The sequence below is a fragment of the Ambystoma mexicanum genome, chromosome 2p, assembly GCF_040938575.1.
Source record: "Ambystoma mexicanum isolate Mex_15411 chromosome 2p, UKY_AmexF1_1, whole genome shotgun sequence".
NCBI lineage: Eukaryota > Metazoa > Chordata > Amphibia > Caudata > Ambystomatidae > Ambystoma > Ambystoma mexicanum.
In genome coordinates, this window is record NC_090923.1 from 1151906824 (window position 1) to 1152195181 (window position 288358).

Consider the following 288358-nt stretch of genomic DNA (forward strand, 5'->3'; position numbering starts at 1 on the left):
CCAATCAAAAAGACCCCCATCAACTACAGATTGCAAATAAAACAACAACAAAATAAAAATGGCTCTAGAGCGTTTCTATGGAATCTGACTACTCCTAAATAAAAAAAAGACTTAAGAAAAAAAAAATTCAAACATGTGAATAAAGTTGCTGACTCTGCAGAATGCAGTTGCGACCTGAAGCGAAGAGTTAGTCTCACAACTGACATAGAAAAGCAAGCGATCTTGGAAGACCAACAAAAACAACGAGAAATATTATTAAATCTGTCTACCTATTCCATAAAAGGCCAGGAGCCGAGCATTGAGCCAAGCCCGCCAACTAACGACCAATCCTTAATCATCATTGAAAGATATGAAGAAGGACATACACTACAGACTGATTATACAGATTTTACATGTGAAGATATCTCTGAAATCGATTTGGAAACATCAACGCGAGGCGTTCCTTCAATTTCGATCTCACATCGGATATCAATGAGCACTCTATCCCTTAAATAGATAATGCATATAGGAGCTATACTACAACGAGGACAAACTCTACACAAAGCAACCGACATCATAACCTGCGACCTCCTATCCTCACAAACCCGATGGAACAAGTACAAAAGGCTAATCTAAGAATTGAACAAATAGACAGTGGGAAAGACTCACTAATTTTGAATTGCACAAATATTCTGCGACTGTTAAAAGTGATCCTTGCCTTAAAATGAATCAATACGGGACACATCAAATTAGTTGAATTTATCAGTGAAACTAACATGGACAAAGTCATTGTCCAATTCAACTACATGGAAACTATAGAAAGAATATTAGAAGTTACTGCACAATTATTCAAATTTGGATTTAAGTGTACATTAACAACCATCTCCAATGGAAAGCAAAGACAAGGAGCGAGAGAGAACAAGCAAGGAAATCACAAAAATAATATTGACGAACAGGTACCTAAACACCACCACACTGGTAATAAAATACAAATTCAAAATTCCTATAGAGAATCGGCAAAAAGTAGCAATACAAACTGAAGAATTTATTGACACTGTTTTCTCCACTGTTGACAAAATAATAAACAAATATAAGGGCATTTACCTTATAATCTGTGGAGATTTAGATATACATTTATATGATCAGAACGGCGACCAGTTACCTAAAAATAAACTGTCTACACAGGCAAAAAGTTGGAACAAGGAACTGAAGCACAGAAATCTGATCGATTGCAAAAGCACCACACCTAACAAATGATAGGACCCAACCAACTTGGTCTAGTGCGAAGTCAACAGCGACACTGGATTATATATTCATGCCACAATTGTTAATCAACAAAATAATCTTGAGAGACAATGTTAAAACAAAGAACAGTGATCCTCATATTATCAGAGTAGATTGGGAAGGACACGACGCCCCCACAGAAACTATTGTATTGCCACAGATGGAAAGCAACAGAGCAGTGACTTGACTTCGCATCAGCGGAAATCAAATTAACCAAATAGTCAAGTCATACACAGAGTCCTCTCGTGAAGGCACAAACAAAATAAACTATGAATGGATGTTAAGACCTTTCTTCAAAAACATCAATAAGAATCAAGCTTCCAGGAAAATTCACATCCATTCATCAATCCTCAGTTGGCCGAAAAGAAAAAGGATCTAAGGAAAGAATTGGCAGAGATTAAAAAACTAAAACAGCCTCTTGGAGTTCTGCTGATTTAAAGGGCAAAACAAAAATATATAAATTGGGCTAAACACGCCAAAGCACAGATCTTGCAAAATGATGCGGAAGCAATAATAAAAGCAATGAAGACGAACAATACAAGAGGACTGAGGAATCTATTGAATCCACAGAACATAATGCAAGACAAAATGGTCCAGGCTATTCCAGAGGCTGAATGGATAACACACTTCAATTCCATATACAAAGCAAACTATATCTCTCATAAGAAACAGTCCCAATATAAAGCGTGTATAATATGTCGGACTATGTGGGATTATGAAACCATTCTGAAAGCAATAAAGAAACTAAACATATCGAGAGCACTTGGTCCCGACGGTTTATGTAATGCTATCATCAAGAAGAATCCGATTGAATGGGCTACTCTCTGCATACACTTATTCACTAACATAGAGGAGTGTTAACAAATTCCGAACTCTTGGCGAACAACCACCTTGATTCCCATTTACAAAAACAGAGATCGGAAAACACCTCAGAATTATCGACAAATCGCGTTACTAAACAATTTAACAAGCTGGATCAGTAACACAAAGAGATTTGACATAAGACGAACCGGATTTACCAAAAACACTGGCACTAATGTCAACTTGATAATTCTGAATATACTGAAACATGAGTCGTTGGTTAGTAAATGTCCCATATATGCACCCTTTATCGACCTTCACATGGCTTTTGACCTGGTCAATCGACAGAAGCTATGGGAAAAATTGAAAGCCTGAACTGTCCCTCGAATATTTTGGAACCCATCAAACAACTTTAAAATAGCACAACAATCAGGGTGAGACTGTCTGAAGATGGAGTCCTTTCTGCTCTGATCAAGACTGTGTGTGGGAGTGAGGGGCCAGCAGGCCCCCCGTCCCTCCCTTCCTTTAGTACAAACTTGGACCATGTGCCTCCAATGGTGGGGAGTGCCCCCGTCGCCCTTATGTAATACCAGCATCGGCTGGCATTTGCGTAGATGGGGCTGTTGTGCAGGACATGTGGCATCCATTTTGTGCCCCCTTGACTCCATGTAACTAGGCCTCACTGCGATAATACGAAAGGGCTTCTCTCCCCTTTGCATCGTCGCGCACACCGCACACATGGCCCCCACCTTTTCTCTCACTGTGTCTGGAAAACTCTGCAGCTCCATTCTCACGCTCAAGCCAGAGGTAATTGCAACAAAGAACAAATGTAACATCTCACTCTTCCTCTGAGATCACTGCCCCGCGTGTGAACCGGCTTGAGCCAGGTCCTGTAGCTCATCCATCTCCACAAATCTGTTCATGCCCCCTCACCCTCACTATTGGAAAATTGCTGCCAGTGTAACCATGTGTCCCTGCAAGGTATTCTCTTGATGTACCAGATAAGTGACCTCGCCATGGTGCCCATCTAGCGGGCCCCCAGCTAACATTAGACCTCTGTTGCAGTATATTGTCTCTTACTACTAACAAACGCCAACCTGCCTTAGATTCTTTATGAGTCCAGACCCTCGCTTCAATCAATGTTATCATATTGGTCAAAACCCTTAACCTGATGCCCCATATAAGCCTCAATAAGTAATGATGTAAATACATGAATGAAGTTTATAGGTTTACAATGATTTGTTCAAAAAAGTTGCAATGATCATTATTTAGTGCATGCTTCGCTAAGATGTATTATGTTAGCTTAGTTAGTGGCCACCCCGCTTTGCAGCGACCTGACCATCACCCCTCCTGGACGCTGACAGCCAGACCATGTGATGTTCACCCTCCCGCCAAAGGAGCAACCAATCCGGATGAGACAGTGACTCCATGGACATATAGACCTATAATGTCTACCCAATCCTGCATCGATTTAGTACCCTATGTTAATTACGTCATCCATGACGATTTTTCTCTTTATAATACCATGTAATTGAGATGTTTGCCAGAGCACTCTCGGGCAGCAGAGTTCTTTGGATGCCAAATCTATATAAAACATTTTGAACTCTCGCAACCGGTTCTCTTAGCCTCATGTGTCTTGTTTATTCTTATTGCACGTATAAGACAGGAAGGGCTCTTACAACTGTAAACTGTCTAAAACAGGGCTGCCTGCTTGCAGCTACTTTATTTAAACTGTACACCTCTGATATTGCTGAAGAACACCGATTTCATTTATCATATCCACCCAAACTAAACGCAACTCTGATCCCGCATCTCATGTTTGCAGATGACATCGTCATACTTGATAAAACTCTGATAAAACTCTGATCGCACTACAAAGAAGTCTAACAAACATGGAAAATTATATGCAAGTAAACAACCTACAAATTAATACGACCAAATCCAAAATCATGCCCCTGACAAATCTCCGAAAAACCAAAGTCAAAGAAACCAACTTTTATATGAATGGCAAAATATTTGATCAACAAAAATCGATTAAATATCTAGGAATGTTGCTGAACCTTGTTCCAGTAGAATCTTTCACAGCTTTCACAATTCATAGACTCAAAAGCTGTGGCAAGATCCATTTAAGCAGCATACAATGCTTTTCTCTTGATGTCCACTGATTTGGATGCTGTAAAATAAAGGTCAAACCTTGGAAAGAAGTGCCAAGTTCACCTCAAAAACCTAGCCTTTTGGGAGCTAGAATTTTTTTTGTGCTCAATCCATGACTGGAGTCTCGATAACATGATCTCGCCCAAAAATTGGAAAAGAAATGTCTAAGGTACACAGACACCACATTGAGGCTGCAAAACACAGTTGTAGACTGCGTGGAAAATGAAATACTGCCCCTCTTTTCAAAGTATGTGTTTTTAAACATTTCACTTCAATACGCCTTTTAAATAAAATCATGAATTTTAGGAAATTACAAGGGCCCACTTTATGACTGCATGTGCCTAACTTAACAGTTACATGTGAAAAGTACTTGTTTTTGTTCGTTTGTAAATGCAACTATCAGCTAGAAATGTGTACAGCAAGGAAATTGTATCAGCTACATTTAAATCACTACAATGCCCTGACACTACATAGAGGCTGAAACACACATTTTAGACTCTATATGAGGAAAATGCAATAGTTATCCTGTTTTCTAATTATGTGTTTTTAAACCCTTCACTTCAACATACCTTTTAAAATAGCAGTCCCACGTTCTAGTCCCGGTGGGAATTGAGGGTTCCGACAGATTGGCGTGAATGGGGCCATCGGTGTGGTTATGTTCCCCTTCCTTGTTTGATCGTCCCAGGCATCCAGTGTGGTTTTCAAGACCTTGCTGATAAGGAGATTTGGGTGCCTGTGCTGCTTATGTTCCCATAGAAGGTCCTCCAAGGGGGTTCTGGAGACCGCCCTATCTTGGGTTACCCAAATCGTTTGTTGATCTTCCCCAAGACATTCCCTCAGCACCTACAATTGCGCTGCTTGATAATATTTTCTGAAGTGTGGAAGCGACATTCCCCCCGCTCTGGTGTGTGCCGTGAAGATGGCCCTGGAGACCCTTGGGGGCTTCCTGTTCCAGATATAGGACGAAACTGCCCTTGACAGTGCCTTAAAGAATGCATTTGGAACTGTTATAGGGAGGGCGTGGAAGTAGTACACCAGCCGGGGTATTATGTTAATTTTCACCGCTTGAATTCTACCCCACCATGAGACCATTAGCAGACTCCATCGTTCCAGGTCCCTCTTCACTCGAGCAAGGAGCGGGGGATAATTACCCTTATATAGCATGTCCACCTTGTGTGTGAGTATTATACCCAGATACTTAATACCCTCATCAGCAATTTTGAGACCTAGCAAACCAGCCTCCCCTTGCAGTGCCCCCCTGTCCCCTGCTAAATGCAGTATCTCTGATTTTTTCCTGTTTATTTTTAAGCCAGAGATCTCCCCAAAAGCCTCCAGTTCTTTTAAGGCCTGAGGTAAGGTCTTCCCCGGGTCTTCTAGGGCCAACAGCATATCATCTGCATAGGCTATTACTTTGTGTTGTCTGCCTGCCATCTTAATCCCCCTTATTTGGGTAGATTTCCTGATTCTAATTAGTAGTGGCATCCCTGCTTGGTTCCCCTGGTTATCTTTACCCTGTCTGTGACTTCCCCGTTTATCGCTATTCTTATTGATGGGGAGTTGTAGTTAGCTTTGACCATGCTTATGTAATGGTCTCCAAATCCAATGTGCTTTAGTGTTTTAAAAAGTATGGACCACTCGACCCGGTTAAATGCCTTTTCGGCGTCTAGTGAGAGCAGAATTGCTGGCGTATAAGTGATGCCACTTTTCTCTACCAGATGAGTTAGTCTTCTTAAATTGTCATGCGTTTGCCTGCCCGGAATGAAGCCCGATTGATCAGAGCTTATTAGGGTGGGCAGAAGCGGGGATAGCCTGGCGGCCAGGATTTTGGTATATATCTTAGCGTCTAAATTTATCCAGGCTATAGGACGATATGAGCCGGGGAGGGAGGGGTCCTTACCTGATTTATGGAACACCAGAACCTTTGCCTCATTCATGGACAGGGTTGCATTTCCGCTTTCCTTAAAGGTGTTTAATAGTCTTGCTAGAACTGGGGCGAGAATGTCCAAATATTTTTTGTAGAAGGTGGCCGTAAAGCAATCCGGGCCTGGTGCTTTGTTTATTGGGAGACCTGCAATTGCCCTGTTCACTTCTTCTTCACTAATCTGGGTTTCCAGTGCCTGTTTGTCTTCCTCAGATATTTTTGGAATGGGGAGAGATCGTAGGAACCTGTCCTGGTTGCCCTCATCAGGGCGCTCCGTCGCGTATAGCTTTTGATAGAATGCCTTAAAGGCCTCCCCGATTTCTTTATTGCGTGTTATTGTCTCCCCTTGCGTATTTTTGATGTTTAGTATGGTCATTGATTTTTGCTTTGCGCAGAGTTGCCTTGCTAGGTATCTGTCTGCCTTATTGGCTTTGATATAGTATTTTTGCTTGATGTAGAGGAAGGATTGCTCTGTCTTTTTGTTGCGGAGCATTTCCAGCTGCCCTTGCGCATATTTCAGCGCCTTCTTGAGACTTCTTGTGGAGTGGGTCATTAGTTCCTCTCGAATGTCTGTTACTTTCTTTTCTAGTTCTCTTTCCCAGCCATACCTCTGCTTGTCTTTGGTGGCTTTCAGAGCTATCATATGACCCCGGACCACCGCCTTAAAAGCCTCCCATAATGTTCCCAATGGGACTTCCCCTGTATCGTTTTGTTCAAAATATTCTATGATCATGTCCCTTATTCATTCTTCCGTCACCCGGTCTACGAGAAGATCTTGTGGTAACCTCCACCGTCAGAGGCCTCCCCCTTTCCCCGGGGTCTGAACATCCAGTCACAGCGGGGCATGATCCGACAATGCTATAGGGCCTATTTCCATTCCTTGAATTTTGCCCATCAATCCCACCGACACCCAGAAGTAGTCATTTCTCGACATCGTGTTGTGCACATGTGAGTAGTATTTGAAGCCACTATCTTGACCCTTCAGTTCCCTCCATGCATCACACAGCGCCATCTGATCCATCTTTTGCTTGAGATGCTTGGACGGAGCACCCTGGCTTTGGGATCTCCCCGGGCTCGTGTCCAATCGAGGGTGCCAGGCCATGTTCAAATCTCCCCCCAGTAGTACCTCTCCTTTCGCAAACCCCTCGAGTTTCACCAGCGTGTCCCACAGGAAGCCATCTTGCCCCGAGATAGGTGCGTATATCGCTGCCAGGGTGAGCCGGAAACCTCCGAGTATAACGTTTGCAAAGGCGAACCTCCCTTCGCTGTCTAACTGTTTGTCTATGAGTGTTACGTCCATTCCCCCTTTTATTGCTATCAGTACCCCTGCTCTTTTTTCCGTAGTATTTGATTGCACCCAGACATTGTACCCTCTGAGACATACCTTCCTTTTATCCTGGGCTCTTATGTGTGCCTCTTGGAGCAGCAGAATGTCAGCCTTCTCCCTCCTTAGCATAGCCTCTATCTTTTTCCTCTTCACAGGAGAGTTCAGGCCCCTTACATTATATGATAACATTCTGAGCTTCCCCATCTCGTCTAACCCAGATTGGCTGCCATAAGATCCCGAGTGCTGTGATCCCTACTATCTTATGGAGTACCCCACCCCGTCCACCCCCCCAAACTCCCTAACTCCCCCCCAACTAATAACTTTGAACCAACTTTGGTCCCGAGGAGGGCCCGGGTACCTAAGGATGCTAGGGCGTTGCGCCTATTGCTCCCTGCCCTCGTTGAGCTTGGGTTAAACTTTGCGGGGAGTCCTAAACCCCGCATCATCCGCAGACCTTACTAAGTGTCCATTCCTGGTCCCCAGCCGGGCCACTGAGTGTCACGGTCTCCGAATTTCCTTCAATGATTACCTCTCCGCCTCCTGTATTTGGACGCTGTCCGCTACAGGTCCTCTTGCCTGAGTTTCTCCTCTACTCCACAGTTGTCTGCTTGGTACTTCCTCTTCCATTTTGTTTCTTTTTTTGCCGAACTTCTTCCCATCTTCTCGGCCTCTTATGCTGTTCCCCCTTAGCCCTGTTGCCCCTGGTTACTGCCTTCTCTACCTGCACGTCCATTATGTGGAGCCCTTCTTCCCATGTTGTCACTCTTCTTTGTTTGCCTTCCCACTCGAACAGCAGTCCGAATGGAAACGTCCATTTGTACCTTATTTCTTTCGCCACTAGCTCACTTACCAATGGAGCCATCTCTCTCCTTTTAAGTAATGTCACTGATGCCAGGTCCTGGTATAACTGAATGTCCACCCCGTTCATCCTTATGTGGTCTACCTGCCTCGCTTTCCTTAAGATTTGTTCTTTTTGCGGGTAAAAGGAGAGGACCACCAGTACATCTCTGGGTCTTTCCCCTGGGGCGCCTGTTCTTTTAGGGTGCACTCTGTGCACTTGGTCGATCCCTATGTTGTCCGCTTCTTGCTCCTCTAGAATGTCTCTAAACACTTCTTAAACCGCATTCTTAAGATCCTTATCCAACACTGACTCGGGCATATTCTTAATGCGGATATTTGATCTGCGGGATCGGTTTTCCAAATCCTCACACTGGATTTCTAAGTTGTGGGTTAATCGCACCAGGTGTTCCTGCCTTTCACTGTTCTGTCGTGCTTCGTCTTCTGCATTTTGTACTATTCTCTCTAGGGTATCTGTCCTTTCTTCCAATTTGGCCACATCTAGCTTCAACTCTTGGACTACCTGCTTCATGTCGTTCCTCATTGTAGTGAATTGGTCCTGCACCGTTGACATGAACTTGTCCTGCAGCTCCACGAACCAAGCATGCATGTCATCCCTTGACGGGGGAAGATTGCCGAAGTTAAGGGGGATGCCGTCAGCTGTGGGGTCTTCCAATGTCCTTCCCCTGGTGCTTACCGGGGTATCAGACAACCACATTTGGAGCAAGTTCGAGTCTTGCTTGGCAGATTGCAGGATTGATTGGCTTGCGCCCCCTTTCCCCTTCACCTTGGACATTGCCCCCGTGTCGTGGTGATCCGGCGGTGTTTCTTGAGCCCCGATGGGGGACGGCTGTGCTGTGTCTACTGGGTGTTGCCTTATGTTTCTCCTCCTGGCAAGGTGGGATGGAGCAATGGGGAGGCGGGCCTGAGGTTCCAATCTGAAGGTATTGTTCAGTCTGCCACCTCCACTTTTCACCACCCAGCCTCCCTCTGCGTATGGTTTTAGCGCTGGGAATGCGGGGGGGGTTCTCCCCAGTTCTGGCTCGAAGCCTTGGATTCGACCCCCCTCTGTCTTCTTTGCGGGTGGGAGGGTGACTGGGGGGAGCCGCTCACCTTTTGTTACGCCCGCGCCCTCCCTTCACCGGCGCCTCACACCATCTGTGCGCGTTGCACTGCCTCCTCCTCCCGCTGCTGTGCTCTGCAACGTTCCCAGCCCAGTCCGCTGGCGCCTGAGCATGAGCGGGGTCTCTGCTGGCTCGGTGTGCAGTGTTTCGGTCCCTGCAGGTGCCGAGCTCCAGGTTGTTGGGGTCCCCGCCTGGCTTCTCCTTCACCCCCGATCTCTCCACCTTGTGGCGCGGTTCCATTCTCTCCCCGGAGGTGGGCCCCTGCCCTGCTGCCACCGCGCTCTCACCCTCTGTACCCACGCGGCCTCCCAACCTTGTCAGCGGGGCGCCGTGGTGGCTGCGGGGCTCCCCCGGGCTGATGGTGTTCTGACCGCCTCTCGAGGGAGTCAATCTGCGTGCTCTATCGGGTCCGTTCTCCCCGTCCACGCCTCCACACCTGCCCCTTGTCGCTTTGCTTGCTGCGTGGCTCTCACAGCGTTCCTCGGAGGGGGATGGGCACCCGTGTCACAATCCTGCGGCGTCGCCTCCGCTGAGTCCACAGGGGCGATTTCCCCTTACTTCAATGCCTGCGGCCTCTGGAGGTAATCGGGTGGAGTTTTATATGCAAATTCTCTCGGAATTGCTATTTTTCAGCGGCCCGGCGGGAGCGCGGCTCAGACGCGTCTCCCTGCGCTGGCGGCCATCTTGGAATCACTGTGAAAAGGATTTTTTTATGAAATTCTCAGCTAGGCATGTGTAAAGTTTTCAAACCATTATGTGATCCCTGCTTCCAGGAGTTTTCATGGTCTTTTACATAAGGCATACATTCCATTCCTGCATCCATGCACACTGTTCTTTAACCATTGAAGTTTAAAATGCTCCTTTTTTCTTCGGTTTGAGACTTTACTGTTGCTTTTTCTGTACAAAATATTTCATTCTGCACTATCTGATGAAGACGTCTGTGGGACTTTGAAAGCTAATACTTTGTTCCATCTCTGCATAGTATCTTCAGTTAGTCCAATAATAGGCATCAAAATCTGCATCTTGTGTGAAAAGAACTGTCATACATTCTAACACCCTTTTTATGAACAGGAAATAGTACTGCCCTTATTCAGAACATTAAGAATAATCATAGCACTAAAACACTACAAAGTAAAGGAAGCTAAATATATGGGTACTACTTAAATATATTTATTAGCACACAATATATTTCCAGACTCATACATTTTAAATAGTTTAATGCAACAGCCAACTACAATAACATCATACCTTGGGGAAGGCATTGGCATAGCTCTCAACTCGCAAGCTTTGGGAGGATGTCACTCACATTGGAAATAGTTCAAGCACCCGCCAAGCCCCTTACATATCCATATAATTCAATGGGCTCTCAACCACCCAAAATCAAAAGTATCTGCTTTCACCTGCCCTGGGGCCCTATATGGTTGGAAGGTGTGCACAGAGCATACTGCATACATGCCAACATTCCAACGCACCTGGGAGGGCAATTTCGTCAGAATAATTGACGCTAGAATGATTTTAGGCGGGAGAATGAAAAATAAGCAATATTTTTCACTGAAAAATCTGGAGTATCCCACCTAAATCAGGAGGGACGGCATGTATGATACTGTGATAGTCACCATAAATAGTTTGAGATGCTAAATCCATCTGGGGTGAGGAGAAATGTCCATCCAACATGTGACTGGTAATGTATTTCAATGTTTCCCTTTCCTACCACCCCAGGCTGAAACACGACACGTTTCCAGAAACATTGCAACAAGTTTCATCAGCTAGTTCCCATTTGCGCTGTATTAAACATTCCTTGTCTCCCTTTCTGGTGTAGCAGTTCACAACTGGCGTCCTCATGTCTAAGAACATATAATAGGTGTGAAACAATCTATCATAAGAACGGACTGGATAACTACCACAGAAAGGATGCAAAGCTATCGCTGGCATGTTTCATTATCCATACTGGATACGCCTCTTGGATTCCTACACCTCAATTTACATGAATTCCCCAAAGCCTACTGGAGCACGCAATTTTTAAGACTTCACATGAAGTTGTTGCTGACCGGTGAGGTTATGGTAGTGTGGCAAAGGGGTCAGGATTTTGATGGCTCGAGTAAGTATTGCTCAGGGAAGCAGTGATGAGAAGCAAACTTTAAAGCACAATTTAATTATAAGTCCTTCCTTGCAGGCTCAGCGCAAGCTATTTTGAGGTTGTTTTGTGGTAATATTGAATGGATGAACTAAGAAGAGTTCAGGGACCAATTGTCCGGACACAAAACCTCGTTTACTTCTAAATTCTTACAATTTTAAGAAAGATTGGACTTTATGAACGGTTTTAAATATTTGTCTATGTAACAATGTATGTTATATGAAATAGATTTCAAGTTTTATTGAATGTTTGTATCTTATCCTAGCATGCTTTGAAATATGTAATGCTATGTTATGTGAAAGGTCACTTTGTTTTGTGACCATAACACATAAATACCATTTTTTTGTAATAGTTCTCTTTTTGCATTTTGCACATATTATCATCTAGCCTACTGTCGTCTGGAATGAATAACAGATCTTGTTGTACCCTCCTTAATCCCAGCAACAATGCAGAAAGATCTTCCAGTATCCTCGCAACTATCAAAAGCTTTCGATAGTGGCTGACTCGAGTCTTTAACATCCCGACAGGTGGAAAACACTTTAAAAACTGTAAGCTCCTGATCCAAGGCCCACGACCGAATATACCCTCGTCTAGCTAGCTATCACTATCACTTCTAAAATTGCTGCTGTTTAAATCAGTTGATGGTTTAATAAGTCAAAGTCTAGCATAAACAAGTAGAGCGTTTACTTTCAACTGCGCACACTCGGCCATATGCAAAACCTTATATACTGCAGTCCAAGAAATCCTTGTGACACACAAAGTACCTAGCCCCGCCCACACTCCACTGTTTGCGTTTCAGAAAGGATCTGCGTTGAGCGCCTCGTTCTCGCCTTTGCTCTTAATGTAACCGACATGCTGATTGGTTGTCGTATATTCTGCACTCTTTGCCGAGTATTCTGATTGGCTTTCCATGTCCCCTCGCCTGCTCCTTGACCGGTGCGGCACGTCTACCTCTCTTCTCTGCCAGAAATGGCCCAGCCGGCTTCGCTACTGTCTCCACCAGCCCCTGGGGGAGAAGAGGAGGAGGCGGAGGATGCCTCGCCCCGACTATTGCCTCGTTCCTCCCCTACGCCTAGACCCCGCCCATTCGATGAGGAGGCTGCCCCACGGGGAGAGGCCAGTGGGGAACGACGCGTGCGCTTTGCTGACACGTTAGGACTCCCCCTGGTGGCGGTGCAGTGCTACGATAGTCGGTGTTGCACCGAATTCCCCGGGCTCCCTCTGTTGGAAACTCAGCGCCATGGCAGCATGTGCTGCTCAGAAACCATAGGGTACCCTCTGGTGGCGGCTCAGGGCCATGGTAGCCTGTGCTGCAACGAGGCCTGTGGACTCCCATTGGTGGAGGCTGAGTGCTGTGCCAGACTTTGCCCTGCTCAGTCCCCTGATCCTGCCCAGGAGCTCGGAGCCCTGGGGCACTCTGAGCAGGGCCTGCAGAGTTTCTATCTTTGCCCCACCTTTCTTCTTCCTGCCTGCCCACAGCAACTAGAACAGAGGGTACAGTCAAGCGGAGTGGAGCTGGAGAGCCTATTGCCCTGTCCCACTGATGCTCGAGCCCTACGTGGCGTGTTGCGCGTCCTCAACATCTCCTACCGCAAGAGTGTCTATGTGCGGGCCACTTTTGACCGCTGGGCTTCATTCTACGATCACCCTGCTGACTACCTTGCTCCATGTGACGATGGTCGCACTGACCAGTTTGCCTTCCGCCTAGCCTTTGCCCCACCGTACACCCACGATGGTGCCCGTTTGGAGTTTGTGGCACGCTACGAGACGCCAGACCAGATCTTCTGGGCCAATAATGGGGGTAGGAACTATGGTGTGGTGTTGAAGGCCACAGGGAGCACTCCAGTGGCGCCACCTTTTAAACCTGTGTTTTGGGAGCTGGAGCACAGACGGCTGAAAAGTTGCTTGAAACCACTGAAAAATAGGTAACTCGGCCCTCCTGAGGCCAAGTGTGCAATGATAATCGATACAATTCAGGTTCGTTGCTGAATCAGAGTTGTTATCAATTATCAACTGGTGACATAGTGATTGATCATTTTTGCCCATGGTTAGATGCTCTGGCATTCATATTTTTCTTCCGTTGCACATCCCATGCATGGTTTGAATCCGTCGGTACTACCAAGTAGGGCTGGGCGATATATCGAGTTTTGGATGTATATCGATATATTTTCAAAATCTATGTAGGATGAGACAATATCATATATACATTTATTACTAATACTATTTTTTTATTTACATTTTGATATTTACACAGCTGTGTGTATTCTCAAACAGGAACCCTGTGTTTGCACTTTATTTTGATCAATGTCTTATAAATAAAGGTGTTTGTGACGTCTCACATGTAGTTGGCGGCTTACGACTCAGCATTTAACCCACATAAACAATATCGAGATACATATCTCCATTGAGCCCAAAAATATCGAGATATGACTTTTGGTCCATATCGCCCAGCTCTACTCCCAATACTTATTTCCCACTCCCATCAGTCCCTGCACCATCTCCTCATCCAAGCTTGGCTTTACCTCATCTCAAGCTTGACGTTTAGCCACATGTTCTATTCCTTCGTGTTCATTGAAAGTTGAAGGAATACTTTCACATCTATGTTTTAATGCTTATAGCTAGCAGTGCATCTAAAAAATAAGTCTGTTGGGAGATTATTCGTCATTAGCTAATTAAACTCACATTCACTTGGACTGGCAAGAGTCTGCAACTTAATTTATAAACACATATTTTATTTTCCGTAAGGGCTTTTGTAGCACATTCAGATGACCATGAAGCCACTTCAGGACGAATATAAGGGAGAAAGTCTGGAATGAACTCTCTGCATTTTGTGTAGGATTTTCGCAGGGATTCTACCAAAGATTTCACTATAGGCAGGGTCTATCATTTGCATGGAGAGGCATTATTGTGTTTGAAATCTGTAGAAAGGCCAAGATCTCCCACAGGAGCAGTAGATGGAAGAAAGCTATTTTAGAAACTGTGTTTTTTGCTTGGAGTCAGGTAGGGGACAGGAGTGAGGGTGTTCACTCAGTTCTCATGGCCTTTAAAAGGCAGAATGCAGGTAAAAAAAGCAGTAGCTAATGTGTGGTTTTGTTAGGACGTTGGTCTTCATAGTGACTTTAACTCAGATAAGCATTTGCCTTGAATATCTGTCTATAACCACTGCCCATCACCCTTCTGAGGATGATACATTGAGTACCATTACATTTAGTTATAACCACTATTATTGCTTTATTGTTATACACAGATGGTGACCACTTGGCCACCACTGAAGCATTCAAGTTTGAAGTGTGGATGATTAAAGTCAGCATATGTGAGATAGTCAGTCTTCTGGTGGTTGAGAATGTGCGACAGTATGGCTATATTTAGATTGCAGAGGATCGGACACAAAACCAATCCCTTGGTTATAACACAAGAGATTTGTGGTAGTGGTCAACAGGAAGGAGACTATTCTCACCTACATAACCCGCCCAGGACACGATGGTGCAAGGTTAATAGTTGGAGCAGGGGATTGGTGACACTGAGAGGTGGGATGTATTTGAAAGGGGTGAGCAATATTCCTTCCCAAGAAAAACGTGGTTCAGTCTGAGAAGTATAAAACAGGAAGCCATACTGTTCATTACAAGCTATTGAAAAAAGTGAATTATTGTGATAAGTGCACAATACAATTGAATTGATGTAAATTCTGCCAAAACATACAATACAGATGCGTTGAATGGGGCCACAGGTTGTCATGATCTACAGTATCCAGTGGACTAGTAGAATCAAGGTACAGTTCCATGCTTGATCCCGAGAGTAGCTCTTCTCTAGTATTTAGAAGGATTGCTTTGGTACCTCTGTCCACAAGTAAGCTAGCATGATAATCCAGAGTCAGTTCTGTTCTATGTACGATGGGAGCTGTGAGTACGTTTTTTAACAGCATGTCAAGGGTTGGAGTTGTATTGGAAGTTGGCAATTGTTTCTGAGTCTACAGATGGCTTCTTCATTTATAGGGTGATTATAGCATGCTTCAGTTTCGTTGGCCCTTAAACCCTAGCTGAAGGGGGCATTGATAAAAGCAGGCATCAGTGAAGACATTACAAATTGATTTAGTTTGGTGATTTTAGAATGGTGCCAGGGTGAAGTTGGAAAGAGATGTCTTGCTTTCTAGATCAGCTCATGTGACCAAAAGGGAGAATAGTGAGGGGCGCATCATTGGTAGCGCAGGAGACTTGCTTGTCTTTTGAAAGTGCAGCATCAGCATCACTAAGCTTCTTCAAAGTAATGCGGAGACGGCTTCCTTGAGAGGCAAAATCATCCTATCAGTAATGTGTAATAATTCATTTGTTGAGTTGGCCACAGAGGCTTGTAGTGTAATTTGTCAGCATTTGTGATCCTGGATGAAACACGTGTTTCGGGATTGGGCTTGTACCTCAATCAGATAATTTTTGATTTTCTCCAGAGGTGCTTTAGTTGCCTATCATGGAATTTTAGTTTTTATAGCAGTTAGATGAATTATCCATCACATCTTAAGGTAATCAAAACAGACGACTGGAAAAAGATCTGAGTTGCTGAGCGAGGTCGTTCAGCTATGTAGGGAACCGGCCTTCTTTTTGGTGGGTTTTGGAAAATATCCATCACAAACAAGCAGCTGATAGATCTGATGGCTACATTCTCAAAGGAGTTGTAGAGTAAGAGTGGACCAGTGGTTTCCAAGCAAGAAATGTTTTTGGAGTAAATCATTCACCCCTATTTCCCTAGCCATCTTCAGTATTTTATAATTACAATGACTGAGAACAGAGATGAGTGAGAGGGAGGACTCAAACCAAGATTTAGTGATCTTGAGAAATTGAAGTCTGTGATCAACAATGTAAAATGTTATCCTTTAATTTAGTAGACCTCTTTTGAGTGCTGTTTAAAACGAGGGTGCTCATTGGGAGATAGATTTAAAAGCTGCAAAGGTCCATTTCTGCCTACCAATCTCAGAGAGTACGGGGCAGTGGTGGTGAAGGGTGTATTGGGGGCAAATGAGGCCAAATGGTGCGTAGCTGCGATGCACTAGTTTTACTCTGTTCATTTGATTTGTTTTCTGTGGGTCTGATGTTCTGGTCAATACTTAGAGATGGCCAAGTAGTGCCTGGAGACTTGTTTGGGTGATAGCCTGTGAGAAACCTGAAGGTGTCTCATCCGTTAGTCCCCAGGGATCTGTCATCCAGGTGGCCATGACACAGCCATCGCTATTGGATCCAGTTCCTGGGGTGGACCAGTGCGGGAGGATCACCTGGATGGTGGGTCTTGTGGGAGTGTGACACAGAAGGGTGAGACGTGGTATCCCCTTCCTTATAACACCTTATCCCCATCCTACCAGGTAGGATACCTAGAACCTTAACTTCCCCCCTTTTCCAACACAAACACTTTCTCACTGACAGTTCATCATGAGCGACAAAGGACTAACAACAGAGCCGGATACCTGACATGTCCCAACACAAGGGTCAGGCAGATTCAGGCAATAACTGATAATTACAGAAACCTGACTTCCATCACACTTCCCCAAAAGGCGGAGCATGAAAGCACACTCTGGGCAAGGCAAAAAGCACAAGGAAGCAGCAGTTTGAGATGGCAGTTTAACCCGAGGAGAAAGGCAGCGAGATAAGAGAGGACGACAAGGAGGGAATTACCCTTGCCCTTTTCAACACAGAACCGCGACTTTCAAGAAGCATAAGAAAGGAAAAGAAACGTAAGACCGGGAATTGCAGCTGACGAACAGTGTAGCGTGTGTCAAAGGTACACTGGGCCCTCCCGCATTGATAGCCAAGGCGGGGAGAAGCGATTGCCACTGTAGTACTGACCTTGACTCCGACAACAAAGCAACACCAACAAGCTTACCACAGCCGGTGAGTTGGAGAAACTGATAGCAGACCGGACTGTTTTTTGCTCATTGTTGCAAGCAGTAACATTGTATGAAGAAAGACAACTTGTATACAATCTAACTTTAATTCAGTTTAACTGTAAAAGCGAAATGGGTACCAGATACAGAGTGGTTCGGCGCCACGTGGGTGCTCACTCGAAGGTCTCTGTCTGGTGCCACGCTGCCGAGCAGGGAAGCATTTTTGAACTGTGAAATCGAAGTGGTCCTGCAGCGGGTTACGTTGAATCCTGTGTACTTTGAAGGTCTTCGATTGTCTGTAAACTGAAATTGGTTTGTAAACTGAAATTGGTCTGAGCCCGGCAGAGGGGGACTAACTGTAGAAAAGGGGTCTGAGTCCGGAAGAGGGGGATCCTGGGTGAACAGTGTGATGCTGAAGATGCATTGGAGGGACAGGGCCTCCATGTCCTTGTCCTATACTCCTTTATCATGTGTGTTCTGTGTTGTTTTCTGCACAGGAGTCGATGTGGGACTCCTGGCAGTGCAGCTCTTCCTCTTTTTTGGTTGTGGTGAACAGAGACCCTTGGGATTTCCTTATGGCACCCATGTGTGGGGGTACAACCCTGTACCCCTAGCGTATGTTTTTGAGGACCTGTATGTGGCCCACAGAGCAGGGTATGGGCTGGTGGCAGCTCCAATGCTGAATTTGACAGGTGCTCTGAGTATCCTCCATTTTGGGATCCCCAGGCCCTGCCATTGGAATCAGTTGATTCCTGATAGGAGACAAGATGGCCCCTGTGGCCTCTTGGTTTCTATTGCCTGTTTCCTTGCGTTCCCAAAGTCCTGGGAAGCCCTGACTCTGTCTCTTCCCCTGACTGGCTGTTGGGTGGAGGAACCATATATGGTATTGTGGGGAAGTCCAGGACAGACTGGCTAGAGCCTTCCCAGTGCCTGTATGTTGTGGATACACCCTCGGGGTGGGACCTGTGTGAATGGAGTGTGTGACCAATATGTTATGTTAAAGAAATGTATAAAGCGCGCAGTCACCCAGAGGGGTATCATGGCGCTAGAGAGGAAGGTAAATGATCCACCAGCCCAACAGCATCAGTCATCTAGAACAGATATGTTTTTAAAGCCTTTCTGAATGCCAAGTGGTTTGGCAGATTTTTACTGCAAATGGAAGATCATTCCATAGTTAAGCAGCGGCCACCAAAAAGAACAGACCACCAATACGAGAGTGGCAGAATGATGGCACACATAGCAAGCCTGCCGAAGCTGATCGCAATGAGCGATTTGGGAGATAGTGGGTACATTTAGTCCGTAGGTATTCTGCCCCTTGGTTATGCTGTGCCCAATGGACAATGCAGAGCACCTTGAACCCGATACACTGAGCCACAGGAAGCCAGTTCAAAGAACGCAGAACTGGCGAAATGTGGGCCCCATAAGGTGAACCCGTTGCCACCAGAGCGGCAAGATTTTGCAGGAACTGAAGCCATTGGACTATGCCCTTAGGCTGACACAGGTAAGGGGCATTACAGTAGTCCAAACGGCTCAACACCATGGCCGCAAACACGGGCAGATGCAGGATGGTCGGTAACAGGGGAAGCACCTTTCTCAATATTTTAAGATGGAAGTGGCCAGTTTGACACACCACTGATACTTGAGCATCCATAGAGAGAGAAGCAGACATAACCATTCCTAAATTATTCACTTTAGCCACCGGGAAGAGAACCAAGAGAAGATAGCTGAAAGATAGACACCCAGAGTGAAGGATCGGGAGGTGGGGTTCCACCACCAGCACCTCCGTCTTGTCTCCATTCAACTTCAGCCAATTATGGTTCATCCAATCTCCCACGGCCATCAGGCACTGGTGAAGGCCTGATGACATCTCAGCCTGATCTAGATCTAAACGGATCATGATCTGAGTGTCATCGGCATAAGAATAGGACCTAACGCTGAAGGAGCGGATGAGACGCACTAATGGCCAAATATAAATGTTAAAAAGAATGGGAGACAAGGCGGAGCCCTGCAGCATCCCGCAACCAAGGTGGCAGGCACCAGAGAAAAAAGGAGGGAGAGAAAGGATTCGAGTTCTATCAGCCAGGAATGAAGAAAACCAGGCCAACACTTGAACGGAAATTCCAATTTGGGCCAGGTGGGTCAACAGTGCAGGGTGGACATCGGTGTCAAAAGTCGCTGATAGGTCAAGTAAAATCAGGGCGCCAACACCCCCCCTGCATCCACCAGCCTGGCCATATCATCGTGCACCAAGACCAAAACACTTTCCGTACCCCGGCCGGGCCTGAAGCCTAACTGGGTGGGGTCAAGAAGTTCTGAGGACTCCGAGAAGGGGGATACAAGTGGTGAAACCAAAGACTCCAGAAGCTTCATAAGAAAAGGCAGGAGAGAGATGGGGTGAAAATTAGAAAAAAGTGAAGGATCCAACGAGGGCTTTTTCAAAAGTGGAATCACCGTAGCAACCTTAGGTTCTGGGGGATGCACCCCCGACTGGCAGGAGGTGTTAATAGCTATTGTGATCTCCCTCAATAACTCAATATGCACTTCATGTTATGGGTGTCTGGTTTCTGTGTGTGTGACACAATGAATGAGACGGCTCTGCCTGAAACTGACACGAATGCAGTGTGGTGTGCTGAAGGGCTGGGTTCTTGCCCATATCCACATTCCTTGTTATGGGTGTCTGGGTGGAAGAGAACGGCTTGGATGCACTGTGAGCCTAATTGGCTGTCTGCCTGCATGAATGCCCTCCTGAATGATTGGCGGCCTGAGCTTAGCTCAGCAGTGTGAATGAGGGATCTGTGTATATCTGGTGACCTCTCACTGACCAAATTGTTCAGAAACTGAAGTTGAAACTTGAAGCTGCTTATCCTTGAAGCCCAGTTGGAAGAAGAAGGTTTGCTACTGTTTTCCTTTGACCCGATCTGAAAGCTGTCGAGTCTGTCGAGGACTGATCCGAGAGAGAACCGGGCTAGGAGACCTCTCCCCAAGCTATGAGGGAACATCATGCAGAAAGCTGATCTTCACAGAAGCACCCTGGAAGCCAGTCCCGAAAGGCTGTCGACCGGAGACGGGGTCCGCTGAGGAATCACGAATTGAAGCACCCGGACATCGAGGTCGTCGAAGACCATTGCCGTCGACCGGGGTTAACTGCTGGAAGCCAGTCGAGACGTGTTGCCCAGAAGCGGGGACCGCTTGATGCTGTGCTGCTCGATGACAGGAGTCACACACTCGACCTTTTGCCTAAGAACATTGAAACAAAGGACTAACTTGTCATCACTGTCAACCGCTTTGTCCCGCTGGAGAAAGTCGAGGTTGTTGACGAACCGAGGAGAATCTGCCAGTGGGTTTCCTGCCACCCGAAGTCCTGAAAGACGCCAACAAGGTGAAGATCCGAAAGCCAGCCGTGGTCGAGTCGCGATTGTCGAAACCGACACCCAACGGCCACTGCCAGGCCTACGTTCTTCATCGAGTCTGCTTTGCGGCAACATACTCTTGTCATTAAGGTGCACCGCACGCCTCGTCCTCACAGGATGTCCACGACCGATCGGCGACGAGCACCACCAAGATGGAAGCTGCTGTCCCGACGACAGTGTTAACATTTTCTTTGTGGAATCTCAACGCCCTGTGGCTCCTGCTTTAAAGAGAGTCCACCCACGAGGGATCCGTCGAAGAAACTCTGCTAAACTCGGGTACATTGGGCTAGTAAAACATTTTAGCAGGAAACAAGACTATTTAAAACATATATGGACTGGGCTTGTTGATACCCTTTATTTACAGGTTGACCAGGTGAGGGAATCCTCGCACAGAACTGCCTCTAGGTAGAAGGGGTAAGTATTTCTGCCATTGTTTAACCCAACTCGTCTTCCTTCCTATGTCTGATGTTGATTCACATTGCTGTTTAATTTGTATGCCATTGGAACTGTCAGCATGTTAAAGGAGTCAATAGTTAACTGTGGTACCACATAGACATTGTACATATTTACCGTATGATATTTGCCAAAGCACAAAGTGTGTTATTGATTGTGTATATATATTGAACTTTATTTATATAAAGATCTGTGTCATAACATAGTGTGTAGACATTCCTTTGTGGGGGATTGGAGACTACACTGTACTTAAGAACCAGCCTGCATCACCTCCTGAGAGCTTAAGCCTTGGTTGCTCGTCCATTACTACCTTATAGAGAACCTTGGCTGGGGTGCTGTGTGCTTCTACTCGGTCATATAGAGGGCAGGAGTGCAGATAACCCCCCTCCAGTCTTTACACTGGTGGCAGCGGTGTGATGTTTTTTTTTTTTAGAATCAGAGTGTAACCTTGTCACCTACAAAACATCCACACTTTGTTAATTTAAGGTTTAGTTGTGTACTAGGATAACTTCACTACAAGCAATGGAATCTATTGCAAATGGTAAATTGACTAGGATGAGCTTAGAGACTCTCCAGAGTGCTTGTGGAGCCAGGGAGCTAGACATTGAGGATAAGTCTAGGGCTGAGCTGATAGCTGCCCTGGTGGACTACCAGACTGATTGTGATGCTCTTGATGAGGGGTGGGGGGTGATGAAGCCACTGAGGACCCTGCTCCTGGGGTTGTTATTGAATCTGTGCCTGGGAGTGCCACCTCTCCTGCTACCACCATTCCGAAACACAGCATTGTTTCTTCAGGGAATGCATTGGAACTTAAATTGGCCTATGAATATAAAAAGTTGGAAATTGAAGCTGACTTAAAGAAGGAGGAGTTGGCACAGCAAGTGATACTCAAAGATAGGAATCTTGAACTTAAAAACAAGTACACTGAATGTCAGAGAATCGAGCTAGAGAAAGCTAGATTGGAGACTTACCCAAACCAGTTGAGAGTGTCAGGTCCCCTGTCACCACGTTTATTAAAGATTTGGTTGGTGTGTATGTGGATGGTTCTGATATCCTCCAATGGATTGAAGCATTTGAAATAGCTTGCAGAATCCATGATGTTGATAAAAGAGATTGGTCAAAGTGTTTGTTAAGTAGAGTGCCTCAGACTGGTTATGACTATTCTGAAACTTGAGTGTGGAAGAAAGGGGTCGGTATGAGTGCATGAAATCTGCTTTGATTGCAAGTTTGGCAAGACACCTACCCAATACCTTAAAAGGTTCAGGGAATATAAGAAAAGAGAGACTGTGTCTGGGGTTGACTGGGTGAGTGCTGCACATATGAACATGATGAGGTGGATTGATAGATACAAGGTGAAAACTTTTGTTGAATTGTCCCACCTTTTTGAGTATTTTTCTGACGCCTATTCACCAGAGCTGCGTTAGTATGTTGCTGACCAGAACATTTTGGATCCCTTTAAGCTGGCCAGGCTGGCTGACAAATTGGTCTCCCACCGGGTGTCCCCTAAGGAACCCAGTGGGAAGGAGAAGGACAAAGAGAAAGGGGCCTCTCGGAAGTCTGAGGAGTCCCAAAAGCATTAATTCGGGTAAACCTTAATGTTCCTCTCCTAAGAACCAAACATCTAGTGGGGATAAGTCTAATGGGGGTGGGAATAAGAGTAGCGGGTCTCCTGCTGCAAAGTAGGCTCCTGGTGGTACCAGTACCATACCGCACATTCTTGGCACTTGTTGGGACTTTGGGGCTGTGGACCACAAGAAGGGTGACCCCAAGTGTAAAGGTAAGGCACTTGGAGTCCAGGCTGTCAGCCTGACCTACCCTTATTTCATGCCTGAGGTGGAGTCCACTGTCCTCCCCTCCTCTACAGGAATCACATTTGGGGCTCCTGCAGAGATTTCCCTGGTGTCCTTTGAGGTCTGGGACCAGTACGCAGAAGTACTGGCTACTATCCCACGAAACACCCACAGATTTTTTAGAAGTGTCCTCCTGAATGGCCAGCCTTCTACTGGTTTGAGAGACACTGGGGCAAGTATGACAGTGGTGGACAGCACCCTGCTCATGTCAGAGGACTATATAGGTGCTCCTCTTAGCACTACCAGGTTAGCTGGTGGGCCTCTGAAATTCTCTCCTGTTGCCCTAGTCACCATTGCAATTGCGGACAAGACAGCGAAGCTTCCCGTACTGGTTCAGGACAATGTACCTGCCAACATCTTGTTGGGGAATGATCTAGTGGAGGTGGGGTGGATCTCGGATGGACTACCCCGGAGTTTTGCTGCAGTCACTAGATCGCAGGTTACACCGGGTCTGACTGATAGTCAGTTACCCAAGCCAAAGGTGAGACCCAAGGCAAGATGGAAGAGCAAGAAGGTCACCTCTGTGAAGGGGGCTCCTTCTTCTCCTCCTGCTGCTTCAGCAGCACCTACTGGGATTTAGGCTCTGGACGGGCTGGGTCCAGTGGTAACCTGAGACTCAACTCCTGAGGGAGAAGAGCCAGAAGACCCTCCTGCGGGAGAGGTGTTCAACCCAGAGGATCACCCGGACTTCAATGCCTGCTGGCTGAAGGGGGGTCCTCTAAGGGAGACTTCTGCAAGGGTCAGAGAGAGTACCACTGTCTCGAGGCTCTAAGAAAACAGGCCCAAGCACACGATGAAGTGCCTAGGTCGTTTAAAAGCTATTGGGAGGGTGAGCTCCTTTGCAGTGAGCCCACTAAGCCTGAACTTGGTGCCCTCAAGAAGTTGGTGGTACCCCAGGTTTACAGGCCCTTCCTGTTGTAGTTGGCACATGAGGTGCCCTTAGCTGGTCATCTTGGGACCAAGAAGACTAAGCAAAGCCTCTCTGCACATTTCTACTGGCCACAGGTAGAAGTGGAGTGCCACTGCCAGACCTGTCCCACTTGTCATGTCTGGCAAGACTGGAGGCAATGTCATTGCCCCACTGCAGCCTTTGCCAGTGGTTGGCACACCATTTGAGAGGGTTGGCATCGACATTGTCGGTCCCTTAGACCCTCCCACATCCAGTGGACATCGGTTCATCCTGGTCCTGGTTGATCATGCCACCAGGTACCCTGAGGCTATACCCCTTTGGACCATTACTGCCAAGGTGGTTGCCAGGGCTGTCCTGGGCATTTTTACCAGAGTTGGATTCTCTAAAGATGTCGTCTCTGACCAAGGATCCAACTTCATGTCTAGTTGCATGCAAGCAATGTGGAAGGAATGCGGAGTAACATATAGGTTCTCCACCTCCTACCACCCACAGACCGATGGTCTGGTTAAGAGGTTTAATAAAACTCAAGGGCATGCTGGGTGCTTTGGAAGAGCCCCTAAGGAGGAAATGGGATATCCTCCTACCATGCCTGCTGTTCGCCTATAGAGAAGTGCCTCAAGAGGGTGTTGGTTTCAGCCCCTCTAAGCTTCTCTTTGGACATCCTGTGAGGGGGCCCCTTGCCTTAGAGAAGGTTTGGAAGCCTCCCCTCGGAAGTGGGGGACTATGTGTTAGGCCTCAGATGAAGGATGAGACAGATGATGGGCCAGGCAACAACAAATCTTAAGGTGATTCAAGAATTGAACAAGTACTGACACGACCTATAGGCCTCGCAAGTAGATTGGACCCCAGGATGGGAGATCCTTGTGATGGAGCCTACCAATCCTCGAGCTTTGACAGATAAGTGGACTGGACCCTTCCGGATAATCTCCAAGATGGGCATAGTCAATTATCTGGTTGACATGGGAGTTCCCGGGGTAGTCCCTCGGGTATTCCACGTTAACAGACTCAAGCCTTTCCACAGGTCAGAGGAAGTCTCATGTCTTCTGCTAGCTTCAGAGCAATAGGAGAATGAGAGTGAGCCCCTTGCTGATTTGCTGCATAGCAACCCTCAGGTTGGCTCAGTGGAGGGAGTACATCTCTCTCCAGATCTGACACCAGAGCAGTAGAGGGCCTGCGGGGCTTTGCTCCGGCAGTATGTCACTCTGTTCTCACTGACTCTGGGCCTCACCCCCTGGTGCTGGCACGAAATTGACACTGGTGACAGTGTACCTGTCAAAAGCAGGTGCTATCGAATGTCAGATACTGTGAAGAACCACATCCAGGCTGAGGTAGCCAAGATGTTGTATCTGGGTGTAATTGAACCCTCAACCAGTCCCTGGTCCAGTCCAGTGGTCTTTGTCCCCAAGGCAAGTACCCGGGCAGGTACCAAGGATTGGCGGTTCTGTGTGGACTACTGAGGGGTCAATGCCGTCACAAAAAACTGACGCGCACCCATTTTATTATTATTTTATTTATTTATTTCTATTGCACCAGTAACTTGCAAGTTTCGGGGCGCAGAGACATAGACACGGGAGACAAACAAAAAATGTACGAGACATGAGCAGTGGGCTTACTGGAGTATCGCTGGTGAAGAGGTTAGTTGAAAATATGTTTCTTCTCTAGTTTGCGAAAACGAAGATAATTAACTTCCTTTCTTATGATGGTGGTTAGGTTATTCCATAGCCCTGCTGTAAGGATGGGAAAAGATTTTTCCAAGCCCAGTTTATGCTTGTGGATGGCCACTGTAATCATGATTTGGTCTGACGATCTTAACATGCGATTAGGTGCGTATGGGAGTATTTTAGTTTTTAGATACTCAGTGCTTTCCCATGGATGCATCTGTGGGCTCGGGTAAGGGCCTTGAACTGAATTCTGTTTTCAACTTTGAGCCAATGAAACTATTTTCTGGCGACACTGATGTGGTCAGATTTGGTTTTGTTCTTAATGATCCTTACAGCGTTATTTTGTATGATCTGGTAGGCTTGGGGACATTTTTTATTTGACCCTAGCATCAATGCATTGCCGTAGTCAAGGCGGGATAGTATGGTAGCCCTTGCTACGGTGGCGCAGTTACCCTCAGATAGGTACAGCCTAATGGCTTTTAGGAGTCTGAGATAATAGGTGCATGTTTTTTTCATGTATTGCGTCTGAGCCTCGTCCCCCAGAGGTGCTTCCAGCATCATGCCGAGCGTTTTAACTGTGTCCAGTACTATAATTTGGGTGTTCTCAATCTGGAATGAGCGGTATTCTGGCGGCAGGGTGGCTCTGACCTGATGGGATCCGAAGACCATTAACTCGGTCTTCTTGCCGTTTAGGCACATCGAGTTAGTGTCCATCCACTATTCAATAATGGAATAGACCAGTGCTGATGAGCTCGTGGATACCATAGGTTCTGCCACATTTGTTAGCACCTTTGACCTTACCTCAGGCTATTGGTAAATGGCTCGGACGGACCAGGCCAAGGAAAAAACTGCTTTCTCAACACCTTAGGGGCTCTACCAGTTTAGAGTCATGCTTTTTGGGTTGAAGAGTGCACCTGCCACCTTCCAAAGATTAGTCAACCATGCGCTCAGTGGGCTGGAGGCCTTTTGTGTGGTCTACCTAGATGACATTGCTATCTATAGTTCCACCTGCAAAAAGCATTTGACTCATTTGGATAGGGTGTTGCAGGCCTTGCGAAGGGCTAACCTCACTATCAAGGCCACCAAGTGCCAGATAGCTCAGGGGAAGAGCTTTTGTGGGCCTCACTGGTTATTACCGCAACTTCATGGCAGACTATGGAACCATAACTGCCCCTCTGACAGCTCTGACTTCACCCAAACAACCGAGGAAGGTTAATTGGACGGACGACTGTCAGAGGGCCTTTGTTGCTTTGAAGGAAAGTCTGTGTAGGGCACCTGTGGTGTGTGTGCCTGACTACAGCAAACCCTTTATTGTTCAAACTGATGCCTGTGACACCGGAATCAGGGCTGTCTTGTCCCAGTTAAATGACAAAGGGAGGAAACTTCCTGTCAATTCATCAGGGCTACTGTTGAAAAGGAATGTTTCAGTATAGTTTGGAGCCCTAGATGTGTTGGGCCCTACCTTATGGGGGTCTACCTTCAAGGTTCAAACAGACCATAATCCCTTAAAATGGCTTATGCAGAAGAAGGGTGAAACCCCTAAACTGCTCGGGTGGTCTATCAGCCTCCAAGGGCTAGACTTTACTATTGAGCATAGACCAGGGAAGAGTCATGATAATGCAGATGGCCTTTCCAGAAGGTATTTTTACCGTCTGAATGAGGGTGTCGCTCTCGTGGGAGATTAGACCACCCTAACATCAGTCTGGGGGGAGGGGCAACTGTGATGCTGGAAATGCATTGGTGGGACAGGGCCTCCATGTCCTTGTCCTCTACTCCCTTATCATGTGTGTTCTGTGTTTTCTGCACAGGAGTCTATGTGGGGCTCCTGGCAGTGCAGCTCCAACCCTTTTTGGTTGTGGTGAACAGAGCCCCTTGGGATACCCTTATGGCACCCATGGGTGGGGGAACAATCCTGTAGCCCTAGCGTATGTTTTTGGGCACCTGTGTGTGGCCCACAGAGCAGGTTATGGGGTTGTTGCAGCTCCATGCTGAATTTGTGGGGTTATCTGAGTATCCTCCATTTTGGGATCCCCAGGCCCTGCCATTGTAATCAGTTTATTCCTGATAGGGGACAAGATGACCCCTGTAGCCTCTTGATTGCTATTGCGTGGTAACCTTGTTTTCCCAAAGTCCTGGGAAGCCCTGACTCTGTCCCTTCCCCTGACTGGCTGCTGGGTGGAAGAACCATATATGGTATTGTGGGGAAGTCCAGGCAAGACTGTTGAGTCTGTCGAGGACTGACCCGACAGAGGACCTGGCTAGGAGACCTCTCCCTGAGCTACGAGGGAACATCGTGCAGAAAGCTGATCTTCACCGAGGCACCCTGGAAGCCAGTCCTGAAAGGCTGTCAACCTGAGATGGGGTCCACCGAGGAATTTGAAGTAAAGCACCCGGACATCGAGGCCATTGAAGTCCATTGCCGTCGACCCTGGTTGGGAGGATTTCCGTAACCACTGGAAGCCAGTCGAGTCGTGTTGCCCAGAAGCAGGGACAACTTGACACTGTGCTGCTCGACAACAGGAGCCGCAACACTCTACCTTTTGCCTAAGAACATTGAAACAAAGGACTCCCTTGCCATCACCGTCGACTGATTTGTCCCGCCGGAGAAAGTCGAGGTCGGCGACGAACTGAGAAGAATCCGCCGGTGGGTTTCCCGCCACCCGAAGTCCTCAAAGATGCCAACGAGGAGAAGATCCGAAAGCCAGCCGTGGTCGAGTCCCCATCGTCAATGCTGACACCTGACGCTTGCTGCCGGGCCTACGTTCTTCATCGAGTCTGCTTTGCAGCAACAAACTCTTGTCATCGAGGTGCACCGCATGCCTCGTCCTCGCAGGAGTCCACAACCGATCCTCGGCGAGTAGCGCCAAGGTCAAAGCTGCTATTACGACGTGGAATTTCGACGCCCTGTGGCTCCTGCTTTAAAGGAAGTCCACCCACAAGGGTTCCGTCGATAAACTGTTGGAGAAACTCTTCTAAACTCAGGTACATTGGGATAGTAGAACATTTTAGCAGGAAACCAGACTACTTTAAACATAAATGGACTGGGCTTGTTGATACCCTTTATTTACAGGTTGTCCAGGTGTGGGGATCCTCATACAGAACTGCCTCTAGGTAGAGGGAGTCAGTATTTCTGCTATTGTTTATCCCAACTTGTCTTCCTTCCTATGTCTGATGTTGATTCACATTGCTATTTGATTTGTATACCATTGGAAATGTCCGCAGTTGGTGCATTTTAAAGGAGCCAAGAGTTAAATATGGTACCACATAGACATTGTACATATTTACCATACGAGATTTGCTAAAGCACAAAGTGTGTTTTTCATTGTGTGTATATATATATATATATATATTGAACCTTATTTATATAAATAACTGTGTTATCACATAACATAGTGTGTGGACATTCCTTTGTGGGGGCTTGGGGACTACACTGTACTTAAGAACCAGCCTGCATCACCTCCTGAGAGCTTAAGCCTTGGTTGCTCATCCATTGATACACTATAGAGAACCTTGGCTGGGGTGCTCTGTGCTTCTACTCTGCCATATAGACCGCATGAGTGCAGATAACCCCCCTCCAGTCTTTACAAACAGTAACACACCCAAGAAGCTTGTTGTGGCAAATGTGAATCTGACTGAGGGATGCATACAAATTGAAGTTGGTCTGAACCCGACTGAGTGAGGCTAATGGTGAAAGAAGGATCGGAGTCCATCTGAGGGGGATCCAGGGTGGTGAAAAGTAAATCGCCTGAAGTGAATATTGAGAGAAGACACCTTTCTTTGTTGTTTATGGTACATCAGGTCCTCTGAGGCAAGGGATTTTGCACAAAAGAGACTTGGGCATAGAAGGCATTGATGTTTGTGAAAGGAACTGTGACCTTGTACCAGAGAAGCCAAGGAGTGTGCTATGCTTGAGTGACCAGCCTTGTCCCATGCTAAAAATGTGGGGAAGGAAGGCCAAAGGCCTAACCATCTTCGCTTATCATTTTGTGAACACTTCTTTCTTTTTGTGAACATTATCCCACACTATTTTGTAGCATAGCGGTAAGGATGGGCAATATTCTTTCTTTTAGCATAGGCCCTTTTCATTTGACTAGACTCCACTGGAACTGTATTATTATTACTTGATGGTCGTAGCTTCTTCCCATCTTAGATCTAGGTTTAGATGGGCTTTTTTCACACCCCTGATGAAGTTCAATAAACGCCCTTGAACACGGAAAAATGTCAGGTATCTGCTGCTTTGAGAGACTTGTAAGATGTTGGATGCTGGCATGTTGTGGTTATTACGCACAATCATGAACGTTTCATTGATTTAGTTGATTGATAGTGAAGAAAGACTGGTTGGCAATAATGAAAGAGACCTACAGTGCTTAACTTGTGTTCGTAGTGAAACAGGAGGTAGGATTGGCTATGACAAAGTTCCTATAAATTATTGCCTTTGAACAGTCAAGCATATCTGTTCATTGTGCTGAGGTGAGTGCAATCGCAGTAGACATCGATTCCATTAATGTCTTTGACATTGAAGCTAGCTTGTAGTTCTTGAAATATTTGTCTTGTTTTGGTATTGGACTATTTGATTTCAGGGCAGGCAATGCCTGATATGCCCTGATTGTTTGTTTGTTTGTTATTTGTTTCTAGAGTAGGCTGTCTGCACCATGCCTTGGACTTAAGGATGGTTCTGGGGATCATCAATTGTCGGGGGGACAAGTCTGAATGATGTTGTTGGGTGTATGTACACAGTAATCCAGCAGTATGGTGGAGAGCTGGAAAACAATCATGAAGAAGGGCTGTAAATATCAGAGATTAACTATGATCACCAGGATATTCAAGGCAGCATTGGTGCTAGACCAAGAAAAGTGGTGGGTAAAGATAACAGGTTGTGATAAGGACCTTTCACTGAAGTCTGATTCGTCAGATCTTCAGGGAAAGTATTGGAGCCGTGAAGTAACATTCTTGACCCAAGCCATGTGATACAACAGATGAACATGCCAGGATGCAAAATTTGCACTCGCCACCAGCCACCGGCTAGTGATATTTTACTCTTGGCTAGTAAGAAATAGTGTGCTGTGTGTATGTGTAGAACTGACTTGGCAAGTGACTTTTTATGGCTCGCTAGTAGCTTGCAACTTGAATTTTTGCCAAGGTCAGGGGTCAATATGGGAAAAGCGAGGAAGGAATTTCCTCACTGTAAAATGGTGATTGATTGGTTTGGTTTATATTGATAAGTAGGCTGATTCTGATGGAATTAGAAGGACTGTTATTAGAAAGAGAATAATATGCCTACTCGTGCTCATTGTTTGCTTTCCATTAGGAGAGTTGGGTTATCTCCAGTATTTGTTTCCACAAGTTGACATATCATAAATGTTGTTATAGTCAAGATGCTGGCAAATGTTTCACTCTGCAAACAGAGGTTTTTCAAGGCTGAAGGAACAGGATTTTATTAATTGTACGTTAAGAGTAGGATGGTGCAGGGAAGGGGAAAGAATGACCATTAAAAAGACTGATTCACTGTTGATTATGCTCCTATCTGTGAAAATTGTCCAGTTAAAATGATCAAATATAGATGATCTAAATTAATTCAGTTACAGGAGAACCAAATAAATGCTATGGGTAATTGTCAGGCCAAGTGAAACCCGTGAAGGCATCTACCTTAAGCTTTTCTTCTTTGCAGCCTTTTCTGCAGCAGATAATTTTCATTCAAGTACGCTGGCTCTCTACAGCCCAGCTGAAGAATGCTGGAAAGTTACTGGTGGTCTTCTACGGGTTAAGCAAAACCTTGTAAGGATCCACGTTCTCCTTTGTAGCTCCAAACCAAAATATAGGGTTGACCTTTGGCTCAGTGACGAATGGAAAATATTGATGCAAGCTGGAAAAATGTTGGATGTGTCATCAGGTGGTCTGAGCTTTTAGTTTGGGTTTTCAGACTGTTACCTCGGTTCTCTTTCTCAAAGTCTTGCGTGACCTTTGACTTCAGATCCCTTGTAGTTCCTTTTGAGGATTGTCTTAACCAGTGACGTCAAGTTCTAGCATACATCAGTTTGGTTTCTGTTAACTTTCTCAGTGGTCTCTTGGAATTCTTGACTTCCAATTCCAGTCTTTAGTGGTTCTCTTGTTGCTCGCATCAGTGCCTTTCTCCAAGTACCCTGGGGAGTATGTGCTACCTTTCACATTTTCATCAATGGTCTTGTCTCAATGTGCCATAGAAACATGTGTTGTTTCCCAAGTATTTAGTAACCCAACATGGTTTAGTAACTCTGACCTTCAGTTCCATCATGCTCCTTTTCTCTCTTTTTACAGTCTTTCAAAGCCCTCTACAAACTCGATCACAAGGTCGAGAATGAAATCCTTATCTGTTTATTCATTTTGTAAATGTTCTCGCTGAGCTCTGATCCAGCATGCAATGTTACTCCTTATATTCACTCTGTCAAGTTGTTCTGGGAACTTTGATTCAAGTTCCAGCATGCAGCATTACTCCTTGGCTTCACTTGGGTAATGAAATACTCAGATGCTTCTCCTTTGTCTTGTTTCTTTGTGTTTTATAGCATCTTTTCACAAACCCTTCAGCAGTGCCCACTCTATATTGTAGAACACTTCCAGACCACTAGCCACGGCCTTCGTCCAAGCCCACTGCCCATTTTAAAACCCCCACCAGACCACTAGCCATGGCCTTTGCCATAGTCAGTGCCTAATGTATTTTTAAAATCGCTATATGGTCACTAGCATGGCATTCGGCCGTGCCCACTGTCCATTTTAAACCACTACCAGACAACACCATGGCCAGTGATTATTCACCCCCAACCTCACTGTATCTGTTCAAATTAATAAAAATGTTGTTTTGTATTATTTGTTTGCCATAGCTGCTGGTATAATTATAATTAGGGTTTCCTGTTTTCAGTGTTTATTATTATTATTGTTTATTTTTACTTCTGTGGGTGTTTTTCCAGTGTTTTACAAAATGTCAGAATCTGTGTTTATCAGTGTTTTCCCGTGTGCCCCTTCAAACAATCATGGATAACTGTTTTTTTCCAGTGTAAACACCCACATATTCTTTTATTGTTTCATTGTGTGCATAAGTAGGGTAAATCTCTCCTACACTTTAAGTGCCAAGGGCCTGTGTGGGAGTGCTAGGCAAGATTTCTTTTTCTTTTTCAAATAATTGAAAATCAGATGTAATCAGGGTGATACTTTTATTAGGGGCTAACTATATCATGTTTGGCAAAGACCAGCATGTGTTAGCTTTTTTATTTTAAGACAGTCATGCACTTCCATTCCTAAAAATGTAAGTTGTTACATAATGCATAATCTCAGTATTGCTCCTGTAAAACAATGCATTGTCTCCATGCTTTACATTAAAGTTTAGGTCAGTGTATCTAAAGCTCAGTGTCCACTGTATTTCATTTTGTTGGGGAATATGTATTACATTGACGAGTGAACACTTTAAAAATGTACATGATCACACTGCCAAATGCTTTTGATGGCAAACCTAGTTATGTGGCGTTCTGGTTGCACACATCTGTGCAACTGGTGCTCAACCCATGAGCTTATCCCTATTCCTTGACAGTCTCTCTTATCACCCTGTTGCCTTATACCAGATATCCTGAAAATGACAGGGCAGCAAACTACAGTATTTCACGTAGTTGGCCAAGTTCTCTGCTTGCTACAGCATCTACTCTGCTTAGTTTCATACTTTCCTTCCTCTTACATAATGAATACTCAAAGCTAATTAGATGTTTACACAAAGTAGTTATCGAAGGTTCCATATAGTCTGTAACTCTACTGAGCTACTGCAATATCATACACTGTAGTTAGCCTCCAGAGCTCACTTTGCTCCGATTATGTTGCATTATATATATGAACCTGCTGAAGAGAGCTGGCCAAACTGTTTTCAGAGCCCTTTTGTCATATCCATTTATTGTGTCCATTCCTGCAGCTAACCTTTTGTATTTTACAACACACATCCAGGGCTCGCAAATATACACCCCCTCTTACATAGTCTAGTAGAATTAATAAAGGGCGAGTACATTTTGGAGGGAATGTTTGAAACTTCTATGTAACATTTTCTTTGTTTGCAGTAAATAAATGTTTCACTGTGCAAGGCTGGCCGAGTGGAAGCAGTGTGCCAAGCATAAAGTGGTTTTGTTGCGACATGCACCATTTTACAGAAAGCAAATTTACATTTTTTGTCATCCATTGTAGGTAAACTAAGTTACTCGACCAGCAGGTCGAGCATAATTTTAAAGAAAATGCAAGGCCTGACTCCTCTCACTGATGTTTTCAGTGGTACACAAAAATGCTCTATTGATGCCTATTTTATGTATTGGGTACAAATAACTTATTGTGACATTAAAAATATTAGTACAATATCGCTAGTCAAATGGTTTACTTTGCTAACCAAGAATATTTTAATTTGTAAATTCTGCTAATCAATTTTTGAAAACTAATTTACTGAGTGCCCTATCATGCTCTCTGCGATTAAGCTAAACCTGGTTAGCTTTGTTCATAATTTGTTCTCATTGGGTGAGAGGGCCTTTTGGCTCCGTTCTGAACACAGAAAATAAGAGCCTGCAGCTGGCCATTTACTGGGTTTGGCTATCATTTGAACAATTACTGGTAATATCCGCAGAGTCGCTGTTATGTGTAGAACAACTGCCCACGGCAAGGCCCGCTGAGGAAATTACGTCTTTGTGATGCTCTGTTCTGATTCTTCGGACATTTCTGTCTGGAAACCTCTCTTGAAAACCATGTACGAACTCTATTATTAATTTGCTCATTATTATGCCTTGTATGAATTTATGAATGATGAACTGCCTGAATGTATGTATGGTATCAAACTCAGGTTATGTATCTTAAATTCTCTGTTAGCTTTTGTACGATTTACTTTTATTTTATTTTAAGTGTAAAGTCTTTGACTGTAACACATTAAAGTATAAAATAAAACAAAAATAAAACAAATGTATGCCTTGATTCACTAGACGTTGTATATACTACTCAGTCTCTGCTAAGAGTTTTAGGTAGTAATTGAGCTTCTTTGACAGGCTGAGACAGAGTCAGACAGTCTCTCCTTCCCCCTTTCCTGCCGGTCTATTTGAGAGAGTCTTGCTACTTTACCCTCATAGGGTCCTGCCGAACCTCTTCAATCTGCTCCTCTGTGTCACACCACATGCACGTTGCTCCTCTCACTGTGGGTTTTGACCCTTCAGATTTGGTCCTCACCCCCACACCTTGCCTTTAACCAAGCATTCACTCTCATTTCTTCCTGATCTTACTTACTAGGGCCTTTCTTATCACTTGATGGTTCTACCCCCTGTAACTCTCCCCCTCCCCCTAATGTTCCTTTACCATCTCCTCCAACACTCTCCAGCTCCTTGTTATATTCCTTACCACCATCTCTAGCTCTCACCACCTCTTGCAATGGTTCCTCTACCGCCTCAACAGTTGTCTCCTTCTGCCTTATTTCCAACTCTACTCTCCGTCTTCACCGTCTGCCTCCCCGCTGCTTCCTCTAACTACGACAATTTAATTCCTCACTCTCCTGCCTTCTGCAAACTTCTGCCACATCCTATACCAAACATCCACACTGCCTGACTGAAAGCCTGGGCTTATATACTCCTATGACCCCCTCCCTTGGGGTTGAACTCTCTGTGAGGGTCTTCAGCTGTGGATGTGGTGAATTACTGAAGGGCTGCTATTGGTTAGTGTTAATTAGTTCACGTATTGTGTATAGTAGTCTGGGGCTGGACCAAGCCTTTAAAGGGCTGACTGGCCATCTTGGATTTCACTTTTCATGTTGGACTATTTTGAAGCATATGTTCATGCTCCCCGGGGAGGATCCTTCAGGTGAATGGATTGCACAGAGTTTTAAAATTGATATTCCTATCGGTGGCATTCTCGCTATGCAATGCAATTAAATAGTGCGTTGTACTTCAGTTGTCTGTGCACCTGCACAAAGTGAGCACCAAAGAAAAATTGTGGCGTGCCTCTGATGCTTAGGTGGCTTGCAAAGCAAAGACCACAAGAAACCAGGGATTGCCACTGTTGTTCATGAGCACTCGCTAAGTGAATACCATGGGAAACTGCAGTGTGCCTTTGACGTTGCATTTACAAAGCAAGGGCCACAGAAAATTGTCATATGCCTCTATGTCGGATTAGGTACTTGCCATCAGATATGGGCAATCTCATTTCCTTCACTGTGTTCTTTTTCTCTCATAGTTCCGTTCTCTTAAAGGAACCGTGTCCATGCAGACCCCACTGACAGGGATACAGCAAATGCTCCTTTTTGAGCATGGAAGAAGGTTCGGTTACTGGTGCTATATTGTTTCCAGTCCTCAAAGATGAGAGCTGCCATTCTTTAGGGTCTAACATCCTTAATTAATCTCTTGTGACAGGTACCTGCCCTGCGGCAGTGAGGGTTACTAGGCGGATCCACCCTGTACCATACCACCATACACTTCCTTGGAGAGGCTACTATCCCCCTTGCTAGCCCTCTTGGATGTCCCCACAGCCAGGCATTGACCTTCAACACCTATCTCCATCTTTTGAGATTTGGCTACTGGGTTTCTACTTAGATAGTCCACATTGGCCTATAGCTTGGCCTCTTTGTGGACAACTGAAAAGGAGTAGATCTGGAGTGTTTGGAACTATCTCATACCTTTCCCCTGGGAGGCGTTAGGTTGGAAGTTGAGTGTTGGTCATGATTAACAGGCAGGAGCTCTACATCATCCTAAAGGTCTTTTCAGTACTTTCGGTCCATTAGATGTGGATACATTCAAATTTTTTCAGCTGGTCCAACTGTGGACTTGCAATGTTCAAGAAGTTGGGAATGAAGTTCCGGTAATAGCCTGTTAAGCTACAAAAAGCATGCAATTCCATCGTCTTGGGAGCTGGGATGTTCTTTGCCACTTGTAGTTAAATTGTCTCTCTCCTAGCTTGAAAGCCTAGGTACTTGATTGATGCTATGGCCAGATGGTAATTAGCTGGATTGACCAGAAGCCCCACAGTTCTGAGACTTTGGACACACAGATAAAGATGCCTCATGTGGTTGTTCCAGTTCAGCTGATATATAACATTGCCATATTGATAGGTTCCCGAAAAGCCTGGAGAGGCTGAAGTATTGTACCCAATGGAACTCCTTGCCAGCCCACCTCAGCGGAATAGCATCCCACCTAGCCTTGCGCAAGCCAATTAAAACTATGCTGTTCGTCAGAACCCCCACTCCAGACATACAGGGCACCACCCACTGTACTTCAATGCTATGACTGTATCTGCCTTATGTAACTAAGCTTCCTGTAACTACTGTACGCAGTACTCATGCAACTCAACTTTGCCACACTGATGTAACCTGTAGGCAAAGTATGCACCTGTAACTAAGACAATCTCCATGTAACAGCGCCTCGATGCCTACGGCTGCCAGTGCACTTTATAAATGTAAAAATAAATAAATAAAAAATAAATTGTGTCCATCATTCATTGAAAAATAGCATAGGCCATATAGCCTGAATGGTAAACAGTGAATTGGAAGAAACCCATAGGTGTGACAAAGGCTGTTTTTTTTCTCAATCCTCTGGGGCTAAAGGGGTCTGCCAGTATCCTTTTGTTCGGTCAGAGGTGGAGAGGCACTTTGCTTCTTTGAGTCTCTCGATCATTTTGTAGATTCTTGACATGGGATAGGAATTGAAGAAAGTGATTTAGTTTACCTTCCTGAAATCTATGCAAACTGTCAACTCCCATTATGCTTTGGGATGACAATGGTCAGTGGGCTTTGTAAATGGCATTCAGGTCCAGCTTCTAATTCACCCCATCCTCCAGAGCCTTCCATCGAAGCTACAGATAGTCAATAGGCTCTTAGTCGTTCGACTTTTCCTGGCGGGATCTTGAGGCCTGGTGCGAATTTATAGGCCCAACCGGTTCTTTCCACAAAGGCTGCAGAAATATGCTTTAAGTAGGTCTAGAGATCCTGGATCTTGTCCAGAGTCAGGCTCTTTGCCGTCAAATCAATTAGTCGTGCCAAGGATTTCTCCCTTTCATCGCCCTACTTATGCACTGCAAGACTAGGTTCTTCTGACTTCTTCCAGAGCTTCAACCAGTTAATATGATATACCTGGAAGAACCTCTGGCTATCATCCAGTTGTACCCTGTAGTTAAGGTCCCTGAAAACATGTGTGATTCCGTAAGGCTATAGCATTTGGTAGTAGGGTACTCGTATTCTTAATCTTAATTTCGTAATAATCCACAGAACTAAATTAGTTGATTATGTATTATTAATTATGCCTTTATTCGTATGCCAAAATTTTTCCAAAGTCGGGCAGGTGCAAATGTTTCGCCTATCCAGGGCCTTCTCAAGCCACAAAAAACGTCTTGTACATGGCCCAAAACACTTTTTCTATTTTTACACTTTTTGAAATTGTCAATTCAGTTCTATTAATATTCATTGGTATTCCATTCCTCATTGAAGTACTAATAAGCGTAGGCACTCATTTTTATGTCCATGGGACTATGTTCCCCTTTACATGAGTAGGTCCAAATTGTTGAGGTCTGTGCAGTCATAAACTGTATTATTCTGGGTAGTTCCCTGTTAATAGTATTGATTGCCACAATGGTATTATAATGTGTGTTTGTGGATCCTGATCTGTTTCAGAGTGTCTACTTGCAACAGTTCTTTTAACTCAGCCTCGAGTTTAGACATAAACGGGGTACCCAAATAGTCTAGTATGACTAGACTACAGCAGTCTTTATTTGACTCAGGGGGCCTATTACATCCATCCCAATTCTGGAGAAGGGAACGTTGATGATGGGTAAAGGTTGTATGGGAGATATATTTTCTGGAGGTCCTGTGGCACTCCTGCATAGCAGACAGTAATTCTGAATTTGTTGGTGGACTTCTTGCCAAAAGAAGCGACTATGGGTATCGTCCTTGGTTTTAGATCTCTCCCTTCACATTATTTATTACTCGGAATACAAGATTCTTTCGGTTGCCAATGGCACAGACGGCCTAAAAAAGATGGATTGGGAGGTTGCCTAGAATAATGACAGTGGTTAAGATAATTGTGAACTTTCCACAGATCACATTTTATTGTTTATAGTTTCTCTCCTTAAGTGAAAGGGGTGGACAATGGCCACTTGCTAGTATGCCATGGGGAACCAAGCTGCACCTCATTGATGAGGCCCTACAAGCCTGAAACATGTCTGTGGTTACTTGCATTCCGTGCAAAGTGAACATGGCCTATCAGTTCGGATAGGACTCCTGCCATTGGTTTCAGGACCAATACTAATTTGCATATGGCTAGTCCCCGTCTGCAAAAGGACAGTCAGGCTAAAACAATGGTGTGGAAGGTTGCCCAAAGCAATGGCAGTGGTTAAGATTAATTTCTAACCTTCCACCAATTGTTCCACCCATTTTTTGGTTATAATCTCTTTAGACAAGCATACATTCTATTCATGATAGATTGAAAACCTTTAGCATTTAGCAGAATATGAAACAACATATTTATATATGCACCTGGCACCTTCTATAAAAAAGAAAATGTTTTGTGTACTTTTTTTGTTACTTTATTTAAAAAATGTACAAGTACTTTTAGCAATCCTTATATTCTCATTCCTGTTCAAAATCAAGGTAATTTTCCTTGTTGGCTTAAAAGATAATTTCCTTTCTTGTTCTAAAATGGCGCCAAGCCTTAATTATTCAAATGTATACTGAGCGTCTAGGTGTTAGCTAGCGCAGCTAAATCAGTTCAATGGGCAAACCTCTGTACTATGAAATGGCACGGTATAAACTATTGGCTTTTCGTAGGCCTGCTTGCAATGCTTAAGAAAAGGCTTATTAATGTTAAATCAACACTGGCATAGTATAGGCAATATACAGGTGCAGTTGTTCATTCAACTAAAATAACCCAAAATAAAAGGTGAGTTGTGGCATTTAAAAAAGCAAATTAATATTTGGTATCGTCGCCGTTTTTTCCAGCATTTTGCCTTGCGTCTTTCTAACTGCCTTGCTTGCTTTGCTCACTGGCCTGCCCCTATTCACATCTTGGGTGCGTCGCATGACGCTGCAATGTCTCTGCTTCCTGCTTTCTCTCTTTTTTCTACGTGCCCATCTTACTTTATGTATATGTGAAAGTAACTTTCCCCGTTTTCGTTCCAAAAACATCTCTACATATTGGCGTGGTATCAAACTTGCAAAGTCACTTGTACTGTTCTGTAGCTCTTGGCTATTCGCCACTGGCTACTACCCAGGTATTTCCGGCTGTATCCAGAAGTATAAACAACGGCAGGTGGCCCCTTTACCAGGATCAATCAGATTAAATTGTAGCAACTTGCAATGTGTGTATGTTGTAGCTTCTGCCTTCAAACCATTTTCTTCTGAATTTTAGCAACTCAAGCTCTAACCCTGTTTGCCCTCTTAGCTAATGGAAGATTCGCATTTAATAAAGCTACATTTCGAAGAATCACCCTTTTAAAGTGTGCAGTTTATATAGTAGTACAATATTTGTACATTTTATTACTCATTAAATTCCTAGTTCGTTGGCACTGTTGAATTTAGTTATAGTGACATGTGAATGATCAATAATTTATGTCCCATGAAACACATCCACTGCTATATATTACAGTTCTTTCTAAGGAAAGAAATGGCCGGGATTGACGCCAGTCCTTTTCTCAGGAAGCATAACACATTGCCCTTGAAAGATTCGATGTTCTTCCAAGCATAGTCGTTCCAAATACTAATTTTTGAACTGTGTTCAGGATCCAATTTGAAAAGTTAGCAATTTCACGCTTTAGTTTCTAAACACTATAAATAAAATGCATGTTATTTGTAACCTGTAAACAGAAATCCAGACAGCCCAACCCCCATCTATACGTGTGCTGTGCACAGTGCTCTGGAGGTTTGTAAATGTCAACGCAGTAATTGATTATTAAAATGGAGCATCAGAGCAGATTTCACTCTCTCAAGACAGTCTCTCTGTTTGCCCCAGTGCACATCTTTGTGAATTAGACCCAATCATTTCAACAACATTTAGGTATGATGATCACTGGAGATTTTAGGACAGTAGCAATGCAAGTCCATAATCCTATGTCCAATCCCCTTTCTACCATTCTTCTGGGAGTCCATCCTGTGAAGATGGGACCCGAGAATTTTAGACAAATAAATGTCCTTACATTTGAATGTAGGTGCAGAGTCAGCAGGTGTAGGTGAGAATGGGCATGCAAGCATGCTGACTTCACCTCCTGCCAAAGACCATCAGTTAAGTTTTCTGCCTCGATGAGATTGGGCCACTGCCCATCAGTGGCTTTATTCATTTTGTTTTGTTTTCCTGCTTATCCTTATTTGAATCATTTCCCCTTTTTTCTCCCTTGGCTTTTCTACCTCAAATAAACCACAGTTTTGATGGCCTTTCTAAGTTCTTTCTTCTAGTCAAGGCTCCCGACCCCGTCTAAGATTTAAAAGAAGTGCTCTACGCTTTGTCACACAGATCTTTTAAGCCTCTGACTTCAGCAGACATTGCACTGGTTTTGTTGGAAGTGGCATTACTGTTCGCGATGAACTCGCCCAGACCTTTTAGCTAAAATCTGTCTCTTTCTGATTTGAAGCCGTACACAGTCTTTCATAAGGATAAGGTAGTGTTTAGATTAGAAAAAACACTTCCTTTCCGCACATTTTCTGTCAGCTTGGTACATCAATCAGAAGTTAGTTCTCCCCACTTTCTACCTTTACCGTATGAAAGCATGCAGATTTTGGGACTTCAATGCAGCAAAACCTTCAAGAGAACCAGGCAAAAAAGTCCAAACACAAACGAATTATGCAGCTGGAACTGGGGGAGGAAGGATAGCTCAGGAACTTAGAAACAACTTGCTAGTATTAAGCGTGTTATAAAGAACAATTATAATTATAAACTGAGCTGAACAGCTGAAGCTCAAAAGGAGCTGGTGTGCTGTTTTGTACATTGTAGAACACGTTCCCAACACATCTTAACTTAGAAAGGAAGTTACTATAAGTGCCCATCATTAAGTTAAGAACGCTAACAGAGAGAGAAAAACCATTTTGGAACTTCTACCCAAAAGGATAGACCGCCTCAGCATGGGCAAATCTTCAAGTGATCGACACAGTAATCATGTCCTTGAGTCAACAGATAGTCAGGAGAATTTGATGTCTAAAAACAAATAAGAGATCTCGATGGAGACAGGGATATAAAACAAATGCAATCCAAATATAAGAACTGGGACTTTCAGTAATAACCAGTATTTAAGATTATTGTATTATTTTATTTGAAAATATAAAGACTTGGCGAGTAAAAAGCTTTTCTGTTTAAATAAGTAGATGGGGAAACTGGGAAATACACAGTATGTGATTAGTCCGTTATTGTGGAAATATGATGTGCTGCCTGGAAAAAGAAGGCTGGGCCATAAAAAAAAACAATTGGGTCCATTGGCCAAAACATGTTGCCAGGATAGATTCAGAGATTGAAGGATAGCACAGACCAACTCGTATTGCATTTACAACAATATGGCACTCGTGGTTGTTTCAATATGCATGTACGTTTTTGTTTTGTATTTTTCAATTAGGTTATACTGTGAAGACATCAATGTTTTGTGATTCATGAAGCAGTAAATGTCCATGTTTGATTTAAATGGTTTTCTCTGGTTGAGTGCTGGCTCCATCTTACTAGAGAAATAATTTCCTCTCTTTACCCGTTTAAGTTTCAGGAACCTTTTCTTTCTGTGGTGCATATCAATTTTGGTGAACCCATCGATCTTTGTCTGTCTTTCTGGGGGATGACCAGGGCTGGTGTGTAAGGAACATACTCCTCCCCAACCTGGAGGCAAGTACATGTAAGCTTTCGAGCTGCAAGCCCAATAGTGATCCATACGTACTGTGTTGCTGACCTTCATACTGAATATTTTAGATGCACATTTGTACCCTTCATTTGCTCCAACGTTTACCAGGCCATCATTCTGCAATTGTAGTGATGCATTCTTGAGTGTTATAATGGGTACGGGGCCTACCTTGTTTTCCATACGTGAGCAACTTGGAGTAATCTGCCCACTCCCTGAGCGACTCATTCTCTGCCTGTACCACTTCTACGGGTACCGTCAAAAGTGCTTGTGCTTTGCACCTCATCAGTCCTTCAACCCATTCGTCTCCCATAAACACCTGTTCATGTAGCAGTAGTTGAGACCTTTCCCAATACCCAAGCATTCCTCCTATCTCTCTTCTGCCTGTTTTTGGACATTTCAACTCCTTTTGGGTCACTATCCTAAGTTCCCCTCTGTTTGGGCCGTCCAGTATGTATTGTATCATTTTATCCCTGCTCCAGTAGTCCTATAGCATTGCTTTTGTTTTTTGTGTAACGATCCTCAAAAAGGAACGTCTTTTGTGACATCCACTGCAAAGTAGAACATTTCCCTTGAAATTGGCCCCTGGATGTGCAGAGCGCCAATGCATTAGGCACTGTGCTCTAGTCGCAGGGATCACAGTGGCCACAAATGTCCTGGAGGGTGCCATGGCGTAGGGAATGAGAGAGCACACATAGCAGTTCTCCTTTGATGTTTCTCTCCCCACCCTGGTCATGTGCTGGTACCACATATTATTGGTCACGTGAGCCGAATTGGTCATGTAGGCTTGTATGTGTTCAAAATTGTTATTGACACATCTTTTGAGTTGTTTTATTTCTTGAGTTGTACTGATGAAGGGCTGGGTCAATACTTCATTTACTAGGGCAGAAGGGGTAGCATTAGCATACATTGGATCATCTGTGTGTTAGGGAGCTGCTTTCTGTAAGGCTAAGAGGGTAAAGAGTAGAGACAGCAGAATGCAAAAAATATTGCTAGAATCAGGAAGAACTATATTAGTACCGCGAGAAATATACGCTAAAAAATGAACTATATTTTGATGTTTGTTAGTAAGCCAATAATTGATACTCTACTTTTCTTGAACACACTATAACTGCTCACTATGAATGAGAGAATAGCATAAAGTAAGGCCTGCAAGGGCAACATCTAGTGCATATTTCCTATTTCATCAAAAATGCTCTTCTTCTACACTGTGGTTTAAGTCTCTTTAAGGTCTCTGTTAATGCGGACAGATTCCTTTTCTGTGAAGAAAGGACAGTGTGCCTAGGTGCATTTGCAAATTTTCTGTGGACTCTTGTCTGCTCCTTGTTATAGCTCGGGTCTGCACTCTTCTTTCTTCTTCTTGAGCTAAACCTTCTGGGACGTGGGGCAGGGGAGGCTCACCTTTACAATGTTCGACATCGCCAATATGTATCTAGGTTTTCCCTTCTACCATCTTTACTGCAGTGGGGGTGATCTCTTCTATTACAAATGGTGCTTCAAAACGTGGCTTGTGCCATGCTCTAGTAATGTTCCTCAGAAGCACAGTGTCCCCTGAGTGTGAGAGAGGGGGGGGGGGGGGTTTGAGAAGTTATTGCAAGTACATTGGTGTGTTGTCGTCATCATTCTTCAACCTCCCCAGCTCCAATGATGATAATAAATAAAAGACACACTAGCCATCATCACCGCCAGGTAATCGTGCATTTCAGCTTCCAAAACAACACAGGCATTCTGGGCATCAGCGTGCTAGTCAGAGGAGCAAGGAGTATCTGCTTACGATGTCCTGTCACCAGTTCATGAGGAGTCAAGTGGTGGTCTGAGTCTGGTTGGATGAGTAATGCAAATGGGGCAACGGGCAGGCAATGGAGCCATCCCTTTTTCAGGGTAATTTTCAATGTGGCTATTTTCTCTTTGAGCTGGCCATTGAGGTGGCATCCTGGTGGGTGCATGGACCAGCTTCGATCCATCGAGGGAAAGGGCATACAACTGCCAGCATATATCTGTAGCCATTACACATTTGGATCATGTCCACATACTCTATATGCAAATGTTGTACGGGCCCAGTGGGACAGGGTATTACTTCTCTAACCACTCGCAAAATATGTCCTGCTGTATACTTTTGGCACACAATACAATTGAAAATGAAGGCAGCAATATGCTCTACTACGTTTGGAGTGAACCAGTCTTCCGCAATCTGCGCTGCAAGACTGTCTTTACTTTTATGGGTCAGATAATGAAACTGCTCTAACGCGGGTGAAATAACCAGTTTGCCGGTGCTGTCCTGCCGCCACATTGGATTGGTGGGGGATACTTCAAACCCCATCCTCTTCCAAAGTTCTTGCTCTTCTGGGGGTGCCCGCCACTGCAGCTCTACTATCTGTGATGGACAAGGGGTTAAAGCCTTCCTTCATTACCATGTTGTAAGCATGTGTGTATTTATTAGGTAGTGTGTCAAATTCTGTCATTTCGGGAAAGTATGAAGCCCTTTTGGCCTCTGTGTCAGCAGCTTCGTTGCCACAGGGCCACAGGGAAATTATGTCCTCCCCACTAGTGTGGGCCACACACTTCCCCATGGCAATTGCGCTGTAATCGGGAATCCCCAAAACTGGTGCTGTGCATATTGCTCCTTTCAATTCGTCAAAGGCTTCTGTCATTTCACTTGTCCAGGCTATCTTGCGGACATCTCTCTGAGTCTCTTTAAATCCTGTTTGGAGGGGCTTAACATATGTACATTCATCAAAGACCCACACCCTGCAATAGTTGCAAAGACCCAAATATTGCTACAACTCTCTCACTGTCTTTGACTGTGGTGTTCTCTGGAGTCACTTTCCTACCTGCCTTCTTGTGAGATCAACTAGCCAATGTTTAGAATCTCCTTCTGACGATACTGTAATTTGGCCTTGTCCACTTTGTACCCCTTACATGCCAAAACTGCCACGTATATTGAGTCTTTTCAACACTGCTCTTCTGTCTCACTGCATACCAAAATGTTGTCCACAAACTGAACTACTGTGCTGTCAAGGTGTACTTCCCCATGTCCATTTGAAGGACTCTGTTAAATATAGAAGGGGACTCACAGTAAACTTGACGTAATCTTGTATGTTTCCACTTCTTATTTCTAAGTCTTGTGATTTTATTTTTTATGAAGGGGATTCAGAAAAATGCATTTTCTAGATCGATCAGTGTGAAATGTGTGGCTTTGGATGGGATATTGCATAATATTGTTGATGGGTTGGGAACCAACAGAAATTCTGCCTCAACAATATTTTTTAGGGGGCTGTAAGAAATCTTAAGGTTTTCTCTCATGTAATACCTAGCGATCCTTGATCCAGGTGGCCAGGGAAGGGCCATCGCTCTTGGATCCCAACCCTGGGGGCGGACAAGCGAGGGAGGATCACCTGGATGAAGGATTCTTGGGGAGTGTTAGAGGGAAGATCTCAGGTGAGACATGGTATTTTCCAAAAGGGGTAGAAGTGAATAATATAATAGAAGCCTTTTATGGGATATTCCAAAACCCAATCTTGGAAATCTGAAAATACATTAAAACCCTATACTGAAAGGAGAGTACCAAACAAAAAGGGAAACGTTACATTTTAATCTAAGGCAACTATTCTTTATAACAATACATCCTCCCTTTCCTCCGACTTTGAGTTGTTGTGAAACCCAATCCTCTCATTAATTATCATTCTTAAATAAAGAGAGCGAGACAAAGAATAAATGAGAAATGCCATTTTCCCGTTACACTAAAGGTTTTCAAAAACATAAAACCTTACCACAAAACTATTATCCCCACTGTTTTAGCAATTACAGATCCGACACCTCTAATATCCTTAGAGGATACAACAACTCCCATCTTCCCTATGCAAGAAAGGCATGGTATCAAAGTAAGACAGATGCAAGTGATCACAGTTCAAGGGTTTTTATTAAACTGTAAACAGGGTGATATAAACGCCTGATCCTAAACCAAAATCTAAAATGGGAGCAAGCTACGACCATCAAATAATAATAATAATACCGTCCAAGTGGAGTCTAGTCAAATAAAAGGGCATATACTAAGAAACCTATTACCAATCCTTACCGCTATGTTACAAAAGAGTGTGGGATAGCGTTCACAATACAAGAAAGACGTGTTCACAAAATAATAAGTCAGGATGTTATGGCCGGGGTCTTCCTCCCCCACGTTTTAAGCACGGGACAAGGCAGGACTCTTGAGCACAGCACACTCCTGAGCTTCTCTGGCACGAGCTTACAGTTCACAAGCTTACAGTTCCTTTTCTCAATGATATCGGGCCTTCTGTGTCCAAGTCTCTTCCCATGCAAAGTCTTTTGCTTCAGAGGGCCTGATATGTTAAAACAACAAAACAAAAACTTCCTTCTATTTATCTTCACGTCTGATGAATAATTGTCACACTTGGATCCCCCTCAGCCAGGTTCCGATCCTTCTAATCAGTCGCCAGCCTCCCTCAGTCGGGTTCAGACCAACCACTCACTGTGAACATCCCTCAGTCGGGTTCACACTTGTCATCACAGTGGTGTTTTTAACACAATGTAAGATTCACTTCCCTTGGCTTTCCAGCCCCCAGTCATGCTTCACCATCGTTCTATTATCACTATGAGTTTACAGACATCCCTCGGTCGGGTTCACACTTGCCCCAGTATCACAGTTTGCTTTAGTTAGCTTTAGTTTTTGTTCTATGACCTTCGTAACTCTTTAAACAATAGCATAAGGTTCAAATTAGGTCCCCCTCGTCCAGGCTCAGACCAGCCAGAGCGCTTGCCGATTCGAACAGCGACCTCCAAAGGGCGATCTTGACTCGCCCATTCACTCTGTTAGATGACAGCTAGGACCGGCTTTTTACCATTAAAGTTTGCACAATGTTCCCCTCAGTCGGGTGCAAACGCCAATTTGTAACAACAAAAATGTCTGGAATTTGTCAAGGACTTTGGATTGTACAAAGGATTTTACTTGACCTTTGTATGACCACCTTAACGCCTTCTAGCATGGCCTTCCCTATGGCCTCTTAGTATTCATAGTTTCTTTACTGACAATATTCAACATTGTCTCTTTGTTCATGAGAGAGGTACCAGATAGAGACCTTTCGACTGAGCACCCACGTGGCGCCGGACCACTCTATCTCTGGTACCAGGTTTGTTCACAAAAATACCTCTCGTCTATTTATCTTCTTATTGTTGCCACTGCAACTTTGAGCCTAACACATTCCGGTTGACTATCAGATTCTTCTGACTCACTGGTTGAGCTGATCTCATTGGCGGTTCCTTTGCCGCTGGAGTCAAGGACGGTACGACGATTGCAACCACGTCTCCCCGTCCTGGCTATCAGTGCGGGAGGGTACCATGTATCGCTGACATCCGTTACACCGTTCACCAGCTGTGATTCCCAGTCTTATTTTTCTTTCATCAAAGGCTTTGCACGTCTGGGTTGAACTGCCATCCTGGAATGGCTGCTTCCTTGTACGTTAGGTCTTGCTCAGAGTGTGCTTGTGTGCTCTGCCTTTTATCCCAATGGGGAAGTGAAAGGGTAGTCGGGTGTGTGTAGTTGTCGGTAATTGCCTGACTTTGCCTGACCCTTGTGTTGGGACATGTCAGGTAAACGGCTCGGGTATTGGTCCGCTGTCGTTCACGCTGTGAGAAACGGTTTGTGTCGGAAAAGGGGGAGGGGGTAGAGTTTCTGAGTATCCTACCAGGCAGGATGGGGAAAAGGTGTCATAAGGAAGGGGATACCGCGTCTCACCCTTCGGTGTCCCACTTCCAATTCCTGAGGACCCCTCATCCAGGTAATCTTCCCTCACTAGTCCACCCCCAGGAACTGAATCCAATAGCGATGGCCATGTCCTGGCCACCTGAATGACTATCCATGGGGACTAGTCAGTGAGACACCTTCAGGTTTCTCACACCTATGACACTCCTAATACTGAGACGAGGAAGAAGACTGAAGTGGTGAAGATTACCTATGGCAATGTTCCATGGCTCGGTTCCTCTAACAAGGCCAGGCCAGGTCAGGCACGTAGCTGCGATCACAACCACCTGAATCCAATTGAGAACCAAACTAAGTATAAAAGGTGGAACCCAGATTCACAAAGGGAGAACGGAAAGCCAGGACGACAAAAGCGAATTCAGGAAGGAGAGCAGGTGAAATGGCAAGCAGCTGAGAAGAGGCTATTGAGAACCAGGCTTGAGAGAATGGGATGCTGAGATGCTACAAGCCTTCAGGTTGAAGCTGGAGAAAGCGTGGCGAGGGAAGACGTGTCTCCAAGAAGCCAAAAGGGTTTGCCAAAGGAAGCAGAGAAGCTGGTTAATCTCTCTGAACCTTGTGTCAAGAGATTGCTTGCTTCCCTGGGACTGAAGAATTGTGAAGGATGCATAGTTAAAGTCTACCAGTGAGTCCAAAGTGATGAGAGGGCCCGGTTTGTAACGACGCAAATGATTACCAAATTGCAAGCAAGGTTACCCGTAAGAAGCAAGGCACTTTGAAAGCAAGCTTTGTTTGCTTTTAACTGTGATGAAACAAAGTAACAGAGTGGTCCTGTGGAATACTACATTGTTGAAAGTCTCTGTGAAATTTGAAAGTTAAACAAAGTATCGCTGAGGTGAAAAGCCAGTTGAATAAAGTTGATGAAAGGGAAAGCCAACGAGACAGGCTGACAGGCTACGGAAGAGAATATTGAGTGAAGCGAGATCTCGATGGGGATCGGATGAAACAGAACTGAGTGATTAAATGAATTGACAAGAAAGTGGATCTTGTTGGGGTGCTAAGGAGCACATTTGAGGAAAGACTAACAGAGTATAAGGAATACGATAACCAGAATGCAACAGTGTTGCAGTGGTCAGGCATGGGAGTAAGTAAAGCTCTGCCGTTTCAAAAGTCTTCGAAATATACACCGCATGAGGAAAGCAGGAAGATTGGGGAAGGGAACGCCGTGTATCAAGATGATGAAATATTGTAATGTAAACTACTAAAGAGTTGAAAGTTGTCATACTAGGGAGCATTGAATCAGGCAAGGGAAGCCTGAGACAAATAAATGAACTGTGCCTAATAAGAAAACTATTGAACTGCCTTTTTGTGAACTGTTTGGAACGAACAGAACGTTTGAAGATCCTGAGTGACTTAAGCTTGGTAAGGGAGTTGAGAAGAAACTCTATAACCATCCTGACATTCTTTTGAGACACTTAAATATTCTATTCGGGGAGACCGAGCAAGATGGCCGTGGGCTTCTGATGCTTTGAAGGACATGGAGATTAACATATAATTATCTCCCCACGCAGGGCCCGGCCCAAACAATCGATCTACTCGACTGCGGTATGATGGGTCTCTGACTATCCTACCCGAATATCAGCCGCTGTTGACCCAACTAATGGCAGTTTGCGCGTATGCGCAATGAGGCCCTCCATAGAAAGAAACAACCAGCTTCGCGTAACCGGCAGCCTCATTTGAACGGCAGATGAGGGACCCAACATCGGTTGCTGCAGCGATTTTCCCCCTGCCCGCATCAACGGAGGCGCCTGCCCAGCCGATATGCGAGCCAGCGCTCCGTGCTTACCGAGGTGAGGCTACAACCCCCGCCCCATTGCCGATGACGATGAGTGGCTGATCATGAGGGTTGGGGACGGCACCAGGAAGCCTTGCATTGCTGTTGTGACATTGCGGTGAAGAACGGAGCGAGAGCATGGAAAGCGGCTCACCTGGCAACCATGATCGACCATACCCCACGCACCTCTCACCACAAATAACTCGACTCGGCACCTGCGCCACGACCCTCTGGCCATGAGAGGGCCCAGACAGGCCCTGTTGTGCGAGCCAACGACAGGCAGACGTCACTGATATCAGCCGGCAAGTTCGAGGAAGAGGCAACAAGCTTGATTGGGTGCCCTGCTCCGCCAGGGTACATCGCGACTCCCTGTGGTGCCAGGGGAGTCGGTAGGCGGGCTGTGTCAGGGCCGCAAAGGGCTTACGAGGATTTCCCTGTGCCACCAAAAGCGCAGCAAAGTAAATATGAACAATAAGGCCCCCATGACACAGACACAAGGGACACCACTGGCCTAGACGGGGCCACCAGCGTAGAGCCTCACCTTCACCACCCTGTGACACCACGAGAGACCCTGCCAACAACCAGGTGGTCCATCGCGGCCGGATTGGGCCCACTGGCTTGGGGTCGGTGCACGGTGTATTCTCCCAATGGTGTAGTCCCATGGATTGTCTATATGGAGCACATCTTGTAGGAAGTTGTACATGAAAGTTTCGAGGTGTGAGCCCTCTGCGTTTTTGGGAAGGCCCACTATTCTGAGAGTGTTACGTCGAGACCCATTTTCCATGGGTTATATGCTCCCACTAGTTATGGTTACTGTTGTAAGTTAGGAGTTTTTCGTTAGAGAGAAGGGCTGCATGCTTAATGATCGCACTCAGCGTGAAAGGGATGCTACGCAAGTAGGGCTCTGAAATTGGTGGGTGAGACCCGCACACCACACATAGATGGCTACACTTCCACTGATCACACTTAATGTGCAGGGAATGGGACACCCCATTAAACAAAGACTGGTTCTGAACCATATGAGGGATCTCCAAGGAGATATTATATTTTTGCAGGAAACCCATTTGAATGAGACCGAGTCAAAGAAGCTTAAATGGGGCTGGGTGGGAGTGGCGGCCCATACTGATTCAGAAACGTGTCCCCATCCAAGTACAGAATATTATCATGGATAAAGAAGGCAGGTCCGTCATCATGCGAGGACACGTGCACCACCACTCTGTTACACTTTTAACCATATATGCCTCTACGACAGACACCCCAGCGTTTTTCACTAATACTTTTGCTACCTCTGCACGCTTGTTGGGGAATCTAACATTTCTGGGCAGGGACCTCAATGTCGTCATCGATCCTACCCTGGAGCACTGGCACGGACAACCCAGCGAAATTGAAAAAACAAATTGTCCTCCAAACATTAATGATGGACCTGGATATGAGGGATGTTTGTAGACACATTCATGGGGATCACAGGGACTATTCCTTCTACTCCCACAGCCACCGGAGCTATTCTGGGATTGACTACTGGTTAGTTCCGGCCAATGCCATATGCATGACGGATGACTGTGCCATACTCCCGACCACCATCTCGGACCATGCCCCTGTGTGGCTTCGAATGACCCTCCCTAATACGCCCCACAAAATCCTGCCATAGCGCCTCAATATGAGGGCGCTGATCTACCCAGACTTCTTAGAGCACATCAAAAAAGATATTGACATGTTCTGAACTACCAACTTAAATCACGAATATAAGGTATGCAGTGATAAAATTGCAGCAAAAATGTCTATGCAAAAAAATCGTGGCACAAATGCTGTGGCTTTAACCCGTAAAGGTGAACCCTGTTATACCATTTAAGGGGAGCAGGAGTTGCGGGGATGTCCCCCGCTCTCCTTAAATGGTATAATGGGTCCAGGCGTTACAGGGGTGTCCCCCGCATCCTTTACATGGATTGCGGCGGCAAAACCACAGCATTTTTGCCTCGATATTTTGTAACCACACCAATTTTTGCCGCAATTTTAACAAATGGATCTGAATATAATGCATATACCTGCTGGGACACCTTCAAGGCTTTCACAAGAGGCCAATGCATCTCGAGATGGTCATACAAACTTAACATTAGAAGGAAAAAGAAACACTACTTCTCGCAGACCTCGCTGCCTTTGCAAACGCCCAATCAACAGACCTTATCATGCATAAGCACAATTAAGACAGAAATTAAACGCATAACGTCCACTAGGGCCCAAAATTCCTGTTCGAGGTGGACCCAGACATACTAACTCGAAGACCACAGAACACTACATTTAATGGCGCTGGCTTTGAAAGAGCGGCAAGCCGCCTAGATGATCACCACGATGCAGGACAGATGTGGCACCCTTCTAGTGGGTGACTAAGGTATCAACACCTGATTTGTGGAATATCATGAGGAGTTATACACTGCCCCCGAACCAACCTCAGGCCAAAAAATTCAAGAATTCCTGGGATCCATTGTCTTGCCCAGGCTTACCACCAGGATGAGGTTATCCTAACGATTGACGCCGAAAAAGCGCTTGACAAAGTCCAATGGGACTTTATGTTCTTGGTCTTGGCATAATATGGCTTTCCTGACCATCAACCTAATCCGCTTATTGTACACCGGACCAACGGCCTTTGTGACCACAAATGGCGCAATGTCGGCTCTGTTTGCTCTCCAATCAGGTACGGGACAGGGATGTCCCCTGTCACCCCAATTATATGCTTTGTCCATAGAACCGGTGGCAGTCAAACTACGCACGGATCCCCACTGGGAGGGCATACAGCGAGTGATGGAAGAACATCGGGTCTCCCTCTAGGTGGATGATTTGCTACTCTACCTTAGCAAATGCCTGATGTCTCTCCCATGAGTCCAATATCTCCTACAAAAATACGGCCTGGTGACTGAGTACAAGGTTAATTGGGCAAAGTCTGAGATTCTCCTGCTGCAACAGGATATCCCATGGGACCCAGAGGGTCGCCCCCTTTCGGTTGCAGTTGCACCATATCACGTACCTAGGGGTCAGAATGAGTGCCCATATCTGTGAACTCCGGGACCTCAACTACACCCAAATTGTGGAGCTCATCTGCCTGGATCTGACAAGATGGGAGACTTTGCTCCTCTCTCTAACAGGCAGGGTAAACGCCCTTAAGATGAACTCCATGCCCAAACTAATATACCTTGCGATGATGAGACCATCTACCCCCACTCCCAGTATGTATAAAGACCTAGACACTGCCATAGCCAGATTTATATGGTGAGGTAAGAAGCGCGATTACCTGGCCCTACCATCCTGGAAGTGCTACTATCAGGCAGCACAGGTCTGCTGGGCGAAACAGTGGCTGAATACTGAGGACGCCACAAGCTGGAGGGACATGGAGTTGGCCGTTATGGCCCCCATAGCCCCTACCAAAACCTTGGTCACTCCCCCCCATTAAACTACCACCTAAAATCACATCCCATATGGAGTCCGACTATTACACAATGGCACAGATTGCGCTTCCAACAGGGAATTACTACCAAAGTGGCACCCACATGGATGAGCGTGAGGGCACTAGTATCAGTCGGACTCAAACCCAAGCTTCACCCCTGACAGGACCCACTACAGTCTCAGGTCAGGATAATGGATCAGTGTGATGGTCCCGAACTATTACCCTTCCACAACGCGTGTCACGCGCTGGGCCTTGAGACCGTGCGCTGGCTTCAATATAGGTCACTACAGGCAGTGATAATACAATGCACCACAGACACCTCTCGCCAGGCCCCCCCAGCTCCTTGCAAACTAGAAATGGAATGACAGGACGCTTTCCTTCGCCTCTGCAAGTTCTATGCCATGAGCATACCGAATAATTTTGATAGGAACAGTGCTTTAGCGATGGCCTGGTACAATGATATCGGCGTCTCGATTGACACCGGAGATATATGGGAGCCATAGCAGGGACCTCGGTGAACATTAGAAATGGGGAAATCCAATTTAGAATTGTTCCACGCATGTATTACACCCCGGCCAGAATGTTTAGAATGGGCCTGACGCCATCTCCCACTTGTTGGCGCAGCTGCACTGACTTAGGCACTATGGGGCACATCCTATGGTCCTGTCCTAAATTGAGGCCTTACTGGCATATGGTCCACTGACAAATACTTCACATAAAAGATGCTGATCTCCTGTTGTCCCCTGAGACCATGATATTCGGGACCAGATACTTTGATTGGCACGAAGACTAGTTCACCCGCAGGCTCATAAACCTACTCTTCACTGCTCACAAATTTTTTGTCCTGCAGTGGGAGACGAGCTCCCCACCCTTAGAGGCACAGTGGGCTGGATTGTTGTCTTGGACCTGCACCCTGGAACAAACCTCATTCTAACGACACACAACTCCGGCAGACAAATTCTGGAAGCTGTTAGACCCATTCATCTAGGGGAACACAGACTGCCACTGATGCACACCAACCCGGAATTACTAGTACTGTTCAACTAACTGGATATGACCCCATCGCACACCATGCCCAACCATCGGGATCCCATATTCATCACATTTCTGACTCATTTAAATTAGCCTGAACTACGCTTAGCTACTATTCCTACTCTACTTCTCACAAGGGAAATCGAGCATGCTCTGGATGGGGTTTGGGGGAGGGACAGGCCTGGTTGGCCTAGGGGTTAAAGAGAATATTATATAGGCTCAGTTTTCATTATTGTTTCACTATAAATACAGCAGTCCACTGTAATTTACTAAATGGTTGTACAGGGGGAGACCATGTTGTTATGTCATATATTATGTTACGGCATGTAAGTTTGAAGATGGAAAACAATATACAGATTTACCACAAAAATAATATATATTGTATTCAATATCCTACACATTGTTTAGTTAGAACGTGAGGGGAGGGCAAGCATAGGTTTGACACCGACAGATTCTTTACTTTTGACAGACAGACTTTTGGACTATTCTTTCTTCTTTATTTTTGCTCAAGACTATTCCCATTTGGAAATAGGGCAAGTTAGGCTTTCTGCAAACCCCATTTTTATAAATAAAGGTTTTCGAAAACTTGTATCCTTGTGTCTGTGTCTACCTCTGAGCACTATGCCTTTCTCACAGGATGCAGATCCTGAATAAATCTCCATGACCCCCACCCCCATCGCTTGTTTCACTGGATACACAGCTGTGTTACATGGGGATTATGAGAGCACCAAGATCCCCTCCTGCACCAACATGGAGATAATCTCAAAAATACCCTCATCTGCTTTTTTTAACATGGGATATTGTTTCAATTGTGGCAAAATTGCCCCTGGTTTCAATTTTGTCTTCACTGCCCTTTCTCCCTTCAAAAGGCCAACATCGTAGGGACTACTGGCTCACAGGGCACTTGGCACCTGTGATAAGTCATTCTCAAGAATGATGGTGTCTTTCTTATCATGGCCATCCTCTGTGACACTTCCCTTTTCTCAATTCACATCCAATAAGTAATGTTTATGAAAAACACCACTTCAACATCTTCCTTATCGTCTTGGAACAGTTCATCTGTCAACTCTGTCAGTCTGTGCCCCTCATCTAAAACACGCACTGCCTGCCATGCTTTCCCCTCATCATCAGTTCCATGAAGAATTACCCTCTCTTCCCTTACCATAACTGCTTCCTATTATAATGGGAATACATGCCCTTCTTCTTCCTCCATGGGAATCTCTGGTCTAAACAGAATCCCCGCGGGTAATCGTAGGGTTTTGCCTTGTGTCCCAGGGATCCAAACTAACATGAGATTCGCCCCATACTGGAACACCTCTGGATCCAGGGGCACCCCCTCTGTGCTGTCTGGCCATAAACCGCTAATATGAATTCCTGTGCATTAATGTAATGGATCCCCAGGTGGAGCACGGTATTCCCTGGTCAGTGAACGAGGTGGTCATGTTGAGTTTACTCATCATGTCCCTTCCCATTGTATTCACTGATGTCTGGTGGGTATACAATACTGCCATGGTGAGGTTGTGTTCCCTGATAGTGATGGGCAATTATTTGTGGCCCCAGAACAGCCTTGTGCATTCATGGAAACGCCTGACATTGGGTATCTCCCTTCCCTAAAACAGGATCTGGTTGCCACCATATCTATGAGAAAAGAGAATGTTTTATCACCTTTGGTAACGCCGACTCATGGCTCCTCTTGTGGGTCAGGTGTAATGGATAGGATTGAACACATCAAGTCAGTCTATGGGCTGTCCTGTTGCGTGTATAGGTTCATCCCTGTCCCTGTGAAGGGATTCCTTCCCACTATGGTCACGTTCCCTATTCTGGGTGTGGGTGTCTGCACTTCGGTACTTGGGTTCCATGTGGCCACAGTGCTCTGCTGTGCTGGTGCTTGTGCCTGTGTTAATTGCGTCTGTGTGGGTGCCTGCTGTGAATTTATCAGTTGCTGCTGTGCTTGCATTGGTGCTAGTTGTGCAGGTTGTATTGGTGGTGCAAATGTCTGGTTCTGTGTGTGATCTTGGCCATAAAAGTTGGGTTGTTCTGCACTGTATGCTTAGGGGTAGGTCACCCGTCTCTCTTGGGTCCTGCCAATTCTGTTGCATTCCCCCTTGCCTCTACACACCCAGGCTATTTAGCCCATCTTGCCACATACCCAACATTGCTGAGGTGGTGCCATAAGTCTGAGCTGTCCCCCATTACACCCTTCTCTTTGCGGGGCCTGAAATGCACCCCTCTCCCTCTAGGCACTCCCCCTCTGCCCCAGTGCCAACAATTGTATGCTCCTTTTCCTGTGAAGCTCCCTCCTCTCATTGGCTGATTGTACTGTGTGTCCTGCATACTAACTCCTTCACTTGTCAACATAGCCCCTTCCATTGAATACTTGGACAATTTTTTCAGAACTAATTTTGCTTCTTCTAGCTTTCTTTGCGTTTCTTCCTAGCGTTCTCTTGCAACCGCCAACCGTGGTGGACTATAGTTAACTAAATCTCTGCCCATGGCTTTGCCTCCATCCCCACTAGTTTCTTCAGTTGCTTCTGCACTGGCTCAGGTAATCCCTGACATAGTATGTGATTATTAAAGAGGACTATTGTCTTGTCCCACGGTTCACAATTCTCAAGGCGTCAGCACTCTTGAATCTCCTGTATATATTCAATGGGGTATTCATCTTGTGGGCCATGATCCAGCTCATGTCCGATGTGTCTGGGTACTGTACTCTGAGGGCCTTCTATACAGCTGCCCTACAATTATTGAATGGTGCCCTGTCATGGACTGTTCTGCGCCGTCACCCAAGGGTAGCCAGCCCATGTCCAAATGTTGTCAGCTCTCTCCCTATTAATGGTAGCGAGCAAACTTTTTATGTCTCCCACTGCTAACGTCATCCCCACTGTTGGTCTTTCTAGCTCATAAACCCATTTTCCCGCCCCTTCTGCTAACAATGAGAATTTACATCTCAAGTCATCTTTGTCCATTTGTGACCATGGTATATAATGTGGCCTGACTCCTCCCTTCCCTAACATTGGTATTGCGTTAGCTCTACATTATTTTTTGGTTTGTTCATGCCCTTTGTCCATGTAAATGCCCCTGTCATGCTCACTTTCTTTCGCCATGGTAATGCTCTCAACCTCTGAGCATATCTTCCAAGCTGTGCGATTGTCCTTTTAAGCGTTTACCATGAGTTTGTTTTTCCCCTTCTTTCTCTTTCCCCTCGTACCACTTGGCCCCCCGTACTGGGCTTGGTCCCATGGAGGAACTGCGTGCGCTTCTCCTCTCTTCCTCACCTTCACTCCCCCCCCTTTCCTCGTCTGACCCCATTGTCCCACAACTATCCTCTTCATTGTCAAAATTCAACCATTTTAGCATACTTTTCCTGTGCTGCTCTTCCCTTTTCTTATCCAATGAGCTTGGCTCTTTCAGCTGCGGAGAACCTTAAGGGTAGCACAACTTTCCATCCTCCTCCGATACAATGTCAGAATCCTCCTCTGTATCCCTGCTCCCTCATCCTCATCGGGCAGTGTGATTTTTCATTATTTCTTCTATTTCTCTAAAGCATCTCTTTGAATTCCTTTCTCGTTCCCGCTCCTTCTTTCCTTCTCTCGACGTACACGCTCTTTAACGAGTCTCAACATCTTTCTGCCGTCTCTCTCTACTCAACTCTATCTGCCTCTCCCGTCCCTTCTGTGCTTCCATCTTTGCCTCCTCTTTGCCTTCCTCCTGTCTTTCCCTTTCCTTCTTATGTTTTCTTAACCTCCTCCGTCTTATCTCTCCTTCTCCCTTTCTGCTTCTTCCGTTTCCCCCCTCTTCTTCTCTTTCCTGTTCTTTCCTTTCCCTTTCCTCTATCGCTTTCTCCCATTCTCTCTCTTCCACCTCTAATCTCCTTCTCTGCTGTGCCTCTTCCTCCCCCTTGTCCTGCTTTTCCCACGCCTCTGCTTCTCGGTTGTTCATGTCGCTAAGGCCTTTCTAGTTTGAGTAATATCTGTCCTCTCACCCATTCATTTGAGCTGGTCATCGCTCCTTCTTTATTGCACTCTGCTAGCTTCACCTTCTGTTTGCAGGGCTCCTTATATTCACTGTGTGTGAGCCCTGGCTTCTGGATACTCAGTGTGGCCCCATTTATTGCGTCTTCGCTACTGTATGCAGGATGCGCGCATATACAGGGTTGGTTATAGCCTGCCGCTGCTTTCAGTTCTTTCAATGGGTAAAATCCCTGCCCCTCAGTTGGTGGGTCTGTGCTGTGGAGAGGAGGAGGTGGAGGAGGTGGAGGAGGTGGAGGAGGAGGAGGAGGAGGAGGAGGGGGAGCTGTGGTGGCCTTGCCCACCACATCGTGCTAGTTGAGTATCCACAACCTCCGGGGTGGGTCCTCTACCTCATCCCCGAACATCTGCCATAGCTCCAGGATTGCTAACCTGTTGCTAAACTTCTTTCCCTTATGTAAAGTATGTAAATATGTGGTCTTGTGTTTTGCAGTACAGATTTCGAAAGACTGCCCTCTGGGGACCAGGCTTTGACCATCTTCCCTGCTGTTTAGCAAGCCCATTCCGCATTATATTTACAAATCTTAGTCTTATACTGTGCAAGGGACTTGCACATATGCACAAGAGTGGGGTCTCCCATGATGGCATGTCACACCTTTGACTGCCAATGCTTAATTGACCTCAGAACGGGATTTTCTTTTTTTTCGTTATTTCTTTTTTTTTACTCAAAATGGTTACTTATCAACAATAAATCTATATTCTCCAGACTTCAACAATCTTCGGACCTTTCCACAAGCTTCTCCAGCTTCACCAACACCAATTGGGGTGTGCACCACAAACAGCACCTGCACGCTGAACTCCGCCATTTAAGGCCATACCAAAACTCCACATGCTCCTAAAATACAGACCATGATCAATGCAACCTTTTTGTCAAAACCTCAGGCTAATTTCGGACCCACCAGCTATTACTTCGCACCCCTAAAAAACACTTTCCATCACTTCACCACAATCTTCGTGCCACCCACCATGGGCAAACAAAACCTCTTCTGTCATCCCCCTAATCCTATTCACAACCCCCTACTGGCGGACACCGCTTCCGCCACTTGTCCTCACCCCTTCTCACTGGCGCCAGTAACCTCTATAGATGTAAAACATATGAGTGCACTCTCAAAAACACCACAATACCCGAAAACCCCACAGCCGTCTTCCTGCCTCACTTCGACAAGGGATCCGTCTTCTCTTAAACAACTGCCCCTCGGGCGAGATAACTTTTTAAATGCGCTAGATGCAGGATAACCCATTCTTTTCTTTGTGTTTTTTTAAACTCTTTCTTTTTTCTTTTCTAAAAACTCACTACTCCTTCTCGGACAGTAAGGTGTTCCCTTCCATAACCCTGAATAGCTACGATGAACTCTCATAAACACTTCCACTTCTCCCACAATTTATAGGAACAAATCCTCAAAATACACTTAACGGCTACCTCCCACTTTCATTAGCCAGATCAGTGCTCTCATACTTACATCTGTGAGTCAGCTAAAGACTTCGGAACAGCTCCTCCCACAATCTGCCACCCTGCAGGGTGTCCTGCGGCGAGCAGACAGGAATTTCACAAAGGGTGCTCCTGACGACTGTCTCAGTTCACGCAAGATAAGGTATCTGTAGTGTGGGGAATAGGCAGGACAGAGGACCTTGGGCAATATATATATATATATATATTAACACCGTGTTTATTCAAGTATACATATATAGGGAAGGAGGAGGGAGACCGATCATCCTGCATGAGCAGAAAATACTGTTTTCCTTCGAACCGCATTCTACATTCCATCACCCGACAAATAGCTTGTGCTTGCCCTACATCATAAGAGTAGAGCATGCAAAGCCATGATGCAGCCAGGCACGTCTCTCCTCAGTCAGGCACATATATTTTCCTGCAGATGAGATGCTACACATCTCCCCTCCTTTGCAGCCAACAGGAACTTACAACAAAACAGTAGAATAAAAAAATGTTAAAAAAAACTTAAAAACAAATACGATAACAGTCTCAAAAAGTCCATCTTTTCTTGTGAGCAACATCATACATAGTCCACCATCCTTGTTGGTAAATAACATGAGCTTCCACATCTTGACTTGCGACCAGTATCTCTAGCAGTAGTTGACAATGAAACCTTTCCTGATATGCTTTTTTTCTTACCCACACTCTTCATTTTCCTTCCTCCCACACCATCCAGACCACCATTACCTTTGTCTCTCACTGCCAAACTCACTTTCTCACCACCACCACAGTCACCCTTGCTATCCTCACATACCCAAATCCTCTCCACATTCCATATCCTACCATCTTCGGTTCTAACAGCATGTCGAAATGCTTCTATGACCTTGATTGGACTGGACCATTTGCACGGTCCCACCCTGAGTGCAGGAGGGAGATGAATCCTAACAAACTTACCTACCACACACACCATATCATACTTGTCATTACCTCTACTCTTATCGGAATTGGTTTTGTTCTTCCTTTGAACTCCTCTGATCTTTTCGCATATTGTGGTTGAAATCCTTCTCCACCCCAGTGCCCTTGTTATCTAACCACAACGGAGCTAATTTGGTGTTTGCTTTCCTCCCTCTACTGAGTTCAAAAGGAGAAAGACCCATGCTAGAATGTGGCGTGAAGCGATGAACAATCGCCCTTTCTTTGACTGCATCTTCCCAGTTCTTACCATTGGACCAGGCCATTCTAATGGTATCTTTCAATACTTTGTTAAAACGTTCAACCATCCCATTGGTCCGGGGATGGTAAATAGAACTCCTTCTATGCTCAATGGAGTATCTACTGCAAAAATCTGCCATCTCCTTGGATCTAAACTGTGTACCATTATCAGAAAGAATGCTCCCTGGGTATCCTTCCCTCTCACACACTGCAGACAGAAAATCAGTCACAGTTGTCCCAGTTATGCTAGGTGCATCAAAATTTCCACCCACCTGGTGAGAAGGTCAATAACCACCAGACAGAACTTCTGCACTCCGTTACTACTCACAGGGCCCAGGACATCCATGCCCACATCTTTCCATATCTTGCTCGGAATCTCAGTCAACACCATTGATTGCTTTACACCCATACAGCTCTTCTCGCTATTACAACAAAGGATACAGTCCCTGATATAGCGTTCTATCTGCAGGTCGCATCCAGGCCACCAGAAGTCATTTCTTATTCTTTGTTTGGTTTTTACAATGCCTTGATGGCCTTCATGTCCAAGCTCCATGATCTTCCGGCGTAACCCCGACGGAGGGATTATCTTATCTCCTCTCATAATGAACTTATCATGTATATGCACCTCGTCTGCAACAGACCAGAATGCCATCAACTTCGCATCTTCAAATCTTGACTTGTTGTAAGAGCCTTGACCATTGAGTAGTTCCTTCAAACTTTTGAAAGATTCATCTTCCTGTTCCGCATTGACCCATTCAGCCTTTGAAATTGATGCTGCTTCTATACTCAGAACGACTTCCATGTCCTCTTCTCCTTCATTGACCTCCGACACATTGGTTAAACGGGACAAACAGTCAGCCGCAACATTCTTGGTTCCGGGCACATACAACACCGTGTAATTGAACTCCTGAAGCAACATCACCCATCTTCTGATCCTATTAGACACTTTCTCCAAACCTTTCGACATAAAAACATGTGTCAAAGGTTTATGGTCTGTACGGAATTCCACTTCATTGCCCCATATAAAACTCCTGAACTTCTCCGCTGCCCATTTGATCGCCAAAGCTTCCTTTTCAATTGCAGCATAAGACAACCCAGCTCCTTTCAGTAATCTGGATGCGAATGCAATTAAAACTTCACGCCCTTTGTCCTCTTGCATGACAACAGCCGCCAAACCAATATTGCTGGCATCAGTTGTGATGATAGTTTTCCTCCCACTGCAGAAATTCTTCAAGGCTGGGGCTGACCCAATGGCACTCTTGATAAAACTGAACTCTTGTTTACAATCATTATTCCACTCAAAACTCTTCCTTTTGAGTAATTCCCGTAGAGGAACAGTGTGAATGGCAAAATCCTTAACAAACTTGGAGTAATATTCCGCCATCCCAATAAACGTCCGGACTTCTTCCTTGTTGCAGGGTCTTGGCATCTAATTGATGGTATCAACTAACTGTGGCTTGGGAGAGATTCCCTCAGCGGATATCTTGTGTTCCAAATAATCTATTTCGGAACTATTGATTCTGCACTTATCCTTGCTTAGAGTCATGCCTGCTCTGTATAGCTTCTCACACACATATCGTAATCTTTCATCATGCAACTTTTGGTTATCAGCATGAACTAGGATGTCGTCCTGAAAGCAGATCACACCGGCTACACCCTCGAACATGTTATGCATCACCTTCTGGAAAACAGAGGCTGCGGACACCAATCCAAACGGCATCCTCTTGAACTGGTACAGACCATCCGGTGTAATAAACGCAGTGAGGTGCTTGGAACTTTTGTGTAATTTAATTTGGCAATATGCGGATGTTAAATCCAAGGTCGAAAATAACTTCGACGGCCCAATCGTGGATATTATTTCTTGTATGTTCGGGAGAGGATGACGATCAGGCACCACACATTTGTTCAACTCACACATATCTACACAGATTCTGAGTTTCCCAGATTTTTTTCTGATCACTACAAGTGGCGAAACCCATTCACTGGCATCGATACTTTTCAATGATTCCTCGCTCCTCCATCAACCTTACCTCCTTTCTGACTTCGTCACGCATAGACAAAGGAACACTCCTCAGTTTCTGAGCAACAGGAATATGATCGGATCTCAACTGTATTTTATGTACATAACCCTGAAGACATCCCACACCATCACGAAAAACATCTTGCATGAACCCTGTGGTATCTTCTTTAGTTGTAGCACGATCATTAACCAACTTACTCCCATCATTGCTGATGGAAAAAACAGACTCTTCAACAGTGGAATCAAACTTTATTTGCAATTTGCTCTGATGAGTCCAACTCAGAATAGGCGTCTTGCCCACACTAGTAATATAGATCTTGCCTTTGGCTCTCCTATCCTTAAATTTTAATTTTCCCCAAAACCAACCTATGGTGTCAATCTTGACTCCACCATAAGCTCTGGGGTTGATATCAGTTTCATGTAGATATTCGTGCTTTTCCCTGTTCCATAGATATTGTGGCAGTAACGTGTACTTTGCACCAGTGTCAATCATCATATATACATCTACACCATCAACAGGAACCATGGCTTTGGGACTCTCCAGGACTTCTTCATCGTCATCTCCAGATATGACAAACACGCATTCTTCACCTTCTTCTCCACAACTATGACTGCTGGCCGAATTACCTCCTATCCAATTTGTGGAATTATTCCGGAACCTGCAGCACCTTGAATAATGTCCCTTACCTTTGCACTTGCCACATATGATCTTCAAAGCTGGGCACTCTGGGTCATCAGCCCAGTGGTTGACACTATCACATCTGTAACATCGCCCTTGACGTCTCCTTCTGGAGTTCGTGGATTGCTTGTTAGGACTCACTTTCCTGGTTCGGTCATTGGCAGAATCTCTTTGATTATATCTGTATTTTCCTTTGTCAGGTTGTGATGACCTACACTGGCTGCTTGTCCCTTTGCGTCTGACAGAGCTATTGTTAATCATAGATATGGACTCGGCTTCATCAGTATTGCTGCAAGAGGTTTTAGCAGATTTAATATGATTAGTCTCCAACTGCATGTGTTTCACTTTATTCTCTAATTCTTTCACACATTCTTCGGTATGTTCTACTTCCTTTGCCACACGAAGCACAGTATCCAAAGGTGGGTCACTTTCTGACCAGAGTTTTTCTCTTACTTTGGTACTCCGGCATTCCAGCATGAACTGGTCCCTTAGTCTCTCGTCGAGCTGTTCATTGACGTTGCACGTTATGGCTAACTTCCTCAAAGCGGTAATGAATTCTTCAACGCTCTCTCCCTCCTCCTGTGTTCTCTTCCCAAATTTGTATCTTTCTAAAATGATACTTATTTTCTTTTCAAAATGTTTATTAATTTTCTTGACAGCACGTTCGTATTCATTGATGCCTGCACCTTCCTCTAATGACAAATCAGGTAGCGTTTCAAACTTCTCTTGACCAACTGAGCCCAAACAATGCAGTAGAAGTGACTTCCTCTTTTCCGCGCTGCAATTTGCACCACCCACCACACCAGCGTAGTGCTCAAAAGACTTAATGCATCTCTTCCACGGAATGCTTGGCTCACTAGTGTCAGGCATAAAAAATGCAGGTGGGGGAACACTACTGAAAGCCATGCTAAAATGCTCTGCGTGGTCAGTGAAACGGTTCGATGAGCTGGGCAAAGGATCAGGATTGAAGCGTATTGGTTGTTTGGTAGTTTACGTGGAAGTCCTTTATATACCAAACCTCTTCATAAACCTTGTCATGTAATGAGGGTTAATACCTCACCCAGTGGATAATGTGCGAAAAAGTGAATGGTTCTGTGAGGCAGGAACAATCCTTAAAGTTGATAAAAGGCAGTGATTGGAATTTACAGTAGGTATATTGTTGAATGTTGTAAGCAGCTGCAATGCTCTGTTGATGTTGAAAACAACTGAGTTGGCTGTAGTAGAAGTGTGCAGCTATTACAAACCAGTAATTAGAACTTGACAATCGGTATATCGTTGAATGTGGCTGTCACCATGAGGAAACTTGATGTAAGCAGCTGCGATGCTTTGTTGGCTTTGAAAACAGCTGAATTTGCTATATCAGAAGTGCGCAGCTATTACAAACACTATGGGCCACTTGAAGCTCAACGCGCATGCGCGTACCCAATTAGTTCAATGCTGGCGGTACGCAACGGTGAGCAGAGATAGGCGGTAGACTCTTTCCCCCAGGCAGCCCGGGCAGCTGTACTATCTGGGTCCGAGTGGGGCAACGTACGCAGCAGCCAACGTACCTTCTGCAGCACAGCAGGCAGCAAATGGGGCCGCTGCAATGCTCGGGCTTGAGCGGAGCGGCCTCACGTAGCACGAATACGGACACGAACGCGGCGCCGACACACAGGTACTGGAAATCCTTGTCGCCAATTGTAGTGTGGGGAATAGGCAATAGGCAGGACAGAGGACGCTGGGCTATGTGTGTGTGTGTATATATATATAAATATATATATATATATATATTAACGTGTTTATTCGAGTATACATATGTAGGGAAGGAGGAGGGAGACCGTTCATCCTGCATGAGCAGAAAATACTGTTTTCCTTCGAACCGCATTCTACATTCCATCACCCGACAAATAGCTCGTGCTTGCCCTACATCATAAGAGTAGAGCATGCGAAGCCATGATGCAGCCAGGCAAGTCTCTCCTCAGTCAGGCACATATCTTTTCCTGCAGATGAGATGCTACAGTATCCTATACTTATGGGTCACAGCCCAGTCCTTCAGGCTTGCAGCGGGAAAAAGCGGTAAAGCACTGAGTGCATTGGCGTACCCTCCTCTGCTACAACATGTGAAAATGGGGAGGAAGACCCCTGTGGATAAGCAAGATGGATAGGCCAGGGGAAATCCTGGGCCCAAAAAATGTAAGAGTCCATAAATGTGACAAAGACCTGTTTTATTTAACAAAACCAAACAAAATAGGGACAGCACATACATTAGACAAATCTCAGTGGCTCTCAAGTAACTTCAAATTTAGCAGTACCTTAAAAGGAGTATGACATCACAATTGATGTTTCATTTCAGAAAACCTGAAGTGGGAAGGGATTGGTTAGGGGAATCAACTAGACATATGTTGTATTTGTGTTAGTACACCCATTGGCTACTGTCTATCTGATGGCTCCTCCTGGGACTACCTTGTAAATTGTTACAGGTGAATACATGTCATATCTACAATATTCTATTGGCCAATACAAATATGTGTAGCGCAACGTAGACGTGAGATGAGGAATGGTCAGTGGTGGCTTTCTCAGCCTTGGCACTTTGGAAGGTTACCAGCTCATGAGCACAATTGGCGGTGGTGGGAAAGGCACCAACGTACTACTTGCACCAAGAAGGTTACCATTTCTGATTCCCTAGGCCACAAGCCAGGACGTTTAGCTTTCAACGTTGCACTACCTTGTATCTTTTGTTCCGAGGCCTGGATGGGAACGAAGGTCCAAGTCTGTCTGTGTCTGACACTAATGAATACGATTATCCTCCTACTGCAGGTCATGTGTGCGGGAACCACATTTTGGATTATTCTGCTCAGCATTTATGAGGATTTTAGCCCATTTTGCTTTGGGTGTTAACTCCTTTGGCCTTTAGAGACATGTTCAAGCTACTTTCCTCTGAATATTAAGTCTGAGTTGGTGGGCCTTCCAGTATTACTTGTTCCTTTACCAATCTAAGGGAACTGTGTCTCGTGTCTGGGAACTGGTATCATCTGTACATTTGGTTGCTGATTAAGACCTTTATTTCCCTGGCAACCTTGGCAAACGTATGCCCTTATTGTCTGGGCTGTGCGGTTTGGGTTTTTCTGCTAACTCAGCGAGCCAGGTCCCCCTGCAACCTCACAGCTTCTCTAATGTCTCCAATTCACTCACATCCGGTTGCGCTGTCCATCTTGGTTTACATGGCCACTAATTTTTTCATTGCATTCTGCATTAAGTAAGCATTTTGTGTATTCTTATGTGTCTTGCGTTTCAGAGTAAAGCGAGAGTATATGTTTTCTAACCTAATAGATGCAAGCGTGTTCTTCATGTCTAAATGCATTTTAACCTAGTGTCTATGTATTTTCATGGTGAATGTGTATATGCTTCATGTCTAATGCACCTACGTGTGTCAGTGTTCAACAGTGGCGTAATTTGCTCTCGTCATCTTGATTACAGCTCGTACATGTCCTCAATAGCCTGCAAGTTAATTTCTTCTTTGATTGATCTGGGATAAGGGGGATAGGGTTGCCTTAGCGAGTAATGTCTCTCGCACCTATGGTATTACGGTGGTGAGGGGGTAGATGCCATAAACTATGCACATCTTCCACTTCTATAATATTGAGATGGGGGAGGGGACGCCGTCATGAATGCCACATTAATCTGACTTTCTTTGCTAATTGAATAAAATCCCCTTCAGAGGAGTGACTTAATGATATGGCTGTTTTTGTTTGACTTAAAGAGTTGTTGACTGTGATGTTATTAAGAGAACAGTAGTCTGCATGGAGGCGAAGTTCTGCATTATATTTTAATGATACAGAAGATGGGGCCGCAGCATAGATAACTTCCCTGTTCACCTGAGGCGTCAACTTTGCTTTCCCTCAAAGTGCACATGTGCACCCACCAACAATACAAACAAGAGTATATGTTATATAAGCCCATAGTGCAAAGACAAGAGGAATAGGCACAAACTTGGAAAGTTTGCATTGGCACATGGAAAAAAGAACTGATGTAAATATACAATTTAAATATGATTTGGTAAAGACATTGCTCAATTATGTAATCATTTTTAAATAGAAAGAGCGTACAGAGTACATTCATTTGAGCTTGTGTTAAGTACCTTTTCTTAGTACGTTGTACTTGTTAGGTAGCTGAACAGAGCAAAAAGAAGTTGTGGAGACTCGTAAAGAAATTGATGGACACTAAGGAAGAAGAAACTACAATGTTGTCTGATCAGAAATGGTTTGTTGATACTTATTGAGGAAAGAGGCGTCTTGATATTTCCTAGGAGATGCGTCAATAGGTTGCGGACGTGCGATTGAGACGTGCACTGGCATTGTGACCAGGGGCGTAAGCATCTAATGATGTCAGATTGAGAGGAGAGTCATCTGATTTGCTACCACGAGGGTACTTGAATTTAGGGCGATGGATTAACGGATAAGATTAGTGCAGGATGGTGGTTTCCGACCCATGGTTTTGCATGTGTAAATGTGGGAAAATCTAAGGTAAGATGCATTGGAAAGAATTTTCTGATCGATCAATTCCATTTATGCAAAACAATACATGCCCTATCTATTGGGCCAATAAAATACCTGAGAGAACTACCCCTTTAAGCAAAACATTTGGACATGTCATTTGATGGAAGGAAAGTAGATGGTAGTTTGGAAAAATGTAAAGCCTCCAGGGCCACAGTCAAATCACTGGGAATGTCGACCTCCTCAACTACATTTTTTGGCTTTTCCAGCAGTGTGTGCCATCAGGTGTAATCGTTCCTTTGGAAGGGCTGGAATTATCAGGTCAGGGACAGGGTTAGGCAAGATTGGGTGCAGTATCCTTTAGAAGACTACAGCAACCTTGACCTCCTGGCAATAAGAACCCAACCCTTGCTATAAGACTGTACTACACAGGTTGGTAGTGTGGCTGAGCAGCCAGGCTTATCTCAAGAAGGGTCAATGTGAGCAGCAGGGTTGTAACACAGTTTCACAATGACAGTTTTTCAAATAAACACTTAAACTCAAGTTTTCTTGATTAAACAATTATTAATTTATTTAATAGTCAGTTATATAAGCATTCTTCAGAAGGGAGCAAAACATGTAACAATTATAATATACTTCAAAACACACTCTCTTAGTTTCTCGAATCAGATGATACCCATTGGGGATGGCACACAGCCACTTCCTACACCCTCAGGTGACTTAAATAACTAGGACGCTGTGGACATTGATTTATCACTGGTACATTTAGAGCAATACTGACTTTGGTGCAAAGGTTAGATTGGGAAATAAAATAAAGATTTCAAAAAAGGTAGCAGGCGCTCCTCTCCAGAAAGAACATGGCATGAGAACCTGTTCTGAGATGAGAGTTTGCAGCACACGCTTTTTGCTCACTGTACCTTTCACAGATGGGAAATAGCCATTTGCATGTCAGTCTTTGTCCCGCCCACATGGGCAGTCCAGCACCGTAATGCTATGGCAATTCCTCTCTGAACAAGAGTACCAAAAGCAACCCCATACACGTGTTTCAGCCTTGTTGGGCCTCATCAGTGAGGTGAAGCTTTGTCTCTCTGAGCACAGTGAGCAGGGAGTCCACGTCTGGTTGCCCTGATGAGGCCCAACAAGGCTGAAACACGTGTATGGGGTTGCTGTTTGTACTCTTGTTCAGAGAGGAATTGCCAGAGCATTTTGGTGCTGGACTGCCCATGTGGGTGGGACAAAGACTGATATGCAAATGGATATTTCCCATCTGTGAAAAGTACAGTGAGCAAAAAGCATGTGCTGCAAACGCTCATCTCAGCACAGGTTACCATGCCATGTTCATTCTGGAGAGGAGCGCCTGCTACCTTTTTTGAACTATTTGCAAGGAACTTGGGGTTGGTTGGTCACCCTGAGTTACCTGGGGGCAACCAGATGTGGATTCCCTGCTCACTGTACCCAGAGAGGCTCAGCTTTACCTCACTGATGAGGCCCAACAAGGCTGAAACACGTGTTTGGGGTTGCTGTTGGTACTCTTGTTCAGAGAGGAATTGCCAGAGCATTTTGGTGCTGGACTGCCCATGTGGGCGGGACAAAGACTGATATTCAAATGGATATTTCCCATCTGTGAAAAGTACAGTGAGCAAAAAGCGTGTGCTGCAAACTCTCATCTCAGAACAGGTTATCATGCCATATTCATTCTGGAGAGTGCCTGCTACCTTTTTTGAAATAAAATAAAGGTTAACAAATAATTCATAAACTGATGAGTACGTTTTGAACCCTCCAATGCAAAGTAAATGTAACCCTTTCCTGGGGGAATGGTGAAGGCACAGAGTCAGAGGTAGAAGAGTCTCTCAGGGAGCCAGGACAGCCAATTTTAGTTGAGCAAAATCTAGGGGAGCCGAAGATCGTCTTTACAGGTAAGTAAAAGTCTTGCACAATGTTTTTAGAAAAGTTTGTAGAAATAAAATCACTTGAAGGGCCACAAGCTGTGAGGCTTGTGAGGGGCAAAGCTGCAAGCAACTCTGCAAGGGCAACCAAGACAAGTCTCAACTGAGAACAGGCAAGGCTACACCACAAGAGGTAAGTCCTCTTAACTTTACAGTATTTTTGGTTAGAAGAAATGGTTCCAGCTGGCTTCTGTTCCTGTACATCTCTGCAGAGCCTGGTGTTCCTGGGCCTCATTCGTGGGGACAAGAGTGAGGATGTCTGGGCACTCCTGCACTGCAATGGGAAGGTCAGCGGCAGCAATGGGCAAACTTCAATTCAGTAGCTTTTCGCTGTTTCAACTCCTCGCGTCTACAGCAAATAGCAACACTGCAGTTCTCGGATAGCACTCTGGACTTTCCTTGCATCTGAGGTCCAGCACTCTGTTGAGGTGGCTCAGGCTTGGTCAGTCCTCCTTCAGGGAAGTCCGCAGGATCTTCCTGACGGTCGGGTCCAACTTAAAAGCGATCCACTTGGTTTGGTGTTCCTCTACCTGGCACTTCGGTTCCAGAAGCAGCAGTGGAAGTACAGCCAGCTCCGAGAGGCTGTCCAAACGAGTTCACTTTGGAGTTGATTTGTCCCACCAACCCAAGGTGAGAAGTCGTCCCCGCAGAGCCTCTCTTGTCGAAATGAATTTGGAGCTTCAGCACCGCAGCAGGGCTTCACCGGGCAAACCAACGGTCCAGGAGTTGCAGCAGACGTCTCTTCTAAGTTCTTCTTTGGATTCCTTCGTCCAGTGGTTGACTCTGCCTTTCAAGCCAAAAAACCTCGCCTTTTATGCAGGTTTCTGCCACTCATTCCAGCCTAGCTGTGTGTAGACCCCGAGTTGACCTAACCGACACTGAGACCTACTAAATAACATAATAATTTGTTTTGATTAATACATCAACTTCTTATTGTACTGAGTTTAGCCAAAAGGACGGTCTCCCTCTGCACATGCTGCAAACCCTCATAGCTCCAACAAGAGACTTTATGTTGTCTACCGACTTGGTCCTGGTCAGAATATGTTGTCTAACTAAATGTATAGACTACGCTGTACAATCTGCTTTTTGCTAATAATTTGCTTTGAATGTTAGCTTATACTGTCTTGACTTCTCTGACTTCCATTCTTTCATTTCTAAACTTCCTGACTCTTGTTTCAGGTCTTTTTAATGAGTTTTTGCATTAATTTGTATATATAGAATTTGTTATCATTAGTTTATTGTTTACGACAAAGAATACATAGGAAATCTACACAAATGCAAGGACTCAGCGCAGTGTGTTATAGTTCCTTTGTTTTTGAGAGCTAATACGAGGTCATCACACCAGATGTTCATCATTAACAGGGTTCTAGCTCTTCTTTCAGAGATTTAAAACAAGGACACTACACTAGGTGTAAGTCATTAACACAGTGTATAGAATGTCCCGCGCCGCAGTCATCTATTGAGACAGTCTACACGTAGGGGTGTCACGGTATTAGTTTTATGACGGTATGATAACCTTCTTGCCAAATGATGGTATATCATGGTTATCGCGGTATAGCAGGTGGAGTTAACTAATCTTAACAAATATTTTCTAAAAGGTCATAAATTGTCAGATTTATCATCACAAACAAAATCAGGAACCCAGGGCCAGAATTGGGCTTTTCAACATACTTTCCACTGAAATGCCACCCCTTGCTTCCACCAAACACACGTGTGGAGAGGAGGGGAGGGCCTGCTGCCACTGGCAAAGCAAACTGAATAGCTTTTCTTAAGTGGTCATTTAGGCCTTTAGCTCCCCCACTGGCTACTGGTGAAGAGGAACATGTTGCCATCTTGATAACCTGCATGCCACAGATCAATGGAGGCTGATGGTAGTATACGCTTGTGCGCATACACACACGCACACACACGCACACACACATACACACACTCTCTTTACGTTACAGCCTTTAGTTTACTTACGGGCCAAAAGGTGTTCAGTAATCACGGACATGTTACCCTTTGTTATGACAGCAGGGAATACCCACAGAGCTGAGTGAATTTAGCAGCGTGACTTATTATATGTAAATTCAATGATGGAACCAGGGAAATCCCCCATTGTCATATGTTTAGCAAACATTATCCATCATAAATATATAAACCCCAATGCCACCATCCCAAAGTAAACCCTTTTCCTTCTTGGCACTGTATTTATTCTTCCTATTGCTAACCTATTGATTTTATGTCAGGCACGTGTGGTTTATGGAATGGCATTAAAAACTGCTCCAACTGAAACTACTTGGCAGACGGCACATCCAACAGTGCTTACTGCAGCCTTTCCAAATCAGATTGAAAAGCACACTAAACGGTATAACGGTATAAACAATGTGACGGTTATTATTGTTCAATTAAGTGGTTCACGGTATCTTTAACGGTATACCGTTATACCGTTACATCCCTACTCTACAGTGACTCATTCCACTGTTACAATACATATATTTTCCTGTCGCGACAAACCCCTCTTTTCTCTCGAGGCACGCTGAGGCCTAGATAGGCTGCAGACAAAGTTCGTGGAGACGAGTGAGTCGTCGTTGATGAATGGTCTTGTCCTCAAAAGCCGTCGTCTGAGATCTTGCGGGCTATGGCTTTCGAAAGGTTAGGAAGAAAGTCTACATTTAAACTTCGTACAAGTAATGGTGTTAGCCAGAAGAAGGAACTCACCAACTTGCACCAAACTATGATGGTGGAAAAAAACAATCTGAGGGAGCGACGCGTGACGGACCAAGGGTACAGGAGAAATCACACTAGGGATAGTATTACTGGCATGCCCTGTCGACGTCCCTTTTCGAGTTTCGAAAACAAAAAATGTAATACTCTGCGGATACCACTAGATGTCAGCCTATGCATAAATTAAGATTACAAATTAAGATGAGAAATCAATATGACAAAATGTCAAGATTAACCCTCTAAGGGTCATGCCCCCCGACCCCCAAGTTCTATTGTGTTGTTGTTGGCAAAGTCGAGGCTGGCTCACGCCTCCATCAAAGTTCTTCTGGTGGCCATCTCACGCTACACCAGGTCTCCAGGACGGTCTTCTCTTTGGTCACAGTCTAGTGAAGGAGTTCATAAAAGGACTGTTCCGATCGTTCCTGCCGGTGAAGGCTCCGGCCCCCGGTGTGGGAACTCAACATGGTGCTGACTAGGCTCATGGGGGCCCCCTTCGTGCTTATGCATCTGGCGCCTCTCAAGTTCCTGTCTTGGAGGACAGCTTTCCTCATGGCCATCCCCTCTGCTAGGAGAGTGGATGAGATCCAGGCCCTGTCCTATAAGTGGTCCTATTTGACTTTTGAGGAGAGGAGGGTGGTGCTGAGTATGCACCCGTCCATTATGGATGTGGCTCGAGCGCTGAAGTTTTATGTGGCCAACACGAAGAGTTTCCGGAAGACTTCTCAGCTTTTTGTAAACTTTGGTCCTGTGAAGCATGGGAAGGCCTTGTTCAAGGCTTCCATTTCAAGGTGGCTCTCCGGCTGCATCACTCATTGACACTGGTTGGTGAACCGACCGCTCCCTGGCTGCCCGAGAGCCCATTCTTCCAGAGCGATCGCTGATACGATGGCGTTCCTTTCTGGTGTGCCCCCGCTGGACATTTGCAGGGCGGTTACGTGGAGGTTGGCGCACACCTTCACAAAGTTCTACACCATCAACATGCTTCTGTTGAGTCTTGCCACCTCCCGTGGTTGTGTAATTATGTACTGCTCTGTAGTCTTTATTCATGAGCATGTGAATCCATGCCAGACCCCATGCTGGAGAAGGAACAATTTACTTACATGTAACTTTTGTTCTCCAGCATGGGTCTGGCATGGATTCACATGCGAACCCTCCCGCCTGCCTCTCTGCGGCTCTTCTCTTGGTCCTACTGCCACTTTACATGCTACCAATCTGAAGATGGCTGCCTGAGGAGGGGCTTAGGTAGAGGGCAGTCATTGTCTGGGGGCAGTATGACCCAGAGCTCAATGATTGGTTTATAGGAGAAAGACAGTTTAGAAACAAAACTGAAACTGTTTTTTTCTTTTAGCGACGATTCCCAGCCTGACGACGGGGAATATTCATGAGTATGTGAATCTATGCCAGACCCATGCTGGAGAAAAACAGTTACAGGTAAGTACGCTGTGTCTCTGCTGGCTTCCTGCAGCCATTTCCCACTTGCTTTGTGGACAGTGTGCTGTCCCTGGGGTGTAGTCCTTTGTGTCGTGCCTTTTCCCAGTCCTAACCTCCCCTCTTGCAATTGGTTGGAATATTCAGGTGTGTCTCTGGCTGGCTTCCCGCAGCCATTTTCCACTTGCTTTGTTGACTGCAATCTCGAAGGATCTGGTAGGGAAACCACTTTGGAAGCGGCTTTAGGGGCTGGTTGATGCTCAGTGAGTAGGTGTACATTGATTGTAATCTGTTTTTAACCTGTTTGCATGTACTGTAGTGGAGGGGTTTGAGTGTTTTTTCAATCATTTTTTTTGATCAGTGTGTGGTGTGTTATGGTGGTGGTGGTGGGTTTCTCTAGTGTTTTTGTGGCTTCTGACCATGTTTTTCTGTGCTGGCCTGCATCTCGAGTGTGCAGTCGCTGGGGTGTAGTCCTTTCTTTGTGTCTTGCTTTCTCCCAGCCCACCCACCTCCCATGATTGGTATGTCCACATGCTCGTAACTGACCGCCCCAGGGCAGCCGTCTGGCCGTGCAGCCCCTGCGGCTAAGGGCCCCAAGGCAAAGGGCGGCTTCCACAGAGGCGGCTCCAGATTGTGTCTGCAGGTGTCAGCAGGGGAGGCCAGCGGCCAGCCGATCGACCAGCACCAACCACCAAGGTAGGTGTGGCCTTGGTGGGGAGTAGAGCAATCACTACTCCAGAAGCCCTGCCACTCTACCTGCGCTCAGACCATAGCAGACCAGGATATTAACACTAGCCTGCTTAATAACTAGATAGAATTGTGAACATTAGCCTGTGTCACATCTAGACAGGATTGTGAATGTCGGCCACCGCCACATTTAGATAGAATAGCGAATATTATCCATTGCCACATCTAGACTGCATTGGGAATATTACCAATGCCACATTTAGAAAGAATTGTGAATGCCAGCTTGCTTCGCATCTAGACAGGATTTCTAAGGTGGGCCAGTGCCACATTTGGATATAATTGTGAATATTGGCATGCGGCATATAGACCGGATTGTGAATAATAGCCAGTGCCGGATCCAGATAGAAATGCAGAGATATTCACGCGCACATCTTGAAAGAACATGGACATTTAGCACATATCACTTCTAGATAGGGAGGCTAATAACCAACCCATTAACAATTTCACCCCTCTGCATACACCTCTCAAACTCTAACCAAACACAACCACAACCCTAGAGAACACCAAACCACACAAACCTCACTACACTGCAACAACAAAACAAACCACACATAGCTTCGCACAACAGCACACGAAGGCTACCGACCGGAAAGCACCCCCAAGCTCAGCGAAGGGTGTTAACGCAACTGAAGCTGCAGAACCAAGATGTGCATGAACCTTTGCTAAAAGGGTGTTTCCTTGAGGGGCTCTCTGGAGGATGCCCTGATGATTGCCTATGAGTTCAGTATGGTGTATGCATTCTCCCATGTTCCTGCTGATTCCTTTGGTGTTGAGAAAACGGAAACAGCGTGGTGCAGATATGATACCGATCACCCACGACTGGGCACAGAGAAATTGGTACCCTGTCTTGCGGGAGAGCTGTTGCACCCACCTTGGGTGATCTCATAAATGGAGATTCTTCTGTTGCAGGCTTGTATACTTCTCCCCAATGCCATGCAGCTGGCTTTTCATGCCTGGCTATTGAGCTAAACTGAGCTAGCAGAGTTGGAACCTCGCTGAGGAAGTTACACCAGTGATTTTATCAACTTGTCACCAATTCAAGAAAGCCATCAATTTTTCTTGTTGGCTCACGTTCACCATTTGATGCCATGAAAGGAACATTGGCCAGCTATGTCTTCTTAGCACAATTGTAGAGTTTGTCATTTATTTGGCAAAAGTGGGGATCAATTGTAGCACTGTAAAAGTTTACCGAGCATCCCTTTCTGTTTTAAAGATGACTCCTGTGGTAATGGCAGCTGGTGAATTATTTCAGTCTTGACACATTGATATTTACCCTGAATTCTGAATTGGCATGAAGGACAGTATAGCGAGGCGCTCTAAAAAAAACATAGGGTGTTTTGTGGGACTCTCTCCACATGACCATTTTTTCATTGATTGATTGAAATTGTGCTTTTTACAGCACAAATCTTGTAACATTGGATAAAAACCTATAGTGTTTGCACATGAAAACATTCAGTAGATGGCGGTTCACCAACAGTCGACAGGGGCATTTTACAAAACATTTTCATGATGCCTCTGCCCACAATATATGCCCTCCTTGCCACTGTAAAACACACTTTCATGATGCTTTTGCTCGCAACATGCCAGCGCTGCCACTGTAAAGCACGTCTTCATGATGCCTGGCTCCACAATTTATGCCAGCATAGCCACTGTAAACTTTTTCATAATGCCTCAGCCCACAATATATTATGAACTACTATTGCCACTGTAAAGCACACTTCATGATGCCTGAAGGACTTCCTGGGCATCGTTGACCGTGCGTTTAAATGGGTTGCTTCCTTCCTCCAAGTCAGAGAGCTGAGGTGATGTCTGACCCATGTATTTCCAGTCCTCCTCCTCTTAAAAGTGGCACACCTCATTGCCATGGATTCAAACACAGAAGTGCTCTGGAGAGCTTCTGCCGTGTCTCGGGAGGATAGCTCGGGGGCAGCCCGCTCGCCTTGGTAGCAAGAATATGCAGAGCAAGACAGGTCTGATCCCCAGGTTTGGGCTTGGAAACCTGATGGCTGTCATTCCTTCTAAATTTGCCTCCACCCTTTGATGTTACTCGTTCCACAAGACTACTACTCCCTTTCACACTACTCTTCCATTTTCCACACTACCATTCCCTACTCCACACTACTAATACTCCAACCCACATTTCTACGCAAACACTCTTCACACAAGCACTACACATTTATTCCCTACACTCCTCCTAAACACACATGTGACTCTGATGTGCACTCACAACGCATTACCAGTTGCACTTACTAACCAATGCATTATCTGCTCCAAATGTTACATACACATTTCACTCCACCTGGCCCATTTATTTATTTGTTCATACCGCGGTCATCAGGGCACACACAGACACATGGACATTTCTGAAATGGAACTAACATGTAGCCGGTAAGCAGTTAGACAGCAGCTAACTTAAAAAAGCAGGTTTTTCAACTGTTTCTTGAAAGTGATTGGTTTTCTCTGATGTCTTAATTTTACCAGCAATTCATTCAATGCCTCCGCCGCTAGAACAGGAAATGATCTTCCATTTCCCCTTGTTCTTTTGCCTGTTAGCCCATTAGCCCATGGTATGTGTAGGGGAGCCATGGTATCACAGGTATGGCACGGACACAAAAGGTACCATTTGTAAAACCTTTATTAAAGTTTCTGGGTTTGAAAATAACTCCTAGTTTGCCCTATAGCTAGGATCGGAGTAGTCTCGACCATCAAATTATAAATAAAAGTCTGATTAACGTCCGTCAAATGGCCTTTGCCAACAAAACCTAATGCCTGCCCTATCTCTTGTACAAAAAGTGTACAAAGGAAATATGTATGTAAAGGAAAATCAGTGTTCCAGATATAAATAATAAATTTGGCTGAGTTAGCTCTCCTCCCCACGTTAGACAGCACAAACTAAGGTGGTCCTCGTAGGCAGGATGACATACTCTGGCTCGTGTCTTCAACACAAAACAGTTCAGAACGTGTATCGAGGCCCACCTGGCCTTCCACGTTAAAGTCTCTCTTTCCAGTCTTCCAAAGAACATTCAACAAAGAGTTCACGCCAGTCCTTCTCTATCAGGCTCAGACTTCTTCAAAACAAAAGTTCACTTTGGTCTCCTCTGTCAGGCTCAGACCTTTCACATCAAGTTCACGTTGGTCCCCCTCTGTCGGGCTCAAACCTTAAACTTATTACACTTCAGGCCGCCCTCAGTCGGGCTCAGACCATTTCTGGATGTCGAAGACTTTCGTGGCTTTCTCTACAGACCTCTGCAGGCCCACTTTGACTCAAGTTCAACGTTCAGCTTTTTACTCTCCCCTTCGCTGTGGGTTAATTTTGATCAATTTGCTTTTACTGTTCGTTCACTTTATCGCTACAAACAATTCACCTGTCACAGAAACGTTCGAGGGGGCTATTTCCTTTCACCGGACCACTCTGTTACTCTGTATTGCTGGTTTCACAGCTGTCCTTACTTCAAAGTTCATTCACAGGTCTGCCTTTCTTTGCATCTCATCCACACGCTCATCCACACGTGTACATTATTCACTTGTGATATAATGTTGCCACTTCAATCTTTCCTTAACACATACCGGTCTCTCAGGTTGCTGGCCAATTCACCGGCTGTGTGCGTTCTTTTCTCGTCTTTACAGTTTTCCAATCCACGAGTCAGGGTTAGTACTACAGGCTTGGCCTCTCCTCCCCAACTCTGCCGTTCACCCGGGAGGGTCGCTGGGGTCCTTGAAAGACAATGCAGCTTTCTGCTTTGGGATTTGGCCTTCTACATATGTCTTTCATGGCTGTTTGGAGGCAACAACCTCCTGTAGGAACTCCTGAGATTCTCGACCCGCTGCTCTCGTCCCTGGTCCGTCGCTCTGCTCCACTAGGTTTGCCTTCGCCCCAGAAGTGCTGCTGTTACTCGTGTTTCACCTTTCTGAGAGTGTGTCTCTTTCTTCCGCCTTTTAGCTAATTAGTATCAGCTGTGTGCACTTAAAGTCAAGCGCCTGACTTTGCCTGACCCAATTAATGGGACATGTCCAGTGCGATGTATAAGAGCTAGTTTTGTTACTCTCAGTCACCCTCTGCCTCGACCCAGTGTTTGTGTAGAAAGGTGGTGGTGGGGTGGGGACATCAGAGAATCCTAAGAAATAGGATGGTTTAGGTGTACAAAAAAGTGGAATACCGTGTCTCACCATCAGCGGCCTCACCCCCACTCCCTGAGGACCCCTCACCCAGGTGATTTTCCTTCAGTGGTCCACACCCAGGGTCTGGTTTCAAAGGCGATGGCCGCGCTCTGGCCACCTGAGAGATCGATCCCCGGGGACTAGTGGGTGAGACACCCTTTGGCTTCTCACATATGCCACCTCCTCCTCTGATCTCATCCAAACAACCCTCAACTATCTGGTTCCTGTTGTCTCCTTTAACCCCCTCCCTATCCTCTGGTTGGTTTGCTGTTGCTTGCCAGTTTGGCCTTGTCTTCCCAACCTGGGAGGTATGCATACAACAGAATCTTCATTTAGTGCCTTAAGCCCCACCTCCTTTCTCTGCATGTATCAACAATGGTGTTTGTACAGTGTTCCAGCTCATATTAGGGGGGATCTGGCTTGGCTGCCCTAAAATGAGTCTTATCTATTGGGGGATTGTTGAATGTCCCTGGTGGTCTAGGAGAGTTGCCCTGGTCTCCTCATTTGGTGTGTTAAGGCTGGCATGCGGTGCGTGGCTTCACTGACTCCCATGTAAGAGCTCCAGCTCCTGTCTCTGTTGCTTCCCCTTCCATTGTGGTGTATGAACGCCACTCGCGGAGGCTTTCTGAGGGGGAAATTGGGTCTTCATCTTTCTTCCTGTTAGTGCTCTCTCTTCGCTGTAACATTTCAAAGTCCTGTCATGGGGCACTGCTGACTCTCTGTCTCGTGCGTGTGCTTCTCCAGAATCTGTTGTTGATCTAGGATGAAAAGAGAAAACTTGCACAGCATTTGAGGGTCACAGGCATGGGGTGATGCAATTCGGTGATGCACATAAAAAAACTGGTACATAGAATGGGGACAGGAATTGGGGCCCTCCCAGCTGCCACGGTCCCCCTTAGGGGTAGGACTGGCTCTTGATTCATCCCTGGTAACCCTCCTGCCCCAGGCTGAGATTGGTTCCCATTCCCTTGTGACAAGGTCAGTGTATTGACTTTGTCACAGTCATCGCCAAAACTTGGGTATTACCTTTGCTGGCCAGCTTTCCTCTACACTTCATACACAACGAGGCTGGCTTCCTTATGGTTGCTAAGCAACCCATTGTTTGAAAAATCGCAGAGATCCGCCAGCAGGCAGAAGAGCCGGCCCACTGAAGCCCATGTAAGGCCCTGTTTGCCCCTGTTCGCCGATGTGCGTCGGCATAGGCTACCCTGCCTACCCTTTCATCAGAACGTCTAGCAGCGCGCACCAACTGTGAGTACAACACCCCCTCTTAAGCACGATTGACGATGTCCACACAATTGGCCTGTATTTCTCTGCTAACTCGAGCCTGTATGCTCTATAACCGCCTGCGACTTCCCTACCTTCCTGAAGTCACCCAAGATTACTGCCATACCACCTACAACATCCCTAACACTGTTCTTCACCTGATTTTGCGGATAGCCTGAGACTTCCACACCAAGTCTCCTAAATGTGCCTGTCCTAAGAAGTCTAACTATAGTACATTCATAATGCTGGCAATCCCACCCGCTGCTTCTTCTCACGCATGTTAGGATACTCAGATTCAATCTACATTGTGATACCCAGTAGTAGCTTACCCCTGCCTCTTGGTACTGGATAGCATTACTGTATTATGCTATCTGTACTATGCTATATGGTAATCACCCTCACTACAGTTTGCATAGCCCAGTATCAACGAGTGTGAATTTGCATTAACTATCACATGAGCATGCCAAACTGCCAGTGCCTGTACATGATATGATTGATATTGTCATTAACTGCACTCTCACGCATCTCAAAATCCTACTAGATCAAACCCTTGCATGTGATATTGCCTACCTATTGTGTCACTGCTACTTATTATACTGTAGTCACTAGCTATCAATGCCATGAGCACTGCTCCTATTGTTTACCATCCTACCGCTCTGTGTGACATATAAATACTACAACTGCCCTCCAGTACTGTACGTTTACTAGTGTATACTCATAACCCAAACGTGCATAGAATGCAATAATCTAAATCGACACTAACTGAACATGCTTTTCTAGTCAGCATTTACTGTATTCTTACCTTAAGCTGTTGCCTATTCAATCAAGCTCATATGGTATCCGATATTAGAACTGCCTGCATGCTTAACATTCTTATACTGTCATATGCTCGTTGTTACACTTGCCATTTGCTAGTATCTACAGTCATTGTATCTGCATAGAATCTATCTCTGTTGCCTGTTGAATGCACACAACCTACCCACGCCGACTAATGTGCGGAGCTAAACTGCCTTGTACACTAGCATAGACCATCAGCACTGTCACCAGATGCTGCCGGATGATTCTGGCTTTACAACCTTTGGGGGCTCTATTACCTTTTTTGGCAAACTATACCATGCCCACTACTAAGACACTACTAAGGTTCTTGAAACTCTTACTTCTCGGCGCCTTCATAACAATGACCTGTACCACACTCATACCCTGCACTCGGCAGGAAAGAAATTTAAGATTGAGAGCGAGATTGCTCCGGATCTACGACCCTAAGGCTAGCAGCTTCAGCATCCAAGACTCTGACAGACGGCAAAACACCAGAACTGTACGCTCCCACCTACCTACACCACCTGTAGAAATTGCACATAAAACTCATGCCAAAAGTAACCCACCCAAGCAGAGACTTCCCCCTACACAAGGACAGCACAAGGCGACAACTATCAAAGGAGTCATCATCAATGCCAGATCCCTCATAGCACATACCACTGAAATAGCAGACTTACTTACTACCGACAATCTAGACATCTTAGCTGTGACCGAATCTTGGCTTCATGACGCAGCGGGCCCAGCCCTCATGTTAGCCATACCAGATGGATACCATATACTTAGAGTGGATAGGCCCAACGCCAGAGGAGGTGGCCTGGCCATCACAGCCAAAACTAAACTTGCATTAACGTTGAGTACTCCTTCCGAACTAAAATCCTGTGAGCTACTCACAGCCAAACTCCCGATCTCTGACAATAGTATGCTAACCATTTTTCTAGTATACCGACCTCCAGGTCCCATTGGCTCATTCGAAGAAGACCTTTACAGCCTCCTTACCAACAAAATTAAGGACACCTCACAACTACTACTGTTAGGAGACTTCAATCTGGGATTTAATGACCCCAAGGGTAAAGATGCCCAATCAATTGAAACTATTTTGACGGATTTTGGCCTGACCCAAACAGTCTCGTCCCCTACACACATAAAAGGACTTACTTTAGACTGGGTAGCCCACCTGAATTGCGCGATCACCATTACCAAAATAACCCCCCAACCTTGGACAGACCATTACTTAATCAACTTCTTGACTGCCATAGAGTCACCAAAACAGAAAAATACAGAATTAGTTCCACCGCTCCCTACTAGAAGAAACAAATACATTACTGTAGAAAAATTGCTCCCACTCCTCCTACCCTCCCTCGATGCTTTCACCAATAACTCCGACCCTAATACTCTAATAGCCACATTCAATAACACCATGACTAAAGCCCTTGACATCATTGCGCCCACCAAACTTCGCAAAAGTAAACAAAAATCCCATCTGAACACGTGGTTTACCCCCCAACTCAAAGAATTGAGACTCCAGAAAAGGAAACTTCAAGCTATCTGGCGACACACCCCTACAGCGGAAAATAAATCTACCTTCTACCCTAACTAACTTCGCTAACATGTACAAAAAAGAAATCATCCTCACCAAAAGAAATACATTCAATGAAAGAATCTCTAAAGCTAACCACAATACTAAGGAGCTTTTCACCATCCTCCGTGAAATGGAGAACCCCATTCCACCTACAGATAACAGCCGAAAGATGAACAATGGTGTACCAGCATCCAAAGCGCCCTATCCAACAAAATAGCCACACTGCAGGCTAAAATATCTGCCAAAAAAAGCTCATTGCGCTCCACTGAGACGCATACTACCCCTCCCACCACCACCTTAATACCAAACGCACCTTTCAGATTCAATAACTATCTCCATATTGGACACTGAAAAGGTCATACTCTCCTTGAAACCCTCTAATTGCCAGGGTGACAGCTGCCCGGCCCAAATCATTAAGGATGCAGCCAGAGAGCTAGCACCTTTCATTTCCAAGCTAATTAACGCCTCGTTTAACTCGGGCACCGTCCCAACTTACCTCAAAGAATCGTGGGTATTACCACTTCTTAAAAAACAGACACTTGACACGTCCAATGCCACCAACTATAGACCTATAACAAGGGTTCCTTTCCTCCTCAAAATTATTGACAGAGTAGCCTACCTCCAAATTCAAACCTACTTGGAGGAAAACCACCTATTAGGATCACGCCAATCTGGATTCAGACCACAACACAGGACTGAAACGGCGTTAATTGATTTAAAAACACAAATCGACGAGCTGAAGGATAAAGGGAAAACGGTTATGCTACTCCTCCTCGACCTCTCGGCAGCTTTTGATCTGGTGGTCACGCAGTATTATGCAAACATCTAGCATCAGCGCACACTTCTCGAGTGAAGCCATAGCTTGGGTTCAATCCTTCCTTGCCAACCGTACGATGAGTGTTCTCCCCATTCAGCCTCAGCAGACCCAATCCAAATCACTTGTGGTGTCCCACAAGGTTCATGTGTCTCACCAACAATGTATAACATCTTTACTAAGCCTCTCTTCGACAAACCTGACCGTCTGGGCGTTACATATACTAACTATGCTGATGACACTCAGATCCTTATTCCCTTATCGGGCAACTTTGTAGAAGATACAGCTTTGGTAAACAGGATATACCTCATCATTCAGGCATGGATGGCCTCATATGGACTCTGCCTGAATGATGACAAAACCGAAATTCTGATCCTGGGTTCTGATTCCAACCTAAAAAAACGATGTCCCAACTATGCTGATTTTACCATCGATGGCAATGTAATTAAAGTAGTCACTCAGGTAAAAACACTAGGTTTCTACCCGGACTCCACACTTCCACTAAAAAAAACAAGTCAGCTCCATGGCCTTATCTACAGCCTATACTTGTAAATTAATTAGAGCCTGTAGACCTTTTCTATCTAAACCTAGCTGCATTACACTTGTTAATGCATTAATAATGTCCAAACTGGACTATTGCAATGCCCTATATGCCGGTGCTAATAAAAGTATCATCAATAAAAATCAAAATATTACAAAATAATGCGTTGAGAGCAGCCTTGGATATACCCCGTCGTGAACATATCTCTAACCATAGAAGAGACCAGCACTGGTTAAAAGTTAGCGACAGGATACTTCTCAAAATGGCTTCCCTCTCCTTGTGTCTTAATAACGCTGCTCCCCCTTATCTCTCTGCCAGATTGACCAGAAAAATCCCTACCTACCAAACCAGAGCCTCCAGCCACCTCTGCCTAGAAACTCCTAGATTCAGACTGTCCAAAGCAGGTGGATCTAGCTTCCCTGTCAAAGCTGCACTCTACTGGAATGCGTTGCCTATTCACATCAGAATGAAACAACCATACTGTAGCTTTAGGAGAAATCTGCTCACCTGGTTGCGAACCAATGACAATTAACATCAAGTGAACCATTGATCCCTGTATAACCAGTATCTGTACATATGTATATATAGCTGCTCCCATTTGCCTAGCAATGTATCGATTATGTATTGCACACACCCAACCAAATTGTAAATATGTTATATGTCTCTTTGATGTATGTAACTATCTGTATTCTGTAACTAAGCTTCAAGTATCCTTCTAACTGCTGCGCCCAGCTACCCACAGGTTTGGAGCGGATTACCAAATAAACAAACAAACAAGATATCACAAGACAATCTTATGACCAACTTTGTATGATGAAAAGCAACTTGCCCTTCCTAAACATGGCGCGTAAAGTGGAAGTCACCAGGGCCCTGGTTCCTTCCTGCATAGACTATTCTAATAGCGTGTACCTTGGCTACCCCAAAAGCTTCTTGCATTCTTTACAGTCTAGCTAAAACAAGGACACCACACTAATTTTGGTTCTGAATGCAAGAGGCCATATTATCCTTGCCTTATAATCCCTTTGTTGGCTCTTGGTGAAGAAGCTGATCATCTTTACAACTATCCACTGAGCCTGTTGGGGTTTGACCCGGATTACATTCAACATAAAATTATTAAGCAATGTCCTTCTAGAGCTCGATGTTCTGCACACCTTCTCCTTTTCCTTGCCTTGCTGTAGGGAAATGATATTTGGAGGCAGGATGTTTAACATTCCTGGATACTCTTCTTCCAATAACATCGCCATCGTATTAAGGTCTCTGGACAAGCCTCCCATGTTAAGTAAAAAGGCGAAGACACTTCTCTTTAAGCTTCCTTCTGGATCTATAGCATTTCTGGCCTAATGTTTTGAGTCTCTGAATCCTCATCAAATTGTCGCTGGGTGCTGGTCTTGCACTGTTGTTCGCCACGCTACATGCACTTCGTCACAGTTTTACTGGTCTCTTAGCACTGGCTCTTCCTTTCACTTTCAATTGTGCACTATGGAGCCAAGTGCAACTCCTGGTACGACTCAGACCTCGCCACCCTTAAACGCAAGTGCAGGGTGGCTGAGAGGAACTGGCGTGCTTCCGGTACATCCTCTGACAAACTGGACTGCCGCCTGCTCCAAAGGCAATAAAGGCTCTCTGTCCACACCAAGAAGAGAGCTCACATCCAAGTCTGCATCTCTGCTGCATCTAACAACTCAGCCGAACTCTTTAAAATCTGCAAAGAGCTGGGCAATCCTGCTGCAGTCTCTACCTCTCCTGTCCCCTCACAGGCCCTCTGCTTGGCCTTGGCTTCTCATTTCATCTCTAAAACTCAGGGCATGCTGTCCTCTCCCTCTTCCTCTCACCCTGCCCCCTCTACTCCCTGCCCTTCCTCTGACCCTTCTTGAGCCACCTCTCCTCCCTCCTTCTCTTCCTTCCCCCTGTTCTCCCCAGATGAGGTTTCTAGACAAGTCTGATCTATGAAAGACTCGTCAAAACAAGATCACCCTCTTCCTCCAAAACCATCAAGGACCATATTGACACCTTGGCCCCTGCTCTGGCTGACTTCTGTAACCACCCCTTCACCACCGGGGTGTTAAGAAACTCTCTGCCGACCCGTCCTGCCCAGCTAACTATCCCCCAATCTCCATCACTCCTTTCCTTGGCAAACTCCTGGAAAAGCTGCCCATCTTCCAGCTTAATCTTCACACTGAATCTGTTGGTTGTCTCCATGACCATCAGTCTGGCTTCACAGATGCCAGAAGCACGGAAACTGCTCTCCTGGACATTCGTGAAGACCTGCTCTCCAACCTTAATTCCAACACCCTCTCCGTCCTCATCTTACTTGATCTTTCTTCTGCCTTTGACACGGTCAGCCATGCCATCCTGCTCAACTGTCTCCGTGATAACCTGGGTATCACCGATCAGGCCCTGGCTTCGCTGACCTCTTTCCTCTCCAATCGACCCTCCCAGGTCAAACTTGGGTCCTTCCTCTCTATCTCTATCTCTACCTGTGGTGTTCCCCAGGGGTCTAACCTCGCTCCCTGGCTGTTCAACCAATACCTGGCACTTCTTGCCCACTGCATTGCTGCTCTCTGCCCCAACTTTCAGCACTATGCAGATGACATTCAACTCATTTTTAGGCTCCCTTCCGCCACTTCTTCTCCATCTCTCATCGCTGACTGTCTGCTATCAAGGAGTGGTGTGCCGCCAATGATCTCTGCATTAATGCCAGTAAGACTGAGATTCTCCTCATCGGCATACCTGCGCCCTCCTTTCCTGTCACTATCTGGCCGGCCTCTCTTGGCCCTCTTCCTGCTCCCACCTGTGAGGCTAAAAACCTCCGGGTCATCTTCAACTCTACACTCTCCATCTCTCTTCACATTTCTGATGTCTCTAAGAAGTCACACTACCAGCTGCACCTCCTCAGAGGTATTATTCCTTTCCTCTCCTTCCCCCAGAAGCTCCCTGTCTCCAGAGTTCTGGTTCTCTCTAGGCTGGACTACTGCAACAGCCTCTTTATAAATCTACTCTCCGCCCTCTGCAACTTATCGAGACCAGGACTGCGAGACTTGTCCTTTGCCTGAAGCACAGGGATCGTATCTCTCTAGGACTGAAATCTCTGCACTGGCTCCCAGTGGCTGCGAGGATTAAGTTCAAAACCCTCTGCATTGTCCACAAGGCCTTCTGGGGCCTCAATACCTTCAACTCTCTCTTCCTAAATATCTTCCTTCTCGAGCTCTTTGCTTATCTGCCTCCAACGCCCTCAGGGTCAGTCGCTTCTCCAAGCAACGAGTTGGTGGTAGATCTCTTTCCTCTGCTGGGGCCTCCCTCTGGAACAACCTCCCTGCCTCTCTGAAACTTGAGGAGAACCATCTCTGGTTCCGGAAGCACCTTAAGACCTTCCTCTTTGCTTTTGCTTTCTCTTCTCGGCTCCCTTGCTGATCTCCTTTTGAAACCCAAACTGCACTGGTTTACCTGGCTACCCTCTGATCTCGGGCCCATATCCCCTCCCCGCCAGTTGCACACCTGCACTGCCCTCCTGGCAACCCTGCACTCGGGGACTGTTTCTGTATCCCTACAGCCCCCTACCAGCACTTGACACCTGATGTCTGCCCTTACCCTTGCAACCAACTGGCCGCACTTTCCACCAACTGGCCGTACTTATTTATTGTCATATTTATGTATCTATATTTTTTACGGTGATCTTATGCACTGCACTGCCCCATCTCCCTTCCCCCAATCCCCTGCATTTGCATGATCTCAATGACACCTGGCCTAGTAAGATCGCTGTCTCTGTCGTCCCTCTGCCCCCCCCCCCTGCCTCGTCGTGCCTTGAAGCACTTGTGTATAGGCGAGTTATAAATGCCATATCATATGTAGTTGTGAGTATTATTTTGCTCCTACTTGGCTGTATTGTACTTTTCCGCTTTTCCGTTTCGATTTACTAACTAGGATTGGGTGACCTAAGGAGGGTGGGGGGTCTATGTGTGTGTGTTTGTGTGTCCTCTCTACAAGTAGGAGTTAATACCTATCCACAAGTCGGTTTAAGAACATCTCGCTTGCAGTGTGGCCTGTATAATGTAAAAGAAAGAAGTGTTTTTAGGCTACGGCAACCTCGGCTATCTTGGCTGCCTTTTGCGGCTACCTCTGTGTAAACTTACATGGAAACATTGTTAATGTCACTATCTCCAGTTTGCAAATATTCCTTCTAAAAATAAACGCTACTGTTGTTACACGTATGACCCATACTGCTATGTGTTCAATGCAACACACATTTCATGAAGCATTGAATTACATAAAGGCAGTCATTGCTGAGTTGATGAAGGCAAACAGCCATTTGTTCATCCTTCATGTCAACAGCCTCGTCATATTTTTGCTGATATAACCACCAATTGGGATACTTTTTTTGTTTGTTTAAATCACAATAATTGTATATCCTAATCTGTCCTCCCCATGCTGAGGGGGCACAATCTTGCCATGCCATGTCAAAACCAACAAAAAAAAACTGTTACCATTCTGCTACATTCGCCCAATCAAACAGCAGGTGTGGTTGGAAGAGAAAGAGAACACAAGAAACCTTATTACATAACGTGCCATGTAATTCATTAACATGGTGAACATTCTGTTTTGGTTTTTAAAAAAATGAGCGCATCTTCCTTTGTATATGTATTAATCTCACACGGATTTTAAATGCATGTGTTTAGTTGCACCATAGGCGAAGAGTGTGCCAAGCTGCACTCGGGGTGCTCTAGGCGCATTCACCTTTGAGGGCCTGCCTGAATCTCACTGGCTCTGGACTTGGGCTTGCCGCTTCAATGGCCAACTTCCCTCAGACCAGCTATGTCAGCAATGTGATGCCCTTCTCCCCTCTTTCTCAAATGCAGCATACCACCATCAATGCTAATATTGTACAAATGCTCATTCGAGTATTTCTGACTGCTTCAAGGCCACCGTGAGCAGGTTCTGTCCCCTCCTATCTGGAGCAGCTCATGGCAGGCAGCCGACATCAAAGCATATGGAAAACGGTGGAGACAAACGAATATTAGCTCTCGAGAAAACAGCAAAGAACAGGACAAGTTATGCATCGGGCGAACAGCTATCCATATGGTTAACTCTGCCTAAGGGCAATCACTCACCACGTATTCAGAAAGCAAATGAAATGCATTTTGTATTGCTGCACGGCAGGGTTTCTTGAAATACAACCCACAGGAAAGCGCATTTGGAAACCAAAAGAGCCATCACTTTGTGAAACCCAACTCCGAACATCATTACAGAACGGCGCCGCAAACAATACATGTATACTTTGACAACTAAAACCGCGTTTCCAAGTACAAACCATAGAGCAATATGTACGATCATCCAGTGTCCGTTGCAAAATAGATCAAATAGATGCATTTTTTAAAAATCCTGTGCTGTATGTCGTACTGCGTTGATGCACACGCGAAACCTACAAAGGGAAATGTTAACCCTTGCTCCGAATTCACCGCCCACGTGCGCACATAGGCTGGCATGCTGACATATCTCACCCTGAGGCATACATTACCATGGGCGTAATTTTAGGGGGGGGGGGGCAGGGGTGTTTGTCCCCCCAACTTTCATGGTACATCCTTTTGTCCCCATTCATGTGGCTGGGGCAACTTTTCTTCAGATGTCATGTCCCCCCCCCCCCAACATTTTCAAGAAAGTTACTCCACTGTACATTACCACAAAATAACATTTTGCTTCACTGTAAAAAGTGCTTGTTCTGGCAGGGGCTTGTTCTGGGGTTGTCATGTCCAGCTAAACACCATAATTCACATCTGTTATGTGTTAGGGGAAGCAGTGCCTGTCTGTGCAGTCATGGTACCTGGACAGCATCATTTTATACCCAAACTAGGAATACCTTATTCCATAAGGCTACCTTATTTTCAGTAGCTTATCCTTCCTAGGCACCGAATGCTAATAAGGAATAGTCACAAACACACACTTTGGAGCTCATTTTTCTCCAATGAGTAATTTGGTGCCAAGTAGACATGCACGTAGGTGGCTCCCCGCCGCCAAATGTTTGTCATTTTCATGGCAGAGTGTGGCGTACGCCTGCTTTTTGGTGGCGCATAAAGCAGCCAGGCTCCATAGGGATCCCCAGCATTTGCACTGGCATGAAAATGCATGTTGGCGCAAATTCTGTAGCATTTGTATGGCAGAGAGGAAGGGAAGCAGTGGAAACGCAAGTTGCATTCCACCCTCCTCTCCGGCACACAAATGAAAATTAGCTGTGGCGTCAATTTGAGAATGTGGTCATTTATGTCTCCAGTCCTGTCTATGCTTTCTTGCATTTCCTGTAGCACTGTGATGAGCATTTTTTGGCTCTTTAGACCGTCTGCATTGTCCATCAGGCTTTCTGGGGTCTGGTTCTGCACTACCTCCAATTAATTCTCTTTTCCTAAGTATATCCCTTCTTGAGCTCTCCACTCATCCACCTCCAACTCTCTCACGGTCTGCTGCTTCTCCAAGCAGAGAGTTGGGGGCAGATCTCTTTCTTCGACTGGGGCTTACCCCTGGAACATCGTCCCTGCCTCTCTCAAGCTTGAGCAGAACCATCTTAGGTTCCGGAAGCAACTCAAGACCTTCCTATTCGCTTCCTCTCCCCTGCTGATAACCCATCTGTACCCCGCACCTGGTTACCTGGCCACCCTCTGAACTTGGGACCTGGTCCATGCCTGTCTAGTTGCACCCCGCACTGCCTCTTGGCCCCCCTAGCACTTGTGGTCTGTATCTGTAACCCTACAGTCAACCCATTCTCTGCACTTATTAGCCACCTGCTGGCTGCACCCTCTGATTACAGGCACTTAGCCACCCGTTGGCTGTACTCGGTTACCGGCACCTCTCCCTCTCCCATACCTTGTGCACTTCTCCACTCCCCCTAGCCCTCCCTTTTTCACTTCTCCCCCCCCCTGCGCTTGCGCAATCTGAATGACACAAGGCCTAGTAAGATCGTTGTTTTGTCCTCCCTTTGTTTCCCCTCCTTGTCTTGTCGCGCCTAGAAACACTTGTGTATAGGCGCGTTATAAATCATATCATATATCAAAGCCTGGTTCAATCCCTATGGATGCCATACTCCTACATCAGTCCTGCCCGATTCGCATTTGACATACAGCCACGGTTTAGCATTAATATTACATTTCCTTCTCTTTAGTAGAGAGCTAGAGGTGGAGGATTTTCTTTTATGACGGTAAGGTAGCCTCCCCACTAAGACAAACTGATCTGCCGGGTGTGCAATGTTTCTTTTTTTTCATTTTATTTGTGTTCCTTTCAACGGCTTAAAATGTGCACTAGCCAATGGTGAGTAATAATTGATTTGTGTTAAGTAAGACATGTTGTGCTGCTTCCAGGTGGAGAATTGAGGGACTTTGTATGCTTGGCAAGTACCTGAAAACATGACATTTTCCCCCCGTTTAAAAATATATATGTACGCATTTAAATCCATCATATTGGGATTTGAAATTCCTTCTTCACTCTTTTGTTTTAACATAGCTTGAGCCTTCCTTATCCAGATTGCACTTACCTTGCGCAGGTGTTTATTCCAGAGGATGCTCACAGTGTACGACGATCACCAAGCATTTCTGGTTTCCTAGCTGCGGGCATTTCGAACCATTAAATTGCAAACAGCCTGCTTTGACTCTTGTCAAATTGAAATCAAAAAGACACATAAATCAATACACGTTAACATTTTGTTTATTAAAATTGCGATTAAGGATCTTTGCCAATACGCTTGTCCCATATTTTGGCTACATCGGACTTGATACCAAGGGAGGAGGCGTCGCCCTCATTGTCAAGGAATCACTCAATTCCAGACAAATAAAATCTGCCACTGCTGAAAACTTTGATGCCCTTTCAGTTAAAATATCCTTTTCACCTAACGACACAATCATCTTCCACATAGTCTGCCGCCATCCAGGCCCCCTGCTTGACTTCCAAGGTAATCTCCTACAACTACACCTTCTAGGTGACAACCTAAAAAAGAACACAAGAGCAATACTCTTAGGAGACTTTAATCTGCGATTCAAAGATCCGAAAGATAAGAAAGGCAAATCCTTTGCCAAAGCTCTCCTAGACATGGGCTTTATCCAAAAAGTTAACACCCCAAACCACACCAAAGGTTGTATACTGGATTGGATAGCTGATCACAACTGTGCAGCTGACATCAGCTACAACACACTACGACCATGGACTGATCACCATCTCCTACACTTCCACCTACCATCCAGAGTAACAGCTAAACCTACCCCACCAGTGCCATGTGCTATGGGTAGATCCAAAACACTTCTCACTAAAGACAGAATTCTACCCTACCTAGAAACCTCAGCGTTAAAACACCCATTCTCCAACAACCCCCTAGAATTGGTAGAGCTTTACAACGCTATGCTTAAAGAAGCAATAGATGCTATTGCCCCATTACAGAAAAAAAGAGCTAAGCGCCTCAAGCGCGCCAATTTTATGGTTTACCCAAGAACTACTGGACGTAAAAGCCCTCAGACGTGCAGCGCTCACCAAATGGCAATCCTGCCCCTCTAACTTCACACGAGATGCCTGCATGACAATCGCCAAACAATACAAAAAGGCCATTGCGGTAGCCAAAGCCTCTGCATACAATCCCAGAATTGATAATGCCAGATCTCAGTCTAAAGGGTTGTTTGCTCTATTCAATGAATTTGTTGTACCCCCCACTTCCACACAACAAACTGTGAAAGATAAGGTGTGGTGTAACAATATTCAACACGCCATGCTAAACAAAATAAACACCCTTCAGAATAAAATTGAATCTCACTTCAATGCCGTGCCTATGGTCGCTGCTCCCCACACCACTCCTACAAGCACTGGCAGAGTACCAGGCGATATATTGTTCAATAAAATCAGATATAACTGAATCAGAAGTTCTACTGATCATGAGACATATCAAGCCAACTCTCTGCAAGGATGACATGTGCCCAGCTAGCCTAATCAAAGACTGTGCGGAACCACTAGCTCCTTTTCTCACAGCATTTATCAATGCCTCTTTTGCATCAGGCATCGTCTCTCCTCCCCTCAAGGAAGCATGGGTTCGACCATTTCTAAAAAAACAACCCTCGACCCTGACTCTCCTAACACTTATGGGCCTATCACCACTGTCCTTTTTCTATTTAAAATTCTAGATATGGCTGCATATCTGCAGATCCATTCTTATCTGCAACAGCATAACATTCTGGGGAAAAGGCAATCTGGCTTCCGTCCTCGTCATGGCACAGAGCCGGCCTTGCTTGACCTGAAGAATCAGTTACTTGAAACTATGGACAATGACAAGCCTGCGCTTCTCCTTCTCCTGGACCTGTCGGCCGCTTTCGACCTTGTCGACCATAAGATCCTATGTAGACACCTCACTGAGGCTGTTCATTTCTCCCAGGAAACTACAACTTGGATAACGTCCTTCCTGGAAGGTATAGCCATGAGGGTCTTGTCTGACCAGGCCCCGGCCACTCAATCCCCCATTAACTGCAGAGTCCCTCAAGGATCATGCACCTCACCTACCCTCTACAATCTCTTCACACTACCCCTCTTTAATGATTTAGACGAGCACGGCATAGCATTCACCAACTATGCTGATGATACGCAAATTCTCCTCCCTCTACCCAGCTCCTACAAGCAAGATCTTAACACTCTTAAGGAAACTTAGATACTCATCCAGGCCTGGATGGCGGCCAACGGCCTATGTCTCAATGGACACAAAACAGAAATCCTACTGGTAGACCCTAAGGAAATTCTGAAATAACTTGAAAGTCAATACAGCACTTTCAGCATTGAGAATACTGTAATCACAGTCCCTGCTGCAGTAAAAACTCTGGGTGTTACTCTACCCTATCAATGAAGAGGCAAGTCAATGCCATTTCATCGTCAGCAGCTCTCACAACCAAATCATTAATGCAATCATCAACTAGATTGTACTTGAAGGTGTTTGTGAGAAGGGAGCTGTGGTGGCAGAGTGGGAACCAAGGGAAAGGACTGTAGAGCGGGAACCAAGGGAAAGGACTGTACTCCCGATCCGGCCATAACCTCACCTCTCGGCCAAAAACTGCCGGAACATAGCCAGAGCAACCATTGGTACCAGGTTGGATTACTGCAATGTCCTGCTCCTAGGCACCTCATCCAAAAATCTCAATAAACTGCAAATCACGCCAAATAAGGCTCTCAGAGCAGCTCTAAGCATTCCTAGGAGAGGGCATGTCTCTCAAGCCAGACGAGACGCCCACTGGCTTCCAGTCAAAGAGCGCATACTGTTCAAGGCCCTCACCATCACACACAGATGTCTCTCTGTCTTCACCCTCTTATTTGGCAGAGCTAATTCATGAGGCGCCTGCTGACAGACCTAAACGTGCCTAATACTCACACCAACTTTCAGTCGCTGCCTTCAAAAGAGCCAAAGCCGGCGGCGCCAGCTGCGCGGTGCTAGCGCCCAAAAAGTGGAACTCACTACCACTCAAACTCAAAAATGAAATCTCCTTCACCATGTTCAGAAAAGCCTTGAAAACAAAGCTCTTCAACTAGATTGTACTTGAAGGTGTTTGTGAGAAGGGAGCTGTGGCGGCAGAGCGGGAACTAAGGGAAAGGACTGTAGAGCGGGAACCAAGGGAAAGGACTGTTCTCCCTATCCGGCCACAACAGGAAAGGGTTAACAGCGCGGAACCACAGGAGGAACACCAGACAGCACGGGGAAAAGGAGGAACTGATGGATCGAGTTTCAAGATCCATCCGGGGCCGGTGTACATGGAAAAAACTTCTAGGCAGACTACATGTCCCAGAAAGCCCCCCGAAAGACAGCACAAGGGAGGGGGGAAGGATAACATGTATTATAGAAAACACAGCAGGCAGAAAGCAGCCTTACCGTACAAATGCAAAACCACACGTGAAAGAGGAAAGTGGGACGGGTCCTGTGTAGAAGCAGAGTGGTCGGTACAGAAGGGAGGAGGGGAACTGGGTACAGATGTGGAAAAACGGTTGGAGGGAAGGGCAGTGGTTAATTGGAAGGGAGGGGCGGAGAATGGTTTAAAGTCCGAACAAGGGGACTCATGGGGCTCTCTGTTTGCAGGAGCTGAGTTTGCCAGGAAAAGCAGAAGGAGAATGGAGTGACAGACCAGGCGATTTCGAATGGACATACTAGCAGACGAAGGAGCACGCATCGAGGTCTCCTTATACCTGACCTCCGCCAGGACTGAAACTGGCAGGGAAGGAAATCCCCGCAAAGAGGCCAACAGCGGAAGTTCGGCTAAACCAAGGGGTTGCTGCTGGCGATTGATAATTACGAAGAGGTAGCCAGCGTCCACCGCAGTTTCTATTTTGATTTAGTTATGCCTCCGTTTATGTAACAACTGCAGGAGTACCGTCCGAGGCATAAGGAGGGACAGGTACTGAACTGATTATTATCGGAAACCAAGACGAAATCCGAATTGAAGAAATGATATGTATTACGCTATGGTTTGTTGCTGACGCCTGAGAGCTCTGAATAAAAGATATTACACCTTCCAATACCCGACTCCAGCCGACTATTTTACAGTGTTCCCCTCTAACCATGGAACATACCTACTGTAGTATTGTTTTGAACATGTATTGTTATCTCATATCAGTTTTCTTCCCATGTAATCTGTATGCACTCCATTCTCCTTCTGCTAGTTAACCACTGCCCTTCCCTCCAACCGTTTTTCCACATCTGTACCCAGTTCCCCTCCTCCCTTCTGTACCGACCACTCTGCTTCTACACAGGACCCGTCCCACTTTCCTCTTTCACGTGTGGTTTTGCATTTGTACGGTAAGGCTGCTTTCTGCCTGCTGTGTTTTCTATAATACATGTTATCCTTCCCCCCTCCCTTGTGCTGTCTTTCGTGGGGCTTCCTGGGACATGTAGTCTGCCTATAAGTTTTTTCCATGTACACCGTACTTTGTCCCTTCTGACAATCAAGCCCGCAGAGGCAAAATTGACCGGGCACCAGGAAAAGGAATACGCACAAGCCCGCAGAGGCAAAACGTTTCCTTCTCCCCCTTTTCCAGGCCCTGGGAGCTTACCAGAGTGAGGTGAGCTCCTTGCCTGGTTGTGCCTATCCTGCATTTGCTTGGGGTACTTATACCCCCCTGGCCCTTTGTTGTCCCTCTGGGGGGGCCGGACTTCTTCCTGCCCCCCTGTTGCTTTCCTCACACCTTTCCCCCATCGTGTGGGGTTTCTCTAGCAACGCTGAGGGTGGGGGCGCCGCTTGGCTGCCCCTCCCCTTGTATTTCGCGCCGTTCTGTTTCCCCCACCCTGCGCCTAACCCCCCAGGCCCTCCATCGTGCCGTACTTTGTACTGCACGGGGCCTGGGGCATTCCAGTCGTGCCTTGATTAAGTCACTAAACTTCTGTACGTCTACCCCTTCCATTTTCCATAATTGAGCATGCTTCCGTTACAGCGTCTCATACTGCATTCTGAGCGCAGCTAGGAAGTTGTGTAACCTGAAGCCCCTCCTAGGGTTCGTGGAGTGTCACCTGTACGTCGGATGCCTGTCATGATGTTAATAAAAGGGGCGCACGGCTTCCTGTGCACCAGTGAATGCCACCTGACCCTGCCTCCAGTGTGTGTTTGCTGCGCAGCGCCAGCAATGCAGAGGGCCTGCCTGCAGGGCCCTATACATGAGCAGGGCGGCACCACAGCCCCCATAACTTCTGGTGACAAGGACTTTCGGAGACCTGGTGTGCTGCACAGCTGTGCTGGTGCACACCTTCATGATCACCCCGCCATGCGGAGCTCATCCATTAGTCGAGGCTCTCCCGTTGGCCGCTAGTCGATCCGGCAAGGTGCCGCTTTGGGCAGGCGCACGCCCCAGAGTCCCTTGTGCGTGCAATGAAACCAATGAAGGGGAACCCATGTCTGGGGGAGACAGCGCGACAAGGACCGCTGCCGCATCGCAGCAGATTGAACTCTGGCCTGGGGGATAGTAACGGCGCGGCAAGGACTGCCGCCGTAGTGCTTGACGCGTGGCTCCCACCTTGAGGTAGAAAGGTGCAGCGCGGCGAGGACCGCTGCCCTACTTCTAAGAAAACTATGAAAATTGTCAGAATGTCCAAATTATAAAGTCTATCACTATTGTGTCCCAAAAAGCCTACTTCTGTACAACTATGCAGGGATGAGCTCTTCCTGAAGTAAAGTGTTCTTTGTAGAAACAACAGACAGAAAAGTCCTCAGGCTTTTGGGTAATTGGAACTGGTGAGAATAAACAAATATTGATAAATATAAGTCTCCAAGGTTAGGGTTTTAATTCTTTCTCGTAGACTCCTTGTAGTGCTCTTAGCTGATCCAGCCAACGGCAAAGTTCCCAGTCTTTTGGGTGATCACAAGTGGCAAAAATAAAAATAAAGAAATGTTCAAAACTGCAGGACTCCAAGGTTAGGGTCATAGTCCTTTCACCTAGAATCCTTCTTGTGGGTTTTCTCTCCCTTTTTGGCCCTTCCAGGCCTGCACATACATTTTGGGGCCTCTCGGGCCTGTACTTGCTTAACCAAATGTCAATAGGCAGTTCACAATCATATACTCTTTATGCTTCTCTTATTTATCCCACCAACTTGCCACATTCCTTTTGGAGAAGTGTAGGATCTGTTTGTGCAATGTATTCTTCACTTATTTTGGGTGCAGGTCCCAGAGTCACGGTATTCTGAATGGCTTAGTCTCTTCCTTTCCAGACAAATGACCTCTGTTGCACAGTGCATCTTTTGGGTGCAAGTCTCAGACTCTCAAAATACCTACTTGGTCCACTCACCTGGTAAGCAATTATCTTTTCATGCACTTCTTGTTTGGGTGCGGGTCCCAGACTTACAATATTCAAAACCGGCTTGGTATTCGCCTTCCAATCCCAGTTACTTGTTTACTCTTTTGCCAAGCAACAGTGCCAACGTGGACTATCTCTTTTTGGGTGCGGGTCCCAAGCTCGGAAAAATTCTGTTTTGCTTTGTTTCAGTCTCTCATACATGTGCAAGTCCCAGACTTGCAATATTCTGATTTGCTTCTGTTTCTCATATGGTTCAGCAGCCCAGCCTTGCACTTTGTTTCCATGGTCCCAGACCCTCTTAATGAAGCTTCCACTTCCAAGCCCTTTCTCCTCTGGATCGCCAGCCCCACTTGGGTACCTGTTTGCTACCTTCTGGTAGGTACCAGTGTTTCTCGTGTGGCTGCTGCTTCTCTGGAGGCTCCGGTCGTGGTCGGGCTTTGTTGTGGTTGGCAGTGGCTTTCCTGGAGTCTGCTTCTTCCTGGTGGTGCGTCCTCTCTCCAGGACGTTTTGCCAGTGCTCTGGATGCCTGGAGGTTCCACACAGCAGCAATGAAAGCAGTCCATGCCTCTGGGACTTCACTTGCGTTCTCCTCCTGTGCTTTCGGCTTCCCTCCTGCTAGCTCTCGTCCCTTTCGCCACTGCACTGTTCGCCGGTTTCCTCATTGGAGGATCGATCTCCTGATGCATCTCAGCTGTGGGAAGTTTAAACTCCCACATTGGTAGAGGAAGTTGCTTTGGGACAAACACGTTCGTTGAGGAGCTATAGCAGCCACTCTGCTTCCCCAGAATGATCCTTGGACTCCTGATCATTTTCTTCTCAGTCACTGAGAAGCTAGAGTGCTCATTCCTGTCAAGTACATTAGGTTTTCCAACACTTGAAATAAAGCCATGCACGATACTCTTTGCCTTCTCTGATATTTTAATGTTGTTAAACGTATTGACTAATTTGGCAATAACAGATATTGACTCTATCAATGAAAGAGGAAGGAAGATTTAATATTGTGGAAGGGTTTAGGAGTACTAACGCGGGGAGTACAGCGTACTGACATTGGTCATCCCTAATCCCATAAGGGGGTTCCTCTGCCATGTGATCCTTCCTCGGTGCACCACCCCCAGGGGGATTATTGTACTGTGGATGCACCACCCTGGCCCCTAGAGGAGAAGGGACAACTTTTCGCAAATGAAAAGGATTTATACCCGGTTTTGCAAATTTTCATTAACTCCGTTAATTGATTTTATGTCCCTGAAGACTGAGAGTGTCATTCTTTATGCACTAGATATTTGTTTGTGTGATATGTCTAATATGTTGGATTGTTTACAAGGTTCACTCTTAAAAGCAGCGATGTTTTTGCCAATGTCCATTCCAAATGCCATCATCCGACATGAATTGGGGTTGGTGGCACTATCGTCTAGATGGAAATGGAGACAGTTATCCAACTTTGCGAAAATGAACTACCCACCGACTAATTCATTATATGTTGATATGAATAAGTTGCTGGGCTCCCGCTGTTCTCTTTCCTTTTATAATTACCAACTGAAAATGCAACAACTTTTAAGTGAAGTGAAGATTACAGTGAATGATGTTCATCACCGCCCTTGCTATGCTAAAAAAAAACTCTTTGAATTAGACTGGTGTGTAACTATCGATCGGATCATGACATATAAATCTTATGAAGAATACGGTGCCTTTGTTAAGCAGCGCATCCCTCGCTATGCACATATCACTTTATTCCCCTGTGAAATTACCAGGAAGGCATATATTCGATTTAGATTTAATCTTTACCATACTAGAGACAGAACTAAGAATTGGCAAACAAATGTCACCACATTTTCTGTGGGATGTCGATTTGATGAATGCAATGAACCACGCGAAACAATGAAGCATCTCCTACTCTATTGTCCCCATTTTAAAAAAATTCGCACAGCAAGACTTATGAAATTTGTTGATATAGGGTTTGAGGATTGCCTCGAGTTCCTATGGTCTCGTATGATGCAAGGAGTTCACAACAGTCTAATTTATGAATTAGTAAGCTTTTGTAAGCATATAGAAAAAGAACTGATTCTGCGTGGAGATTGAAATGTTTGGATGGTAAATCGATTGGTACATTTGTAAATGAGGAGTCAGATATTAACTATGATATAATTTTTGTATCTAAATTTTAAATTGTATTTCAAAGTACTGTGTGCTACTGTAAAGTAATGCAATTTTAAATGTTAGATTTCTTCCTTTACATGGATTTTAACATGTTTCCTTTTTGCAAAGATTCTACTCGAATTTATTCTTGTTAATGAACTAAACGCAAATAATAATAAAAAAAAAAAAATAAAAAAAAAAGGGACAACCTCCTCAGATTCGTCACCTACATTTTCCCTTTCCATCGGGCTACTCCTATAAAAGCCTCCCCTAAAATTATGTAGAATACTTTTGTTAGATAGGGCTCCCTCTGATGTTTCCAGTACCAGACAGGTAAGGGGTTCCCCTATTTCTATCTCCTCCCAAGAATCTGCACAAGAATATTGTCTGGCAGGGTGGTTAAGGTCGCTTATAATTTTACTGAAATTGGGGAAATTTGTTCCGATAATAACTTCATCGGGAAGACCAGGTATGACAACTGAGTTCATGATAACTTTTTGATCTTGGATAGTAATTTATATAGGGGTTTTTAGATAGATCTCTTGGTCACCATGAACACAGATTACTCAAACTGGTTCCTCCCTTTTCATATCCTCCACATGTAGATGGTCAGGTTTGATAGAAGTTTGTTTGCTTCCAGAGTTGACTAATGAACATGCAGGATCAACCATTTATTTTTACGGGTTCATGGGTCTTAAACAGCTCTGGAATGCGAAAACAGTTATTGAGGGTCTCAATCTCTTCCTCACTGTCTGGTACACGTACATATTGTTCACCTTCAACCAAGCCTACTTCCATGGATTCCGCCTTCTGATTTTCAGGTCAAACTGTCACGACCCGTGACCCAGAACCCCACTGGCATGGTCACATGCCAGGTAGGGTTAGGACTCGGGGTTCATTTGGGGCCCCAAGGGCCTTACATTTTCGCCAGGGGCTCTCCTGGAGTCAGTCCTGGTGCCTTTGGCGCCAGGCTCATATTTGGAATGGGACTTGAGAGGACTACTTTTTATGTGTAAGCCTGCAGCCAACATGGAGGCACCCACACAGGCTAGTCCCTAAGAACCAGACTGTGCGGTGCAGTGTTTTAGGGTGTGGTAGCCCGGACTACTTTACCTGGACTACTTTACAGGGATAGGCTATATAAACCACACCCACGCTACAGAACGTGCTTCGTGTTATTCTGCAGCCAGCAGCGTGACGCTCATCGTGTTCAGAGACCAGCACCCGGCGTTCCTGGAATAGCGGACCTGCAGAGGAGACAAAAGAACATCATTAGCAGTCCCTGCTTATCTGCAGTTTTCCATCCTTCGATCCTGGCTGCTCGCGGTCTTCCATCCCTTTGGCAGCATCTTCAGAACATCACGCATGCACCGGAACGAAGCACCTGGAGGGAGAGAGGAAAAAGGACAAGGTTAAACAGGTTACTCACGGCAATCACAGTAGTAACCATAACCTCCTCACCTGGCTGGGCGTATCTTGGCCGCTTCCACTCCCGGAAATCTCTGCACGCCCAGAAAGACCATCGCGACCTGAAAAGGAATAAAGACTACAGGTTAGCCCAAAAAGACATTAGCGCGCCGCACTTGGCGCTGAACCTACCATTCTTCATACGCTCCACGTCCATAATCCCGGCTGGAGCCTGATCAACCAGCAGACCCAGCGAACCTCCGCACACTTAAGGGGGAAGCAATCAGGGAAATACATTAATAGCACAAAAGAAAAGCAAAGGCCTTCAGAGACTGCTATAATCGGACTTACCTCCTTAAAGACACTTGAATGGGTTGGCACCAGTGTAGTTAACTTGGTCGCTTCAACCCGCAGAAAACTACATGCTCCTGCGCAGAAAGCAGGACGGAGAGCACGCCAGACATCATAACAAGGTGAGGAGGGGGCCATCAGGTCGAGTCCAAGGGGCTGGTGGGAGGAAACAAAATCTGTGCCTAAGTCCAGTCCTCCTGTGTTTTCAGGCCCACCTGCCAAGAAGACATCATCCCGAATTGGGCACATCCGGGGGGAATCTGGCAACCAGGGCATACGGGTGTCCCCGTGGATACCAGGTGAGCGTAACTGAACGCGAAGCCTTCATAACAAAATCCACCTGGGTGCCATGGAGACTTCAGAAATGGACCAACTGGCCCAGTTATTAGGACAATTACGTGCCGAAGTGCATTCGGCTAGGCAAGAGACTAATACCCTGCGAAGGGATCTTGTCGTCACCAAGGATCGCACTGAAGAAATCAGCAGGCAACTATTGCAATCACATGCCGGGCAAGCTCCATTACACGGGACAACTTCGCCGGCACAGGCAACCACGTCATCTACCACTCCAGTGCAAATCAATCTACCCGGAACAATACCGTTATTACCGCCAGAAAGGTTTTCAGGAGATCCAAGAAAGTATGCAGCATTCATGCATCAACGTCGCCTTCATTTCCTCTGCAGACCGGGTGCATTCCCCAACGATCAGGCACGAGTAGCATTTATTTTGTCATATCTAGTGCCGCTTGTGAGCTATGATGATCCGTTACTACGGGACTTTGGGGGCTTCCAAAGGGAAATGGAAAAGCTCTTTGCCCGACACACCCATGAACAAGCTGTAGACAACGAACTCTTATCACTCCGGCAGGGGAATCAGGACTTACTAACATACATAGCAACCTTCAATAGGTTAGTGGCCGAAACCAGGTGGCCTGAAGACAAGAGAACCACATTGTTTCACCGGGGCCTTCGAGGGAAATTAAAGGACGTCTTGGCTCAGGTATTTGATTCACCTAGAGACTGTAGTGAATTTATCAATCTGGTGGTGCAATTAGATCATCGACTACAAGATCGGAAAGCGGACCGCTCGAAATCCGACACACGGGCCGTGTATCTACCAACCAAGGATGCTACTCCGCGCACGCCAGAGAATACCACAGAGCCAATGCAAATTGGAGGCAAATGACCACCGTTAACAAAAGCCGAAAGAGACAAGAGAAGGCAACAGCAGTTATGTTTGTACTGCGGACAATCTGGGCACTTAAGACGGTCCAATAAACCCCCCCCCCCCAAGCGAATTGTGGGAGCTATGGAAAAGGATGAGAGTAAGGAGTCAGAAATCTGCCTAGCTCGACAAAAGTAGAGGTCAGTTTGTCGATTGAGAAGAATGAGCCACCGATCTCACATTTTGCAATACCAGTGATCCTAATCAATCACCAACAACCTTCAAGGATGCATTCCGTTGAAGCTTACGTAGACAGCGGAGCAGTTGGGAACTATATTGATCAAGATCTGGCCGCACGGATGGGGCTTCCCTTAAGTTTTAAGCCGAACACAGAAAAGGTGACCACAGTACATGGGACTGAAATTGCTTCCGGACCAGTAACCCAATGTACAGCAGGAAAAACCCTGCTGTGCCAGATGGACATTGGGAATCTATTTCCTTCGATCTCATCAAGGCACCTCAGTTTCAGCTAATATTAGGGATGCCATGCAGGGCACCCTTATAAAAATGCTGGCCCCCCCACCGGCCACCCTATGAAAAAGCAAGCAAAAACAAAAGATTCTTTTTTTCACATTGAACTGTGCATGGACAATAACATGTCCATAAAAACATTTTTGGGCTTTTTTGCTGCAGGCATTGCTGCGTCTTTAGGCAGCGAGTTGTGACACCCACTTGACCCTGAATTGAGCTGCTCGCATTTTATGACTTTGATGAAAGTACAGGGCAATGAGACTGCTTCCCATGCAGTCCTCTGGGCTCCGTGTGCAGTGCAAACAACGTTAGGCCATGGAGCAAATAGACCACTCGACCATGGACACCCCATAGTGCAGGTGGATGAATGGGAGTCACAGCAGCCAAGAAGTGGCATTCAATAGCCACCATAATTTTTCTTTTAGCCCGTGGTAATAACTGCTTGTCTGTTTTCGGCAAAGGGGAGCACATGTTTTCAAGCTCTCCCATATTTGCAGTTAGTGTAGCGCGATCCTGGGTTTCCAGGAAACAATTCAAAAGTGAAATCCTTATTATAGTGGTCTTTTTCACTTACCGTTGCAGGATGTTGCATCGCCATGTATTTTCATGACAAACCAACGATTGCTTCTTGAAGTGCTCGACTCGGACAATCGCAAAGTATATCGTTTTAAAATTGAAATAAATAGACACACCGGGAGTGTATTTTCTATCATCCCAATTTATGCAATTTGTGTATATTGCAAGTAAACTCTATAAGACAGTATTATTGTAGGCCTCGACTCCCAAAACTTTATTATTTCTTCCAGGTAAACCGTGGAAGAAGGTGATCGTGCCAAAATTGTAGAGTGGGGTAACATCCCTGCTTCGCTGTTTAGCATAAGCGTGTGATCCTCGGCAAATAATGCACTCTCACCTTGATTTCAACTGCAAAAATTGGAGTCCTTATCAGTGATTATGTTTCACCATTACAATAGGGCAGTTTTAATAAGTGTAGCGACAAATTGGTGTACCTTGGTGTACCTCTGCTAGTGGCTCAAATACTGTCACATAGAATTGCATTATTGCTGCACTGGCCCTTCCCCAGTCTGTTATCACTTGATTTGACAGGCAGACAGTCTCACCAGCCAGCCAGTGCACCTGAGTTTCTAGTATAGCGGACTAACTGTGGTAGAACCAACATTACATGTTCTCCCCTGTTGCTCCCAGCCACTGAAGTTGCTCGTGCTGTCCAGGGTACTGCCCCACACTCTGCAATGTCCTGTTATGCTATGATATTGAGTCTTTCATTGCACACCATCTGCCATTTCCATACTTTCTAGGAGCTTCAGAATCTGCAAGTAATAAGGTAGGGGGCTAACGCAGTAGCAGAGGGATCAGGCCAAAATTGCTTCGTTACAACATTGATGTTTGCAGATCTTAAAAGATATGGCTCTGTATGGTGAATGTTTTAGATATTTTATCAGCTGGGTGGAGCACTGGTTATGTGCGTTTCAGCTAGCTAAGTTACTTGTTTGTTTGAGTGACAGAAAATTTAAGCGTTTTGCTTCTTGTTTTTGCCACCAACTCACCACAGAGCCAAAGACCAAAGGAGGGATGGACCAAAGGTTCACCTGCAAGGGAGCCAAGGACCAGAGGAGAGTTCACCAGGGCAGCCAATGACCAGAGGGGCAACTGACCAGAGAGGTTCACTTTTACCTTAGTTTTACTTCATTCTATTTTGAATTTTTTCTGTAAGCTGAAAATATTGAACCGGAGTACAATTAGGAAGGAGGAGGGACACTTGAGGGCGTTTTATTGACCAGCCCACTGACTGCCCATGCCATGCTAATTCCTATGGCCAATCCCACCCACTACCTGAACAGTAAGAGTATTCCCGAGAAAGTCTAACATTTGAACTGCCTGGGTTTTTTTATGCACACTTGAAGGTGGTGATTTTAGCTGGGTTGTGTTCTCAGTGAAACAGAAAATAGGAAAGGAAAGATGTGTTGCTCAAACTTACAAGTAACATTCTGAAAACTAAATTGGCGATAGCAGAAGAGCTGCTATTTCAGAAACTGAAAATACGCCTTTTGGTAGACCCTCATTTTACCATCAACCTGACTTCCCTAAGATTCTTTTGTGGAGACAACGCATAAAATGTACCACTAGTTGCATTCCCATCGTAAATGCATTCCAATGGCAAGATACAACTAGTATTCTATTCCTACATAAGTCAAACCCTACTGAGTGCACCATATTCGATAGACATGTTGGCAATTAACAACTCGTGAGTGAAGATTTAGAGGATTCTCTGGCTATGATATGATATTGTGTTTGTATTGCGCTCGTACACAAGTATTTCAGAGCGCGACGAGGCAAGGGAGGGGAAGAAGGGAAGACAAAACAACAATCTCACTAGGCCCAGGGACATTGAGAATGTGCAAGTGCAGGGGGCAGATAATGGGGAAAGTGCAAGGGAGAGGGGAAAAGTGGAGAGTGCTGAGCAAGGGGTACAACCATACAAAAGGTAGTGCAGCCAGTGGCAAGTGCAGGTTTTGAGCGCAGACAAGGGGTGTCTGAAAAGTGCATGTAAGGGGACTGTAGGTTAACAGATACCGACCCAAGTGCAGGTGTTGCCAGGGGCAGTGCGGGTGAGTGGCTGGGTTGGCATGGGCCCGAAAGCAATGGGAAAACCAGGTGCATTGTTCCAAAGCAGACAGATCAGCATGGGAGAGAGGGAGCAAAGGTAGAAGCAAAGAGCAAGGTGTTGAGGTGCTTCCGGAACCAGAGATGGTTCTCCTCGTTTCAGAGTGGCAGGGAGGCTGTTCTAGAAGGAGGCCCCTGCTGAGGAAAGAGATCTGCCACCAACTCGTTGATTGGAGAAGCGACAGACCCATAGGGAGTTGGAGGTGGAGGACCGAAGAGCTCAAACAGGAAGTTATTTACGGAGGGAAAGTTGAAGTTATTTTGGACCCAGGCCCCAAAAATTCAGTTATGTGTTTGTTTTGGTGTGCCACCCCAAGATTTCCTGTGGCCTCATCAGACCACCCCTATAAAACATTTCTGGGGCGCCACTGATGCCATGGTTAGTTGCTCATAACTCTCAGATAGATTGGCTTGCAAGAAACAGACTTTTCCTCATGATTGCGCCTCCACCTGTTATCTCCAAGAAAACAAGTCCAGTTTCAAGCTTTCTATGAGTCCTAGAATCGGCATATCTACACTTGGTGCAACCAGTACTCTACCTGAAGAATATCAAGATTTCCAGGATGTGTTCCAGAAGGAACAAGCTAATACACTGCCACTGCACAGGTCCTATAACTGTCAGATTGACCTCATACCTGGTGCACAGATCCCTTGCGGCAGAATCTATGCGCTCACTGAAGCAGAAAACCAGCATTTAAAGTCCTATCTGGACCAGTACTTGGCAAATGGGTTCATTCGCCCATCCAAATCACCGGCAGCCAGTCCCCTATTCTTCGTACCAAAAAAGGAGGGGGACTTGAGAACCTGTATTGACTATCGCGCCCTGAACCAGATCACTGTGAAAAACCGTTACCCACTGCCCCTTATTCCCGAGATGCTAGATCAAGTCAAAGATGCCCAGATTTATACTAAGTTAGACCTCAGAGGGGCGTACCACCTAGTCCGAGTTAAAAAAGGAGGTGAATGGAAAACGCCCTTTCGTACTAAGTATGGGTTGTTTGAGTACCAGGTAATGCCTTTCGGGCTTTGCAATGCCCCGGCGGCGTTCCAATATTTTATGAACGACGTCCTAAGGGAGCGGATCGATGTTTGCACCCTAGTCTACATAGATGACATCCTAGTGTATTCAACCTCAGAACAAGACCATGTCAAGCATGTCCGCGCTGTCCTTGCCAAACTGCGCCAACATCGACTATACGCAAAACTTGAGAAATGTTTTTTCCACGTAACCGAAGTTACATTTCTTGGTTTCGTTCTTACTCCGAAAGGCATTCAAATGGATGCACACAAGGTGAACGCCATTCTTAAATGGCCCTCCCCGACTTCAGTAAAAGGGGTCCAGAGCATGCTGGGTTTTGCAAATTTCTACAGTCGATTCATCCAAGACTTTTCTCAGATTGTGCATCCGATCACGTTGCTTCTACGAAAAAACAATAAAAAATTAAATGTGGTCAGAAGATGCAGAAAAGGCCTTCCAAGAACTAAAGGAGAGGTTCACCTCAGCCCTGATTTTATGACACCCTCATCCAGATCTTCCTTACATCGTGGAAACAGATGCTTCCAGTATGGCTATGGGGGCGGTTCTTTCTCAAAAAGACCCTGAAACTGGCCAATTGCACCCCGTGGCCTTCTGGACGCGCAAATTCACATCTCCTGAACTCAATTATGCCATCACCGATAAGGAACTGCTTGCTATAAAATCCGCCTTCAAGGCATGGCGGCATTATCTCTTAGGGGCCAGGCATACAGTCACTGTAATTACAGACCATCGGAACCTACAATATTTAAAAACGACAAAGGCGCAATCACCTTAGGAGGGGCCTTGGGGGGGGGGGGGGAGTGCTGTCACGAACCGTGACCCAGAACCCCACTGGCATGGTCTCATGCCAGGTAGGGTTAGGACTCGGGGTTCATTTGGGGCCCCAACCCTTATATTATCACCAGGGACTCTCCTGGAGTCAGTCCTGGCGCCTTCGGCGCGAGGCTCATATTTGGAATGGGACTTGAGGGAACTACTTTTTGTGTGTATGCCTGCAGCCAACATGGAGGCACCCATACAGTCTAGTCCCTAAGAACCAGACTGCGCGGTGCAGTGTTTTAGGGTGTGGTAGCCCAGACTACTTTACCTAGACTACTTTACAGGGGTAGGCTATATAAACCACACCCAAGCTACAGAACGTGCTTCGCGTTATTCTGCAGCCAGCAGCGTGACGCTCATCGTGTTCAGAGACCAGCACCCAGCGTTCCTGGAATAGCAGACCTGCAGAGGAGACAAAAGAAAGTCATTAGCAGTCCCTGCTTACCTGCAGTTTTCCATCCTTCGATCCCGGCTGCTCACGGTCTTCCATCCCGTTGGCAGCATCTTCAGGACATCACGCACGCACTGGAACGAAGCACCTGGAGGGAGAGAACAAAAAGGACAAGGTTAAACAGGTTACTCACGGCAATCACAGTAGTAACCATAACCTCCTCACCTGGCTGGGCGTATCTTGTCCGGTTCCGCTCCGGAAATCTCTGCACGCCCAGAAAGACCATCGCGACCTGAAAAGGAATAAAGAATACAGGCTAGCCCAAAAAGACATTACTGCGCCGCACTTCGCGCTGAACCTACCATTCTTCATACGCTCCGCGTCCATAATCCCGGCAGGAGCCTGATCAAGCAGCGGACCCAGCGAACTTCTGCACACCTAAGGGGGAAGCAATCAGGGAAAGACATTAATAGCACGAAAGAAAAGCAAAGGCCTTCAGAGACTGCTATAATCGGACTTACCTCCTTAAAGACACTTGAATGGGTTGGCACCAGTGAAGTTAACTCAGTCGCTTCAACCCGCAGAAAAAAACGTGCCCCGGCGCAGAAAGCAGGACGGAGAGCACGCCAGACATCATAACAAGGTGAGGAGGGGGCCATCAGGTCGAGTCCAAGGTGCTGATGGGAGGAAACGAAATCTGTGCCTAAGTCCAGTCCTCCTGTGTTTTCAGGCCCACCTGCCATAGAAGACATCATCCTGAATTGGGCACATCCAGGGGGAATACGGCAACCAGGGCATACGGGCGTCCCCGTGGATACCAGGTGAGCGTAACACAAACCCTAGCCAAATGGTCTTTTCCCTCACAGGAGAAACGGGTTATTATAGGGGCTGCCAGACGTTTTCAACCGTCTTAATATTTTCCAAAAAGGGCTTCCTTCTCTGTTTTCCTGTAATCTTTATTAGGTATAGCTTGGAGGCTATATTTTATTTCCCTCTTTATATCGTCGCTACAGTGTAAGGTTTTTAAATGTTTGGCAGCCTTGGCATGGGTGTGAGCTGTGTCAACTGCCTCCGTAAATGACGGTTTATTCAGTTGTAAGACTTCCCTCTGTAGGAATGGTGTTAATCCACTAACTCGTTTTTCTAAGGAGTGGGCCTCTATTACCTCTGGATGGTTTTTTCCTAACCAGAGGGACAAGGTATTTTGAATATGTGCCCCAAGTTCCATCTGGGTCTCAGTTCGGTTCAGCCTAATTTCCAGAAATTTCTGGCGGTTGAACTATTCTGTCTGCCCCACCCTATGTAGCAGACCCCTTTTCATATCTTCCAAAGAAGTTGTACCTTGATGATTTAATGTTTTATAGGAGGCCTGTAGTTCTCCTTTTAATAGGGGGCTAAATAGAAGACATTTGGATCTTCACTCCACTGGAATTGGTGGGCCACTCTTTCAAAACTTAGGAAGAAGCTCCTTCTGTGTATGATTGTAGGACCCCACGAGGGAGTATTGTCCTTTGTTGGTGGTGGGGTAACCTATCCAACCCCTCCTGGTACCTTAGGTCTGCCTGTATTTGGTGATTCAATTAAGATCTCTATAGGGTTGTTATTCATTTTAGGTTCTGTGCCCTTTTGGATCTCCCCGTCACTTTCAGAATCTTCCTCCCTAGAGATTTCAAAGGAAGATACCTCCTGTCTCTGACAATCTTATCCGGCAAAGTGAGGGAACTGGTTAAGTGTTATGTGATGTTGGGGTCTGTGAGGCAGGCATGGTATCACAAGTAAGGAAACAGACACCTTTATTAAGTTTGACTTGGTTTGGAGACTTCCTAGCTGGCCCTAATTCTATAATGGGAGTAATCTCGACCATCAAAGTAAATAAAATGGTTGAAGTCAGTCAGTCAGTCAAACAAAGGAAAGCGTCTGTGTCAGAGACCTATGCTTGCCCTCACGTTTCACAATAACTAAGTGTGGGAAAATGTATGAAAATAAGTCTATCAAAAGAATGTCAGAATGGCAATGAAAGTGGCTCACCACTCCCGTCCCCAAATTCAGTTAAATGGGGTTCTTATAAAATTCCTTCAAGGGGGGGTCGTATGCACAGTTCATAGATTTCCCATACATTTTCTAGGCTTCCATCGCCTATTTCAATGTCAGTTCAATATGCATCAAAGTTCTCTTCAATAGATTCTTTTGGGCTTCCCTCACCCGGTTTCACACTTGTCAAACAAACAGATATTCACAAAGTTCCTTCTCAGTTACTTTCACAGGTGGCTCTTGCCTGTCTTCAAACATTTAAACATTGCTGAAACACTTTCCAGCTAAGCAGCTTTGTTTCATAGAGCTCGGGGAGGACTCCCTTCCCCAACCTTTGTACTTCTCTTTTACAATGTTCACCTGTTCGAGACCTTCACAACCGCACATTATTCTCACCCCTATGCATGACCACTCTGACTAAAGGGTTGGTTTCTTAATATCTGTGCCTCTTGCACTTGATTTCGTAGAACTGGCCCTCGGCCACTCTGTTTCTTATTTCACAAAAGCATATAGTTCATTAGGACGGGCCCACGGCCACTCTGTTTCTCGTTCCACAAAAATATCCATTAGCCTTTCGGGATCTCTGCACGCTCTCTTTCCCTCGTGCCCTTCCCTTCAATGGCTTTCAACACATTTCGCGTTCATCATTCACTGTTTTGTTATCTTTCAAGAAGCGTTTAACAACATGCCTTTTCACACGGCACCGCTCCATTACTTTGTTTTTCATCGGCTCCCTCACCGGCCAAACACATTCAAGCTTTCAGTTCAATGTCTTTATCCTTCAACGCGTAGCCTTGCGTGTAACACTGTAGCCTTCCACAATCACGCGTATCACAAACCAGGGTCTCCTTTTCTTTGAACTCACCGGCTGTGATTGCTTTCGCACGTCCTTCTGCTTTCAGTTTGTCAAGGTCAGGGTCTTGCCCACCTGCCCCTCAGACACTCCCCGACAGCCTCGCGGCCCAGTGGAGAAAATGAGCAGATTGCTGGCTCATGGAGGAAAGAGACTAGCTGGACCCTCGGCTCCCTTCTCTGAACTCTCCGGGCTTCTTGGAGACACGGCTCTCTTGCCATGCTTTCTTCTGCCTCAACTCGCAGCCTGTCCGCGTCTTGCCGTCCCATTCTCCCTGTCCTAGTCCTCGGCAGCTCTATCTCAACTGCTCCTCCATCTCGCCATCCATCTTGCCTTCCCTCTTGGCACCTGTTTCGCTCCCTGTGTCTTTCTGTGCTCCACCTTTTATAGTTTGGAAAACGGTCCATGAGTTTCAGGTGTGTGTTGATTGTGACTGAGTGCCTGAGCCTTCCTGACCTTATTAGTGGGACAAGGCCAGTACATGTTACTAGTGGTAACCTTGCTAGTCTGTCTTCCTCTTCCTCGTCTCAGTATTTGGCTTGATAAGGAAAGGTGGAGAGTTATGGGAGTTGTAGTATTCCATAAAGGTAGAGGGAATATGGGGGAAACCATTACTCACCTTCTGGTGTCTCCTTCCCACTCCCTGGGGAACCCCTAACCAGGTGATACTTCCTCACTTGTCTATCCCCAGGGTCGGGGTTCAATAGCAATGGCCCTGCCTGGCCACCTGAATAAGTGATCCCTGGGGACTGAGTCGTGAAACACCTCCATGTTTTTCACAGGTCCGTAACAGTTATCTCTCTGTCTATGGAAGGAGATGTAATATTTAGCTTTGACGTGGCCAACAACTGAGCACAAAACATTAAAGTAGCATGGACCATATGAGGTTATAGAGCAGACTAGTCCTTGTAATTAATGTATTGCTCAACCTGAGCAAAAGAGTGGAAAGAAGATAGTCTTCCTCCGTGGTAATGGCTAGTCTCCTAGCAGAAGGAACTGAAGAATTCAAGCTAGTACCAGCTAACCTTCCACCAAACCAAAAGCAGCACATCCAAGATCTTTTAGATCAATTTCTCGATGTGTTCAGTTGTTAACCTGGTAGAGTAAAAGGGGTATTTCATTACATATGCACTCCCCCGGGGACAACCATTAACCTTAAAATGTATAGAATTGTGGAGGCTGGAAACGAAATAGTGATCCAAGAGGTAGAGAAGATGTTGGAGGCAGACATTATCGAGCCATCCTAGAGTCCTTTGTCCTCGCCAATAGTCCTAGTGGCAAAACCGGATCAATTGCAGAGGTTTTGTATAGATTTCAGAAAACATAATGCTGTTTCACAATTCGATAACTACCCAATGCCCCGGATCTATGATCCTATTGGCCGGTTATGTACAGCAATATACGTCTCCACAATGAATCCCACTAAGGGCTATAGGCAGGGGCTGTTAAATCCAAAGGAAAAAGAAAGAACACCCTTCTCTAGCCCTAAGGGATTATTCCAGTTTAAGGTACTACCGTTCGGGCTGCATGGCGCGCCTGCAACTTTTCAGAGATTGATGGACCAGGTCTTGCACCCAGGTTTCAGTGGTGCTTATTATGATGACATAGTCATATATGGTAATACCTGGGAAGAACATATGTTTCATCTATATGAAATTACCTGAGCCTTGAGATGAGCTGATCTGACTGCCAACCCCAAGAAGTGTTATCTAGCCCAATCAGCAGTAAATTACTTGGGTTTCTTTGTGGGTAAGGACCTAGTTCAGCCACAAACAGAAAAAGTCCGGGCTGTTCAAGAAACTTCAGTCCCCAAACCAAAATGTGACTTGAAGGCTTTCCTAGGACTTATTGGTTATTATAGGAGATTTATCCCTAATACTCTTCCATTACTTCATGTTACTGACAAGCTAAAAAAAGCAAAACCCCAAATGTTACAATGGCGGAAAGACGATCAAGCCTGTTTTGATAGTCTGACGATGATCTAATGCAGTGAGCCCATACTTAAAGTACCCAGCTTTAACAAAGAATTTGTGCTCCAAACCGACGCTTCTTAGGTAGGATTAGGTGCTGTCCTATCCCGAATATATGATGGAATAGACCATGCCATGCTTTACATCAGACAGAAACTATTCCCTAGAGAGAGAACTTATGCAACTATCGAGTTAGAAGCGTTGACTATTAAATGGGCTATAGGGTATGACTATTAAATGGGCCACAGGGTATCTCAGATATTACCTAACAGGAAGAAAATGTAGACTGGCACAGACCACTCACCACTTAGATGGTGAAGCCTCCGGAAGGACACTAACTGAAGGGTAATGCGCTGGTTCCTCGACCTTTAGCCCTTTTGCTTCCGTGAAGAACATCGGAAAGGCAAAGAGAAGGGAAACATAGACTTCCTTTCCTGTCTTCCAATAGAAGATTAGGAAACTAGCAGCATTAGGGAAAGGGTATGTGATGAATACTATGATTTTGTTCCGTCTGCCCGAGGGGGCCAAGGAGGTGAGGCCACAACCTGATAGCCCCCCTGGAGGTGGTACTTGGCGGGTGAATCTCATGAGGGGTGGTTTCAGAAGACATCATGGGATAACGCAGTATAATCCACCCTGATCCACCTTTCTCCACTCACCTTCTTTACCTTCCTGTTATCGTATAAGTTTCCCCATGTATTTATGTTGCAGCAATAGTACCACTAATACTTAGACGAGGAAGACTAGGGCTGACTGCACTGAACTATCTCCTCAATTTACTGAGACGAGGAAGAAGTTTGGAACCAGAAAGAACCCACAAGACCATCTCATTGAGCAGTCTAGCTTTTCTGTTCCGTGCAACTTAAAAAGGGAAGAAGGACTAACAATATTGTCAGTCCCTCCCCAGAGGCACCACGTGTGAAGCAACCATACTGCATATGGAAGAGCTGAACCTGCAGTTGGGGCGTGGCGGAAGGAGAGACAGCATCCTTACCTGCTCACAAGAGGACGCAAGCCGGAAGAGGCTGAGGCTCCCAAAGCAGATGAGTGCAGCGGAAGACGGTCCAGCAGGAACACACAGCCAGGCTCCCAAGAAGTATTGGGGAGCCGCGTGCCGCAGCATGCAAACAGGAAACGAGGCAGAAGTACCATCGGAAGACACGTAGAGGCCCGAGACCCAGGTGAGAGACTGGGAGCCCATACAGAAGGCACAAGGTAGTCTGGGGACCACAAGGGCTCAAGATACCAATGTGAAGAGGTCTGGGACCCGAGAAAGAGAAACCTGTATTAAGGGGTCTGGGACCTGAGAAAGAGAAACGCATGTGAAGGGGTCTGAGACCCAAGAAAGAAAAACCAGTGTGAAGGGGTCTGGGTCACGAGAATGAGAACAAGAAACCAAGGTGAAGGGGTCTGGGACCCGAGAAACCAATGTGAAGGGGTCTGGGAACCAAGGAAGAAAATCCAATGTGAAGGGGCCTGGGGCACGAGAATAAGAAGTTGTGACACAAGGTCAACGACCCTCCAGAAGAGAGAAAGTGCACCTAGCAGGGGAGTATACCAGGGATACTGAAAAGAAACCAGTTAGGTGTACACAGGGTCAAGTACTGTAAGGAACTCATGGTGGCAACAGTAAAGACAGACACAAGTGATCACAGTTCAAGGGTGTTTATTAAACTGTATATGCAGGTTGGAAAAATGTCTAATCTAAACCTAAATCTAAGATGGGAGCAAGCTACGACCATCAAATAATGATAAGGCAGTCCTAGTGGCATTTTGTCAAATATAAAGGCCTATACTAAGAAAAACCTATTGCCAATCCTTACAACTAATACAAAAGGGTGTGATATAAGATTCACAAGAAAGAAAAAAGTGTTCACAAATGATAAGTCATGATGTGGTAGCCAGGGGTCTCCCTTACCCATGTTTTGAGCACGGGACAAGGCGGGACTCCTGAGCACAGCACACACTAAAGCTTTCCCAGCACAAGGCGACAGGTTCGTTTCCAGCGATCAGGACCTTTGGTGGTGAAGTCTCTTTTCTACAAAACATCTCTTGCCTCCGAGGACCTGATGTGTTCAAAATAACAAACAAAAAGTTCCTTTCTGATTTCTGTTAAGGTGACGATTCTTCACCCCTGGATCCCCCTCTTTCAGGCTCAAACCCCTCTCGAATGTCAACATCCCTCCGTCGGGTTCACTATGGCTTGAATTCTAAAGACTAAATCTGCCACATTCACGTGTCATTGGGTGATGGCTTTTCACCCCTGGACACCCTTCTTCCGGGTTCAGACCCTTCTCGAATATTTGCTTCCCTCCGTCGTGTTCACTTTGGCTTTTCCTCAAAGCAGTTCTTAAAACAATTTCACCTGTGACATTCACAAGTCTTTGGGTGACGTCTTTTCACCCCTAGATCCCACTCTTCCAGGCTCATACCCTTCTTGAATGTTAGCCTCCCTCCGTCGGGTTCACTACGGCTTTCCAAATCAGTTTCTCTTATTGCATTCACAAATCTTAATGTCTTTTAAACAGTTTACCGTGGACATCCCTCTGTTGGGTTCACGTTTGTCAACACACTGTTCATTGGGACATTTGGCTTTGCCCCTCTTTATTGGCATCCCCCCGTTAGGTTCAATCTTGCCACTTTACAATTCATTTTACTTTCTTATGTTGCGGGATTCACTTCCCTTGCATTCTCAATGGCTTATCGGCCAAGGACTTTCGACTGTACAGGAATTTTGCTAGACCCCTGGATGACCACTTTGGCCTTTTCCTTGCGGCTCTCCTAGGGCCTTCTGGTATCAGTAGTTTAATTCAACGCGGTATCAACCAGAGTCTCTCGAGTGCCGGACCCCTCTGCAGCTGGTTTTCCCTTAACAGTTTACAGTTCTTTGAACTTTCGTCAACGTGCCACTTTGTGACTTTCATTCAACACAGTTCGGTTTTTTATCGGTCCTCCCCTTGGCTCACCAACTGTGATGAATCAAGGACAGTACCACGGTAGCAGGTGTCTTTCTCTGTCCTACTTATCAGCATAGGCATGCTCTGTGTAGCGTTGACATCTGCTGCGACACACTTTGGCTATTGTTTGTGGTCTTATGATTCCTTCCACGGAGGCTCTGCTGGCCTGGGTTGGAAAGAGCAAGGTTGCTTCTCTCCTCGTCACCCTTTCGGTTCTCGCCACCTTTCTCCTCCTCTTGAATTGCCGTGCCTGGATAGCTGTCTTGTCGTGCAGTCTCCCTTGCTCGTATTGTGCTCTCGTGCTCCACCTTTTATCCCTGTGGGGAAGGGGAAGGGCCGTGTGGGATTCTGGTCAATTGCCTGACTTCGCCTGTCCCTTGTGTTGGGACATGTCAGGTAAACTGGTCTGGTGTTAGTCCGTCGTCCTTCGTGGTATGCGAAAGTGTTCATATCGGAAAAGGACTGGGGGTAGTATCCTATGTGATAGCCTGGGGAAAAGGTGTTATAAGAAGGGGGATGCCGCATCTCACCCCCTCGGTGTCCCACTTCCACTCCCTGAGAACCCCCCCATCTAGGTGATCCTCCCTCACTGGTCCATCCCCAGGAACTGGATCCAATAGTGTTGGCCGTGTCCTGGCCACCTGAATGGCAAGTCCCTGGGACTAGCAAGTGAGACACCTTCAGGTTTCTCACATACCCTTCCCCTAGGCGAGGTAGATCTACCTGTACTTTTTCAGGTTCCCTGTGGTTAACACCTTGAAGAGAGCAAGGATGGGAGATATCCAGAAACTCTTGCATATTCCACTGCTTGGTCGTGATCGGGGTAGATAGAGGTGGAGCAGTTTTATCTGTCTCTCTGCAATAACCCATGAATTGGGTTTTAAGGGTTGTTTTGGATTTCATGGGCTCAGAGTTTTCCCAGTCTCTTATTGGAGAATCTTGGGAGTAATCGTTCGTCAGCCAGGATTTATGGGGTAGAAAATCTCCAAAGGGGGTGGAGACTTCTGTAAGACAGTAGAGAAGATGGGGAAGTCTCGTCCCAGAATAACTTCTTTGGGGAGCCCGGGAATTATGGCTGCTATTTTGCAGGATTCGCTTTGGATTTCAATGTGTACTGGGATTTTAGGGTAGACTTCATTGTCCCCTTGTACACAGGTCACTCTAACTAGGGCCACTTTGTCCAGGTCTTTTGTTGTAACTAAATCGGCCCATATAGCGGTTTGCTCACTACCTGAGTCGATTAAGGCCCTTACCTGTCCCATTCACCCAAGCCTTTTAATATGTGAACTTAGTAGGAATTTGTCACAAACAAATGCTAAAGGTCTCTAGCTCTTTCTCGGGTTCTTCCCATTCTTCGCCCTTCAAACAGCCTATTTCCATAGGTTCATCTTTTATATTCTTTGCACAGTGTTTAGCTAGATAGCCTGTTCCCCACAGGAAAAACAGATCAGAGAAGGTGGCCTGGTTCCTTTAATTCCTCCTTTCTGCTTTCATCCTTAGCCTTTGGATCGATCTTCCTGAGTTCTTCTCTCTTTTGGTATTTCTTCCTTAATTCTATGTAACACCCCTTGTTTAACTACTCCCTGCGGTTGAATTTGATGGATAAGCTTATGATCCTTCCGCTCTTCCCATCGATGAGCCGAATGGAGGTGTTTAGCTGCATCCAAGTGGTTTTGTGCAGTCTCAATGGCCGTGGCTATAGTGGATTGATTTAACTGAAGAACAGATTTTTGCAAGAAAACGGGTAAGGAATTTGTAAACTGTTCTAAGGTAAACATCTCCGTCAGTTCTTCTAAGGACTTGTTATTTATTCATAGGGCCACTGTGTTTTTAGCATGTTCACCTAGTTCTAACGGGGTTTCTCCCAGATTTAACCTAATGGCCTGTAATTTCTGATGATAGAAATTGCAGGTCTGCCCTACTTCTTTTTAACAACCCTTCCTTGATGGATAGTAAGATGGCGCCCTGTGCAAGGTTGCGTAATGATAGGAAGTTTGAAGTTTGCCTTTCAACAAGGGACCCAAATAGCATCTTTGCAGGTTCTCTTCCCATCCTAGTTGTTCGGCCAGGCGTTCGAAGATTAGAACAATAAATCCTAAATCTTCGCTTCAAGATAGGATTGGGGTATGCCCTGTGGTATTAATGGCCTTGTTTGTAACTCAATCAATTGAGTTAAATTTTCTTGAAGTCTATTTTCAGCCTGTAACTGATGGGCCGCTAATTGGGCAATGACATTGGCTAACTCGGCCATTTCTTCCGTGGGTGTAAGGGTTCCCTCTGTGGTGTCTGAATAAGAAAATAAACAACTCTTGATTCCCTCAGATAAGGTTTAAAAATCCTCAGAATCTTCTGATTCTGAGTCTGTCGAAGGAGTGGACTGGTGTAAATTAGTTTTTAACCCTGATGGTCCCGCAACAGATGAAGACTGGGTTCCAAGGGAAAAAAGGTTCCCACTTCCACTACCTGAAGACACCCATCCAGGTGATCCTCCCTCACTGGTCCACCCCCAGGAACTGGATCCAATAGTGATGGCTGTGTCCTGACCACCTGGATGGCAAGTTCCCGGGGACTAGGAAGTGAGATACCTTCAGGTTTCTCACAGTACCCACTTGTGCATGAGGACAAAGTCCTCCAACAGCCTTCTTCATTGCAGTACCTGGAAGGACGGATACCAGGTCTACCCAATTGAGTCAATGAAGGACTCACCAGTGGTGTGAGAAAGGCAAGGTGAAGGGAGGCATTCTCCCTACTTTGTGGAACTGTGAAAATAAATCTGAGCAGGGCCAGGGGATGGGAGACATTCCCCCTACTTTGTTGAACTGCCATTTGTATGTAACTCTGCCTGTCCAGAAGAAGGGAGTCATTCTTCTGGACAAAGAGGACAGTAGACGACTTTAGTTTATTTTCAAATGTAAGGGATAGAAGTATGATTTTTACACATGACTGTGGACTATTATTTCCAGATATTCTAACATTTTCTTTAGTGTTTAGTTGAGGCAGGGAAACCCCTCTTATAGAAAAGGAAAGATAGGGTTTTCTCTTTATTTTTTTAAAGACTAAAAGTCTTTGCCCAAAAACATGCCTCCTGAGTGTCAGTCACCTCCTTCCACACCCTTACATTTCCCATTTTGTTTAAAATAATTGCAAATGCATAAACGTGATCTTGGTTTTACTGGAGGTTAATGTGTATTATATTCCCAATTCCTTGTTATTCAAGTGTTCAAAATAATTGTTCAATGCTATTTCATCACCATTTCAAACCAAAAGTATATAATCGATAACTCTAAGCCATAACAATATATTAGTGTTGTTGTCAATCTTATTGTAGGTTTGTTCAACAAATCCCATAAAGATATTAGTTAACGAGGGAGCACATTTCAGTCCCATAGCCACTCTTTGTTTGTAGAAAATCCCAATAAACAGAAAATTATTATTATTCAAGGTCAACTTTAACATTTCAAGAATCATTGTATGCACAAACATATATGAAGCTGATCTTTTGTGATAAAAATATGTTACTGCTTCTTTAGCTAATTCATGTCAAATGGATACATACAAGGCGACTACATCTAATATCCCCAACATATAGTTACTGTTCCACTGAGTTTTTTCAGCAGATGCATTGAATCTCTTATATAAGATGCTAAATTATGTACCATTGGATTTAAATAAACATCTCTGAATTCCGACATAGGTTCCAATAGTGAGCCAATACCGTTCATTATTGATCTCATGGGAGAAAGTTCTGTCAAATGTGTATAGATTTTCGGCAAGAAATTTAGAGTGAGGTAGTTGTCTGTTCGCTCGTAAAAAATAAATGTCCTCAGTAATAGTACCCAAGTCATGCCAAACTTTTAATTTGTCCTACAAAATAGTCTTCAAATCAATAATACCGATTTGTCCACTTTTTCATACCAACCTAATGTAGCTAATTGTTATACCCTGCGTTGATATAATCAGTTTTATAAATCACTACCACGTTTTCCTCTTTGTCTGCATTGTGAATGATAATTGTATTATCATTCTCCAGGCCATTAAGGGCCCTACGTTCATTGGAATTAAGTTCGAAAAAAACTTGATTGATTCCCTGATTCATTTTACTTTTATTCTTCTGAATTTCCTTACTCACTGGATCGAACAAAAGTATCAATTACATTCCCTGTTGGAAGTAGTGGTGTAAATGTGGATTTATTTTTAAATTCAGTCTGCAAAGACATTGTTTGATCAATAGTGAGTTATTTCAGTATATTTATTGCATTCGCTTCTGATTATTAATCTAATGATAGAAGCAACAATATTTTGTTTAGATCAGCCAATGCGTGAGATTGTATTTCTGAATAATCTTGTTTTTCCTGAGTGTACTGTGATTTATTCTCAAAAAAAGCCCTGAGCTTAAGTTTTCTACAAAATTTAAACAAATGAACATATAACTCCATATGGTTTAAAGGTGCACTGGGTGCAAAATGTAAGCCTTTACATAATATTCTAGCCTCATCTAGAGAGTTTCTGCTAGAGATATTCACTAGTCTATTTAGTTGTGCGTCTTGTAATTCCTCATCCTGGACCACGTGCCTGTTCCTATGGCTTATTTTCCTCTTTCTACATTTCTGTTTTCCTGTCTTCCCTCGTGTTCTTCTACTCTGGTGACTGTTCTGGTAGTACAGATTTCTGCTTCTTCAAACGTCACCATTTTCCTTTAAAATACATTTCTGTTGGTGTTTCTGTATCGTTTTAGTTCGGCAAAAAAAACTTAGCATTTGGTTCCTGCCTGGTGTGCCTGGTTACAACTGAAACTGTCTGTTTCTTCATTGTTTTCTGCACTATATCTACCTGCACTTATAGGTGACCCTGTTGGTGTATTTTCATGTAAGCCTAGTTTCCAAGTTATATGATCATATTTCAGTTGATATGTAAAACCTCATCTCTGAAAAAGTTGGATTATTTTCAATTTAATTCTGTCTTGGAATGGTTTCAGGATTCTATCTAATGTGGCATACATTTTCATCACAGTTTCTTTTGGTGTCATAGAGTCAATATCTTGTTTTAATGCAATAATCTGTTCTTCTGCTCTCTTATGTACATTGGTCCATTATCAGCTTAATCATAATTATTGATGCTTGAGTAAGATTCTTTTCCCATTGGTCGCAGAGCTCGTCATCATCTTCCTCATTAAAATCTGGAAAAACTATTAATCTCAACCCTCTTTGAATACTTTCTGTTTCCAAATATTGTTTAAGAGATCTATTTCCCGGTATTTTGAAATGTCTCTGTAGACAAGCTTTCCAACTTGACAAATTTCTCCCTTAATTTTTCCTTAATATGACTCTTATTTTGAACAGGGTGTATTGTGCTACCTCTCGGGGCAAACAGCACATTAATATTGTCTTCTCTCCCTTCCCTTTAAGCCATCATTATTTTGCTGACTATTCAAAATATGTCATATAAACAGATGTAACCCTAGTGACACCTGCAGCTGGGATTCACCTTTCAGAAGACAAACTAGTTCAAGATATACGTGTTTCGGGAAAGCCTTTGCTGGTGTCTTACGAAGAGGATGGTCTTTTAGCACTTGCCGCTATTTGGATGCAACATGCATTGCACCTATAACAATGCAATAAACAAACTAAGTGTATACACTTGCATCCTAATGCGCTTTGCTGATAATGTAAAATTAAATAGACATATGCACACAATTGTAACAAACAAATACAGTTAACAGTGCACACCTTTTTTGAGATATAAAACTTATGGTGTTTGTCCAATATGTTTTAGAGATCTATTTCCGGGTATTTTGAAATGTCTCCGTAGACAAGCTTTCCAACTTGACAAATCTCTCCCTTAATTTTTCCTTAATATGACTCTTATTTTGAACAGGGTGTATTGTGCTACCTCTGGGGGCAAACAGCTTGTTAATATTGTCTTCTCTCCCTTCCCTTTAAGCCATCATTATTTTGCTGACTATTCAAAATATGTCATATAAACAGATGTAACCCTAGTGACACCTGCAGCTGGGATTCACCTTTCAGAAGACAAACTGGTTCAAGATATGCATGTTTAGGGAAAACCTTTGCTGGTGTTTTAAGAAGAAGATGGTCTTTTAGCACTTGCCGCTATTTGGATGCAACATGCATTGCACCTATAACAATGCAATAAACAAGCTAAGTGTATACACTTGCATCCTAATGCGCTTTGCTGATAATCTAAAAATTAAATAGACATTTGCACACAATTGTAACAAACAAAGACAGTTGACAATGCACACCTTATTTGAGATATAAAACGTATGATGTTTGTCCAATATGGTGTGTGGCTTAAATGATTAAATCTGAAATTTAAGGTGCAGGTGCGAATCACTGGTCCTGGCACATAGACCATACAAACATGTAATACAAAACAAAGTTACAAAAGGTGTGGGAACTCCAGTCCCATGCACACTATCAATGGCCAAATATCAGCCAAAGCATTACTCTATGTATTTTAAAATATATACATTGAAGCAATTTGAAAGTTATTTATATAGCGGAAGTATACAAACAAACATTCATCATGGAAAATTTATTTTGGAACGTTCCTTTTTTCTGCACAGTTTCCACTGTAATGGGAAACCCAACGTGTTTCGAGTTGCAATACTCTTCATTAGGGGTACTCTATTGTGAAGATTGCTGCAATTCGACAAAAAGAAAACGCAGATGAAAAAACTAGACAATGTTGTTCTTAGATTCCAAAATGCATACATTTAGTCAGGTTCACCTTAAGCTTGATTAATCACCTTTTGGATACAAGCTCCAGAAATCCTCCATTGGTGTATATGATTTATAGACAATTTTCAGGTTTATTCCATCTGGTATAACCAATTATCAGGAGGATATCTAATCTATTTTGACCTCTATATTGGTTAGTCAAATGTAAAGGTCCCAGTCTAAGTGGGACCCTATGTTCTAAAAAGAAAAAACATGTAAGTGAATTATCTTTTTCTTACCACTGTACTAATATGTCCATGTCAGTGCTGTATAATATTGATAAACTAATCACATCTTTCCTCTTGGGTTCGATTTCCAAACTCTGTAAGGAAAAACAATTTCTCCTTAGTCTAAAATAGTATACCATTCTTGCATCCTTTATGGGTCATGTTCAAAAACACAACATTATTTGTTGCGTGTCTTACCCTTTTGGTTTTATGCAATTGTGTAGAGACCATATTTGGACTGTCTGGTAATGGAATGTTCTTCTTAATCCTTGGGTGTAGTTAGGCCCTCTAATAACACAAGCATATTTGTCTAAAAAAAAGTGGGATGAATTGCTCTTAAATCTACAGTTGGAGCAATGTACAATGACCAGTAATGTGTATCCTATCATTAAATTCAAAGTGTCAAGAAAATTAGGGGTTCTCACCTGGATGTAATGCTGACTTCCACAAATGGTTGGAAAAGTGTTGTAGTCTTGGCTGGGTGCGTTCTGTACTTCCAAATCTAAAATACATATTTAAAAGAATTTCTTAACTTGGTCCTTTCAGTCAAAAGTGACAAGGCTAATGCAGCTTGTAAAAATCGCTGCAGACAAAGTCCAATGCCATTTACTCTATGGGGTATAAACAATGCAGCTGACTCGATTTCTGCAACCGTACTGAACCTCGCGGGGCAAAACATGGTGCTGCTATTTATGGAACCTGCGATACACAATGACGTCATCACACGCTTTGCCACTATTCACTGTTGATGTAAACAGTGTCCTGGTTATGTTCATCACAGGTGTCATCCTGTGAAATTTTGCTTTTTATCTGTGCAGTAGTGTAATGATATTGTATATATAGTATGAGGATAATGATATGTGTTCTTATTTTGGTATAGAAATTCACTAGTGGTTATGTATAAAAGGTTTATATGGTAACCACCATCTTAATAACTTCATGCAAACATCTGGCCCAATGTTATATATCTCTGTTATATATCTCAGTAGCAGAGAACACACTACTCTCATAGTGTGCAGGTAAATAAGGAACTGAACAGTAACAACAGTGGGTAGTCCTATGGTACTGAAATGATAGATGTCTATAAATTGACCCGTTTTTTCATTTGCGTTTTCTTGTTGTAAAATTGCAGCAATCTTCACAATAGAGTAATCCTGAAACTCTAAGCGCGTTGGGTTTCCCATTAATATGGGAACTGTGAAGAAGAAAGGAACGTTCTGAAGTTAATTTTCCTTGATGAATGGTTGTTTATATACTCAAGCTATTTAAATAACTTTTGAAATTGCTTCAGTGTATATATTTTAAAATACATAGAGTAATGGCTTGGCTGATATTCGGCCTTTGATAGTGTTCCGGGGGGACATGTTCCCACACTTTTGGGAACTTTGTTTTGTATTGCACAATTGTAACAAAGACACTAGATTCTTTTTGTGCAAAATGCAATAATTGACACAAATATGAGAAAAAGCTAATTCCATCAATTCATATATCTTTCAAATATTTTTCAAAAATGCATCTCAAATCAACTCATTTTTTGAGTACTCCAAAAATATAAAGCAATTTGTTTCAATTGAGCAATACATTTAATCAATTCATATATTTGTTCATTAATTACATAGCTATGTCCTCCGCAATATCCACCAATATTCTCTTTAATATTCATTGTTCATTGAACAAAATTTAAATATTTCCTCTGAAGATGTAAAGTTCATTGCCCTTTAGGGTTACTCGCCCATCGCCCCACAACACGTGTTTTGCACTCCACCCACGGGATGTAGTCCTTCTGAACCGTGTACTTCTTCAGGGGCTACAAAACAAATGAATTCTATTATCTTAAATGTATATGAATGGAAATAATATTGCCAGGTTCCTCAATATCATAAACATGGTTAATTGTCTCTTACTTTAAGATTGGTAACTCAAGCACAGTTTTTGCGCAAGCAATTTTGCTACCGAGGATCGGTTTGTTAACTAAAGAAAGAAGTTTTGTTTAATTACTTTATTATGTCTATTGTTTAGAGAGTTAAAATCATTTAATTCAACCAATTTATTCATTTTATAAAGAATAGGATTCTTATATAGGCACGGATTAATTTATTATTATCAATTATCTATGAATCACCAACACCCAATTAAATCAATAAGGAATGGTCTGTGATTTGTACTAGATTGTGTACCATGCTTCTTTGTGATACCATAAGTTATGATAGTGTGATGACTCCGATGGACACTGATTTCCCGGCGGTGACCTCCTCCCTCCCATGTGACCAGGCGACGGCAGCCACTACCTGATCCTGACCCGAGGGTAGTTATATGAGGGGGAATCATATCGAGGGACACCACCTTCAGGGACATATCATGGTTTCATCGGGTAGGGTATGGTATCCCCATTTTCCCTTGAAGATAACCCTCCCATAGCTAAGACCCTCATGGCAAACTGGCATACCTCTACACCTTCTTCTATAAAGAATAGACCATACCTGTAGGCCAACCTTCCAACATTGGTCTGCCTTGTGAAACCTATCAAACCACCTCCTCCAGTTACACCTATCAGTCATCCAGGACTGATGTGCCATTTAAAACCAATCATCAAAAATTGATATTTTTCCCAGAATTACCAAAATACTGGGACGAGGAAGAGATATCAAGCAATGCAGAGCGAAAGAGACCACAAGCCCAGCGAGCTCTCTAGTTGTTTCTCACATACACCTGTACCCAGGAAATGTAAAGAGCAGGAGCAGAGAGTTGATGTCGGCGGTTGGCAAGAGAGAGCTGCACCTCTCCATGAGGTTCGAGAAACCAGACCAGCGTTGTGGAGCCAGGCGACTCATCAACCAAGAGGAAAGAAGCTGCTGCACGAGCAGGACACATTGCGTGAACGCTAGGAGTCGGCGAGAGACTCCTGGGTGTTCGTGGGTGACAGAAAGCAGTGTTTCACTTACTGGAACCTGGAGCCAAGCAGACGTGTCGAGTGGAAGCCGCAAGAGACAGGGAAAGCAAAGAGAAAGCGGTCACGAGAAGGAAGCTGAACGAGTACCTTCACCAACAGATCGCAGGAGAATCCCGAAACGCCAACAAGAGCCTGTGAGTCCACCCAGAGACAGAGGGGACACCGGGGCCTATCAGCGACTGCACCGAATGCAAATAATTATAAACAAAGCAACAGAGAGAGAAAAAGCGAAAGGACTTATTGTAAAAGGGGGAATTGAGTTAAGAACAATACCCTTGCAAATATGTGAATGTATGCAGTGCAAGTACATGGGAAACCCAAACAGAATAATATATCAAGAAGATACATTATCCAGCAAAGTAGATGTGCAACTTTGGGAGCGGGCAGGGAACCCGTATGAGCAGAAGTCCTGGCAGGAGAGTATACCAGGCAATTACAAGTTTGTGAATACAAGAAGCCCTGACAGGAGTGTATACCAGGCAATTGCAAGTGTAAGGATACAAGAAGTCTTGAGAAGAACTATCAGGGCTAAGAAAAGGAGTGTATTGACCAGAGGAGAAGGAGTAAAACCCTGGCAGAAAAGTATACTACGAACCCAGAGAGAGACAGAATTACAAAGACAAACAGGTTTGTGCATCCGTGTTATTGTGGGCCAAGAAAGAAACAAGAAACTGTTTGTGAAACATCAGAGAATAAAGAGGAATCCAGGGAAAGGGAGCACCCTTTGGAGCAAGGATCTTTATCCTTGAAGAACGTTTGTGTTGGAGCCATTTATTCATCCTTTATGAACACTTTTGTAAACTACCTTAGCTTAAAGACATTGCCCCATTTTCACCTTAGAATTTAGTTTATAGTGTGAGGGTCAGAATATAACTTTGGATATGGGACAGTTTTGTTTTGGACATTTTGATACAGACAGATCCTTAGTTTTAGTTTAGGTAGGGAAATTCCTCTTAGAGCAGGATCAGAGAGGCATTTCCCACCCTTTTTATTTTCAATAAAAGTGTTTAACCAAAATCATGGCTAACTTGTGTCTGAGTTTCATTCTTGATTCCTCACATGTGGTGTCAGGAGTGGGATCGGGCTCATATGACACAAACTGGGGCACACTCAGGTTTGAGAAACTTAGCAACAGAGCTTCCGATCCATCAGTAGCTACAGAACATTCCATTGGGTTTTATTTATGTAGTATCAGGGGAGAGTTAATATAACCCAGAGACTGAGTGCCTCATTACGACCCTGTGTGTAGCCGTGCCAGTAAAAACGGCACGGCTGCCGCCAGAGTCATTTTCTTTCCGGCGCCTGGCAATGGGGAATTACCGGGCATCACAGCCCCGGCGGTCCCAGTAATTTCCCATAGCCAGGCACCGGGAAAAATTACTCCCCATTCTCATTCGAGCCCCATGGGACTCAATGGGAATGGGGAGGACGGATGCACCAGAACTGTGTGCAACAGTGCTGGTGCATCCGTCAAGGTCTGCAAGCGGGTGCCTAAAGGCACCGGACTGGCATACTCATAATGAGGCCCTGAGTCTTAATACTAACTGATTTGATCCTGCACCCCCACCCGATGCATACATTAGATTCACCTCTCAATCAGGTTTAGCTTGGTGATATGGCCTGGACGTCGTAGCAGGCATACGATCCTGATTATAGAGTTAACATAAAAGTCTTGGTTCAAAACAGTGAAAAAAGGAGGCATATCAAGTAAAGGCAGGAGGAACAATAGGCCAGGGATTCTAGAGAGGGCTCTATTTCCTAAAACAAAGGAAATTCAAAACTGATAAAACTGAGAGTAGAAGCAAAGGCTTTGGGGAGGCAGATGTATATTTCACCACTACATCTAAGGCAACCCGACCTAAAGCCCTTGGGAAGAAGGCAAACTTATTCCAGTCTTGGCATTTGCCCAAAGGAATGATGCCTTGCTTGCAGAACCTTTCCTTCATGTGTTACCCGAGGAGGAGGGCAGAGAGAGGGGGGGGGGCATTTCTTTTCTAAAAACTGGGTTACTATATAGAGGAGACGTGGATCCTGATGGTACTCCTAGGTCCCAAGTAATGGTGCCCAAAACAATAGTGTTTGTGATTTCTCACTCCCATTTCACAGACGGTCACTTGGGAACGGCTAAAATCCAAGCACAAATATTAAGCCATTTTTGTTGGCCTGGGATCTATGCCGGTGTGAAAAACATTGTACTTACTTGCGTTTTATGCCAGAAACTAGTTTTCAGATGCCCCCTCCAGCTCCATTACAACCTTTACCAATCATTGATGTGCCTTTTCATGTATAGGCATATACATAGTTGGGCCCCTTGAACCATCAAAACTAGGGAACCAATTGTAAAGTAGTGAGCCAAACACAAGGAGGTAAGTTACCCAATAGTATTTATTTCTTACAGCTCACCAGAGGTTAAATGGTTGTGCACCCGGACTTCTCTTTATCCAATTAACTTCACTTTAGTGTTCATTTCAACAAAAACCAAACTAAAACGTCTTCTAGGTTGCTCAAAAGACAAAACTCAAGGATTGCAATATTGCTTGTTCTCAAATGAATGCAGTTCAAAATACGGATAACACAGGAATGGCAGCCTTTCTTTGTTCAAAGCAGCAATATTCAGCCCCGAGCGTTTACTCAACACTTCCGAATTGTTCAGATCCTTTCTGTTCAAGCTCTGTGGCCGGTGCTCGGAGCCAGCCGTTCCAAACTGGCCTTGGCTGGACTTCAGTAAATAACCAAACTTTCCTTTTTCCGACGTTGGGACTCAGGCGTCTTCATCTGCTGTGCAGTCGGATTTGACTACAGGTCCGGTACGGTACACTCCGGTGAGTTTTCCTTTTTTCTCTAATACGCCCACCGATATGGGGTACTGTCCTCGTACCATTCCGAGTCCACTCTGTCAGCCTCCTTCCACTCCTGCAAAACGAGAGACAAGTTGAGCTGTTTTCTGATGCTTTTAACCCAGGTGAGTCTCCTCCCCAGTAATTAGCGTTAGTCGTTCCCAGCCCTGGGCTCCTTACACGTGAGGCTAATTCAGGCCTCTTCCCAGCTTCAACTTCACAGAGTTAGCTTTGCATTTAACCCCCGCCTGCCCGGAGCCCCCATTATATGGAAACGTGGTTTTTCGTCTTCCTTGTCTGATTTCTATTCCCATTTTCTGGCTTTTGTTTTGATTATGTATCCTTTGGGGCATTCTGGGATATGTAGTTTGTGTCTTTTCTCTTGTGTCTCTTATATTTGTATTGTCCGTTGTGATAGTTGATTGGTGGGGCATTCTGGGACATGTAGTCTGGGCTTTTACTTGTGCCTGCGTGTCTCTTAAACTTGTCATTATATGGTCTGGTGTGATCATAGACTCATCCCCCTCCCTCTTGTTTTGTTCCGTATTGGCCGCTATTGGTTCCTCATTATATACTCCCCCCAAAGACTCATGCCGTTCGGGCATGTCAATGGCTCTGGATAGATAGTCTGCCACCAATTGATAACTTCCAGGTTTGTGAACTGTTATGAAGTGGTATGGTTGTAAAGTCAAAAACCACCGTAGGACTCTATGGTTGGAGTCTTTCTGTGTTGCCAACAACTTCAGTGGAGCATGATCAGTAAAGATGGTGAACCGCCTTCCCAGTAGGTAATACCTTAGTGTCTCTACTGCCCACTTAATTGCTAGGCATTCTTTTTCCAGAGTAGAGTATGGGATCTCATGTGGAAGGAGTTTCCTGCTGATGAAGGCTACAGGACATAGGTCTTGTTCGGTACCCTGTGAGAGTACTGCTCCCAATCCACACCCTGAGGCATCTGTTTGCAAATAGAACTCTTTGGAAAAATTAGGACAATGTAGAACGGGTTTGGAGGAAATCATTTGTATTAACGTTTGAAAAGCCTGTTTTGCCTCAATGCAGATTTGTAGAGGACGGTTTGTTTTCAGAGCGTATGAAGGGGGCTGCTATGGTTGAGAAATGAGGCAGGAACCTCCTGTAGTACCCCACGAACCCTAGAAAGGCTCGAATTTCTTTCCTTGTTTCCGGCATTCTCAACTTTTGGATGGCTTGAATTTTGTCCATCAATGGGGTTACGATACCACCTCCAACCTCATACCCCAGATATTTAGAGGTTTGGGCAGCCAGTTTCGACTTTTTTGGATTAATATGTAAATCGGCCTCTTTTAATGCCTGTATTACTTGGGTTAAATGTAATAAATGTTGATTCCACGTTTTACTGAAAATTATAATGTCGTCTAGATATGCAGCCGCATATCGTTCATGTGGTCTCAGTATTTTATCCATTAGTGCCTGGAAAGTAGCTGGAGGCCCATGTAGCCCAAAGGGCAAAACCGTGAATTGGAACAGGCCCTGGGGTGTGGCAAACGCTGTTTTCTCCTGGTCAGCCGGTTCGAGGGGAATCTGCCAATAACCTTTTGTCAAGTCTAGGGTACTCAGGTATGTGGCTGAACCAGTCTTTCTATGAGCTCATCAATTCTGGGCATTGGGTATGCTTCATACCTCGAAATGGCATTCAGCTGCCTGAAGTCCATACAGAACCTGGTGGATCCGTCTGGTTTTGGCACTAAGACGACTGGAGAACACCAGGCGCTTTTTGAGGGTACAATGGTTCCTAGAGCCAGCATCTCTTCTATTTCTTTGGCGATCTCTCCTCGTTTTGCCTCCGGAATTCTGTACGGTCTAAGGCGTACCGTTTTCCCTTCCTCCGTTGGTATGGCATGGGTTGCCAAATGTGTTCGCCCTGGTATACCTGAAAAGGGTTCGGCTACTGGGTTTAATGTATCAAACAATTCTGTTCTTTGGTTCTCATTCTATTGTTCCCCCAATTGCACATCCTGTATGCTACTAGTTTGGTTTGGAACAAATTGTTCTGGGACGGACATATCTGATAAGGATGAACACAGCACACTTTGGGTTCCTTCTTTCCACAGCTTGAGTAGGTTGATGTGGTAATTTTGATATTTGTTTTTCCGTTCGGGTTCTTCCACCTCATAGTTTACTGGTCACAGGATTTTGGTTACCTGATGAGGCCCGTGCCATTGGGTCAGCATTTTATAAGTGTGGGTAGGCAGTAGTACCAGTACCTTGTCATCTATCTTTAAGGACCTGGGTCTGCTTCCTTGGTCATAATACTTTTCTTGCCTTTCTTGGGCTCTACCCAGGTTTTCTTGAGCGTAGTCCCTCAGTTTCCCCAATTGCTCCCTCAGGTCGTGAACATAGTCTGTGAGGGATGTTTCTTCTTGTTGTTCCCAATTGTCCTTCAGTAATCCCAGCACCGACTTGGGTTGTCTTCTGAATAACAGCTCAAAAGGGGAATACCCTGTGGACGATTGGGGTGTATCCCTTAGCACCATTAGCACCCATGGTAAAACCCGTTCCCACACCAGTCCGTTAGGGCAGGTGGCTCTCCTTATCATCTGTTTAATGGTCTTATTATATCTTTCCACCAAACCATCTGTCTGTGGGTGGTACACTGAGGCTTTTAGGTGATGTATACCTAGGGTTTTGCACACTTCCTTCATTACAACTGACATGAAATTGCTCCCTTGATCTGTCACGATCTCAAGGGGTATTCCCACCCTAGCAAAGAAGGGTAATAGTACATCGCACACCTGTTTAGCTGAGTTTCCTCTTAAGGGGAACGCCTCAGGGTATCTAGTGGCGTAATCCACTTTTACTAGGAGGAACTTAAATCCTCGACTAGAGGGTTCTAATGGCCCTACTATGTCCATTCCTATCCTCTGAAATGGCTCCTTGATCAGGGGCATTCGTTGCATGGGTAATCGGGCTGGAATGTGGTTGCTCATTTTCTGAACTCCGGGCAATATTTAGCTATATCTGCGTATATCCCAGGCCAGTAGAAGTTCTGTAACACCCGCTTCCCTGTCATGTTTTCTGCTAAGTGACCTCCAGTGGAATGATCATGTGCTAGCTGAATCAGCGTCTTCCTATAGGACTGCGGAACCAACAGTTGTTCCTTTTCTTCGTTATTTGTTCCTCGTGTCACCCTATAATATAATCCTTGTTTCTCCTTGAAGTATGGAGTGGTAGCTGGGTTTTCCTCTTTCTTTAATGCTTGTTCCCTGGCTCATTTTAGGGTTTCGTCTAGACCTGATTCAGTCCGGAAGGATGGCAGATGATCCCCCACTCGCCAGTCTATGGGGGCAATATCCTCTTCTTTTTTTCCCACTCTGTTTATTCTTCCTTTTCTGGTTCTTTGTGAGTTTTCCCCTTATATCCCTTCCTCTTATCTCTGTTTGTGAAAAAGGGGCTTCCTTTAACCATTGATCAAACTCAGGAATGTCTGTTCCTATTAGGACGGGAGCGGGTAGGGTAGGGATAATGGCCACTTTAACCGGTAGTTCCTTCCCCTGTAACCCTAATACCACTTCTTTTGTTGGGTACCCTTTAATATCCCCATGTACACATTTAATGTCAATAGATCTCACCTGTCCTGGATCAGGTTCGCTCACATGTGGTTGTATGGCCGTCTGTCGACTTCCGCTATCCATCATAGCTTGTTGTGGATGTCCATCCACTGTTACCTCTATCACATAGGGCAGCTTCTTCCGATTTCCATGCGGTTGGAAGGTCCTTATTTCCCTATATTGGTTCGGTTTTGTTTCTCTTGGCACAAAACCGGGCAATGTGCCCCCATTCTCCACATTCAAAGCATTGGGGCGTCTGTCCTTTCATTAGGTTGGAGCCGTTATTAGTTTTCAGTTCAGTTCTTGTTCTCGGCTCCGGGGCGCCTCCTCGGTTGTTACCGCGCAAGGAAGGTATATCATGGTGGTGTCTTGCTGGTATCGTTGTAACACTGCGAGGGATTCCAGCTTTTTGGTAGGCCATGGCTACATCAATAGCTTCCGACAGGGTCAAGTGGTGATGTTGCTTAACCCACCCCTGGATGGGCCCTGGTAAGGCTTCAATAAACTGCTCAAGCATTATCTTCTTTTATTTGCGCCATTGCGGCTGTATTGGTCTGTAACCATTTCTCCGTTAGGTCTTGTACTCGATAAAACAGCTGCCTTGGGCTTTCGCCGGTTTTTAGTCGGGTTTCACGGAATTGGAGCCTATATGATTCATCGTCCATTCCTAGCCTCTCCAGTACAGACTTCTTGATGTCGGCATATGGGGTGTCCCCATTAGGATTGGCCGCCTGATAGGCTCCTTGCATCACTCCCGTAAGAAGGGGCGCCAGAAAGAAAGACCATCGGTCCTGGGGCCATTGTGCTGCTCGAGCTATTCTTTCAAAATTTACAAAGAAGAAACTGAGATCATCTCCCGCCTGGTATTTTTGAAGCACAGTCGGCGGAATGGCTGGATGTGACCTCTGTGCCGCTACCGATTCCCCCCCAGGATCCTCAGGGCTTCCCTGCCCTGCTCTTGGGCTGCAGTTTGTACCTGTAGAGCCTGTTGCAGGGCTTGTCGGTCTGCTTGGGCCTGATGACCTTGCACTTGTACTAGTTGTTGTAACTGTTGTTGCCCCTCAGCTAATGCCTTTATGACTCCCTCCATTGTAGACGTGTCTCTGTGAATCCCACCGCTGCCACCACTGTAAAGTAGTGAGCCAGAGACAAGGAGGTAAGTTACCCAATAGTATTTATTTCTTACAGCTCATCAGAGGTTAAATGGTTGTGCACCCGGACTTCTCTTTATCCAATTAACTTCACTTTAGCGTTCATTTCAACAAAAACCAAACTAAAGCGTCTTCTAGGTTGCTCAATAGACAAAACTCAAGGATTGCAATATTGCTTGTTCACAAATGAATGCAGTTCAAAATACGGATAACACAGGAATGGCAGCCTTTTTTTGTTCAAAGCAGCAATATTCAACCCACGAGCGTTTACTCAACACTTCCGAATGGTTCAGATCCTTTCTGTTCAAGCTCTGCGCCCGGTGCTCTGAGCCAGCCGTTCCACACTGGCCTTGGCTGGACTTCAGTAAATAACCAAACTTTCTTTTTTCCGCCGTTGGGACTCGAGCGTCTTCATCTGCTGTGCAGTCGGATTTGACTACAGGTCCCGTACGGTACACTCCAGTGAGTTTTCCTTTTTTCTCTAATACACCCACCGATATGGGGTACTGTCCACATACCATTCCGAGTCCACTCTGTCAGCCTCCTTCCACTCCTGCAAAACAAGAGACAAGTTGAGCTGTTTTCTGATGCTTTTAACCCCGGTGAGTCTTCTCCCCAGTAATTAGCGTTAGGCGTTCCCAGCCCTGGGCTCCTTACACCTGAGGCTAATTCACCTCTTCCCAGCTTCAACTTCACGGAGTTAGGTTTGCATTTAACCCCCGCCTGCCCGGAGCCCCCATTATATGGAAACGTGGTTTTTCGTCTTCCTTGTCTGATTTCTATTCCCATTTTCTGGCTTTTGTTTTGATTATGTATCCGTTGGGGCATTCTGGGATATGTAGTTTGTGTCTTTTCTCTTGTGTCTCTTATATTTGTATTGTCCGGTGTGATAGTTGATTGGTGGGGCATTCTGGGACATGTAGTCTGGGCTTTTACTTGTTCCCGCGTGTCTCTTAAACTTGTCATTATATGGTCTGATCATAGACTCATCCCTCTCCCCCTTGTTTTGTTCCGTATTGGCCGCTATTGGTTCCTCATTACACCAATACATATTGGTAATAGTGGATTATGCAAGGCACTATCCTGAAGCATTCCCTTTACACAATAAATAATATGACTCAACAAATTATGAAACATTTGATCCCATATTTTCCATGACTTGGGTTACTGAAGGAGATCTTAACGGACCATGGGACTACCTTCATGAGTAGACTAATGTCATAAGTCAAGGATATTCTACATGTAAAAACACTTAGAACCTCCATTTACCACCCACAGACTGACAGATTAGTGGAACAGTTTAATAAAACCTTAAAACCGCAAGGATTACCACAAGGGTCCTCATTGTCGCCTCTACTTTTTAATTTTTACTTAAGTCCTTTGTTAGATATCATGAGGTATCACGGGATGAAGTATCACTCCTATGCCAATGATACCCAGATTTTCATTAGAATTGTAAACACTGAGGAAATTATTCTTAAGGTCAAGCAATGCTTGGAAGAAGTGAGTGGATGTCTAAAAACCGTCTCCAGCTGACTGAGTCCAAAACAGACCTTGCACTGTTTAGACCTAAACATCTACTTACCATTGCAAAAGAATCATTAGTCCCTAACATTTTAGGCACCAAGCTAAATTTCACCTCCAAGATTAAAAACATGTGCTGTATTTGTCAGGACAATTTTGGTAAAGGGTGTTAGGTAGGAGCCAAGGTACAGGCAGTCTTTTATTCACTGAGATTGCTATGGCAAGTCCTGCCATTTATCCCAGATGAAGATTATATAATGGTGATGTGCGCCCTAACGAATGCCCATCTGGACTACTGTAAAAGCCTTCTGATGGGCATCCCAGACAAACAAATGTGCAGGCTCCAACAAGCTCTAGACAGATCAGCCCATGTATCCCCCTCCCATCGAGCGCTGCATTAGTTGGCAGTGGAGGACTGTAGTAAATTCAAGGTGGTGAAACTTATTTTTAAATGCCTAAATTGACTGGCCCCTGCCTACCTAAGAGACCAGATTTGTCACTACTAACATGCCAGGCTGTTACAGTTAAGAGATCTGTTGCTCCTGACCATTCATCCTTCGATATGTGTGTCGAGGGTAGACAGAAGATTTACAGTTGTTGGTCCAAAACTGTGGAACGGTATCCCCAGAGAGATCAGGGTTCTTGAGACGATCTATCAATTTCGCTGAGCTCTCAAGACATTTCTGTTTAAGTAAAGGGGCAATGCGATGCTAATGGGTGGCCCTTTCGGTTACTAAAATTGATCTTGGTGTAAATACTGGCTCGCTAACTTTTGAGTTCGATATCAACTGCGCCGCTGTATGGTTAAGTCCATCATGAGCGCCTTATAATTTCCCAAAATCAAATCAAAATCAAAAATCAATTAAATCATATCTCTAAGAAGTTTGTTGAAGCTAACGGCACAAAATGGGATATCATGACACCTTTAGCCCTTTTTTCCATCCGTAAAACCCCACAATCCTAAACAAGATTCTCTCCATTTGAATGATTATATGGCAGAGAGCCACGGGATGTCCTTGACATGCTGCGGGAGACTTGGGACGAGCGCGAGAAAGCCGTCTTGCCCCTTTCCCAAACAGCGCAATGATTAAAGGGACACGTGGCTATGGTCAGGACAATAGTTGAAACTCGTATGTTCAAAGCAAAAGAACATCAGAAAGGTTACCATGATAGAAAAGCTTTGCTTAGCTCTTTTTCCATTGGACAAAGGTCCTTGTTCTCCTTCCTTCATCTGAGAATACGATGTTGTCCAAATCGCATGGTCCCCCTGAAGTGATAGAACAAACAGAGCCATATGATTATCGATTATCGCAACCTGACCGAAGAATTATGCCCCATATCTATCATATAACTCTCCTCAAGGAGTGGAGGGATAACCCTGTTGAAGGTACCACATTAGTATTGACTAGTCTGTTATCTGACAAATCAAATAGGAACAGCCTGATTACTTCCGACCTGCCTCAAAACCGCAGGGAAGACCTGTTGGACCTCCTAGAACAATTCCCTGATATTTGTAGAACTGAGCCAGGACGAGTTAAGGGGGTGTTTCACTATATCCGTGCACCCCAGGGAAAGTGGTCCATTTAAACCCCTACCGGATACCTGAGTCTAGAAAAGATATCATCATAGAGGAGGTAGAAGACATGCTTAGAGCCGATATCATCGATCCATTTCAGAGCCCTTGGTCTACTCCGATAGTACTTGTTGCCAAGCCAGATCAATCGTGGAAATTCTGCATTGTCTTCAGAAAGGTGAATGAGGTTTCCCAATTTGACAGTTACCCTCTGCCAAGGCTAGATGATCTGCTTGATCAATTGGGAACCACAATTTTCCTCTCCACAATTGATCTGACAAAGAGATACTGGCAAGTCCTTGTTAATTCAGAGGATAAGGAGAAAACACAATTTTCCACCCACATTGGACTCTTTCAGTTCAAGGTATTACCAGGGTTACACAGGGCTCTGGTCACCTTTCAAAGGTAAATGGACCAAGTCCTCCGGCCTTACGCATCTTTCCGTGGAGCATACATCAATGATATAATCAACCACAGTAGGAAGAGCATTTACACCACATATACCTAGTTACCAGATCATTAAGAAAAGCCAGGCTCGTATGCCCACCTCTAGTGCAAGTCATCTATATCATTATTAGGTACACAGTATATCATTGGCTCTCAAACTATAAGGCTCTTCGTTATATGACCCTCTACAATTGATTGGCATGCTCGTGCCCTTCTGGAACATTCGGCTGATTTAGCAGCACGTAAGCTCAACCCCAGGTGCCAGGAGGTGGACCTGGCTTTACCTCTGCATCCAATTAGCCCATCCTCTCTCATCGCCCATGCCTTCTGCCATGAAGATTGTCTTTGAACTTGGCCTTGCAAAGTATCCTTGTCTCTGGTAATATAAGGGAGTGTGAGCATGCACTATCGTTATTCTGGAACTCCTCCCCCAACTCTATTTTCATCCTTGGCTCACGTGACAGGAGACCACGATTGGGTCAATTTTGCAGCATTTAATTGTCTTAAATGAATAAAATTTGGCACCCATGGTGTTCCTTCTTAGCACCTTAACGAGGGATGATTCAGCATCTCGCGTTCACTGCCTTCAAGAATTTATAACCAGTCTTTGCTGCTTTAGCTTTGACACCAGGCCAGACAGCCCTTGCAGACTATTTCACGATTCTCAGCTAATTCGTGCTGCGACACATCTTTCAGCTCTTCTCTCCATGGGTCTGAGCTTACTAAAATTTGTGACACCGATGTCCAGCTTCTATACATTGGCGGCTTCGCCTGCAGTCTATTCCCTACTTATAGCCAGCGTCTAAGATTACTTGATCTACTTGCATTACAGCATCTGTACATTTATTGAACGACTTTCTGCAGTGCTCTTCACACGTGCAATTCTTCTCTTCGCATATGAAAGTTCACTCGATTCTCAACTTCGTCATCAGTTCAACTTCTTCATCAATTCCTATATTGTCCATACATTTTCTTCAGCCAGTCTTCTCCTGGTGTCACGTTCATCTTTTGTGATGTCGCATTCTCGTATTCCTTCAGAAGTTCCTTCCTCAGATTATCATCTCTTCGGGGGTACATTAGATAGGGTTTTCTCAGTGGTACCTTCTTTGGAATATACGCTGCGGAATTGGCAGAACTGTTGATTTTAAACATGACGCAATCTTAGTCTTGCAACAAATAGCTGGTAGGGGGTGGGACTTCCTGTAGAGGCAATTAGCTGCTGGTGAGACATGGTATCTTTCATTTTCCCTTGAAGATAACCCTCCCATATCTAAGACCCTGATGATCTATTGTCATACCTCTACTCGTCCTCCTATGAAGAATAGGGAAAACCCTTTCTCCGGACCTTCAGGCCAACCTTCAAACATTGGTCTGCCTTGTGAAACCTATGAAACCACCTTCTCCAGTTCCACCTATCAATCATCCAGGACTGATTTGCCATCTAAAATCATTGAAAATGCTTATCCAAGTTTTTCAAACCAGTTATCAAAAATGTACTTCTTTCCCTAGAATTACCAAAATCCTGGGATGAGGAAGAAACATCAAGCAATGCAGAGCGAAAGAGGCCACAAGCCCAGCAAGCGCTCTAGTTGTTGCTCGCATACACCTGTGCCCGGGAAATGTAAAGAGCAGAAGCAGAGAGTTGATGTTGGTGGTTGGCGAGTGAGAGCTGCACCTCTCTGCGAGGTTCAAGAAACCGAAAAGCTCAGACTGGCGTGGTGGAGCCAGGTGGCTCACTGACCAAAAAGAAAGAAGATGCTGCATCATGCATAAGCAGGATATGCTGTGGGAATGCCAGGAGCCGGCGAGAGATTACTGGGAGTTCTCAGGTGACAAAAAGAAGCACTTGATTTACTGGAGCGAAGCAGATGTGTCAAGTGGAAGCCCTGAATGACGGGAAAGCAAAGAGAAAGCGGTTGCAAGAAGGAATGAGGCAGAGTGCCGTCATTGGTTTACTCCAGGAGAATCCAGGAATGCCAAAAAGATCAGTCCACCCAGAGATAGCGGGGACACAGGGGCATATCAGTGAATGCAAAGAATTATAAACAAAGCAACAGAGAGATAAAAAGCAAAAGGACTTATTGCAAAAGGGGCAATTGAATTACGAGCAAGACCCTTGCAAATTTGTGAACGTATGCAGTGCACGTACATGGGAAACCCGAACAGAATAATATATCAAGAAGATACATTATCCAGCAAAGTAGATGAGCGACTCTGGGAGCTGGCAGAGACCCTGTATGAACAGAGGTCCTGGCAGGAGAGTATACCAGGCAATTACAAGTGTGTGAATACAAGACGCCCTGGCAGCAGAGCATGCTAGCAATTGCAAGTGTGAGGATACAAGAAGTAATGAAAAGAAATATCAGGACTAAGAAAAGGAGGGGGTGTGTTGACCAGAAGAGAAGGCATTAAACCCAGCAGAAAAGTGTACATGGAATCTTGAAAGTGACAGAATTACAAAGCCAAACAGTTTTTTTGTGTGTCATTGTTACTGTGGGCCAAGAAAAACACAAGGAACTGTTGTTTGTGAAACTTCAGAGAGTAATGAGGAATCCAGTGGAAGGGAAAAAACCCTCTGGGGCAAAGACATTTATCCTTGAATAACTTTTGTGCTGGAGCCATGTATCCTTCCTTTATGAACACTTTTTAAAGCACCCAAGGTTAAAGACATTTCCATTTTCACCTCAGAATCTAGTTTATAGGGTGAGGGTAAAATAGAACTTTGAACACCAGACAGTTTTGTTTTGGACATCCCAACACAGACAGACAATTAGTTTTGGTTTAGGTAGGGAAATTACTCTTAGAGCAAGGTCAGAGAGGCATTTTGCCACTTCTTTAATTTTCAATAAAGGTTTTCAAACAAAATCATGGCTAACGTGTGTCCGTGTGTCCGAGTTTCATTATTGACTCCTCACAATAGCGTACAAATAAGATATATGCGTCAATCAACTCACTATGTTTCCTACTTTAAAAATGAACTGTTGAGGTGTATCATTTACATTTTACTTCAAGACTGTCAACAAATTCTTACCTTGCGACACAGCGACCCTCCGCAGTTAAATTCCTTACTTATAAGTATTTTCCTTTCAATCAAAAATAAAAGGACTAGTTTTCTCCTAATTATTTGGCCATCTTTAAATATTCCAGTTTCAATGTTATTGCTAAGATCTACTTGATAAATATGAATCCATCGCTGTATCTTTATACAATATCTTGTTCTCTGACTATCCATTGTATAATTCCTGCATATTGACTGGCATCATAGACACCCAGGCACCATTTTATATTACTTATAAGTGATGCCCTACTAGTCCCAATCAAACATTTTAAATATTTTTTTAATAGATTTATAGCATTCTAGTACCAATATTTGGCAAAGTCTACTTGTTAGATATTAACTAATCGCTGTGCCTGATTATTGCCAATAATTACATATGTATAATAGATATGTTTTTATATTGTGTCCCATACTCTTAATACCAATTAAACTAGTATGATCAATAATTTGTAAACTAGTCCTTGTTTAATTTTTCTTATTTCTTTTTAAACCTAGTGCTTTTTTAAAAATACTTTATAGAGCTAACGCAATGAGTGTTTGTTTATTTCACTTTTATCGGAAGTGATGTCACGCGGCACATATGTGTGACATCATCATAACATATTTAAATCAAAAAAAGATGGCGACTGCAGGCAGTGTCACTAGACGTGGGATGCCGAATTCAGCCTGGGTGATACTCTATATATTTTGCTCTGGTAAGTTATGACCAATTCTCTATTCATCATTTAGCATCCAAAGAACAATGTCTGACATAATTGTATACTTATGTGGAATATGTTGGATTAGGCACACTTTTATTTATGTACCATAAAGGTTATTTGTGTTTCTTGTCTGCAGCATGAAAGACCATACAGTAATACCATAACTCATAAGCCACACAACCAATTCCTTGTCTAACAGCATACTCATAATTTTGGTAAGTAATATCAGTTTGTGATCTCCAGCATGTTGATGGGACTAGTGATAATGAATGTCATCACCCATTATTCAGATACCTAATCCAGGAGACATTAGTAAGACACTTTTTAATACTATTCAGAATATTGATTTAATATGGTGAGTGCTTTCTTGTACTGGCCATAATGCAAATTGGTAATAGGAACAGTATGTATATAATATGGCAATACCAGAAGGTATCTATTTGCACTGTAAACGCACCAGTCGGGTTATGAAATAGACACATGAAATACTTTTACAATCACATTAGTGTTGTTTCCACAATGGAGTGCGAGTGTTTCGTTGCCTCTGGAACTTTTGAAGGTCTTTTTGCATGACACACAGCCAGGTGATATTCTCTGTGGTACTAGAATTGTGAATATTGTAAGATGTGACCATGTATCTCAACTAATCTCAACTCATATGTTTTATTATCTTTCTTTGACATCCTTTCTCCTTCCTTAATCTGTGTCTACCTGCGCACTGATTTATTATACCATAGACAACTGTCATCGAATTAGAGCAAAGCAATGAGTGGTATTATTTCTTGTTGTTGATTTATGCCAATGATTACCTTGAGAAAGACCCAGATGGTCGAAACATGTGTTAGCTAGAGCGAGGCATTGAGATTATTTTTCTGTTCAGTGAATTAACTGTACCCAATTGGACATGAATAATGCATAATTGATTTTATCCTATTTTGCATCCTACGCTTGTCCAATTATACCTTATATGATTTGTGCAATTTTATGCATATTAAATTGTTTACCAAGAAGTAATTGGAGAAGCGCAATTTTTCTGCATGACCAAATTGTAAAATGTTGTGAATAGGTCAGGGCAATACCAATGTTAACCAGAATTTGCAGCTATCTTTCTATGGGATTGTGTGTAATATGAACTATTAGTCCAAGCGCACCCCAATCTTGGACTTCCCCAACCCCCTCTTACATTTAGTGAAGTCAAATTAACCATTGATGAGCCAGTGAGGAGGCGGTCTAGATCTCAGCTGCTGGGAGGTCGTGTGTGTGTGGGAACACAGACTCGCACTGGACTCTAAACTAGTAACCAGTGACCTACCCATCTCACTAGCCCCTAATTCAAAGAATCACTTTAAACAGTTAACCATTGTTTGGTGAGAAGCACACCAACCTAAAACACACGTGGATATTGCTGCGGTGGTGTGATGTGCTCTAGAAACGACACCAGCTCGACATTGGTCAATAGAAGAAACTTATTGCACAAGTTTAAAAATGCATAATGCGGGATACGCCTTACTGCCCTACCCCGCCAAAACCCTTAACTGTTTTCCCACCTCACTAATCAAAACAATGTTATAGTAACAGCATTTCCACTACCGAGATTGAGAAATTGACATAATCAGGATTTCCATGATCTTCGATGAAAGTCTGTATATAATGAGCATGTCAAATCATGATGTAGTTGTGTCAGGAGGGGAGCTATATAATAGGCCAAATAACAGATTTGGGACAGATAACATCCATTGGGGAGGAATGCAGTTCAAGTCAAATCCCTTTCGGCGTCATCATTGCTTGTATGCTCTAGGGTTCCTTCGTCACTCGGCTCTCCTTTCAGAAGAATCCTTTTCCAGCACCTGGTTTGTCTTCTGTGGTTCTCATCTGTGCAGTTCGATTTGTGTTCAGCAGGAGATCAAGAATGGAACTGCGCCCTCCAGAGATTTGACTGATTATTCTTTACAATGGCAGGCAAAGCAAAATGGAATAGGTCCATCTTTGTCATAGCTTACTTTCTTGAAGTTTACTTGTTACTGACCTCCTTTCCACTCTATGTCAAATTAGCTGATGCTAAAAGATTGTGGTATAGACAGTAATTATGCCCCCAAAACAATGAGTTGGGCATATTTCTCAGCGATGAAAGAATGTCCCTTTTCTGTGGAAAGGAATGAGGTTGCTGAAGAATGTCACCAGGCTTGGACGTTATACGAGGAAGTGTCGGGCTCACCCTGTGCACCCTGCCCAACTTCACTGTGCTGTCCTGGGTTTTCAGGATAAATGCAAAGTGGTCTCTAAGGTTGTCTTGCTCACCACCTTTGACTAGAAATGTGTCTTGAATGTTCTCCCATCTATAGCAATTCTCCAAGTCCTCACTCTGAGTTTGAACTCACTCTGCCGGCAGTCAATTGTTTCCAGCCTTTCTTATTCCTTTGCTTGTGGAAGTTTGACATTCTTGAGGCACTTCTGTTGATTATCTCTCCCAGCCCATCAAGTTCTCTGAAAGTCTGTTAAACCATCCGTCAATTCATGCCTCACCAGGAAGGTTCAGGCCCACTAAAATGTAGATTTTGTGCAGGGATTCCTTAAGTCCAAAGCTGTCTGCTAAATTAGAAGTCCTCAGAAACTTGTGCCCCCCTTTGCAGGTGAAGATTCTGTTGCATGACACTCTTGGAGTCCAGCCTCAAAGCAGTCTAAAGCTGTGTTTTCCAATTAACTAATGAACTGATATGAGTGGCGATATGGTGCAGCGAGACCATGTTTGATACTTTATGGCTCTGGTTCCCCTATTGATCTCAATAGGGAAATGTAAGTGACGCCACAGCTCAATTGTTGTTCCAGGACCTCTTTAACCAGGGTTCTCTCAGCGCCTCCAAGAGGAACCATGGGAATGGACCCGACCACAGAAGTCCCTGCTTCCTCCCTGGGGTCAGAAGCTTCTGCCATCCACCTCCACGGGTTCCATGTAATAATGTCCCCTCAAAAATAACGCCTTGCAAAAGAAATTGCTGAAAAATTGCTGTTTTTTGCAGGGACATTATTAGATGGAACATGTGAGGGACACCCCTGCAACCCCCAAACCCTTTATTTTTTTCAAAGGGAGTGGCGGACATCCCCGCTGCCCCTGTCCCTATATATGGTCACCTATAAAAAGTCATCAGGACCTTTTCCCAGTGACAATACTTACGCCGACCATATATATGTATATGTTTATGTATATATATGTGTGTATATATATATATATATGTATATGTTTATGTATATATATGTGTGTATATATATATATATATATATATATATATATATATATATTTCTGAGGCTTGTGGAATCTGCTTAGATCACATGCTGTGCATAGGCCGGCATCTAGTGAAAGCTGTGGAGTATTACAGTTTGTTTTTCGAAACTCGAAAATGGGCGTCAACACAGGGCGTGCCAGTAATACTATCCCTAGTGTGACGTCCACTGTACCCAAGATCCCTCACGCGTCTAGGATCCTCAGATTGTTTTTTTCCGCCATACTGGTTGGAAGCATTTTGCGGAGTCCCCTGGCCTTAGCCATACTTTTGCTAAATATTGATTAATTACATCCTTTCCCCATCCCAACGTCGAACTTCGACACTCGACGCCGGCTTGGAGAAGAAATCGACCGTCGGCTGCTGCACGACGGATTTGGGCCTCGGAAGGCTTCTGGCCTCGGCCCGGGCCTTGGAAGGCCTCTGGCCTCGGCCCTGCAAGTAGGGAGATTGGGGGGTTGCACATACTCTACACTCTTGGTAAATAGGTACACCTTATACATTTCCTACACTTACCAGCCCGCTGCCTCAGGGTGCGTATAGAGGGTACCCCTTTTCAATTCTGCCCCAATTGCAATCGCAAATACCCTTGGGTCGACAGGCGCGCTACGTGCAATCTCTGCTTGCCGAGGGACCACCCCGAAGCGAACTGCAGAGCGTGTAGTAGGTTTAAACCTAAGACACTTGAGGACCGTTCGACGAAGCGTTGGGCCCACCACGCTAGGCAGGCGGCCATGGCAGCGGAGGGCGCCTTCAGCGATGGCAGCGATGCCATGCTTTCGGACGGCGAGGGCATTACAGCGTCGAAAGACAGCCGAACGCAGGTCACCGCCCTCGGAAGGTCATCCGACAGGGCGGCTATGGGGAAGACCCCTGGCGACACAATCGCTTCACACACCACTCACACAAAACACACAAAGTCCAACCGAGACTCGACGAAGTCGAGTTCTCGGAAAGAGGCACAAACAGAACGGTCCGAATCGGTGTCCTCTGGGCGTTCTCGATCGAGATCGCCGCATGACTCCAGGCAATCATCCACTCTTGCCAAGAGTGCCTTGCTCACTAGGCTAACAGAAGTTCGATCGTCTGAGGACGAAGACGGCTTCCACCCCCAGGCCGCTCTCCAGGAGTCGGAGCCCGCAGACAAGATCAGCGCGGCCCCATGTTGGAAGGACAGGGACTCTACCCCCGATCCTCGACGCCAGGCGTCGAAAACCTCCGGAACCACAAAGGGACAGGGAAAACACTTTTCCACTCCCGGGGAGGGGGGAAACAGCAGAAGAAGCAGCCCCTGCACTCTTCCACACATGTGAAACACTCGTCTCCTCCTAAACAAACTGACAAGACCAGGTCTGGTAATATTCCTAAAACCAGCAAATCTACTCAAGTTAAATCTCCTAGACTTTCTGAGAGAGTCATTCCCAGTTCCAAAAAATGGTCGAGTGATGACATAGATAGGGTCATGTCAAGGATGTCTTATTTGGCAGACTTTTACGATAAAAATCCAGACCATTTCCTTTTATATAATCCACAAGGGGCTACACCCTCAGGCTATAATGATCCTATCCCCCCGAGTAAGAAGCCCCGGTTTGAGACACCGATGAGGTCTACAGACCCCTTCGAGGTACAACCATACTCACAGCCATACTCACTGTATCAAGGAGAGACTTCCTTTGGTGAGGACCAAGATTTTGGCATGATAGAAGAGCAAACCGGGACGGGCTACTATGAGGATGATGAGGACCAAGAAGAGGAAGAGGAAGACCCTGAAACCTACAGAGTAGATTCCCCGGTAGAGAAGGAAGCCCCGGTTACCGACTCCCCTGTCGATAACCAACCCCTCCTGAACGAGGTTCTCGCACGAGCAGCAGAACATTTCCATATTGACACCCATGGTGTCCAGGAAGAGAGGGACTTTGCCGAGGAGTTAGTGGGAAAAAGGAGGCCTGTTGCCCAGACCATCCCTATCCTTAAGTCTATTCAGCGAAGAATAGACCCGTCCCTGGTGAACCCGAACCTCACCAGAGCAGTCAATCCCAGAGTTGAAAAACTTTTCCTGGCAGCCCAGTCTGACCCTATCTATATAAGAGGACATCTGAAGCCAGCCTCCCTAGTTGTCACTAACACTCGCAAGAGGGCTGGAACACCCTTGTCATCGTCCGAAGCTCCTCCAGACAAGGAGAGCAAAAAACTATATGGTTTCGGCAGGAAGGTAGCCTCAACGTCCGCCTATCAGGCAAGGATTGTAAACTCCACCACCCTGTTGGCCAGCTACAACTGCCATCAGTGGGAAGAAGTCGCGGCACTCATAGCCTCTGCACCAGAACCCTTAAAGGGCCAGTTAGCACGAATTTCCGCAGAGGGTAGAGCCGTGTCTGGTTGCATTTTAAAAGCAACTTTTGACGCTGCGGACAACGCAGGCAGATTAATAGCAGAAGGTACTGTTATCAAGAGACATGCATGGTTACGGCAGTCTGGTTTTAAGGCAGAAACCCAGGCATCATTGTTGGACAAACCGGTGGAAGCCGATCTGTTGTTTGGTAAGGCGGTCGAGGACCACTGAAGAATGCCAAGGACGAATACGAGACACTCAAGTCCCTTGGCCAGTTAACCAATAAACCCCCTAACCAGAGAGGGAATAGTAATTTTCGTCGCCCACGCGGCCAAAATTCCGAGAGAGGATCAAACTATTCCCATGGGCAGGGTACACAGTGGAACAAAAGCCAACAGTCTACCCAGGGTTACGGCAGGGGTAATAGGAGGGGACGTGGTAAAGGCAGAGGCAGCCCCAGTAAAGGAGGCGGCACGCCTCCACCAAAGCAGTGACGCTCAGTTCAGGGTCCCTTCTCATGCAACCCCAGGAGGGGGACGCATTTCCAACTTCACCCAGGCTTGGGAAGGGATCACATCAGACAGATGGGTGGTGTCAACAGTATCCGCAGGGTACTGTATAGAACTACTGCAGCGTCCCCGGAACCATCCCCCACAACAACAAAGAGTACACTCTTTAGAACATCAGAAGATTCTCCTCGAGGAGATCGCCAATCTGCTAGCAAAGGACGCGATAGAACTCGTCCCGGGACACCAGGTAAACAAGGGTATTTATTCAACTTACTTCCTTGTGCCAAAAAAAGATTTGACAATGCACCCAGTATTGGACTTACGGCCTGCCAACAAGTATGTCAAGCCCCAAAAGTTTTGTATGACTACGCTGCAAGGGGGATTACATGGCAACCTTGGATATGAAAGATGCCTATTTTCATGTTCCCAGCGCACAGAAAGTACTTGCGCTTCAAGGTGGACAGTCGGCACTACCAGTTCAAGGTACTGCCCTTCGGGATAGCTTCGGCACCAAGGGTATTCATCGGCGGTGGCGGTGGCACATCTACGCAGGGAGGCAATCCCGGTGTACCCTTATCTGGACGACTGGCTCATAACGGGGGAAACCCCAGTAATTTGCAGAACAAACATTCAAAGGACTACCGACCTCCTCCACAAGTTAGGTTTCTCAATCAACGAGAAAAAGTCAAGCCTGGTGCCAGGCACCTCCAAACAGTTCCTAGGAGCAATCCTAGATACTCAAGAGGGGTTGACATTTCCTTCAGAGGAAAGAATTCGGAATATACTACTGCAAATTCCGCAATATCAGTCCGGTCACCAAATAACGGTACGCAAAGCAATGCGTTTGCTGGGCATGATGGCGTCATGTATTTACCTGGTCCCCCACGCGCGCCTGCGCATTTGTCCCATGCAGGAATGGTTGGCGAAACAGTGGTCTCAGGCAAGTGGTCAGTGGGACGATCTAGTGGTCGTTTCGCCAACACTAGTACAAAGCCTTCACTGGTGGACAAGAGAGAATCTTGCACAGGGAAAACCCTTTTACGATCCCGAAGTACAGGCAGTAGTCACTACCGATGCATGTCTGACGGGGTGGGGAGCTCACCGTCTCCACCACACAGCTCAGGGTCTCTGGTCTCCCTCAGTGGCCAAGAACCACATCAACCTGCTAGAGCTTCTGGCAGTATTCAGAGCGCTTCAAGCGTTCGAGCCCCACCTACTAAACCTGTCAGTGCAAAACCGGACGGAAAGCACAATAGCCATGTTCTACCTGAACAAGCAAGGAGGGACTCGTTCGCCAAATCTGTCCAAGCTTGCCCAGAAAATCTGGATATGGGCACTCAGACGGAACATCTTCCTGTCATCACAACATGTTCCAGGGGAGCTCAATTCCCTAGCGGATGCTCTGAGCAGAGACTCTCTCCCAGAGGAACACGAATGGGTTCTACACAGAGAGGTCGTAGAAGATATCTTCTCTCAGTGGGGTTTCCCCACTATAGACTTATTCGCCACAAGCGAAAACAGACAATGCCCAGGATTTGCATCCAGGTTCCCCCAACCAGACTCCCAGGGGAACGCCCTGTGGATGAACTGGTCAGGGATGTTTGCGTACGCTTTTCCACCAACTCCTCTCATCAGGAAGGTGGTCAACAAGATGAACAGAGAGTCGATGACGCTCGTCCTAGTTGCTCCCATGTGGGCAAGACAACCGTGGTTCCCACACCTACGCAGGATGGCGGTGTGCGAGCCCATCAAACTTCCAGCCTAGTACAACCTACTGTCCCAACACAAAGGTCAAACAGTGCATCAGCAACCCAACTCAATGAACCTGGCAGCATGGCTCTTGAGGTCATAGAGTTTGGACATCTCAATTTACCACAGAGGTGTATGGACATCCTAAAGGAATCTAGGAAATCAAACACAAGGCACTGTTACTTTGACAAGTGGAAGAGATTCGTTATCTGGTGCCAGAGTAGACAAATCAACCCAGTTGATTGCACTCCTTCCACTATTGTTACATACATGCTCCACCTGCTAGATGCAGGGTTGGTTTTTAACTCACTGAAAGTGCACCTGGCAGCCCTGTCGGCATACACCACTTCCCATAACAAGGTCTCGTGGTGGAAAGTACCAGTAGTTAAAGCCTTCATGGAAGGAGTAAAGAGACTTCACCCTCCTATTTCAAACCCACCACCAGGGTGGGACCTTAATGTGGTGCTATCTAAGCTCATGGGCCCCCCTTTCGAGCCCATGCATAAAAGCAGTCTCAAACACCTGACTTATAAAACGGCCTTCTTAGTAGCTATTACTTCTATAAGAAGGGTCAGTGAAATTCAGGCTCTGTCAGTGCAGGATCCCTTCTTTACTGTCCATAAAGACAAACTGGTTTTACGCACACACCCTAGGTTCTCACCTAAGTTTATATCTAAATTCCACGTAAACCAGTCCATCGAGCTTCCGGCTTTCTTCCAGGACCCTCCAAGTTCGGCTGAGGTGAAACTACACACCCTAGATGTGCGTAGGGCGGTCCTGTACTATGTAAATAAAACCAGACCGCTAAGGAAAACAGATCAACTGTTTGTCTCCGTAGCTACAGGCAGAGAGGGGGATCGCGTCTCTAAAGGTGCCATCACAAAGTGGATTATTAACTGTATCCAGCTGTGTTACTCACTCTCTGAAAGAACTCTGCCTTTCACGCCAAGAGCCCACTCTACTAGAGGAATTGGGGCCACTCTGGCTTTCATTGCAAATGTACCCCTTGACACCATTTGCAAAGCAGCTACTTGGAGCTCTATTCACACTTTTACTCAGCATTACTGCATTGACACCCATTCCAAGGCAGATACACAAGTGGGACAAGAGGTTCTAAGACACTTATTTGCTCATGACCCTTCTCACATCCCACCTCTTCTTCAGGTACTGCTCGCTAATCTATGCACAGCATGTGATCTAATCAGATTCCACAAGCCTCAGAAGGGATACATTACTCACCGTAATCGTATTTCTGATGCTTGTATCTGCTTAGATTCACATGCGACCACCCTTCTTCCCCTCTGAGAGAAGGTGCATGGTTGCTTGTAGTCTTACCTTTCTATCTGCTTGGATTATCTGTACTCCCGCTACTCCTCATGCTACCTCATGTCAGAAAAAATACAATCTGAGGATCCTAGACGCGTGAGGGATCTTGGGTACAGTGGACGTCACACTAGGGATAGTATTACTGGCACGCCCTGTGTCGACGCCCATTTTCGAGTTTCGAAAAACAAACTGTAATACTCTGCAGCTTCCACTAGATGTCGGCCTATGCACAGCATGTGAATCTAAGCAGATACAAGCATCAGAAATACGATTACGGTGAGTAATGTATCCCATATATAGTGATATTATTATCTGTTACCCCTCCACATTCTAGAGACCGTTGTGCGGTAACTGTACAAAGGAGCACACAGCCCTCCATGGGGGTGCTGGGCCGAAACTCCCTGTGCACTATGACAAAATGCTGGGCCGCAGTCACTCGATCCCAGAAGTGAGAGCTGCTCTCACCCAGTTGCTGTCATCTTGGGAATATCTCCCAGGCTGAGAGTGAGCCTCCTTCTTCAGCCCTGCTGCTCCGTTTCTGCACAGTAGAGCTCAGTAACCCCACTACCAGGTTCGGGAACACTTTATGGAAGTTTGCCGTGTTGCAAGAGGGAAAAGAGGTGAAGGATAGTTGCTCTTTGGGCACGCCAGATGGTATCAGCATGGAGGAAGCCAGGAGAGCATGTCTACTCACCGTTCCATCATTGCTATACCTCCGGACCCTACAGTGGAATTGGAAGTTTGTTTTTAGAAAGCTGCATCCTTTCCCATTTGGGTATGACCTTATTACCTTACAGTGTCATACCTGGAGTTTGGGTAGAAGTAGGGCTTCCAGAACAAAAGTGCGCAATTGGTGATGGTCCAGGCCCCAGAACTGGCCTGCATTGAGGCATTGTGGCTGTCCTCTGCCATGTGTCTAAAAAGGTAGGGTGACAAGAGTATCCTTCCTATGGTCCCCCCGTATCACCACCTTGCTCGTCCTCAAAACCAGGCCTATTCAAATTTGGTTAATGCATGCATCAAAGACAAACAGGAAGACACAGGAACTTTCATATGTCTGACCATTTATGCCACCTGCACTGCTTAGGTGATGTGGTCAGACCAGTGGCATGAGCAGCACCTTCCACAAAAATAGACCTTTTCTATAGTGCTGCCCGATATGAGTACAGACTATATGATAAACATGCCTCTTTTCATGTAAGGGAATTTCCAGCTGCAAATAATGTTTTGATTTAAAGAAAAATTCATATTTTCATTTATTTAACGTATATTTCCAATTGCCTAAAAACTAGGCAGCCTTAATGAGAACTGGATTTTTACTCCCTAAAAAATAATTTTACTCCCAACTTCCCAAAATGGGTGATAACATTCTTTACTCAAATTCTTATCTTGAGAATTGCCGGGACCCATTACAGAAAAGAGAACTGTCTGACTGGGAAAAAACGTGCTGCTACTATTTAAGAGTTGAGTCGTGGAATTGCTTCTTTGAGAGAAGATTGACAGGGACTTGAAAGGGAAACATGGAGGCACGTATCTTGCACGTTATTCAATTGGTCTGACCAATTTGGGAAACATTCAAAAGATGAAGCAACTTGCCTATTAATGAATGCACTAACTAATGGCTTCATCTAATGTGCATATTTTAGAAGATTGTAATTAGGAAGCTGACCAGCAGTTAAATAATGTGTAGTGATTTTTATCTCTCTGTCCTAGTCCCTTCCTTTTTGTGTGCAATTTGAACCTTTTATCACCGTTCATATGTTCTTGCATTCAAACCGAACTAAATGACAATAGACTACTTTTTTGTCCCTATTTGTGGACTTGTATCATTGATGTTGGTGTGCTCGCGTTTTTTCTATTTGGGCACTCTTCTCCATGCTGCTGTGGGCTTTTGTTCTTGCCCCTGGTGGACCCTGGTGCCTTCTGTTGGCAGATTGTGCCCTTGCTTTAAATATGGTCTTTAATGTTGCTATATTCTTGTCTTTTGATGAAACTATATTCTTGAATTTGATGTTGCTACAATCTTATCTATTATGTTGGCAGATGTGTGTATTTTAGGTTGACAGACTCTTGCCTTTGTCTTGGTAGACCATTGTCCTTGCTATTGTTGTTCTGTTATCGTGGCTTTGATGTTCTATTTGGATATCTGCTGGACGCCTTTCTTTTTGATGTTGGTGACTGTGAGTCCTTGTCTTTGATCTTGGTAGACTCTGGTTGTTCTGACTGTTGGTGGACTCTTGTCCCTGCTGTTGGTGGTTCTTGGTGGTGAATCGTATACTTGTTGTTGGTGGAGTCCTTTACTTGCTGCTGCTAGTGGAGTTATTTCCTTTCTGAGTCTTAGCTGAGCGCAGAGGAATCTGTCAGATTAGCTCTTGTCCGTGCCCCCCTGTGCAGTCTTTCGTAAAGAGAGAAAAGGGGTGAGACGGTGGGAGAGATGCATAGCTCCTGCTAACTGTTTCTGGGATACTTGGTCCCGTGCCAACTAATTGTTCACTTGGCTCTTACAGATCCGCAGAGGAGGTCTCGGGGGCACCCAACATTCCAAACACCTTTCTCCCAGCAGGTAAGTGAAATAATACAGCATTAGGCTATGGCTTGCAGGACCGCGTTGCAGTGCGCGGCTCCTGATGTTCCCGTCTATCTTCTGCCAGATTCTTGTATAGTGACCCACTCATGTTTGTGAGGCTTCACCCAAGTGCCCCCTCAATTCCCCCACACCAACACTTCTTTTCTTTGCTCTGATCCTCTGGTGTCTGGGCTGTAGACATGCTTCTATGCAGTCCGTCTCATGTTACTGTTTTAGGACGCAAGCCATGTGTTCCCCCTGCACTGTCTGATTTCTGTAGTCCACTGAACTCCCCCTTTCTGTCTGTGCCATGGGAAGCTTGCAACGTGTGCCCTTTCTTGCAGTGTGGACCTCTTGGCACCATTGTTCTGGTGAATTTTGAATGTACAGGTTTCAAGGTGTTCCAGTAATTGAATCTGCCCTTTTTTGCCTTGTTAACTTTCCTGTAGGGTTGGCCATTGGACAAGATGGTGTACCCCAACTGCTTAAGCCCACACCGCTTCATCCAGAGCGGCCCAGCAACCAGGTAAGTTGAAACTCTGACACACTGAGAGACTGCAACATTGCGGCTTAAGGGTGTCAGGATGGTATATCGCAAGCAGCTGAGCTGCCACAGCGACAGTCTCTTTCCACACTCACACTTTTATCCTGCCCTTATCTTGACCCCATCATGCACTGTAGGGTGGATCCTGCTGCTGGTCGGCTTCGGATCCTAATCTTTACCAGGATGTGCTGTGCTGCAGAAATTCCCCAATACAGTTTCAGGATAGCCTGGTGGTCAGTAACGAATCCGGCCAAAATCTCTGTAAACCAGCCAAAGCAGGCAGGAGGAGTATTCCATGAGTCCAAGGTTTCCCAGACAAGTTTCACTAGCGAGACTTTGCCAATTGCTTGAGCAAATACAAGGAACACAGCAGGAGTGCGGTTGAGAAGGAGCGGATATTTAAAACAATTAAAGTGATTAAAAAGTAATGGACATCCGTAACTGCAATATTTACCTGTGGGCAGTGGCGATGTCATGGCATTTCAAACCCATAGAATAAAAAATGGGACTGAGGTTTGGGAGCGCAGGGCTATGGGTGAATGTGAAGTCTTATGATGGTTTTAGCAAGCGGGTGGTGTCAGGGGAAGACCCAGGCATAGGGACAAGAAATTAAGCGTGGAGTTTACCCAGCTGTAACACGTGCTAAATACACATTTGGAGCTTGAAACCACAGATTTATAAACAGTTGTCCAACTTTTACAGTGTGCACCTGCAAGCATTCCTGTATTCATTTGATTTTCTTGACATGAGATCAGCAAAAAGGCCCAGGTGGGAACTAAGTGGGTCAGTTTACAGGCGATAATTTTATGATCCGCACTGAATTATGTGGGGGTAGCTGATTATGCCACTGAAATGAACTGCTTCCGGTGAAGGACTTCCATCTTAAATGTGTTAACCCCAAGAACCTTGGGTCAACCACACCATGACCTTGCATCCCACTGCTCCCGCCCCCTTTGCTTTAACCATTTCCATCATTGGCTAGTGATTTGTACACATTTTAATTTCTTTTGGGGGCATGGCCTGCATGCTAACATGCCCCACGCCATTTAGCAAATGCACAACATGCCCCACGTCATTTGGTAAGGGCACATCCAGGGCCGCTTTTTGCTTTTGCTGTTATAAATCCTGGACCTCAAGCTCCAGAATGCAAAGAAAAACATGACTGGGTGTGTTTCTCCTAAAGTACGTGGGTCATGCTGGTATCTGCACGGGCAGAAAATATTGATGCTTGGTAAAGATGGTTGTGGCAGTCTTTGGTTACTGCCTTAGGTTATTAGACAAGTGGTAGGTTTCTGAGCAATGTAGAGAAGGGGTCCTTGTGTTAACTGGGGCTGGAAGAGGCGTCGTAGCTGTCCTATGCTTATAGCCCAAACGTTGATCCTGTTGCAAGTGCCTGGGAGTCTATTCTCATAAATGCAGGAGGAGGATTATGGCTCAGACCCTGTAATCAAACTTTCAAGGGACTAAAAAGGAGTCCCTTTGACAATGGGAAATGGGAGCCACGCCTCAAATCCATTTTATGTATTTCTTTTAAAGAGCACGCACAGGTTTTCATGGAACCGGTAACAGAAGTATAATAAATATCTGGCACCATGAGTGATCTCAGTATTGTCCATCTTCAAAGCAGTGTGCCATAGACATGGTGTAGCAACCAGGGTTGCAGCAGGGGTTTTTGAGGTCCGGGGCCTGCAATTTGTTGAGTCCCATTAATGTTTTTGCACTGACCAAGAAGCGCCCCCAACAGGAGATACAAGTACTGACCTTTGCGCCTGGTGTTGTGGAGTAACCCGACAGGTCCACCTTAAAACATGGATGACCTTAAGGGGAGAGACACTGGCGGGAGGAAATAAAAAGGAGGGGCGAGGGAAGGAATCGGGTCAGTTGGAGGAGGAAGAATAAAGGGAAGGTCGCGCTCCAGCTGTACTCCGTTTAGCTCTATGACTGAATGCAAGAGTGCATGCATACGAGGGGTGAGTAGTAAAACAACTGGTGACGAGGATGGGATCCACATTTGCCATCAATCTGCCACTAGCATGGACGGCAGTCCGCTGCATGCTGAAGACGCCGTACACCGTGGGGCACCATATTGAGCATCCACTGTTCCAGCAGGCTGTGCGCTGCAACTACGACAATCCGTTGCACGGGTGAAGATCGTGGCAAGGATACCCGTCACCCAGGATGGCTGTCCGGTGCTCACAATTGCAGGTTTCCCACCACTCCAGGGTGTTCCAGGGTGTGACAAATGGACCATGTACGCCACAGGCACGCAGGCTTCCAGCAGACGTAGAGCCTGCAGCAGCATGGCCCGCACAGCACCTACTGCAAGTGCAGGGTGCCGCAGTCCCAGCGCCACCGAGCACGGGAGGACCATCCAGGGATTTCGCGGGCACAAAAGTAAGTGGCACAGCAAGGACTCGGGCCCATACACCCCGGGATTAACAGAGGGGCAGGGGTGCGATAGGGGCTAGACACACGCACAGCAGGCTGAGACCCGCGCTTCTCAACTGCTACCAGGGGGCCACCCTAGAGTTGGTAGTGTGCCCACAGGTGCACAAAACCAGTGTACACGCTGCACCTACTCCAGTGAGGACATGTCAAGCTGCCCACCACCATGCTAACATACGGGGCTGGAAGCGTCTGTTTGCCCAGGGCTGCAGTTCCCTTTAACCACCAAGGATACAGTGAAGGGTGCCACACATCAGAAGGAGATGATAGCACCGGCATACAAGCGAGACCCACGACCTAACCACGATGGGAGAGGATGAAGCAAAAGAGAGGTGGCGTGCCAAATAGCCTATGCATACAGAGCAGCGTTCTTGATAAGGCCCCAACCATTTCAACTTCAGCCACAACAGGACCGGGCCCCAGATGGGAAGAGTCGCTGGAGGAGTTCACAGATTTCGTGAAGACAATCGGAGACAGTACATCAACAACACTCCTAGATATATTTACTAACCTGACTGGGAAAGAAGTAAAAGGGATACTGAAGACCATACCAACACCGGAAAGATCAACGTACGATCTGGCCATTGAAGCACTGAACAAGAAGTTAGTAGCCCAGCCAAATAAAGATTTGAAGAGATACACCTTCAACTACCGCACGAGACAGTGGAGAAGTTTGTCGTACGTAAGACTGCAGAAGAACATAGCACACTGTGAATTTGGCAAATTCTCGCACGAGGAAGCGATACGTCTAAGAATTATAGAGGGCTGCACACCAGCTGCCCTGAGGAATCATCTCCTAAAAAAAAAAAAACTCCCACTAGAAAAGATTTTAGAGCTGGCACGCATCCATGAAAGGGTGAAAACCAATGTTCCCTCTAAGCTATGCGCATGTGCGCTTACCCAGCTTCCTTCTGGGTGCTGCTCAGAAGATTTTTAGCAGCGCACAAAGACAATTCTCACCTATTCAAACAGATTTAATAAGGCACAAGCCACACCAATTACCTGAAATTGTCTTTCTCTTAAAATAAGCAACTAGTCTTGATATTCTGCTAATTTGCACTACACTACTGTGGCACCTAAAATCCCTAACAGCAAAATACAACACAACAAGAGGTTAAAAACTAATATGAAAAACTGGCTCCATGAACAGAAGAATCTAACCAAGATATGCCTGCACACATTAACCAACAATGTTCCCTTCCCACCAATTACTCCACCACACTTTTACCTTATGACTCTAACTTCTGTCCCAGAGTACATTAAGATGCTATCGGACAACCTTGACTCTTCCTCTCTTGGCTCTGAGAAAGGTTAGCAGACATGTACTTACATCCACTTGTTTTATGTTTGTTGTAACATGAATAACGTTCACGCGCCAACATTTCTGTTACTCATTTTTCCTTACCAAAAGCGTCGGAGCAGAGGGGAGCGCAAGTGTTGTAAGTGTGGTGGGACTTTCTCACACAGGGGACTGTGCCCAGAAATGGGGCAGTGGTGCACGAGATGTGGAAGGTAGAATCACCTCATGGAAGTTTGTTGGGAAGGAGTCCTCCACCGACTGACGCTAATGCCACCTGAACAAAGGAGAGTGACCCACGAATTAGAGGTGCTCCATCTTCATGAGCACGAGAGACCAGAAGAACCACCGGACGGGTACTACAGGGGGTACTCAAAGAGGCAAGGATAACAAAGAGGGGATATAAATGCCTGGTACTAGAGAGGTCGACAACCACAAGCAACAGATAATTAATGGACACCCACAAGAGTAGCTTGGCAATAACTTTGGGGGAAGGTGTTGTGGAGTAACCCTACGGGTCCACCTTAAATCATGAACGACATTTATGGGAAAGACACTGGCGGGAGGAAAGGAAAAGGGAAGGGCGAGGGAAGGAAACAGGGCAGTTGGAGGAGGAAGAATGAAGGGAAGCTCGCACTCCAGCTCGGCTCTGTTTCTCTCTATGAGTGACAGGGAGTGTGCATGCATACACCGTGTGAGTAACAGTAAAACACCTAGGGGTGGAGGAACCCGAATTTGGTTTGTTATTGCGACTGCAAATTAGAGAATGTAAAGACTTGTTCAAGGCAATAATCAAGGAAGAGGCTACTAGTTGCGCAGAAATGTCAATCAATTAACAACAACAGGCACCATTAAACACCAATAACCAGTTCCTCGGTGGAATTGGAATCAACTATGTGTGTCTTTGTGGCAGTGCAGAAGACGACCAAAAACACACATGCCACCAAATGGATCCAGTAAGAACTATTTGTAACTGGGTGGCTGGAAATTCTATAAAGGTGAAAAGCGGACCAGTCTCTAACTGAGGATTACTCAAGAGATGTGTGTATGTCACGATCATGTTCCAAGTACATTAGCACTTCAATATGGAAGGAAGGTTGGTTTGAATTTCAGAAAAAGATGGCAGAGTTAGCTTGCTGGTTGTCTACAGTGCTGGAGGAATTCACAAACCGTTTAAATTGAGCCAGAACATTAAAGCCATTTTGTGTCGAGCTAATGGGAGCAATTGCAGATTGATGGTGACTCTCAAAGATAACAGCCATCTGATGATTGACAGAGTTTCTCTAAGTGCTGGGAAGGCTATGGAGCAATATCTTCTCATAGTTTTTAATGAGTCTGCGTCTGCAGTAGCAAAGCTACCTGTTGGATCGGCAGTTTTGGAACAATCTTGGGCAGCCGGAGTGCACAGAAGGAAGATAATGTACATGTCCCTGCTGTAAAAAAAAACAGACTCCCACACGCAGAGGGAACCCGGAGAATAAAGATGAAATGCCAATCAGGAAGCCGTTGGGCTCCACAGCTAAAATGTCTATTAAAACCTCTCCTGGGAATGCAACACCTGGAAGCAAAGGGACAGTTCCTCTCACCTCTTCCCCTCCTTCCAGAGTGGGCTTGCAGGAACACAGGAATGAAAAGAGGAAAAGAATACAGTCCTTGCTGAACGATCTAAATGAAGATTTTGCATAAGAGAATTACTCCTCCACCAATAACAAATCTTCGAAGGGATTGTGTCCTCCAACGTATTCCTTATCTTGATAGATCATCTCCAGCTCGGAATTCTTTTTTCAATAGAGGGCGCTGCGCGTCGACGTCCCTCGAGCCGATGTCCCTCGACAGCTCCTGTATCGGCGCCGACTTCATCATGCATATAAATAGACTCGCGCAGCGTCCGTTGCTCAGTTCCATTTTTCCGCGCTTCATGGGCCTCGGAATCGCGTTGCTCAGTTCGTTAGTCAGATATATTCTTCATTATTCCTCGAGAATACCAACACTTATTCGATGGCTTCCTCATCCGAACCGATGACTCCACGGCCCGGCTTCAAAAAATGTCGAGACTGTGGAAAGAAAATGTTGTTGACAGATCCTCACAGGATCTGTTTGTGGTGCCTGGCATCGGAGCACCAATGTTCGGAGTGCGAGGACTGCATGTCCATGACGGCAAAAGCCTTGAAGGAGCGTAAGGGGAAGCTTGAGAGAGGTAAGACAGTTAAAACTCTTTTGAAAGTTTCCTCGGCAGAGTCGAGACATCCGTCTCCTCGCCGACACAGGAAACATTCTCGTTCTAGGTCTCGAAGCAGTTCCCCCTACTCTTCGAGATCCAAGCCTTCGAGTAAGAGATGTTGAAGATCCCATACCTCGTCTTCTTCTGTTTCCCTGGAAAGAGTCACCTACCCCACAAAACATATCTCTCAGGCTGAGTGGGAGGAATTCTGTAAAAGGATGCTTAGCGTCTTCGAGAAAGCGGCCTTGACCCCCTCGAAGACAGCTGAGGGTGATACCCTGTGTGAAAGACCCGAAAAATCGAAACGCCGCGAGTCGTTGCACCCGGAGAAAGATACTACTCGAGAGCATCAAGAACCCTCGAGCAAAGGCACTGTGCCATTGACGCCATCGTCGAAAGTCCCTTCGACGCATAAATCTGCGTCATCGACGCCATTATCGAAGGGCTCATCGACGCAAAGGTCGATTGAGTCAACGCCATCGTCGATGCCGATAAAGAACAAACCCACAGCCGTCACTACCTTACAGCCAGTTGTCATACCCAGGGCCTCTAACACGACCTCGAGAATGTCATCGACAACCTCGAGTAGGATTCCGATCCTCTCAAGCTCTTCGAGGCCTCTTTCGATCTTCTTGACGCCTTTTTCGGTGTCTTCGAAGCCTTTAACGTCCGCATCGACGTTTTCTCAACCAATTACGACAAATTTGGCCCCTTCTGCTCTGGAAATGGGATTTAATCAATTTCCAAGATCGGATTATTTCAGACCCTTGTCTTCAATTTATGAAGAAGGGGAGGATTCAGATCAAGAAAGACCCTTTGGGTTGCAGAGAACCACAACACCTGAACCAGAGGAATTTACCTCTGAGGAAAATAGGTTGAAGGACCTTCAAGAATCCTTACATGAGGCAAGTAGGTTAGATACTTCCCCAGAAGTAGAATTTGCCAAACCAGACCCAGGGGAACATGACGAGACCCCTTACAGAATTTTAATGGCAAGGATTATAGAATTCATGGGTTTGTCTACACCTTCACCTGCATTAAACAGGATGACCTTACAGACATTTTAGTTAAAGGCCCACAGGAGGATACTGTGGTTCCATTTCATGCTGCATTACAAAGAAAAATATTGGCTAACTGGGAAACTCCTGAGGTTATCCCGGCGGTTAACAAGAAATTATCAGCCAAATATAGGGTATCTGCTACTGACCCTGAATTTCTGTCTAAACATCCAACTCCAGAGAGTCTGGTTGTTCAAGCAGCAACTGCATCAGGCAGTAGATCGGCATACCCTACTGTTCCACAGGACAGGGATGACAAAAGATACGACTCTATGGCTAAGAAAGTCTTTTCTGCATGTATCATGGCGTTGAAATCTATTAACGCTACTTGTACGCTCGCAAGGTTCAGCCATACACTTTGGGAGTGTGCTTCATCAGCGGCTGACTGCCTCCCAGAGGGAGAAGAAAGAGAAGCGTTTCTAAACATCGTTAAGGATGGTAAAGACGCAATATGCGAATACCTTCAAACTGGCATTGATTCTGCTGATAGTATCAGTAGGGCCATGGCGGCAAGTACTACAACCCGCAGATTTGCGTGGTTGCGAAAGTCTGGGTTTGCTTCAGATGTACCAGCCAGACTTTTAAATATGCCCTTTGACGGCTATTCTTTGTTTGGTAAGAAGGCGGATGACAGCCTAGAAAAGTTACAGACATCCAAAGCAGCAGCAAAATCCCTGGGAGCTGCAATCCGTCAAACGCCATATCGCCCCTCAGGAACCTCTTGGAGAGGTAAGTCCTTTCACTTTTATTCCACATTCGGAAAAGGCAGAGGACAGTCGGTTCAAAGAGGTCAAAAAAGATTCACCTGAGTAGGACGCGGTAAAAATACAAAAGCCGCAGCAGCAGCAGCAGATGCCTCTTTACCCTCGGCATCTGCATCAGCCGCCTCTAAATCACTCTGAGGACTCTCCTCACAAGACACCAATAGGGGGCAGGCTAACTCAACATCTGACGGAATGGCAGGCTGTTATGTCAGATGCTTGGTCATTGGAGACAGTTGCGCAAGGTTACTGCCTGCCTTTTCTACACATTCCTCAGAGTCATCCACCGAGGAACAGCTCTCTGAAAGTTCCAGATCCGCTCCTCTTGCAGGAAATTGTAGACCTGCTGGAGAAAGGTGCCATAGAACCGCTACCTGTAGCGGAGAGGAACAAGGGCTGGTACTCCCCCCCTACTTCCTAATACCGAAGAAGGACGGAAGACTGAGACCTATCTTGGACTTACGAGAATTGAACAAGTTCCTCAGGAAGGACAAGTTCAAGATGGTAACTCTCTCTCAGATCCTTCAGGCCCTCCAGCTCCAGGACTGGCTGGTATCTCTGGACCTTCAGGATGCTTATTTCCATGTGCCAATCCATCTCAAACACAGGAAATACCTGTGGTTCGCAATTTGGTGGCTCTCATCAATTTCGAGTTCTGCCATTTGGGCTGACCTCTGCCCGAGGGTATTCACCAAGCTAATGTCGGCAGTGGCTGCAAGTCTAAGGAGTGAAGGGATTCACGTCTACCCCTACCTGGACGATTGGCTGATCAGAGCTGTATCTCCGGAACAAGCTCAGATCCAGCTAGATTATGTCTGCCACTTCCTTCACAAACTGGGCTTCTCCCTCAATTTAAAGAAGTCCCAGATGATACCATCACAGAGACTCCAGTTCATTGGAGCGGTCCTGGACACTTCCCTTGGAAAAGCCTCACCACCAGAGGTGAGGGCTCAAGATATTCTGCAGATGGTCACCAAGTTTCAAAATGCCCAACGTCTCCCAGCCTTTTACGTTTTGAGGTTGCTAGGCCTCATGGCATCCTGCATCTTCCTTGTGCCAGAGGCTCGCCTGAGAATGATATCTCTTCAGTGGGCACTAAGAACTCAGTGGTCGCAATTCTCAGGGAGAATGACAGATCTCCTTCAGGTTCCGGACAAGGTGGCTCGAGACCTTCAGTGGTGGGCCTGTCAGGAGAACATTTTGAAAGGAGAACTGTTTTGGCAACCATGGCCGGAGATAACAGTAGTCACGGATGCCTCACTCAAGGGGTGGGGAGCCCATGCCAACGACTTGACCATCAGCGATCCTTGGTCTCCATCGGAGTCCAGACTACATATCAACCTGTTAGAGCTGAGAGCAATCAGACTAGCGCTGAAGGCTTTTTTGCCATCTGTACAGGGGAAAAATGTCCTGATAATGACGGACAATACAGTGGCCATGCACTACCTCAACAAAAGAGGAGGCGTCGGATCACTGCCTCTGTGCAGAGAGGCGATGCAGCTCTGGTTTTGGGCAATCCAAGAAGGAATCTCTCTATCGGCAGTTCACTTAGCCGGAGAGAAGAACTACGGCGGACGCTCTGAGCAGGCAGAGCACAGTCTCCCACGAGTGGGAACTAGCTCAGGAAGTCCTTCAACAGATCTTCACCCTTTGGGGAACCCCTCAAGGGGATCTGTTCGCCACCAGCATCAACAGGAAGTGCGATCAATTTTGTTCAAGGGAATTTCCCCCGAGAGGAGCTCTAGGGGACGCGTTCGTAGTGGGCTGGGAGTTTCCACTTCTGTATGCGTTTCCTCCAGTCCCTGTCATTCCTCAAATGATCAGGAGGTTGAGAAGGTTCCGGAAAGCCATGATCCTAATTGCCCCGGACTGGGCCAGGAGAACGTGGTACCCGGACCTTCTGGACATGTACATCTGCCCTCCAATTTGTCTTCCACTCAAGGAGAATCGTCTCTCGCAGAAGGGAGGTCAGGTTCTCCATCCAGACATCAGAACCCTCAACCTTCACGCTTGGTATCTGAAAGGTTGAGATACAAGGATTGGGACCTCCCAGATGACGTCATGGAGGTGTTGCTTTCGGCCAGAAGGCCAGCAACAAAGACTTTATACCGCTGCCGTTGGAACAAATTTTGGAGCTGACGTAGAGAAAAGAATATCGATCCCTTTTCATGTGGTACACCAACAGTGTTATCTTTTCTACTCTATTTGGCAAATTCGGGCCTTCAGGCTGGCACTATCAAGGGCTATCTCGCAGCGCTATCGATCTTCAAGCGCACTGCAGAGGAGCCATCGTATTTCAAGTTACCCTTAGTAATACAATATCTGAAGGGATTAACCAATGTCTATCCTCCAAGACCATTCCAAACTTAAATGTCTTAAATTTTCTGATGGGTACTCCTTTTGAACCACTCCACTCTTGTTCGTTAAGATTTCTCACCCTTAAAACTGTCTTATTAGTGGCATTGACATCTGCTAGGAGGGTGAGCGAATTACAAGCTCTATCTTGTAAACCCCCTCATACAATTTTTCATAAAGACAAAGTTGTCCTACAAGTGAAGCCTAATTTCCTCCCAAAGGTGGTTTCTGAATTCCACATCACTCAGAAGATTACCTTACCTTCATTCTATCCTCCTCCCCATCCGGGGAAAGAGGAAGAAAGGCTACATAGGCTGGACCCAAGGCGGGCTTTGAGCTTTTACATCAGCAGACTTGCTAGGATTAGGCAAGCAGACCAACTGTTCGTAGGTTACTCAGGGCACAAATTGGGATTACCGATAACAAAACAGCCAGATGGATTATTTTGGCTATTCTGGAATGTTACAAACTGGCAGGGAAAGAACCTCCTCAAAATCTTAGGGCTCAGTCAACCAGGGGTATAGCAGCCTCTTCGGCCCTCCAAAGAGGGGTACCAATTCGAGACATATGTGCGGCTGCCACATGATCGTCTGCACATACCTTCACAAAATGTTTCAACCTGGATTCCTCCTCTAGCCAAGGGACTAGATTTGGCAAAGCTGTGTTACACTCTGTTCACTCTTGAAGGGAAACATGGCAATTTTACTCCCACCTCCAGTTACACACCACTGCTATGGGAGTCTATCAAGATAAGGAATACGTCGGAGGACACAATCCCTTCAAAGAACAAGTTACTTCTTACCTGGTAACGTTCTTTCGATGGGATGTTCCTCCGACGTATTCCTTATCGCCCCTTCCATCCATCCCCTCAGTAAAACTTCCCTTGTGGTTACAGTTTACGCTCCTTCAGGGTCAATAACCAATTCATGTAAAGCTACTGTTAAAAGTCAAAACGGAACTGAGCAACGGATGCTGCGCGAGTCTATTTATACACATGATGACGTCGGCGCCAATACGGAGGCTGTCGAGGGACATCGGCTCGAGGGACGTCGACGCGCAGCGCCCTCTACTGAAAAAAATATTCCGAGACAAGCAAACTGGAGATGATCTATCAAGATAAGGAATACGTCGGAGCAACATCCCATCGAAAGAACGTTACCAGGTAAGAAGTAACTTGTTCTGTGGTTGATCCATCGTTTAAGTTCCTAAACAGCAGTCGGAGTTGATTTTGAAGAAAATGGAGGACAAAAAAGTGGCTGGGGTCTTCCCACTCCAGTCTTCCTCATTCTATGGCAGACGGGTCTGCTTCCAAGGATTACATTTTCGGGAATCCAAACTCTGACAAATCTAATTGCTCTTCTCAATCTCCTTCTGTGAAGAGATCTCTTGGTTTTACCCCTCAACCTAGTGCTGTGAAAAAAAAATGAAACCAAATCAAGACTACACTGGATGGAATAAATCCTGCTTTTCACTATCTAGTCAAACGCAACCATTGGAAGGCTTTTTTAATCTGGGAAATACCTGCTACAGGAATGCAATTTTGCAATCCCTTTTTTCGCTGCAGTCCTTTATGTCCAAATAGATACTACTGGATCCAGTTGCGGACATTTGGTTTATTTTACATCTCATGAACCGTTTTGAAAAACATTTTAGTGGTGAGTTTTGTCCCTCCCAGTGCACTGCGCCATTCTTTCTTTCCCTGACCATATATATGCAGACAGCATCATCAAAGCTCATCTCTTTCACTCTCTGATTACTACTCCCATTTCCCTCACTCTGTTCTAACCCTTGCCTCCTCTTTCCCCACACCTCACTGCCTCACGCCTTAGATCCTCTATTTGCAATGTCTGTACGAAAGACAAAATGCCAGTTTAGTTTTTATATAAGACTTCTTACGGTGGTCACTGTTATCGGCACTCGAAATTTCGACACTTAAGTGTATTAAGGGACAGAAAGAGATGGCGATTGGCCAGGATTACACAACTTCGGTACTCTAGGGAATACAGTGCTCTGGTTTCCAAGTTATAAACCTGCTCTTACAGTTCTTTGACACAAATATGATTGCTATATCAATCAAACTTAACAGGCCTCTCCTCAACCCCCAAATATTTATTGTGCATTGTTTAGAAATCTAGGAGCAGAATGCAACATATCTTTGGGAGACCCATCCCCCAACTTCTGTGGCTCATACGTGAACCTGACAATATTTAAGAGGTTATAGAACGATGTTGGCCAAAACAAGCATGACTTACTTTTAAAAGCGAAATTAGCATAAAAGAGAATACATATCTTCCAAAGGTGGACCCAATCATCCACACCAAACCAAATAAGGTAGCAAACCAGGGTGCACGAAGAAACCAGCTTTATTTACTGCATTTGGCCGGTAGAAGGTCCACACACGTTCTCAATCACTTTGGGGTTGCCCAGGGATTATAAACTAAACAAATTATATTGTCATATTCATAAAAAAACAATATTTAACAAGCAGCTATTGTTTTTTTTTAAATAAAATCACCTATATCATTATAAACATTACTTCTAATTGTATAAACATTATCTTTGAGCCTGCCCAGCTTCCCTCCCACTATACAATGCGTCATGTTCTGGGCATCATCGACGCGCTCTAACTGGTTGGCACCCCAACATGCTGACATTCTTACAATACTGGTACCTGTTACTGATGTGGACTTGGGTGTTACACCTATCCACAACAGTTCAATTAGCTTCTAGTGGGAAAGGCGAGATCCAAACATTGCCCTGACCGAAGAACTATCAAACTCACTCCCATCTCATCGTCTCGCACCAAGCCCATATCCCTTAGACAGTTTGCTCAACCTGTACTCCTTTCTGATACATACTGCTGCTTGCAGATGTTTGATCTAATTTGGTCATGACATGCATAGCTTATTCATTGTTGCATGAGGCCAGTGAATGAGACCTTTGCCTTCAATTTGTACAACCTATTAATGTGTTCTTCTTGCGTGCGTTGAACTGCTTTCACCATTGGGGGTGCTATGAGTATATCTTGCTAGTGTGTTATTGGCAACGTTTCTGCGTGCACCTGGCCATTCAACTTTGTGTATTTCTGTCTGCTAGCAACAGAACTAACTCAATCGTTGCTTATCTAAACTGGAACCATGAGAAAAACCTAATTGTGCAGTTTCAGCTATCCTCTTTCGTTCAGCCTTGGCACTTTCTGTCATCTGGACACCATCATGAACCAATGAAAAATCTCTATTAAGCTATTTAAAACACAATGCTGTTTTTTTTTAACCACCTGCTGTGCAAGGCCTTGCAAAAGGGAACACATGGCATTTCTCTTGTTTGTATTTATTGTGTTTATATAGCGCTTTAATCTTGTTATTTATAACGCTGCTTTGCATATATACCCTACCTATCTATGCATACCACCATTTACTACATTTGCTCTCTGTGTATTCAGCAACCTAACTCTTCATATAAAGTGGCAAACTAGCTCCATTCAGTGTGGCAAAACTAACTCTATCCTGCTTGTGTTACATTCTACATAGAGGTGGCAAACACAAAATAACACCTTATTCTAGTTTTCTTATTCTGTATGTTTGCTCTCATTTGGGAACGGGTGGAGGCAGAGCCGTGCGCATCACTGGTCTTATCTGCACCATCACATTCCCCTTTATGGTCAATTTATTGACCAAAAGTCCTTTTTTCATCATCCTGCATTGCTCATCTTGAGGGATCCAAGCTCTACAGACGCCCCTCAAGCTACCTCCTCTTCTCACATATTTACCTGGTCATAACACAGCAGTCACCATCGCCCTCACAATCTACCCAGTGTTGTGTATAGTTCTCGGAATCAAAAGGGGGCGCAAATCCAGTTCCAATTGGTCCCATAGGTCTCTCTTTCAGAACCATCCTATTCTCATTTGGGACAAATAGTGCATCTGTCTGTGTAGCAGGGTGCACTGTGCCAGCAGTACCTTCTATAGTAGCAATAGTAAGGGACATCATATTACTTTCTTTCTTCCCCTTCTTTACTACTTTACAATATCCAATTATTATGTGCATGGCACTACTACTTTAAATATTTTACCCAACCAGGGGGATCCCATGAGAACATGCAATGATGCAAGTCCTCATCTACTACTTTAGTACTCTCCTTTTCCGTAGTTGTGTGCAAGGTGTGCAAGGCAGATATAGCTTCTGTTATGCTGCCATTCTGTTTGTCGTTTGCAGGTGTTAGGGTGCAGCAACTTGCCCTAATTTTTGCGCACACTTCACCTTCCATAGCAGTGAGGAGATCTAGCATATACCTATTCTGGACAGCAGTTAGCCTGACAGCCCGTAATTCTTCCTTAATGGTGTTCAGACCTCGCTCTGTGGCATTGGCCAATTGCAACAACTCCCGCCTAGTGATTTGGAGTCATTTCGCAATTTGCTACCACCAGAACGCATGGGGCCAGCAGAGATGCAAAAAATACAGCTGCCTTACTGGACAGCCTGCATCTTGCCGGTATTCCAGCTAATCTGACTTACTCCTTCGTAAGCCCATACTCCTAAGAGCCCCCCTCCTGTTGGACACATCCATTATTGCGGGATGTTCATTGATAGGTACAATGTGGCTCTGGGGCACTACAAGCGCTTGTGAGTGCAGTGTGGTAAGAGAACGAATGCCATTCCACCATCACAGGATGTGCATGTATGCTCGTGTGCCACAGGACCAATAATGGTCCATCAACCACTGCAGTGCCCAAGTGCATACCTGACAAATCCATAATCCTTTTGCATCCTGTATGTTTCCCTATATGTACTGTGCTGTTATTTCTGAAACATAACTACGGTGTTGTCATTCTTTGTATATGCACGGGCTCTCTGTTGACATCAACCCATGTGTGCAAATTAGCATACTTCCCCCCAATCAGCAAGGCCCTTACTGTTCAGGAATGCAACCGTTTCATCCGCTAGCCCAACCATTATTTCTGCAAGGCATCCCATTACTCCATCCAACCTGATTTTATAAACACTTTCCCCGTTATACGGAGCTGTGGCCTGGTCCAACACCCTGGCAGTACAGCTCCTGCAGCATTAGTGCATTTTTTAAGTTCTTGTCTTTGATAAGTAACCTCCCCTCTATTTGGCCCTTGGAAAGGGGATTCATTTATTTTTATCGGCTAGGTCCACGAAAGTGCAATTTAGTTTTAATTAATTTTTAACATGTTAATTTAGCTTTGCGTTATCTGTAGAAACTGAATTGTGTTTTAATATCCGGCTCTATATCGTGTGCTTTCACTGTGCAAACAAACCTAGACTATTTCAAGAAATCACTAGCAGGCTCATATTAGTGATCTTTTGCTACATGAAGTGCTGTTTAGCATTTATTTGAATTTTCGAGTGGAAATTGCTTAATTACTGTAGTTCTGCTGGGCACTTAAGGTCACTTCAGGCACGTAAGCGCAGCATTTAGAAGCCGGTTTGTTCCGGTATGTTGCACGAGTCAGGAAGAAGGCTCCCCTTTTCATTCACCTGTCTACAGTAAGTACCCACAATGGGAATCACAGAGGTCTTAAATGCCATTAAGACTGCTAGAGAAAATTTGGATGCTCGATGTAAGCTCAGAGCTTTTCAAGACTCAGCAAAGTGGCATACGCAATCCACACAAAAACTGATGCTCACCTCATTAAAATCCCTGTATTAATCAATGCCCCTAGTTCAAATCTGTACCGTAATGGGATTACCTTATCAGACCCAGGGAAGCCCCCTCTCCGCCTGTTGCGCCGATCCCTAGTGAAAAAGTACTTAAGACACAAATGATCAGGACATCGCCGTTACAGAAGAAGAACCTAAGGGTTTATCATACCCATGCTAATACTGTGCCATCTCCACATAACTGCTATGATGATCAAGCACAGGTTATACCATGCTCTATACCACATTCAGTTCTATCTAAAATAGCGGCGCTACAATCACTTAGTACACAGACAGCGGATGAGTCCTGCTTGCTGTATAATTCGGTACCCTAAAATGAGGTTTGTGATGCCCGTTTAGTCAGCACCGATGTTATTTCCATAGAGGTTGCCTCTAAAGTTCATGGGGGTAATACCGCTACCAAAGTCAGTGCCCCAGAACATAATGAAGTCTCCTCTAAGCTACCCACATCTCAATGCACACTTAAATAGCTACTACTAAATACAAGGTCACTCCTGAAACATGCTACAGAAGTGGCCACCCTCATTGAAGATCTTAATCTGGATGTCTGTGCTGTAACAGAGACCTGGAGCCATTAAGCAGCTGACCCCACTCTGTCTCTGGTGATCTCGGGGAGTTGCCATATGATTAGACAGGACAGGGTACAGAATAGAGGGGGAGGTATAGGTATCCTCATCAGATCTAGTTTTAAAACATGGGAAACCAAAATTGATACCATTCCAGGATCCAAAATATTATTGGTAAAAGTAGCCATTAGTGCTGAAATTACCTTAAATATTCTTCTACTTTATAGAGCGCCCACAGTAGACTCCACTTTCCCAGCACTTATGAATAGTCTTCTACTATAATTTCTTAAGCCCAACACGAAACTAGTCCTATTAGGTGACTTTAATCTCTGGCTGGGCGGCGACACAGACATCATCGCTAAAGTGATGGAGAACACGCTTGACTCACTGCGTTTCTCCCATCATGTTAGAGTTCCCACTCATGTCAAAGGACATACCTTGGACTGGGTCTCTACCCTTAATATGAGCCTGAACAATCCAGAAGTCTTGCCATATCCTTGGTCAGATCACTTTTGCATATGTTTCCATTCTCAATTTGAACTCCTTAACATATGTTTCCATTCTCAATTTGAACTCTTTAACTCTTAAACAAAAAAGTGACTCCTCCTTATTCTCATGTGGCTATTAGAAGTAGAAAGAATCTAAATAAAGACACCCTGAGCTCCTGGGCTGTTGCTCTTAACACTAAAATTGAAAATCTTAGTAATCTGGAAGACCTATCTATCACAATGGTGAACTCTCTAAATGCTGCTACAGAGAAGTTTGCACCAGTTAAGTTAAAAGTTCAAAGAACAGAACATAATAATACCTGGTTTACCAACGATCTGAAGGAACTCAAAGTTAAGAAAATCAAACTTTTCTATGCCTGGGGGAAACTCCGAGAACCTTGCAGGTTAGCAGCATATAAAACCACTGCTGCTGAGGGCAAAAAAGCTATCCTTATAGCAAAAAAAGAGTCACTTAATGCCAGAACTGTCAATGCAAAATCGGATTCTAAAGAACTTTTCAAAATATTAAAGGAACAATCACACACCCCAGCCCCAATGCAAGACCCTATTCTTAAAAATAATTCCTGCTTTGCAGATATCCAACAGGCTATGTCTAACAAACTGGGAAAAATCAGAGAAACAATAGAGATAAAAAAAATTCCCTGAATTTAAAAGGGCAGGAAGACAATATACACTTCTTGGCCGCAGAGGACAAAGAACAATCTACCTTTCGTAGATGAACTGGCCAAAATTATTGTCCAACGTAAGAGCACAAGCTGTAAAGGAGATCCTTGCTCTTCTATGTCATGCATGCCTCATCACATATAGGTAATACCCCAAGTTCACACCTCTCACGGTCCAGAGCTACAATCGGGAGTAAACGTTGTGTTACCTCACAGCAGCTGACACGTCTATTCTTGTACCATGGATGGCGCTTGCCATGGCGTTTGTGCAGACATGGTGGACCACGCTTTCCCATAAAGGGACGCTTGCTGCAGCGCCTGACAGGCGATACGGCCTCCCGATGCTCGGCACGCCAGCGAGCTCGTGACAAGGCATTCCGACACCCACATGCTCATAGCCAGACTCCGTAGCTGCTATCACTTCCTCGTTTCACGGATCGCCTCACGTGAAACTCTCATCTGGATCACGTGGTATGGCTCCTGCAGCAAACCAGGAACTGTGAGACCCGATACATGATGCACGCCATCAGGATCACGTGATTCAGGTCCTGTAACGCTGTGCATAAAACAGCTGTGTTCCTGTTGGTCAGTGCTTCTCAGCTGTTCCGAGTAGCATTTGGTGTTTCCTGATTTCCTCGACTCTTGTTATCTGGATTTTGACCTCGGACCTTGCTTATTGGATCCCCTTTTGCCTCATCCTTAACGGCTCCATATCTCTACCTTACTGCTTTTTCTGGCTTGACCTTGGAACTGCTGTCACGTACTGCATTTGGACTTTCCTTTTTTGCCTCAAACGTATTGATATCCCGTTCTGCTTCAACCTCTGGACTCAAGCACTTCCACACTCTCTACACTGGTTCAGGTGTTTCCAGTGGGTCATTTCTTGTCTGGCCATCATGATATTCTTTCTGCCAGCTGCCGCTTGAATCCACTGAGGGAACAGGGTTTACTCCTGAATATTCTACCACGCTCCAATCCTCCTCCCAGTAAAGGTGTCCTGCTTTACACATCCTGGTAGGTGTCCTTTCCCATTTCTTTTCTATTTATCCCTTTGCTCACGAACGTGCTCCATACTTGCCTAACCTGCTCCTTCTTCCACAGCAGCCCTTGGAGGACCTGGTGTTCCTGTTCCTGCCACCTGTGGCCCTAATCCTCGAACAGCAAGTGTTTTGTGTCTTGCTGTTGGTTTCTTAGGGATGGAGGTATTCATACTCCACACAAGCCTCAAGTCTTGACAGACTGAGAAGCCCTTTCCCTTGCTTGGAGTACGGAACTCTCTGCCGTGGACCCAGTAGCTGCTCTAGTCCAGGCCATTATAGTGTTGCGCTCTGATATGGCGGCAGCCACAGCAATCATTCACCAGCGTCTTGACATCATTCAGAGTGAGCGTCATGCTTTGCCTTCGGATCCCGAGTTCGGGGACCGTGCACAACAACCCAGTGCACCTCAGGTGGCCCCTACTGTTACCACACAAGTTATAGTACCCACGCCATTCCCTCTGGCCGCACCTGAAAAGGTTCAGGGAGACCCACGTAAATTCTGGAGCTTCCTAAACCAGTGCAAGTTGCATTTCTTGTGCAAACGACAAGCATTCCCTGACTCAACCACCAAGGCGGCCTTCACATTGTCCCACTTGGGGGGCATAGCTGCTACCTGGGCCAATCCCCTACTTGAAAGCAACAGTCCTGCTCTATATGATTTTGACCTTTTGTAACTGAAATGACCAAGGTATTCGATATACGACACAAGGCACAATCTCGAGACCTGGAATTGCTTAGCCTTTCACAAGGAAAAAAAACCCTCATCGAGTATATCACCCACTATAACCAACTGGCTGTAGAAATGGCTTGGCCAGAAAGCAAAAAGGACGTAGTCTTCTACAAGGGCCTGAGTGATGCCATGAAAGACGCATTAGCTGTAGTCCCGTCCTTAACCGTCCAATACCATGAGCTTGTGGATTTGAAATTTGCAAGTCGCCGCCAGAAGGGCGGAACGAAAAGCCGAATCAGGCTTTGCTCTTTCCCGGCCCACGTCAACCATTGAACCCCAAGACGAACCCATGCAGATAGGGGGGGTGCGCAGTCCGATCACGGCCACAGAACGAGAATGCAGAAGGTCGGCTAATGCCTGTTTCTATTGTGGCCTTAATGGGCATTATGTCAAGGAATGTCCCCGCCGACCAAAACTGAAGACCCCAGGTTTTCAGAAGGCACATCCCTAGATACGGGGGCACGGACGGGCCCAGACTTGACCCCCTCGGTGACCACAACCACCCCTGGAGGAACAACACCCATATTAGTACCAGCCACAATGTCCATTTCCCCTGACACGACACACAGGGTCCAGTTAGTCATCAATTCCGGTGCCACTGGAAACTACATTGATATCTCTCTGGCGGCCACGCTTAATTTGCCATTGCAGAACAAGAGCCGACCTGAACTGGTGCAGGCCGTAGCTGAACCTCTCTTATTTCTGGCCCTATCAAACAACAAACTGCCCCAGGATACCCATAGGGAGAAAATCACCTTTGACCTAATCACTACTCCCCAGTTTGGTCTCATTCTCGGGATCCTGTGGCTACGCCACCACAACCCTGTTGTCAATTGGGGTTCAGGCTGTCTGTATTTCGAGTCAGCCCTTTGTCAATCCACCTGTCTTACACACCACAATGTTCCTGAGACACCATCACAGCTGCTTGGGGATGTCGCTCAGCTCACGCTGGACGACCTTCTTCCTATGGTTCTCGATCCACCTCAACATGTAGTATGTGCAAAAGTAGCAGGTATCCCATCTGAGTATCAGGATTTCCGGGAGGTCTTGGATAAAGGCTGTGCCGAGACTCTTCCCCCACACATGCCCTACAATTGTCCTATAGACCTCATGCCCAACATGATTATAGCCACGGGCGGATTTACTCTTTGTCTCCCCCAGAAGACCAAACACTCAGAGTATATACAAGCCGCTCTGAGACTGGTCATATCCAGCACACTACATCGCCAGACGCCAGACCCATCTTTTTTGTCCCAAAGCGTGAAGGGGATTTACATCCATGTATCGATTACAGGCGCTTAAATGCAGTGACCATAAAAAAATTGGTCGCCCATACCCCTTATCGGCCCTTTGCTTGATCGTCTAACCCATGCCTCCCTTTACACTAAGCTAGATCTCAGGGGCACCTATAATCTGGTATGGGTCCGCAAGGGCGATGAGTGTAAAACAGCATTCTGTACAAGGTATGGTGTTTATGAATACTTGGTCATGCCATTCGGCCTATGTAATGCACCCGCCACTTTTCAGCGATTCATGAACGACATTTTCAGCAACATCCTGGATGCCTACATTATCGTCTACTTAAGACGATATACTGGTGTTCGCTCCCTCTTTACACGAACACGTGACTCACGTGCATGAGGTACCTTCAAGACTTCGCACTCATGCCCTCTACGCCAAACCCGAAAAAAATTTCTGTTTCACGTAGACCAGGTGGACTTCCTGGGCTTTCACATATCTCCGGGGGGCTTGTCCATGAATGCTTCCAAAGTCAAAGCTGTACTAGAATGGCCAATCCCAACTTCAGTTAAGGCTCTCCAGTCATTTCTTGGCTGTACCAATTTCTACAGGCGATTCATATCAGACTTCTCATCCATTACAGCTCCCCTCACAGCTCTTACCAGCCCGCAGGTACCTTTTCTATGGACGAAGGTTCAACAAGACGCCTTCGAGAGTTTGAAAGCCGCATTTACCTCAGCTCCTGTTCTTCAGCACCCAAACCCCGATCTCCCGTTCGTAGTAGAAGCAGATGCCTCTTCCTACGCCATGGGTGCGGTCCTTTCCCAATCTTGCCTGACCACCGGCCGCCTACACCCTTTAGCTTTCCATCCACAAAAATTCACCATGGCCGAGACGTACTATACAGTTACGGAAAAGGAACTGCTAGCCATAAAAGAAGCCTTTCAGGTTTGGAGACATCACCTCCTGGGGGCTAGCCACCAAACTACAGTATACACTGACCACCGAAATCTCCAAGACTTGGCTTCTATGAAATGCGCTAACAGCAGACAAGTGCGGTGGCATCTGTTCTTTTCGGCAAACGATTTTGTAGTCAAACACAGACCCGGAAGCACGCATGGCAAAGCTGGCGCTCTATCCCGTTCCCCTGGGGGGGGGGATTCTCTTCCTACATTCCCTGAAACAATATTAGACAAGAAACACCTGGTGTGTCTGTGTACTCCTTCGCCAGACCTCCTCACTTCCATCCGACAATGGGTGTCCCTGCAGCCCGGTTTACTATCAGAATGGGACTTGGTTTTACGAGACGGCCTACCATACTATCAAGAGAGGCTGTTCTTGCCCACTGCAGACACACGAAGCCAGGCCCTGGAATGTGCTCATGACGCCCCCATCAACGGTCATCTAGGGCAAAAACTCACGTATGGTCTCTTCTCTCGTTGGTGGCCTTCAATGCGGAGGGATGTCAACACTTACGTTAGTACATGCTCCATTTGTGCCCAATGCAAATACAGAAAAGGACGACCACTCGGCTTACTCCAGCTGTTATCCATTCCGCCCAGACCATGGCATACACTCACAATGGATTTTTTACGGAGTTACCCAAGGTTAAAGGTTATGATACCATATAGGTGATTGTTGACGCATTTACAAAGTTGGCCCATTTCGTTCCTTGTTCTGGCATACCCACGGCCCCTACACTGGCAGGCTTGTTCTTTCTGGAGCTCTTCTGTTTCTTTGGGCTACCCTCAGTCCTTATATTGGACCGGTCCCAATTCACGTCAAAGTTCTGGAGCGCACTCACCAAACTGCTGGGCATAGATACTAGGTATTCCTCCTCTTCTCACCCAGAGACAGACAGGCAAACCGAAGGAGTTAACCAAGTGATGGGACAGTACTTACGATGCTTATCCCTTCAGAATCAGCAATCCTGGTATCAGTTATTACACCTTGCTGAATTTGCATATAATAACGCTCCACATTCCTCTACTGGTTTCTCACCCTTCTATGCTTTGTTTGGTTAGCATCCACGCATCCTTCCTGTTCCTGATCTCTCTTTATCCCATACCCCTGCTGCTTCCGCTTGTGTTCGGGACCTGGCCCTAGTCCACAACCAAACGCTGACCCATCTCCATGAAGCGCAGGACGCCATGCAGATTGCTACCAACAAAAAGCAATCCCCTGCTCCCCCTTACGCACTTGGAGATAGGGTGTGGTTGTCCACTCGACACCTTCGGCTGCCCGATTCTCACAAACTTCTTTGCCGTTTTGTTGGTCTGTTCAAGATCACCAGGGTTGTGAACCTGGTAGCTTTCCAGTTGTCCCTTCCTTCCTCCTGGCACATACACCCCATTTCCCACTAATCCCTGCTCAAACCCTGCACTGCCTCCATGAGGCTGGTGTTGTCCCCCGCTCCTGTGGTACAAGATGGGTCCTGTGAGTACGAGGTCAACGCCATCCTAGGATCTGGTGTCTCCAGGGGTCGTCTGTACTACCTGATTGATTGGTTGGGGTACGGTCCTGAGGAAAGGTCATGGGAACTGGCTACTGACGTCCATGCCCCTATTCTTGTGTCTCGGTTTCATCAGGATAATCCATCTAGCCCACGGGGTCGTGGGGCATTGGGGGGGGGAGAGGTTCTGTCATGCATGCCCCATCACATATAGGTAATACCCCAAGTTCACAACTCTCACTGTCCAGAGCTACAATCAGGAGTAAACGTTCTTTTGCCTCACAGCAGCTGGCACGTCTATTCTTGTACCATAGATGCCGCTTGCCATGGCGTTTGTTCTGACATGGTGGACCACGCGTTCCCATAAAGGGACGCTTGCTGCAGCGCCTGACAGGCGATACGGTCTCCCGATCCTCAGCACGCCAGCGAGCACGTGACAAGGCGTCCCAACACCCACATGCTCATCGCCAGACTCCGTAGCTGATATCACTTCCTCGTTGCACGGATCGCCTCACGTGACACTCTTGTATGGATCACGTGGCATGGCTCCTGCAGCAAACCAGGAACTGCAAGACCCGACACGTGATGCACGCCATCAGGATCACATGATTCAGGTCCTGTAACACCTTGCATAAAACAGCTGTGTGCCTGTTGGTCGGTGCTTCTCAGCTGTTCCGACAAGCGTTTGGCGTTTCCTGATTTCCTCAACTCTTGTTATCTGGTTTTTGACCACAGACTTTGCTTATTGGATTCCCTTTTGCCTCATCCTTAACGGCTCCGCGCTCTACCTTACTGCTTTTTCTGGCTTGACCTTGGAACTGCTATCACGGACTGCATTTGGACTTTCCTTTTTTGCCTCAGACGTATTGGTATCCCGTTCTGCTTCAACCTCTGGACTCAAGCACTTCCACGCTCTCTACACTGGTTCAGGTGTTTCTAGTGGGTTCATTTCTGTCTGGCCATCGTGATATTCTTTCTGCCAGCTGCCGCTTAAATCCACTGAGCGAACAGGGTTTACTCCTGAATATTCTACCACGCTCCAGTCCTCCTCCCAGTTAAGTTGTTCTGCTTTACACATCCTGGTAGGTGTCCTTTCCCATTTCTTTACTATTTATCTCTTTGCTCACGAACATGCTCCACTTACCTAACCTGCTCCTTCTTCCACAGCAGCCCTTGGAGGACCTGGTGTTCCTGTTCCTTCCACCTGTGGCCCTAATCCTCGAACAGCAAGTGTTTTATGTCTTGCTGTTGGTTTCTTAGGGACGGAGGTATTCATACTCCACGCAAGCCTCAAGTCTTGACATTCTGTTATGATTAAGGAATGTTCTCCCATCCTGATCCCGGCACTCACTAAATTTGTGAACGCCTCCTTTCTGCTCAATAGGGTGCCAGACAACATAAAAAATGCCTGGATCACCCCACTTTTGAAGAAACTTAGTTTATGCCCACTTACACCATTTAATTACAGACCAATCACTAATACCACCTTCTTGTTAAGGATTTTGGATCAAGTCACGTACAACCAAATCTCTATATTCTTGGAGCAAAATCAGATTCTTCACAAACATCAGTCGGGTTTTTCGCATTAATCATGGAACAGAGACGGCCCTTCTCGCCCTCAAATCCCACCTGTTACAAGGCGTGGATAATGCCAACTGCTCCTCTGTGGAAATCCAATGGATCTCCTCTTTTTTGAAGAACAGACAAATAAGGGCCACACGTGAGCTGGCAGAAGCAAACCCCATGACACTCATATGGGATTCCGCAGGGAGCATGCGTCTCGCTGTGTTTCTACATTGTTTTTACGATCCCCTTCTTCCAAATGTTGGAAGAGGAAGGGATCATTTTTGCGAATTACGCAGATGATACGCAATGTGTCCTACCCATTTCTGGTTCTTTTCAAGAGGATGAAATTTACATCAATAAAATCTACTCCAAAATTCAAAATTGGATGGTCTCAAATGGCTTGGCCCTAAATAGTGCCAAAACAGAACTTCTTCTAGTTGGCTCAGCAAGCAAACTTGAGAAATTTGGTTCCGATTATAAGAAGCTTAACTTAGATAATTGTGTCATTGAGGTTCTGAATAAGGTGAAGACTCTTGGTGTCTACTTGGACAAACACCTGAATATGAAGGCAAAGGTCAATAGTTTAATCTCATCATCCTCATATTTCATCAAACTCTTTCGCCATCTGCGCCCTCTCATATCTGAAAAATACTCAGAAACCCTGGCTAGGGGGGGCGCTGTTGAGCGCCGAACAAGATGGCCGCCTGAACGTGACTCTCCGAGGCAGGCAGTCACAGGATCCTATCTTGCGGCACCTTCTTTGATCCGCACCGGACCCCGGAGGGCGCGACACGATCAAGGACGACCCCAGCTCCGTCTGGGTCGAATCCTGGCACTGAACGGGGCCGGGAACCCCGAGAACCAGCGATCTCTCCACCCTTCCCCCACCTGCAGAGCGGCCTCAAGCCGACGTCCTTCCTCGGCTGCGAGCCGTGCCGGGCTTTTCGAACGGCTGGAGCCGTCACAAGCTCCAGCGGGGATCCTCGCCTGCCCCCGCCGGAGCCCAGACCCTGCGTGTCCTGCCATCGCGGAGGGACAGCACACACACAGCCGCGGCCGCATGGATCCCGGCGCCGTCTTGCGGTGTGCCCTCGCCGCCGCTGTGACCCGGGCCACGGAGGGCGCGACACGATCGAGGACGATCTGGGCCCCATCTGGGCCGAACCCTTACGCGGAACGGGGCCGGAGCCCCTGAGAACCAGTGATCTTTCCGCCCCTCCCCCACCTGCGGGGCGGCTCGAGCCGTCGTCCTTCCTCGGCTGCGGGTCGGGCCGAGCTTCTCGAACGGCTGGAGCCGTCTCGAACCCCAGCGGGGATCCTCGCCTGCCCCCTCCGGGGGTCTACTGTCTGTGGGGCCTCCGCGGTGGGGCGGCACATATACAGCCCGGCGCCGCCTCGCGGTATGCCCTCACCGCCGCTGTGATTTGGCTCCCCTCGGACCGAGGTCCTTCTCGACTTGGGGGCGGACGGCTGGAGTCGCTGCTGCGGAGGGGTCGAGCGGCGGTGCTTCCCTGGACACCTAGCACCGTGCTCCCCCTGTGGACACACACTGTGGGGCCCCGGGCCCAATAAGGTACGTGGTGCGTTGGGGTAGCGCCGGCCTCAGCAACCTGGGGCCCACCCTTCTGTGTGCTGGTGCTCGCCCAGCGCGGTCGGCCTCGCCCCTCTCCCCTGCGGATCTGGCAATCTTTCAAAAGGACCCAGTTATCCACTCTCAGGGACCCCACGGTCTGAAAATCCTTGGGACTTGGCTCATTTTATATCGCTGATTTGGAGTCTCAGCCTGTCCATTTCGTTGGGGGGTCGATCAGGGCTCCTCCCTACACATCCTACAGACTCGCCTGAACTACCACCCAGCCCCCGCAGCGGCCACTACATACCACTGCTTTCGGCCCCTGGGCCACTCTCACCTGAATCTCTCCTGACTTTGTCTTCACGTGCCGCCACGGCCCCAACACATCGGGCCTACAGGCGCCGACCTCCCCCCCTGAAAAACACGTCCCGCGAGGTTCTTACACCTTACCCCCTCGAGCTACCGAGACCCCCCATTGCCAGGATGACCAAGGGGGCCTCAAAGAGACAGAGCTCCATCAATCTGTTTGCGAAGTCATCGGTGAGACCACCGGAAGAAGCCACCGAGCAGGCTCCAGCGCCCGCTTCATCGTCCACCACAGCACCGGAGTCCCAAAACATGATGGATTTTATCCGGGAGGGCTTCACCGCACTCCATTCAAAACTAGATGATATGAACGGTACAATATCCTCTATCAAGGCCCATATTGAGAGGACGGATAGCCGGGTAGCGGAGGTCGAGACAAGGGTGGGCTCCGCTGAAGATGCATTGGGGGCTCTACGCTCTGAGGTCGTTGCCCTCTCCAATCGGGTCCTCGATGTGGAGAGGAAGAATGAGGACTTGGAATCCCGATCACGACGCAATAACCTTCGTATCATCGGCGTTCCTGAGAACGAAGTTCACGAATCAATGGAAGACTTTGTTGAACATACATTGCTGACACTCCTCGACTCACCCAAACTTTCCCCGCAATTTTCCATAGAGCGCGCGCACCGAGCCCCAACGGCTAAACCCAAGCCCGGCGCTCCTCCTCGGCCCATCATAGCCCGTGTGCTGAATTACCGTGACCGCGATGCCCTCCTCAAGGCCGCGAGGCTCAAGGGGGAGCTCTCACTGGGCGGTGCGAGGATTCACCTCTACCCGGACTTCTCTGTGGCCGTTCAACGTGAGCGCAAGACTTTCCTGGCGGTAAAACGCAGACTGCGTGATCTCTCAGTTAAATATGCCATGCTTTACCCCGCCAAACTCCGGGTGGAGCACGCCAACCGGGTGTTCTTCTTCACTCTTCCAGAAGAGGCCTCCAAGTTCCTGGACGAGCATTTCCCAGGCTAATGCCCCCTCTTTGTCCAAGATCCTACTGCTACCCTCCAGCCCGGTCAAGGAAGACCCGCATCCTGCCACCTTCCTATACTGGAGTCATGCTGGTTTCATATTCTGTACTCTGTTTAAAATGATCATTGTCATGAAAACGTGCCGCATTAACATGTGCAATATCTCCGCCCAAGCTACGTACAAGTTTTTCACTGTTGGCACTTGTCATTTCACTTGCCCTGCCGTGCCCGAGAGACACGGCCAATTCGGCCTGCAGGCCCCCAGGCGCTGATGCCACTGGTTTGGTTTTTGTTGGGGGGTTTTGGGATTGTCATCCCTCTGATTGGGGGGGGGATGTGGGTGGGGGTGGAACATGTTGGGGTTTACGTTACAAAAAGCTTGGCGTTGGCAGCAATTACGGACCGCGATATGGTACTCCATGACTGTTACTGCAGTGTGGTTCAACTGGCCCACTGGCTATGGGTACTTTCTCTGATATTTCTGTTCTCACTTCAATGTCAGGGAGTGACTTGACTTTTATGAGCTGGAATGTTCGGGGGTTGGGTAACTATAAAAAGATGAGGCAGCTACTGCTACTGGCCGAGCGTCATGGATCCAAGGTTCTCTTCTTACAGGAGACGCATGCCCGCACGGAACAGTGCATAAGATTTGCCAAATCATGGGGACCCCACAGATTCTCCACTGATTTCTCTTCCCAAAGCCGCGGGGTCATGACCCTCATCCATAGGAGTCTCAAGTTCACTCTCATCTCCTCACACATAGATCCCCAGGGCAGATATGTACTGCTTCATGCTATGCTCCAAAATAGGGAGACAGTCCTACTGAACATATACGGCCCCAATATAGATGACCCAGAATTCTATGTACAGGTCTCATCCCTTCTCGATAGCTTCCCCCTTGTCCCTATCCTCTGGGGGGGGGATTTCAACACAATTTTTGATGTAACCCTCGATAGGTCTGGGTCCAGACCTCGACAGCTCTCTAGAGCAGCCTATGCTGTGCTATCGTCTCTTCCCCGTCTCGCCATGGTCGATGCATGGAGGTTCTTTTACCCGGATTCCCGCGTTTACTCTTTCTATTCTTCGGTCCATGACTCTTACTCCCGTATTGACAGGTGGGTGATCTCCAATGTTCTGGTTAAGAATGTTACACAGCTACAGATTCTCCCCAGGTCCCTATCTGACCACTCTCCAGTGACCATTACCATGAATTGGGGGCCAGACCCTGGCTGTACCCGGCGTTGGAGACTGAAGCCCTTTTCCCTGCTAGACCCGGAATTTTGCTCTGAGCTCGAGCTATCTATCGAGGAGTTCTTTGAGACAAACACAGGATCGGTAACATCACAGGCCACTCTATGGGAGTCCTTCAAGGTTTACATCAGAGGGATGGCGCTGTCGAAGGAGAACGGGGTTCTTAAATCGATCCGTAGAAACCTAGCAGAGAGCGAATCCAAGTTATCGACCCTTGAGGCCCAATGTTCACTTCACTCCACCCCGGGAACCCTGGCTGACATCGGGGCAGAGCTGGATACGTTCCGATCCCTGGCGGAACGCGAGCAAAAATTTTTGGATAACCCTGGCATGGCAAGGAGATACGGGGAGGGTGAGCGCCCAGGCCGTTTTCTGGCGAGGCTGATCCGTCACGAGACGGGGTCCCCACATATACTAGGGATTGAGAGACCGGATGGCTCTATGGCTGTCGCCTCACAAGCCATCAACAATGAATTCTTCGAATTCTACAGAACCCTATATTCCAACACCGATGAGGTGCCAGCGGCAGAGATCGACTCCTTCCTCGACACCCTTCCCTTGACGACTCTCTCTCCGGAGTCTGCGGGTTCTCTTGATTCCCCACTTACGCTTGAGGAACTCTCTGACGCGGTGGATTCCTTATCTTCGGGGAAGGCCCCCGGCTCGGATGGTATCCCAGTTGAATTTTATAAGCGCTATAAACGACTTTTGCTTCCTCACCTGTTAGTTCTCTGGGAAGAGTCGGTTGAAGCTGGGGTATTCCCCCCCCTCTCTCCGCGAAGCCACGATTACGGTACTTCTTAAACCCGGCAAACCCCCCTCACAATGCGGATCATACCGCCCACTTTCACTTATAAACTGCGATGTCAAAATATTCGCTAAGGCTTTGGCACTTAGGTTAGCTCCCCTCTTGCCATCTGTCATCCATCCGGATCAAGGGGGATTCGTTCCCGGTCGCTCCACCTCCCTGAACCTTAGACGCCTCTTCAACATAATTAATAGAATAAATCCCGAGACACACGCGGTAGCGGCCACCCTCGACATGCAGAAGGCGTTTGATTCGGTTTCATGGAGGTACTTGTGGAGGGTTCTTGAGAGCTGTGGGTTTGGCCCCTCTTTTCTCTCCTGGGTCAGACTGCTCTATTCCGACCCCGTGGCTAGGGTCCGTACAGGTGACCATTGTTCCCCCCTCTTTGGGATTGCTAGAGGGACGAGACAGGGATGCCCCTTCTCTCCCCTGATCTTCGCTATAGCAATAGAGCCCTTCGCTGACATGCTCCGTCAATTTCACGCACATAGAGGACTCCGTACTGCGGGCCAGGCAGACATAGTGTCCTTATACGCCGATGACGCCTTGCTGCTTATACGTTCTCCTTCTGTCAATTTGCTCCCAATACTGGAAGACGTCAAGCACTTCGGTCGGATCTCTGGCCTCAAGGTGAATTGTTCGAAATCTACACTTTTCCCTCTTACAGAATGCACCCTCCCCCCCCGGACACCCTGGGGTTCACATGGGCTCAGTCTACTTTCACCTATTTGGGGATCGAGATAACACGTCATCGAGCGTTGACATTCAATGAGAACTATCAAAAGTATCTCGTATATTTGTCATCTAAGGTCCTAGCCTGGGACAAACTTCCAATATCTCTTGCAGGTAGGATAGGCCTACTGAAAATGGTGGTGTTACCCCAGTTACTTTACAAGTTCGCTAACATCTCCTTGTGGCCGGGAGATGGTTTCTTCCGGGAATTGAATCGCACGGTCAATTCCTTTCTCTGGCACTCGGGCGCGGTCCGCCTTAAACTGGACACCTTATCTACCCCCATGGCTCACGGGGGCTTCAGCGCCCCTGACTTCTTTAAATACTGGTTGGTATCCCAAATTCAATATACATCCTACTGGTTCGACACAACTGACCCCCCCCCACACGTCAAACTCGAGAAGCTTGCGGTCTGCGACCGCGACATTCGCTCCCTGTTGATACAGCCCACCCTTCGGGAGCTGGACTCACAGAGCCCAGTTACCTGCACATCCCTGGCACTAGCCAAAACGTGGAAATTGCTTGGCATAACTCACATCTTCCATGGAAACCTCCCACTATGGAACTTCCTACCTGGGGTCCCACGGGTACCATCGGCCATGGCCCAGCGCTGGGCTGAGTTGGGATATGAGTTGCTGCGTGATGTGTTCGATCAGGGAATATTTGTTGAGTGGCCCGACCTCCCATTGTCCTTGAGAAGAGGCCGGAGTGTGTGGCTCCAATATTCATCTCTTCGCAGGACCCTTAAGCGTAATTATTCGACGTTTCCGGCTCTACCACCGGATGACCCTATCATTGAGGAGCTCACCTCACCCTCACCCACTAGAGGTAAAATATCAAGACTATACACTATGCTGCAATCCAGATCTATCCCAAAATTCACTAAGCTGAGGCGGGCGTGGGAGGTGGACCTGGGTGTTGAAATGTCTGATGAGCGTTGGGCGCACTTATGTGATCGCATACACAGGGTGTCCTTCAACTCCCGATTCAAATTGATACAGTTTAAAATCCTACATAGGTTCCACTATACCCCGATCAGACTGCACCACATGTCCAATGATCACTCCTCTAGCTGCCCCAGGTGCGGCCACGATGCGGCTGATTACATTCATATGGTTTGGTCCTGCCCTCTCCTTTCACAGTTTTGGGAAGCGGTCTGTTCGACGGTGTCAGCCATTCTCGACTACCCCACCAATCCCTCCCCGGTGGTATGCCTCTTTCACGACCTCCCGGACCTCCCCCGGAACTCCAGAAAACTAGCGGGCCTCTGCATGCTTCTGGCTGTTCGCTCCATCCTGCTGTGCTGGCTTCGCCCCTGGCCTCCCACGCACGCCCAGTGGCTGAGAGCGGTCACGTGGGCCTCGGACTCGGAGGAAGCTTGGTCTCTCCTACAACCCACTCACTCTAGGCCCAGGAATATCTGGCTCAGGTTCCGATCTTATATGTCAGATCTGAACGTGACGCCAGCCACATCTCCTCTAGCCACCTCTCCCCACCGACCGGGGCTCACGCCTCCACCATAGCTCCCGGACTTCGTGTTGTTTATGTTATGAAGGTGCCCAACGGCTGTACACATCTGCGTTGTAACCCATGTTTTACCTGCACTGTACTTATTGTTCCTGTATTGTACCTGTCTGGCGATGTTCGCCTGTCTTTTTTGCTGCCACGCTAAATGAATAAAAAGAAGTTTAAAAAAAAAAAGAAACCCTGGCTAGGGCTATAATAGGTTCCATATTGGACTACTGTTGCAGTCTGCTAGTGGGTATTCCGCAATCAGATTTTCAATGCCTCCAGGTGATCCAAAATTGGGCGGTGAGAGTGGTCAAAGGCCTTCAGAAAAGAGATCATGTCTCTGAGGCTAGAAGAAGTCTTCACTGGCTCCCGATTAGAGCAAGGGTGTCCTTCAGGCTTCTTCTCATTGATATATGATATGATATGATATGGCATTTGTAACGCGCCTATACACAATGTGTTTTATTACCCACAAATGTATTATGGGTCAAAAATAATGCCAGAGCACTAAGATCAGACAATGCCAATCTTCTTAATGTTCCTCGTAGTAACTCTAATAAGGCACGGCTTGGGGCTTTTGGCTTAGCGGCTCCCATTGCCTGGAATGCTCTTCCATCTACGCTGAGAACCATAACCTCCACTGAACTCCTTAAGAAGCAATTGAACACCTTGCTTTTTTCTTAAATATCCCTCCTCTTTTCTGAACCCACATGCTCCTGCAAAGAAGCTACCTGATTCTTTCTGTCTTTTTGTGATGTTTTGTCTTGTGTTTGTTAGTCTGCGTCCATCAGCCTTCGGGTACCTGGTTCACGTTATAAATATTGAACATAAACATAAAGTGTATTTCACTACTGTGTGTTTTCCAGCCGCACTATCCAACATCCTCTGTTCCTTAATATAATCATCTGTAAAATCGTGAAAAATAATCATGACTATCTACCAGTTTAACATAGGACAGGTGGCCTTGGAGCAGTCCTCCTCTTTTGCAGACTGTGAGATGGACCAGACAGTGTGCCATATCTACTGATATTTCTTGTGCTACAATCGATCTGGGGGCACTCGTGGCATGAAGTATGAGAGAGAAAACATAACAGCTCTTAGTCGATCTCTCTCTTCCCACCTCCTGCATAGGCCATACCAGGTGTTATCAATCTCTGATCGAAATTCCTCACATTTATCTCTCAAAGATAATTCTTCTTATATATTTCCCCTTTTATTCTCATACTTCTCCTACTTTTATTCTCTACTTTACTATATTTTGTACTTCATCTTTATCATATGTTGACTATATTCTAACCAAAGGAAAGAAAGAGAAAATCGAAAAATTACTATGCACACCTATCGTGACCATTTTGGCCGAAAGACATTTCTCCCAAAAACTGAAGCAGATAAATGAAAGTCTGTGCGCATTGCTGGCCGCCCAGTATTTAATAACTTCAACTTGATCAGGGGTCCATATCCTCTTCTCCTTCTTCTTGCTCCTGGTCATCAGAAAGGGGGGGTGCTGCTGTTGCTTTTCTTGACGTCTGCGTGGTGGAGTCATCCTCATCTTACTCTTATCTACACAGCGGATTCAGTAGCCCACTGCACAACATATAGCCCTAAAAAACATGGGCCATTCTACTTTCAAACAAAGTTCCTTATCAGCACCTTGTTGCCAGGGTATAGCTGTAGGGGTGGTGGTATCTGGGATGCTGTATCTTTATCGTCCCCCTCACTTCTGGTTGCTGCGGCCGGTCCCCCTGTCGCAGCTTCACCTGGGGATATAAACTTCAGAGCATCAGTCATGGCAATCAAATATGCATGCAACTCATCACCCAAAACAGTGGCAGTACTCTGGGCATCAAGTTTACTATGTGCAGAAACAAGGGTAACATTCATTTTCATGCCAGTAACCAATTCATGCGGGGTGAAGTGATGATCTCAACTGCTGATTGCATGAGGCAAAGGCTGCTAGAGGCAAACAGTAAGGCCAATTTATGTTCATTGTGAGGCGCAATTTAGCAATGCACTCTTTTAGCAGGCTATTGAGGCATCCAACTATGTCGTTCATCTGGGGGCGATAGACGCAACATAACTTATGTCAATTTCCTTAAATCATTTGCAAAGTGCTGTACATTATCGGATTGTAAGACTTCACATACTGCACATTTGGGGAACAACTCAAGTACAAGGGATTTGACTCCTGATTTTGCGACTGGATGAGCACACAGACCTGCCTCTGTCGAGCATGAAAGGACAAACCATGATAATCATATACCGATAACCGTTACATTGTTGTGTCATGAAAACGTAATCAATGTGGAGATGCAGAAATGGCCCTGAAGAGCAAGGTAATATTGCCTTCACTCTCCTGAATGTATGCCACAGTAAATTGCTGACAAATTGCACAGTTAACAATACAATTTTGAACATGCTCATGCAAATTGGGGATGAACCACTGCTCATGCAACTCCACAGCAATATATTCCCTGGACATAATAGTAGAGCTGTTCTAATACTACTTTCAATAATTCTAGTGGCATTACAGGCTTTCCTGTGATATTCTGCCACCACATAAAGTCTGTAGGGGACAATGAAGAGCCCCTCTTGGTCCACAATTTCTGCTCCTCCTGTGATGCGCGTCCTTGTACAGCTATAATCTGTGTCACGGGTAATGCATTATATGGTGCTGCCATTCCCTTCTGATGTACCTTCTCATCACTTGTTAATATTGCTAACTCTGGTATGTCTGTTAAATATGCTACTTCTTTAACTGCTGTGTCATTGCCACATTCTATGATATTGGTACCATTAAATGGGCGGAGCACTTCACTGCCACTAATATAGGCTGTGAGAGCACATCAATCATTTTGGACAATAATGCGGCATGCTGCACTGGCGTAGCATCTAATCGCTGGAGCCCCCTTAGTTGACAGCAGGACAATCCTGAATGTACAGTGGATATTACGTAGGCTGAATCAGAATAGATCGTCACCTCTCTGTTAGCATACAATTGTAGGGCTGTTGTTAATACTAATTCTGCTTCTTGCGCAGAGTAGTGCAGAGGCAATCTCCTTCTTGCTATTACCTCGAGGTCTCCATCATCACTATGTACAACTGATGCACCTGTGTGTCTCCATCCCATGCTCTGATTCATCATTGATGAACCTTCAACAAACGCAACCTGTCCCCCCTCAAGTGCATTTTCCTAAACCTGGGGTATGTTATCATATACATCAATAAATGTGGAGCAGTCATGTACATAATTGCCTTTCTGTACTGGTTCAGCAATAAAGTTTGCCGGCTTCACAGTGCGACAACTTACAATCTTAACTGCAGGATTGGATATAATCACTACATAGCCAGACGCTCACTGTGGATTGAATGTGCTTTTTGGTTTCTGCAAAATTGCAAGCAGGGCGTGCTCTACATAGAATGTCACTGCACAGCCCATTGTTATTGTTGCTGATTTCTCAATAGCAAAGACTGCCGCAGCCCATGCTTGCTCTCATGGGAAATGTCCATTCATCACAAGATCCATCAGCCCACTGTAATGTGCTAAAGGTTTATACCCCATCGAAGATTTCTGTGTGAGAGTGCTGTGTGAGGACAGCCATCATCACATACCTGTTTGAATGGGAAAACAAGAAAAGCTCCACTGCATAATATGGTATTGCTAAAACTGGGGCAGTTGTAACTGCATTTTTCAATTCATTAAATATTTCAATCATCTCTTCTGTCCATTGAAGTGCTTTTTGCTCTTTCTCTGCTTCTTGTAATGCTTGCAACAAGGGTCTAATATACATGGTATATTCAAAACCCCCAGATCAACAATAGTTGCCCAATACCAAAAAATGGTTGCATTTAGCTCACTGTGGCTGGGCGGGGCTTATTTTGAATAGCTTCTGCTCTTTTTGGTGTCACTTCCTTCCTTCTGTCGATATTATTGGTTCCAAATAAATTGTCACTTCTGACAACATAGTACCTTTTCTTTGTCAACGTTGTATCCCTTTTCTGCCAATAACGTTAGGAGCATCACTCAATCTTCCCTACATTTCTCTTCCATAGTGCTACACACAAACAGATCGTCAACATATTGTATCACTGTGCTCTCTGTCTGTATATTCGCCAAATCCATCTGTAATACTCTGTTAAACAGACTGGGGATTCACAGTACCCGTTGTGGTGATCTTGTGTGCTGGAATTCTTTCCCTCTATAGGTAAATTAAGAGAGGTATTGTCAGTCTGGATGAAATGGAATAAAAAAGAAGGCATTTTTTAAATCAATAACTGTAAAAACTGTGGTACAAGTGGGTATGTTACATACAATTGTGGCTGGATTTGAAACAATTGGGAACTCTGCTTCCACAATGTTATTCAAGGGGCGTAAATCTTGTATGAATCTCTATGACCCTCCCTTTTTCACTGGGTACACAGCTGTGTTACATGGGGATTCGGACAGTACTATCATGCCTTGCTGTAGCAGTGCAGCTATTGTCTCGTATATTTCTTTGTCTGACTTTCTTGACATGGGATAATACTTCACTCAGGGTAATATTGCTCCCTTCTTCAATGTAATTCTAATGACGCCTATGCTTTTAAGGAGACCTACATCATGGGAATTACTGGTCCATAATTCTTTGGGCACTTTCTCTTTGTGAAAATGTGGTGATACTTTTCTAGCCAATAATATTCTCTGTGGAACCTCTCTGTACTCTATTTTCAATTGGCATGGGATGCATGTCTGAAAAATAAACTCATGGTCGTCAGTAATGTTGGTCAGTCGCAGCACTGGATCAATCGCTAGAATTGCACGCCACTCAATGCCTTCCTCATTGGTTGCATGCAAAATTACTTTGTCCCCCTTTACTACTGCTGATTCTATATGCACCATAACATCTAGTCCACGTTCAATGTCTGTCAGTACTTTAGGTCTGAACAAATACTCTGCGGGCAATCTCAACACCCTGTCCTTTATTCTGGGGACCCATCACAAAAACACCTGTACTCCATAGGAGAATGCGTTCACATTAAGTGTCACTCCTCTCATAACTCTCTGGCCGCAAAATGCTTGAATTAATGTTTTGTCATTCACATAATGAATGCCTGGTGTGGAACACACTATGCCCTTCTCTGTAAACTGGGCACGTCAGAGCCCTGTCTGGGCTCTCCTATTGCCGATACATACTTGTGCCTGTAGGTAAAAAGAGATTCCCTCCCATAACTGTGGGCCCCTCAAAATGCAGTACAACACCTGCTGGTATGAAATTTGTGTCCCACTGTTGTGCTGTCTGCTGTGCTTGTAAAGCGTTTGGTTGCTGTTGTTGAACTTGGGACTTTGTCTGTTGCTGTGTATAATCAACACTATTTGTCGGGGCATATGGCACTGACTGTGCTTGTGGTCCATCATGAGAATACTGTGTCTGCTTCTGTGGAGGGTATGTGGGAGCAAAATGTGTTGCCCTTCCTATGTGACCCTGAGGCGCCAATCCATATGGTGCCATCCCTCTACTTCGGCGTCATCTCGCATAATGTCCTGTCGTCCGTTTTCCTCCAACATTCCCATAGCCACCGAATCTAGGTCTACCACTGTCAAATACTCCTCTATATGTTTGTCCAAATCATCCTCCCCTCCCCCTTTGCGAGTTCCCTCTCTCTCTCTGGGATAATACATTTGTTCTCCTCTTCCTCCATTAAATCTCATTGGTCCTGCCTTCTGATAACCCTGCAGATATTGTTCCTCTGCTGCGTTTGTAATAACTGCTCCTTTGACTGCTATTCTCAACAACTTTTGTACTCATCTTGCTTCCTAACTCAATGTGTCTTCTACTTTCTTCCTTTCCTTCTCCTGTTTCAACCTACAAAAATGTACAATATACAATTGTATTTCGAGCCATGTTTTCATCTCGATCCCTACTACCTTTCGCAACGAAGTTTGCACGCTGTCAGGAAGGCCTTCACATAAAAAGTGATAAACCACACCAATATTTTTGTTCCATCCCTCTCTTGTTTGTAAGCGCCACTTCTCTTTCCTCTCCTCAATATTCTGCACAGGTTCTCATCTGGTTTAATTTTCTGCATCCTTTTGCTAGTCATGTCTGATATATCCCTACAATTACTAAATGGCGATCCATCATGCTGATTACTGTTTGCTGTTACCCATGTATATCCTGCCCTTTTCCACAGCTCATCTGCCTGATCTCCCACTATCGACACAAATTAGACTCTTCATATCTACCACAGCTAAAGTTATTCCTGCCGTTCTTTTCTCCAGTTCATGAATCCATTTCCTCTCCCCTGCTGTCTGGGGCCACGAGATGTACTAAGCCAATCCCGGCCCCTTCTGTAACAAGGGAACCTGTGTAATCTGCTTCGTGCACGTGGGTACATTCTTTAATTTCTTCCCTGTTGCTACTGCCATAAGGCGTGGTCGGCGTGAAAGCCTATCTTTGTATAATAATTATCTTCTTATATTTACCGGGGATGCAGGAAACAGGGTCCCTGGTAGCCCTTCCTCTTCCGTTTGCTGGTCATCGCCCTGCACATCGTCAAATACATCTTCATTATCCTCGAATTCCTCTTTGTCATCCACATGCACTGAATCATAATTAATACTATGAGGGTGTCCCACACTCGGAGCAATCTCTCTTCTCCTTATTTGTTCAATTACTGTATCTGGCACACTCGGCTGATTCCCCCTCTGCTTTTGCACAATAACATCTGCTGGCAGTCTCACTTGGGGGTACTCGACAGCTCTGCTGTCGATCCTGAACATAACTTGTCCTGCTCTCCATTCATCTGGAGCTGTCCCTATTTTTTGTCTCTCTCTCTCTCTCTCTCTCTCTCTCTGTCCTCTCTCTCTCTCTCTCTCTCTCTCGTTCCTTGTTTGCTTCTCGCACCTGGTCTTCTAAATGTCGTTGCACATCATTTTCTGTCTGCAACCCAAGATAGTTTGTATGTCCTCTATCTGTCCTGTCTCTTTGTCCCTTTGTCACTGTCTTCGTCAGGGGCAGGGGGTGAACCGGGGATTGTTTTTTCACGCAGCTGGCTGTAACGGGAACTGTCCGGCACGTTCAATGCTGTAAAGCATTGCAGAGAAGGAGGAGCAGTTGGTGGCATGCGTATTTCATTGCACTTCATGTTACTACAATTGGACTTGCTTTCCTCCTCTTCCTCAAACAACTTTTACAGTTCGAGAATGGTTAATCACTTTTTTAGATTCTTGCCCTTATACGTGGCTGTTAAATGTGTAAACATATGCTGCAAAACGTCCTCTGTGCGAGTTCCCTCCTTGGCCATGGCCTAAACATTTTTCCCACTGTTTCCTGTACCCATTGTATGTGATATTTTACTATCTTCTCCCGATATTGGTGGAGTGATTTGCACATGTTTGCCAGCGGGGAATCCATAATATACAAAAATAAACTCTACTTACCAAATGTGTCAATCAACCCTGTTCCAGCAGCTTTGTTCATCACCATATTCCCTTTTTTCCCTTAATCAAATCACCCCCACCTTTTATTATGTACCCCAAAAGCACTTTAATAAAATTCTAATCCAACTCACACCCATAGCCTTCATCACAAACCTAAACTCTCCTCAATACAAAAAATCAGACTCTACAAAATACAACAGTCAATAACTATACAAAAAACAACACTGCTATATAACGGGTCCTCTACTTAAATAATGGACTGTCCTACGCTACACAGCATGCACTTCCGCCTCCGGTAATATCCTCTTTGCCTCACAATACTAAACTACACAATGCTGTCTTAGGGGTGTCCTCTTCTTCAATATCTCCTTATCATTTTTACTTTTATAACCACGTGGTGCCTCCGGATGGCGTCAACTGGATATTACTCCCTAGTTCACCAAAGATATCGCTTTTTCCTCTTCTTCTTGGCCTCAACACTTGAACAAACAACACATCATACATATATATATATATATATATATATATATATATATATATATATATATATATATATATATATATATATATATATACACAACTATCATTCTTCATGTACGGTGTGAGGAAGGCTTGGTATCAAACGGTACATTCAGATAAAATGCATACAAGTTTTGAAAAGCTTTATTTACTAATTTGGTTGGGATGGTAGAATTCCTAACTGGCCCTAACTCTAACATGTGAGCAATCTCAACCATTAAACAATAACAAATATGTCCAAGTCGTTCTGGTCAAAATTAAAAGGCCTGTACTAAGAAAACCTAGCCTTGCCCTCCTTCTCAAGATAAAATGTGTTAAGGGTATACAGAAAGGAAAATAGTGTCTCAAAAAGAAATGTCATGAATGGCTGCAGCACCAACTCCCTTCCCCAGGTTCAACCCCATGGGGTCTTTAGAGTCTCTTAACAAACAAAAGATAGGTGGATGGCACAGTTCTATCAGTCTTGCACACTTTGACTTACTTTCAACAGTTCAATCTTAGGCTTTCAACATCTGGTGTTCTCATTTTCTCACAGTTCTGCACAGGCTTCTCTCTGCTGGGCTCGAGCCTGTCTTGTTCTTCGTGGGTGTTCCCTTCCCCACGTTTTATCTAAGATATCTTTCACTGTCTTAGACTTTTGAAACTGCAAGGAATTTACGGAAACCTCGGCATGACCACTTTGACCTCTCTTTCAATGATCCTTCAATTCACAATTTTGTCTTGTAGCACCAATGCCTCTTGGCACTTGTAGTTCTTATTCTCTTTCACTTGCCTTCTTGACCTTTTCCAAAGTTCTTATATTTTACTTTTGCTCTCTTGTCATATTTCACAATTCATATTTTTCATTTTCCTCTTATTGAACTTTCTTTTCTTTGATCTCCGCTTGTAATAGCTTTCAAAAGTTCATTACATTTCACAGTGACTTTCAAATGTTCAACTTCCTCTCGCAGGACCACTCTTTACTTTGCATCCTTTTCTTTTAACAATTGTTCTCTTCATTCGCGTTTTATCGGCACACACACAACCTTCAAATCACAGTCACTTTCCCTTTAACATCTACCAGAATTTTGTTGCCCTCGATAACTCACCGTTTGTGTTAAATCAATTTCTTTCATCTTTTTCCCGCAGCTCAAGGCTGTTACCAACGCCTCCTCTGCTACTCCCCAACTCTGCCGTTCATCCGCAAGGGTCGCGGGCTATTGCCAGGCAACTTGAAGGTTTCTTTCCTCCGCTCGCTCGGCTATGCTTTTCGAACTCTCACGGCTTCCTGAAAGCTTGGAAATCTTGCCTGGCTTTCTATCGATCCTCTGAGCTGTTGATCAGCCCATTGGCCTTCTAAATCTCACAGCCTGGTTTGCATAAGCCTCGGAATAGCTGTTCCTTCTCGTACCCAGCCTCGCTCAACGTGTATCTGTGCATGCCACCTTTTATCTTCACAAGGAGTGTTAATAGGTTGCAGGTGTACATTATTAGAGCTACGTGCCTGACTCTGCCTGGCTTCATTACAGGGACAGGGCCAATGCAAGTCAGGGGAGGTAATCCTTCTGACCTCATTTCTCATCTTCTTTGGTGCAGTACCTTTGTCAAGACAAAGTGGGGAGGAATTATGGGAGTTGTAGTTTCCCATAAAATAAACTGGGATAGGGGTTATATGGGTTGTGGAAAAAGGGAGATACCAGGTCTCACCATTGGGTGCTTCTCCCCACTCCCCAAGGACCCCCTACCCAGGTGATCCTCCCTCGCTTGTCCACCCCCAGGGTCAGGATCCAAATGCAATGGCCTTTTCCTGGCCACCTGAGTACGGAATCCCTGGGGACTAGGTTGTGAAACATGCTGTGGTTTTTCACAACGGGTATACTGAAGTTCTTGGATTTCTGAGATCATCCGATGCCGAACCTCCCTCAACTGCCTGCACTCCCCTGGGTCCACTGTGTGCGTCCACTAGATCGGACAGGACTCTCGCAGAACTCTGCACCTGCCAACCTCCTCGTTTTCTGCTCACAGAAAAGGAGACCACATGTGCAAATGCTTGGTTGCAGGTTAAATGGCTGCAGACAGCTGAGACCACTTGCAGTTTAACTCCAGTGAATTGTATGTTCACGGGGTGAGAATGGACAGGTTAGAGGGCTCCTTGTAATGGCCTTCAGACATTGAAACAAGTCAACAAATAATGGAAGGCAATGGAAAAGAAAATATGAGCAGCTCCAGGCATCCTGAGCGATTCAGCACCCTGAACAAGGCTAAGGCTGGCCATGTGGCCTCAGCCACCAAAACAAAATTAAAAAGATGCTCAGTTCACACTTTTCTGTTATCCTGAAAGCAGAGGGAGAACCTGTTTGGGGCAAATCAACTCCCCTCAACCGCTGCCCATTTCAATCCCATATCGGGAAACATTTCTTTTACTTGATTTTTACAACCTGTTTTGCATCCGTTCATCCCACTACTCGGGTCCAGATTCTGAGGAGGGTGCACATTTAGAAACATGCAGTTCTTCTGTGGCAGAACAATAGTTTTCAAAATAGAAGAATATTCTGCAGCAATATGCAAGTGGTGTGTTCACGTTGTAACCGCCACTTTCCTTTACTGCTCCATGTCAGCACCGTATGGGCTGAAAGTGTGTCCTACCAACCTCAAAACACTGTAGAATCAATAGTGTGAGCGGATTTTCCATTCCCAGCCACATTGTTGCACCCTACAAAAAGGTGTTAAACTGCGGCGCCATGTAAGTGTCATTCATGGATAAAAATGACAGACGTCATTCCCCAACTGACTTTTCAATAGCAGTTCCCTGTTAAAAAGGCAATTCTAATGTAGGCCACAAGATTATACCCCAGCCCTCAAAGAAGTAGACAGTCCAAAGAAAACAAATGCATGCGCCGCCATCCTATACATGTGAATTACAGGTGAACAATAATATGATATCAAGCACAGCTCTATCCACAGCTACGTAAAGTGAAACGCTAACGCACTACCGTGCAAGAGTTGTGTTAACAAACCATACTTTCGACATATCTAATAGACGGCAATTGCGGCTACGTAGCTGCCGACTCAGCAACATTTTCGGTGATAAAGAAATATGTCTGATATTTCAATTTGACACAAGATGTGCTCGCCACACGATAAACCTGCAGCGCTTCTTCTAAAGGCCTGGTAGGTGTTGTATATTATTATTGGAGGAAGACTCGTAAACAGCGTTAGTATTTCTGGTAGTTTTATTTACAATAGGAGGTCCCCGGGTGGGTGCATCCTCTGCAGATCAAACAACGCCTCTACATGATTCTGAATCTCAGGATTCCAGAATCATGCAGTGCGTCATACTGATGACAGAACCAAACATTATAACATCTCCCACTCCACCTTCTTCACGGAACACCAAAAAGACAGTGAGGTGGAAGAAAGAGTGGAAAAAATTAGCAGATAGACAGAAAGAAAATTAACTAAGCACTAGGAAATCTTTAAACAGAAACATATTCAGAACATACAGTAAAAAACACAATCCACACAAATCAATTCAATTTACGGGTACACTAAACTACCCTTGTGACACATTACAAAAAGGATATGCTCAGATCGTAGCAAACTCTAGAGACTTCTTGTTGCACAAATACCATTAATGTGGTCGCACAAAATGTTTCAGTAATACACATAGTCCTTCTTGAAATTGTGGGTGATCCTCCTGTTCCTAGATGACATGACATTTTCACAATCAGTGTCCTTGGGGAACTCTTCAAACTCTCGTACCCTCTCATTCCTGGGAGCCTCTTGTACCACTTTGTCTTTCAATAATTCACTTCCTTTTGCTAGTATAACATCTTCACAAGACCATTTCTTTCCATTGTCCAGTATCACCGATTTCTTTGAACAATCCATTACTCTTTGTGGAGCTCTATATCTAGATTCACCTTTTAACACTTTCCTTGGTTCTCTTACCTGAATCCAATCACCTTTCTCAATTGCACTTTGTCACATGCTTCCTGCTATCGTAGTATTTTTTTATACTCATCTTGTCTCTTTCTTACCCTCTTGACAATCTCATCCATGTTGATTTCCTTGTTCCTTCCGGGGGCAAGCCAAGCAGGTCTCTGTCTGTTGGTAGCCATCCTACCTCTCATGAGGGTAAATTGTTCTTCATCAGTGGCAGAATGCGGAGTAACCCTGTACGTATTATGTGCTTCTTTCAATGTATCCTTCCAAGGTAAATAGTTGGCCATCGCTAATTGAATGGTTCCTTTGATGAAACCATTAATTCTCTCAACTAACCCATTTGCAATTGGGTGATACAGTGCAGTAGTCTTGTGTCTCCTTCCCCCGTTAAATATTTCCTCCAGAAAGTTTACCACCTTTATGAAAGCGACTGTGCCCTCTGCTACTCTCCATTCCACCCACTTGGAAGTGTAATCTACTAACACAATAAAATATATCTTCTGAGGGCCCAATGTCTCAAACGGTCCTGTTATGTCGATGGCCAATTTAGTCCACACAGCTTTAAGAATTTCCACTGGTTGAAGGGGTGTGGTTTGTGTATATTTCCCTTTATCGCTCACAGAGCAAGCAGTGCAATCCTTGACTAAAAGCTCCATTTGATTCCACATATTTGGCCACGAGTACGCTTCTCTAACTCTTCTCTTACTCAAACTTCTCCCCACGTGACCTTCATGAGCGATCAGCATTATTCTTTCTCTCAAAAACGTGGGAGGAATTATCTGGTCCCCGCTATAAACGCACGTGTCGTCACTGGAGATCTCATCCTTTATCTTCTCCCATGACTTAACAGTAGGCAATACGAAAGGAACCGCACTGCCCACGTAATCTCGGTTCCCGTGCAGGGATTGGATGAACGCATGCAGGAAATGAGGGGAGGCGGGGATGAAAGTAACCAGACCGCTCTCGTCCTGACATTCACAGCTCATGTGCAAAGGGATTAGATTATTGCTTTGCTGGAGATGAGGGAGGCAAGGACGATAGCACTCGTGCCATTCGCTTTATCACATTAACAGTTGCCACTCGCAGGGATTGAACAAAACTCATTGTGGGAGACGAAGGAGGTGCAGACAAAAGCAAACACACTGCTCACGTCATCTTATTCTCAGCTCCTGTGCACGTGGATTGCACAGACACATTGTGGGAGACGAGGGAGGTGTGGATTAAAGCAACCATGCCACTCACATCATGACAGCTCCCACACAGAGATTTCATTAACACATTGCTAGAGATGCATGTGGAAAAAAGTGCAAAAATCCCAGCAAAATTCTACATAGGTGCAAGAAATAAAAATGTATCTGGCAGGGGGCGGTAGCCCCATGAAAAGGTCTAAAAGTGTGGTGTTGTGAAGTCAAGGACATGGACACATGAGATGGGTGGTGCGCCAGAAGGACGGAGAGGGTGGAAAGGGAAAGTTAGCATCCAGTTGGACATGGCAGAATGAAGACGTGTTCATCACCGTATCTGTGTCCGTGCCTTAATCTGAGAGAGTGGTGCCATGTAGGAAACGTTAGGTCCTAAGCTGGGCAGCCCTCAGCTTCGGGACATTATACTGGTGACGAAGCAGTGGACCCGCAAACGTAGGTGACAGCTTCCAAAGGCTGCGGCTGGTGTACATGGAAGCTCAATCAAGGTGAGAGTGTGGATGTACTAATTGATCATAATTGATCAAGGGACAGCAGAGATAAGGGAGCCCTCAGGGACAAGTGATACCAAAAGACACTGAGGTAGCGCACCACAGTAAGACTGTCAGACTACAAAGAGAAGTGGGAGCAGCACCCTAGTTCACACAGCAACACCATGTTGGACGCCACTAACCTCACAGTGTCAGTAACACCACAGTCAGAACCTGTCACGCCTGCAATCGAACCTGATGCGGTTACCTGCCCATTTTGACATCACAGAGACCAGCAATTTAGGCTCACGGTGGCCCAGATGGACTAGAGACTGAACTGAACGCCCGAGAAATAGTGGTTGAATTTCCAGAAGACGCCATAGACTCCTATACCGGCCTCCATGCGGCACTCACAGAATATTTCACACTGCACACAAATGTGGACTATGTACGCCACCTATTTCATACCATAAAACAGAACAGAACCTGAACCATTACGCATTCAATAACTAATACAACGAAGAAGGCGTAGGATCCTAGATCATAGCATATGTGAGTCCACAGCATTTCACAAACGCCTGCTTTGGAAACCTCGATCCTTGAAGGAAATATTAGATCTGGCGTGTTCCGAAACTGTGGTAGAACTGCAAAGCAAAGCTATGTGCAACGTTACTGTCTACAGCCCCCGATCTGACTCAATAAACAAAATGACAACCACTTTGACACAGTGACCCATTCTGCTACAGATGTGTGTATGAGTTTCGGCACAAGGGCACATACCCCATCCTTGGCCAACAGTGTTCAGCATGCGGAGGGCAGAATCACTTTAAGGCAGAGCTGCATAGCTCAGAGCCAAGGAAGAAGAGAAGGAATGGATTCAACAGTACCGAAACTAAATTAGAGGGTCAGCCACCAAACCCCACCACTATGAACACCCTCACAGATGACACCGGGAGAGGAAGGACAAAGGGAGACTGAGTGACAAACCAATGCCTCAGTGGTGCTCCCTCCGCCCATCGACATCCCGCCCCCAGAGACAGTCGAAGAGACACATCAGGTACCTCGTGAAACAGTCCCTGTCGGACGGCAGGTCCATTTACTCATCTGCAGAGTAACCCAGAAAGAAAGGCTACCTGTACGCCCTTGGAAACCCTACAGCAAAAGAAGAGAGTCCTACATTAAGTCAATGGACTACATGCATAGTTCTTGGTGGACACGAGCGCGACAGTTAATGTCATCAGTAAAGGAATTATACAATAGCATCCTGCATGCCCCAAACCTCAAGCCAGCAGAGGTGGACATACACACATATGGGTCAAAGACAACACTCCCATGCAAGGGGTACTGTAGCCGAATGCAAGTACAAGACGCAGGCTAAAGAGCTCCAAATTCATGTACTGTAGGCAGCAGCATAAGGCAGTTGCATTCTAAGCTTCAAAGTGGCCTGATCCACGAATTATATCGGGTCATGGCTCATATATACATCGACCCGACGGCGAGAATTGAACAACTTTTCCCGTTTCTCTCCAAAGGATTAGGAAAACTGAGAAATAGACGGATCCAACTGCATATCGACACTTCCGTACGCCCGGTTGCCCAGGAATACCTGTGAACATTCAACGCCAGGTGAAGGAGGAATTTCACAAACTGCTCGAACAAGACATCATCAAGCCAGCGGTAAGCCCCACACCAAGGGTCTCACACATAGTACCAGTCCCCAAAATAGGATTCAATTCCATTTGATTATGTGTTGACATGCGGAGACCCAATACTAAGGGAGAGTCATCAGGCCCTCCGCAATAAAGGAACGTGATCCATCTCCTCAGTGGTGTGCAAGCATTCTCCAAGTTAGATCTAAATAAGGGTATGCCACCAGCTGAAACTGTGCGAGGATTCAAGATACATAACATTCAAAACCCATCTAGGACTCTATAGAGATAAAAAAATGACTCGGCTTTGGAGTCTCCTCGGCAGCTGACATTTTTCAAGCTGAAATATACAACATCATAAAGCATATCCCCAACCGTCTCAATTACAGTGACAATATCTTAGTATTCGTCAAAGACCAAGATCAACACGACAACACCCTAGCTAGAGTATGCATGGCCCTGGAAGCCGCACACCTCACGCTGAACAAAGAGAAGTGTGAATTCTGCAAAGTCACCCTCTGATTTTTCTGACACATTTTCTCAGTGCAAGGCATGACACCTAACCCAGAGAAGTTGGCAGCACTCAACGACATTCCTTCGCCCACCAACATATCGGAGCTGCGTTCCTTCTTAGTACTGACAAGGTATTGTACCCGCTACATCCAGGACTTTGCATCTGTAAGTGAACTCCTGAGAGTGCTTACAAAGAAACAAGTCCCCTTCAGATGGTCTGAGGCATACCATAAGACATTTGAGACTATTCGAAAATGCATCTCGTCGGCTGAGAACATGGCCTATTTTGACACCACTAGGGACACAGAACTGATAGTGGATGCCAGCCCCGGTGGGACTGGGTGCCATTCTGGCTCAAGTGGATCCGGGATCCCCAAAGACCAAGCACATAGTCTCATACGCCAGCAGGAGCCTGTCTAAGACCGATCAGGAATATTCTCAGGCGGAGAAGGAAGGGCTAGCAGTGGTTTGGGCCTGCAAACACTTCCACCTGTTCCTTTATGGCAAGCCCTTTACCATCGTAACAGATCACCCGGCCTTACTGTTCATCGGACAGAACAGGGCAGTAAAACCAAGGAGAAAATTAAGAATCATGCCGACGCCAAAAGGAAGGCCTGCAAGACCACCCTACAAAGTGGAGACACGGTAGTGGTCCGACAGCCTCAGACTCACAAACACACCATTGCATTCAACAAAGACCTGTTGATAATCCCAAACATCAATGGATCTCTCATAACAGCAGAGGATGGACACAGACAAGTGACCCGAAACTCGTCTCACTTCAGGAAGACAACACAGAAGGCGGGGACAATGTCAGGAGAGGAAACTACTGGAGCAGCGGACACCAACATCTCCTACAAAGGGGTTGCAGAGGAGCTGGTCAGCAAACTGTGGAATGTACCTGATGACCCAGCCCAGAAAGGGCACAGGTAAACAACCCTGGCTGACCCCAGAGAGCCAGGAACAACCTCGAAGACTTATTGAGGAAATTGCTTAAATGTTAACTGTTTATTTAAAAAGGGGGAGGTGTAGTGTCCTGAAGCAAAGGACATAGACACGTGAGGAGGGTGGGACACCGGATGGCAGCTGGAGGGAGGAAAGGTAGGAGTTAGGATCCAGTTGGACTTGGCAGAATAAAGATGTGTTCCATCACCATATCAGTGTCCGAGCCTTATTCTGAGAGAGTGGCACCATGTGGGAAACGTTAGGTCCTAAACTGGGCAGCCCCCAGCTTTGGAACATCATGCGTACCACAGAAAATGCCAGCAGCAGAATTGGAAAAATGTATTCTGCACACACCTATCCATAGGACTGTATGCAGATGATATGCCGCTACATATGAGGATCTTCTATACTAATGTGCCAACTTTGCTTTTCCTGACTGCATCCTCTGGAATCTCGGTCTCCATTTTCCCATGTACCATTTGTAGATGGAGGATCCACCCGGAAACGGGGCCACCGCCCAGCGCCCTGAATATTATTTTACTCTCCGTTCCTCCCTCGTTGCCTATGCTCCCCAGCTGTTTGTTTGAATGTTTTCGCTTTTGTTTGCATGTTTTGAAAATGCAAGTCATATAGTCATTAAAACTGCAGCATGAAACCGACAGGGGCCCAGTAGATGTCAGTGCATATTTGTGGTGGCGCTTTTGAGTCCCTGATGGGAAATAGATATGCCTTGGACCAAATTAAGTTCTGATGGAATTCTTAAGTTTTCAATTTGCTCAGCTCTAGCATTTTCGGGGCATGTATCAAGCAGGCCCCTCGCATATGGGAGGAAACCCAAGGTCTGCACACCAACATAGATCCACAAATAAAAGTGACAAGAGGGATAAACCTTTCCTGATCCCATCTTTGTAGTTTTTTTCTGGGAACCCACCTCTTCAGTTTTCATTTGGGCTGTATGACTATATGCAATTATCTAATCCAGCAGATCACCACAGGCCCAAAGACAAATCATTGCAATGTTTGATACATAAAGTCACAACCTAGGAATCAAACATGTTTCAGAGCCCAGACTGGTAGTGGTTCTCCCGAGTTCCTATCCGGATTACAGTTACACTCTATATTCTTCCAGTTATTATAGTACTCTGAATACTTGTGTTTGCTGGTCAATAAGAGGCAGGACGTGAATCTTCTCTGCCTGGCTTAGGGCTAAGTCACAATAGCCTGTCTCACTGTGAGGAGTAGTTTGCCCAGATTCAACACCTCTTGAAATACATCCAACAAGAAGAAGACCAACACATCTTAATGTGGCATCTAATACCCCTCCAAGGAGTCCGTAACCTATTCCGGGTCTACACAATTTACAATAGAAAACATAACAGATGCCCTTGATAGTGAGGCAGTTAGCCCCTGGTGTGGATATTATAACTCCCCCTTCTCATTTCAGTAAACATACTAGTGTTCTTCACGCCTTGTTGACATCTTTGTTTTGTTGTAACTGGTACCTGTTTTAGTCTATTTCTCTGACCCTCTCATTGCCCTTATATACGCGTTCTGCTATTGTTCATGTTCTTTAAAGGTACGTCCATTTTGTCCACAGTGTAAATCCATCCCTCTTTTCATATTGATTCACTTGCCTCAGTAACGATTTCCAAACCCCTGTTGCGATTGCTATACATTCATGCCTAATAATGATCTTAACCGCCTCCAAGAGGCTGTGGGTCCTATGTACAATTATGTGCTATATAGTCCTCTGTTGTCCAGGTAACCAAGCAGACCACGATTCAGCCTCCAAGGCATAATAGCAGCTGGTCAATCTTGAAGTGCCAGGGCAAATTTACAGAATTGTACGATCGGACTGAAAAAAAGGTCCGACCGTCCAAAAAGTCTGAAAAATACTACCACCAAGGGTTCGAACACCAAAAGTTATACTGTAAAGTATAGTGAGTGGTGGTTGTGGGGGAAACTTCTGTGTTCCACCATGGTTGTATTATCAAGGGGCCAAAACGTTACCCTACCAGGATCTAATAGAGATGCAATCTTTGTTGTACTCGGTTAGACTAGCTGTCATACATTAAGTTAATCTGCACCTTGCTGGGAAACCCAGAACTGAGGGAGGGGATGGGACATGGCGGTCTCTTGGTGATCAGTCGAGCACATTTATATGTTAAGTTTGGTCACTGCAACTAATTTTTTTCCCCCAGTTATTCCCCCTTATTTTGCGTAATAGGGCAAGCACAGTAATGTAAAGTAAAGTATGACCACCCAGCACAGCCTTTCATCTGTGCCCCCACTTTTGCACCTTTCGCAGCAGAGGTTCTCTACTCGCAACAGATTCTCCAGAACCCTTAGTGACCACCTGTTCCCTGCAGTGCTTGTTGGTCAAGTCCCCTGACTGAGTACTAGAAGCCTGCTCAAGTCTGTTGCGGTCCCCTCTTCCCAGTGTAGCCCATAAGGCACCAGTCCACATCCTCATCCAAAGCTCCTCTCAGCAGGGGACCTACAGCAGGCTTGTGCTTATCCGTTCAAAAGGACCTGTGTTGCATTACCACAGTACTTCGGGAACCATGGGGATGACAAATCCACACAGGCACATCAGCCTGCAGGAACTGGGCATTCAGGGCACCCCTGCAGCCCAACTACTTGTACCTCTGGGCTTCTGCAGAGATCCAGATTACTTCCTCTCACAGCTCATTATCATGTGCTTCCCTTTTTGTGAGCTGTTTCATGCAGCCCAATGCGGCAGGAGGAAGGTTTGAGGCTTCAGCGGCTACAGCACTGGTGCTCCAAAATACATTTTGGTTATATTCTTAATTCTGGATATTTTCTTTTACCAGCTTGAGCAAACGTGAGGGGAAGTTTACATTCAGATTATTGCCTGATCTGACAACTGATCCAGGGAACCTAAGAATTCACGTCTCATCCACACTGCAGCTGGCCACAACCCGCAACCTCATATGCTTTTTTGACCTGTTGATGAGGTTTTGATGCTGGCTGAACGTCCTGAACCTCAGTCACTCAGCCACCTACTCAATCCAATAACTATGGAGCTCTACAAGAGCACCCTCCACCTATTCGACCACCCACTTTGGACACCTCTCCATTCCCCTACATAGACCTGCACACTGGCGAATGCCCCAAAACTCAGGAAACCCTGAGGTACACAGTGTACACAATTGCACCCATGTAACTGGAACACCCATCTTCGGTATCTTGTGTAGCTGATCTAATAGTATCTGCTGCTCTACTGCCCCTGATCCCACTAACACAATCATAACCTCATCTCTTTTCTTGTTGGAACGGAAGTGCTAAGTGGCCGTGCAAATAGCAAAAAAACGGTTATATCAAGACACAGGAGTTGGGCGGAGCAGCAAAATGTGGCAGTAAAGCTGGAGATGAATGCGCCGGCGGTATGGGCATTTTCACGTTATTAGCGCCGGCGGTATTTGCGCCACCCATCCCATTGACCCAATGGGAACTGGGATTTACCACCCCCCTCTTCCGCAACTCGGGATCTAGCGCAAATTGCGCAGGACTGAGTTGCGGTAACGCTAATAGCATTGGGCGGTATCCCTTTGCAATTAACACTGGTATACCACCTGACACCTGATGAGGCCCACAGTAACTTAAAAATAATGAAACATATTGGTACCCAGAGGCACACCGAGAACCTGTGGAAGAGGATCAGAAATGGTTGGATGGTTAACTAATAATTTCAGGTTATAGGGGGAACACATATCCGTAGCAGAACTAGAACACATGGAAACTAATTCTGATCTTAATGGGGCAAAAGCTAAGAAAACCTGAGTGCTGCAATTGGAGACTATAGGTCTTTTTTTAAATTTTTTTGGTGCAATGAGTAGTGAATTAATTTTAGGGCTGATCCCGCTCCTTCCTAAACCTCGGAATTCCCACCCTAGTCATTCTGATTAGTCCTTCTTAGGCCTCCTTGATTGGCTCTCGTTCATCCGCCTCCTACCTCCCACAGCAAAATTAGCCTCCTCTTGTCTTCCTGTTCTATCTGGCTGGGGAGGTGCACTCCTCCTTCTCCCGAAGCCTGCTGGGGAGTTGTGCTCCTCCTTCTCCTCAAGCCTGTTCCCACTTAATGTTATTCGCCCTGTCTCTTCTCTGCCACCTTCCCATCTTGCTCTCACCACCTGGTCCCATCTCTGCTCCCCCTCTTGTCTCCAGCACTTCCTTATCACTCTCTAACGCTTTCCAGCACAGGCCACAACCATCCCCAGCAACCAATGCTGTGTGACTAAGGTCTCTGGATTTTATAGTGCTTTACCTCCTCCTCCTGGATTTGACCTTTGGGTTAGGCTTGCACCTGTGTCCTATAATTGGGGCAGGGTTGGGATTGGCTGCTGATCCGGGCGGAGACCAAGCCTTCATATGGACTGCCCACCATCTTGGAATGCACTCTCTGTTTACTGTCTCTCCCCAGTGCTTCCTGTGCAGGACCCAGGCCTCCTGTCTACTCGGCATGTGAATTGTACATTGCAAATAGTCTTCATGAGCCTTCTGAATTCCCTGAGTGTATGTAAATGGCTGTTTCGTGACGAATTTGCAACAGTGTATGCTCAGCGATGGTGTGCTCTGCCAGGAGAGAATGAATCGATGCATGTGTGTCATACACAGAGAAATCCAAGGTCGGGAATGTATATCAAGCACAGGTCTCCAGAACATACACCTGGCAAAACCTGCAGTCGGAAATCCGAACTTCCAGAATTGCCTCACGCCCGTGTCTCTGGAGCTCCTGGAGCATCTCGCTCGGGCTTCCAAGTGACTCCTCTGATCACGTGGATTCGGATGCAATAGTATCAGAGCCGACATTACTTGTGCTGTGGAAACGAAATTGACACTTGTTAAAAGGAAATATTTGTTTTTCCCTTCTAGGACGTTGGGTCTTTCTGGAGAGAGTTTCATGCACTACTAGTTAGGGACGGGGTCCAGAGTAGGTTATTGAGTGACTGTCCCCTATTCCCCAGGGGACCGAGGGAGAGTGGCCATCGTATCTTCCACAGATCTCCTGCCAGTCCACAATCCTATGGCTTAGGGAGGCGTCTAGCCCCCGAAGTCACCCCTTTGGCAGTCCCAAAAGCCAGGCACAGAGCCTTTTTCACAATAGCAACATCGTCTAAGTAGTTAGAGACAAAGTGCCATAGGCAGTGCCTGTCAGAATCCAGTTCATCAAACAGAATGCCAGGACTCCACTTCCTGCCAAACTGTGGAGCCATGTTCTCATGGTGTCACTCTGGAGTAATAAAGGCAATCGCTGCCCAGTATGCCTCTCCGAAAAGGCGCATGCTAGTACTCAAATACCCAATCTATGATAGAAAAGTATTCTGCAGCGCCTCGTCTGTTCAGAAGCACATCTGTATGTGGTTTGTGGCATTCCTTTCATTTTGTCCCTTAAATAAATCAATTCAGTGTAGTGCACAAGACACTTTGGGCCTCTTCACGAGTTGGGTGGTAGCCCTTAAATGTGGCGGCCACATTTAAGGGCCTGCCCAAACATGAGAATGGCGTGTTCCCAGCTGGGGATAAAGAGGCTTGCAAAATGCTGAAAATTCCCCATTGAGTACAATGGACCCAATGGGGAATTACATTTACCGCTCAATCCGTGATCCAGCAGTAATACCACCAGACGGGTGGGCAGAAACGCAAATACATATGATTGGGATACCGCCCAACTTGTGACGAGGCCCTATGTCTGCATATTATTTATCATATACCCTGGAGTTCCCACCTATGTCCAGTGGTACCCTTTGCTAAATCCAATGGACCTCTCCTCTATCTCCCATGGATAAGTTCAGTCACTGACCCCACTGCTGTCTTGGGCTACTTCCCTACAAACATGAGGCAAGTGGCCGTATTCCAGCTCTCCCACAGTCCATTCATTTCTGGTTGATAGCAAACATTCCCCATACTTTTTTTTTACAGTAGCCCCATCACCTGCCCCTGGGAAATACGTACTTGCCAACATGACCCATTCGAATCTGTAGGTGCTTATCCAGTCCTGTTTTTTTCTTTGCATTCTGGGATTTGTAATTCCACTTTTCCCATTATAAAACTCGGACTACAAGTCCCAGAATGCAAAGAAAAAAACAGGACTGGATAAGCACCTACAGATTGGAATGGGTCATGTTCACAACTATCAAATTTTCCCGCTGGCAAAACAGAATCTGTTCCAGGAACCCATCGTTGAAAACGCAGATATCTGGCAGTTGGTGACATTTTAGCCTTTGATACCCCCTTACAACTACTGTGTTAGGATACCTGGTGGCATAGTCCATCAATATGAGGGTGTATATTTATTGGCAGTAAGTGACCCTAAGGTGTCCTTTATGTCTATGCATGCTGTGTAAAAAGAGTTGCCAACTATCGATAATGGCTATAAGTGAGCATTGAATCTGCACCCAGTTCCCATAATCCCACTGGCATTCCCTTCTGGCCCTGACTTGTCGCTAAGTGTTCAGTTTCAGTTGGTACTTACTGCTTACTTTGCATAGTCGGTGCAAGTCCAGGTTTAGTGATATTAGTCTAGGATTTCTTTAGCATCTGACAGTGTGATGAACATGCAGACGTCCTAAAGGGCTGTTCGGATCCCACATGCTTAATTATGACAGCTACCTTTATCCCTGAGCTGACAGCTTTCCATCTCACTTTAAATTCTAAAATGGACTTTTAGCATTGCCAGAATGTTTTATTGAAAACACTTAAGGACCAATTCACGAAACCTGCAACGAAGCAATATGCTAGCACATGGCCATTATTTCCACTAAGTGGTGCATATTCAGAATCATGATCCCTTTTTACCCCTTGTGTAACTCCACCCTCTGGAGGAGTCAATGCCACGTATTTAAATATGCACCCCATATTCACAAACGGTATGACTCCTGTAGATCGCGAATGCTACCCGTCACCTGTGGAGTCCCAAGGTGTTCCATCCTCCTGCCAGTGATCTTCAATTTATACATGGAGCCACTGGAAGCCCTTCTAGCCACACCAAACATCCACATACGCCGACAACACACAGCAATACCTCAAGATCGACTCCATCAAGTACATGCATAGGCTCAAAACCTGCCTCTCACTGATCCAGTCTGAAGCTCAACCCCTCCAAGACCGAATTCCTACTCCTCCCCAACAACACCGAACACCCAGACATACAAACCTGGCTATCAACCATGAACTCAGGGCTTCACACCCAAGCTCACCTCCTGCGCCAAGTCCCTCGGATTCCACATCGACAAACACCTCTCCTTCAACACCCAAATAACTAGGAAAACTCAGACAGCTTGGTATCATCTCTCCCTCCTGCATAAAGTCAAGCCCTTCCTCCCTCCAGACAGCTTTAGGTCCACCGTTAAAACACTGTTCCTATCCCACCTGGCTGGGGGCAATGCACTCCTCGAAGGTCTCCCATCGTCCTCCCTTCTGCCCCTGAGAAGTGTCCTACACGCGGCCGCATGCCCCATCAAGGGTCTGCGCAGATACAACCACATCACCAAGGCCCTTGTCACCCTTCACTGGCTCCTACTGCACACATGAATCACCTTCAAGTCTTGCTGCATCATCGATAAGGCAGTCACACTCAAGTCACCCAGCTACCTCGCCCAGAAACTCGGCATCTCCGGTGGACAGTGCACTGCCAGGACACCCGCAGACTTGAAATCTGTGGATGCAAAAAGGAAAGGACCAGAAAGCAAGCCTTCTCTGCCTATGCCCCAAGACTGTGGCACCTCCTCCCCTTCAGCATCAGACTCGCCCCCCACGCTCCTACAATTCAGAAAAGAACTCATGACCCACCTCTTCAAGGAGTCTCTCCTCCTCAACAATTTAGGCCATCGTGTCGCCCCTCTCACCACCTGACTCGCTAGATGCTGCCCACCCTTCTCCTCAAAGCCACCTGCTATAGCTGTACCCATCTGTACCCTTCGCCCACTGTATCTGTTCTGTTGTTACCACTGAAAAGCGCTCCGTTATGCATTTGTAATGTTGTACACCTCTGTAAAGTGCTCCATTATGTATATGTATTGGTGTATAACTCGCTCTGTGGCTTCTCGAACCTAGGTCTGCACTAAGTACCATTATAAAAATAATTCAGTATGATGAACCATTTAGGACCAGTCATACTGAGTGGCACTCAGATCTCCCAATTGGGTGCTGGGCAACTAGAATACAACAGTGACTAATGTATTAATCTGTATATAGGAATGGTGGCCCTTTACATAGACATCAGTCTCATTTTTGTATTTATCCATAAAAACACCTTTAATATGCTGTAGTGTCAGGCACATAATGAGTTCCTCCCCTGCGAGCAATGTCTTTGTGCAAACATTTGCAAAATATTTTTGTTCAGAAAGGCAATAGCAATGGGACCTGGCTATAGATGAATCAAGTCCTGGCTACATTAGCCTTAGTTTGAGGGACTGCCCAGGCTAAGATAGATAGAAAGGCACTTGTGCACAGAAACATTGTACACAAATGTGAAGAGAGACATTGTGAAAATGTGTTGCCCATATTGAGATGTATTTGAGTGTGTATGTTTGACACTTACCCATGCAGTTCACAAGCAAGGGGCTTACGTTGTGCTTTAACATATGTGCATTAAAGGTCTTTTTATGATTGTCGTATTGCAAAGTGTGAAGCACAAAAAGGCTGTTCCGTAACAGAACTTTATTTCGAAGGGATTGTGTCCTCCGACGTATTCCTCATCTTAGATATCTCCTTCCAGCTCTGCTGGCCTCGGAAAAATTTTTCTCTCTCTAGAGGGCGCTGCGCGTCGACGTCCTCCGAGTCGATGTCCCTCGACAGCCGCCGTATCGAAGTCGACGTCATCCTGCCTATAAAGGCCGCGCGCAGCGTCCGTTGCTCAGTTCCGTTTTTCCGCGCTTACTCAGTGCCTCGGAATACCGTTGCTCAGTTCTTGTCAGATAATCCTATTTACCTCGAGTCATTCGATCCGTACTCGATGGCTTCCTCGTCGGAACCGACAACTCCTCGATCTGGCTTCAAAAAATGCCGAGATTGTGGGAAAAAGATGTCGCTGACTGACCCTCACAGAGTTTGTCTGTGGTGTTTGGGAGCTGAACACCATTGTTCGGAATGCGAGGACTGTATGTCCATGACAGCTAAGGCCCTGAAGGAGCGTAGGGGGAAGCTGGAGAAAGGTAAGACTTTTAAAGCTTCTTCTTCGTCGACGAAGTCGAGACACTCGTCTCCTCGTCACCATTCGTGCTCCAGGTCTCGGAATGGGTCTCATCACTCCTCGAGATCGAAGCACTCGAAGAGAAGACGTCGAAGATCCCCTTCTCCGTCTTCCTCTTCCTCTGTTTCGCCAAAAAGAATCCCTTGCCCCACGAAACATAGTTCCCGGGCTGAATGGGAGGAATTCCGCAAAAATATGATGAGCGTCTTCGAGAAAGTGGCCTCGACCCCCTCGAAGACTGCCGAGAGCGATGCTCTGGTCGAAAGACCCGAAGGTCAAAAACGCCGCGAGTCGCAGTACCCGGCGAAAGAAACCTCTCGAGCGTGTCTTGAACCCTCGAGTAGGACTATGACCTCCAAACCTTCCTCGAAGGTTCCGTCGATGCCGTCGACGAGGGTTCCGTCGACGCCGAGGTCGATGTCTTCGACGCCGTTGTCGAAGGGACCTTCGACACACGGGTCTGTCGACTCGACGCCAGCTTCGACACCGGCGTCGACGCCAAGAAAAGTCACGGTTACGACACACCCAGTGACTATCCCCAGGTCCTCGACGTCGATGGCTTCGAGATTGTCGAGTAGAATTCCAATTCTGTCGAGGTCTTCGAGGCCTCCGCCTTTGTTTTCGACGCCACGCTCGAAGCCTTCGGCGTCGACGACATCGACGTTTTCGAGGCCGATAATGACAAGTTCGGCACCCTCTGCCTTGGAAATGGGATTTACTCCCTTTATGAGTTCAGAACAATTGAGAACTATGTCCTCAATTTTGGAAGAGGGTGAATTGTCTGAACAGGAAGACACATTTGAGTTGCAGGGACCTGTAACCCCAATTAGAGAGGAATTTTCCTCTGAAGAACGCAGGTTAAAGGATCTTCATGATTCCTTACATGAGGCAAGTGGGTTAGACACTTCCCCTGAGGTGGAGTCTGCTAGGCCAGACCCGGGGGAGCATGCTGAAACTCCCTATAGAGCCTTAATGGCCAGGATCACAGAGTTCATGGGGTGGTCTGCACCTTCACAATCTTTCCAACAAGATGACCTCACGGATATTCTTGACAAAGGCCCACAGGAGGATCCTGTGGTGCCTTTTCATAAAGCTCTTCAGAGGAAGATCATGACAAACTGGGAAACCCCAGATGTAGTACCAGCAGTAAATAAAAAACTGTCTACAAAGTACAGGGTATCTTCTACAGACCCGGAGTTTTTGTCTAAACACCCATCCCCAGAGAGTCTGCTGGTACAGGCAGCATCCTCTACCGATGTCAAGACGGCTTATCCTACCGTCCCACAGGACAGGGACGATAAAAAATATGATGCTATGGCAAAGAAAGTCTTTTCAGCATGTAGCATGGCGTTAAAATCTGTTAATGCTACTTGCACCCTTGCTAGGTTCAGCCATACACTTTGGGAGTATGCTTCTACAGCGGCTGACTGCATCCCGGAGGGAGAAGAAAGGGATGCGTTCCTGAATATTATACAGGACGGTAAAGACGCTATGTGCGAATCCCTCCAGACGGGCATTGATTCGGCTGACGGTATCAGCAGAGCAATGGCGGCAAGTACATCAACCAGGAGATTTGCTTGGTTGAGAAAGTCTGGTTTTGCCCCAGATGTGCAAGCCAGGCTCTTGAACATGCCATTCGATGGCTCTTCTTTGTTTGGGAAAAAGGCGGATGACAGTTTAGAGAAACTGCAAACTTCAAAAGCAGCAGCAAAATCCCTAGGAGCTGCAATCCGTCAGACTCCTTTTCGTCCCACAGGAACCTCTGCGAGGGGCAAGTCCTTTCGCTTCTACTCCGCATTCGGAAGAGGTAGAGGACGTCCGGCTCAAAGGGGACTAAGAAGAACTACCCGAGGTGGACGGGGTAGATATTCAAAAGCCGCAGCAACAGCAGGTGCCTCTTTACCATCGGCATCTGCATCAGCCGCCCCAAAACCACTCTGAGGACTTCCCTCACAGGACACCTGTAGGAGGCAGGTTGACTCAACATCTGGCGGTAGGGCAGGCTATCACGTCAGATGCTTGGGCATTGGAAACAGTTGCCCTAGGTTACTGCCTGCCTTTCCTACGTATACCTCAGAGTCATCCACCGGGGATCAGCTCTCAGAAAGCTCCAGATCCGCTCCTCTTGCAGGAAATTTTGGACCTGCTAGAGAAAGGTGCCATAGAACCGGTACCTGTAGCGGAGAGGAACAAGGGCTGGTACTCCCCTTACTTTCTCATTCCAAAGAAAGACGGAGGACTGAGACCCATCTTGGACTTGCGAGAATTGAACAAATTCCTCAGAAAAGACAAATTCAAGATGGTCACTCTTTCTCAGATCCTCCAGGCCCTTCAGTTCCAGGACTGGTTGGTATCTCTGGACCTTCAGGACGCTTATTTCCATGTGCCTATCCATCTCAAACACAGGAAATACCTGAGGTTCGTAATTGGCAACTCTCACTATCAATTTCGAGTGCTGCCATTTGGGCTGACCTCCGCCCCTAGGGTCTTCACCAAGTTAATGTCGGTAGTGGCTGCAAGTCTGAGGAGGGAAGGGATTCACGTCTACCCCTACCTGGACGATTGGTTGATCAGGGCTGTTTCTTCGGAACAAGCTCAGATCCAGCTAAGTCACGTGTACCACTTCCTTCACTGGCTGGGCTTCTCCCTCAATTTAAAGAAGTCACAAATGATACCATTGCAGAGACTCCAATTCATAGGAGCGATCCTGGACACTTCCCTGGGAAAAGCCTCGCCACCAGAGGTGAGGGCTCAAGATATTCTACAGATGGTTACCAAGTTCCAACATGCCCAACGTCTCCCAGCCTTCGACTTTTTGAGGTTGCTAGGCCTCATGGCATCCTGCATTTTCCTAGTGCCAGAGGCTCGCCTAAGAATGAGATCCCTCCAGTGGGCACTGAGGACTCAGTGGTTACAATTCTCAGGGAGAATGACAGATCTTCTTCAGGTTCCCGGCAGGTGGCTCGAGACCTTCAGTGGTGGGCCTGTCAGGAGAACATTCTGAAAGGAGAACAGTTTTGGCAACCCTGGCCGGAGATAACAGTAGTCACGGATGCCTCACTCACGGGGTGGGGAGCCCACGCCAACGACTTGACCATCAGCGGTCGTTGGTCTCCATCGGAGTCCAGACTACATATCAACCTGTTAGAGCTGAGAGCCATCAGACTTGCGCTGAAGGCGTTCCTGCCAGCTGTACAAGGGAAGAACGTCCTGATAATGACGGACAACACGGTGGCCATGCATTACCTCAACAAAAGAGGAGGCGTAGGATCACTACCCCTGTGCAGAGAGGCGATGCAGCTCTGGTTTTGGGCAATCCAAGAAGGAATCTCTCTATCGGCAGTTCACCTAGCCGGAGAGAAGAACTTGACAGCGGACGCTCTAAGCAGGCAGAACACAGTCTCTCACGAGTGGGAGCTAGCTCAGGAAGTCCTTCAAGAGACCTTCGCCCTTTGGGGAACCCCTCAGGTAGATCTGTTCGCCACCAGCCTAAACAGGAAATGCGACCTGTTCTGCTCAAGGGAATTTCCCCCGAGAGGAGCTCTGGGAGACGCGTTCATAGTGGACTGGGAGTTTCCGCTTCTGTACGCGTTCCCACCGGTCCCTCTCATTCCTCAAATGATCAGGAGGTTGGGAAGATTCCGGCGAACCATGATCCTAATTGCCCCGGATTGGGCCAGGAGAACGTGGTACCCGGACCTTCTAGACTTGTCCATCTGCCCTCCAATTCGACTTCCACTCAGAGAGAACCTACTCTCACAGAAGGGAGGTCAGGTTCTCCATCCAGACATCAAAACCCTCAACCTTCACGCTTGGCTTCTGAAAGGCTGAGGTACAAGGATTGGGACCTCCCTGATGATGTTATGGAGGTGTTGCTTTCGGCAAGGAGGCCAGCAACAAAGTCTTTATACCGCTGCCGTTGGAACAGATTTTGCAGCTGGTGTAGAGAACAGAATATCAACCCTTTTTCATGTGGTACACCAATGGTTTTGTCCTTCCTACTATATTTGGCAAATTCAGGCCTTCAAGTTGGCACCATTAAGGGCGATCTCGCAGCGCTATCCATCTTTAAGCGTACTGCGGAAGAACCATCCTATTTCAAATTACCCTTGGTAATACAGTTTCTAAAGGGGTCAACCAATGTTTATCCCCCAAGACCATTCCAAGTTCCCCTATGGGATTTAAACTTAGTACTAACTTTCCTGATGGGCACACCTTTCGAACCTCTCCATTCTTGTTCGTTAAGATTCCTTACCCTTAGAACTGTTTTATTAATAGCACTTACATCTGCTAGAAGGGTGAGCGAATTACAAGCTCTTTCTTGTAAACCCCCTCACACAATATTTCACAAAGACAAAGTTGTCCTGCAAGTGAAGCCTAATTTCCTCCCAAAGTTGGTTTTTGAATTCCATATCACTCAGAAGATTACCCTACCATCTTTCTATCCTCCTCCTCACCCGGGGAAAGAGGAAGAGAGGTTACACAGGCTAGACCCTAGGAGGGCTTTAAGTTTTTACATCAGTAGACTAGCCAGGATAAGACAGGCAGACCAGCTGTTTGTAGGTTACGCAGGTCACAAGCTGGGGTTACCAATAACTAAGCAGACCATTTCCAGATGGATCATTCTAGCCATTCTGGAATGTTATAAACTGGCAGGGAAAGAGCCCCCTCAAAACCTTAGGGCTCATTCGACCAGAGGTATTGCAGCTTCATCGGCCCTCAAAAGAGGCGTGCCGGTTAAAGACATCTGTGCGGCCACTTCATGGTCGTCTATCCATACCTTTACACATTTTTACAATTTGGATTCCTCCTCCAGTCAAGAGACTAGGTTTGGAAGGGCTGTACTGCATTCTATTCATCAATAGAAGACAGCGTGAAGTCAGTACTCCCTCCTCCGATAATAGAATACTGCTATGGAAGCCTATCTAAGATGAGGAATACGTCGGAGGACACAATCCCTTCGAAGAACAAGTTACTTCTTACCTTGTAATGTTCTTTCGACGGGATGTTCCTCCGACGTATTCCTCATCGACCCTCCCATCCATCCCCACAGTTCTACTTCCCTTGTTGTTGCAGCTTACGCTCCTTCAGGGTGATTAGTTTAGTCCAGAAAGTATTATTGTGGGCTACAAAACGGAACTGATCAACGGACGCTGCGCGCGGCCTTTATAGGCAGGATGACGTCGACGTTGATACGGTGGCTGTCGAGGGACATCGACTCGGAGGACATCGACGCGTAGCGCCCTCTAGAGAGAGAAAAAAATTTCCGAGGCCAGCAGAGCTGGAAGGAGATATCTAAGATCAGGAATACGTCGGAGGAACATCCCGTCGAAAGAACGTTACAAGGTAAGAAGTAACTTGTTCTTCGCAACACTACAAGGGGGAACTCCCGTAGCCTATCTGTTGCTAAGAGAGTGGATGTCTTGTGAGTTGGCTGGCTGACTCCCGCCAAATGTGTTGCCCTAATTCAGGTCCCTAGACTTGTATGGTATTCCCATACGGCAGAGGCGAAGCCAGAATTCTCAACCAAGTGGGACCTGAAGCTTATGTAGTTGGGCCCACCACAATGACATTAACAGCTGTAAATGCCCACACAGTACTCCCAGAGCGGGCATTTACAGATGTTGGGGAGGCCTTGCCTGCTCAGGCCCTACTCTGTCTATGTCTCTGGCGTGTGGGGATCTGAGCTTGAGACACAGCTGGTTCTGCTGGACCGCTATTCCTCAACTCCCTTAAAGGAGGAGGAGTGTTCTTGGTGGCAGTGCGACTGGCCACTGCCACACCAACAGGTACTAAGGGATATGGCCACAAGATCCTGCCCATACCTTTCCAGCCCATCAATCTCCAGTTTGGAGAGGCACACACACACACACACCCATAGAAGTCGCTCGGTTCAGACACAGGACGTTTTATTTATTTATTTAATTGTTTTTTTATAACGCACTTAATACCCAGAGGTTTCTGAGCACGGACCTGGGGATCGAACCTGTAATGGTTCGCATCATCTTGTTTCCAAGGCGAGCACGTTGCCCCTGAGCTATTCTCCCGAGACGACGTTATCACATGAATACGAAAATGGCTGAGTAAATTTAATGTGCTTCCCGCACAGGGAAGTAAACCATTCTTGTACATTGACATCAAAGGATACCCCCTATCCTTCACATCTGGGACCCCCTATTCGGGCACAGGAAATGTATTAATGAGGGCCAGCAGTCCATCATATGTGCTAGTGCTCAGCTCACGAGAAATTGGCAGGTCACATTTGTGCATCTGGTGGCATGAGCGTTCCAAAGAATCGGGTATTACAAATGTTCACCCTCTGTGCTGCGTTCAGATGCTGATTTAAGCACTATGTGCTTTTTTCCTCTTTATACTTTAGAAATCTGAGGGAGCCATTGTGTATTACTTTAAGGGTGTTTAAACGGCTAAGTGCCTTCTATTTGCTGTACCCCTGTTCTCATATTTTATTTTTTGTTTTCCTCAGGTTCCCACGTTGCTGGTGACCAGCACCTCACCAGAGAAGTTTCACAGTTACAGGCCCATGACCTTTGCAGAATCTGCGCTGGAGCATGCCACGAAGAAAGGAGGATATGTGATCACCCCTCCTGAGTCATTAATGGGCCTTCAGAATCCCTGCGAAGAGGAAGAAGATGTACACTGTCCAAGGAGGGACAAAAGCACATGGATCGGCGATCTGAACACCCTTCGGCATGCTGGGTCCAGGTTTGCAAATGGAGAAGAGGACACAATTCGCATTGGTAAAGACATCACACGTGAAAAATCTCTTCTTGAAAGACCAATTGATCGCCCTGCAGCAGGGCGTAGCAAGCTTCCTTCCTACATTCCACCAACATCCGAGGATTCAGACAACGAAGATGCTGTTGAAAAGGAACTAGAACAGCTGTACCTTTCACACTTAAGCCGTCTACAGGCTGCCAAAGAGCTCAAAGAGCCAGGTGAGGAGGAAGCGGCCAAGGGGATGTCAAAGGAGCCTTGTCCTGGCCCCGGCTGGCATGCACCTGTGTCACCTCTTGATTTCACAAGTAGCAAACGAGTGCTGAATACTTGGCTGGTGGAAGAGATTTCCCTGCGTCATGCCAATGGAAGGGATCAAGAGGAGTTGATAGATGTGGCCCAGGAAGATGTGGAGTTGCCTTCATCAAGCGGTGAATCCTCACCACTCCACCCAGAAGGGCAGTCGGTCCAGAATGAAATCTCATCCAGTGGCCAAGCAGAAGAGTCAACGGACAATCCATCAGCCAGAGAAGTGGAACAAGCGACTCCCAACAAAGAATCATCTGAAGTTATGGAAAGGAGTGCTTTAATGAATCTACCCAGCATTCCACCAGGAGGCATTTTGAGCACTGAAGAACATGCTAAGCTCTCAGCATTGGGTCCTCGCCATAACGAGCCTTCTTACAGTCCTCTTGTTTTGCCAGACGTAAAAGCCGCAGACTTTGGCATGTCTTCTTTGTCTTACGAATCTTGTCCTGTAACCAGAGACAACACTACCAATGTACCCTGCAGACCTGCTAGCACTCCTCTTATGGTACACAGTTCAACTGATGCTCGAGTAAAGATTCTGCCAGAAACTGAGGAAGACCGGATCTTCGAGGACTTTCAACTAGAAAGCGAGGACTTCTTTCAAGGTAATGCACTGGATGTCTTGTCCAGAAATTCAGACCGCCACAGGGAAATAAAACAGCAAAAGGAAAGCATTCTGCAGAGGGGAGAGCTTTCCGCGATAGAGACCTCTCGAAATCAGCAAGAAATAGTTAAACGGAGCGAGGAATCTTCTAGGTTGGGGATGTCCCGGAATCTGATTGAGAATGTTCTACTAAAGGAAGATCTTTCTGGTCTAAAGAACTCCAGCAATCTGCAAGAAAGGGTTCTGCTAAGTGAAGAGCTTTCTGGACCTGCGGTTTCCCAGAACTTGCAGGAAGAAGTTCTAGTGAGGGAAAATATTTCTGGCCGAGAGGCCTCACAGGAGCTCCAAGAAATTGTTTTATTGAAGGAGGAACTTACAGGGCTAGAGAGCTCCCTGAATGTCAAAGGGAATTGTGAACTGCGTGAAGGGCACTCTGCCCTAGAAATCCCTCGGCATGAGCAGGAGCATGTTAAAGTAAGTGAAGCATTTTCTGGTCAAAAGACCTCCCAGAATCTGCAAGAAATCATTCTGCTTAGTGGTGAGCTTTTTGGGATGGAGACTGCCCAGAACCTACAGGATAACATTCTACTAAGTGAAGAGCTTTGTGGACAAGAGGCCTCCCATAATCTGCAAGAAATAGTTCTACTGAGCGAAGAGCTTTCGGGGGTGGAACCCTCTGAGAATCTGCTAGAGAGCACCCTCCAGATTGAAGAGCTTTGTGAGATGGGGGCACCCCAGAGTCTGCAAGAAGCTGTTCTGCTTGATGGAGAGCATTCGGAGCTAGAGATCTCCCAGAATCTAAAAGAAATGTTTCTACTGAAGGAAGAGACCTTTGAGCTGGAGAGCTCCCATATTCTACCTTTATCAGGTGATGGGTGTTGGAATGGAAGCACATTGTCTGCTCCGATCCATGAGGGTTTAGAGTATCTGAAATCTTCCACTGCCCCCCTGGGTCAGGGATGTAAGTATCGGAACGCTTCCACTATTCCTCTGGGTGAGAGCGTAGAGTATACCCGTTCCTGCACAACTCCGCTAGATGCGTGGTTAGAGCATTCCAACTCATTCTCTTCTCTGCTAAGTGAGGGGTTAGAGTATTCTGACTTTCTCACTCCTCCAATGGACAAGGGGTTAGAGGAGCTTGAATCTTACTCAGCTCAGCTGGATGAGGGATTCAGTTATCCACATTCGTCCTCTGCACTCCTGCTTATGAAAAGGCATGACAAGGACCCCAACTTGATTTTGAATGCTGCTGTTACTCAATCCTTGTGTGTTGTCTGCGCTTTGCTCTTCCTGCTCGTCATGCTGCAGGGCGGCACAGCCTTTGTAGCTGTCCTGCTTTACCTGATGTCTGTATGGTTCCTTTAGTTGGAGATTGATATTGCACAAGGTCTTGGATGGCCCAGGCTCTGCACAGACTAGCCCTCTTCATCCTGGGGGTTACTGGCAGCCTCCTGGCATGTGATTGAAGCACCTGCCTTCAGCTGCACGGGTATGAAGCTTTAGAGACAAGCTGAACCCGCTGAACGGGTTGTATCCGACCCATTGGGAGATGCACCTCTTCCATTTCATGTCTCCTTGCTCGTCTTGCACCAAAGCCCTTTCCTTCTAGAGAGAAAACAATGCAAATAAGGCAACTCAACAGGTTTTGTAAATGCTGTCTCTGTATGCAAACCCCTACCATATTTATTTTTCTACATTGCCCTGCTGTGGTAGGTGAATGGTCCAAAGCTGGTCTTGTTCCATACCTCCCCGTGTGTCGCAGCCTTCTCCAAAACCTGCATGAGGAGCCTTTGTGTAGGGTAAAAACCCAAACGTGTGCATTAGGAGTGATGTGCCCTCCTTCCTGTGCAGTTTGAATGTGTAGCCTAGAGGCCGCTCCAACGCGGCGTAGCGTTGCCTTTGTAGCCTTGGGGCTTTGTGATGCTTTGTTGTCTTTCGGAGCCTAAGTAGCATGATGTCCAGATGTCTGGGACACAAGAGAGTTCCAGCCATCAAAGCAGCTAATAGGTAGGTGCTTTAGTTATCAGTCCTTTCTGTCCCCATCTATCCAAACCATCTACTCGTGCTTATAAGGAAGTCTGGAAACATCAAGAGAAAGAGAAGACTTGATATCTCGATTTAGAATGCATTGGTTCATATCTGTGTGCACAGACCTGTGCTGTGCTTCTCCTCAGAGAAGAAAAGATGGTGGAAGGAAGCAACATTCCAGTAAGCTCTAGGTGGAATAGCACCATACATCTTCCGATGGAGGTTTTTGTAAATCTTGAAGCAGTGGGACCCAAGGATCCTCAGAATTCTCTCAGATGTCTCTTGGGACTAATCAGGATGGGGTAGCATTGGGCTAGACTCTGGAATACTGGAGATCTCCCTGCTGGCCGGTGAAGGACTGGGACGCATCAGCCTGACATGCGACTGGCCCTGCCCTGCTCATACCACTTGTTAGAGGTATTGGCCTCCTGGGAAATCTTTCATACTCCAATGGCGAGTTCCTTTTCCTTTTGTCTAATTTGATCAATGGGTTGGCAGTGTAGAACAGTGGGATACGTTTTGCAGTGCACAAAACTAATTTTAAAGCCTCGACACATGGGTGGCCACTTCTGTGCCAAGACCCAGGCCAGACACACCTGATGGCTTCCTGATACATCTATGCCTGTGATTGAGCATGGCTCATGTGCGTTTACCTCCGGTGTAGTTTTCTCTCACCATGCTGGTGGCTTTTCTCCTTCCAGTGCTGCATTTCAATATTTGCAGAGTTTGACCTCAGCACTTGCAGTTGAAGTGTTTGAGACCTGGCCATACCATTGAACATTGGACTTAATGTGATTTTCTTCCCAAGCAGGAAAGAAAGCATCTAGGAAGCATCTGAGACATTGGACACAGGGCACCAAATAAGATTTTGAAGTGGGATTGGGTGACTCTAATTTTTGTAGTTTTAAAGTCAAATTATTATTTTTTTGTAATAAAGTTATTACCATTCTCAAAGTAGTATTTTTCTAGGTGACTAAAATATATTTTAACTCTACAACAGATAACTTTTTTGTGAGCCGTACTTCTTTGCACCTAGTAATTCCTGCAAATGAAAAGATCTATCTTTCCCTTAAAGTTCTCCTTCATATCCGGTAGTAATAATATTAGAGATTCTACCTGTGTCGCTGGTCTGCCAGAACATATCCATGGAGATATGTAACTGTAACTAGGGCACGGGCTCTCACGTGTCCATTAGTTTTTTGTGGGGATTATTTGTATTCCTCATTTCCTTTTTGTTGGAAGTAGTTCATTGTTTTAGGGAGTAAAAGTGGCCCGTAAATCACTTATCTGTGGGCAGGTTGGACAGAGCTCTTCAGCATCCATTTCACTCTGGAATGCCAGTAGTTCCCTTGATCAGACAAAGGTGAGTAGACCTGTCATGCCTGCCAGTCCTCGCTTACCTTTTTCCACTCGATTCTCCCCCAGGACGGTGGCACTGCCTTCCCACACTGCCAATAGAACGTCCAGACCATTCTACACCCGGTGGAGGCTGTTCGGCTCCCTGCCTGTGAGGCAGGCTCGATTACAGTCGCGTTTGCAATCCCACTTGATACGTGAGCAGTCATGTGACTTGCAAGCGTATAAAGCAGTGCTTTTGGAAAAGCTTGCTGCTTCTGATCGTCACTTTTCCTGGAGTTCCTGAGCTACCTACGTTTTTTCGCTTTCTGCAATTCCTGGCCATTTAGGCATCTAACCGCAGCGTTCCTCCATAGCGGTACGTTATTCCTCAACTTCGTTCCGAACGGAGTCCAGTTCATTTCTCCCGTGACCTCTAGTGTGCTCATCTCCTTCAGCATGGCAACAGAGCTTGGCGACCCCTTTCCATAGCGGGCTCTGCTGTATTCTGTTCCTTGGTCACAGACATGCTAATTCCTTTCAGGACTTCTACCTATGTGGCTATCTGTCACGGTGGGTCCCACTATATCTCATAGGTGGTTTATTATGTTGGACTTCCAGTAGTTTTGATTCAATCTGGGATATTCCCTTCCTGCTAACTTTTCCGTACACCTGACCACCCTATGACTATTGACGGGTCATCATTACAAGGGCATATACTTCTGTTTACATCAAAGACTATGAACAACAACGACCCCTTACCTCCATCAGAACATCTTTTAGGTAATTTTCTTTACTCCCAGATACGTGGACTGGATTTTTTAGACACTATCCTGAGGTACACCAGCCCGACTCTAGTGCGGCCCTCGTGCCGTTTGGGTTTGGTTTCCTCTACTAACTACCCTAACCTTGTTGTTGTTTCCTATTGGATTACCTGGTGTTCTATGAAGACTTACCTTGGACTGCCTTGCAGGTTAGTGTGTTACTGAATATTCCATACTCTGAGGTTAAGCCTCTTTAGTTAGTTACTAAATGTAGTCTTATTTGCCTTGCAGTTTGGCGATTGTTTGTCGCCAACGCCCTTTCCACTGATTACACACTCCGGTTGTCAGGTTGTTACAGCCAGAGAGTGACATCAGTCGGAAGGTCTTTAATTGACTGGACGATGTTCTACCTCAACCCTCTCTTCAAATTCATGAACGGCTGTTCATCTTGTATCCTTTAAAACGTATTCAACCCGTATCCTTTGTTGTTGTACTGTGACAGTACGTTCTGATTTATGACAGTAGACCACTTTTCTCATATTCCCGATTGGGTCTCTGCTTCAGAAAAGGAGTCTTACAGTCCATTGGTGGAATCTTTTGCCAACTGCTCTCCTGAAGATGATGATGAGGTGTCTTGTTGACTTAGCTAAGGAGCCTTCGGTTCAGAGATGCCTGTACAGCGCATCGCTGGGTCTTCTCCTAAAATGCCTGTATAGCCTAACACCAGGCCCCGTCTCGAGGTGGCTTCTTGTCCTAAAATTGGCCACTGATCATAAAACCTAAGAGAAAGCCACAATCGCCTCAAACTAGATAGTGTTATCACTAATCCTTCCTGATTGGGACACTGAAAACTTCCCACATCACATATACCATTTCAGATTGGGCACTCTGTTCCGAACAGCCCTTCCATCAATGTGCTTTCTCACATCATGCTGCATAATGGATCACAGTTGCAAATTAGGGGAAGCGAGCACACAAGTAACAAAATCAGTATTGCAGCTTCAGCAGCCCCTCATCCTCCACCAGACTTTACAATGGAGCAGGTTATCAGCCTAGTGAATTAGTTTCTCAATGTGTTTTTCACACTTTTGTGCGTCCATGCTTGGCATTTCTCATCCAACTAAGAGCTGAATTTATTGGAGGCTGTCCCTAAAGAATCTTTGGATTCCTTCATGGCCCTACAGTTGAAGAACTTGATAACTTTCAAACTTTAGGGCATATTGTCCAAGGTTGAGGAAATAGCTCTAGAAGGGGTTGCAGCGCACCCTTGAATAGCGGAGACAGCTCTGGCATGTCTCTGCCCTTTCTAAAAGGGTAAGGCTGATGCTGCCTCTACCAACACGAGATGTGCCATAGCGTTGCCCTATAATGCTGTAGGATACACCCTGCTAGACCAGAAATGCCCTTTACTTTGGAGTCAGGACTATACCAGGGGATATTCACACTTTCAGCTCACCCTCACCAGGCCTCATCTGTCTCCACATACTCCAGTGTATTTGGGGTTCTTCACCTATCCTCTAGCTACAACGTAAAAGAAGCAGATCACGTGCCGGCAGCCACTCCACTCCAATGAGGGAGGGAGAGCTTAAGGAGTCTCCTTTTTCCCTCAGGCATGTTAGTGAACACTCAGTACCCTTGGTTTCTGTTGAGGTCGGGCAGGGCTTCAGATCTCCGCTTCCACCTCCCTCTCCCTGGACCTATCAGGTTTGCCAGGAAGTGTTTTAAGAGAAACAGAATGGCAACTTCCTTCAGAAAGCTGGTCCCTCCGAATGAGATTGGTCTTGGTTTATATTCACAATATGTTTGCAGTTGCCAGATGGAACAGTAGTTTGCACACCATTCTTGATGGACCCCTTTCTTTCCCAATAAATCTTTGAATATGGTAACACCAGCTCATATCTTTTCAGAGCTTCATCTGGGAATGTGGGTTTGCACCTTATGGACGTCAGGAATGTGCACTTCCCTATACTCATCTTTGAACCGCGTAGCAAGTACATGTGGTTTGGCTGGTGAGAGTTTACTAACACTGCTCCTCCCCAGCAACTCCCTAATGGTACGTGTACCCCTTAATTGTACAGGGTTCTGTTGCTTGCCATCAAGGTCCATGCTTAATCAATTCCTGTATATAAATACAGTCGGAAGAGCTTGCTTTCAGCTTCAAGAGTCTCTGTTAAAGTTCAGACAAGAGAGTCAAGGAAGACTACAAATATGGATCGACTTTGGGCCCACTCAATGTGCATAATCTCTGGTATCCTGTGGACAGGGTTCACCACATCAAAGTGCTCAAGCTAAAAGTAATCTTCTTGGCACTTAATATATTTTATGTCAGTCTGCAACAGAAGAGATTTTATCTACAAGCACGGGACACCTTGTCTGTACACTGACTGCCAATTTCTGGAGGTGGGGGTTAGCCAATCGTCTTTCTGCCAGCGACATACCTGCTGGATATACAGAAAATGCAATCATTTTGACGCAGGCACTCATCAGTGGTAACTGCAGGGTGATGCATTTGCTCCTTTTCACCTTTCTGGGTACCAGTTTTGGATCATTTTGCCTCCAATGAGAAAGCAAAGGGTCCCCTTTTGTTTTCCTGAAGGGGAGGATGCTCTCCTTCTGGTAGGTGCATTATTTCAAATTGAAGTTGCAGCCCTCTTCATGTATCTTGACCCATCACCCAAAGTGATTTCAAAATGGTGCATATGTTTAGTGGTTCTTGTCCTATTCAGGTGACCCAGCAAATTCTATTGTTCTGATATTTTGGGGTTGATAGTTAGCTGGACCACAGGTTTCAGCGTAAGGTTAATCATTTTCATCCTTGTGCTCGATCTCAGAGTATGACCATTATCTTTCTGAGGCTTCGATCACTGATCATCTGGGTTAGTCTCAGGAGAACCCAGAAATCCTTCAAGTGTCAACTATTCACTTTCTACTATTACGCAATACAAGAGTATGCATCCTAAAATGATTCATTGGGTCCTGGAAAAGATTATCTCTTGTGCTTTATGAATCATATATTTTCTTTTGTTTTGAATCAAACTGCTTCTGGCTTTTGGGTGGATTCCTGTAGGTTGCTACTGTATTTTAAGTGTTTCCACTCCAAAACACAGCTGTTACACTACATTTTCATTTGCCTCTCACTTAGTATTCCTGGTTAGGAGATGCCAAACAGTTTGAGGTTGTCACGGATGTCTTAAATAATTCCACCAACTCAGTGAAACAGTTCAAAGGTTTTATTTTTGAGTTATCAGACTGCAGGGTGGTTCAACTAAGAGATATCCTTAACTGGCCCCTCAACCTCCCATATGCTTCCTCCACCTTAGTCAAGGTTCCCTATTTCACCCAGTGATCCAATGCAACAATTGATCAGTAACCCCTGCTCTCCTGAAGGTGAGGGCATAAAAGCTGTAACCCTAACTACCTTACTCCCTCTGGGACAGAGTTTCATAATCTTTTGATGCCCCATAATGTGATCAATGATTTTTAGGAGGGTGCCTCCCCCTTAGACTTTCTTATTCTCCCTCTCCCTTAATGCTGTCCTTGCTCTTGCCTTTCTTATTTTTGTCCCCTTTTCTGCTTCTATTCCCTTCACCTTCCCCAGCACAGATCCTCCTAGTTCATCCCCCTCTTTCTCTCACTCATCACTCCCTTTCTCTCATACTCACTTCTCTCGCCTTCAAATGGATTGTGTCCTCCCACATATTCCTTATTTTATGATATTTCGAATATCCAGCTTAGCTGCTATGGAGAAAAAGAAATCTCAGCAGAGGGCACTGCGCGTCGATGCCTGTCGACTCGATATGTCTCTGAGGCCTTTGTCTCAATGTCGATGTCACAAAGGCATATATAGTGCATGCAGCGTCCGTTGGCTTCAATTCTGTTTTTCCACGCTAACGCTTCGGATACAGTATGCTTTGTTCCTTTTAGAAAGAAATCTTTGAAAATGGCTTCATGATCAGCGTCTTCTACTCTAAAGTCGGGTTTCAAAATATGCCATGACTGCGGGTGGAAGATGTCTGTTACAGACCCCCACAGAATATGTTTGTGGTGTCTCGGATCTACTCATCCTTCATCCGAGTATGAGGACTGCCTGTCCATGACTTTGAAATCCCTGAAAGAGCACAGAGGGAAACTTGCGGCAAGTAGGACCCATAAGTCCCAACTGACTCTGTCGAAAAGGCGCACATCGAACGAGTTGAGAACTGTTTCTCTAAGCCTTAAAAAAAGTAAGTGATCCCGATCACAAAGTTGTTACCATTCGTTGTTGTCAAGACATTCGAAGAAACAACACCATAGGTCGCCATCTTCGATGTCTTCGAGTTCCTCTCCGGACCCGGTCGTATGTCCAATAAAAACAGCTTCCCCAGATGAGTGGGAAGAGTTTAGACACAAAATGATGAAGGTACTTGAGCATGCGGCCTCGACGCCCCTCAAATTGTGTCAAAAGCCATGCTCTGGTCGAAAGACCTGATAAGCATAAAACCTGTGTGCCTTCGAGCCCGGCAGACAAAACTCCTCGAGAGCGTTCCAAGGATCCCTCGGGTCGAAGAAAATTCCCTTCGAGGACTGAGTCGGCGACGTCATCGGCATAGAGAGACACTTCATTGGCACCAAAAGACATGTCATCAACGCCATCTGTGCCAAAAGCCCATCAAAATTCATCAACGCATCAGGCTTCGAGCTCCTCGATGCTACAGTCAAAGTCGTTGACGCAAGCATCAAAGCCCTCGACGTCCAGGGGAGCGACAATTTTGGCACCTTTATGGATGAATATCATGACATCATCGGGTATTATTGAAAAAACATATACTCCGTTACCTAAGGCTGACTTTTTCAAGTCCCTTTCCTCTATTTATGAGGACGCAGAGCCATCATCAGATGAATCAAGACCCTTTGGCCTCCAATATGGTTTGCCATCAGTCCCTGAGGCCCTAATTTCTGAAGAATCCAGAATAAAAGAACTTCAAGAGTGCCTGCATGATGCTAGTGGTTTGTACACCTCGCCAGAGGTAGAGTTTGGCAGGTCAGATTTATCTGATCATGCAGAAGTAACCTATAGGTAGTTGTTGTCGAGGGTAGTTGAGTACTTAGGTTGGATTAGACCAAGCCCAGTTTTCAAGCAAGGTGACCTGACCCACATTCTGGACAGGGGACCTTAGGAAGACCCAATTGTTCCATTTTCATGCAGCTTTACAAAAGCGCATAGCTACGAATTGGGAGACGCCTGAATTGAATCCGGTGGTCAACAAGAAACTGACTTCTTAAAACAGGGAGTCAAGCAGTCATCCCTATTATTAGACAAAACACCCAACTCCGGAGAGTCTGGTGCTAGAGGCAACCACCTCAACCACTAGACAAAATGCCTACCCTACTATCCCTCCTGATAGGGATGATAAGCGTTACTACGCTCCAGCCAAAAAGTTTTTTTCGGCTGGAAGTATGGCCCTGAAGTCAGCAAATGCCACATGCACGTTGGCTCGGTTCACTCATACCCTTTGGGAGTGAATATCCATGGCAGCTGACCATATCCCCAAAGGGGAAGAACAAGACAGGTTTTTGAACATAATCAAGGAGGGAAAGGATGCTATGTGTGAATCCCTCCAGACGGGTTTTGAATCTGCTGACAGTACCAGCAGAGCAATGGTGGCTAGGACAGTTATGTGCAGGTTTGCCTGGTTAAGGAAGTCAGGATGTGCTCCAGATGTACAATCAAGACCGCTTAACATGCCCTTTGATGGCACACATTTTTTCGGTAACAAGGCTGATGAAAGTTTGGAGAAACTGCAAACTTCAAAGGCAGCAGCCAAATCCCTTGGTGCTGAGATTAGACAACCTCCAAATCGCCCCACGGGTACTCCATGGAAGAGTAGGTCCTTTCGTCACTACTCCACATTTGGAAGAGGCAGAGGACAGTCAGCTCAAAGAGCCCAAAGAAGATTCCCCGTGGTGGACGGGAAAGAGGTACAAAGACCACCTCAGCAGCCCTACTTTGCCATCAGCCACTGCGTCAGTCGTCCCAAAACCTCTCTGAGGACTTAGTTCACAAGACTGCAGTGGGAGGCAGACTTTCACAGCATCTGGAAGAATGGCAGCATATTACTTCTGATGCATGGGCATTGGAAACAGTTGCCCGGGGTTACTGCCACCCCTTTCTAAAAAAGCCTCAGTCATCCACAGGGGAACAGCTCTCTCAAAGTTCCAGATCCGCTCCTTATGCAGGAAATATTGACCCTGCTAAAGAAGGGTGCTATAGAACCAGTACCTGTAGCGGAGAGGAACAAGGATTGGTACACCCCAGACTTTCTAATTCCAAAAAAGGACAGAGGATGGAGACCCATTTTGGACTTAAGAGACTTGAACAAGTTCCTCAGGAAGGACAGGTTCAAGATGTTCACTACCCTTTCTCAGATCCTATAGGCCCTCCAATTTCAGGACTGGATGGTATCATTGGACCTTCAGGATGCTTTCATGTGCCAATCCATCTCAAGCACAGAAGGTACCTGGGGTTCGCTGTTGGCGGTTCTCATGGTCAGTTTCGAGTTCTGCCCTTTGGGCTGGCCTCCACCCGAGGGTTTTCACCAAGTTAATGGCGGTGGTGGCAGCGAGTCTAAGGAGAGGGGGGATTCACATCTACCCCTACCTAGACAATTGGCTTATCAGTGCCAGTTCCCCCTAACAGTCCCTGGAACATCTCAGCTCTACCTGTCACTCCCTTCACAGACTGGGCTTCTCCTTCAACTTCAAGAAGTCTCACATGATACCATCTCAAAGACCCCAATTCATTGGAGCAGTCCTGGATGCATCCCAGGTAAAAGCCTTGCCACCAGAGGTGAGGGCTCACGACATTCTGCAGATGGTCACCAAATTCCAGAGTGCCCAGCATCTCCAAACCTTCGACTTTCTGAGGTTGCTCTGCCTCTTGGCATCCTGAATTTTCCTGGCGCCAGAGGCTTGCATTAGAATGAGATCTCTCCAATGGGCTCTCAGGACTCAGTAGTCCTAATTCTCATTATATAGATGTCAGACCTCCTACAGATTCCGAGCAGAGTCTCACAGGACCTTCGGTGGTGGGTCTGCCAGGAGAACATGCTGAAAGGAGAACCTTTTTGGCAACCATGACCGAAGATAACAGCAGTGATGGACACCTCACTCACGGGGTGGGGAGCCTACGCCAACGATCTGACAATCAGCGGTCGTTGGTCTCCCTCAGAGTCCAAACTACATATCAACCTTTTGGAGCTGAGGGCAATCAGACTAGCGCTGAAGGCCTTTCTACCCTCTGTATGGCGAAAGAACTTCCTGGTAATGATGGACAACACAGTGGTCATGTACTACCTCAACAAGAGAGGAGATGGAGGGTCACTACCACTGTGCAGAGAGGCAATGCAGCTTTGATACTGGGCAATCCGAGGAAGGACCTCCCTATCAGCAGTTCACCTAGCCGGAGTGGAGAATACGGTGGCAGAGGTTCTGAGCAGGCAGAGCACAGTCTCCCACAAGTGGGAACTAGCTCAAGATGTCCAAGAGATCTTCACCCTATGGGGAACCACTCAAGTGGATTTGTTTGCGACCAATGTCAACCGGAAGTGCGAACTGTTCTACTCCAGGGAATTTCTCCCAAGAGTAGCTCTAGGAGATGCGTTCGTGGTGGACTGGAAATTTCCATTCCTGTATGGGTTTCCTCCAGTCCCCGTCATTCCTCAAGTCATCAGGAGGTTGAGAAAGTTTGGGAAATCCATGATCCTAATCGCTTCGGAATGGGCCAGGAGGACATGGTACCCGGAACTTCTGGACATGTCCATCTGCCCTCCAATACGTCTTCCACAAAGAGAGGACCTTCTCTCGCGAGAAGAGGGTCGGGTTCTCCATCCAGAGGTCAAGACACTCAGCCTTCACGCATGGTTTCTGAGAGGCTGAGATACAAGGATTGGGACCTCCCGGATGACGTAATGGAGATTTTGCTTTCGGCCAGAAGGCCAGCAACTAAGTCTTTGTACAGCTGCCATTAGAACAAATTCTGCAGCTAGTGTAGAGGTAATAATGTTGATCCATTTACCTGCAATACGCCTATGGTGTTAGCTTTTTTGTTACACCTAGCAAATCTGGGATTCCAGATTGGTACTATTAAAGGATAACTTGAGGCGCTTTCTATATTTAAGTGCACTTCAGAGTAGGTATCTTACTTCAAAATTTCTCTAATAATACAATTCCTAAAAGGATTGACAAATGTTTTCCCTCTGATCCCTTTTCAAGTCCCGGTTTGGGATCTCAACTTAGTGTTGAAATTTATGATGTGTGCTCCTTTCGAGCCTATAGAATCCTGTCCTTTGAGGCTGCTAACCTTAAAAATCATCTTCTTAGTAGCCATTACATCTGCCCGAAGGGTGAGCGAACTACGGGCTTTATCCTACAAGCCTCCATACACTATTTTCTATAAGGACAAGGTCCTTAAGGTGAAACCCACCTTTTTACCCAAGATAGTTTCTGAATTCCATCTGACTCAGAAAATAACTTTACTATCATTTTATCCTCCTGCGGACCCTAGGAAGGAAGAGGAGAGGCTACACAGGCTTGATCCTAAACGTGCACTAAGTTTCTATATCACCAGAATGGAACTAAAACAAGATGACCAACTGTTTGTTTGCTACTCGGGCCACAAGTTCGGTATAGCAATCACTAAACAGACGTTATCCAGATGGATAATACTCGCAATATCTGAATGCTACAAACTGGCGGGAAAAGATCCACCAGAAGGCCTTCGGGCTCATTCGACCAGGGGCATGGCGACTTTCTCTGAATTACAGAGGGGAGTACCAATTAAAGAAATGTGTGCCGCTGCCACATGGTCGTCCATTCATACTTTCACCAAACATTACAGTTCGGATTCTTCTTCAGGCCGGGAAGGCTTATTTGTTAAGGCAGTTTTGCATTCTGTGCACACAGACCCATGAGAAATACTAAACTGTCATGAGAACTTCTGACTCTCTCCTCCAGAAATACTAGAAACTCCATTGGGAGTCTATCATAAGATAAGGAATACGTGGGAGAACACAGTCCATTCAAAGAACAAGTTACTTATCCCTTATAACGTTCTTTCGACTGGATGTTCCTCCCACGTATTCCTTATCGAACCTCCCAACCTACCCCGCAGTAGAATTTCCTTTTCTATTGCAGTCTGCGCTCTCTCAGGAGGAGTAACTGTTGGGTATGGGATAGCTCCTACATTCGTAAAAATGGAACTGAAGCCAACAGGCACTGCGTACGCTATATATGCCTTCAGTGACATCGACATCAAGACGGAGGCTTTAGAGGGACATCGAGTCGACAGGCATTGACGCGCAATGCCCTCTGCAGAATTTTCTTTCTTCCAAAGCAGCTAAACTGGATATCGGAAATATCATAAGATAAGGAATACGTGGGAGGAATATCCAATCGAAAGGACGTTACCAGGGGTAAGTAACTTGTCCTTCTCTTCTAATTCTTTTCTTTCGTCCCCCTCTGTCTACTACTCCCTCTGATCTCCCTTCTCCTCCATCCCTCCAGTCTTCTTACACTACTCCCTTCTCTCTCTCTACGCTTTCCCTCCTCCTACTACTCTCTCCTGTATCCAACTTCTCTCCTCTTCTGTCTCTCTGGTCTTCTTTCACTCCCCTCTCTTGCTGCACACCCAACCTCCTACTATTCTCTCCTATCTCCTTCCTCCTGCTCTACACCTATCCCTTCTCTATCTCTCCCTTTCACTCCCTCTCTCACTGCCAGTCTCACCTTTCACTAAATACTCTCTCTCTCTCTTTCCTATCTCCCACATCCTGTCTCTACTTCCTCTCCCTCTAACATACAATCTCACAACCACAATTTCAGTCGCGTCTGGTAGTATCCTCTCTCACATCCAATACCTCATCTGCACTCTCATCCAACAGCTCCACAGACTTGTTAGTGCTCTGTTCCACCTTCCGTCTGCCTCCTGGTGTCTCAGTCCATAATCGCACCTCCTGACCTCACCCGAATACCTTTCACCCGTGTCCTCTTGTCTTGGTGGTTCCTCCTCCTTCCCATTGGCTTCCTGCTTCACATGAATGATCGGGCCAATCTAGTTCTATGGTTTTCCCCGGGGTTGGGCTTTCACAGTACGCAGGTTTAAAGACCTAGGGCCAGCCCCTTTTTTGTCAATCAGTATTTGTGCAGTCCCAGCGGTCTGGTCTGGTTGACTTGCTTTTGTTTCACTTTTCTTCTGTGCCGTGATGCCACAAGTTGTGCCAGCAATTTTTAAGGTACTGTGAATGGGAGCTTCTTGGTCGCTGTCCCTTTTCCTCTATTCATTGTATCTGGTTCCCGGGGCAGATGGTCTTGCCCCTACAAATGGAAAAAAAGACATTTCTGTCCGGAAGATATGCTGGCAAGCTTTGGGTGATCAACAATGATACTCACATGAACCAACAAGGCCCACTCAGGCGGTTCATGGACTGGATTCAACCATCCCCCCAACTCCCTAATCCACTTCTAAGCTAGGATCGGCTCTGGCATGCACCCAGGTAGGGCCGTCTACCCCAGGTCAATAGGGGTCCCTGTCATCCACCAACAGGGTCAAGTCCATGACCCTGCAGGAAACACGCATATGGACTATTACAGTACCAAAGGCTATGACACACAAACTACTCCATATGCCTTCTGTAAACATAATGCCTTTGTGGTAAAATCTAGAGCTGGCGCTGAGTTTGGGCAGGACAATCTTTAACATTACCTCTGACCATCAGACCAGTACCCTTCCTCCTCATCCTGGTCGTTGCTTTGGGGGCAACAACCCTCTCTCACAGAGTCCTTTTTTGCATACAAAACAGAGTACCTCCCTGTTGCACACAATCCTCCTGAAATTATCTACAGGCACCTGGGGGTCTGTTGTGGCAAGCCTGAAGATTGGATTACACAGACTTGATGTTGACGGTGATCCCTAGCAGGATGCCAGGTTCAGAAGGTTTAGGGATCCAAGAGCAGGAGATGAGGGCAGTGCCCCAGGCAGTTCTTAACATAGGGATGAATTGATGAGAGACCCTGCAAAGATCTCAACATGAACAGCAAATCCAAGGAGCAAATCAAGCACTGTCCTGGGGGTCTAGAAATGCAGACAGAACTCTGCAATACACTTGAGATTATGAGGTCCATTACAATAGCCCGTACATCTATCCTGCCTCCACAGTATTGATATTACATTTCTTACCACGAAGGTTGAGTTTCTCATGGCCATCAAGTCTGCGGGAAGGATTGGAGAATTAGGTGCACACTTCTGTAAATATCTGTTTTTATACATCCCAAGACAAACCCATTGCATTGCTATCCTGCTTATAAACCAGAGATACCTTTTACCTTCCATTTGGGGCAAGGCGCTCTTGCCTCTTTGAATACTGGTTTGCGGGGCCATTCTTCAGGCATTAGCAAGGCTGTGCTAACTTATCACCTGAAGACAGATCATACCATCATTCTACCAACCTGTGTCACGTTTCGTGATTTGGGGAAGAGCAAAAAAGCATCCTCTGTATTTATCAGTAGATGCCACAGTCTAGACTATTGCCTTCACTTGCATTCCCCTTCCACAGAAATTGTATGGCAGATCTAATAGGGAATGTCTGCTTCCTCAGCTGGGGCTCAAGCAGTCTGTCTTTAGGAAAAGTGTAGGCTGCCTCTTGGGCTAAGCCCAATAGATTCATTCTGCAAGAGCCAGTGAACAGGGCAGTAGTTGTGCTATTTTGAGCCCAAAAGCATAGCATTATGATTTACAATTAGACTGTTTGCCCAATCATAATTTTAGTGCAGCTGATTTGCAGGCATTATCTGGTTAAGAATTGTTTTTGTATGTGCATAGTGTAGCATGTATCTGTCTTCTGGGTGTTGCTTCTATGCGTCATTCAGTCGGATTCGCTGCTTTGTTATGCCTCATAAGTATCGGAGACCTAGAGGAATGGTGGGCCAAAACCCATAACCCTGAAGACCTCACCAACCTCAAACCTCTCTACGCCAACTGTTGGATTCCGATTACCAAGGCCAAAGCTTCTTTCTACTTCATCCCCATTGTCGTAGCCTCTAACAGGAGCAAAGCCCTCTTTGAAGTAGTAAAGCATTGTACCAACCCCTCACAATGCCCCAGGGTACCAGCAACTCAGTAAAAATGCAAAGGCATCAACAATTTTTGTATTGAAAAGACAAAATCAGAGAGATAATTGTATCAACCTCCCACAGCATTAGAGCCCCTAGCACCTCTGCACACACACTGCCCCTCTGGACTGCATTCTCTTCTCTTTCTCCCCCAGATCTCGATTGCCTCCCTCAAACCTACTTCCCACTCCTACAATATCATCTTGGCTTCCATCATTAAACAATAGATATGCCCAGCGCTCTGCGTTCTCCTCAGAATCATGAATGCCTCCCTCACAGAAGGGTGATTCCCAGACACCCACAAGACTGGTCTCGTAAAACCTCTTTTGGGAAGAAAATAACCTTAGACACAGACCATCTGGACAACTATCCCATTTATTGACAAAATCATGGAGGAAGTATTCGCTACACAACTACTCGCCAGAATTGGGCAACTTCACTTCCTAAATAACTTTCAGTGAGGGTTCCGCCCAAGTGTAGCATCTACTTGGGGTAATCCAGGTAGTTGATGATGCACTCCAAATCATGGAGAAGGTCTCATGCCTCCTTGACCTCTCTGCTGCATTTGACTCAGTCAACCACTGCATCCTCATCTCCCTCCTTGCCCACTGGATGAGATTATCTGTACTGTCCTGAATTGGTTTACCTCTTACCTCTCAGGCAGATACCAGGCCGTCCAGATGAACTCATTGCATTCTAACCGATTCCCAGGCTCCATCCTCTCACCACTCCTTTTTAACCTTTACATGGGGCCTCTGGGCACTCTGCTCAAAGATCCCAAAACGGCCACCCACCAATACTCAGACAATAGTCAGTTGTGCATGAGAGTAAAAAGCCCACACGACATCAGCTGTCTTCCCGATTACCTAGCCATCATCCAATCCTGGATGTCAATTGTCTACCTACAAATTTAACCCAGCCAAGACTGAATTCATCCTCATCGGTCCGCCTGTGAAACAACTTGTCCAACAATGGCTCAATGATATGCACCTAAAAGGGTTTAATCCACAACACTAGAATTCAACAAAATCCTTAGGCTTCACCATTGACAGCAGCCTGCCTTTCCAGAAACATATAGCCAAGAAGGCCCAAACGTCCTGACTCCAAATCTCCACCCTTCGCAAAATACAACCCTTCATCCCACCACAGGATTTACGCACTGTAGAGCAGGCCCTTGTGGTCTCACACATTATTGGGGGAAATGCCCTTCTGATGGGGCTCCCAGCTGCTCACTTGGCTCCCTAAAAGCAGCCCAACACCCTGCAGTGCATCTTATTGCTGGTGCATGAACATTTGACTGAATCAGCCCTCTACTACTTTAACTACATTGACGTCCTCTCCAGGCCAGGATACTGATCAAGACTGCATGTATCATCTACAGAGCAGTCATGAGTAGCACATCAGCGAACCTGGTGGCTAAGCTCCACAAATCTGTTGGCACACACTCCTCACGGAGCAAATCGACCAATCGGCTTGAATCACAACTTGTCCGCAAAGAACAATCCTTCTCTTGTCACACACTCACCCTCTGGAACTCGACCCCGGTATCAGCTTGGAATGCCCCCACAATTCTCCAAATTCGGAAATCTCTTTTTCAACAACACCTGACCATTGACTAATCCCAGTGGATGCACAGACTGACGCAGAGACCTCAACTCACAGTACTGCGCTACTGTTAAAAGATGCCAGCCCTAAAGCTGGCTACCCACATTCTGAATAGCGCTACGCTGCTCTGGAGCTAGGTCTGTGATTTAAACAAAATAAAACATGCACTGGCACAAGGACGAAGGATGTAGGGGTAATGTTATAATTACTTCGGAGTTATCTTCATTACCCCAATTCTACTCTCTCATCACAGTGCTTATCACCACCTCTCCTTTCCTATCCTTGAGTAATGTAGCATCGTCCACTGAATTGTTAGTATTATCTGGAGGATTGTGGGTGATAGGGAGGTATTAATACTCCTATGGTAGTATTGAAAATGCATGCATTATCTGTTAGAAAATTAGGATCCAGAAGTTTTAGTATGAAATTAACCTGTACTGCTTTCCAACGTATCTCTATAATGCCTACTCAGAGGCATTGGCTTATGTTCACAGATCCCTGAAACGTGTATTCTACTTTAGTTAACATGAAACATATTTCTTAGCATACCTCTCAGAGGCTATCACAACGCTGGAGACCGTGAACATAACAGCATGTGTATTTTAGCCAGTCGGGGAGAGGGGACTGTGTATGTAAGTATTTATTATGTATGTATGTATGGAATGATGCCACACCCATGACATATTTGTCATTATTAAGAGGAATTACGTTACTTTCTGTGAATTGCATTTTTCTGCTATTCTGTTGAACATGTAATAGAAAAATACCAACTAAATAATGTGCATTATGCCTCGAAAATGCCAGTATTCTGGTTTATTATTGTGTCATCAGTTCCCCCAAATATCCTTAAAAAATCCTACTACCTCTGTCATGTGGATATATGACATAATATCCCAGAATTACAAATTCTCAACGATGGGAAGCTTAGAAAGTCCTTCCTATTCCCCCTCTGTGCCAACACCAGAGCAACAATGGACCTATTATATCATCCACCGCAAATTGCAACAAGTGCCTCCTATTAAATCTATCAGCGCTTTCCTTCCATGTCTAGCCAAATCCACACAACATATTCCTTTAAAGATTTCAACATCTCTCGAAATCTTTGCCTTTCATCCACTGTAGTGGCTGGAAGGTATAACTCGAATCCATCCACAATCGCCCACAAAACACCACTTTTGACTAAATAGTACCCTGTAGTGGATCGGCCGGCGAGGGGATTAGGGTAGGTATCAGGAGGGTAATGCATAGTACCAACTACACGCAACGGTCTACAGTCACGACACCCACCTGTAAGGGAGAAAGAAAAACGGATGATTTTGATTTGCCTTGGATGCCAGCATATACTGTAACCAGAATGTAATCCACTAGTTATTGACTAAAAGTTTATGTTCCAGTTGTTGATGATGTCCATGGAATAACTGGGCCCAAGAAGATAGGTTCTAAAGTTTGCGAAGCCGCTATCTCTACTCGGAGCTGCCCACATGTTTATAGTCCAGTGAATTAGGTTTTCCTGCAGCTGTCATTGCTTCTTAATTAATGTTCCAAAAGGCCTCTAAATTGGGTCACGTCCATTTTTCAGATTTGTTTTACGTGGAAGCACACTTTTTGCCCCTCTAAAGTGGCATCACCTTCTAGACAGCCCGCATAACTACAATGCTCTAATCCAAGACGCCATCATACTTGGCTGAAAAGAGATCTCCATTCTCGATGCAACACCAGGAGCCAAGATATCAGCAGACTGGAATCCAAGAAGAGCAAGAAGGAAAACACCAGAAAACAAGCATTCTCCTGCTATGCCCCCATACCTTGGACAACAACCTTCTTGCTAAGATCAAGCTGGCTCCCTCCTCCTGCGATTCAGGAAAGAACTAAAGACCCTGTTCTTCAATCACACTCCACTGACCAATAAGGACCAGAGACTGACAAGAAGACCTCCTCCCCCATTATGTACCACTCTCGCCACTGTAGATTGCCCTGTTGCTTTCTGGCTAGGAGTGCACAGTATTAAAGAACTATATACACATGCATACTCCACAATCAATAATTACCCCAGTACACTTTTACCCGATATGCAGAGTTCTTTGGGGTGCTTGAATGCAGAGGTTACTCACCAACAGGGGCACCTGGCTGACCTGTGCACTGCTTATACTTCCTGCAGAGCCATGCACTGATCCATGGTTCGAGCTGGCGAACTGCACCTGCTGCAGACACCTTGATGCTCGCTCCCTGCATCAGCGTTTGAAAATCAACATTCAAAGACGGTAGGACTGGAGCACTTTTTGCCTCGCATGTGCCTGGCCATCGTTACATCGCCCAGTTTTGAGATTTACCAGTCCATGATCCGCCCTTAAACGCTCACTTTGAGACTGCACCTTACCCTGTGCCCTGAAAAATATAGTGGAATGTATCTCAACACCTCTTATCATTCCTCTCATGCTGATTGCAAACCCTGCAGACTGGGATTAAAAGGCCAAGTTTGCCCATGTACATTCCAACCCCTGTATTTGTGGTGTATGTTCACGTAGCGCCTAGGGGTCGACTGACCTATAGGGAACTCTGTAGATTTCCCAGTAGGCCTCTGCAGCTTGGGCCTCTTTTGTGTGGTAACCTATTTCATTTCCCAATGTCCTCATAGGAAAAGTGTTGGGCTTGCTGAAAACGTGTAATATGGGGCCTCTTGGAAGATTATTTGCAGGGCCTGTTTTGGTTCCCAAGCCACCGTTGGTAGTGCCAAGGCCAGCTGAAGATCTGCAGAGGCCCATTTCAAAAGGATGTTTTGGGCCCCCTTGCCTTCAGAGTCCCAGCTCCACCCCTCCGCCCCTTCAAGATATGATGGCCCATTTCATTTGAATAGTATGAAAGGTCCCGACGCCAGCCCTGCTTTACAGAGGTGACGTTTGTGTTTGCCGCGGGACTTGTAATGCCAGACTGCTGGTGAGGATTCCTCCAGCCCGCTTCGATAATCACAGCTGCTTCTAGAATCACCCATTATGTGTGTTCACAGAAAGGGCATCTTCTGTTCACACCCCGTGTTCACCGAGCAGCCAGCCACTGTAGGGCTCACACCGTATCCTATCAGCTCCAAGCTCAGCTCGCGCCTCGTCTAACGGCTCCGAACTTGGGGATAGCCGCCAAGACGGGAACGGCGCGATAGTGAGAGGGAGTCCGGGGTTGTTCACAGGAGACACACGCACCTCTCTTGCTCTCGCCCCATAACGCAGGTAAATGCAGAGCACAAGGTGTGAAAGAGAGCGCACAGTTCCCGGGTCCCCAGAGCCTTTCTGTGAGCAGAAGTTTCTAAAGGCCTAGAGTTTCCGTGAAACAAAGAAAGTACAGGGAAGAACTCACCACACAGGAACTTCCACTAGAGCAGCGTGGGGGCAAGCAGAGCAGCAGCGCCGACTGAGGCAAACGGTACACCTCCAGCGCAGTTCCATGCACCTCGTTTCTCTCCAACAATCCTTCTATTCCTAAATACCTACGTATATCTCGGTTATGTATATGAACTTTATTTGTTACGTTCTAATCTGGAAGTTTGTGTTCTTTAGAGAGCACTAGCTGGGGTACCCAGCGTTGCTGTGTCCTGATCGAATGGTGTTTCATGTGCCCTGGAGAATGTTGCTCTTGTCCTCATGTCAGCAAGTCTTGCTTCAGTTTGCTCTGGCGTCTCATGTGTGCTGGAGGATGTTGCTCTTGTCCTCTTCTTGGCAAGTCTTGCTTCAATTTGCTCTGGTGTCTCATGTCCGCTGGAGGATGTTGCTCTTGTCCTCATGTCAGAAAGTCTTGCTTCAGTTTGCTCTGGTGTCTCATGTGCCCTGGAGGATGTTGCTCTTGTCCTCATGACAGCAAGTTTTGCTTCAGTTTGCTCTGGTGTCTCACGTACCCTGGAGGATGTTGCTCTTGTCTTCTTGTTGGCAAGTCTTGCTTCAGTGTGCTCTGGCGTCTCATGTGCCCTGGAGAATGTTGCTCTTGTCCTCATGTCAGCAAGTCTTGCTTCACTTTGCTCTGGCGTCTCATGTACCCTGGAGGATGTTGCTCTTGTCCTCTTCTTGGCAAGTCTTGCTTCAATTTGCTCTGGTGTCTCATGTCCGCTGGAGGATGTTGCTCTTGTCCTCATGTCAGAAAGTCTTGCTTCAGTTTGCTCTGGTGTCTCATGTGCCCTGGAGGATGTTGCTCTTGTCCTCATGACAGCAAGTTTTGCTTCAGTTTGCTCTGGTGTCTCACGTACCCTGGAGGATATTGCTCTTGTCTTCTTGTTGGCAAGTCTTTCTTCAGTTTGCTCTGGTGTCTCATGTGCCCTGGAGGATGTTGCTCTTGTCCTCATGTCAGCAAGTCTTGCTTCAGTTTGCTCTGGTGTCTCATGTCCGCTGGAGGATGTTGCTCTTGTCCTCATGTCAGAAAGTCTTGCTTCAGTTTGCTCTGACTCTCATGTGCCCTGGAGGATGTTGCTCTTGTCCTCATGTCAGCAAGTCTTGCATCCGTTTGCTCTCTGGAGGAAGTTGCTCCTGTTCTCTGGTTGGCAAGTCATGCTGCTGTTTGTTGTGTTTCAGAAGCTTTGATATTGATTTTCGCTCTGCATCAGATGGAGCTTTTCCAAGTGATGTTCGTTTTTTGTGCGGCATGTTTCAGTCACTCAATGGCTTTAGCATATTTGAGAAAATGTCCAAGAAAGGTAGGTTGATTGTGTTCTCTTCTCGTAAATGAACTTAAGTAAACTGTAACATTGCCATTGACCATATTTGGAGTAGCGTGATAAAAAATATAATTCTTTTTTTTTATTACCTTTAAAAATGCTTTAAACTGTATACAGTAGTAATACATTTTAAAGGCATAACCAACATATCGAACATTTTGCTTCAGACACTTCTCCAAATGTTGACTCCTTCTAGGACTTACTGTAATGAATTGGGGTGAGCATCAGTAAATGAGGGTGTCTACGGAGTACATTTTTTGCGTCCAGACATAGACTACAGTCTTGCCCCAGACAAATGAAGAATCCATGCAAAATTTGGTAGACGTGGGTTCAACTGTGTGGATTTGTATAGCCGGACAAACATACACACACATACATACATTCAGCTTTATATATAAAGACTGTCTTGACTTTAGTCATGTTTTAGGACAGCGTCTGGCGCATAACGGGAGGTGGAACTAGGAGCAAACTTCCTTATCCACCGTTTACTGTAGCGTTCTTTGTTCAGTGTTTTCCTCCCACATAGAGCTTCGACTGCCTCGCCTACCAGGCATTCAGAAGAAACACTGGCCTGTTGATATGTCCTTCGATTTCCAGACTGGTTTCCTCCCCCTGCTTGTGTGCAATTATGCTTGACCTTGTGTTCTTTCTTTTATTGTATGTTTCATTCTAAATACGTAAATCTACAATGGATCCTTTTACAGAAAACCATAATGTTGTCTATATGTAACATTGTTACTGTAGTGGGGGACAACCCGGTCCAGGGCTGGGACTTCCTGCGTAATGATGGACACAGAGACTGATTATCACTGGGTCCCCGTGCTGATTAACTCCCAGTACGGGCGGCCCCTATTTATTAACTTCACCTCGTGACTTCCCATGCCATGAATGTTAAAGGGGCACACACCACACTCCTCCTTTTTCATAAATAACAAACGGCCACAACAGTTACATATGGGCCATAACGCGTAACCACGCAACATATACAACTTTACTTTTTTTTGTTGCTCAAACTGAATAGCTGCATGACATAGTCCCAACAGGCACATCAAGGGGTGTTGACCGCAAAGTCTTACAAATACTCTGATGGCTTTCAGCGACCTCTTACTGGGTAGCACCTGTCAACGGCCCTTCCTACCTCTTCCTGAGGCATGCCGCCTCCCTGGTCCGCTGGACCATTCTCGTTGTCACTCGGTACATGCTCCTCCACATCCGATCCTTAACTCTCGAGTCCTAGCCACGATGGGGATGCGGATGCTTGATAATCATACATACTTTCTCTGCCCCATTCTCCAGTCAAACTCCCCACTCGCCAGAAGAAACTTGCATTCCTAGTTACTGTAATCTTGCCGCCAGAGGCTGTAATCATGGGTCCTCTCATGTTCACTACTTCTATTGGGTTAGGCTCATGGAGGAAGTCAATTTTTCCTTTCGGGTACCTGGTACGTACTAGTACCCTGTCTCCTACCTCCAAGTGGTGATCGCGGAGGCCTCTCCTAATGCTTTCCTTTTCATTAGCTCTTCTCCTCTGCTCAAGTACCAATATAGCATCGATCCCCGCTAGGGTGCGACTGGAATGATCAGGTAGCAAACCCCTCGGGCATCGCTGGAAAAGGGCCTCTGCTGGTGGCACCCTAGTCGAGCAATGGGGTTAGTGCAACACTCTAACAAATATTGGTACAAGGCCCGTCACTCGTACTCCCACTCCACCTGTCCATGCGTGATGCAGAAGACTTTGTTGAGAGTTCTCATCATCCTCTCTGCTTCTCCATTCGCTCAAGGTCAAACCAGTGTTATCTTCCGGTGTCAGATCCCTAAACCATGGAGGTATTCCGAGAACCCTCCGCTCTGAAATGGCGGGCCATTATCTGTGCACACTTCATCAGGGAGTCTGTGAGTGGCGAACACCTTCTCGAGAATAGCCACTACATCTCCTAGCGAGGTGGACTCCACAAACTCTACTTCCAGGTATCTCAACCACTCGTGCACTAGCACTAGAAAGTGGGTTTCCCTGCAGGTAGATCCAAAATCTATGTGCTCTGTGCCCTAGGAGACATTGCTTCAGTCCATGGACTCTATGTATGGTTCCCTCGCGTGGGGCAACGCTGCCTGACACCACACACAGTTCTGTATAAATTCTTCCACTTTCTCCTCGAGGCCAGGAAACCAGACCTTTGTTCTGAGTCGAGCCTTGGTCTTAGCCACTCCTTGATGTCCTCTATGGGCCAGTTCCAGCACCCGTCGTATCATGCTGGAGGGAATGACCATTCTCGACCCTCTCAGGGCCAATCCGCTGTCACAGAATGTCAGTTCGGACCACACATGCCACATCTGCTCCAGAACTCTTTGCGTCCTGTATGCGCCCGTTTAACTTGTCGAGGACATGGTTCCACCCACCGTTGGTTCCAGCCGATTTCAGCAGTTGGAAGCATTTGTCATTGGCTGACCCACTTGTATGTCTTCGAGTGACATGGATATGGGGGTGACTGTCTCTGACAAGGTGTTTAGAAACTCTTCAACCTCCCATTCTGCATCGTCCTCTTATTGGGACCTTGACTTCGCGGATGTCGGGAAAGGTAGTCTGCTGTGTTGGTGTTCCCTGGGCGGTACACCAGCTGAAGGTCATATTCCTAACCACCTTTCAATTCTTGCCGGGGGTTTGGAGGGCGATCCAACCATGATTGGGATGAGAGGCTTGTGGTCCGTGACCGCGGTCACTGACTTACCGTACACACAGAGGTGAAAGTGTCTGCATCCCCACAGCATGGCCAGTGCCTCCAGCTCAATCTGCGAGTACTGCTGTTCCGTGCTCGACAGAACTCTGCTTGTGAAGGCAAGCAGGCGGGCAGACCTTGCCCCATCGGGCTGTGACAGCACTTCCCCTAGGCCAAACGGACTGGCATCCAAGATTATTTCTGCCTTACTGTTTGGGTTGAAGAACGCCATGGTGTCCTCTTAATGTCATCAAATGCATTCTGCTCCAGAGCAGTCTATTTCCAGCTCCCCTCTTTCTTGGTGAGTTAGCAAAGTGGTTCTGAACAGGTGGCCAAACTATGAATGAACCTCCCACAGTAGGTAACCATACCCAGGAAACTGCATACTTCTGATACGTTTGAGGGTGGGCCTGCCGTTTGGATATCCTTGACCTTCTCTGGGTCAGGAGAGATGCCATCTTCTTGAAACACGAACCCAAAGAATTTGATTTTCCTTTCAGAAATGTGTACTTGTCCTTGTGCACAGTGAGTCTGAGTTGTTGGATACGACCCAGCACCTTCCCTAGCCTTTCCAAATGTTCTTGGTCGGAGCTTGAATACACCATGATATCATTGATGATGTTGATCGCTCCTTTCAGACCAGCAAGAGCACCACGGATCGTATTTTGAAAGGACTCCGCTGCGGAGGATATGCCAAAGGTAGGGTGCTTATATCTATATAGTGCTCTATGGGTGGTGAACGTAGTGCTGTAGCGGGAGGCAGGATCCAACACCAGCTGGTGATACCCTGACCTCAGGTCTGGCCTTGAAAAGAACTTGGCTCCTTGCAGGTCTGCCAGAATATCGCCAAGCTTCAGGGTGATGCGTCATTCCCTCTTTATGGCCCTGTTGGGACAGCGCCTATCAACACAAATGCGAATGGAGTCTGGTTTTCTCGGTTTGTTGGCAATGACAATGGGTGAAACCCATGGGGCTGGGCCCTCTACCTCTTCAATGATCTCTTTGTTAACTAGGTCATCTAGTTTTTTCTTGAGCATTGCACAAAGGTGAAAAGGCACTTACCTGTGCTTTAGTGCCACCGGCTGTACTGTCGGATCGATGTGCAGGTGAACGGGGTGCATCCGTCAGACTGCGGTAATGATTGTCCACCATGACACTAACTGATATTCCGGTGTCAACTAGTGCCGGAACATGGGATCTGCATAATTCAATCGTGCATTTCAGCTGGCATCATCCTGGTGCTTTCATCACTGACACGGTGGAAATAAAATATACGTCCTGTTCATCGCTCTTCTCCTCAGCTTGTTGCTCATCATTTTGGGGTATTTGCCATAACCACCTTCCGGGGTTGTCTTTTTGAGTACTGCTTTGACACTGCCGGACTGCACGTATGTGTGTGGATGGTGCCGGTGCGCCAATAACCTTGCAAAATGATTTGCTACACCACATCTCCCGCAGGTGTGACCCTTAGTCGGGCAGTCAGCAGAGTGAGGAAGGTCATAGCCACAATTGAGACATGCCATTACTTCCGCCCTGCATTGCTCCTTTTTTGCCCAACGGTGGATATCTCTTGCTTGCAAAAGTGTTGTCTTCCCATGACGCAGGCATCTTCTGGCTTCACGGATTTGATAGCAGCACACATTTTCTCAGCTCTTACATCTGCCATTTCGAGGGCGCGTCTGAGTTCCAGAATGCAAACCAGTGTTATCCCTGGTTCATGCAGGATCTGTTGCCGTAGTTTGACCGACGAGCAACCGTTGATCAACTTCCGGCACCTTTCATGCTCCTCATCTGGCCACACGCACATGGTCACCATTGTCTGTAGTCTGCAGTGATATATGTCAAGGGACTCACCCTCTTTTTGTAAAGCATTTCTCATCAGCGACCTTTCATAATTGAGGTTCGCCATGGGTGCAATGTATTCCTGCAGTGCCGTCTTGCTCGCATTGGATGTCATATCAGTAGGTCGGAGGGTCTCGAAAATGTTAGACTGCAGGGCCAGTTGAGTACAGCGTGATTGATTTTCTTGTCTCATTGTTGTCTTCACCAGTGGCGGATAGAAACATGTCCAGACATTTTACCCAGGTGGACCATCTATGACCGAGGGCCGACAGGGCTCTGGAAATGTCAAATTCCTGTAAAGTTGCGAGGTATTTCAGGCGCACAGGGCACTCTGGCCGCAGCCAGGGCTGCAGCAGCATTGCCCACCATTGTAAATGCTCACTTGCGTGGTGATCGTGGGCATATTCAAGTAGGCAGGTCGTTGGCCTGTCAACTCTTCCACGCCATGTGCATGCAGGCCTCAAACAGGTAGGGGGCACAAGCACTCCCGGTAGGAGCTGCAACCCAACTGCACGGGCAATGGTAGTAGTAAGTAATCAATGGGTGTGATTCGCTAACATATGTGGGCAGGGTTCACTTTCAGAGGGTAAAGGCGCACAAGCACTCCAGATTAGGAGCTGCAACCCTTGATCCTGCTTTTTTCTTCAGTGTCCAAACTGGGTACCCAGTTTCATATGACCTTGTGTACTAGCAGTATTGGTTGGTATTTGCTTGCTGCGCGTGATGCAGCTGATTGTGCTCAGAATCAACGTCAGGTGTGAGGCTGGAGGCCTCCACGTGTACCCTTTGTCACTGCCTTCGACGTCGTCTTTTTTTTCGTCTTTTTTTCCTCTGGTCCTCACAGAGCTGACACCGGCGCTGAGCCTCGATGCAGGCTCCGGCGGCAAGCAGTAGTGATCATGCTCTATGGGGGAGGATGTGCTCCCCCCTTGTGGACGAGAAGCGGGTTCAGGCCGCCATTTTAGTGCGGGACGGTCCAGTCCAGGTCTGGGCCTCCCGCGTAATGATAGACACAGAGACAGAGATGTGATTATCACTGGGTTCCTGCGCTGATTAACACCCTCCACGGGCAGCCCATATTGATTAAATACACCTCGTGACTTCCCACGTCACAAATGTTGAAGGGGCACACACCACAGTTACTTCTGCTTACCTATTTCCCTTTGTAGTTTGGTTAGCTCAGTACACGGCAGAAGCAGAGTCTCAGCGTGCTTTAAAAGAGTGCTGCCGTGAGAGAATATCGACAGTACATTGACGTTATGTTAGGGTTTCAGATGAGGGCTCGCTTCCGGTGAGCAATGCCCTTTGGTGCAGGGACTTCCTGGACAAGGAGTAGGTATTGAAGTGCCCTTGCAGATCAACTTCACCTGCACACAAGTCCGCCACTGGAAGCAAAGAACGACAGCGGCAAAGCCACAGGTGCTAGGCCCATCCAGAACTCCCAGAGCCTGCATGAGATGTTGGGTTTGTGCCAACTCACAAGAGAGAGCCCACAGATAGAACCACTAATGTACCCTGCTTAATAGGCAAATGCACAGTGGGGGGCCCAAGCCTCTACCCACCAAAAGGACACAAACTGTTGACCATAGGAGAACCAAGATTTCTCTGATCCTTAACACTGGTACTGTGCGCTTTCCCCTTTATGTGGATTATTTAAAAGTGCCACAATGTTGCTTTTGTGACTAGCAATCTGAGAACGGTGACTACAAACCGATAGAGCCCAACAGCATTAAATGAGAGGTCCCCCTATCCAGTATTCTTTGGTTGTTGCCCTTGAAGTTGCAATCCTCAAAAGAAGGCCAGCTGTTTCGTTTTCAGAGCTTCTTGAAATGAAGACCGTTTAGTTCAGACCACATGCGTGTGTACAGTGGTTTCCCCTGCAATCTTGGGTCCCAGCAAGCTGCCCTCATTTTGGTGTTTTTCGGTGTGATGGTAGTTCAGATGCAACTTGGTCAATCAGATGTTCCTGGCTGGCATGATGAAGAGGCTGTTTTTGCAAATATCCAGGGCCTCTGCTCCAATATATTCTGCACATGGATCAAAGTGTTTATTTATTTATTTATTTATTTATTGGGTATTTATAATGCACCTGTACAGCAAAACTTGTTTCAAGGCGCAACAAGACAAGAGGGGTGTGGGAACAGGGATGAAATGACAAAAACAGTCCTACTAGGTCTTGTGCCATTCGGATCCTGCAAGTGCAGTAACAAGAAGTGCAGAGGAGTGGGGAGGAGGAGGGAAGTGACCATCAGAGCAGAATGCGCTGATGCTAAGGAGGAAAAGGAAGTGCTGGTCAGAGTGGAGAGTGCACATGTTTTGGGAGGGTTTAGAAGGGGGGGTAGGAAGGCCCCTTGGCTAGGTGAGTGATAAGGGGAGGCCAGATGGACAAAGTGCCAAGGGAATGCAGAGAGTGCAGTGGAAAGAGGGTCCACATGCTAAGTGCAAGGACAGTGCTGGAAGGCTCAGGGGTGCAGGCCAGCCAGGCTAGTGCAGGGGGAGGGAGCCTGGTAGGGCAAGTAAAGGTTGGGGAAGGGAGGGTCAGGGGGAACCAAAGTGCTGGGGGAGACTGGGCAAGTGTGGCTGGACCCAATAGAATCAGAAGAAACCAGGCAGGCAGTCAAATGCTTTCTTCCTTCTTGGAGTTATCTGCAATTCTTGATCCTTTTCTTTCAGTCTAGCTTTTGGTCGGGAAGGGGTACAGTGTGTGTTTTAGTCTCTGATCTGGACGACGTTGTCAGGGTGGCTGATAATGGCAGAGTGCGAACCCTGATTTCACTCTATTTGTCAGTGATGTTTGATACTGTTGATCATCCCCTCCTCCTCTCTAGGCTGGCAGCCTTAGGGATATCAGGCCCTGTGCTGGCCTGATTCACCTCCTTTCTGACCGGTCAAGGCCAGTCTGTCTCTCTTCCCCCTTTTCTGTCTTCTGTTCATTCTCTGTTCTATGGGGTCCCCCAGGGCTCTACCTTGTCCCTGATGTTATTTAACACCTACATTTGTTCTCTGATTACCCTTATCCGCTCCCACGGCTTTAGGTGCTACTCTTACGCAGCTGACATGCAAATCCTGGTCCGTCTAGATCTTGACCGGGACGGTGTGTCGTCTCGCTTGTATGATTGCCTTTTAGCCGTGGGGTATTGGATGGGCACCAGCTGCCTCGAGTTCAACTGGAACAAGACAGAGGTCCTAGTGGTGGGATCTTCGGCCACGTCTGAATCATGGTCTTCTTTCTGGCCTGCTTCTCTGGGTTATTTTCCCATTCCGGTGACAGTGGTGAAGAACCTGGGGGTTTTTCCTGTCTTCGTCACTTTCTATGGCGGCACAGGTTAACGCAGTGTGCCAGTCTGGTCATTTTTTTTTGCGAGTTCTGCGCAGAGTCCTGCCCATTCTTCTGGCCGTTTCCACCCACCGGTGGTAGCCGTACTGGTATCGAGCAGGATAGATTATTGCAATGCTCTTTTGTTGGCCCCACCGGCTGGCTTGATTCGCCGCCTGCAACTACTCCAGAATCTAGCCGCTCCAGTTGCTACTGGCACCCTCGAGGGTGCCCACATCATTCTGGTATTGCGTCATCTGCACTGGCTTCCAGTGCAGCAGCGGATCACATTTAAATCTTTGTTGTGTATTGTTCACAGGGCGGTCTATAAGGTTGGACCTGAGTTCCTCCAGGATAAGTTTCTGCCTTACATCCCCAATCGACCCTTCGTTCTAGTAGCTAGCGACTGGTGCTGGCTCCTAAGTTTCGTCTTCAGAGAGTGGGCGGCAAAGCCTTCTCTGTAGTGGCTGGTAGGCTGTGGAATAGTCTCCCCCTTACGCTTAAGTCCACTAAGAACCATCTAGCCTTTCGCCGTCTACTTAAGACTACACGTTTTCGCTGATTTTGTTTTTCATATCCTTTTGGTGGTATTGCTATGTACTGCTCCATGCCAAGATACCTTCGGGCGTACGTGCGCGTTGCAAGTGTTTGTAACATAAAATAACAACATAACAAATGCGGCAGAGGGGAACATTAGCAAAGGAGTGGGAGAGGTAAGGAAGAAGAGTAAAGGAGAGTCTTGAGAAGCTTTCAAAACCTAAGGAGACCTGCCTCAACTCTGAGAGGGGCAGGGAAGCCATTCCAGAGGGAGGCTCCTGCGGAACAGAGAGATCTACCCCACACTCTCTGCTTGGAAAAACATCTGACCAGCAGAGAGTTGGAGCTAGAAGACCAAAGGGCTCTAGCAGGGAGGTATTTAGGGAGAGAGAGTTGCATGTAGCGGGGTCCCAGGCCCTGGAAAGCCTAGTGGATGATGCAGAGGGTCTTGAACTTGATTCATGCAGCAAATGGGAGCCAGTGGAGAGATTTTAGGGCTGGAGAGATGTGGTTGCTGGGCTTGAGGCCAAGGTTAAGTCTTGCAGTCCTATTCTGGATTAGTTGAAGGGGGGGATTTAGGCAGATTGAGGAAGAGGCGGTTGCAGTAGTCCAGCCTGTAGAGGACCAGAGCTCTGGAAACATTGAGTTTCTGGGGGAAGGCGAGGAAAGGGAGAACGCCTCTGAGGAGGTGCAGCTGAAAGTGGGCCTTCTTGGCAAGGTCTGCGATGTGAGGAGAGAGAGGAGTCAAAGATGACACCAAGGATTTTTGTCTCACAATAGGGTGGCAAGAGAGTAGGAGGGAAGGAGGTAGTGGGGTCCCATTGAGAAAGATCTTAGTTTTACTGGCATTAAGGCAGAGATTGTTAGCAGTACACCATGCCTGAATGGCAGTCAGACAGTCAGGAATGAGAGAGGACGAAGAGGAAGCAGTGGCAGGAAGCTTGAAGGAGAGCTCTGTGTTGTCCGCATAACACTGGAAATGAGGAGAGAAGGCAGAGATCAAATGGGCTAAGAGGGGCAAGGTAGTTTGAAGCTCCACAGTGAGAGGATAGAGCCCTGAGGGATGCTGCAAATGTTATAGATGTGATTCTGGACTGCACTGAGAGCAAGAGGACTACTACCAGGGCTGATTTCGTGTGGTCTATTGCCTAGTTTAGGCCCATTCTGTCACCTTTTGTTCTATAGTCCCAGAGTGGACAATAAGGAATTCCATAAGTGTAATCACCAAGGAGAGACTTAGGATCCAGCACCGACCTCCAAATAGTAACAAGACACTCACTACGAGAAAAGAACATTCGGAGGAACTGCCTTTTCGTATCTAATAGCCAAACTATGCAACTCGATCCCTAATGAAATAATAACAATGGAAAACCTGGCTTTTCAACTCGCTGAGATAAACACAGACCAACCCTTTAACAACCACCCCATGAACACTGCCCAACCCATGCAATCCCTGCTTCTACAAACCATAAACTGTAAAACAAGGGATACATTCAGAATCAAAAACAATAACAACTACAAAAAACCTGGGATCACCCAAAACCCACTAACCACTACTGCTCTCCCACACAACCCACACTCCTCACCTACAACACACACCCAGAGGGCAAGTGAATAAACTCACCAAAACATGCAAACCGCACATCACTCTAAGCAAGCTACAAACCCAATCACCTCGACAACTAACAAGTCAAACACTGGATGCCGTCCTTCCAGGCACAGCAAGCTCAGTGCACAAAATAAAGCACATCCAGAATGCTCACTCGCCCAGACGCCAGATGCTCCTGGTTCTGCACGCATCAACAGATGAGCACAGCATCTATCCATCCCTCCCCCCTCACTAAACAACCCAGCCCACTTTTTGTTCCAGCGTCTGGAGACCATACAACTGGCAGTGGTGCACGGTATAAATCAACTTAACATCCTTGTTAGCTCAATGAAACAGTCTGTTTGAAAGAGTGGGGGAATTTCTCCAAGCACAGATAGCAGGAGCTTAACACCCTGGATCTAACCATTGATTGTGGTCAACAAATAGAGATCCTTAGCAAATATAATTACCGCTTTTGTGTCTTTTTGCAACATGCCTGGATGCTCCCAAGGTGGGCGACCAGTGCAATGGCACATTCTTAGGGGCTGCCTCATCCTATACTAGGATCTCTGTTTCAGATCAAATTAGACAGAGGCAACTAACCCCTAGGTCCACACCCCCTCTGCTCCCCACCTATCCCGAGACTGGATGATCTTCTCGTCTTGGGTTGCTTAAAGATCTGTTGCTGCCAAATTGACCCCCTCTCACCTGTTGTTAGCTCCTCACTCCCTTGCATTGGTCCTTCGGGATTTGCTTCCCTCGCTGTGTACTTCCCCTATGACTTGTAAAGTGTTACAATGCTTCCCGAAGCTAGGTCTGTGCTCAATAAGTACCCAAATAATACAAATAAAAATAAGTTTCATCCAATGCCTTTAATACCACAGGGTGCACAGTTTTCTTCTGCAATGATTTTAAACCTGGGGTACAGTCTTTTGTATTATATTTATTCTACCTACAATTGTAAGTAGTAGACAGCTCCATTGTTTCTGGCTTTCTGCCAGTTTTGTACGTTTGAAGTTTTCCCACTGAATTGTATCTTAGTTCTAAAGGGCTTGAGGCCCTACATTTGGACCTGATGGAGTTCATTTTCATTTTTTGCATGACGTACCACTTACATGCAAACAGGTCCCCTCAGGGCAATCTTACTCATTTGCATTACGAAGTGAAAACAGTAGGTGTAAAAAGCAGCAAATTTGCCTTTAAAACGTAATTTTGCACTACACAGTGTCAATTGTGTACATGCCGCCTGCCGTTTATGAAAGGCTGGCAGCATTTACAATGGATTTTTAGGGAATCAGCCTGCATTTTGCTGGTGCAAAAAGCTTGCAGGTTCCTGCTGGCGTAAAACCAAGTGGTTTTTGGGGACACAGGCGAGGAGGATATGTAACTCCAATTCCGTGTCCCCTTCCTCCACCCTCCCAACTCTAAAAATCCTGAATGTGCCCCCGGAGCGTGAATACAGACGTTAAGACTGGTGTAACAGCTTAATATTTATATTTATTTAATTCATTAATGTGCTTACACCAATACAAGTTTTGCATATTGAGACACATACAGTTGAATACATATTTCTTCCTAAAATCTGCTCATAAAATCAACTCATCACAATATAACCCAAATATTTCATGCGACAGCTTTAAGTCTGCCTTTAGCACCGTCTGTACGCTCTGGGGACTTGGGAAATTAGCCACGGTGAGTTCCACTACATTATCTCAGACTTGATCTCACTGATTTTGTGCCCGAGAATTTGCTGAATGCTTGCAAAACAGATCTGGGGTTCTTTATTGACACACACATATCTTATATACTCTAATATGATCTTGACTACCATGACCTCTAAGTGACTTATATGCTCATGGGCCCAGCACAACTGTAACTTATTGTTAATGATGAATGTATGTTTATGTACTGTGGTTGTGAACCTAGCACCCACCCCTCCCCCACCACCGACCATCACTGTAGTTTGGTTTTTCCTTACGCCCCTCCCTGACCACTGATGGACCCTCCAGTGTGTTTCTTTGTTTTTTTCTTGTCCAGTTAAGCACCTCAACAGTGTCCACTGAAATCTGACTCTGTATGCAACACCAAAATAAAGTAAAATAATAATGCAGTAGAATGCATGATCAAATGGCCAGCATGTACCTTTAGTTTAACTTCACAGTTTCTACTTTAGAACAGTGGAATCATTGCGTCTAACCTTCATTTTTGAGCTAATGGTACGATCATGAGGGCGAACACCCGAGGAGAGAGAGGTCATTTTTGCCTGGAGCCCATTTTTCAATTTGCAATGCTTGTGAAAATGGACTGGTTAGAACTATTAGACCTTGAGGATCCTCTCAAATTGCTGACATATCCCTTATAAAATTAGTAACTACACCCCCTTTTCTATTTAAAAAGATTTCCAAAATACCCTTTCAAAGGTTTCGGTATCACAATTCAGTACAGAGGGGGGGGGGGGGTGGGAGTTGTGTTAAACTTGATAGTTGTCTATCAGCTGTAAAATCCTGTTGAATGGGATACACTAACCTACTATGCCTGTTCAGTCTTAATGAAAGAATCTTTGAGATTATTTTTTTCATATTAACCTGAGAGTTCAGCCTTTGTAATCTATGGCACCCGGGGCCTTTTCCTTCTTTTAGAATAAGAGAAATGAATGCTGTCATTCAAGCAGGTGGTGAATTGCCCTTCCTTGCCACAAAGCTCTGTGTGTGTGTGCTCCTCTCCTGTCCGGTAACAGGATGCTGCTAATGAACACATCACAAAGCAAGATACCAAATGTTTATTGGAAAGGTTACTTTTAAATATTTAAATTTGAGAACACTACATAATAGTTAGAAGATCTTAACATAACAGAAGCCCCATAGGGCATCACTTCCTCACATGCACACCGTTTGAAATGTTGCACAAGTCCTTACATATGTGGTTCAGTCTGCTGATATTGCCTTTACATGCACAAAGTAGTATGTATTTATTGCACACAAACTTGTCTACACACGTGTTGTATCTCACAAACCCGTGTCTTGTTGCAAATGCCCTGGTAAACTCCTGTTTCATAGGTGCACAGTTTGATAGTTTGCACCAGTCTTCGCTCTGTTATGTGTTTAGTGATGAACTCCTTTCTCATAGCGACTGTGCAGTATGTTTGACTGTGTGGAATGTTTTGCAGACTTCTTCCAACTACAAACATCCTGCTGAATCATTTCACCCATATGAGTGGTGGGGTGCACAATATCTGCTCTGCGGTTGGGGTCCTGGTGAAATCAAAGTCCATATGTGCACAGTGAAATATTTTGCACAGCTTGTGCCCTGCTACTCGTTATAGTGTGTCAAGTAGAGAAAGATGTACAATTCCAAGCCTTACAATTTGAAAGCCATTCCATGTTTTTGGAAGTCAAAATAATTCCATAGCAGTAAATGACTTCTCTGACAAAAGAAAGGGAAGTGAATTACTTCAGTTGGTAAAAAGACCAGTAGACCTCTCATGCCTTCTGATTTTCCTGTCTTATACGAACACAGAAGACAGAGAAGCAGTTTGATTGGTAGAAGTCCCAATCTGGCCACAGGGAGTCTGGGGAGAGAGTCAGTGGGACATGCAAGGACAAAAAGACTATCAGGAAGTTCAAGAATTCTGAGGATCCAGGACTGCCAGTCATAATAAAAAAAATGCAATCTATGGAATTATTTGACACACTGGCTCAGGTTTACTGTGCTTTTTTGGCTTTTTCTGAGCTCAGAAGGGTCCAAGAATCACTAAAACGAATAATTTCCAAATATGCCTCGTGTGATATGTTACATATGTGATATAGTCTGCTGCAAAAGTCCAGTGAATGCTTTTCTCACAGTTGTCTTGACATTTCTCAGTTTGTAGCAAATATACAAGGTCCCATAGAGCATCAGAGGACATATGCCTTGGTTGATATGTCACACAAGATGTTCCATTTTCTTGTGTGTCATGATATGCCCTTTCTCGCATATGTTCAATTTGATAAACTGTACCTGCTTCATCCCTGTCCGGTGCGACATAGTGAATCCTTTTCTCCCTCATTCACTGTTCAATATGTTCCTATAAGTCTTGGTTTTGTCCGCTTTGTTAGTTGTTAGTGCTGTTATGTGGTACTGTGTGCCGCACAAGTTTCTGTTCTGGCTTCGACGCTCAGGTACTGCAATGCACATGTTTTGCCCTGTGTATCGCAATCACTTTGCACATGCCTGCATGCATGCACTTGTGAGTAGATCTATCCTGTTGACCTGGGAGGGGCGGTTCTGACTGTTTTCCTTGTGCAATGCTAGTGTGCTGGCCTATGCTGGCAGGATATGTTTAGGGTAATTCTTTATCAGGGTAAATCAGAAGGTTATACAGGCTAGGAAATACAGGGATTGGACAGAAGAGTATTCATGACTCCAATATATTTTCTTGATGCTGGTGACTTCTACTTTCTTTTGGTTTTCTTCTCATGTTCCAGCTGTGAAATGCTTGGTTCACTGTTCAGAAGTAATGCACACATACATATAACGAATACATTCCTTAGAGTTAATGGCACATTATTTAGAGTTTTAAGGCAATAGTCTAAGTATATGGCTCTACCACAAACAGAAGTTCACTGCAAACACGAATGTGGTGCCCTTGGGAGGGTATTCTGATGTATTACACACATGCATATTGCTATAAGTCAAAATGATAGGTATTTTAGTTAGAGAGCAACATATATTATTAAGTGTATTGCCCAATAATTAGGTTTTAAATTCCCTTTCTGATGTCTTGGTGATGTCCGTGAGGTACACGTAACCATGGCTTCCGTTGTTAGTTCACCAGACCTCAATGGGTGTACACTCCATTAGACTCACCATGTTGTTTCTCAAACCTGCCTAACGTGTTAGTGGCATGACCTTCAAAAGGCGTTAGGTGGTGAGCCAGACTCAAAAACCCCTACATCTTCAAGGGCCACTGAATGTCCAAATTCACATTCTGGTCTAAGAAAGGAATGCAAGATGAAGGATACGTCTGATCAAAAGCAGCTGAGAGTGCACTGATATGTAAATAGGCCCTTCGGAGGCCACTGAATAGCTCAAATAGTGTGTTATCTGCCCCCCCCCCAGACAGTACGTAAAGTATCTTCAGCAGACCATTGGTTGATATTTAGAAAAAGATTGCTATGCTTTCTCCAAAGCACACCTGTAGCTAGAACATAATGCCTGCATCTTCTTTTCAGGCCCAAGTATCCAGACCTTCCCAGCAAAGCACGGTAACCTGATCTTCCTTCCTTGGAGCTCACAGTGCACATGCAAACCTTTCCCTTCAGACAAAGTGCCCAAACCTTTCGCCACAGCACAGTGCCCATAACTTCCCACAGAGAAAACCAGACAAACCTCCTACATGGCAACCTAACCATAGCAACAAGACTTTCCCTCCAGACTTTAACTTGAGACCAAAATCTCCAGACCGCTCACTAGACCTTGATGACAATACCTTCCCACCAGGCCATGGTGTGCAGACTGTCCCCCATATTATGGTGGCCAGACCTTGCCTCTACAGCATAGCACCCAGATATTCACTTCAGCCCATAGAGCCAACACCTCTAACAATAGCATTACACAGGCCTTCCCTCAAGGCAATAATTGACAGAACGCTTATCAGATCATGATGCCAAGACCTTCCACTCACAATATTGCTCTCCCCATCATCATACAGATCTTCAGTCCTGACCCAAATGCCCAGACCTTCCTCCAGATTGTGCACCAAGACTTTCGATCAAGATGCCATTTCCCAGATCTCCCCTTCAGACAAAAGTGCCTAGACTCTTCCTAGAGACCACATCGTATAGGTCTTTCCTCCAGATAACGGGGTCAGATATTCTCTCCTCGATACAGTACCCAGGTCTTTCATACAAATCACAGCACTCACCAGACTGTACAGCCCAGATCTATTGTCCATTCCAAAGACCATCTTTCCCAACAGTGCCCAGGTCATACCCCAAACCATAGTGCCTGATCCTGTCACCATAGGCATTGTTGTTTAGTCGGGTTTCTGGGGGATGGTTAACACCCAGATGCCTCCCCTGCATTTAGTAAACCCCTTTGGCAAGACTTAGAGCAATATGTAAATAATCATCCTTATGAAGAATAACAGGAACACAGGAAGAATTTTCATCAAGGAAGATATGAACTTTAAGGACATATTGTACAGGAAAAGTGCTTAATACAATGAGGATGTGATGGCTTTCTAAGGGCACACCATACAAAAGGAGGGTTCAAGCATTAAACATGTTTTCAGTGGGAGTGGCTGAAGATGTAAGCACAATTTTCCTGGGAGAGAGTTAGCGGGCAGACTTCCTCTTGAGTGGCTGGGCCAATAAGGACAGACTTTCTATGAAGGGCTGATGAAATAAGAGAAGGATTTCTGTTGTGAGTCAAGCGAAATACAGACAAATTCCCCTTTAAATCAAACTGATGACTACATGGTAAGTAAGAACAGACTTGTAAAGGGGCCGGAGAACTAAGAAATTCCTCCTAATGCCCATGCCTGGTAACCATTAGTTTTGAATCAGATTTGTTTTTGAATAATTGACATAAGCGGTCTTGCTTTCCTGATCATACCCACCTATAGGAAGACTGTCTTTACTGCACGTGCACACACTTCCTGTCAATGGGTAGGGGAGTTAAGGATAGAATTCCTGTGGAGCCACAGAAGCAGTAAGGATAGATTGGTCATGAGAAGGGCCAGGTCAAAGAAGTTAGCATGTTAATAGGCAGAGATGTTTAGGAAGAGCAGACCTGAGGAGGATGGATTAGAAGAGCGACATTAGTCCTTAGAAAGGGTTGAAGCTCAAGTCCAGCCTTCCTCGATGATGGGTTGCGGCTCTATGGCCATTCTGTCCTTTAAGAGGGGTGGACGTTCTAAAGGCAATGTGTACCTGATGAGGTGTTCGCACCCTAAGGGCAGTCTGCTCCTCAGAAAGAGATTGGACCTCTGAGGCTTGATAAGAGGGATATAACCTGCTCTTAAGAAAAATTGGAGTTCTAGGGACAATCTTTATCTCACGAAGAGTTGCATTTCTAAGGACATACTGTTCCTAATTAAAGACTAGAGCTTGTTCCCGTGGTGGGGCTAGAATTCTAAGGACAGTCTGCTCCCAAGGAGGAGTCAGAGCTATGTGGGGAGCCTGATACTAAGAAGGGGTTGGAGCTCAGTCAGCATCCAGTTCCCGATTAGGGAATTGTACTCAGAAGGCAGCTTCTCCACTGTTAGGAACAATGGACTGCTAGTTGCAGAGGAGGAGTTTGGTTGGGTTGGTCTGGAAGCCTTCAAGCATTTTGTCTTTGTATGCCAGATTAAAATGTAATGCAGTTGCTCTGTCACTGTCTTAAGCATGCCCTTCCCCTGGAGGGCCTGGGCTATTCGTGTATCTGTAGGCATTGCCTTTTCGTTCTTTGTGGCTTGTATAAACCTCTTAATGTACAGTTTGTATCAGAATATTGTCATGTATTAGGAGAGCCAGTTACAATAAAAATAAAATAATCATTATTGTCCTGTGTGTGCTACTTTTTCTGCTCTTTTCATTCTTATGTGTATCTGAATATGTTCCATTGGCATAACACAACTTATAGCCATTCTGCTGGTAAAGATATTGGAGCGAACACATATTTTATAATGTCTGACAGTAAGAAAGGTATGCAGGTCTTTGCGTGTGTGTCACAGTCTAACCCCTGAGCAGACAGTGTCTAATCTGGGCCCATTGGTGAGTATTGCAGATTGCGAGCAGCAATATCCCTTTAATTATTTATTTGTTGGGATATATTCAGGCGCATTTGCATGCTCCTTCAGCCTCCCTCCCTGTCTCTTTCCTGGTCCTGCATTGCCCCCGCCTCCCAGCCCCCTTAGTGACCCGTGATTGGCCCGTTAAGCCCCTTTAGGGCAATCTTCCAGGGCAGCTCCACTGGCTAAGGGCCCCAAGGCAAAGGGTAGCTTCGGAAAAAGCACTCTAGTCCATGTTTGCCTGTGTTCGTCTGGGAAGCCAGCCACCGTCAACCAGCAGCGACTGATAAGGTAAGTGTGGTCTGGGTGGGGAGTACAGCCATTACTGTACTCCAGTAAAGCCTTACCACTCTTATTACCTTACATGACATAGCACACCAATGTTGGCCAGCCACTAAGTAGTTTTCCAATCACTGATGTGTCCCATTTCTATGTGCTTACTGCTGTGTCTCAAATGTAGGCGGGTTCTCCACTTCCCAGGTATCTCAAATGTAGGTGTTTTTCTATTTACTGCTGTGTCTCAAATGTAGGTGGTTTTCCCCACTTCCCAGGTGTCTCAAGTCCGGGTGTTTTCTACTTGCTGCTGTTTGTCAGGGGTGGGGTATTTTTCCCACTTCTCAGATATCTCAAATCTAGGTGCTTTTCTATTTACTGCTGTGTCTCAAATGTATCAATTTTCCCCACTTCCCAGTTATTATTTTTTCAAATTATTATTATGGAATTTATTGAGCGCAGACCTAGCTTTGAGAAGCAACAGAGCGCTTTACAGAGGTTTACACCAATACAGATACCTAACAGAGCGCTTTACAGAGGTGTACAACATTACAGATGCATAACGGAGCACTTTTCAGTGGTAACAACAGAATAGATATACATACAGGGGGTAGGATACTGAGAGGAACAGAGGAGGAGTAGAGCTTTACCGGGTGGCGGGGAGAAGACGGGTGGGTGGCGTCTAACGAGTCAGGTCACGGGAGGGGCAACGTGATGGCCTAGGTTTTGAGGAGGAGAGATTCCTTGAAGAGGTGGGTGCTGAGTTTTTTTCTGACTTGTAGGAGCATGTGGGCGAGTCTGATGCTGACAGGGAGGAGGTTCCATGTGGCAGATTTCAAGTCTGCACGTGTCCTGGCTTCTGGTGGTGCGCTGTCCGTAGGAGATGCAGAGTTTCTCTGCGGGGTAGCTGGGTGACTGCCTTATAGATGATGCAGCAAGACATGAAGGTGATTTGTGCGTGCAGAGGGAGCCAGTGAGGTTTGATGAGGGCTGGGGTGATGTGGCCATATTTGCGTAGACCCTTCATGAGGTGTGCGGCCACGTGTATGACACTTCTCAGGGAGCACAAGGGAGGATGATGGGAGGCTTTTGAGGAGTACATTGCCCACATCCAGGTGGGATAGGACCAGTGCTTGAGCGGTGGATCTAAAGCTGTCCGGAGGAAGGAAGGGCTTGACTTTTCACAGGCGGGAGAGCTGATACTAAGCTGTTTGAGTTGTCTTAGCTGTGTGTGTCTTGAATGAGAGGTGTTTGTCGATGTGGAACCCAAGGGACTTGGCGCAGGAGATGAGCTTGGGTGTGAATCTCAAATCTAGGTATTTTCTACTAACTGCTGTGTCTCAAATGTAGGCGTTTCACCCAGTTCCCAGGTATTTCAAATCCGGGTGTTTTTCTATTTACTGCTGTGTCTCAAAATTACGTGTTTCTTCCGCTCCAGCACTCTGTGCCAGTTGGGTCTCCTTACTACTGCTAGATTTCAAATCTAGGTGCTTCGCTTCTAGTGCCCTGTACCAAATCTAGGTGTGTTTCCCATTGCTGCACACCAAAATGTGCAACAGGGGAAGGGATATGGGACACAGTCATAACAGCGGGTGTAAGAAAAGGTGCTGCCGCTAACCAACCCTACTAAAAATTCACCATTCTGCATACACCTCTCAAACTCTGAAGTAAACACTACCATACCTCTACAGCACAACAGACCACATGCACTTCACTACACCACAACAAAACAAACCACACATAGCCTCGACCAACAGCACATGCGGCTACCAAATGAAAAACACACCTATGCTCAGTGAACGGTTTTAACTGAACTGTAGTTGCCAACAGCACATCTTTTTTCCCGCCCAGTCCTACTACCTTACCCATCCTCCCCCCTTGCTTTCCAGATCGCCAGAGCACCAAGAAACTGATCAGGTGGCAACAGCGCGCGGTATAAGAACCTTTAACATAACAATCTCAGTATACGTGAACCAGGCCTAGCATCAGAGGTGTCGCTAGGGGAGGGGATCTATAGCCCTGGGTCTTTTGAATGTAGCCCTGGATAGAAGCTCAGGGACTACAACCAAAAGGCCAGCTAGTCCCGAGTGCCGACAGTACTGACATTAGCGTAGCGCCAGATCTTTTCCAGAACTAGCAACACCCCTGTCTAGCATTCTCCATGGAGCAGCTGCTTTTGAGAGGCAGCACTGCATCTTTGCACACACGTGGCTTGCTCTGGAGTAAATTAGAACATAGTGAGTATTTCAGGTTTACACCTTATATTGTATTGCAACGTGTGACACTTGCGGAAATCCAAGGAAATGTTCAAATGGAATTGTCACCTATTTGCTGACGTGCATCTTGGCGGTGCTCTGCGTATCTGGGTGGATGGTTTGTGGATATGGTCTAGCACGACTGGTGCAACTCTGAGGCACTTTGGGGCATCTGCCAGTTGCTCTAGATCAGGGTGCAACACGTGCACTAGCCATTGGCTAGTGATATTTGACCCTTGGTGAGTAAGAAATGGTGTGCATTTATAGCATTGAAGTGGAGAGTGACTTATTTAGGGCGGGCTGTCTTGTAGCTTGCAACTTGAATGTTTGCCCCCATCTCTACATATATGTGGCTCAGGCCCAGAGTGCTGCTTCTTCCTTTTTAATGTGTCTTTATTGACATTGTTTTAGCACTAGTGCTAACTTACACATCAATGTCAGCACAGTAAGGCCCATTCAGATTGAACAGAGTGACATTGGAATTTCCAAAGTGAAGGCTGACCACAAGGACCATGATTCAAAGGAAGAGCAATATTTAAAATATAACATAATCCAAATACTCATTAAGAAATGATGGTCCCAAGAAAAGAAGGCGGTAGTAGTTCGACATATAACCAATGATACAAGAATTATTGGGGAAAGGTGCGCACAAATAGAAAGTCCTAGCTTTAAATATGAATAGAATCCCATTGGACCGCAAAATCGAAATGATGCACTGAGAGAAATGATCCGCTAGAGTGGCGATTGGCGCAGTATAAATAGTGGATACCATACCATGGGTTTGTTAATGTTCCATACCATAGAAGTGGGCATATGTACTTAGCCATTCATTTGGGGAGAGGGCCCTCATTGCTCCCATTCCACTTGGAAGCCAAGGCCTGCCTATCTCCAGTATGGGAGCATCGGGAGCGCTCTTTACCTTTTCATGCTCTGGAGCGGAAGAGGATGCCTTCGGCGCGCGCAGGCAGACCACAGCCACGCGCCACGCTGTCGCATTTTATGCGGACACTGACGCTAAGTTTATTAAACAACCGACCACTGGATGTAGATTAGTTGCAGCTAGTGTGGAAAAAAAATCATCACACGAGTGCACCTGTACGCCACCCCCTGTCCGCCACACTTAATGGCATATTGTCCATATAGGGGAACGGGCTGGAGAAAACTGCAACGGAACTTTTCGTTAATTTGAACAAAAAAGAACCTGGGGCTCCCTCTCGGACACCAGACCTTTTCTCTGCCTTCAATGAGGCGACGGGCAGAACGCAGCCTGCAAGGTCCCAGCTGCTTCGCGTCATGGTCAGGATCCTCCCCACGCCACCCCTCCCCCCTTGCACTGTCTCTAGAATACTGAGAGGAGGGGGGCGGGGGCTGAAGGCGCTTAATTCGTCATTCCGCCCACCCGGCAACACATTTTCTTTTAGGGTGCTGCATTACATCAAAAGAAAGAGGTAAGGCATGTGACTGATTCTAAGGACTCCCACGAGGTGGCGTGGGGGCAATCTCTTACCAAGCTGAGGCAACTGAAATGGTTTCTGAGGCCTCACCTAGGTAGGGTGACCAGACGTCCCGGTTTTGCCGGCACTGTCTTGGAATTGGGTGCTCTGACGCCCTTTCTCAAGATCATTTTTCCATTTGAAAATGCAGTGGTCCCGGTTTTTGGTAATAGGTCTTCATAGCTGGCAGGCAGGAATGCACAATCGAACACAGAAGAAATGCTGCATTTTACGAACTAAGATAGAGGTAGTTTGTGATAAACTAATTATATGTGTTTATTCCACCAGTAACACTTAACCTCCTTCTCATCCAACCCGTACTGAAGTGTAGTGCCCTGACAGCCCCTTTCAAGAGTTAGTGTTATGTTAGTTGCCCTGTCCCGGTTTTTTACTTTCTAAATCTGGTCACCCTATAGGCACTCTACCATACCTCAGCCTGAGATGCCATGTTCCCGGCATTCTTCTGAAACCGTGTGAGAATCTTCCTAGGGGGCTTCTTATAATTCCTCGTCGCAAATTTCTGTGTGCACACACCCTCTAGACTTGCCTTGCGCTCGGCTATGTCCTGTCACCCTCATAGGAGAAATACCCCAGTCCACCATGAGGGCCATCAGGGACGTACCAGACAGACAAGGTGCATCCGAAGCGTGTCCGGGCGCGCAAGCCTAGTGACTTTGTCCTATGTCTGTGTTCACCCTTCGTTCAAAGTACTTTTTTTCTCCAAACAGTCCTACTTCCATTCTCTCAAAGTGAGTGTATGCAATGCAAATTATGTGTTTTAAATGGAGAAGAACACTGGTGTGATCAAACAGTGGGTGCGTGGATGAGTAAAAGGATGAGAGCACAGACACAGCCACAGATATGCTCCAGGATTATTATTCTAAATTAAAGAAAGACTGCTACGCAGTCAATGCCACACATGTCCCCTATGCAGACAATATCACCTACATATAGTAGAAAGGGGACTATGAGTATGAGCCAGTACAGGAAGTAATTTTTACTAAATATTGTAAGCCACGAGTTGTAACAGTTTACCTTGCAATAAGTGTATTGTACCTACTTAAGTTGCCTTTTATGAGTCCATGGCTGAGGGTGAGGGTGAGCAGTCAGTTATTGTATTTATTAGAATTAACTTTAACTCGTGAAGATGATTCCCCTGTTTCTTGTTTTTTTTTATATGGGAGGGCTTCTGGCTTCCTCACGGCTATTTGGCTATACCCATCCATCAAAGACTTTCGTGTTCCCATACCCAAGGTCTGTCGTAGCAGAAAGGTTGCTCCCCCTCTATGTCGACACCCGTCTTAGGGGTGAGTGGCAGAGATGTTGGCCAAGCTGCCGTACCCATGAAGAGGGTGTCCTGTCTTTTCTCACGTGCACCTAGTGCAGAAGCTGATGCAGGGGTTCTACTGTCATAGTAAAGGTAGGAGGAGGAACTTAAGCATGGCTGCTTCCCAAGCATGCTTCGGGACGGATTACACTGTTAATTGCTTGTCTAGAATCCTCACAGTGTACTCCTTGCACATGAGAACAGTAGCTTATCGACAGATGGGCAATAACCATCTCGTGGGAGTGTGTGAACATCTGACAACTAAGCAGGCACTGTCAATATCACAAGTGTCCCCAGGTTAAAAGTGAGCCACCTCACTGAGCAAGACATGGTATGTACCAGAAAGTCTTTCTGTTGGCACCTGGTAAGCACAGGAGCTCAGTCCAATCCACCTGGCAAGTCCTCTCAATGGTGATTACTTCCATCTCCCCATTGTGTTGCCACCTCCACATTGTTTTGCCATTTCCCTATTGTTTTGTTTGCCCTGGACGTCTGACGGTACATGCTACAACTACAACCAGCTACGGTGGTACGGGTGGGGAGCACAGCCATTACTGTACTCTGTTAAAACTCTGCCACTTCTACATTACTAACACCTGCGCCTAACACTGCGTTGTTTTCTGCGGCAAGACCTAGTTACCCATTGTGTTGAACTGTGCTGCGCTCCATAGTTAGCCATTGTGTTGAACTGTGTTGTGCTCTCTAGTCAGCTATTGTGTTGAACCCAACTGCGCTCTTTTGTTAGCCATTGTGCTGTAACCTTGCTCAGCACGCTAGTGCTTGCCACTGTGTTGAACCTTGCTGCGCTCTTTGGTTACCCATTGTGCTGAACCTTATTGTGCTCTCTAGTTAGCCATTGTGTTGACCCCAACTTGGCACTGTGGTTGCCACTGTGTTGAACCTTGTTGCGCCCCAACTTGGCCAATGTGTTGAATTCCTCTACGGTCTGTTGAATCTTGGGAAATTATATAAGCAAAGCCATTGTCAAATCTGCACAACACATACACTGGTGATTTCTTGTGAATCCTACAATATAGCAACTGCTGAAACCCGGTAAAATATCAGAGCATAGCCACTATCGATTCTAGGCAAATCAGTTTACAATATAGCCACTGTTGGAATTTCATGTGAATCCGACAATGCAGCAAAAGTTAAAGCTAGGCTAACTTTCACAATACAAGCCTCTGTTGAACTCATTTGAACTTTACAACATAGCAACTGTTAAATCTAGGTGAATCCTCGCAACACAGCCACTGTTAAACCCATGTGAATTTTAGCATATAGCCACTGCTAAAACCTTGTGAACTCTTACAATATAGCCACTATTGAATCTAGGCGAATATTGGAACACAGCCACTGTTGACTCCAGATGAATTTCACACTATAGCCACTGTTTGAACCCATGTAAATTCCTAAACATTTGCCGTAGTTGCATCTGTGTGAACATTGGAGTATAGCCACCACTCAATCTGGGTGAACATTCAGAACATAGCCACTGGTGAATCTAGGTTATATATTGGAGTACATGCACCGCTGAATACAGGTGAATTCTCAAAATATAGCCACTAGTGAACCCATGTAAGTTTAGAAAATAGCCATTGTTGAACCTAGACGAATCATTCGAGTACAGCCACTGTTGAATCTAGGAGAATTACTAGAGTATAGCCACGGCTGAACCTGGGAGAACCGCTAAAGTTCAACCACTGTAGAATTCATCTGAATATTACTATATAGCTGCTGCTGAAGCTAAGAGAACTATTGGAGTATATCCACTGTTAAACTGATGTGAACTTCACACCAACCCAGTGTTAGGGAGAATTCTCTCTTTAGGCTGAATTTCCTAACCTAGTGAATCCCTCAGCAGCTTTGCTGGATTTCTGGAGTTTGTTTTTTCCTCCTGCCAAGAGTGAGACTCTTTTTCTCCCACTCTTGGACATGATTTATGGTGTTCCTTTGACTGGTAATGTGTTTTATGGGCTATGGGGTCCTTTACTCCATAGGGTCTCATGTGTTTTTACTATGTGTGTTACACAGCACCCTCCGTGCAGTAACACAGGGGTGTCATAGTGACACCCCACCATAGACTCCATACCCTGGGACTGACTACTGTCTCCCAGGGCATGTAAAGTCACCATTGGCTTTACTAGTCCCAAATTATTAACAGAAACCAGTACAAACCATCATATTGTGGACGTACTGGTCGGGGCAATTCGATTGCCACGGGGTCTGTTAGTCGAGGGGGCACGTCTCCGTCCCCACTGATCGAGTTTTGGCTGGTGGCAGTGGAAACTACTTTTTATATTCGACCGCGAATATTTTCCTATGGGATTTTCCCATTGTTCGAGGCTACCAACTTTAATTATTTAATTCTCATAGCCTCGAACATACCGCCGGTTTATTTAATTAATATTAATTCGCCGGTTGGTATTTTTTGCCAGGACTCGATTCTAAAATGGCGTTTGTGTTCTCTTCTGTGACTCCAACCCAAGTCGAGCCCTTTGTTCCACTTTTTGGCGGGCTTCTCCACAGAAGCCTCCAAAAGTGGTGCCACTCTGTCTGGGTACCACAGGGGGTGTGGGAGGGGGTTTAGGCACCCTGGACTCAGTTACCTTGGTAACTCAAGTCGCACTCTTGTGTGATTGGCCCAAGTGGTGAGTCGGCCGGCTCACCACTTAGCATGTTTAATTGACAGCTAGGCTGAGTGAATGGGGGTATGCTGCATAAAAGCAGGGCTACCTTTAGACGAAAAGATTGAAGGAGTAAATCTCTCTTCAAACCAGTTTTACCTTCCTCCTTCGCACCCCAGACCGGTTTGTGGTTGAACTGCCCGTGCCAAGCACCCCGGCGGCCGGATAGCCACTCACCACTGAACCGCGAATCAACGGACCGCTCCTTGTACCTAAGAAACTCCGCGGCTGGTTTCTTCCCTGGCAGTGCAACGGACTTCTGTCTTCCTCCCGGACAAGATCCTCTCTTCCCCCGGACAAAGCACCGACTTGCATCCACTGCCAGGAAGAACTGCCCCCGCTGGATTGTTCTCACCACTTTAAGGTACCGCGTCCGCCAGGCCTCCCTTTCTAAAGATTGCTACAAGGTAATAATAACCTCTTAACCTTCTGGACTGGGATGGCCGCCTTGACCCTCTAACTGGTCCCTTTCTTTGGTCCAACTCCTTTTTGAACCGTTACAAGACTTTTGCGCACTGCAACCGTGTGACCTTGGACACATTTCGTTTGATCCTCTTAAAGTGGATCCGGCCTATTGAACTCTAACTTCACGGTTTTACTTTGCCTTCCTCTCTTGTTATGTTCTTGTAAAAGTGTTGGGATCTGTTTCAACTTATTCTCTGTTTTCCTCTCCCTTTTAAAAACGAACTATTAGAGTGCCATCTACGTTAATGTCATGATGCCTACCTCCAAGGAGCCAGGTCCGACCCAGCAACCCCAGAGGCAGGCATCATTTCCCCCAGGGGAGTGCCAGCGGGCCCAAGCTGGGGCCCTTTGGACGCAGTCCTGGCACCTTAGGCGCCAGGCTCATGTTGGACCTCTGTCCTGGCGCCTTAGGCGCCAGGCTCATAAAGCTAGACATGTGTTCAAGTGTTTTAATGTGCACTTACCTGATGCAGACCATGCTGCCACATCCAGGCCCTCTTGAGGCCTGAATAGGAACTACTTTACCTGTGGGACTACTTTCCACCCGGGTGTGGTCGGGGAAGGATACATACCTGATCGGAGGAAGGATACACACTTGGAACTTCTTCCAAAGCTATTTAAACCACACCCGATCAGCAACTCACGCTTCGCGTTGTTCTGCTCCTCGCAGCTGGACGCTCACTGTGTCAGCTCCTGCATCTGGACTTCAGCCATGCCTGTCAGCATCCTGGGTCACCTGCAAAGGGAAACAAGAGACCTACCAGCTAACCCGCACCACGGAGACATCACCGACGATCCTGAAAGGGAAGACATCATTTTTAAAAGCATTTCGTTACGATCGCTGCAGCGCTGCATTTCACTCACCTTTCCTGGGTTCCTCCATCTTCAGCAGCGATCATCCGGATACACAGCCACTTCCCAGAGCCTAGAGAAAAAGACAAGAATAAGAGGTGAGAGAAGGAAGGGAATAGGAAAAGCTCAGTTTCCTTCTAAGACTTACCTGTTGGGTCATTCCCATTTCATTTCGGGTCTTGCTGCTTCCAAGCAGGACCCCGGCCCCTATGGGGAAAAAAGACAAAGACATTAGATGAGCGAATGCAAAAACATTACCTAAGCGCTCATCTAGGACTTACCAGATCTTTACTGGAACTGCACGTTTCACTTCGGGTCGGCGCCATATCTCCGGCATTCCGAACCCCGGCCCCTATGGGGAAAAGACATCAACATCAGCGCTTTGTTGCAAGAAGTCTCCAAAGGAATCTTCATTCATCACCTGAAAAAAGACAATGAACATTATTATTTAAAGCTTGAACTTTTGAACTTGCAACAGAACTTTTACAGCGCCTTACCAGTATAATCAAGCTTACCTGAACTCCCATCCAACCTCAATCCAGTGAAGTAACTGGGTTCAACGCGCCCCTGCGTCAGAAGCAGGATGGAGAGCTCGTCCTTTCAGACCCTAAGGTGAGACTTGGAGGGTTGGAAGAGAGTGGGAGGCTTGAGCATAACTCAGTCAGTAGGTAATACTCCCTTTTCACGCACAGGGGAATATTCCTGCGAGCCGGAGAAGCCAGAGTAGAGGGCCCTTCCTGTCCATCTTCAGAGTCCTGCGCTTCACCATTGAAGAAGCATCAGCACTCGAAGCCAGACCTGCGCCTCCGTGGGAATAAGGTGAGCGTTACAGTTAAACGCTCACCGCTGTCTGAAAATAAGTGGGGCTTTACTTTAGACTTGTCTAATATTCTTTTAAGGGAGTGTATATCTTTTAGTGACCATGTTTTTGAATTGCTTACTATTAGTGCCTGTGTGTTTTTCTAGATGTGGTTTGAAATAAATCATTATATCTCTTTTACACCAAGCCCTGGTCAGCGTTTACTTGTTCTATTGTGTTCTCTTGACCTATTGTGAATACTCTGTATACTGCCTAACTCTTCTTGAGGGAAGTCTGACTGCTCAGCCACAGCTACCAAGTGAATCTGTGTGGTACAGACTGCTACCAAGTGGGTTTACTGCCAAACACCTGTAGTCTTAAATCTTTTGCAGTGGTCCCAGAGGGAACTGCACAGGTTTCTGCCTAACACCCCTTAAAATCTGTCTAAGTAGCAGTGGACCATGCAGCATTGAAGTGCATTTCCTCCCATAGAACAACTCAAAGGCAAGATTGGTAACATCTAGTAACTATCAAGAATCCGGCCAACACAGAAGGGTGAACCGGACAAAACACAAAACTGCACGACCCCATAAGGAGAGACAGGCTCACAGGATCAACAAGGGAAGAAACCATGGTAAATCCCGATACAAGTGCAAACCTATAGGCACCCACTAAAGGAGACTACCATACAGAACCCCACAAGGGAAGAACTAACAGGACACCACAAGTCACCAAAAGGAAAGAAGGGCTACGCAATGGCTCAGGGCTAAGGTGCTCTACAAACGTAAAAAATAAATAAATAAATAGTATGAAACAGATAAAACCACAACTACAAATTCACAGACAGGAAGACCACCACCCTTGTGAACAGGATATGACAAAAACCACAGGCCCCCACACGAAGAGACAACCACAACTACAAAACCACAGATCACCACAGGAAGGTCACCACCTCTGCGAACCGGGCCATACAAAACTCCAGGATCCCACAAGGAGAGGCAGCCACAAATGACCCCCACAAACGAAGAGCAAACCACAGGACACCACTGGCCACTACAGGGAGGCACTGCAACAGTTGAACCCAATACAAGAGCCCACAAAAGGAGACAACCACACAGGAAACCATAAAGGAAAATCAAACCACGTGTCACCACAGGGAGGCTTTCGCCACTGTGAACCCAACACAATTACAGAATTACATGTCCCGTCAGGGAAAATCGAACCAAAGGTTATCACAGGGAGGCAAGTATGAGTTGGGAGCACTAGAAATGTAGAACTACGGTGCCCGATTGGTATTCTTGAGCGTACCATGCAGCGTGTGCTGGTGTCTCTTAAGACATTGCCCCACTCTCCTGGGCTGGGAAAACAGGAAGGAAAAGAGTTGGAGACCCTGCATAGATGTGCTAGGTAGTTAGCATGGCTAAAAGTATATTCTCTCAATTGATGAGTCAGAAACATTGTTTTTTACAGTGTAACATGTGTATTTATATGTGTAGCCGACACGTGTTTCAACCCTCAGGGGTAATTTTCAAGGCGATGTATTTGTTGCTTGTGTTAATACAAGTCCTAAGTGATGTTCGGGGACGGAGCCCCTGGTTCAGTGGATAATCCATCAGGTAAATTAATTGGAGGCCTGATGGGGCTCTGGCCGGAGTCTTCTGGCGGCCGCACTGTGTTCAGGGAGGCATTTGCAACTGTGAACCCGATACAAACACAACTGCAAAACTGTGAGAATCCACAAGAATAGACACCCTTCAAGGGAAGAAATACCCACAGGCAACCACCAATCACCACAGGGAGGCTCACACTATTGTGAGCCCGATGCAACTAACCACTGGAGCTTAGTCCCCGAACACAAAATGAGGTACCTACCGCCAAGTCTAGTCCCTGAAAGTCAAGATTAATCTGAGGCAGCAAAGGCTGATCCCCGATGGCCAGGATTTAGTCAGTAAAGACCAGGGCTAGCCCACAGCCCCTAGATCTCCCCAACCCCCCGGGACATTCCATTCGGGAGGTAAAGCCCGACCCGTGATAGTCCTTCTGCTAGGATAGAGCCTCCCAGAACAGGTCCCATCAGAAAATGCCATGCATCAGAAAAGACAAATGCGAAAGGAACAGCCAAAAGAGAACAAATGAAGTGGAACAACCTCCGAAAATAACACCCAGGAACAAACTCATTCCAAGCGATAACACACCTGCACGTTCAATAGAAACCGCTCCATTCGCCACAAAAAGACCAAAATCCCTGTAGCTAACGCCGTACCTGTCAACCTACCACCCACTCGAACAACCGCCTATCCTCAAAAATCTCCAGCATATTAGCAGGATTACAGAATGCCCGAGTGAAAGAGGGAAAACGCCCAGAATCGAGCCAGAAGGAAAGGTCACCAACACACCATACATCACAAAAAAATGGCATGACAAAAAGTACCACCAACGTCGACAGGAATTGTGTTTTTATGATTTTTAAGTTGGAACCCCCTCATCGTAGCATTAGGGCGAGAATTCTTCTATCCCTTTTAGATAGGCGTTACATCAGCGAAACCTAGTGTGACAACACCACGGAGGGACAGAGTGTTCTTCCGATCAGGGTGAGCGAAAGGGAACATAATAACAGATGTAATAGAAATATGTAAACAATTGACGTTTATACCAGTCCTTTGTTCAGTGTGATACCGCAAATTGTAGATAAGAGGAAGGTCTAACTCCCCAATTGAGGTGAAAAAAGAATTATCACTATCCCTGATTTGTTTATATGGAAAACTACAACCAACCCAAAAAACTGCATACCAAAGACAGATTAGGCTATACAAAGCTGAAATACTCAAAGCAAAAAAGACATACTACAATGAACGGATTGCAAAATCAACACCCAGAAAGAAATGTTCAACTTCATAAATAATGTAAGAAACCCATCCACGTGCAACAACGTACTAAACCCCTATGCAAAAACTATGCAACGACCTTGCTGACCACTTTAAGAACAAAATCACTAACATCCAGCAAATCATACTAAGCAAGCCAAATAGCAGGGGGTGTGGCTACAGGGCCATGTGATAAAAGGTATTCCAGAGGAGCTCCTGCTAATCCGAAACCAATCCAGGCATGAAAATATCCACAAAGACTTCCAAAACGGGTGAAATGATAGGTGCAGACCTATGAAAGTGTACTGCATATCTCAAGCATAATTTGAAACCAGTTGATACTGGGAGTCGAGTATTATCAGCCTGTGAAGATTGTCGTGGTTCTCAGTGGCGCAACCAAGATGGCGGTTGGCCGAGAACAAAGAGATGTGGAGCACAGATGACACCAATGGATCGTTAGCTGTGTGCGATCGTGCTGGGAGTGGACAGAAATGGGCAGAAGCGGCCCGATGCAGGAGGAAGAGGTGTGTTAGTTCGAAGCAGCACAACCAAACTAGCAGTGGCAGTCCCAACGGAAAGGAACAGTGAAAGAGCGGATGGCAACGTGATGTGGGAGGGCACACATTAATCAATAGAGGCTAGCCACGCGGAGCGGCTTTGATATTCACCACCCTGCTTGGAAATAATGTCGGACAGCACATGAAACCCTGCCGTAATACCGCTTAAGCGAATAACAAAGCGCGAGGAACGCACGCACAACTGTGGGTGCACTGACAAGCCCGGAGCGGGGAGATTACAAAGTAAGCTGACCATGTTAAACACAGTGGGATTCAAGACTGTAACAGGTTAAACAACGTCAGCTGTGAAGTACGATTGACGTTATATATTGTTGCAACAACAAGAGATACAGTTGCAGCATCCGGAATACAACAAAGAAGCCTTCCGAACAATATCACTGCTCGGGCAGGCAGACTGAGGAAAACACATGCGCCAGTGGCGAACAAGGGCTACTGCAAGGAGGAAGCTCACCACACACTGTGAGAAGTGCCTGAAGATCACTACGGCCATAGGCCGCTCGAACAGAGGCTCCTGATGCACACAGAGACTCGGCAGGAGACGGATGGAGCGCAGGACAGCTGAAGCCTGAGGAGAGATAAGGATGTTCCAAGACAGTGGGGGAAATAAAGGAATACATAGAAGGGACACAATACTGCGCCCAGCCCTACTGGAATATCGGCGCGGTAGAACTGATCAGCTGAGCACATGATTACTGTGAACATAACTGCGCAGACCGCATACTCCACTATGGGACACAAACTTTAGGCAAGATTCCAGGCTTCAAGATACGACGGGATGAGGTCTCACACTACAACAGCAAGGGAGGAACCTTGAGAGTAGAGCGGAAGAAGTGAAAGGACGGGCGCGTAGAAATAAAGTACTCGTTGGGCTCCTAAAAGGAGAGGAAGGCTCGGACCCAACAAACTTCATAGAAAACATGTTGCTGAAGGAGGTAAGAGCTTAGTCACTCACCCAGGGGTTCACGGTGGAAAGAGCACATAGAGCCCTAACAAGAAGACCTCAGCCCGGGGCTCCGCCTCGACAGATCATAGCTAAGATATTGAATCCCAAAGACAGAGAAAGGATCCTAGAACATTTCCTGAAAAGGAGGGACAATAAGCAGAGCATCAGCAACCATCACGGCATATCCAGATTACACTTTTGTGGTGCAGAAGCAATGAATGACCTAAGTGTCGGTCAAGAGGAGGTTACGTGTAGCTAATCTTAAATACATGTTGCTGTACTTGAGCTGTGTTTTTTGAGACCCTGGAGGATGTGAGTAAATGGATGGACACGTTGAACTTTTCAGCCGAGACAGATGACCAGACGAGAAGTGGAAGGGATAAGTAATGCTGCATTGCTAATATACTGCATATGGGAACTGCTCATGAGTGATTATGCAATGGTTAGATATTGACATTACTTTATAACTGGCAAAATGCAGGAAGCACAGTGGTCGAAGTGTACGGAAAGAAGTAGTGGAACTATGTTCCCTGCTGGCCTGCCCCCGCTCTCCACAAACCCCATTCCTGCACCCTCTCCCACACACAATCCACACCCCCAAACAAACACACCTGCTATTTATGGGAATGTGCAGTGCAGTGCACTGAGGTGCAAGCTTCAACTTCTTCCTACACTTTTTTTAAAAAACTAAACCATTACAGAACGGTTTCTTTTTAAAATAAAAGTACAGGAACAGTGAAACTTAAAAATAAAAAGTATAGGAGCACCGCTCCCCCCACTTCGTCCTCTGAGGAAGCACTGGTGCCATTTAGATTGGACGGCACCAGGATCACACTATCTACCCCATTAGTTTAGATTAGGTAGGATACTAGTAGTCCACTATCCTCCCGCAGCACTCCTAAACCGGCAGTAGAGCCGGCATTGGCGCAAGATGCAGGGATGCCTAAGCTTCGGATTTGAAGCTGGGCAAATGTTTGAAACATTTGGGGAGACGGAGGGGCAGGGGAGTTGGGATAGTTAGAAGGAAGTTGGCCTACAGACATGTACCACAGAAGGAAGATGGAGGAGGTAATAAGGGGGCAGAGGGGGGAATGGATAAAGAGGATGGGTGACCTCAAGATAAGAACATGGAATGTCAGGGGTCTGAATAGTTATATTAAAAGGAACTGGGTGATGGCTTATTTGAGAGACCAGAAAATAGATATAGCTCTATTACAAGAGACGCACCTGACAAAATATAGGCAAGACACCTTGGCACGGAAATGGGTAGGGGTGACCTTGGTTCCACATATTTGGCATTTGCTAGAGGAGTGCTTATATGGGTAGCTCCGACAGTTCTGTTCAAGGTCCTTCGGACCTACCCAGATACGAATGGCAGAATGATAATATTGCAAGGGAGGGTGGAAAATAGAGAAATATGTGTTATTAATACATATGCCCCAAATCACGATACAGCTGCATACTTCCGATCCTTATATAAGAAGATAGGGCCGCACAGAGATAGGGCGCTAATATGGGGAGGGGATTTTAATTGTACGATGGACCCAATAATAGATAGGTCAGATGGTAAGTTTGCTCATCCAGCCCTCGCAGCGAAAGCTCTAACTACGTCGCTGCACACATATAAGCTGGTAGATGTGTGGAGAGCTATGCATAGACAGGATCAGATATACTCTCACTACAACGCTCCTACAAATCTTTACACAAGGTTGGATTATGTGTTTGTGGGGGAAGAGATACTAGGGGAGTTCAAGCAGACTGACTACAAAGCAAGGGTCCTTTCAGAACACGCTCCTTTGGTCATTATGTGGCAGGCTGTCCGCCCCCCCCCCTACCCCCCCTCCCCCCAGGCCAGAAGCCCAACTTGGAGACTGAGGGTGGAAGCAGTTAGAGACACGGGGTTGCGAGAACACAAGGGAGGAGTTGAAGGAATATTTTCAGCATAACAAGTTCAGTGTGGAATCAGCAGGGATACTATGGGAGGCTTTTAAAGTAGTGCTGAGGGGAGCAGCCATATCGAAGTCTAAGGGCATACAAGATGTCATTGTGCGGGAGTTACAGGAAGTGGAAGGCAGACTAGAAGCTATTGCACGGATGGGAGTCGGGTCCCTAGAAGAAGCGCAAGAGGTTAACTGCTTACAGCAGGAATGTCGGAAACACTGGAACAGATTAAGCAATTTAAGCTATAAGAAATATACTGAGAGACAACATGCAGAAGGTGACAAACCGGGGCGGTTACTAGCCTGGCTTTATAAAAGTGAGAACAAACAAGGAACAGTCAGAGCAGTGGTAGGAATGGACAGAGGGGTGCACAAGTCACAAGAAGGAGTGAACAAATGTTTTCATGATTATTATAAACGATTGTATGAGGAAACGTCGGAGTGTGACCTGGTAAAGGAATCACTGTCTGAGATTAACCTGCCCAAGCGCAATACAGAAAACAGAAACAGATTGGAAGTCCCCATTACGATGGATGAATTAGAGTGTCTGATTTAGGAACTACCAACGGTCAAAGTCCCAGGAGCAATTGGGCTTCCCAGCGAACTTTATAAAGAATACAAGGCAGATATCCTACCTCCACTGCTGGAAATACTTAATGAATCACTGGAAACGGGCAAATTGTCCGGGTCCTTAAGGGAATCGTTGGTAGTCCCCCTTCTAAAGCTGGATAAACTGGGCACAGATTGTGGCTCATATAGACCCCTTTCGCTATTAAACCAAGATGGGAAAATTCTCACAGCAGTGATGGCACTCAGCCATAAACCTTTCATAGCCAAGCTCATACACTCACACCAGACAGTGTATGTCCCGTATAGAAACATCACCATTAACTTGCACAGACTGCATCATATGATAGACTGTACCAGTGGTTGAAGTGTACGAAAAGAAGTAGTGGAACTGTGTTCCCTGCAAGCCTGCACCCACTCCCCACAACTTGGTGTTTAAGGGAACGTTCAGTGCAGTGCACTGAAAGTGCAAGTTTCAACTTCTTCCTACACTGTTATTTTAAAACGAAACCGTTCCGGAACGGTTTCTTTTTAAATTAAAGTATAGGAGCAGTAAAACTTAATTTGAAAAAGTACAGGAGCACCGCTCCCAACCGCTCCCGCTCACTTCGACCACTGGACTGTACCCAGGAAGATACACAACAGTTTTTGGTAGCTGTCATGATGCTTACCCCCGGGGACCCAGACCAAGTCCGGCAACCCGGGAAGCAGGCATCAAGTTACCCCAAGCAAACCCAACAACCCCCGCTAGGGGATATTTGGGTGCAGTCCTGGCGCCTATGGCGCCAGGCTCATATGGAGAGTCAGTCCTGGTGCCATAGGCGCAAGGCTCATAGATTAAAACTTACCTGATGCAGACCATGCTGCAAACTTACCTGATGCAGACCATGCTGCAAGAGCTCCAAGCCAAACAAGGCTTGAAAGGGACTATTTTACCTAGGGACTATTTTTCTTACTCGGGTGGGGCTGGTGAGGAATACTTACCTGGGACTACTTTGGAGGCTATTTAAACCACGCCCGAAGAGCAGCACACGCTTCGCGTTATTCTGCATCCAGCAGCGTAACGCTCACCGTGCCTGCAAGTCTGCATCCAGTCTTCTGCCACGCCCGCCTCGAGTTTGAAGCTCCTAGAAAAAGGGAGAAAGAAGACGAAAAGGTTAGAACAAGAGCAATACCTTTGATCTTTACCTGAATTCCCGATCCATCGCGCCTTCGAGCTGGAAGAAAGAAGTTATTTTATGCGCATCGCCTCGCCTGCTGCAGGGCCACGCTGAACTCACCGGCCTTCGCAGCATCTTCACATTTCACTGCATCCTCCTGCATGTTACCGCCACACTCCGGCACCTAAGGAGAAGACAAGAACAGCAAGGTGGGCCAAGGGAATACACAGAGGAATACCCCCCATAGACTTACCTGATTTTACCACTGGGGGTACTATTCTTCTTCACGGGTCGGCGCAGCTTCCACTGCATCCTAGCCGAACCCCGGCCCCTAAGGGGAAACAAAAGGACAGCAAGGTGAAACAAGGGACTAACAAGGGGAACCCTCCTCACCACAATAGACTTACCTAATTTTACAGCTGGAGGCATTATTCCCCGAGACTTCATACTTTCTCTCAGCGCCTGAATAAGGGAGAAAGCAACAGGTTACATATGCACATTATTTTATCGAACTGTGTTGGATAATACAAATCCTTACCAGAACATTACCGGTTGCCACGAGGAACTCTTCAGTAGGGTCAAGCTGCAACCTGCAAGTAATCAGACAAGAGTGAAAGTCAGGCATTTGAACTCTTACGAACTACATACTTACGGCGTCTTGCCGGGAATATCGGAGTCAATATTGTCCTGGAACTCAACAATTCCTTCGAGCCAGTGAAGCAACTGGTTATCTACGCACCCCTGCGCTCAATGCAGGATGGAGAGCTCATCTTTTCAAATCATCAGGTGAGACTATAAGAGGGAAGATCCAAGGTGATCAGTGGGGAGAACAGCGGGGTGGGGGGATTTACGCTCAACTCCACTGGTGGTTAATTCCCTTTCTCCACTTGCAGAAGAATATTCCTACGGGCCAAGCGAACAAAGCTAGGTGGGCCAGTCCAGTCCGTCATCTCGGCCCTACGCGTCACATTGGGGGAGACCGCTGCATTCCAGTCCAGATCGACGCCTCTGTGGGAGCCAGGTGAGCGTAACAGTAGCATCGCTAGATGCAGTTAAGGCATTTGACTCAGTCAGATGGCCATGGCTGGTAGCAGTGTTAGAGGGGTTCAGCATGGAACCGACATATATCAAATGGGTGAGACTGCTATACAATGAACCAGTAGCTAGGGTCAAGACGGACACAATCATCTCAGAACAGTGGCAGCTAGGCAAAAGTACGAGACAAGGGTGCCCGTGGTCTCTGATGCTATTGATTATGCCATTGGAACCACTAGCAATTTATTTGCAGGATGAATATGGTGAGGCTGGGATAGATACGCCGGGAGGAAAAGACATTTGGTATCATTGTACGCAGACAATATGCATCTTTACTTACAACACCCAGAGATAAATTTGCAATATATTCTGGATGCAATGGAGCGATGTGCTACTTTGTCAGGTATAACAATTAATCCACAAAAGTTGAGTCTGTTCCCATTAGGAGGATATATTGGGAAGCCGGCACATAAGCTACCAGTACTACCAATTAAGTGGGAAGTAGGCACGTTCCGATACTTAGGGATGAACATTTATCATGATCCTCAGACTGAATTTACATAGAATACAGTGAAGGCAATGGGCGGACTGGAGCATTCCATATCTTTGTGGGCTAGATTGCCGTTATCTATGATGGGTCCGGCAGCGCTGCTGAAAACTGTGGCGCTCCCGAGACTCTTTCACTTTTTCACGAATGTCCCACACGCAATACCGAGGTCATTTTTCAATAAACTGCATAGCGTCTGCAGAAGCTTCCTGTGGCATAATTCGAGGTGCAGGGTGACGCTCTGGAAGCTCCAAAATGCGTATGATCTAGGGGGAATTAAACTACCCAACTTTGAAGTATACTTCGTTGCCACTCAGTTGGAGTTTGTAGCTAAATGGCTAGTGGACGAATGAACACACAAATTACGGCTGTTACAAACAACTAATGACCAGATTTTTCTAAAGGAAGTTATATGAATAAAGGACTTGCAAGTAACTTGCTCGTCTAGGTTGATGAGATTAGGATGTGTAGTGTGGCGAAGAGCCTGTCAATTAATGGGGAACAGCGCATTGTACTCCCTGCAGATCCCGCTGGTGGCACTAGAAGGGATGAGCGACTAAATATAGCTAAATGTGAGGAAATACTGGGAACCAAAGGGAGTGGCGATGGTAGGGCCCTTGTTGAAGGAAGGTTTACTTAAGGAGTTTGGGGAGCTGATGAACGAAACCGGAATACACCCGGGGCAACACCTCACACACTCCTGTCTGTTGAGGAACCTTAAGCGTAGATGGCCGGGGGCGGAAGCCCCATTACACCCAGATAAAACAATAGAGACATTTCATGATGTGTCAGAAGGAGGGCCCGAAATCTCATCTCGCAAATTTATGAGTTGCTAATGTCTAAAGTGGGGAAGGAGCTAGAGCAGACGAGTCAGCAATGGGAGGCAGATTTAAAGGAACCAATAGCAGATGCAGCGTGGAACAGAGCTATGGCGTACCACAAAAAGGTGTCTAGGAATGCAAGATTTCAACAGATTCAACTGTACATAACCCATAGACCATATCTGACTCTGTATGGGATAACAAAATTTCACAGAGTAACGGTACAATCATGCCCGAAGTGAGGGGAGGTGGACGCAGATTTGGTCCATATGTTCTGGGCCTGCACAGAGATAGGTAGATTCTGGGGTGAGGTGGCTCAAACACTAGCAAAGGCAGACATCACCCTAGACATTGGATTTTCCATGGCTTGTTTGCTAGGGAGTTTTGCACGACCCAAAAGGGCTAAACACGTGAGTGAATGGAGAGATCGGGCATATATATTAGCGAAACGTAGAATAGCGATGGGATGGAAAGCGCAAACAACGCCCCGGTGCATTTATGGTGGAAGGACCTAATTAGATGGGCAAACGCGGAAACAGTGGTGTGGCAAGAGGCAATAAGCAGACCATTGGACCAAGGAGAAGGAGGGGTGGATGCTTGGAGGCAGTTCATTGCAGAGTTGGACACCACTCCGATAATTGACAGAGAAGCGGAGCAAAGTCCCATACAGGTGGACGCAGGTGTCGGTGCGACAGGGGGAGAATAGTTGAAAGGTGGATGATAAGATGTAGTGTGGAGTAGGCCAGGGGAAGGGAGAGGGGTTATGGGTGGGAATGGGGGAACAAGCAGACGTAGGTTGTATGTTGATACAATGTACCTTATATTGAAATGTGTGTAAGTTGGTGTGATATTAAAAATAATTTAAATTGTTTAAAAAAAAGAACAAAAGAACAAAAAAAAGCAAACCAAACAGCACCTTTGATCACTTCAACCAACCAACACCGGAACAGCCAACCAGATTAAACAACCTCCTGCTGATATCGACAGATACATTTTACAGCCTGGTAAGCAAAAGCAATAGAGTGGGCTCTCCAATACATCCCTGCCCACCAGACGTTTACAAAACCATCCTGACCCAGAGAACACCAGCAGTATACTACCTCAACCTCTTCAACCTTTCACTAGCAACAGGAACCGTGCCACAAGCCTTCAAATCGGCCTACATCAAGCTTTTCCTTAAAGACACATCTTTCTGGGAAGCTACATCTACGAACAAATCATGGGATATGTAAAAAGCAACCAAGTAGGCTTCAGACCCAGGAGAGAAACCGAAACTGCGCTACTATCTATATGGGACAATCTAAAGACCAACGCAGACTCCAACACAAATTCAGCACTAATACTACTCGATCTCTCAGTAGCCTTCGACACAGTCGACCATTACACCCTCATCAAAAGGCTAGAAGATATTGAGATTGTCAACACAGCTCTCCTCTGGCTAAAATCATTCTTGACAGAAAGAACAGAAACAACCTGGAAATCAGCTTTCAAATCAACACCACAGAAAACAACATGTGGAGTCCCACCGGGCTCATCGCTCTCTCCATTACACTTCAACATCTATATGACCCTCCTGATTAATCGCATTAAAAACCATGTCCTCATCTGCTACAACTATGCAGATGATACTCAAAACAGCTATAAAATAGATGCCAGCGAAGAACAAAACCCAACACTCAGAGACTGCCTCACTGAATTAAACCAGCAGGTGAGCACCAACAGCCTTAAACTGAACCCAAACAAAACTGAAAACCTGATTACACCCAAAGACCCGGTGAACAACCATCACATCCCATGGCCTACCGAACTGGGAAACACATCAGAACCATGCAAAGTGGTCACAAATCTCGGAATCCTAATGGACCACAAAATAACACTACGACCACAAGTCAATGCATTAATTAAAAAAATGCTTCTTCCACCTGCACATGATCAAGAAGATACTTCCCTTCTTCTCCTTTACACACCAAACACTCACTGTCATCTCTCTCATCAGGTCAGGAATAAACCACACCAACAGCAACTACCTCGGAATGCCAGATACCTCCTGAAGAAGCTACAGAAAGCAGCAGCAAGTCTACCCCTTAGACTTACTAGAAGAGAACACATTGCACCAGCGCTAAGAATGTTGCATAGGCTTCCAGTCAAAAACAAATCTTCAAAACTCTCTCCATAACACACAGAGCGATTCATGGTCAGGGAGCAGAATTGCCAACACAAACACTAAGATCCTGCAACAACATTTGTCTCAAACTGAAACAATATTCAAAACAAACATTTGGGGGATCAGCATTCTCCAGCATAGCAGTGGAACTCTGGAACTCACACCTGAAATTCAGGAAACTGGTAAAAACGTGGCTCTTTAATGCACCAAACTAAAGAAAACACTGGAGCAACAAACCCGCCAATGCAACGGAAGAGAACCCAATGAGACGCCAACACCCAAAGAAAATTCACCTAAACTCAACAGAAATAAGACTAAGCCGAAGGGCTAACCCATTGTAAAAACAACACAGACAACCCCGACTGACCATAACAAAAACTCTTTAACATTCAGCATACCCACCACCCAACACACAAGTAACGTGGCACAAACCTCAACAGAAAACACCAAAACCACAGGCACTCTACCAACTCTCCACAACACCCAACACACACATGAAACATCTGCATACAACCAGCCACAAAAACATCACACAAACAACAATCTACCCACATTATATCATCACACAGTGATGTTTTTTTCCGAACTGAAGTTACCAATAGCATATCAAAGCTCTCTTGCGCTTTCTGCTCTCAATCCTACTAACCTACCAACCCAACCCTCTTCCTTTTCAGATCCGCCTGAGCACCTGGAGATCAGGAAAAATGGCAGCGGTGTGCGGTACAAATCACATTAACAAAACATAACAAAAGAGTGGACCATTCAACCTGGGGGGAAAAAACTCCTGGCATTCAATTGTGTGTCTGTATCCACTAGACACAGCAAAGAAATGATGATGCCATGTTGGACGAATGTACATGGACAGGAGAAATGCATCCACTAAGCACAGCAAAGAAATATTATTGGATGCATTTCTCCTGTTCATATACATTCGCACAACATGGCACCAAGCACAGCAAAGAGGTGTTGGTGCCATGTTGTATGAATGCACATATAGTGAATATAATTAATTGTAATGAAACAAAAAGGTACTCTTATATACACTTGCACACATAACAAAGGTTTTGCATGAAACAGGAAAATATATTATTATCATAAACAGAAAAGCATACACAATACAGTGGTCCCTAAACTAATTTGGTTCTCTAGGGATACCGAATGAAGACATAAAGAACAAAAAACAAAAACATTGAATACACCTATGTATTCATGGTAAATTATAACCTAAAATTAGAGAAAATAATGCCACATAAATCGCATTCAATAAATCTATAGAGGTAAAAATTCTCATAGCCAGATGTCAACGTTCTGATACACAAATGCCAAGTCTCTATTGCAGTAGAATTTCTGATAAACATAAACCAAAAACATGCATCTATGAAGTTCAGGGCAAGATGGACACCATTTTGACTGTCTGTCGTAATTTACAAAATGCTGGACAAACTGGAACGTTTTCATAGGACTGCGATAGATTGGATGACTATTGTGGAGGGTCACACAAAAAAACTCTTTTTGTTTTACTTTAAAGAGGATAAAATGGGGGTACGGCCCATGAAAAATGGGTCACTTGAGAGCAGGGATGCGTTTGTTGCTAGGAGAAATGCAACCTCTGTGCAAGCAGTGTACGCTTGGTACCACATCAACTGGGAAACAACGTAGTCAACTTAAGAAGCAACTACATTCAAAGATGGATTATCTTTTGAAAGTAAGAAGCTTTCACACATTGTTCCAGGAAGCCGCAAGGTTGGAAATAGGGTTGCTCTTATAAATGAGGTCACCAGTCAATTTCAGATTTGTAAGCCTTTGTCTCACTTACGTGCTTTTTGTGAACCTTGTGGTACCACTGTCAGCTGGGGGTAAGGGTCGTGTACTCGACAATCTCTTGGAGAGGAAAGGCTTAAAATCTTTCAAAAGGAACCAAAGGATGTCAATTTCCCAATCCAGGAGAATCATCAGAAGAGATTTGTTTGCAATGCTGACATATTTATAATGACTGGAACAATGGATTTAAATACTTTATATTGTATGAATTTAAAGAATGTATTTATGTATGTTGTAAATGGATTAATTAATATACTACATTGCAGTGCATAGAGAGTGGTAATGAAGAAAAATGTTTTTTGGTGATGTACTTTCAGAATAATACTATGATGAATTTGATAATGACTTATGAAAGGGTGATCCATCATCTCGCCTAGGTTCCATGTGTTAATATCCCCACAAAAATATCGCCATACAAGAATGGCTCCCATTTACCGCACAAATGATCCCCACTAATAATATCGCCTATGGCCATTCCTGACGACCATATATATGGCAATATCATTGGTGGGGATAATATTACCTAATACCCTCGCCTGCAAATGAGCATAGCGCAGAGAGGTCCTGTGCACATGAATAATGTGAAGTAGGTTGCTTTTTCTTATCTCTGATACTTCTTTAGCAGGATCAGTACAACCCATGGACTCTTGTATGGGAGGGATGACTTTTGGGGCTGAAGGAAAGGAACTATAGGCAAAGGTTTGGAAAGAAAAACCTAAAGCAGCACTGCACTTACTAGCGTCTTGATTCCATCAACTATCTCAATCTCAATCACTAAGACCACATAACTATCATCAGACGCAACGTTTTTCGGTCTAAATACCATCACTAGGGTGAAGAATATGCATGGTATCACAAATTAATGAATATCATTTTGAGCACGATTTCCCGAGCCAAGAGGTAAAGCCAGATTACATTTGATTTTTAAAGAGTACATTTGTACTTGGGATTCTGGGGACTTTGCTACTCCAATTTCTATATTCATTGTTTTAAGATTCAGAAAAGGAGAATGAGTAGTCACTGATTATGCAAGTGGGGAAGTTTGAGGGGGGCAACTGTGCTTTTGGTTTTCTCCCTATATCTTTGCTTATTATTGACTTGAGGTCATGATTATGACATGATAGGTTATTTATAATGCACTGATTGACAGGCACATAGCTTTTTTTGAATTATGAAATTCTGAAGGCACTTCATTGTAAGCCATTGTACAATGCTTTCGGACAATAGTTTTGTTGAGGGAGGAAGTGAGACATTGGAGGGTTTGGGGATTGATTTTGTGGGCAGACCCAATCTCAAGACAAGCAAACAGCCACAAATTGGGGTTTATTTCGGCAAGGCTCGGTTAACTAAGGAAGAGGGGATGTTTCTTGTTCTTCCCGGGATTTGGTGGGGGACTCCAGTGTGGACTTCTGACCCCTAGTAGGAGAAGACCAGAGGGAACTTAGTTTGTTCCTTCTCATTCATGCCTGAGTTGCTGCACTTTACATTGAGAGTGGGAACACTGACCAGAGGTGGTGTGAAATCATTTATAGCAGATCCACTGAATATGCATTGCATAAGCGTATGGTTTATAATAGCCACTTTGAAGAAACGTGGGATATGAGCTCCTAGTGGCCATTTGTGTATACTTATGTCTGCAACGGCACTTTCTGGTTCCTCCTGCTCTGTCTAGCAGTAAGTTCAAGACTGGGGCATAACATTGTCTCGGGTGCCAATGAAAAAGTGTCCCACAGTTGCACATGGCATTTCATTCATTTTGTGGAAAACTATTTGAATAGTACACAAGGGGGCAGTTTTTGATTAAATGTGATGCAAATTAAAGAATATTTATTCATCAACACTGGTCAAAACTACTAGCCGCATAGTAAATTAACTCATGAACCTGGCACACATTGCCAAAAAAGTGACCCACTTTTACCTAAAAAAACTGGCCCACAGTAGCATTTTGAGGTTTTGTTCCGGGCATTGCCCTATAGGCCAGTCCGAGCCTGCATGTGGGACTCCAAAAGCAACTTCGGACAAATGCGATGGAGCCACCACAGAACCAACATCGGCTGGCAACACTCTATAGAGGATAAACTTAGGCGAGGGCTCAGCCAGTCCTTTCCATTTTACAGCATTTACTCTCTTTGACAAATAAGGTCTGTTTTATCAGCAGTACAATAACTGATAATAATGAGGCTCCTTTTAAAAAGACATAAAGGAGGCTTATGTTTACACTTGTGTAGGCATAGGTAAAGTACTGCGCCAGGATTATGGATAGTCAAAACAAGATATTTATATAAAAGAACAAGTTACTTACCAACTGGTAACGTTGGTTCGACTGGATGTTCCTCCAACGTATTCCACATCTTTGACATGTAATGTCCACAGCTGTGTACTTCAGAAACTTTTTCGGCAGAGGGCGTCCTGCGTCAATGACGTTGAGTCGATGTCCCTCGAAGGCCTCCATTGAGGGGGACGTCACTGGATGTCATAAATAGGACGCACGTAGCCTTAGTTTATGTTTTTCCTCCATAACGTGTGACATGCACAAATCCAATGCCTGCTTGACTGCAGATAGCCTCGACGGAATGTAAGCTGCAATAGCATAGGAAATTCTCCAGAGGGGCAGGCTGAGATGGCGATGTGGAATACGTTGGAGGAACATCCAGTCGAAAGAAAGTTACAGTTGGTAAGTAACTTGTTCTTCGAATGGATTGTGTCCTCCAACTTATTCACATCTTTGACAGACTCCCAAAGCAGTACCAGAAAATGGAGGAGGGAAAATACCCAATCAGATGGTAGAATAAAGAACCGCCTTACCAAAGGCCATATCTTGACCGTGGAGCGTATCCCGGTAGTAATGTTTGACAAAGGTGTGGATAGAAGCACATGTGGCTGCATCACAAATATTTCTAATAGGAACTCCCCGCTGCAGGGCTGTAGAAGTAGCCACACCTCTATGGAATGAGCACGCAACCCTCCAGGAGGGTCCTTGCCAGCCACTCAGTAACATTCAGTAATGGTGAGGATAATCCTCCTGGAAAAGGTCTGTTTGGTGACAGCCTAACCCAATCAGTGTCTAGCATACCCCACAAAGAGTTGAGAGTCCACTCTGACCCTGGATATCCTAGAAATATAAAAGCTCAGAGCTCTCCTAGGGTCCAACCTATGGAGGTGCTCCTCTTCCTTACCAGGATGAGGAGTATAGAAAGACGGAAGAACCACTTTCTGGCTTAAATGAAATTCAGATACTACCTTAAGTAGACATGAAGGACGAACCCTCAATACAACCCTATCCTTGTGGAACACAGTAAAGGGCGGCTTAGATGAAAGTGCCTGCAATTCACTTACTCTGCGAGCGGAAGTAACCGCAACCAAGTACACCGTCTTGAAAGACAACAGTGTCAAACGACAAGAGTGCAAAGGTTCAAATGGAGCATCCATCAGGAATTTCAAGACCAAATTTAGATCCCAAACCGGCACCTGGAACGCAGACGGTGGGAACACATTAGTGAGCCCTTTAAGAAATTGGGAAATCAAAGGAATCTTAAAATAAGAACATTCTTCAGACGAGCGCTTGAAGATAGACAGCACCGCCAGGTAACCTTTAATGGTACCTACTTGAAGGCCCCTGTGGGCCAAAGAAAGCAAGAGACAGAACCATGGGAATGGAACACTGAAAAGGATCAACATTTTGTCCTCTGCACCTGTCGCTAATCTTACATCAACGGCAACAGTACAGGAATTTTGTTGCTGGCCACCTGGCCGAAAGCAACACCTCCATCACGTCATCCGGGAGGTCCCAATCCTTATACCTCAACCTTTCAGATACCAAGCGTAAAAGGTTGAGAGTCTTGACCTCTGGATGGAGAACCCGACCCCCCTCACGCAAGAGCAGATCCTCTCGCTAGGGAAGACAGCATGGAGGGCAAATGGACATTTCTAGAAGGTCCGGGTACCACGCTCTGCTGGCCTAATCCGGAGCAATGAGGATCATGTGGGATCCGAACCTCCACAACCTCCTTAACACTTGAGGAATGACAGGGACCGGAGGAAACGCATACAGAAGTGGGAATGATCAATCCAGGACAAAGGCGTCTCCTAAGGCTCCTCTCGGGGAATCTCTCGCACTTCCGGTTGGCACTGGTCATAAAGAGATCCACTTGTGGGGTGCCCCAAAGGGTGAAGATCTCCAGAAGGACTTCCTGAGCCAACTCCCACTCGTAAGAGACTGTGTTCTGCCTGCTCAGAGCTTCCGCCGTCGCATTCTCCTCTCCGGCCAGATGAACTACCGAGAGTGATATTCCCTGCTGGATTTCTCAGAACCAGGACAGCATCGCCTCTTTGCACAACGGGAGTGACCCTAACCCCCCTTTTTTGTTGAGGTAATGCATGGCCACTGTATTGTCTGTCATGATCAGGACACACTTCCCCCGCACAGACGGCAGAAAAGCCTTCAGGGCCAGCCTGATGGCCCTCAGCTCTAACAGGTTGATGTGGAGTTTGGACTCCGACTAAGACCAACGACCACTGGCAGTCAAATCCTCGGCATGAGCTCCCCATCCTTTGAGGGAAG

The 288358-nt window shown here is 45.9% G+C and overlaps 1 protein-coding gene across 1 annotated transcript; it reads left to right on the top strand.

Moving 5' to 3' along the window:
• The first annotated feature begins 12493 nt into the window (after positions 1-12493).
• On the top strand, positions 12494-221869 carry PPP1R3F (protein phosphatase 1 regulatory subunit 3F). Its single transcript, XM_069645258.1, has 4 exons — positions 12494-13486; positions 152991-153046; positions 153499-153575; positions 217724-221869. The coding sequence occupies exons 1-4, from the start codon at positions 12531-12533 to the stop codon at positions 220250-220252; spliced, it is 3618 nt and encodes a 1205-aa protein (XP_069501359.1). The 5' UTR covers positions 12494-12530; the 3' UTR covers positions 220253-221869.
• Positions 221870-288358: the final 66489 nt, after the last annotated feature.

Bases quoted from the DNA above. Each gene is read 5' to 3' on its own strand.
- PPP1R3F (XM_069645258.1), top strand. From the start codon at position 12,531: ATGGCCCAGCCGGCTTCGCTACTGTCTCCACCAGCCCCTGGGGGAGAA. The intron at 13,487-152,990 runs GTAACTCGGCCC...TGGCTCTTACAG, and splicing joins TTGAAACCACTGAAAAATAG to ATCCGCAGAGGAGGTCTCGG. The intron at 153,576-217,723 runs GTAAGTTGAAAC...TGTTTTCCTCAG, and splicing joins CAGAGCGGCCCAGCAACCAG to GTTCCCACGTTGCTGGTGAC.